General features: G+C 34.4%; 9 protein-coding genes and 1 non-coding gene across 15 annotated transcripts; 5 read left to right on the forward strand and 5 right to left on the reverse strand.

Annotated features, from left to right (window-relative positions):
- Positions 1–4,849: 4,849 nt before the first annotated feature.
- Positions 4,850–26,328, reverse strand: LOC139431826 (translocase of inner membrane 10). 2 transcript variants are annotated; one of them, XM_071200037.1, is made up of 2 exons: positions 25,984–26,328; positions 4,850–5,636 (listed from the first exon to the last, which is right to left on the reverse strand). In XM_071200037.1, exon 2 carries the CDS (start codon positions 5,552–5,554, stop codon positions 5,285–5,287), a length of 270 nt encoding a protein of 89 aa, XP_071056138.1. In that variant the 5' UTR covers positions 5,555–5,636; positions 25,984–26,328; the 3' UTR covers positions 4,850–5,284. The 2 variants fall into 2 exon arrangements, with proteins under 2 accessions (XP_071056138.1, XP_071056133.1); XM_071200032.1 differs by lacking the exon at positions 25,984–26,328 and adding an exon at positions 6,579–6,749.
- Positions 13,505–20,983, forward strand: LOC111428834 (uncharacterized). 3 transcript variants are annotated; one of them, XM_023064551.2, is made up of 8 exons: positions 13,505–13,716; positions 18,988–19,216; positions 19,283–19,437; positions 19,498–19,664; positions 19,712–19,975; positions 20,034–20,400; positions 20,454–20,617; positions 20,675–20,983. In XM_023064551.2, exons 1-8 carry the CDS (start codon positions 13,635–13,637, stop codon positions 20,795–20,797), a joined length of 1,551 nt encoding a protein of 516 aa, XP_022920319.2. In that variant the 5' UTR covers positions 13,505–13,634; the 3' UTR covers positions 20,798–20,983. The 3 variants fall into 3 exon arrangements, with proteins under 3 accessions (XP_022920319.2, XP_022920298.2, XP_022920301.2); XM_023064530.2 differs by having other exon boundaries at positions 13,553–13,716; positions 18,988–19,437; XM_023064533.2 differs by lacking the exon at positions 13,505–13,716 and having other exon boundaries at positions 18,765–19,437; positions 19,498–19,655.
- A 3,856-nt stretch (positions 26,329–30,184) lies between the features above and the next one.
- Positions 30,185–32,587, forward strand: LOC111428720 (beta-parvin). Its single transcript, XM_023064376.2, has 5 exons — positions 30,185–30,834; positions 30,893–31,060; positions 31,207–31,296; positions 31,355–32,173; positions 32,226–32,587. The coding sequence occupies exons 1-5, from the start codon at positions 30,258–30,260 to the stop codon at positions 32,300–32,302; spliced, it is 1,731 nt and encodes a 576-aa protein (XP_022920144.2). The 5' UTR covers positions 30,185–30,257; the 3' UTR covers positions 32,303–32,587.
- Positions 32,588–37,929: 5,342 nt separating this feature from the next.
- LOC111428782 (alpha-tocopherol transfer protein-like) lies at positions 37,930–47,173 on the forward strand. Its single transcript, XM_023064475.2, has 5 exons — positions 37,930–38,257; positions 44,368–44,549; positions 44,644–44,865; positions 44,927–45,120; positions 46,657–47,173. Exons 2-5 carry the CDS (start codon positions 44,375–44,377, stop codon positions 47,080–47,082), a joined length of 1,017 nt encoding a protein of 338 aa, XP_022920243.1. The 5' UTR covers positions 37,930–38,257; positions 44,368–44,374; the 3' UTR covers positions 47,083–47,173.
- On the reverse strand, positions 38,304–38,399 carry TRNAY-GUA (transfer RNA tyrosine (anticodon GUA)). The gene is made up of 2 exons: positions 38,363–38,399; positions 38,304–38,339 (listed from the first exon to the last, which is right to left on the reverse strand). It is a non-coding gene; the product is annotated as a tRNA-Tyr (tRNA).
- On the reverse strand, positions 47,160–48,534 carry LOC111428768 (uncharacterized). Of its 2 annotated transcripts, none has more exons than XM_023064463.2 (2): positions 48,408–48,534; positions 47,160–48,285 (listed from the first exon to the last, which is right to left on the reverse strand). In XM_023064463.2, the coding sequence occupies exons 1-2, from the start codon at positions 48,502–48,504 to the stop codon at positions 47,219–47,221; spliced, it is 1,164 nt and encodes a 387-aa protein (XP_022920231.1). In that variant the 5' UTR covers positions 48,505–48,534; the 3' UTR covers positions 47,160–47,218. The 2 variants fall into 2 exon arrangements, with proteins under 2 accessions (XP_022920231.1, XP_022920223.1); XM_023064455.2 differs by having other exon boundaries at positions 48,339–48,534.
- Positions 48,535–49,180: 646 nt separating this feature from the next.
- On the forward strand, positions 49,181–70,150 carry LOC111428668 (CCR4-NOT transcription complex subunit 1). 2 transcript variants are annotated; one of them, XM_023064311.2, is made up of 9 exons: positions 49,181–49,477; positions 50,157–50,372; positions 55,289–56,849; positions 57,159–57,874; positions 60,984–61,852; positions 62,483–64,013; positions 67,550–68,077; positions 68,134–69,668; positions 69,732–70,150. In XM_023064311.2, the coding sequence occupies exons 1-9, from the start codon at positions 49,376–49,378 to the stop codon at positions 69,805–69,807; spliced, it is 7,134 nt and encodes a 2,377-aa protein (XP_022920079.1). In that variant the 5' UTR covers positions 49,181–49,375; the 3' UTR covers positions 69,808–70,150. The 2 variants fall into 2 exon arrangements, with proteins under 2 accessions (XP_022920079.1, XP_022920087.1); XM_023064319.2 differs by having other exon boundaries at positions 57,207–57,874.
- A 5,408-nt stretch (positions 70,151–75,558) lies between these two features.
- LOC111414492 (exosome complex exonuclease RRP44-like protein Dis3) lies at positions 75,559–83,708 on the reverse strand. Its single transcript, XM_023045851.2, has 9 exons — positions 83,563–83,708; positions 83,345–83,509; positions 82,956–83,289; positions 82,259–82,896; positions 77,376–77,522; positions 76,822–77,318; positions 76,530–76,773; positions 76,087–76,476; positions 75,559–76,031 (listed from the first exon to the last, which is right to left on the reverse strand). The coding sequence occupies exons 1-9, from the start codon at positions 83,614–83,616 to the stop codon at positions 75,648–75,650; spliced, it is 2,853 nt and encodes a 950-aa protein (XP_022901619.2). The 5' UTR covers positions 83,617–83,708; the 3' UTR covers positions 75,559–75,647.
- A 186-nt stretch (positions 83,709–83,894) lies between these two features.
- Positions 83,895–84,719, forward strand: LOC111414481 (ATP synthase subunit d, mitochondrial-like). Its single transcript, XM_023045840.2, has 3 exons — positions 83,895–84,110; positions 84,185–84,403; positions 84,457–84,719. The coding sequence occupies exons 1-3, from the start codon at positions 83,992–83,994 to the stop codon at positions 84,638–84,640; spliced, it is 522 nt and encodes a 173-aa protein (XP_022901608.1). The 5' UTR covers positions 83,895–83,991; the 3' UTR covers positions 84,641–84,719.
- Positions 84,718–212,331, reverse strand: LOC111414470 (protein-L-histidine N-pros-methyltransferase). Its single transcript, XM_023045832.2, has 5 exons — positions 211,824–212,331; positions 188,630–188,820; positions 92,160–92,369; positions 85,085–85,260; positions 84,718–85,030 (listed from the first exon to the last, which is right to left on the reverse strand). Exons 1-5 carry the CDS (start codon positions 212,004–212,006, stop codon positions 84,825–84,827), a joined length of 966 nt encoding a protein of 321 aa, XP_022901600.2. The 5' UTR covers positions 212,007–212,331; the 3' UTR covers positions 84,718–84,824.
- Positions 212,332–278,925: the final 66,594 nt, after the last annotated feature.

The raw sequence follows: 278,925 nt of genomic DNA on the forward strand, positions 1-278,925 counted from the left end.
CATCAAAGATTAGAATTCAATGAAATAATATAAATCGGCGAAATTGTAAGGGATATAAACTGGCTTCGTAGAAAACATACTCGAAGTCCACAAAAGTTAAATGTATCTAAAAAACTTAAAAGCTGATAGGTATGAAATGCTACTTAGAAAGCAAATTAAACCTGCACTGAGAAACTTGCTAGAAGCCAATTTGAATCAGATATGGTTTCAACAAGAAAGAATTAGAGTTCGTTTTGGCGTAAATGGTGTTATCTAGATAAATTATTTACCTCGTTCACCGATTGTCAATCTTAAAGACAGTTTTTATAGGGGACACTTTAAATGTCGATTTTATAAAACTAAACTTGGAAGTCTTGCAGAGTTAAGGCAATGAATTATCGATGATCATGATTAATTTCTGGAGAATCGTGGAGGAATGTAATAGAAGCATTCTAACATTGATTAGGGTACTGTCAAATTTACAAAGGAGTACATTTTGAACACTTAATTAAAGGCGTTACGTATTTTAACAATTAAGTTGTTTAACTGCATTAAAAATTTAAAGTTATTTGAATTTTAATAAATAATAAATTTCTGTTCTTGAATCTTATTTTTGATGCAATAAGAAATCGTTATAATACTGTTATCATGGAATGACGAACTGATATATTTTGAGAGAACTATTGAGATTTACGAAAGTGCGAAGATGTTTGGTATTGCATTAGGCGTTCATCTACATATGTACCAGTTATGTTTTCTATGCCGTCCTTCCGTATTGCATGACCGAACAATTTGCGTATGCAACGGTGGATTGTAGTTAATATGTTAATCACATAGTAGATCTATCGCATGAGATCAAATCTAGTGGAATCTAGTGGAATCTAGAAAACGTCTGCGACGCTTTTTTTGACTTTTCTTCTTGCAAGTTGTAGCACCATTGTGCAGACACGGTGTAGAACAATATAAGTTCCCGTGTCACGATGATGACACTGTATATGAAACATATAAATAGTATATGAAAAAAGATTGAGAATGCATCAATTTTTGTGATAGTACTATTGTGGAAGATGTCGGTAAAACAAATAAAATCCGTCATTAGAGCATAGAAGTTAATTGAGATGTTTGTTTTGGGACGTAGGACCATATTGACAGGACAGCTCAGACATATTCATGAAGGGATAGTCTCGAGTAATACATTAGCACAGAATGAATAGCAACGATTTATAATTTGTTCAACAAGTAAAACAGATTTAATTACCAAAACCTCTATATTAGTGTATTTAGTATTTTTACATTAATTTATAGATTTATGTTTTGGGAGATAATCACACTCATACACATATTACATATTCTTACCAGATTACATGAATTTATACACGGTTTATCAAAGCTGATCGACTGGAATGTTGAAAATACAAACAATATTTGAAAGTTACTTCTGAGTTTAAAGTATAAAATATGCGACATGCTGAATAAGCTTATTATTTAACGAACTCTTCTGAAACTAATTTGCCTATAACAGGTTACACATTTAGAGTGTAAATATAAATTGAATATAAATTGCTTTCAAATTAGGATTAATATACCTAATAGTGATATTATTATTCAATTCCTATCCAATTTCATCCCAAGTGTTATCGCTACTATGCGCTCTCATCATATACATTAATTAAGGCTTTGAGGTGTTGTTTTAACCCATCTTCTAACTGGTGGCTATTTTCGGGAAATTAAACTCCACGTTCAAAGTCCGATCCACCCCATTAGCAGATAAGCGGTTTTTAAAAGTTAATTTTTTCCCCACGACCCCTTTTACGCAGTTTTGTTAATCGATAAAGTTCCTTTAATTCATATCTGAGGAAAAGTAAATTTTTGCGTCCAATTTTCGAAAAAATTGTAATATTAATTTACTAATTATGTTCCATTTGTGAACAGTTGAAGCGTGATTACACAAATTTTCAACATTGATGGTGGTTTAAAATAACGATTTTGTGGTCTATTAGATCGTAGGATCGAAATGAGCATTCCGTATAAACAAAATTTCAGAAACGTAGATCAGAGAAAATAGATCAATAAGAACAAGAACCTCATACTATGATGATACGTTTTTACATAATATGATGGAAGTATATTGTTGCATAATTTTATTGGCTTTGCCATAAAAACGTAATCATATAAAAATAATAATTGATATAGAACTGAGCCTGCTGTTATTAATTCCATTAAAAATCCACGTTTTCCAAGAATGAACTCTTATCATTATCTTTCAGCAATAAGAGGAGTCAAAAGTGCTTTATAATACATTCATAAAGTTAGAATCGGAGAACTGGGATGTTCAAAAAACTATTTAAAACTGTGTGAATTGGATAAAAGAAGATATAGAAAAATAAAGCAAATGAAGCAAACCGACTTGGCTTAGTGCTTTTCAAGAATATAAATGTTAGTATCATAGGTTGTTATATAAATTATAAATTGATGTATTATAAAAATCGATTCATTATAAAGTTTCACTCGCAATCATGTGGTTAAATTTCTTTCACGGTTATCGTGTCCGTCTAACAATAAGTCCTGTGCAAAACTCCTAAATGTTTCCCTACAACCTCATTCGTTGCTTTCAACTACGTCTCATTCTATAAACTAGCCTTCCTTCCCGGTTTTCCTCCCTTTCACCACCTTTCACATTCATCATCTTCACTTCCCTTTTACGTCAATTCTTGCATGCTTACTGAATTCTATCAAGTGTTCTTTTTAACTTGATTCATGAGGTTGAATTTATTTCACGGTTTTGTGGTACAAAGAACGTCTAGATAAAATCGATAAACATGCTTCTCTCAATGATATACTTCCAAATCCTGTTCAAAACATCTAGATATTTCATTCAAATCTTCGCCGTTTCTTCTAACCACATGTCATTCTGTAAACTATCCTTCCTTACCGCTTTTCTTCCCTTCAACCCATTCATCATCTTCACTATTTCTCTTTACTACTCTCTTTCACCAATTTCTGCAGCCTTACTCAATTCCATGAAGAGATCTTTTCAACTTCTTATAGATATCATGTGGTTATAAAGTTTTGCTTCACTTTCAATCATGTAGTAGGGTTTATTTCAAGGTTTTGTAAGACAAGAGACATTTAGACAAGGACAAACAGATAACGTTTCCGTTTGTATTACGGACCCTTCCAAATCCTTTCAACAGGATTAGCCCTAAATATTTCTTTCTAACATTCGTCGTTGCATCCAACCACATCTAAATTCGTAAACTATCCTTCCTTACCACTTTTTCTGTCTTGAAACGATTCATCATCTTCACCATTTTTCCCGCTTTTGGTGATCCCTGTACCTTTACAACAATTCCATGAAGTATTGTTCTTTTCAACTTCACATATCATGCAGTTTATCTCCTCCCTCTCCTTTATTTCCTCTACTTTTAGCTCTATATGTTCTACTACAGGGTTTTCTATAGTGGGTCTATGTTCTACCTTTTTTTCAAAACCTTCCTGCCTACATGTTTCACTTCATAGCATTCACCATACCACTACTTGTTTTCTCTCAACCCTTGTCTACTTGTGGTCTTACATTCTCTTCACCATGGTTCTACATTTTCATAATCACAAATAGCTCTTCCATGTACAGCATATGTACTATTTTCCCTCAGTAATTTCTTAATCTTTCACTATACATTTTCTTGCATGTTTGGAGTGATGACCACAATTTACTGCTTTTACAATTTTAACCTCCTTTACCATCTTCCATTTCTGATCAAATATTGCATAAATTATAGAAAATGCTTTGTTCTCACATACACATAATTCTCCTCCACACTCTACCCATTATCCGTTCAATATCTTCAACGTCCTCCATTCCATCAATCCATTGCAGCAACTCTTCATCTCCTTTGTTCTATATTTCTATATTTTCTTTTTTTATCATTTAAGCTTCTTCCGCACTCTCCTCCAACCACCTTACGCGATTCTTGCATTGAAATTTCTTCCATTATCTTTATCTTTCTGCTTTCTCTTTAAATCTCTTAAAATCCCTTCAAATTTAGTATGAAAAGTACAATGTTGTAAAATAGGCATTATTTTCATACAACTATGTACAACCTTGCCTCTGGTGACATAGTTTTGATTAAATTTTGATTCTCCAAGAAGTTTCTGAAAATAACACCGGACATTTAAACACCAATCATAATCACGTAGTAAGAACTATCAATAGGAACAGAAAATAATAAACCAAGATCTTCGATAAGTCTATTTGCAACAATTAGTTTTCTATAGAAAAGATTATAAGTATACTTCAAGATGTTTAAATGAAATAGTATGAGACATCGATTATATATCATCATTGACTTTCAATGCATACTTATCGTACGTTCAGCGAGATTTACATTATCTATTCATATTTTTTAGAAAACTCAAAAGCAGTGGCAACCCTTTACAAATACCACTTGTTTCAATTTTATACATAATAAAATTGTTGGAGAATTATAAATAAATGTTCCTTATTGACAGAACATCTATAGCATATATTTATCTTTACGTAAAATACTATGTATTTGATCTTCAGTGTGAGTTTATATTAAAAAGTAACAAAGTAATAATATCAACAAAATCCAGCTAATTATCATAAATGCCTCCTCAGTAAACTTATGACATTCAACGAATAGCCTACATGAGGCGAACAACATTCCAAAAGTCAGTGGCTCATTTGATAATAAAGTTAAAGGACATCCTAGGAGAGATAAAAATAAGAAAAACATTATGCAAAAACAAAGAAAAAAATAAGTATGAGAGATAGAAAGCAAAGAGTCAAAATGTAAGAAATAAAAAAATTTATCGGAACTTAAAAGATATAAATAAAATACGGTTTTCTTTCCATTTATATTTGCCTTTTACATTTTTGTCGTATAACATTTGTGAAAAGAAAAAGCATTAAAGTGTGAATGTGGTATAGAAGGACCGTTTGGTTGGTTACATGTCATTAGAAAGATAAGGCAATATGTCGTCGACTGTAATGGCCAATTCGAGCCGTTTTCTGAGTCCGAGGTATTCAATTTGCAGCCGAGTCCGCTCCGTCGTTTTCCCAGAAGAAATAAGGGGCAATGCATTCGAGCCAATTAAAGGCCCCACGGAGTAGAGAGGAGGCTTCGACCTCCTTAACAGAATTCAAACTGCACGAGGTTATACGAGTTACGATAGTCAAACCAACTTCTATTGAAATTTATTTTTATTCCCACACGATTTTTTTTTAATTTATTTTAATTTTTATTTAGTTCAAATGTTTAATGTTCAAATAGTAAGAATACACTTAATTAATTTGTTTAGCAGACATTTCAGCTAATTTTTTTCCAAAAACTTGATGAACATCAAGAAATTTCGCAACACATCGGTCCAAACAAACAGCTTGTCCTTTACCGAGTTCGCCATCAAAGTAATCGGGGGGAACGCATTTTCTATGACACAAACAAGCCACCCTACTATACATATCCGACATCATTTCCATTTCGAGTTCGTGTAAAATTTTTGCGGGCTTTTGACTACTTTCGCCATCACTTTTATTACATTCTTTATCATCCATATCACGTAGTGGGATTTAATAAATAGACTTACCCATAAACAAAAAAACAATTCTCTTTTTCTCCCAGCTTGGATTTCCGGTCCTAGAACAAAACAACAGCAATAATGAGTCTAAGAACAAAAAAAGCCAATAAGTTGTTAGTTAACGACCATCCTAATAAAACGTCCTTGAAGAAGGGGAGAAAAGAAATGTTCCGTTTTCGACCTAGATGGACCAAAAACAAATTCGGACGTCCGTTTTTGTCGACACCAAATTTATGCGAGCCAGTTTCAGGGTGTCACTGAATATTTCATTTAAAATACAATTACCCCCGCTCATTTACATAATGACTGATACATATTCATTGCGAGATGATTTTATAATTTGTCATACAGTCTGTTACACAAAACACTAATTGAAATCGTCTTTTAACAATTTCAATTTAAAACTGGACATTTGAAAAACAGATTATTTTGATCAACAGAAAAATAAAAATTAAACTTTAAAACATTTTCTAGTTTTTCCTCTTTCTTTTTTGCAAGTAAGTTGAACAATTTCCTCGCCAAAGTCGTAAACAACCTACAGGAAAACTGGGATAACGAAAACGTTCGTCGGTGAGCTTCGCGAAAAGTCGAAAGCATCGAGGAGTAAAAACGATTCACGTACGATTGCAGACGGCACCATACCGAATGACGTCATAGAGAAAACCGGGAGGTTCAACTCGAAAATGTCCGTCGACAGCAAATGTCAAAAAGATGACAGTGTTCCGGTCGACGTCTGGTATTCGGTGAACTTTTCAGCGGGGCGACATTCGTCATTTTCGAGGCCGTCTCCATTCCTCGTCCTTCTCCAACCCCCATCCCATTTTAACTCTCTCTCTAAAGGGGATGGATAGAACGGAGCGACGCCGCACGGAAATATGTGCATTATTAAAGGGTATCGGATGAATTAGAGTTTAGTTTCAGGCGCGGAAAACTAAATTATTCAATCCTCTCCTAAAGGTACTGAAATTGTTCAAACTTAACACAAAAAGTTAAATACTTACTTTTTATGTGATTCGATGTGATTAATTGGGGAGCGGAAAAAAGATAGAATTTCAGACGTTATGAAAGATTGAACTGTTTGTGTGATTGATTGATTAGTTAATTGATTGATTCATAAGCCTATTTGACAAATTTATGTCCTCTTATCACCCCTTATATTTACCGAAATAATATTCGAGATATATTTTTTGGTCCTCCACCAATTGATTTTTTTTCGTAATTTATATCATTCATTAATTATTACTAATCTAATGTTATAGCAACTGTAAAAAAGAAAAAAAATAAATTGAATAGTTTCCCCTAGAGAACTGCAATAAACGTAATAGACACATTAATAGACGTTGATTAATTTATTTTCGAACGCGAAGGGCGAACTTTAATGGTTCGTCTGAAATAGTGCTCCTGGTAAACCGACAACGCAAAGCGCTATGGTCGATTTGATTGCGAAAACTATTTATATTAGTTCTTCCAAGTTTGGGGTCTTCGACAACGATGGCCGCTGCAGAACGACGCCGGCGCTCTTAAAACAAACTTTCAAGGAACGGTGCGCTATATTAATAAAATAAGTGGAAAGTACTTCTTCGTGTTTAATGATCTGAAATAATAATCTTGTCTTAACCATTATCTCAACTAAGTAATCACTAAAATTTATCATAGAAAGTACTTTTACATTAATCAAAAAGAGTTTTCATTAAAATATACACTATGTTAAATTAAAAATTAACACATATTTTTTACATCACAAGAAAGATCGTTGTAGTGTTTCTGTTGTTATCTCACTTTTATGTTTTGGAATACTTTAAAATCCCCATCTTCTCATATTAATCTCATTAATAAAAACTAAATTATGAATATTTGATCGTGAATCTTGTGACTAACTTCTTAGGGAGAGTTCCAAGAGAACTTTCCTGTAAAGCAGCGTAAAGCATCTTATATCGATTACCATATTAACCAACCTACTATTTTAAATTTGGATTAAATATTGTGTTGCATATATGAGGGGTTGGTACATCTAATGGCTATTTTAGAACTGTATTCAAAATGATACAGTAGTTGCTTCTTTAAAAAGTTTTTTTTTGTTGGTTCCGCACCTGATGAACAGAAGGCCGCATTTATATGAGCGTTCTTTTTAAAAATTCAAGTACTTGCAAATGCAACAGTGCTGTGTTCCTGCAAATATGTGTTCAAATGCAAAATTTTCGAATAGTTGTGAAATATAAATTTCGGTGCCAACAAAATCGATACTATGAAATTGCTCTCATAAGCTCCATCTAGTCATTATGTCGATTGATCTGTGTTTGGACCTTTGAAAAAAGCTAGAACTAGTGATGCATGCATTATGAATGTAAACCATGTCAATTTATGACTTTTTATTGTCATCATACTAAGAAGACTATTCAAAAATCGTGACTTGAGCCTGCAGCTCCGTGTGCTCCTCTACTGCGTTGTTATCTATTTCCCGTTCTTCCGTGTGGATCCGAAAGCTAGACACTCAATCAATCGCTAGTGAATCGTATCAACGCCCTTGAGTTGTACCTAAACCGTAGTATTTTCCACATTATAGATATCTATATCTATCTATATCATGGATAGACCGAATACCAAATGACGAGGTACTCAAATAGATGGGCAAAGAGGAGCTCGTGATAACCGTTAAAGAATGGAAGTTACAGTTCATGATATGGAAAAAAATTAATGGAAAAAGGTCAGTGAGAAGACGACAAAACTCGGCGCCGGTGGTTCGGACTTACATCTATTGAAATATTTAAAGGTGCAGCATCACGCACCATTATAGCCAGTTGGATCGCCAACCTTGATAAATAAAGCGATGGCGAACAAAGAAGAAGATGCACTATTACATATGCTGTGGTCTTAGCTCGCGGTAGCTCTTACGCAAATTAATATTCAGTCTGGATTTCGTAAAAGAGGAATATATTCGATTAATTAGAATTCGTATCCGAACTTGACTTTACACCGGCATTTATAATAGGCACACCAAGTCCAGAAGCGGAAGCAGCAGTAAAGTCTAATAGCACAAATCCACAACCTTCCAGTTCTATTCATTCATGAGAACCACTTTCACCAATGTCAACTATTTATCCAGAAGACCAAATTCCTATTCATCCTGGAATATTGCTTAGTACAATCTTAATTCTTTTGGATTTTTCTGAGGCATTTGACCGAATTCATCATGAAACTTTATTGGCCGTGCTGCACTACATTGGTTTATCTTAAGAATCTATCCAATTTATCCAAAGTTACTTATCGAATCGAAAACAGTCAGTGGTACTTAATGGTCAAACATCTGGGGCTGTGGATATTGTTTCTGGTGTCCCACAGGGGTCTATTTTGGGACCTCTTTTATACTTACTTTCCACCATTGGTTTTGCGGATGCTATTGATTATTGTACACCATATATATGTTGATGATACACAGCTTCTTTATTCCTTTAATCCATACAATTATGAGACAGCGGAAAGAAATATAAATCATGATTTACATAAGATTGTGCAGTTTGCCGCTAAACTCTGTCTCCATATAAACGCTTCCAAGTCATCGGCCATGGTTTTTGGAGACAAATCCTCTGTAGAGTTTGTAAAATCCAATCTTCATTTGGTGATTGGCGATAATGAGCTGGTGTTCGGGGACAATGCTAAAAGCTTGGGTATTATTATTGATGAACATCTCCGTTTCTGTGAACATGTTCAGTCTCTTCTACAGAAAGCCTATGCTACTTTAAGGTTGCTTTATAATAATAGGTACATCTTAAACCAAAAATTGAAACTACAGCTTTGCAATGCTCTTGTTTTGTCTATATTTAATTATGGTGACGTTGTTTACCATTCATGTCTTGATAGTGTACACTCGGATAAGATTCAAAAACTTCAAAACTCTTGCTTGCGATTCATTTACGGTATCCGTAGAAGAGACTCTTCACTGCCTGTGTCTCTACCATAAAATTATCTTGCATAAAAGACCTCCTTATTTGTACAATAAAATTAAATTTCGTACGGATGTTCACCACATTAATGTTAGGCATAAGCATGCCTTGACTATACCTCTTCACCGCCTAGAAATGTTTAAACGTAGTTTCTCTTATTGTGTGCCTAACATGAACAATCGGTTACCTGATTCAATTAAGAATCTTGGTCTGCTTTCCTTTAAGGGCATGGTTAAAGAGTTTTTGGGTGGGTGAGTGAGCAATGGAAGGATTTTAAAATTTTTTTTTTCTTTTTTGTATACGATTACTGTCTTACTTTGCGCATTTAAAATTCATTTAAAATTTATTTAAATATTATTATGACTTGAATCATATAATTATATTGTTTTGATTATTATTATTGTTATTTGTCGTATTTTTTTTTCCGATGGGTCATTGAAAAACAGGACGCCCTCGGATTTTCTTTGGTCGCTCTGACATGACTCTTTTTGATTGGAGTTGTATTTTCTTCATATATTCCTATGTACTTACGTATTTCGTTTATTACCTACCAATAAATATTATTATTATTATTGTAGTAAAGAAACTACTAGTATACTACCAATTCCTTCATTAAAAACTCTCGAAAGCTCCTATGAAAAAAGCAACTAAGAAAACGCAAAAAATAGAAAATCAGCTATTTACTCGAGAGAGAAGGAATAAGACATAATAAATACGACGATAGATGGAAAAGATCGAATGTTATAACAACAGAAAAATGGACAAAAAATTAAAAGGATAAAAAGGGAAAAATCCACAACATATTGCCTGAAGAATCTTCAAATACAGAATTTTATTAATAGACATATAGCGGGCGTTTGTGTGATCAGGTGCTACGTTCATATGAGAACGCACACAGTTTTTTACTGTCACAGGTTTATACCCATTATTAAAGTTAAAAAATGTTTAAGGTTTGCTATTTATGAAAACTTTTATAAACACGTGTACAATTTATATAATATTATGTGTCCATCTGCAATAACTTAGTCGACCCTTATTCTAATATGAATGTGAATCAAACAAAAAAATTCACCAAATATGTTCAAATTGTAATAACCTAATATAAAATGAAAGCGTGAGGGATTAAATAATATTGAAATCGTTTTAGGAATATGTAGTAAGGATATAAGGGGAAATGTAAGGAGTTTTGCAATAAAACGAGCAAAGCATCAAACAGATTCAATCCCGCAGCTATTGCGGGAAACCGGACGTAGTCAGCAGTACGTCGTATTATCAATGGTACTTTGTGATTCAACGCTTGCACAGTGGTACATAGTCTATGACTTCCACGATTTGTACAACTAAGAACACAACTTCAAATTAAATGCTAAGAGCCAAGGGAGTATATTAAGTCGTTACAGGTGAGATTGCGAAATAAACAATCAATAAGTACTACTAACAACAAGTACGTTGGGAATTGTGCGGAAACGACAGAATTGGAAACTTAAACAGTTAAAATTGAAACAAATAAGACGATTTTACACCAGAGTTTTCATCAATATCGAAGAAATTAAAGAATGTAGAGATAATATCGTTACAAAGATTCCCAGTGGACGACCAATTACATTTTGGCAACAACTTCCAGTAAGAAATTACAAGAAAATAAAGCACTTTGCTGTAATAAGTCGTCGGGCAAACAAGAAATTATGCAATAAATTATTTTGAGTTCAGATGTAGATTTAAACGTCGAATTTATACAGTTGGATTTTGAATAGTGGTGTTTGACTTTCAATAAGACCTAGTTTTCGTCGTTTAAAGAACAAGACCAACGACATATCATAGTTGGAAATAGAGAAAAGTTGAGAATAAGAGGCATGTATACAATGAACGATGTGTGGTGAGATCCTAAATTGATAAAGAATCTGTTCTGCGAAGGTTCAGTTATCAAAAGAGGAATGGAGTGCAAGCCATTGTTCGAATAGTTGGGAATAGTTACGAATTTGTACAAGCGGGTTATAAGAGCCACACTTTCTGAAGTGAATGTGAGTTCATTATTAAGTTTAATCTATCATTTATACCAATATTTCAACTTAGTCCTTCGCGTTTTTCATTGGAATTCTAATTGATTCGCAATTCGTTGACACCCAAGTCAGCAAAGATCATGGCATAGAAAAAATGAGTTGAAATATTACCTATTATATTGCTGCAATTACCCATAGGATATCGAGATAACCTCTTTGTAAGAAAACAATGAATGTATGGCAACCCCATTAGACAACCCTGGTGTGTCCCCAATTACTCAGTTTGTTGCTGACGACTGTTCTTATTAGAGTATAAAAAGTTTAATGTAAGAGAAGTAAATCGTTATTACTAGGTAGATTAATAACAAAATTCGCAAGAAAAATGGCAATAACAAATGGTTTGTAGAAGTAGCTGAAAGGCTATCAAGTGAATATTTTCATCTTATTCAATATCACATATTTGATGTACATGAACAGAATGTTTTGTAAATTATTATGAAAGATTTGAATTTGAATAAATACACCAGAGAAAGACTTCGTTCCTAGATGTTTTGCTTATTCAGTCATTCCATGGATACAGATACAGAGTGTTACTTAACTATCGTATCCAACGTCATCATTGCAAGTATGCAACCAATATCACAATATACGCGATTTGTGTATTACACTGTGATATTGGTTGCTTACTTGCAATGATGACGTCGGGTACGATAATTAATTAACACACTGTATATTGTTGGGTTAAAAATTTTATTGATTTATATACTTATACATTTTATTGGCTGCTGTCACAGATAAATCGCAAACGTTTATGTTCACGATATGTGGGATAAAAAGCGCAGCTTAATACTTTATAATTTTATAGTTGTACAATGTCAGGAAAGAAATGATATTCAATGATCAACAGAAATATCGCTGGACATACTACTTTTATCATATAATCACGAATCTTGGGAAAGTAACTATTGAATTGTTGCCAGGTGACAACATTCTTGAATATTCTTTTTGAAAAGTTATTGAGTCATGGTTACTTGTAGGTATTCTCAACAAAATATCTGCCTTGACAAATACTGGTACAATTAGAATGAATAAGCCAGAAATTTCTGCGCAATAAACTGCTATTGTGCTATCTGTACATCAACATAGTCTCTTGATAGAAATTACTTTGCTGTAATGTTATCTTATTCTTAATGAACCAGCATTACAAATGGAAAGCCTAATGTAATCATTCATTATATCAAAACAAAGGGTTGAACCATTAAACTTTCCAGACATTAATGGTACAGCAGTAAATAGCTGGCTAAATTTGTTACACGAAATATTTGATCATGCCATCAAAGATTGCATTTTACTAAATGGTTTAGATCCTTTAGGAGCGTAAAGCCAAAAAACTGCCTTAAATACTTAGGTACTTATAACATTTTTCTTGAATCGCCGACTGATGAGATATTCATCCTTTTTCTTAGGACTCATAAAAAATAAAATGACTACCAACATCAACAATCAAACGTTTTTCAAATTCACTTTATGAATTTAGAATTTTTCTTGAGTTGTCGAGTAAGACGCAAATTAAAAAAAAATAATAAGAACTAACTTTATTTTAACACTCTGTATACATTACATATTACTGTTGTGTCCCCATTTTCCATTTCTCAAGAGTGTTACATAATAACGGTGTGATATTGCAAGGGAGGTAACAAACATTCGAGTTTGAGGACGGACGAAGGGGTTGAATGGGGGGTTGTAGGCGGGTACTAAATCACGCGGCCGAGTTTACAGCGCCCCTGTGTCGTTCCAGAGGTGCACTTCGCCTGACGGATACCTAACAAACCCCCAATTAACGGGCAGCAATTATGAGAGCGATTGCTACCACCCTGCTTCGTCTACTCCCCAACCCCAAAACAACCTCGACTCTCTTTAAAAACTTAAAGAGTTTCTAAAACATTCCTTTTGAGGTGGTCTATTTTTTGTATTCGTGAATTTCGTGTCACTCATTTGACGTTAAGTTTAAATAGACATATGTAATATGTAATATTCAAGAAAATTTATTGTTGATGTTCGGGAAAAATTTAGAACAGTAAATTTTACGTACTTTAAGAACATACATAATCCGAATATGGCAAATATTGATCGGAGAAATTATTTTTTAAGTACTCTAATTGAGAGTTTAATTGCTTCCACTCCAAATTTAACTTCCGGTGAGTTCAAATCAATTTTAATTTTATTTTTTTAGGTTACATAGTTTATTATATTTTTTTTAAACATCGCTTTTCTAAACGGCTTTAAAATGACAAATAATGAATTAAGTTACGATGACAAGACGCTTTTGTCACCGTCCAAAGTGATTGATTAGGTCGAGTTTTGTCGGCTTTGTCACCACCAAACTTCAACCCAAATGTATTTTGCACAATTTTACTCTTTTAATCAAGTTCATCGAACACGCACAAAAAGACATATTTTTTCATAAAAAAACTACTTTAAAAGAGCTCCCAAATATTTTCGTCAATAGTTCTTATACAAGTGTTCTTGAATTACAGACATACATATTATTAGCTATTTATTTAGACCATTTTAAAGAAAAAAGTTGAACATGAGACACATTGTAAAACAAAATTGTTGCTAAATCGATTAATTATTGCATCTATTAAAATTGGTACACCGACCTTGGAACATTCAATTTACAATAAATTAATGTGTACGACAATAATTTGAAACAATGTTACATTCTACATACTCCCGGCACATCCTTTCTGTCTACTTATGAATTTTTTTCATTATGCCACAAAGTTGTGATGAATTGTCTCGTAAAATGTATCGTAGTTGAGAACATAAGAACACTTTTATTTTACCTTTATACAATAACCATATTCATAATACAAGGGTTAAAAAAGAAAGCAAAGCTCCTCTTTCTCAAATACTCCCACTTTTATAGCCAATTTTGATTCAGCCACGTTCTGATTGCTCGGACTCGATCGACTCCCCAATGAGATGATTGGATCATGACTTACATGATTTGCATGATGTTATGCTAAACGGTCAGCGTAACAGTCTCTCCTCGAAGAGGCTTACTAGACAGAATCATAACGATTGTTTAGGAGGTGCAGATTGGATATCCTGAAGGATTATTGGCATATATGTTGGTCCAGGAACTATGATATGTGATGCGATCCATAGATGACCAAACGGAACCTTTATACCTTTTCTAGGTTTCATTATCCTGGGAAATCACACCAGGGGTTGTTCTTGTCCAGCATATCGTTGTCTATATCAACCTTTATTTAAGTGATCTCATCTACTTCGGTAACTTCTATATTAAGATTATAGGATTGGATTTTTCCGAGTTAAGTTCCACTTCCCAGACTCATACTCCAATAGGAGCCCAGCCAAAGTCTCACTGGTGGCGGCATTGCATTGGCCGTTGACGTTAATCAAGCCCGTATAGACATGATGAAAGTAGAAGGGTACCCAACTAGCTAAGTTAGGCATACATTTTCATATTTTTTGTATCCTCCACTCGGATGGACTCACTTGAGGGTTATATATCGGTATTGGACATTACAGACTAACGAACTTACGAACTGCGCTATACTAATCTATACAAGTAAATTGTTTTCGTTCATTATCGGTGACAAATGCTGGAGGGGATAGCATGGAAGGAGTTATTCTTTGATAATGCGCATTATTTAACTCGCTTTGTTGTCCGGTATAGCAAATGATAGAACCCATAAACTAACCAGTTCGGAAATGGAAAAAATGGCTTTCCAGAGGAAACCATCCCATACCAGACTTTTTGTAATTTTCTTTTCGATATGCTTTTTAACTCCCGACTTAAAAAGTATTCTATGTAGTGACCCTTTGTATAACTAATAACCAAAAGTTGAAGTAGTATGAACGTAAATATGGCAACTTCTCGTTATCTATTGGGTCCAGGTTGTAATCTTCCTCTAACGGTTGTTGAAAAGAAATTTCAGAAGTTCATTTTACTCTCGTTCTGGAATAATAACAGGAACCATTGGGTAAGCTTACCGTTCTTCTTTTTGAGATAGTTGAAACGTACGCTGACGTTCAGTTGTCAGTGCGAAGTATTAAGTTGTCGGTTCATATAATTTCAAGTCATTCTTGTTCATTGGTGTGTAAATGACCAAGCCCAAGGCGATGTTATCATCCGTTGAATGATGATGAGTGTCACTCCATCAGGTGTCGTGAACGCTGTGAGAAGTTTTGATTCTTTTACCATGGGGAATTGCCATCTTGCATGATAACATGGATCTAGTAGTTAGTACTAGTTACTACTATAGTAGTCATCCATATTAATCCACACAAAACTTTTCTTGTTAGAGAAGTATTGATGTGGTACCATCCCTTTTTCGACATCATTAGCAATTTTAGTAGAATTACTATTTTCAACGATGGTGCGGAGAAAAGAAAACAATATCCTTTGAATTCTCTTGGATGCCGATTTTGAAGTTGTTCAAGGTCAAGTGGGTTGGACCCCTTAAGTAGGGAATGTACAATCTTCAAGTCTAGATCGATGGATCTAGATAGTCAACATATTTCGTCCATATTACTGACCCAGAGATACTGATTTTTGTTAATACATCGAGTAAACTCAATCTGCTAAACGAGGAAGCTGGCGTTCATTAACAGGTTGACTGGCACAGCTATTTTTATTGCACTGCCAAAATTATTTTGTGTGCCGTATGTGGTACACGTTTCAATTTCGTTTTGGAATTAATGAATACCATTATAGGTACTCAACCGAATACACTTCAAATATGTGATGAAAGATACACATACAATAATTTTTATATGGAGATTCATTCTGTAGCCTCACGAATTATTCTGGTTAGTTTAACAACTGGCTGAATTTTTGGCAGATTGTGCATTTGATCCAAACTTGAGGTGTATCTTATTGAGCTAGGTTTTTTCGTATTTGGTTGCAATACCTTTATAACATTGAGTACAACGTTTCCTTTGTTTTGTAATTCGTGCTGCGTTTATAGTTCGTTTTGTCAATAAGTCTCTAACAAACGCTAACACTATACCACTTTAATTTTTTTATTTTAAATTGCTATTCCGTTTAAGGATTTTCAACTGGGGGTGTTGTATGAGGTCATTTGGTCTGCGTCATTAATAAATGATTTACCATTATTATATTCGATGACTGCTTGCGGTTTAATTGTGTCTCCACCTGTTTGAGTGACCATGGCTGTTGTTGCTAGGTGTTTTGTGCTTACCATTAGTACATCCATACGGTCTCTCCACTTTGGTACCGTAAATATACAAGACGAAAAAATGTATAACAACAAAGTAGAAGATAATCTCATATTCATCAATAAAAAGCACCATGTAAATATACCTCATGGCCTTAAGGACAATACTTAAAAAACTGTGGTTTTCATAAACCAGCTTATGTGTAGCAGAAACTGTAAGAAACGGTACACATGGCAGTTAACCTGTTAAGATATTTTTTTTTGTACTCTTTTCCCCTGATGATCTCGTTCGAAATATTTGCTGTTGAGGTAAGCCAAGATCCTTGAGTGATTGTACCTTTTGATGAAGTGTGCTTTAAACTCATCGACTTTGAGTTGCTTATATGAGATGGTAATGTTCAACTTCTTTTCTTATAATTACATGAGGAGCTTTGATCCATGTCTGTGTCTGACCAGTTATTTTTTATACATTGTAAATTAGAATAAAACAATACTTTTTCTGGTCCTTCTATATCCTTCTACAGGATGATTTTTCAATGAAAATTAATATAACTGTTTGGTGAAAACCCCTTCTCCTCTAAGTTATAGCCCTCTAATGTTAAGGGTAAAAATCTGCAGCTTTCTTATCTCTTGACATTTTACAACTAACAAATTGTTAGTTTGATTACAGAAAATAAAATAATGCTGAAATCAATTTGACATAACTTCATTTCTTTGACTAATAATAACCAATCTCTGAATTAATTTACCTGAGCCTGTATATTATTTTATTTTTTTGTGATCAAACTAACAATTTTACGAAAAAATATTAAGAGACAAAAAAGTTGCGTATTGAATCTTACTATTTCAATCAAGTTTTAAAAAGTTATATGAAAGACCCTTAAATGCATCAACTTAGAATACACCTGTATATCTATATGTCCTTCTATATAGAATGACTATAAAAAATTTTGTTTTTATTCTAATTCACATCATATTCTTTTCTTATGTTTGAATACATCAACCTCATTTACTTTTATTTATGACAAAAAAAGCTTTTATTTGTTGTTACAGAAATCTGTTAATAACTATGTGTGGTTCGTCAAATGCAGCCTCAAATTATGCTAATGATGAGCCACATTAATCATTTTAATGAAAGGGTAAACTTAGCCTGCTCTATTTTATAACATGACGAGTTGTTGTAATACATGGTAAATTGGTTTCAAATAATAACAATTAGCAATAGTTTGCAAATAATGAAATTAGATCTCAAAGTTGCAACATAGGTGTCTATTCAATCTGTAATTCAGGAATAGGTACCTGTAAATAAATTGAAAAAAAATTATACAAAATAAAACGATTGATTATAAATTATGGAAAATATTATATATTAGTTTATTGATGATGCAGTATTTTATTAGAATTAGAAATTAATACATTATTGTCAAACAGATCTGTGAAGTGCCGACGCCCAACACCGACTGACGTCACGTCGCTTGGCAACCACCGGTCTCGAGGTGACGTCACGGTAGTACAGGCGCGGGAGCTTTAATGGTTCAGATTTAGATCGGTTACCCCACATCCGGCGGCAGTTAAGGCCCCAGTTTACACCCCGCTGGTTATATCGCCGAAGGAGTTTTTACGACCCCGGCCGCAATTGTTTTTACCTTTTCCAAGTTCACGACGACACCATTTGGGCCTCGTATGTGTATTACACTTGAACACCGCATAAAAAAAGCCATTTTAAACGATTTTATTGCCATATTTTATTAATTAAAACAGGGGAATTTTATGATAAACTTTTTTAAATTGATTGCAAACAATGCAGCCAACCTTGAAAAATTAATTCCACTAGATTTGTTCGAAAATAATTGTTTGTCATTTACGAGTTAACTGTAAAGGGATAAAAATAGATGTATCCTAAAAGGCATAAATAAAAAAAAGGGGGACAAAAAGGAAAAACGAGGAAAATTTGTCCCAGTTTCCCACAGGAACGCGTGACGCAAGTGGTTGGTTAGCCTTAGGGGGATAATCAAGTACGCATGCGTCAAGTAGTAGCGTTCGTTGGTCACCAAAATGTCAACAAACCCAGAAACCTAACCTCAAAACTATTTTCAAATTTATCTTTAAAAACTGTTACGGTTTCAAGTTTCAAATTATATTATGCAACAATTAGAAAATTGCACGTGAATAAAAAAAAAGAAATAAATAAAATCATGTCTCATCGAGTACACGGTACCGCGAATAACATGAATATTGACGTCGTACACTGCGAAGGTTACGCCACGAGACTTCAACAACGCAAGAAACAAGACGTACATGGTGGTAAAGCGCAGCCCATGATGGCAATAACGAGGGGCGAACGAGCCACTTCTAGACCGAAATCAGTCATCCAGCAGTTGCAGCAATCACAACAAGTGTCGCGACCGAGAACTACCAACGTCCGTAGACCAAATGAGGCCTTCAAAAGTGAACCAACAACCAGTAGCGTAGTCCACAAAGAATTGTATACTGATAATCCAGCCCTTGTCGAGGTTACAGTGAAAACTCACAATATAAAACAACGTTCCAGGTCGAATAGTGTAAATAAACGCGAACCGTGGAGTAAACTGTTGAAGAATGAGGGAAGTTATGAAAATGTTTCTTCTTTTACGAACTTTGACCCGATTCGGACGTTACATTTTATAGCTAAAGAGTTACATAGCAAGTTATTAGATAGTTTACCAAGTAAGTTGTTTCAGTTTAAATAAAAATTACTTTTTCATGGTTTTTATTAATGTTATATAGACGATAAAAGCATTCAACAAATGGTAATAGACATGCAAGTAGCTTTAAGTAGAATTCCTCCAGAAGTAGCATCATGTGTAGCTCTACATTTAGACAGCCCACCTGTAAATATGGTACAAAAAGAAACATCCACAGAAAGCCTTAAATATGCACCTTACGTAAAAGAAGTAAGCAAATAAAAAACATAATTTAAATAATTAAAAAATATTTTTAGTATGACGACATCCCAATACAAGTTGTAAAAGCACCAACGTTTGATAAAAGTTGTCAAACAATAAGAACAAATTACATAGAAGCAGATAAATTTCAAAAACATTTAGAAGAAAGTTCAGCTAAAATTGAAACCGCATGTAAACAAATGGAAAATGTTTGTACTCGCTTAAAATCAGAAAAAGAAGAATTAGAAATTATGTTAAGAGCCGAAAAAGAAACCGTTAAGTTTTTAAGGAAACAAATGGAGGAATGTGAATATGAAAAAGTAAAAATACACATTAATTAATAATAATTATTATAATAATTGTTGTAATATATTTTAGACTGAAGCTACAAATACAAAATTAATAACACTTCAACAAGAACGAGATAGTTATCACTTACAAGTAAAAAGATTAAAAGCTCAAATAGAATCTAATCAATCAAATTCAGCTCAAGAGTTAAAAGCTGTTGTACAAGAATTGCGTAAACAAAAAACTTTAGCAGATGAACAAATAGCGCTTTTAAATCATAATTTAACATTGACCACCATGGAAAAGGAAAAATTTGTTGCAATCCTTTCAGCTAGAGATAGGCAAATCAAGGAAATACGAGGCGAAATGTCGCAATTGCAAGAAGTCGTAAACGAGCAGTTGGCAGATCTCCAAAATTCACCTTCCTCCATAACTTCAAGCATCACGAATATTACAAGTAACGGAAAATTAATTGAAAGTAAAAAAATTTAAATTAATTTTATTTTATAGATGATTGGATGAATAAAAATAAAGATATTACTCAAAATTCGGACACTACAGTTCAAGAACCACTAGCTCATCATATGTATAGAGAAAAAGTATTTAGAGAGTGTCCATCTGGTGATAGTACAATGGTTTTTAAAGAGAGAGAGCGAAAAGATGTTCATAAAAAAGTGAATTATTTTTTCATTTATTAATTAGGTGTCTTTTTAATGTTTGATCTTTTTTAGATGGACCAACCGAATGAAATTCAAAGTAATATTCGAGATATGTTTGCTGAAATAAAAAAACAAGCTCTTATGGTGACCACAAATCATGAGGACGAAGGTTTTCGGCAAGAACAACCCAGATGATTTATCTGTTATGTAAAAAGATTAGATTTTGTAAATGAAAGTAATCTAAAATGTACCAAAAGCTTGAAAATATCTTATTAACCAATAAAGTCTCCATCTCAGTTTATAACGACGATACTTAATTTGTTATGTGATATAATTTTATTGTAATTCCATAAATAGTGATATTAAAGTACTTATTTTTAATATGTAGTGTTTCTAAAATGTATCCTCGGTCATTTTGTTTCTAATAGTGGTTGTTTCATATAAACAAATTACATCCGAATTCATTAAATTAAGTGTATGTGATACTGTAATTAATGATTTATTTTGTACTCAATTAGTAAAGTAATTAATGAAACATTTTATTTTACAATTTAACAGAATCCAACTCAAATATTTACACAATCTATTGATTAAATGTTAAGAGCGACATGTCGCTCTAGTGTATTGAGTATGTTTTGGTACTAAAAACTGCCCAATTTTGATAATTATAATCGTGGAATGAATCCAATGATATAAGAATTAAAAAATGGAAATGTAAAAATTATTTGTTGTCTTTTCTAAATTAAAAAATATCAAAAGAATAATTGGTTGAAAATTATATGACGTTTTTACAATTTTAACACACTGACTGAATATCATATAGAGATCTATCACTGTGAGGTATCTACAGGCATAAAGTATAATAAAAAATATAGTGGTGTAATGATAAGTTGGCAAAACACTTCAGGTTGGCGTATTAAAAAAATACATTTTTAATAAAATAAAAAATGTAATAATTCCATTCTAACACATTTCCATAAAAAGCTAACTGATTACAGTAATTAAACCATTAAGATCCTAATCGAATGTAGGTATAACAATAATATTTATTAAAGACGATAAAATCATTTATAACAATAAACGAAACTGTAACATCAATTTCATCATGCAAGAAAGTCGTATCGTATTATTGATATGATCAAAATTGACACGACAGTGTTTTAAACTGTTAAGTCTTTTACGGAAAAGTACTCTCATACATTTATAAATATAATTTATTGCACCAACAGGCATGAGTCCAATAACAAAGGTTCGTTCAACGATGCACTTGCTAAATTTTCAGAGTTCGCTGTTGTATAATCATGTAAATGGCAACAATTGGGAATGTGAAAAGCAAAGAGATTAATAATGGTGTCAGTGCTACCACCGTTCGACATTGTGCTGGCTGGATAATCCTCATAATTCGCAAAAACCTAATTTTTTCGGATAGTCTATTTCCGCGGCACCGACACCTGTTAATTCTTTTTGACAGTAAAAGTATAACTTGATTTTTTTGTACAATCTGTAGTAGTAAACTGTGTTTATCCAGAATTTTATAGCACCTTTTATATAACCTTCAAAAGAGCAGCATATAAATTAGTAAAGTTGACTCATCCAAAACATAGCAAAGATCAGGATGAATGTTTGTATCCAAGGACTTGCATTTTTGGAGGGTACAAATAACTTCATTACAAGTACGAATTAGTAATTATTTATAGCAACTTCAATGATAGATGTAAACTCGCTTAGATTAACATATGGAAAGACAAATATCAAATCATTATGAGGTGATGTGATTAACTTGCTCTAATTTGTTGAAACTAGCTATATTATTAAGCAGACGCCAATTAGAAAAGAAGGCTAGCGGATGATCTACAGAACTAATCTAAAACTAATAAATAAAATGATATATATTTAAAGCGATTTTTGATGAAATGAAGACGAGTACGACACTTTAGTCAGCCACTGCATTCTATAAGCACGTCACCCATGGCGATCTACTTTAAATAGTGTATAAGACTATATAACCAATTATAGCTATACCCAATCCAACCCGACTTATTGTGGAAAACAACAGGAAGATAATAGCTTGGAAGAAGTGCTTGGGTAACCTTCAATAGTAAGAAAAAAATATCAGCATTGGTTTCAGAAGGATTCTAACTCATTCAACTTTCCGTCGACAAATTTGTACTAACAAAGTCAACCCAGTTATTAAGTATGCAGTGAACCAATCATTGTAAAGTGGACGTCCCAAAAGTATTCGAACGTAACATTATAAATTATAAATGTTCAAGGTACAATGATTAGGAGAACCAGGAAAGTCAAGTTACGAGATTAGCATTGGAAATCAAAATCGTGCAGACAAGTGGTTTAAGATTTTCCACCTGGACCTGGGATTGAAGCCGTAGTACATTTAAATGATACCTACCTTTTCTGATACTGACAAAATTGCACTTGTACGATCTGCACAAGTATTATTAGAAATGATGACACTATTTTAGTGTTTTAGTGCTTTAAATTTCTAAAGATTTTGAGAATAGGATAAAGTTTGGAGACTTCTAATAGCTTCTTTCTTCTAATAGCATTTTCCCAGACATAAAACACTTAACTCCAACTCAAACTTTCCAGAAAATTTTCTGTATTAAGCTATCAAATAGAATAAAACGGTAAACCTTAAAAAGATTTGTCAGAATGAGTTGTCCAGACAGAGGTTATGCTTTGTACGCTTCTTCAGCACTATATATCTGAAGTTGGAAAGTATAAACTTTGCCACATCTGTGTAGGAAAAATATATTCGACATTTGTAAGGCATGGATAGGGCAATTTTTTTGAAAATGACACGCAATTGTCAAAAATCTGACATAACAAAAATTACAAGGAATAATAGAGAGGCCAAAATAGAAATTTTTAATGATTTAATGTAAACACTTGACTTAACAGAAATAATTTAACGTTTTTGCTAGATATTGCTGAAGAATTGATTGCCAATGAAGAAAAACATTGAATTAACATACCATGAATAGTTTTGCTGTCAAAGAAAAGGAAACTTTGAAACTAAAGCACGGAAAGATTTAGAACCCGAGTGCTACGTTTTATATCCTGTTCCTAAATTTTTCCATATTTTTAAATACCATTTAACATCCATCATCTCCCCTTTAATCCACATTATTAATTGCTATTATTAGCAAATACTATAATTTTCTTTATCTAGAGTTATCTAAGTTATATAATCATAAATTCAAAAAATCTAGGTGTATATAAGGTGATTAAAAAATATAAAATATAGATGATACATAAGAAAAGAGTAGATATAAAAATTACACCTGACATGACTAAATTATCTTTAGCGAAATGATTGTAAAATATTCATAGCTTTTCTTGCTTCGGCTAAAGTTATTGCAACTATATTCTATTTCTAGTTCTTCAACATCTCCTTCCAAGATTTCATTAAGGTAAGGTTCCAGAATATCGTCATCATTTTGATATTTGCAGTGTTTCACGAAGTTACGATAAAAAACCTTAAAATTTTGGAAGATGATACTCCTTAACTTGGAAATGTCGTTATAAACTGAACTTTCTTATCTAAAATCAGTAACAATTCTTGAAAATAATAGTCATTCAGGAGCTTTTGTTGCTTTTATAGTTTCTTAATATTTTTGAAATTTTCAGATTTTTTTGATTTTCCAGACATAAATTTTTGAGCTCAAATGAAGAAAATCTCAATAAAGTGTTGGTACTAATATTTTGTTGGGCCTTTTTTTGCTTTAATTACAGCAGCGAGACATCTAGGCGTGTATTTTCGGATGCTCGATTAGTAATCTTGATTTTTATGTCTGGTTTTCAATTTCGACGATCCACCAAAGACCAACCAATGCTTGACATTAGTAGCTGTGTACCAATCATTGTCGTGCTGGACGATCCAGTTTTTTTTAAGCAAAGACGACGTACACTTGGCAGCAACTATCGCGTAAAATGTCGATGTACTTGATCTATAATATTACAACCCTCACAACATAACACTTCCGCCACCATATTTTACAATACTTACTATATTTTCCTCTTTATTAAGTTTTCTCCAAACATTTATCTTCCGTCACTTCATTAAATAGCTTCACCATTAAAGATGATTATACTTTTATATTTTATGGAAAAACTTTTACACCATGGTGTTCCTGCATGGTATCTATACATATTCTTCTAACGTTATCTAGATGTATTGGTTTCTTAGTTCGAACGATTTCTATAACTAAACTTGACGCAAACGTTTGCGGGTTTATGTTTATGGTATTCAATAGAACTCGAATGTCTCTATTGATTAAGGTTTAAGGTCGGCCAGATCTGGATTTATTAATGACAGTAACCGTTTCTTGCCGTATTTTAATAATAGATTGTATAGTTCCACAAAGTTTCTTTACGATTTTCGCATTTCACTATAAGTTTTTCCAGTATTGTGTAAATTTACAATAAGTGTACTTCTGAACTTTAAGATAAATAAAAACCCACAAACAACTCAACTAATTACAACTCTGAAGACTTTTATGAAGACTATTTTTAATAATTTATTCATTTTTGAATAGATTTGCCTATAGATACTTATGTATGTACATATATTATATTATTCTACTTAAATTAGACCTGCATAAGATATCTTTTCAGAATTTTTCAACATCGTGATAATGTTATATAAAAGCAAAACCTAAAATTTTTAATGTATATGAAGACTTGTATAAGAGTTTTGTAAGTGAGTACAGTGAGAATCAGTGAATAAGCAAAAATGACATTACGAAACGTCAAAAATGACATGAAACTTCACAAATGACATTAAGAAACGTCAAAATTGATTTATTCTAACCTAAAATCTAAAAATGTGAATAAGTTTCTCTGATTTTTTCTTTAGAATATAACTTATCGCATTTCAGTTGAAGTCAAAATAAAAAATTGCAAAGATTTTTGATCTAGAAATAAGGTCATTAAGTAATTGAGAAATCTAAAAGTTGGTCATTTAGGGTCTTAAAGATATAATCCAAGTGGATTTATTGAATTGTTAGTCAAAACGGGCGTGTATTAATAACCCCCGAGAGCCCCTCGCGTCGTCGGATTATAATCCGGGAGTTTAACTAATTTCGAAAGGGGGCCGCTGCGGTCACGACGAGCAACACCTGAGCCGAATAAACTACCCTAGTTTGTCGCCAACGTCAAAACTTTCACAGCTTTTCACGGTTTAGTTACAACAGTCCACGTCCAAACATAGAAAGACATTTATTACTGAAAATCCACCCGAAATCAACAGAAATGTTATCAACAAAAATGGTGGAGGCGAAGGGTATTTTTAAAAACTTGTCTTTATTAATGTTCTAATAATTGATTAAGTAATACGAGTAGTGAGTTTTAATTATTATTACCTTATTTCCGATATTCTGAGTAGTTTTTTGAAATCTCCTTCTATCGGCACGATATCTTGGGGGCTCCACCGCGTTACCTTTCATCACATCCCGGCGCGGACGTCGTAGCACCACACGCACCACCCGTCGCCTTTCGTTGAGCACTTCCTGCAAGGAGCAGGTAAGGCTACGCCCCCCTATTTGGCCCCCCTTAACTTATCTGATCCGGCCTGGCCTGCCGCCGGAGAAGAAAGAGGAGGAGGAGGAGGAGCGGGCTTTACACCACGGCTGAACGGGACTGCAACGGCCACCGCGGCCGACAGGTAGGACTACGGTCGGGTCGGGTCGGGTCGGGCTGTGGCTGCTCGCGTCCCGATCTCGGCCTCACTGCCTCTGCCTGCGCAATCAATAGCAACCACCACCACCGGGGACCCCAAACCGGGACGTGTGCGGCAAGCAATGCTTTAATAAAAATATAATAGATGGCGCTGTAAAATCGAAAACTCCCAGTTATACATTTAAATTCGAATAACAAACATAATTTATAGTAAAAACACTAAATACACTTACGATAACACTAAATAGTCGTAGATTTACACTTTTATTCTTTATTTAAAAAACAATTCTTAACGAAAAAAGAAACGTCAATTTGACAGATATATCTGTCAAATTATATTAAAAAACTAGTTTCGTAAGACACTCTTGAAATGCACGAATTCAAGTTTAGTTTTTAATAAATGAGTGCTTTATATTTTATGAAACGTGTTTTTTATGCTATTTTTTGTAATTCGCGTTTTTATCTTTTTTTTTAAGAAAAATAAAATAAATTTTGCCAATGTAGGGAAATAAGTATGTAGCAGTTGGTAACACCGTAACACTTGAAAATAGAAATTTGATTTGACAATTTCTAATTGTCAAAATACAAAATGTATTCTCCTAAAAAAAATGTACACCTCCCGAAATAAGAGAAATTGCTCAGAGTTCTATTAAAACACTATTTACTATTATATCAATTGAACTGGTTCCATAAAATGTTACTAAAATCTCATTACAGCATCGGATGCTGTAAGGAGTCTCATTACAGCACCCGTTTGAGTACTGTAATAGCTTTCATTACCGTCGCGAATTACAAAAAAATATTTAAACGAAAATGTATCACAAAAGTGTTCATACAATGTGCAGAAAATCTAACAAACTGTCGGTAGACTTAGGTTGAATTCAAGAGAAATGAGAATCCCCCCAAATACTAACAAAGCTGCCCATGCTGACAACGCAGGCCACCAGTGCAGGAAAAAGTATCCGATAAATTCGTGATACGAACTAGTGTGAGACAGGAAAATGCTTTGTCAGCGCTGATGTTCAATCTTGCCTTGCATTCTGCTATTGCATTGACAGCAGAGGCAATATAATAACAAAATCTGTTCAAAGATGACACATACAGATGATGTATTGATAATAGCCAGAAATTACTGAAGGCTTGTAGAGATATTTACTGTAATTGCAAGAGCAGCTACAGAGGAAGGTCTATGTACAAATGAAAAAAAAACTAAGTATATGAAGATGACATGAAATGAATAGAGACGAAAATCTGTTCAGCCATTGAAATATCTAAGTGTAATTTTTAATAATAACAATAACGTAACATCTCGAATACAAGAAGCTGCAAACAGGTACTGAGATGCACATATAAAAATATTCAAAGGACGTATTGAAGGGACATATGTAGGGGAGCCAAACTGAAAATGTGTAAAACTCTACTTAGACCAGTTTTGACTTATAGAGCAAAGTCCTGGATTTTGATAGACACGAACAAAGACACGTTATAAGAGAAAAATACTCCTTAAACTATTTGGACCAGTGACAGAGGAGGATGGAATACGAAAAAGAATGAATTTTGGACTCCAGGACTTAAGAGGAAGACGTCTGGATACATTATAAGAATGCCCAAGAAAAGAGCTAGGAGTATAATCTTCAAGGCGAACAGGATAGGTACAAGAATTGCAAGCAAGATAAAAAGTAAAGGACGATGCACAAATTGAAGAAGAAGAAAAATAGTAACGTTGTGGTTGGGTGAGACAGTGGGTTTTTAAGAAGAAATAGATTTGAAGCATCAGAAATCTTCTTGAAAAAGCTGGAAAAGGGAAATAACAAGAGGTAGTGATGCGACAAACAATCCCACTGAAATTAAAGCTACAAGTAGCTTTATGATTTTGCTATGATGAAAATGAATTGAATCAATTTCACCATTTGAACACACCATTTCCATTTTTTGGGAGAAGTTTGTACTTCAATATACGATGCTTTACAAGATTTTATTGATTGCTGCGAATCTACGTCGTATTGTTGTTTATTCTATTCTCCATCCATGTTGTCTGAAAGCAATGTCGAGTAAGATTCATATTACTGAGAAGGCGAAAACGCTGATGATGAGGTGTTCTGATATTAGCAAGATGATGATGTAGTTCTGTGACACTGTCTCAAGACTTGCAATCGGTTTTGTCTTATTACTCTCTGAATTTTTTCTAGCAGCTAACTGCATTGTAAAGAGGCATCTGTTTTAGTTGAACAGAGATATTTGCTAAATACGTCGATTCATCATCAGCATTACTGTTATTTATGAGTTTGCATCATTTCATGAAGTTTATCAATTACTTCGCATATAGTTAAATATTTTCCGTTTACAACTCAGAGGAGCATGAAAGGCCTTTGTTGTCATTGATTGTTTTGAATAAACTGATTTCCAGTTTCTGACTTTTCTGCAGAGATAATGCAGATGCCGGTGCAGGAAATCCATTTTTATCTTAGGTTTTTGCTGCATTTTAGATCGTGTTGTTTTCAAGTTCATCTAACAGTAGTGGTGCGTTAGATGGAAGCATATAGCTTTATTTTGTTTGCGTGCGTTGACGCAAACTGTTGTTTTCGCTATTTCGACATTATTTTGCAAAATCTTCTTTTAATGCAGCATTAGAAGACATTAGGAACAAGCTGAATTTTGTGAATTTTTTTATGACTAACACTTTATTACCCAGTAAAAACTCTCCTTCTCTTCCACGGGACCACCCGTAGTAGTTCCTCCATCACTAGTTTTTCATTATGTGGCTAAGCATGGTAGTGATCTTTACAGCTTTCACGCAAGCCGTGTTTATGTAGTTTCGGAACCTACATTTGCTGTCTAAAGACAATCCCAGATACTTAACCATCCTGCCGCTGGTAATTGCGGTCTCCATGATATTAAAGGTAACTTCCAGCTGTATTCGCCGCTTAGTAAGTAGCAGAATCTTAGTTTTATTTACCGCCAAGAACTGCTCACGGTCCAGCATCCAAGTGAGGATCTTTTTCATTACCTTGTTAATCCTTATTCGCGCTTCCTTGATGTTTCATGCTTGGATCACTGCACCAAAATCATCTGCATAACCCACCAAATCTACCATAAACATTCCATAACTCTGGCCCAAGGATTGATCCCTGCGCAACTCTTCAAGTCATTGTTTTGCACTTAGGGTCCTCAGATGTGCAGTAAGTCAGTGTCCTATTCATAAAATAGTTGATGAATTCACTGAACAGGAAAATGTCGTCCCAGCTTGCAGAGTTAAAAGTGTACCTCACATCTAAGGTCACCAAAATGACAATCGGTCTAGTGTGATGATTTCTCTATTGGGCCTCAGTAAAGTTATGAAGTATAATGGCCGGTATGTCGAGGAATTTAGGGGATCGCTCTTCTTTTTGGGGATGACCACCAGATTCTATATCTTTCAGAAACAGCTGGAGGTAGGATGATGGTAGGATAACTTCAGGACATGCAATTACAGCTGCTGTTAATGTCTTCGATAGAGTGCCAACCGGCCCATGGGCAGGATCAGTTCGTCTTCCGTAAAGAAGGGGATGTCGGGGATGAAATGTTGTTAGAAAATATAAAATGACATTACAAACGTCAAAAGTGACATATTCTAACCTAAAATCTAAAAATTTCTAGTTTTTTTATTTTTTATTCTTAAAGATTTTGATGAGACAAATTACTGTAGAAAAAAAAATGTTATAATGCGCGGTAAATTTAAAACTCTTTTTAATAAAATTTATGTATGCCTATATATATATATATCTAAAAACCTAAACTTTAACTTTAAAATTTAATGGGAAACCCCTTATCTTTCTTATCAAACCACAACTTCCTATCTTTATTTAAATACGAAATGTTAATAACAATATTTATTCGTTCGTATCACTCAAACTACACAGCAACTTAAATCTTTCGCGAGTTACAAAGAATTTACACCAAATTTTTCATTTAATTCAAAATGAATAAAGAAGATGTGGTTGAAATTCCAATTCAACGTTGTCTTTACAGACAATCATCAGTTGAAACACGTCTTACTCCTCAACCACCGTCAGAGAGTTCAGATTCGGAAGAAGACACACCCAAAATCGTCGGAGTTCAAAAGAAAATCAACACTGAAGAATCCAATAAGAATTACTTAATTGAGAACGAAAAATCTTCATCCCCAACGCATCGAACATCATTTCCTGTTTATGCGCAAGTAGATAAAAATACCAAAAAGCAAGAATCTAGTACATACGAGGATGATGTCGTTTCTTATGGAACGATTGAAGATGTAAAACCGAAAACTTTTAAACCTGAAATTCTTCCAAAACCTTCCAAAGCAAGACTTTCGCAAAGTTTTGAAGAGGAAGAATCCAACAAACCGTTCGTGCCTGTTTACGCTGATGTTACAACACCAAAAAGAAATCCGAATCGATATCCTACGAATTCTGAACCTCTTTACGAAGTTCCTGAATATATCGAGGAAAAATCGCCGGTTTTAACACGAAAATCTCAAATATCAAATGAACAATATGAAAATAGAAAAACTAGAGGTATCTATTAGAATTCCCTCATAACTATGAAGTCGGTAACAAAGATTTCTTTTTTTAGATAGTTATGTCAGTTTTGCTGGAACTGTAAGTGATTCAAGAGGAGTAGGAAACATGGCTACTTTAAGGCCGAAATCGCCTCGCCCTCCCGTGGCTGCTAAACAAGATAAAGAAGAATCTTTATGGGATAAAATTGGTACCTTAGGGAGAAAGAAACGAATTAAAGAAGGTGAGCAAATAACCGTATTTAAGCATCAAAATGATTATCAAACCCTATTTGGTCATGTTGTTAAAAATATAGTAGGCGTTGTTTATGTCAATGTCAAAAGAATAACAGTTAAAACGTCAATGTCAAAATAATAAATTCTTTATTAGTTCGTGAAGTAGAAGCTGAAGGGAAAAATGCGATTGATTCTCCTGGAAATCCCGTAAATCCTGATTATCCACCAGAAGAATATGAACTTGGTAAGCTAAATTATAACCATAAATTTTCAATTATTTATTTTTTTATTTTTTAATTAAGATGAAAAGGAAGAAAGATGTATGGTAGATACCCACGCGTTAGAAGATCCAAAAGTAAAGGATTTAATACAAATCTTAATAGATTGGATAAACGATGAATTAGCAGAACAAAGAATAATCGTTCAAGACATCATGGATGATTTATATGACGGCCAAGTTCTTCAAAAACTCCTTGAAAAACTAACAGGGAACAAATTAAATGAACCGGAAGTTACTCAATCTGAAGAAGGACAAAAACAGAAATTAGCCATGGTTTTGGATGATTTCAATCGAATTTTGGGTATCCCACATCATTCCATTAAAAAATGGGGTGTTGAAAGTATCCATTCGAAAAATATTGTTGCTATTCTTTACTTATTAGTCGCTTTAGCGCGACATTTTCGCGCCCCAATTCGTTTACCAGAACACGTCACCATCAAAACTCATGTTGTTCAAAAAAGTAATGGACAATTAAATTATAGAACAGCTCATGAACATGTCACTTCTGCATATGATGATGTTGGAATGCGATGCGAACGTGATGCTTTTGATACACTTTTCGATCATGCCCCAGAAAAATTACAAGTCGTCAAAAAGAGTATGGTTACTTTCGTAAATAAACATTTGAATAAAATTAATTTGGAAGTGACTGATTTGGAGACTCAATTTAGTGATGGGGTTTATTTGGTACTTTTGATGGGGTTATTGGAAGGATTTTTTGTACCTTTACATTGTTTTTCTTTAACACCTAAAGATTTTGATCAAAAGGTACATAATGTGTCTTTTGCTTTTGATTTGATGGAGGAAGTTGGGATTTCTAGACCTAAAGCAAGACCTGAAGGTAAACAATTTTTATTACATTTAGCTAATTGTTTTAATTAATTTTGTTGTAGATATCGTCAATTTGGATTTGAAATCAACTTTGAGGGTTTTATATAAGCTTTTCTCGAAATACAAAGATATTATTTAAATATGATGAAGTATTAATCACATTGTAGTGCCTAAATGCTGCCTTAATGTTTTATAACAATTTTAATTTTTATTGTGTTATTGTTGTGAATTGACAACTATTTTTTTTCTTCTTTGTTAGCCCTAGGATGTTGATATTTTGTCAGCAACACATTCTATGGTTAACTAATTGTTAGATAGTATATTTAACAGAATTAAATTGATAATATGAAAGAGAAACTAATGTAAATATTTTTATTTTGTATTTTTTAATGTAATTTATATAAATAAAACGAATCTAATACAATTGTTATTTATGTATTAATGTGAAAGAATGATATATTAGCATTTTTTGTTTCTTTAAAACTTTAAATTAAGGAAAGTGACATACTCAACTTTTTTGTATTATACATCACTAGAAAGCCTGATCCTTTCGCCATCTAAAACCGGGTTTTGTCTTGTCAATATCATGATATCAAAATGCTTGTGCAACCATACAATTTACTAAAGTTTACCACTGTATATAGCGAAAAATTTCCTAAGGATTCTATATGGTCTCAGAATTTTGTCCATGACATACAGTGCTGTCCAAAATAATAGGAGCAAGTCTATTTATGTATTTTTATAATAATATATTATTAAAAATTAATTTTTTTGGGCGACGTCTCTTGAAGAGTAGCCAAACTTAATGTTGTATCCGCTCACTTTCATTTTATAACTTCTAATTGCCTCTTTTGAGTTTGAAACATAAAATTAATAAAAAACTCTCAAAATATGATAACCAACGCACTAAAATGGCGCGATAAGGTGCAAAACCCGTGGAAGAAAAAGAATACCGATGGAGCCAAGCCAATACCTTTTGTTACGTCAAAAATTATCAAAAATGAACTAAAATTGAATATCGACTATTAGAAGACGACTTTTAGAGAATACTAGACTGAAAATGATGACGATTAAACCCATAAATGGCTAACAATAAGATATGGGCCTTCATAATTAAGAAATTTTCAAACATTTTCTTAAATATTTTCAATATGGTTTGTCTTAGAAAGATAAAATTTGGCAAACAATGCAGTTATTATGACAAATCGTTTAAGATCACTTTTGAAAGTATGCGCCAGAGGCGGCGCTACCGGGGGGTGCAAGGGGTGCACTGCACCCGGGCGCCGCCTAAAAGGGGGCGCCGGCGCCTTTTTAATGTTTTCTCCAACAATATCTTATCTTTCTTTTGCAGTATTACAATATGTCAAATTAATGGTCATCAATTAACAAACGTCAACGTCATCAATACAAAAGTATTTTTTCTAAACACGCAGCATCATTAATACATTTTTCGTCATAGTATGACAAAACTACTCGCAACGGATGATCAGCATTTTTTTAATTCTTATACTGTAGACAAGTGCTATGGATACAATTGGCACACGCCAAGCCGTACTTTTGGATATTCCGAAATGTTCGAATTGTTGATATCAACAGTATCATTAGTTATTTGCAATATCATCTCACCACTGCGATGGCAGTTTGCTCACTAAAACTGTAATTATTTGTAATTTTAAACTATTACCGACTGACGAATGTTGGGTAATGATTTGACAGTTGCTTTACTGCTCCAGTTACAGTTGAGGTTGTATCTTTTTGTGAATAACTCGAAAACGATGCGTCAAAACAAAAATTTCTAAGAGTGAAAATAATTTTAAAATGAAATAGGCTTTTAGAATCAGTTGTAAAATTTTAGGGGTTTATGACATAATAAAAAAGTTTAAAGGAAATAACCTTTGTGAACCACCTGTATAGCATTGATCCCGTGGTTGCATATTTTCAAAACTGAACATAAACGATTTTTCATGATAAAATTGCACTTCTAAAACTTCTTAACTTTGAAAGCCCATATTTTTTTTATATAGGTTTAGACCAAAAATTTTTACACGAATCATCATTATTTTAACTCTATTATTTGTGATTAAAATTATGCAACGATTTACAGGAACAGCCTGTATATGGCAAGTATACGCGGTTTTCGCAGTTTTTGGGTATATTAGTGTATATCACTGCGTACAGCGGAAATTTTCCTATAGATTCTATATGTTCTTGGAGTTTTGTCCATATCATATAAGAAAGTTATGATGCTGTAAACATTTACATACGGCAACTATACGTGGTTTTTGGGTGGAAAATCCTTGTGCAACCATACTATTTACTAAAGTTATATACTACTGCCTAAAGCGGAAAATTTCCTATGGGTTCTATATGATCTCGGAGTTTTGCCCGTGTCATATAAGAAAGGTGTGATGCCATAAACATTTATATACAGCAACTGTACGCGATTTCCTCTGTTTTTGGGTGAGAGTACTTGTGCAAACATGCCAACGACAAAACTTATACAGGTGGTCCATTTAACGTGAGACAAGCGATTATCTGTAAAACGGTTCATTTTACATAAAAATGAACCAAATGAAAGTTGTTCTGTGTGGTGTCAAGGTCATATAAAGGTGACGACCAATTTTTTAAATGGCACCCTATATATTTTATTGTAAAATCTGAATCTGTGGATAAAAGTAACATAATTAAAAAAAATGTTCTGCGTGGTTTTGTCAATACAACGACAAAACATCTTTTGAAAAAAATTGAATTAGATCTCACATTCAATGGTACAAAACTTGCCTGCAAGGAAGAGGTTGTGTTTCTGGGAGTTAAGATTGATCAGCACCTATCATGGAAACAACATATCAAAAATCTCTCCTTGAAGATAAATAAAAAGTGTTATGCGCTATGAACTATTTCGCGATTGGTGAGTGTGGGTGTGGCTCTAAGTGCATATTACGCGTCTGAGATATGGCGTGATGTTCTGGGCCCACTCGACGGACTTTGATCGTGTTTATAGCCCAAAAAAAGTGTCTCAGAGCAGTCTTTGAACTGAAACCCAGAGATTCATGTAAACCTATATTCGAACATTACAAAATCTTAACATTACCATCTTTATTAATTTTAGACACTGTTATATTTGTAAAAAATAATTATTCATTCTTCTCGAAATACGAGCAGAAACATTCGTATTTAACGCTGGGCGTTGAGCGGTCTTACCTAGTGACACCGAAAACCCAGTATAGTAGAATACAAAAGAAAGTAAACTCATCCGAGATGGTTGCGTGAAGTAGAACATCAACGAGCTTAGTTGGTTAATGTTTGGTGTGGCATAATTAATCGGTACATACTTTATTGATGGTATGCTGAATGGGGAGAAGTACCGAAATTTTTTAGACTACTTCTTAGCAACTTTAATTGCAGATTTGAGCAGGGAAGAAAGACAAAATATGTAGCTGCAAAATGATTTGTGTCCAGCACATTTTTCACATATTGCACGTGAAGCTTTAGATCGGGATTATGCTGGGCGATTGATTGGAAGGGGATGTCCAATTTCCTGGCCTGCCAGCTCACCTGATTTAACACCTTTTGATTGAAATGATTGAAATACTTGAAAAAATGCATGCAGAAATAGTAGCCAAGAAAACCTTTTAAGGTGTAAAGTAAGTTTTAGTTGAATGGTTAATAAATGTATTGAACTGGGTAGAGAAATATTTGAACATTTATCATAAATTTTATACTTGTTGTTGATTAATAGTATAGTTTAATCATTTTTTATAAATAAACAGTATTTAAAACTATTTGAATAAAAAAATTATTTAGATTTTGTCTTCGACATGTTATTCAGAATTACGAATGTGATGTTTGACTGTGATGTTTTAATCTTGGATCTTTACAGTTACTACTGAACTCTTAGCGCAATTCTTCTACAAGCTCCATAAATTCCAAGTAATAAAATAACTTGCAAGAACATAACACACTTTCATTAATCATATCATAATTCATTTAGAACTTTTTGTAAAAACTTCTCAATTTCTATTTTTCTCCAAATTTTTTATTTTTTTAGACGTATTAGTTTTGAATATTTTCCTATGTCCACGTTTTGCTTGATATTTAGCATTCGTTTCAGCATCAAATGTACAGGTGTCCAAATTTCGATGGGTTTGCAGGGTATCTCAGTTATTATGAAAGATAGAAAGTTGCGGCTTTCGCGAACCTGAGCTACTTTTTTTGTGAAACTTACAATGGCGCAAACCAAATTTTCATAGCCCTCTTCGTTTTGATATACAGGGAGTGTTTCAAAATTTACGATTTTCAGACACCTCCTGTATCTCGGCTATCCGGAAACGTAAAAACGGGTTCTAATAGATTTTTTCACGTGGAATCCAATGGTGCACGTAGAATTTTTCTAGTCATCACGGTGTTTGAGTTATAAAGAGTTAAGTATTTTAGAAGTTGAGTATTCAGTATTTGAGTTGTGTTTATAACTCAAAAACCGTGATGACTAGAAAAATTCTATGTGCACCATTGGATTCCACGTGAAAAAATCTATTAAATCCCATTTTTACTTGTTTACTAAGTTTCCGGATAGCCGAGCTACAGGAGGTGCCTGAAAATCGTAAATTTCAAATACTCCCTGTATATCAAAAATGAAAAGGGCTATGAAAATTTGGTTTGCGCCATTGTAAGTTTCACAAAAAAGTAGCTCAGGTTCGCGAAAGCCGCAACTTTCTATCTTTCATAATAACTGAAATACCCTGCAAAACCATCGAAATTTGGACACCCTGTACAGACCACAATGTAATTGGCCAATGGTTCAAAATATACCAATATTGCCAATATAAAGTAGGCGTTCAGAAACATTTTACAATTTCTTACAGCTGCTTGATTGCTGCTTTGCATAAGTCCAGAAATTGCAGTTTTTGCTGCTTCAGACACTTCAAAACGTAATTCTTCAACACTTTCCGACAACATGTTCTATATTTTTGTAACACCATAATATAAAGTCTTTCGAACGATAAAAGCAAAAAAAGTTTCCTTTTTGAATGTAAAAGTATCTCTATAAAATACTATAATAAATCACAATGTTATTACTGTCATCATTACTTTTTTCCCCAGCATTTCTATTCAATTTATAGATAGTATTTTTACGTAACAAAAAATCCATTTCAAATAAATATATATTAATAAACCTATTCATGACAACTTCCTCGTAAAACGAAGTATATGGGTCAGTCGGATAAATTACATAAGTAAACGTAACCAGTCAGACTTTAAAAATTAACAAGAGAAAGAGAGAGACATCGTTATTGTCCAAGACATAAAACGGCATATGGTACACCGTTGAGGAACGAAGAAGTGAGGTATACTCGAGCACATTGTGCAACAACTTTCACCGTCCAAAACTTTATCCCGCCGACACGAAAAGCAAAAGAGTGCGAACTCTTACGTCATACTCCAACGAATATTGCGTAAGGATTACCGCACTTATATAATTTATTAAATACTAATACGGAAATCAATGGTGATATTTGTTAATAGATAATGATCATTAAAATAAAAAGTAATGATACACTAACTTTTATAGTATTTTATGTTAGGTAATAAAGAAAAAAAATCTTTCTTTTTTGATTGAAACTCCTTTTCTCCCAATATTTTTATTAAATTAAAAGCATGAATCATTGAAATAAATTAAAAATGATAGATTAATTACAATCTTAACTTCCGTATTAAAACGTTCAAGTAAAAGTTGTGTTAACTCAAGTAAAAGTGTATTACGAGAGTGCACTTAAGTTTAGAACTCCTCGGTAACCACAAGTTACGTTGCAAGTGTCCAGAAAGAAGCGTTCATGGTACCATTTTACTATTTCTTGGTCCGTTTCGTTTGATTAATGTAATGGTGGTGGTCGTGGTGGGAAAATCGAAACCGACTACAACAATGTAACTTATATCAATACCGACCAAAAGCGGTTTGAGTTTACTCTTCATCGTGTCTTTCTCGTCACTTGCCACACAATTTTCAGTACGAAAGAGAGTTAGTTTATTTATTTCCAAGAAGATATTTAAATCTTGGAGGATTATTTTTGTTTTTGGAAAAGTGGTTTTAATTAAGGTGAGTAAAAGTTAGATTTAATTTGAAAAAATTAAAAAAAAAAAATTCCTTCGAGCCGGATTTGAACCAGCGACCTATGGATGTCTACATTTATTCGAAAATCCTCTACAGTCCACCGCTCTACCAACTGAGCTATCGAAGGCTGTTGTAAATATTTGTCAAAGTCCACATGATATTACTAAATTGAATACATAATGTTGATAAATATTATTAAAACATTTTGACCTTATTATAAACACAAGGTTGAGATTTATTTATTTATAAAAGACAAATGATCAAATAATTTTTTTTGTTTTTGTTGCAAAACAATTAAACGGTTTTACAAGTTTAAAAATCAAAATTAACTGGAGTGGTCTACATTCAACATTCTTTCGTCAACGTGATTATACTTACTGTTTTAGTGTGAATATTTAATTTATTGGCTATTGGGCTATGTGGGCTATTGGAAAATAGTGGCAAATAAATATATTATTCATAAAATATTTTATAACATTTAATCATTGCTTTTACATTTAATGCATGTGTAAGTTCATGATTATTACAAACAAATCGATTACATCATTGAATACTTGCTGTCAGAACTCCTAGGACATTTCCACTATCTACCACACCAACCCAACATCTACCTTTATTCTTGCTTCGAAGAACATGACACCAAAGCCTCTTTTCCGCGTTTTCCAATACTAATCAATTCTTCTTTATCTTTTGTAACCTTTTTTAGTTTTCCATTTTTCATTTAAGTGTAAGTAATTCCAGTGGTATTTCCTCTGACTTTATCAAATCTGGAAAAGTTTATTTTGGGTACTGTCAAATTTTTTCAGAATTTATGACAAAAAATTTGCTGACTCCATGGTGTGACATGCGTTAGATATGCAACAGTATTAATTTAATAATATTGAGAACTTCCCACTCTTAAATTCAAAGTTTTTAGTTTTTGTTCCATACCAAACCTGAAACTATGTTATGAATTGCAGAACTATAACTTATCCCACTGATTTTGCTGAAAATAAGTTTTACTTTTAAATATCATTATTTTCATTCTAAACAGAATCGATGTGATTGTGAAAATGACAGTCTTCGTTTTCTTCTCTTAGTTCTCTTGTATCTAACGATTGATGAATGTAACACGAATCGTTGTAAGGTCCATCATTGTCGTAGTGTATAGACCAGTGTTGTCCACTAATTTTTGATCAAGATTGACTTTTTATATAAATGTCTTGCAAAGATCGACCGAAGGGTTTAAAGTAACCTTCCTTTTTTTGCTCTGAGGCCCAGATATAGATATTTCAGACTCATGATTTTTTTGGCAATCGACGTTATGGTCACCACTGATTTAGAGCTTATAAATAAAAAATGGTAATAATTGAATTCAATCTTTTCATGGATCTAGTCTTTATGATCCATTACTAAGGTTTTATGTATAAAAAGTATTTCTCCATCGCTTTTAGTTTTTGAGTTATAATTGAGTTAATTTTCGAAAATCAACAAGTTTGATGTTTAATCGATTTAGAGCTTATAAATAAAAAATGGTAATAATTGGGTTCAATCTTGTTATGGATTTAGTCTTTATGGCCCATTACTAAGGTTTTATGTATAAAAAATATTTCCCCATCGTTTTTAGTTTATGAGTTATAATTGAGTTAATTTTCGAAAATCAACAATTTTGATGTTTAATCGATTTAGAGCTTATAAATAAAAAATGGTAATAATTGGGTTCAATCTTGTTATGGATCTAGTCTTTATCGCCCATTACTAAGATTTTATGTATAAAAAGTTTTTCTCCATCGCTTTTAGTTTTTGAGTTATGATTCAGTTAATTTTCGAAAATCATCAATTTTGATGTTTAATCGATTTAGAGCTTATAAATAAAAAATGGTAATAATTGGGTTCAATCTTGTTATGGATTTAGTCTTTATGGCCCATTACTACGGTTTTATGTATAAAAAGTTTTTCTCCGTCGCTTTTAGTTTTTGAGTTATGATTGAGTGAATTTTCGAAAATCAACAAATTTGACGTTTAATCGATTTAGAGCAGTAGTGTCCACTAATTTTTGATCAAAATCGACTTTTTATGTAAATGTCTTGCCAAGATCGACCGAAGGGTTTAAAGTAACCTTCCTTTTTTTTTGCTCTGAGGCCCAGATATTAGATATTTCAGATTCATGATTCTCTTGGCGATCGACTCAAAACTGCTTTGCGATCGACCAGTCGATCGTGATCGACGTTATGGACACCACTGGTATAGACCGAGAAAATGCTCTATGAATCCACAATTTCTATATCATTCTACATCAATAATGTGTGGTACAGTTTAGAAATACAATTTTCGTATAATATCTTGACCCAAGTTTTTGATAGGCCTATTATTATGCTATTACCTAAGGACTTGATAATATCTTGGATCAAAATCAACTCATTACTTTTTTTTTGTTTTTACGATATTCTGAAACGATACATTTAAAATACGTCGATGTACCCATTTTTAAAAACAGTTTTATAAATTTACAAATGTTCAGAGAGAAAACAATATTTTTCTGCCAAAAAAGAAATTTTTAAATAATTTTTGAGTAAAGGACGAACGTTTCATCGTTACAATCGTTTCAATCGTTATGCTCGCCAAGTTTAGGTTGTACACAATTATCGTTTGTTTATGAGTAAGTCAAAACGAGACCTCCGTTCTCACGACCTAATTAGGTAGTATTCTTTTTGCACCGATATTTTCCTTATCTTTATATAACTGAGAATTAGAATGCTCCAGATATCGTTCATTTGATCTCTTGGAAAGTGAACCAAACGTACACATGAGCACCTCGCCTGCAAGCGACCTCGGCGAAGTGATATTAAACGATATCTTATTCAAGTGTTGTAAGTTTGGTTCACTTTCCAAGACATCAAATGAACAATATCATCTAATATCGCCCAAGTAGCTTGTGGGCGAAGCACTCGATTTGATATATCAACATGAAATCGTCAGGTTTGGACCATTCTAGCTAGATTTATATAGAGTGTAGAGCAATTTTATTTATAAGAAAAAAAATAGTCTTTAAGATGACGTTGTCTTGTGTACGAAATAAACTAGATGATTTTTTCTTCATCACAGAGTCTTCAAGATTCCTCAATCCATCGAAATAACATATTTCGATCTGGGATTGCACCTCAAATTTCAGTATTAAAATTTCAATGGAAAAAACTTTGAATGGTGACAACCCTTCGCTGATTACAAAAGATAGTGTTCTCGTATAAGCCTGGCATTCAAAACAGTCACTCTTAGTTAAGTACAAGCGATATCATATTCGACTTGTTGACAGACCAGCAATTTTGGCAAAAAAATTAAATAGAATTTTAGTATTGATATGGATCTTTGTCAGATTATACCGAAAAGTTCACCAGCAAAGCTTCAGAAAAAAAATTTGTACTACAGCCCAGGCAAATTTCTCTTATAATATGACTTCAAATGGCGTTGGATGTTTTAATATTGTACTTCACAGAAACAAACCTGCAAATAATAATGGCCGATTGTATTTGTGCCACAGATATGTGGTGTGTTAGTCATCGCATTCACTTCTGCACATACTCTTTTAGTTCTTTCTTGATGCTCTGGAAACATCTGGAAACGGCATTTCTAACATTGACTTGTTTGCAAAATTCGACCAAATGTTATGATCAAAATGTTAGATATCAGAATTACCCCAATCGCTTCTTTTACAAGCGCTTGGTAGTAACTACTCCCTTTTAAATATTTTTTATTCCCTCTGTTCCAAATTATGGTATACATTTCTCTTTGCAATTTGTCTCAAATTATGGTATACAAAACTTTGGAAACTGCTTTATTGTATTTGTAAAATTAGTAAATCAGTTTGTAACTTAATTTAAACATACATTAATGAAAATTTTAAACATTTAAACACAATTCAGCTGGTTCAATGTAAACGCCCTTCATGGTGAAGTTTTTCTTTATTCATGAATTTTCATATTTTTCTCGATATCTATGCGTCTGAGAGCAAAAGCGTAAGAAAATGCAATTTTGTTAAGAATACAATTTACTACAACCTTCGTTCGAAAAGTTTTTCTGTAGCATGCTCAGATTCAAATTTATTCAATTTTATAGTTGTTGTCTGTTGAGGCCATCATGGTTGACTCCATGCACTTTTGTAGTGTCGAGAATACGTTATCTAACTTTTCTTTTGTTAATGCGTTGAAGGCCCTTTTAACACAATCTATTAATTCATTCATAGTTATTGCCGATTTTGATATTTTGAGAATTTCTGACTTGAACCTAAAAAATGGTGATATTTGAGATAGCATTGGTTATGAATTATGATATCTTGAGTCATTATCATTAATTTTTATACAAACGTTTTTCTCTATCACCTTTAATTTTCTGCTTATAACAGAATTAACATAGATAATTGTCAATTTTGATATTTTGAGAATTCCTGGCTTGAACCTAAGAAATCTATGATAGCATTGGTTATGAATTATGTTATCTTGATTCATTATCATCAATTTTTATGAGAAACGTTTTTCTCTATCACCTTTATATAGTTTTTTTAGTCATAACAGAATTTAATGTAGATGATTGTGTGTTGATATTGTGGGATTTCCTGGCTTGTGCATAAGAAATTGAGATAACTAGGGTGGTATTGCTTATGAATTATGTTATCTTGATCCATTATCATCAATTTGGATCTAATGGCTGGTACAACGTTATCGATAATATCATCTTTTTGCATTCTGCTGCGTTAATAGACTCGATGTTTTTGGTCACCATTGTTCCTCTTACCTGGTTTTTGCTGTTTCTTTTTGCAGGTTCTTTATAAACAAAAGGCTAGAGTGCTATTTTGCCGTTGAAATACTGTTTTTTAGCACTGTTGTAGCGTGGTCTGGCCACTACAGCCATAAACATAACTTTAGTTATGAATCGTTTGCTTTTACAGCTCCTTTCTGGTTCTGCTTCGTCCAGCGTTATATAGTATGACCTTTTAACTTGCGTTAGTCGTACTCAAAACATCGATTTGATTTAACCTTCGACAAACAGAACTCTAGTTTCTTTCATTAATTAAATTAAGATTACATTATATTATATTAAATAGATAGAAACTCGTTCATTCTCCAAACTTTCCTTAATCCATAAATTTTAGAGAAATGTATACCATAATTTGGGACAGAGGGACTGTTTACTGATCCACCCCGTAGCAGCGATCAAGCATAGCAGCAATTATATCAGCTCCTAAATTTTTAACCGAGAAAATGAAAAACAGCTAGAGAATGAAGTAGTTTTCATTCTCTAGCTGTTTTTCATTTTCTCTGTCACATTCTCAAAATATTATGTATTTAGTATCAAATAACACAATATGAATCATGTAAATCATCCTGTGATTCATATCTCGTTGGTGATGCAATATCTTCACAACAGTTTATTTGTTTTCCACTAGTTAGTGAAAGTTTCGTACTAAAATAAATTATTCACAGCCTTAATAAAATCATCAAGTTAACGTACCACGTTCAGGTTATCCACTGTCACATAAATGTGGATGAAGTTCTGGTTTTCCGCAATTTATCAATGCTATGCCGTTCTTTCCATTCGCGGATGCCATCAAATCTAAGAAATCCTAGAAGAGTTATCGTAAAGATTGTCGTTGATATCAATATATATGATAATGATATTGTTATAGATATATTAATGTTTATAATCTAAATTTAACATTTTTATTAAAATCTTATTCGGTTTAAAGAAACATTTAATTGTAAAAAATCACTTTCTTAGATTTTTTTAATATTCAACATTATGTTCGATATCTTTCTCATCTCTTACATAAGAAATTACGTGTACTCATAACAAGTGTCGTTTTATTGCTGTGAAAATAAGCCAAGACCCAACTGACCCACTGAACATTTCTCTTTTACATCGGATGACGCAACGTAACGAGAGAATTTACTTTCGCTAGAGAACTCACTGTAATTATATGCCTCCTTCTCTAATTTTTTCTTTTTTTAATCGATTTTATGCCTGATCGTCAATTTCCGTGTAATTAAATTAATTTTCTCTTAAAATAACAAGAAAATCTTATTTGATTTTATAAAGTTTATAATTTTTTGCTTTACTTTTAGTTTTAAAATGTCTGAAGTAAAATGGGTAACCGAACCAAACGATTACATTTGCACCCTTCCAAAAGAAACTCAAGATTTAGCTAAAGAGGAACTTCGAGAAGATGATAACGCGCGAAGACAAGCTTTGGAATCGATGAGAGAATGGATTCGGATGAATCCGAAAATATTAAATTCACGTTTAGGTTCTGTATTAAACTTTTCATCACTTTTTATAAATCTTTTATTAAAATTTCATTTCCAATTACTTTATAATTACAACTTTATACTTATTTTTAGATGCTAATTTTCTCTTAAGGTTTCTTCGTTTCAAAAAATTCAGTGTTATGCAGGCTCAAGAAGCGATGGAACGCTATCTTTTATTGCGCCAATCTTTCGGAATTGCTTTCAATAATTTCGATATGAGAATCCCAATGATGCAAGATTTAACCGATTTGGGATATATGTTTGCTTCGCCTATAAGAGATAGGTTAGGAAGAAGAGTTATTATAGCAAGACCAGGTTAAAAAAAATAATTTATTGGAATTGATAAGAAAAGATTCGAGTAGTTTTTTTGTAATAGGTGTTTTTGATTTGGAAAAATTTACAAATGCGGATATGTGCAGAATTCACGGAATCGTTTATGAAACGCTTTTGGAAAATGAAGAAGACCAAGTTAGGGGATTTGTTCATATTGCAGATGGTCAAGGAATTGGGTTTCCTTATTTAACACTTTTTACTATTAAAGAGGCCGTTCGAATCGTTAAAAATGGAGAAGTAAATTTTTATTTTTAAAAAGATTTTTTTAGGTTTTACTTATTAAAAAACTAGTAATATTACGTAGTAGTCTTGAAATATTGTAGATAGAATGCAATATAAAGTTGACCAGATTTCCGATGTAAACAAAAACCAATCCAGAAGAGGTAAAGAATCAAAACTTTTAGTTTTAGGCTGTAAAAAGAAGAGATTTCTAAGTGTTAGCTTTTTAATGTAGTATTTTCTCGTAAATATCTCTAGGGTATTTTTCAATTCTCCACTCTCTGTTGTATCATTCCCACATTTTATTTTCTTCAATTATCCTGGTCACAAATCTTCTATCTCGATTTGTGTACCTTTTCCGTGGCTCCATAAAAAAAATCCAGAGGGTTTAAGTCCGGGAATCGTGCAGGCCACAAGTGAGATCCACCTCGACCACTCCAGCGATCTCCATATGTTATTGTCAAAAACTGCAAAAATGGTTTGGTGCGCCATCATGCATAAACCACATTGAATTTCTTATTGCCAATCTAGAATCCTCTAGAAACTGATGTAACGTTTGTTCCAAAAAGTAGCAATACACTTCGCCGGTAAGTGTTCTTGATAGAAATACTGGACTAACTAGCCAGTTACCCACAATTCCAACCCAAATGTTCGACGAGAACTGATCTTGAAATCGTTCTTTAGTTAGCTGAAGTACTTATTGCATTTCTTGAAAAATTCGCTTCATTAAAAAGAATCAAAGTCGTTCAAATAGTTGAGGGATTTGAACCAATTTACCCCAAAAGTCTTTGACAGAATACTAAATGTGGAAGAAAATCAGCAGGTAGAACTGCTTGAACGCGTTGTAAATGGTATGGGTACAACAAATAATTTTTAAGAAGTTTCAAAACAATCCCCTTCGAAGTATTGGTCTTCCTGATACTCCACTTCGTTTCAATGAGCCTGTTTCATAAAGACGTTGATGAATACTTTGGAAATTCAGCAAGCCCATAAATAAAATGTACGCCTGTCATCTCGGCGTTCTTGTTTTCTTATTCTATGAGTAAGTATTATCCGAGTTAGTCCCAGCGTTTAACAAGACCTATATTATCTTTTCTCTAAATACAAGACTGTTGTCAGTTCCGTCGAGCTAGTTATACAGATGTCACAGAATAACCATTCCTAACTCGAGTCAATTTGGATGAGACAGATCCATATTATTTATTTCCAATCCTCTTTGTGTACTGAACTGAAAGCTCCTTTTACTATTTCCGGTGTTACTATCCCTATTGCTCAAAGAGTTCAACTTCATTGTCGCCATCATGATTCTCCAGGAGAAAAAAATACACTTGTAATAATATCTTGATGCAAAGATTTGGGTCATTCTTCAAATCTTTGAAAAGCTATGATTCACAAATCAGATCTCGTTGAGATGATGAAATGTAATGAAGAGGAACTTGTTGGTATAAGACCTAGGGATACTATTCTTTTTTTCGTTTGGTTTTTCCCATCTGAAATCTTGTCAACTATTAAATCAAGTTAAATAATGATAATAACAATTTCTTTCTGTAACAGAGAACATTACCAATGCGTCATAAAGAAGTTCACGTAATAAATGTGAACCCATCAATGAAATTCGCCGTCGATTTCGGATTGTCGTTAATCTCTGAAAAAATCAAAAAACGTTTCCATTTTTACACATCAAAAGACGACATGTTAAAAGCAGGAATGATTGAAAAAAGAGTTCTCCCTAAAGAATATGGAGGAGATATTCCAATGGCAGAAATGATTTCCCAATGGAAAGAAGAACTTTACAAACGGCAGCCGATATTATTATCTCACGATGATATGGCAGTTCGCGAAGAATTATTTTCCCCACAAGCCCGAGTTGGTGCTGTTTCTGCTTTGAAACGAAACGGAACTACTTGCGGAAGTTTAAGTAGTCAAGATGACGTTTTATATGGAGTTACCGGAAATTTTAGAAAATTAGAAGTAGATTAATATGTTTGTTTATGACGTAGATTACTTTTATATAATTTTAAATTAATAAGGTTTTTTGGGATCCAAAATAAATAGAATTTTTTAAATCGCAAAAAAGTTTATTTATTAAATGTAAAAAAATTCTTATATCATTAAATTATTCTATAAGGTTTATCTTTGGTACAATTCCTTTAAATCCATGCTTATCAACATCATGATTTTTAACTAAATTTTGAATAAAATTAATGTGTTTATCAGGATTCATCCCCCTTTTCTTAACAATATCAATAATAAAATTTTCTAAATTTCTTTTATTCATAGTATTGAGCATTAACGTCTCAGAAATCGAATTTCTTTGCATAAAAAATTGAGAGATTTCTTTAAAATGTTCGTGACGAATGATGTGTGTTAAATCATTATTAGTATCTTGCACGTTAAAAGCTAAAATCATGAACACACATTGAGATTGTAAATTTTTGGTAAAATTTTCAATAATTTCCAGTTGATTTATTTTTAAATCATCGATTAATAAAATGAAGCATTTATTTGTGAAGAAAATATCGGATTTTTGTTCAATAATCTCTTTGTTTACATTATAATTTAAAGAAACAATCAGCTTTGCAGGGTAAAACATTTTTAAGCGATTTAAAATTAATGTTTTTCCAACTCCAGTGCTACCCACTAAAATTAAAAGCCTCTTAAATTCTGTGTTTGTATGAATTTTGTTTAAATTAAAAACTATACGGTCTATAATATGATTTTGATTAAAAATATTCAATTTTAGGTCATTCTCAATATCATTCAATTGAATGTCAATTAAATTAACATCGGTATAAATTAAAAATCCTAAACTTAGAGATACACCTACAACAAAAATTAAAATAATGTTACCCCAACCCATCCCACTTTGTTTATTTGATTCATTTTTCGTCATTTTCTCAATAGTTTGAACACTCTCTATTTCTTCAACTTTCTCGTTTAAATCATTTATTGGTTTTGTATTCAGTTTAGTTTTGTAGGAACAATTTTCTTTTAACAATACATCCACACACTCTTGGGATTGATCAATATCCATAGGACTATCGTTAAAATCCTTTTTTAAGGTTTCTTCAAAGCAATAATCATTGTTATAAAATTGATGTAAATGATAATCAATTTGAGGTGTATTTGAGCCTAATCCATACTCATAATGGCTATCATTTGTAGCAAAAAATTGTGAGGATTCTGAAAATAAAAATAAAATATATATTAATTGATAATAAAACGTGTTTAAATACCTTCCAATTCCCCACGCAATTCTTTAAAGCTATAATGTCTTATCAACGAATGATTATTGCTAATATTACCGAAATATTCCGTTACGTTTATTTGCCTACAACGGGGAAGATTAGGTTCAGATCTTGCAAACGATTTATTAAATTTGGAAATATGAGATTCGTCCATGCTATGTGGAAAATTTAACCGAAATTCGCAACTTACAACTTTTTTTTTGTAGTCTTTTTTGATGTACTTTGAGGTTAAAATTTTAAAAGTGACGTTTCATAAATACAATAAGATTTCGATTAAATTGTTTATATCTTCATATTCAATTTTATGTTTCTTTTATTATAAAAAGAATTAGTTATACATAAGATTTGGTTTGGTTTATAAAAAATAATTAATTACAAAATTTTATTTTGAATATAATATAAAATAATAATCGAAACCATTCAAATGACGTATAATAAAAATGTAATAAAAACTAAATAATTTTTTAAAAAGCATTTAATTCAAAACAATTAATAAAAATGGATAATTAAGTTTTTGAAATATTATTGTTTAATATTTATAAATAATCTTTAAAAAAAATTATATAATGAACTTGATATTATTGCTAGTAATCATAAGTACTAATGACAAATAAATAACATTGTCAATAAAAATAATCATTTTATAATATTTTGGATGATTTTTGTTATATTAATAAAATTGAAATTAAAATTGGAATTATATAAAAATTGTTGGTGAATATATACGAAACCGATTAGAGGAAACGATAATAAATAGTGAGTTTGCACATGCGCATTGGAATTAAAACGTCATTATTCTGGTACATGTGTTGCGTGTTGCATGCATTGTTAGTTATTCGAGGATGATTGAAAAAGTAAATTGAAGTGTGCGGAGTTGGAAAAAAAAACGATCCGATGATGGTCTTGGACCATTTAAAGTTTAGTTGTCCTTCCATAGCAAGTAAGACATTGTGGAAAGAACGCCCGTGGATACCTGAGAAAGCTTCAAACGTACTTGAAGCTTTCGAGGCCGTGTTCATGGAACTATGAACCTGGACTCGTTGTCTTTTACTTTGTCGCAAATAAGTTATTTAGTTGGCTCATTAACTAAAAAGAACTCGAAGCAAGTTGTAGAGGAGTTAACAAAGGTAAGTAAAGGGAAATAACGTTAATTATATTTCATCATTAGTCATAAAATGATACAAAAATTTCATGTTAAAAAAAGAGTTAATTGTAAAACGCCATATTTGTGATTGAACGTCAGTCAGTCGATTACCTACATACAGGTTTCGATATTACCATCTGCGGCATCTGCTCGTTGCAAACATGTAGAACAAAGATGTTGCTTGATTGTCGTTGTATATTTTTTCTTTGGCATTTTGTCGTTTTCTTTACGGTGACAGTTTCGCGAGTTATTCACATGGGGCCACAATTTCCGTTCGCGTATTTTTAACAGTTTTTCATTTTTGTTGATTTATTTCGTTTTTTTGTCATCATTTCGTTTCTTGTAAGTTAACAATTACAGTAGAAACCCGATTATCCATGTGTGGATCACCATATAATTTAAGTTTATGTATTTCCAGGATGATTTTAATTGAGAAACTTTGGAGTCCTTTGAACGAATTGTTATAACGAAATTAATAGTAAATAAATAGAGCAAAAATTTGCTTACTAAAGGAGTTTATTTCAAAAATTGTTTCCAAAGACTCCAAATTGAAGAATTATCTGTGGTTATGCTCGATCTTAACTTGCACTAATCGGGACCCTACTGTTTTTTATCAAACAATTAACTCTATTGCTTTTTGCTATTTTATCTATTACGAATAGTTAGTGACTCTGCACGGGTTAGAGGCTGACCGACACTTGCTGCAATGCCTGTTCTCTTCGGTGGATTTTACTGAAACATCTTCTGGTAAAATAGTTGCGCCACCAACAACACCACATAGTCAACTTCTATTGGAACAGTGTTCTCAGCTACTCAACAAACCATCCCTGTTGTCATCTATCTGTTACATCACAGATAAACCTATCAATAGTCAAAAGGTAAGTGATTTTTAAATCTTATTTTTATAATTAACACATTCAATACCTTAAACTAAAACTAACCCTATAACTAGAAACTTTTGGGTTAAACCATGCGTTTTTTGAAAAAATTTTTAACGTTTCGGATGCCATTTTGCAACCTTTTTCAGAAACAAGTTTGAAGTGAACACTGTTGTTTCTTTGTTAAAAATTTTTTCTAGTTCTAGGTATAGTGTTACTTCTAGTTTTAGTTTAATTAACACCAACTGTGAAAGCCTTCATACTTATACATTCAATACCATTTACTTACTGATACATAAACAATTTTGAGTCATAAAAGTTTACAAACATTTATTTTCAAATTCAATTATAACAACTTTAAAATTAATAAGAATTTAAAAGCAAAGTCAAGGTTCTTTTCAACATAAGAATATCAATAGCTTTTTCGTGTGTTTTATTACTTTTAAATCTCTGTAATATTTTTACTAAATCATAAGAACTAAATTAATTGAAATAAAAATGATTATTATAGTATTCAAAAGAATTTAAAAGCAAAGTCAAGGTGCTCATAAATTTTTACGAAGTTTTTTGCATATTCAAATTACCTTAACTTTTAAATCTCTGCAATATTTTACTTTAGAGTGGAATGAAACTAAATCATAAGAACTAAATTAATTGAAATAAAAATAATTATTATAGTATTGAAAAGAATTTAAAAGCAAAGTCAAGGTGCTCATAAATTTTAACGAAGTTTTTTGCATGTTCAAATTACCATAAAACCATAAATTAAGTAACCATATAATAATATATAATTTTTGCAGAAGTAGAATAATCAAAAAGAAAAATTAACTATAAAGACTTGAAAACAAATGTATTGAAATAAAGAAACATAATAGTTTTATGGTATATATAATATTCATACACAAACAAAAAATAATACAAATTCTGATAGAAAAAGACGAGTCAAAAGTTACCCAACTCACAAGTTGCTTAACTAATATTTAGTCGCATAGCCATTATTTTTAAAAGCATGTTGAAAGCAGGTTCAAAAGCTGCAAAAAGTTCTTCTAATTGGAATATCTAGTATTAAAAATTACCGACCTATTAGCATTTTGAACAATTGCTCAAAGGTTTTTGATATGTTGCTATAATCCAGAATAAGCTACTGTGTTCGCTCATATATATTTGATCATCAGCACAGATTTATGACTGGTTGTTCAACTATGACTAATTTAGCAGAGGTAACAAATTTTACAAAGACATTTGATGGATTAGATCATGGAATACTTCTTTCTAAACTCTGCATTTTTGGATTTACCAATGATTTCGTGGATTTAATTTCATCTTATCTCTCCAATAGACTTTGCTATATGAGCTACAACGGTTAAATCTGATACATTCACAGCTGGCTCTGCTGTTCCACAGGATTCCAACCTGGGTCCCTTTCTTTTCAATGTTTATTTTCTTAATGATCTATTACCATGACTTGATTGTAATGTGCTTGCTTACGCTGATCACTTAAAGATATTCGCTCGTGTAAGATCCCCTGAAGACTGTGTTATCTTGCAGCGCAATCTGAACATTGTCAGTTCCTGGTCTGTACAGAATGGAATGCGCTATTCGAGATCTGGGTGTCTTATTCGATAACCAATTGCAATTCAAAGACCACGTTAACGCTGTAGTAAAGTCATCCTCTGGTGCATTGAGTTTTATCATCAGACAATGTAAAAAATGTAACAACGTAGCCGCATTAACAGTACTTTTTATATGCGTTTGTTCGTACAAAATTGGAATATGGTTCCCTGGTTTGGTATCCTTGTTAATAACTCCCACTAGCTCATGCTTGAGAGAGAAAAGGTTCTTAAAACACTTACATTTTAAAACAGTTGGTTAGTATCCGGAGTGAGGTGTTGACTACACGTTGCGTTATTGGAAGAATTTAACTTTTCATCTTGGAGCAATCGTAAAGAAGATGCTAGTAGAAAATTTTTATCGAACATCGTCAATTGTACTGTCGACTCGCCTTCACTTCTTGCTCGAATTGTACTGTTACTGATACCACAAATCACTTTTAATTCAAGACATCTTTGTCACAGTCCTTTCAGAACTTGTGGCGTTTTATTTACCCAAGAGCTTTATGTTGAAGAAGAAAATAATAGAAATGAATATTAAAAATAATTCCTTAATGGCTTGAGCCACTCTTCCTTAGTTTCATAATTTCAGAAGAATTAGCAGTTATATTTATAGTACTAGCTCTTGAAATCATGTATGTCTTTAGAAGAAGTTTCATTGCTTATAGATTTGTTGTTTGTACTTAAAGTAGAAGTAATTTTTAAGTAACAGTTGAGAGAGTATATTTTCCCGAGCTTCTTGAGAGCTTTGGAAAGTCGCATATTGCTCTAAACTAGAACTTGTCACTGTATGGGGGTAATTTTTTGAAGAGTATAGTATTAACTTTAAATTTCTTTTTGAATATAGTTCAATACACATTAAGGAACTTCATTAGGGCTTTAACTGTATCAAATTAAACATTTGCATCAAATCAAAAGTAAACACCGCCAAATCATCACGTCTTTTGCACTAAGCATTGGAGTTTTTATGACATGCAAAAATTTTGAACTCGTCATTTATTTACAATCAATTCAGCGGCTGCTGTCCATTTGCTATTAAATAAGTTCTTGGCGTTCTTCACCCTTGCTGGCAGTACAGAATGACAATCATTGAGCTATTTGAAATGGAAAAAACTTGATGAGGTCCAACATTCACGCTATTCTTTTGGTGGTCTTCCCTGTGATCTTTTTCCTACGGGGGGTTTACAGTTCATTTTTCCGTTTTTAATGTTGTTTTTGCCATCTTCCATTCTTTTTATATGTTTGCCCCGGATTCTTCGTCTCTGTCTCATCCATCTTCCTATGTTTTGTATTCCGCATTGTTGTTTGATTTCTTCATTCAATAGAAAATCAAATTTTCAAAAACCACTACTGAGTTCAAAAATTTGACTCAAATTTTGCCAGTAACTGATATTCGTATTTAGTTAATACAGAGGAAGAGCAACATTCTACAAAAGTCGTTGAAGTGTCGAGACATCAATGTTTTCGATAACCTGAATGGCTGTTTTGAACACAGCAATGATTTCTGGATTATTTGTGTAAACTCCGTCTTTAACATTGTCTCGTAAAAATGAGTCGTATTGGTTGAAATCAGAAGAATAATTCCCATCCCAGTGGTCTCTGGGCGACCCAAAGCTAGAATGCGCTTTTCAAAGAAGTAAGAAAGAAATTATTACCAAATTCTTTTGCTACTAGAGTTTTATGAAAAAATTTCCTTACTTAATTAGTCTGTTGACTTTTCTTATTATTATTTAATTAGTTCATCTTCACTTTTTAGGGAAGTCTATTTTATTGTCATTCTATTTCCTGAAGGTCATTTAACTTTTAGTGCTTCATTGGCTTCAATACACAAATACAGCTCATTTTTTCATTAAACCTGCAGAGCCATGTGTTATTTGTACTTTTTATCATGAAAATGAGTTGCTGACAGCGAGTGATAAAAATGTATATAACTGTATATTTTGAATGCTTTATGTAATTTCTACTACAGTAGTTGTTTTATAAAGTTTTTCTTCACTTGTATATTTTATTGTGTTTCTTAAACTTGGCGGTGCTAATTTATTCGTCTCTTTCAACGCTAAAGGTATTTATTTCCTTCTGTTTGTTTTAGTTGTGTTACGTTCTACACATTTATTTAATTCCAATTAATTTACTTTATTTGACTCTACCATTCGCAATTAATATTCGTGACGTTGGTCCATCAATTGTACATGTAAATGGTTTTAAATCGGTTCAGAAATGTTCACGTTTGAATGGAAAATATATTATTTCCTTACATTGTAGCGTGGTGTAACCGCCCGCTACTTATGGGTTCGTGTTTTTTATATTGTATCTATTTTATGTTTATTCCTTGTGGTTGTTTTATTTATACTTATTATAGTTTATCGAGCGATACACTAAAAATTTACTTCTTAGAAGTAAAGGAACCTGAGAATTAGTACTAGGCTTTCGTTTTTTTCAGCAAATTTGAATGAACACATCCGTAGTCAAGTTTTTTGAAGTGTATAGTGGTATACATTAATGTGACAGAAAATTCGCATGTACTTTTTTCTACGTTTCCATTCTAAGTATTGTAGGTTGATTCCTCCTACGTGCACTTTGTACACAGAGACTATATCTGGACATTCAATTACCTTGTTGCAATTTTCGCCTCTTGATAAACCATTTTAGTTTAGAAATATGATATGACTCAAAATAGAACGATGCCAATGAAACACAACGGTTATCGTACATTGAAAGTCACATCTACGCCATTTATATCATAATTTACGAAATAGGTTATCGAGTGGAGGTTTAAAAAGAACTGTGTGGATCTTAACTGTTTGTAAATAAAACTTTATATTTAGTAAAATACAACTTTTATTTTATAAAAATTGATTTACTTTAATTTAAAATATAAGTAGCAATAATATAGAAATAAATCAATATAAACTAAGGAATAAAATCGATTAAATCGATACATTTTCTATGAAGGTTACTAATATGAATATTACAAATGTATAGCTTGCATTTTTTTAATAATTAATTTTTAGAATTTGATATTTTAAAGTTGAAATTCTGAATGTATAATTAACCATTCTCGTGTAAAATTCATAAAGTCCGTCTCTAAATATACATATAGTATCAGGAAATGTCTCCAAAATCACACTTTCTAATTTTAGAGGTTTTGCAGTAGCCTCCAAGAAAATTAGCACATCTTGAGTGTTGACCGCATCGTACCAATTTAAATTATAAATACCGATGTGTATTAAAGCGCTTTTAAAATAAACTTTTTTTATTGTTTGCATTTAATAAATACCGTTACTACATGTGTGTTTAAATTTATAGACATTGAAGGTTGGGTCTCAATTCTTTCAACAATTGTGCAAGTGCCTACGCCTGACGCCGGTGCAAGAAGCAATCTTCGCACTCGCCTTTTGCCACTCATCGAATTCCGAATTAGTGAGTTATGCTCAGAACAGATTACGCGAGTGCATCCCCGATTTGGTGAAATCGTACGTGGACACCGAGGGTAGTAGCAGTCAACACGCGGGCGGCCTTCACGAGACAACACCTGAGGTCCTACACTTAATCCTCTCAGTGGTGCTTAAATCTCCAAAAGACGTTGGTCTTAGCAACGATCTTCATACTACCTTCTTAGCGACATTGAAAAAAGACTTTCCGAAAGATATAGTTCCGGTCGTTTTAGCGCCGCTCGTGTATCCGGAGGAGTGCGAAATCGGCCCCGAGATGAGCTCGGAGGGCCCCGGTTTATCCGGGGGTATGTTGGACACGTCCCTATCGGACATTATACGGGAGGTCGGGTTCGGATTTACGGCCAGCGTCGAGGAGTGTCGCAATACGTTCTTGAAATTGGGTGTGCGCGATATCACGTCTGCTCACGTGGCTCGAATTCTGACGGTAATGTGCCAACAAACCAGCACCATAGAGGATTCTATTAATTTACAGCAACCGGGTTCGTTTAATAAATCTTTGGAAGGACGAACATGGAACATTGAGGTGTTTATACAGACAATTAAAGAGGTGAATCCGAATTTTGCCTGGAGTAGCGTGATTAGTGATTTAGACCATAACGGTTTTATGCTAAAAGACCGGCAAGGATTAATTACATTGTTCAAGGCTCTGCGATTAGGACTTCAAAATAGTGGGTTTCATCCAGACACGTTCCCTGTTGATAAATTTTACCGTGTATGGGTTAATTACGAAGGACAATTCAGTTTGATTCAATTGATATTGAAAAATCCCGATGTGTTCTGCTTCGCTGATTATCCAAGTTCATCAGTTGCTATTGATATGCTAAAAACACCACCTGAACAAGACAGCAAAGAATTAGCAAATTGGAGATCGTTAAATTTGATTGAGTTACTGTTACATTTATCAGAATGCAACAATCTTTATCATCCCGTTTACGAGTTGTATAAAGTGCCATTAACAACTATTCCCGACGTGTTGGTTCTTGCACTTATACAAGTCCACGGTTCTGTAACGATGCTCCGACAGGAACTTTTAACGAATTTAATACCGATTTTTCTTGGTAATCATCCAAACTCGGCCGTCATTTTACATCATGCCTGGCACACGCAAACGTTGAACTTCAAAAACATCATCATGCATTCGATGGCTGAATGGTATACAAGGGGTGAATGTGATCAAACTCGATTATCCAGAATTCTAGATGTAGCCCAAGATTTAAAAGCGCTTTCCATGCTGTTAAATGCTCAATCAACACAATCTTATCCTTTTATTATCGACTTGGCCTGTTTGGCTTCGAGAAGAGAATATCTTAAATTAGAAAAATGGATTGCTGATAAGATCCGAGAACATGGTGAAAACTTTGTTTTTGCTTGTATAAAATTTTTACATAGGAGGTGTCCTCAATTATTAACTGGTAAGTTAATAATCGTAAAAAAATCACTATCTCCACAAAGTTTCGAAAAGATGATTTTTTTAAAGATACAATATGTTGAAATAATTAATTTAATAATTTTTTAATTTCATCTTTTCGAACAAACAGCATAAATTACTACTATAAACAACACAGGCAAACACATTACAAATTGAAATATTTCCCACGATTTATTTTCATTAATATCGTATGGTTTTGTCTTGTTGCCCCTAAAAAAATGTTTTTGAATTTTTTAATAAAAGTTTTGCAGACCAACAACTAATAATATTAATGTAAAATAAATTTATTCAGGTAAAAATGACGAACCTTCTTTAGCAAAGATACCTCCACTTCCAACAGAAACCCTGACCACGATTCTGATGTGCCTGCAATCTTGCGCCGGAAGTGTTAGCGCCGAATGTCAAGAAGCAATCATCCAACTAGCAACAACTTGCAACATGTACTTAAAAGCGCGTCAACAACCAACGACTTTAATTCGAGCGAATCGTATGGACGGACCATTCAATCCAACAGCAATGGGACCTCTTTATAATCCTCCAACAGTCGATCAACTTTCCGGTCTCGGAAACACACTCGCCAACATCAGCTTAGGCGGTCCAGCGAACTCAACGTTCAACTTACAAGGCGGATTGGGGCAGCTCGTTCCGTCGCCGGGATCTCCTTCGCGTATTTTAGGTGCTGGACCGGGACCTTCAAACAGTCCGTTTCCAATGTTACCCTTACAACATCAAGGACCGGTCGGAACGGGGGCTTCCCTCGTTCCGAACGTTACAAATTTAAGTAGTCTGAATAGATTGGCGCCGAATCCAGCTTTGGATAAACCGCCGAGGATTCCCGACCAGAACGTCTTCCCCGATATGGCCAACGTTGCGAAGGACATAGAGGACGAAGCAAACAGTTACTTTCAGAGGATATACAATCATCCGCCGCATCCAACTTTATCGATTGATGAAGTTTTGGAAATGCTTAAGAGATTTCAAGATTCACCAATTAAACGGGAAAGAGACGTAAGTTTGAATCGAAACTGTGAAACGTTATTTCTTTGGTTGTTTTTATAAAAAGATATAAAAATTAAGTTTTAACATTGAATGTGATGTTTATAGATAGCCTAGAAATTAACATAGATCAAGGTGATATTTTTAAGTCAAAGTAAGATTGTTGATTTCGACAGTTTTATTTGGTTAACAATTTAACGAAACATGTCTTATACTTCATGAGTTGAATGTACTTTAAATATTTAGTTTATTTACGTTGTTACTATATTGTTAATGCTTTTGCTACCTCTTTTTACGGTTGCTTATATATTTTCTTTTTAATGTTAAATGGTTTGGAAGTAAAATTAGATTGAAATATTTTATAGCAGGTTATACGAAAATCGATCGATTTCGATGAATTAAGCAATCAATGATCATGTAATAAATCATTAGCACAATTATAACATTAGTAACAAGTATCTTGAAGGGGAATAATCACAAATTTTTCAAAAATTTAAACATTTGTTCATCAAATCTTAATTTAACAAATTGAGAGTACCGAATTTTCGAAATCTCTCGAAATGCAAAGTGAAGAAGGCAAATAACCTTCTTCACTTTGCATTTCGTCTTTCCGCTAGAAACTTTCTCTTCATCCTATTCATTGTTTTATTTATTTTTTATTGTTTTATTTAATTTAACTTTACATAAACAAGGTGTTTAATTGGTTCAAATCAATTCTCTGCCCTTCATAAACCGCATCATATTTTTTACAATCACTGATAGATCATATATGAGCTACTATAAATGATCAATGATAACCATTTAAGTTGGGTAACATTCAAGTGGGCCAATAAAGAAACAGAAATACACCACCTCAACGCCGTCTTGTATGCTACTTTGTAATCATGTGTTTATATAACTTCTAATCATTCACCCAATGGGTTTCACATAGTTTTATGGTAACAAATTTTGAAGAAAATTTTTCATTGTTTACTACTCTGCAGGTTTATGATTGGCTTAGTCCTATCAACAGTCTTAATCGATGTGTGCTTACAGATAGCTCTTCTATAACATGAATGAGAGAGAATCTTCTTCATCCATAGAAATTGTTTTTATAGTATTACTTGATCCTGTCTCACTTGCATATAATTATTAGTATCTACTGGCCAATGCTAATTTATTAAAATTAATTGGAATAAAACAACAAAACTTTGACTATTCATGTTGTCATAGCATGGCAATATAGCCATATTCTCAAGTGAAATCAATTTCAGTTTCTCTGAAAAACGTTATCTATCTGTCACAACTCTCTAGCGAAGATTGTAGTCATAGACTTTGTAATTTATAAGGTACTGATAGCAAATATGTACTAGAGATTGAAATGACAGGAATTTACCTCAATCTGATAGTAATGACTTGAATGAAGGAGCAGATATAAATCACTTCTCGATCAAATCTAGAACAAAGCAAAATTGTTACCCAATATGGATCGTCTTTAGTATCTAAAGTTGAAATAATTCTTGTACTTTACGTTTATGTCCACAACCTCTTTTTATTTGTTCTTCCTTGCCTATCTATGTAGTCTTAGAAATTCTCAAACTTTCCCTGTTTTGGCCTTTAGATGTCTTACATTTCATTTTACATTCTTGCGCTCCTCATCTTCTCATTGCGTTTCCAATATGCTATTCTTGCCATAACCTTTCTAATAAATTGTTTTATTCTCTTCATTCGTTGATTTACCTTTGATAATCCGTCAGTCTTTCTTTATAAAGTTGAAAGCTTTACCAAACGACTTTGATCATTATTTTTCCGCTATCTACCGTTCTGTACTTACCTTAATTACTTTAATAAAAATTTCTTTCTGTGTAATAAATTTAATCTTTTATTCTTAACTTTGAATTTTATTTAGGTATTTTCATATCTTTTTAACATTATCAATTTTAGGGTCAAACGTCACCTGCTGATATCTGCTATATTATCAACAAGAATTGCGTACTGCAAACTTATAAAAATTATCATGCTTAACTAATTTAATTGAAGACGCAGTAATTCTAAATCTTGGTGATCTCAATCTACTATTATTCTAACTCACACATCTACGTTTCCAAATTCTTGCCTTTAAACCATCCCTTATTACAAAATAACCTCTTGTACTACTGCTATCATGGTCTTTAATTCTATGCTATTTCCTTTGTATATAATTCGTTTTTCGTAATATTTACAATCCCAGTCATACCACTGTGCCTATCTGTCCCCATGAATCAAATAAATGAATTCCTCCTTATCCTCCCTAATTTTTTAATGATTTTCTATATTCTTAAATTGTAGTTTACCTGCCACTTCGTATTTATATATAGTTAGTCAAAACTTCAAGCTAGTCCCGGACCCTCACAAATATTCCGCTTACATTTATAAAATTATCGCCATCTGATACTTCTTTATTTTATAAGGTTCCATGCATTTGAAAGGTCTTCTTCTCTTTAACGTTGTGATTTATAATACCTCTACAGCAAGCTTCTATCTCTCTAACGCAGTAGATTCTAGCACCTAAACTAATAATTTCTTAATACAGGTAAATATTATATATTGTACGCCCTCAGCTTCTATCTCTTCAACGCTGTAGACTGTAGTACCTCGGCTAATAACTTTTTGATGCAAAAGGTTGTAATGTCTCGGCCGTAAGCGACCTCAGCTATTATAACTATCACTTTAACGCTGTTGTTTGTATAACCACAGTTAATAACGCAAAGGGTCGTATACATTTCTATTTCTCCCTCCTTCAAATATCGTATGAACTTGTCCAGAATACCATATCCAGAATTTGTCCATCATATCCAGAATACAAATGGCATTTTTATCAACGTCGATAAAGAACCATTCTTATTGTAGCATAAAATCATTCAAATCTATATTATTATTCTAATCATACACACATAACAGCCATTGATGGCAGAATTGTATCTTCAGCATCTCCCAAGTAATGAAATGTCAAAATCGAAACAAACTTGATGTATTACATTGAAAACTGTTCTACTTAGATATTAGAGATATTTTTTCAACCTTAAAAATAACGTTTCAACTCTTAACCAGTAAGAGTTAATTAAATTTTAAGATTAATTTACTGTTATTTTCTAATTCATAGGTATTTAATTGTATGTTGAGAAATTTGTTTGAAGAATACAGATTTTTTCCACAATACCCAGACAAGGAACTATATATCACAGCACAACTTTTCGGTGGGATAATTGAAAGAGGTTTGGTAACATCTTATATGGCTTTAGGCTTAGCTCTCAGATTCGTTCTTGATGCTCTTCGGAAGACTGAGGGATCTAAAATGTATTATTTCGGGATAGTCGCTTTAGATCGCTTTAAGTCAAGACTGAAGGATTATCATAAATATTGCGAACACGTTCGAGCGATACCGCACTTTAATGAATTTCCACCACATTTGGTCGAGTACGTTGAATTTGGATTGCAAAGTCTGGAACCCCCAACAAAACCTACCGGTTCGGTTCTTCCTGCGAGTTTAGCTACAATGCTGGCTCCGGTTAGTAGTAATTCGAGTACTCAAGTGTACAAAAGTAGTTCATCTTCGGTAATAACCTCAAAAACGAGTACGACCACGACTCCGTTGGGTACAAGACCTTCGATTGCAAATGCGACGAACATTGATACTTTATTGGTTGCGACTGAGAAAGAGGAAAAGATCACGTCGCCACCGGAAAGTTTACAAGATAAAACAGCGTTTATTTTTAATAACTTGAGTCAGTTGAATTTGCAAACGAAGTGTGATGAAGTAAGGGATATTGTAACGGAAGAGTATTGGCCATGGATTTCTCAGTATTTGGTTATGAAGAGGGCATCCATTGAACTCAATTTTCATGGGTTATATTCTAACTTTTTGGATTGCTTGAAGATGCCTGAAGTGAATAGAATGGTTACTAAAGAAACTTACCGTAACATCAAGGTTTTATTGAGGGCAGATAAGGTTATTGCAAATTTTTCGGATCGGTGAGTAATTAACACAATTTTTTTTAAACTAATTATACATTTTATTGCATTAAATGTCGTCTATAAATCTTATGAGTAACTAAAACTATACAATACATAAATATAATAGTCTCTTATAACTAAAAAATTACAAAATTATTTTTTTTGTTGCGCCAATTTTTCTTTTAAAGCTTGCGCGGCTGCTCTTAACTTGGGATTGACGGGAACTCCGCTATGTTTACCAATTCCCTTGGCGAGTTTTGGGGTTCCTTTCATGTTATGATCAGAAACCAGGTGTTTAGATAAAGCTGTATAAGTACGAAATTTCTTGTTGCAATTATAGCAGGGTTTTAAATATTTCGTGTCATCCTTTGGCGCTGGCGAAGGAGTCGCCGGTTTTATAGGCTTTTCTGTTGACATTTTCACAGTTTTAAAAGAGAAAACAACACTCAATTATATACGATATGTAAACTTGTTTCTGTCAACTAAAATGACCGTTACGTTAGTGATGTAGAGGGGGAAAATTTAAAATTTACTACCAACCGTAAAAATTTAAATTTACTATATAGAAATACTGAAAGTATGCAACCCAATTTGCTTGAAAAAGTGATTGTGTTTTAAAAAAGTTAATATTTTTTTTTAAATTTTTAGATCATTATTGAAAAATTTGGGACACTGGTTAGGCATGTTAACCTTAGCAAGAAATAAGCCAATTCTTCAAAACGATCTTGATTTAAAATCGTTATTAGTTGAAGCTTATCACAAAGGTCAACAAGAGCTTCTTTATGTGGTTCCCTTCGTGGCGAAAATCCTAGAATCGTGTGCGAAAAGTAAAGTGTTTAAACCACCAAATCCATGGACCATGGCTATAATGAATGTATTGGCAGAATTGCATCAAGAGCCGGAGTTAAAGTTAAACCTGAAGTTTGAAATAGAGGTACTATGCAAAAACTTGGATATTGAAGTGTCTCAATTAAAACCTTCAGATTATCTTAAAGACGCCGAACGGTTGCGAAAGATTGAATATCAACTTTCGCAACCGCTTAAGAAAGACAGTTCGCAAGTAGCGGTTTCTCAATTGAATATTGCCACGACTAGTTTGAATGAACCAGAATTAGCTCCGGTTCCTGGTCAAACAGCTAGTTCACCACCTGCAATGCAGAATAACAGTACAACTCCCACTTCTTCCGTTGCCGCTCCAGAACCACGTTTCAGTTACATGGACATCCAATTAGCTGGAAGCACAGCGCTACAAAACCATCTTACGATAAATCCAACAATTCTTTTATTCCAAAGTCAACCACAATTAAAGCAATTGGTTCGACCAGCGGTAGAAAGAGCCGTAAATGAATGGGTACTTCCTGTAGCTGAAAGAGCAATTAAGATTGCTTTACAAACGTGCGAGCATATTATTAGAAAAGATTTCGCCTTGGATTTTGAAGAAAATCGAATGCGAGTGGCGGCTCATTATATGGTACGAAATTTAACAGCTGGAATGGCTATGATTACATGCCGAGATCAACTTTTAGCGTCGATAAATGCTCAAATGAAAGGAAGTTTACAAAGTGCAATGGTTGGAGCTACAACTCAACAAAAAGAGATGATTGATCAAGCCGCAACGATGATCGCCCAAGATAATATGGAACTCGGATGCGCTGTTATTCAAAAAACTGCAATAGAAAAAGCAATTCCTGAAATTGATAAAAGGTTAATGAGCGAATTTGAATTGAGAAAAATTGCTCGACAAGAAGGACGAAGATACTGTGATGCAATCGCTTTAACTTATCAAGCTGAAAGAATGCCCGAACAAATCCGATTGAAAGTCGGTGGTGTTACCCCGCAACAAATGGCTGTTTATGAAGAATTCGCGAGGAATATTCCTGGTTTCTTACCAATGTCTGAACGAGAAACTGCACTGTTTATGGCAAAACCCATCGTTGCCATGGAACCACAAGGTCATCCTGCTACCCCATTTCAAGTAGCACAATCTGGAGCGATCGCCTCGGATGATTTAACAGCACTTTTTGAAAAACACGCAATGGATGTTGAACAATTTATTCACGCTATTAGTGGGGCTACATCGCTTCAAGCTATGGCTACAAATTTGCATTTATTAAGGGATTTTTTGGTCAATGCTATGCGTAATAGAGAGGTTAATTGTGCAGCAGCCATTGTACAAAAGGTATAATTTTTTCTCTACAAATATAGGGTGGGGCAGTCAAACCGCACTAATTAAAAGTATTAAAAAAGTATAATAAAACATAAATTTAATTTTTTTTGCAACAAATGTTAAGAGAAAAGATGTGATTTTATGTAAAGCAAAAAAATCATTTTTTAAATATTACTTCAGGTAGAGGCGGGTATCATTTTGCACACATTGTCTAAGGGTACATTTATGTTGGAGCTGTGATAAACGATAATAGCGACGATACTAGCAAATCAAAGTAAATGTTGTAATTATGCAGGTGTTTATATTGGAGCGACGTTAATTAGATTCCCTGTTTTCTTTGCTATTATTAGGTGTGGTCAGCATGACCATCGACTGTTTAATTAGTGAAGTTTTTGTTAGATCCCCCTTGTGGGACCAAAAAAATACATTAAATTTATTTTATTTAATTTCTTTAAATAGGTGTGAACAATAATAGGAAATTTCTACAAATCTATAATTGTGTGAATCTCCAATAGTAATAGTATTTAAATTGGATTGCGACAAAGATACGTTTTAAATAGATTGCGAATATTTTCAACAGATCCTTTTGGTCTTCCAGTATTACTAGGTGTGATATTTCTTGCTTTGGTTGTGCTTGTTTCTTGAACATGATGGTTAATGCCTTCTCTATCAATAATAATATTAAGTAGCAAATAGATACACTTAAAAATATCATCAGCTGCATCTGTAAATGTCTGTATCACTGTTACTAAAATTCTCCACTTAGTGTACAGACAAATTTGGGTGTTATTATAGGCTATCTCAGAAACTATCAGAGATACGAAAAAAGTAGGTGCCATGTCTTGGTCTCTTTTTCCGAAACTTTTTTAACGTTTTTAAGTTATAGCCAAAAAGTCAAATTTCAAAGAAAGAAGCGATTTCAAAAAATGCTCATATTTCGTTTATTTTTGAAATCAGAGAAATGAGGTTAATACATTCTTAAGACACTTCTTTGATTAGAATACTGCTACAAAATTTTAAACATAACTGATAATTTTTGAGATACAACGTAAAGTTGTATTTTTTTAAATACAAACTATAGTTGATTATGATATAAATACTGAAAAAAGCGTATTTTTAGCTTTCCAATGATGTATCGCTTATTTACAGAAAATAAGCGTTAATTTTCAATTCCAATAGTAAGCGCTAATGTTCAAAATTTTGATTATAGTAGACTAGTCCGGACAGTAAATACTACCTAGTGGCTATAATATATGGTTTTCCACGAATATGACAGAATAAAGTTGGTTTTGTACCATTATTCAAGTATGTTTAAAACTTTTCAACGGCAGTATATTCTACTTAAAAAAGTGTCTTAAGAACGTATCAACCCCATTTCTCTAATTTGAAAAATAAACGAAATATGAGCATTTTTTTTTAAATCACGAAAATTTTAAAAATTGCTTTTTGGCTATAACTTGAAAATTTGAAAAATTGTTTTTTGGCTATAACTTGAAAATTTGAAAAATTGCTTTTTGGCTATAACTTGAAAATTTGAAAAATTGCTTTTTGGCTATAACTTGAAAATTTGCTTTTTGGCTATAACTTAAAAACAAAAGGAGATAGAGGTTTGGTGTTTGCAAAAAGTAGGACATGGTACCTACTTTTATAGTATCTCTTATAGTTTCTGAAGTAGCCTATAATAACACCCAAATTTGCCCACCGGTACAGTATTCCAAAAGCACATTCAACAGTACTTGTTTACTTGTGCTCTTGACAATATAGCATTAAAGTATTCTTTATCTACATCAATTTATTGTCTTCTATAAAGTTTCAATAAATTAATAAGAAGTGCATAGGCTTGTTGCCTTAAGTGAAAGGTGCTTAAAGGTGATGAAATTTTCTAAACGTATACCTTTTGATATTTATAGAGTGTGTATTGAATGTGCGCTTTTTATTTGCAATTTCAACAATATAATACTTTACAGCATTTGAAGTTAAAAGTATTTCTTCTTCAGATTCACTCATTTAAAAAAGTATGTTTAATTAATAGCTTTGATGTAATGTAATAAATGAAACGTCACCTATAAAGTAGAGGTCGTCGCTATTATCAAATCTCCACTATAAACTGCATATCATAGAAATGAATTTTGCGCAGCTCTTATCGCCGTTCTTATCGTTTATTGCAGCTCCAACGTAAACGTACCCTAAGTAATCATCACTGATACGTCGTAGTATTGCTGTTTTCATCTTCAAGTTTCACTTTTATGCCTTGTATAGTTGCCAGGCACGGGACGCTTTAAACTGGATATATCCCCATAAAAAATAGTCGCACAAGCTTAGGTCTGGTGGTCGCGGAGACTAATCAATATTCCCATTTTTACTGATGAGGAAAAAATTCTCTAAGAAAGTTCAATTTAACCCTAGCTGTATGACAAGTTGTTTCATCTTATTGTAAATGAGTATTCTCATTCATAGAAGTATGGGCCAATTATGCTATTCAAAGAAATCAATGTTCACCAGTCCAATTAAACATGTAACTGTCAATATGATAATCACTATCAACTATACTCTATGTTTTAATTCAGAGGAGTAAAATGGAAAGTCACGTTTAGACAGTATAATTTTTCAAAGCTATTTTTTTCTGGAAGTTTTAAAACCAAAGAGGATTTTAAGTAAACTGTAGTTACGAATTTAATTACTTATTTGTTTAAACATAACAAAAATTAGGGCGTACCTACTTACTTTGTCCCACATAAAATGCAACATATCAATATAATTTGACATTACACTAAAACCTTGAATAACAAATTAATACAGGAAAGGCAGTGTCCGTTATCAAAGTTTCGGGTTTAGTCGTGCATCTGACGACGCACTTCTAAACCCGATACTTTCTAGTTCTAGGTCTAGTGTTAGTTCTAGTTTTACAATAGCACTATCACTAGAACTAACACAAGACCTAGAACTAGAATCATTCGGGTTTAGCCGTCCTGAGAGACGTGCGGCTAAACCCGAATGTTTCTAGTTCTTTGCCTAGTGTTAGTTCTAGTGGCAGTTGTAGGTAGCGCTAGTTAGCATAAAATATTACTGTGTTGTATATTTTTATTGAACTAACACTAGAACTAGAAAGTTTCTGAAGACGCACGGCTAAACCTATTATTTTCTAGTTCTAGGTCTAGTGTTAGTTCTAGTTTTCCACTATCACTAGAACTAACACAAGATCTAGAACTAGAATCATTCGGGTTTAGCCGTCTTGAGAGACGTGCGGCTAAACCCGAATGTTTCTAGGCGGCCTGCAACATCTCGAATTTTCCTAGTGTAATTTTTGCTTAAAACTGATCAATAGCAACCCTTCTTTTTAGCGCTTCAATTTGAAAACACTCCTCCGAATTAATAAATAGAGTATAACTCACGGATAATTGTAGGGTTTGACTGACTTAATACTCAAAAAGTGAAACTTTTCTGCTTCTATATAGAATTTCATCTTTTATCTTAACATTTGTTTTAAATAGTGCAATTTGATTGCCCCACTGTATTATTACAATTATATTATTAACTTTTTTTTTTAGTGTGTAGAAGCTCTACAAGAAAACCTTGTACCAACAGAAGCAGAACCTGTTATGATTCGCTTAAAAGAGATTATAATTCGAATATTAAAATCTCTTCAAGATCCTCGAGCGTTTGGACAACAATGGACCAACAAACAAGTGACAAAGTGCCTCAGCGAATTTCGAGACGAAATGCGTTTTAACGAACTCGCAGCCGAAGCGTTAATAAGAAGCGGTTTGGTTAATATCGCGGCTTTCGACGGAGCTTTGGCTCAACTTTTGGATACAAACGGAAGTTATAGAGCACTTAATATGGCAATACTTTTATTACAAAATTTATTTATGGACGATAGACCGACGCCATTGGTTTCTGAAAACGATTTCTATCATACGATTGAGATTTTAATGAAAATTAACAACCACGCTAGACAACCATCAGAAAGTTTAGCGAATATTATCGATATGCTTCGGCATAATCAAGATCAAATATTTATGAGTGAGAGGTCTCCTGGTGGACCTACTTCTCACATTCATAATGGAATTTTACAAGTAAGTGAAATGAAAAAATTATTTTGGATGTTTTATTTAAAATTTTTTTAATTTAGGTTAGGGCAACGCATTTTGAGGATCCACCTGGATTTGTAGAAAGAATTGATTATTTAATTCGAGAATGGATAAATGTTTATAATTCTCAACCGACAAGTAGAGATTCAACGAAACCTTTCAGTATGTTTGTTCATCAAATGAATATCCACGGAATGTTAAAAACCGATGATTTAATAACTAGATTCTTTAGACTATCAACACAATTATGTGTTGATTTAGTCTATAGATATATGACAGATCAAACCACTACAGGAAACCACCTTCGTGTTAAATGTTACAATACATTGGACGCATACATTAGACTAGTTGCGTTGTTGGTGAAACACTCCGGGGATTCGAGTAATACTACTCCAAAGATTCATCTGTTGAATAAAGTATTGGGAATTGTGGCGGGATGTTTGTTGCAAGATCACGAACAGCGAGGGGTCGAATTTCAACAGTTGCCTTACCATAGAATGTTTATAATGCTATTCTTGGAATTAAATAATCCAGAACCGGTGTTAGAAACAATTAACTATCATGTATTGACGGCTTTTTGTCATACTTTGCATATTTTGAGACCATCAAAAGCAGCCGGTTTCTGTTATGCTTGGCTTGAATTGGTATCGCACCGCATTTTTATGGGAAGAATGTTAGCAGCTACACCACAACAAAAAGGCTGGGCGATGTACGCTCAATTATTGGTGGATTTGTTTAAATATTTAGCACCGTTTTTGAGGAACGCAGAATTAGCCAAGCCAGTAACGATGCTTTATAAAGGAACATTAAGGGTTTTGTTGGTGTTGTTACACGATTTTCCCGAATTTTTATGCGATTATCATTACGGATTTTGCGATGTGATACCGCCAAATTGTATACAAATGAGGAACTTAATTTTATCAGCCTTCCCGAGAAATATGCGTTTACCAGATCCCTTTACGCCAAATCTTAAAGTGGACATTCTTCAAGAAATAACTTACGGACCAAGGGTACTTGGAAATTTTTCTTCAACTATTACCCCACCATCTTTCAAGAAAGATCTCGATAATTACCTCAAATCCCGTGCTCCTGTAACATTTTTATCTGAGCTACGAAGTAATTTACAAGTATCACAAGAACCAGGAATGCGCTATAATATTCCATTGATGAATGCTCTGGTGTTGTATGTCGGTACTCAAGCTATAGCTCACATACGTGGAAAGAATTTAACACCGAACATGTCGACGATTGCGCATAGTGCACACATGGATATTTTCCAAAATTTGGCTGTTGATTTGGATACTGAAGGTCGATATCTCTTCCTTAATTCAATCGCCAATCAATTACGTTACCCAAACAGCCATACACATTATTTCTCTTGTACATTATTGTATTTATTTGCGGAGGCGAACACCGAAGCTATTCAAGAACAAATAACGAGGGTTTTATTAGAACGACTCATTGTTAATCGACCACATCCATGGGGATTACTTATTACGTTTATTGAGTTAATTAAAAATCCAACTTATAAATTTTGGTCGCATGAATTCGTTCATTGTGCTTCAGAAATTGAAAAGTAAGTTGGTTTTCTATATATAAAGTATTGGAGCAAATAATTTATAGTTGATTTTTTTTCTAGATTATTTGAATCTGTTGCTCGTTCATGTTTCGTCCAAAAAACTCCAGTACAAGCGGAAGGTGATCTACAAGAGTGATAGTGTAAAGTGATTAATAAGATGATAATAACAATGAAGATTAAAAGATAACTACGAACAATAATTGTTTTACACAATACATTATAAATAACAAATTGGTTTTAATGCCTTTTATTTTTCAGTTTTTCTTTTCTGTAACTGGCTGCTTATTTTTCGATTTTGATTTACGTCGAACTATTTTCATTTTTCTTTCTAGTAGTTAAGTACCTAGTGTATATTAGTGAAAACCTATGTAATATATTTATAACTATTTTTAAGAGATTTGCAAAAAAAGCTCTATGTGTATTATATAAATATACGATATAGATGTAATAAAAAGGTTTTCAATGTTTTCAGCATAAAATATCTTTTATTTTTCCTGCGGTGGTTCTTCACACAATTATTCCCAGAAAGTGGATTCTCACCAGGATTTTAAATTGCGGAAATAAATCAAAAACTTCCGGTATTGAAGTAAAAAGTGTCACAATTTTTATTAAATAATATTAGTACAATTTAGATATATAAATATTTTTCAAAATTAAATTTCAGAATCAAAGAAGCAATAGTACTGAATTACACATAATATATATTCCAGACTGTAAGAAGATGTTTGGAACTCTACTTACCTATTTTCAGACTGCATGATGCATAAACCAAAGATATATCATACTCCAAGAAATAACTTTCAAGTTAGATTGGATTTAAAACTTTAAAGGAATGATTAAATATATGATTACGAATTTATCTACTTATAATGGAGAAATACTAGAGAAATTGCATGAATTGTGATGTGCAATTCTATGCTGAAGAAGCACTTATCAGCAAATATACTAGTAAGTATTTATTATAATTTATAATAATATAAATTCAATAAAAACAATACTTTTTCTGGTCTGTTTTATTTACTGTCGGTTTTGGCTTACACCATCATCAGAGACATTAGTAATACAACATTAGATTTTAGCGACATATTAAATCCATTCTGTTATTCATATAGACGGCTTATCACAACTATACAAATTAAAATTATGAGTATAAACACATTAAAATCCACGTTAAAAGTTAAAATTTTTACATTAAACATAAATCAACACTACTAAAATGTAGGATTTTAATGTGTGTATACTTCATAATTTTAACTTGTATACTTGTGCTAAAATCTAATGTATTACTAATGTCTCTGATGATGGCATAAGCCGAAACTGGTTAGACAGTAAATAAAACAGACTAGAGAAAGTATTGTTTTTATTGAATTTATATTATAGAAAATAACTGGTCAACATGGATCAAACTCCCTCATCTAATTATTTATTATAAGACTGAGATGTGTTTAAAGGATCTGCAACGAGAGAACTCAAAGCAAATCATTTAAAAAATAAAGAAAATAAAGTAATGTTTTAATAATAAAGTTGACGTTTCAATCGTCAAAGATTACTAAAGTGTACTTTTGATAAAGATTTGTTGTTCACTTCTTGTATAAACACTTCTTTGTTTTATGTTTTCATTTGAAACTCATCATCTTGCATCATAATTATTACATATAACACACGTAATTAACTTTTTAGAACTTAAAGAATCCTAGATATTCTTTCATTTTGTGTGCTTAATCAATGTAATTTTTTTAGAAATTGTATCTAGATTTTATCTTGGAGTATTACATAATTTGATTGAGATACAACTAAAGAATTCTTCCCAGGGTACTCATCTCTAAAAGTTACTTGCTATGTTACTCTTTAAATAAACATTCCGAACAATGTCAATTATAATTTCAAAAATGCTGCTTATGATGATATAAGTGACTATTTTAGTAATATAAATGGGAATAGGAAACGTAAAGTTTTGTCACAGAGGTGTTTCATGATTATTTAACGTGTGTTATAGGAAGATTTGTTCTACATAAATGCCATTTTGTAAAGCAGGGGTATTCAAATGATCGATCAGTGACTTCCATATCATTGCTTATATCTTGACCTTATACTTAAATCACTGTGAACTTATAGTTTTCGATATTCTCACTCACCTTAAGTCTTTAGAAAATGTGGTTAGCAATGCGTCAAATGCGTAGAAGCACGTTTGTCGTGGCAGTGTTGGCGATCCAAGGATATGAAAATCATGTGCGCCCTGCATTCTACCAATTCAAGGTCTACCCAAACACCTCGGATGATATGCCGAAACACCATAACACAACACTCCAAGAAAGTAGCAATTTCGAAGCTCAACAACATAACCACAATGCACAGTGATCAATTTCTCAAATTTAGTAGGACAAAATACAAAAATTGGTCATTTTCTGCGGTATAATAATGCTGTATCTGGTTTATTGACCAACCAACCTTGCACCGCGACCCTAAGGATCTATTGTACCTCGATAGATATTATTATCAAATTTCACCGTGCAGTCCAATGCTCTTAACGAACATTAATACCTTGCTCAGTAAAAGGTCATTCAGATCCTTTGGGGAGATAAACTGCGAATCAAAAATTGAGAATCTGATACGGTTAACGGCAGGGCAGTGGCATATAGTCGGCATTGAACATCGTCGGCTAAACCCAACAAGTTGAGGTGTGCTTTTAATCGGCAATGCCCAGTAAAGACACCCATTAGAACTTTTATGCTGCTACGAGCAAGTCCTAAAATATTCCCGGGTTTGACAGTGGTTTGATGTTAATAAGCACCTTAGCATGTTTCATTCCAGGAGAACTGGTCCACAGCAGGTGAAGTTTCTCTTCAGCCGACAGTCCAATTCTATATTTGGCCGTCGCAAATGATACACCAACTGTTGGTTCCGGCCCCACAAACGCTTTAGCGTTGCCCTCTCGTGCTAGCTCATCTGCCGCTTCATTGCCAGCAACCCCAGAGTGACCCGGGACCCAGATCAGAGAAACTCTGTTATCACAACTCAGTGTGTTTAATGTTCTCTTACAATCATTAACCAGAGCCGACACCGTTTTCACGGCTTGCAGGTCTGAGAAAATTCGTACTGTCATGTTCTTCACCCCTCTCTCAAGAAGGATTTTAGCACCCATGTCAATAGCAAATACTTCCGCCTGGAATACAGTACAGTACGTACTCAGGCTGCAAGCTTGCTTAATTCGAGGTATTTGGCAGTATACTCCAGCTCCGACCCCTTCCGGCGTTTTTGATCCATCTGTGAACATGCAAATATCTGCCTGAATCGTTTTCGATCCAGGACTGCCGCTCAGGCAGTACAATCTGGTATCGAGCATTAATCACTGATGGTGATCCCGCCAAATCTGACGGCATTAATAGCACAGTATCAGAGCTTATAATGTATTCCGCAGCCCATTGGTAGGACATGCCGGAACAATTTTTAATGGTTGTTCTAGCCACGTTCTCTGTATGCAAATGCAGAGGATATAGGCCAAGCAGAACTTACATTGTTAGAGTTAGCGTTATGCTTATCGCACCAGAGATTGCCAATCCAGCTACTCGTTGAATTCGTGAAAGTTTACTGATAACTGAAATCTGTCGGACTTTCCTATACCAAGCTGCTGCTCCGTATGTGATCATAGGTCTAACCACAGTCACATACAGCCAGTACAGTCTTTCAAGGGTAAGACTCCAATTTTTTCCACAAAGACTGCGACAAATCCACAAGGATAGTCTAGCTTTGTGCAACACTCCCTGCAAATGTCCATTCCATGACAAGGTTTTGTCTAGGATTACTCCTAGATATTTGACTTCCTTTGAGAAAGGAATTTATGGCTGCTATATACTATAGGAATTTTTTTGATTAGAATGGCCCCATTAACACTATATCTATTAGACGTTTAATTAAAAATAATTCGCGTCTTTAATTTTGTTAAGATTATTGTAAAATGAGGTAAGATATTGATAAAATACCACTTCCAGTTATGGGGTTCGAGTGTAATTCACGATCTGAATGTTTCTTATAATTTTAATCGTTCATGCAATATTTCATTTGTTTAATTTATTTATAAACGGTAATATAACAAGTTAATGATATACCCAGAAATGCGAAAAAAGACCAACATGTCTCCCAACCCAACTCATCAAGTCGATAACAAATCCGTGCGCAAATGGGAAATCTTAGAACAGTATTGTTGCCAAGGCCAAGTCAATCCTTTGAAAATTCCGCCTCGAAGAAGTCGATGAGAAAATCTCGGCGTAGATACGGAAACCAACCTGTGTTTGATGATGATATGAGAAATACCTTCGAAAACGTTTTTCCATTAATATCATAATACCTACTAGAAGAAAGCCGTCAAAATCTTAGTCATGACACTGCCTGAATATCATGCTGCTTACTTGCAATACAATTGGTAAAGCTAGAATGGTGCTCTTGAGCAATATTAAAGTCTTACTAAAATGGTTTGTCCACAATGATCAGAATAAAATGACAAAAATATATGGAAACCCTATTTTAGAACGCTGACAACATAAATTATCGAAAGGAGAAATTGATAGAATTCGGCCAGAGGCACTAACTGGAAGTAAGTGTAAGCTTGATCAAAACTACATCAATCACCACGTGAACCCGGGCTTATCAAACCTGATATCGAACTGCTGACACTCATTGCTCATTCACTACAACAAACTAACAGGAGATAAATAAGGATGATTTAACCACGATCTTCGCCCAAACGTTAATAGTTATCTTGGACCAGGGTTCTAAACAGTTAGCTTCCAGTTGGAATAGCAGATTAACCTAACTCCAACGGTAGAACACTGTTCCTTTTTAGGCCCAACTTGGTTCTACTGGATTGTTGAGCGAGATTGAGACATTAAAGAAGGATAGTATCTAAAAAATCGATTACTATACCGAAGAAAATTATGGGTGTTGATTAAAAGTTGTGGTTTAGCTATGTTAGTCCAGCATCGACCTCACCCGATTTGTATTGACCAACAAAATCTAGTGATAGTCAACTAGTAGTCAGCTGTCTTCTTGTATATTTGATCCAGGTGCTTGGCTATTTGCTAATAACATGAAATTTTTTTCCTTGTTCCTAATATGGGCGATAGTGCTATTTTAGAGGATGACTTTGTCGGCTTTGCTATATTTAGATTACCATTTTGTGGTAATATATGGTTCAATATAAAATATGGTTATTAAGTTCTTAAACACTTAATATTGGTTGTAATATTACTATTATTATTACTAAATTTATTGCAAAATTATAAAAAAAAAACAGCATTTCAAAGCATCTCATAACTCATAATATGATCGTACATGGTAGCATCTTCAATTTTGGAAGTATTGTATGGAACGTTTAATACTTTGTTTAAGTTGTTTTCTATTATTATATCTTCCAGAATGAGATGTGCAGAAGCGGCTTTAACAACATGAGTAGAGTAACTATGTATATGACTGAAATTTTCGGAATGCTCATACTTCGCCAATGAAAAGCTTATGGATCTCTGCTTATGTTTAAAATGTATAGTGTTACGACATAGTTGTGGTAGGAATAACAATTGTGGGGAATGAGTTATGGAAAATATTGTTGGCAAAACTAGAATGTTTTAACTTAGCATTATAAATTATATTTGATAGTTCAATTATTAATTTAAGTAAAGATAGGCATGTGTTAGGTAGCAACCTAAATGTTTTCTGGAAGCTATAAAAATAGTAAATGCCAACCTCCTGAATATTACTTGCGATGCTACTTGGAATAAACTGATACCAACACAAATATAAACAAAAATAGTAACATCATTTAGAACAATATGGAATTTCTCAAACTATGCTGATCATATACAGTAATATTTAAACGAAATAAAATTAACGTCAATGTTTTGTGATTCATTATTTTATTGAAAAATCAATTATAAACCATAAATCATTAAAAAAAACATACAATTTTAAAATATTAAATCATATTTATCGATTTTTTTTCATTTTCTTCCGCCTTTTAGGTGGACTAGCCCTTAAATCTTCTTGATCATCTCCTGGTTTTAAAGGTGCCACACTGAACCCTTCAATAAATGGTTTAACCAACTGAAGAACGAATTTTTCGTGCTGAATATTATTCGAATCCAAACTTATTCGAACCGTAACCGGATCGAAAGCGTGAAAAACAATATCGCCACATTTTTGTGTATGATCTTCCTCGTTGTATTCGAAAATGCTTAATTTCTCTTCACCCTTTTTCCCCAGATAAAGCGTCGATTCCAAGCCGAATTTTGGAATTAAAATTTGTAAAGCGTTTTTACGAACGTACAAAACGTAACCTTCTTCATCTTCAATTTTTCCACGAAAAAATAACTAAAAAAAAATTAATAAAATTACAGTCTTTTTTATTTATATTTTTTAATTTTACGTGGGTGTTAAAAGCTATGGAAGCTCGTCCAGCATATTGAGCCATTCGATTCCTGTAATTTAAATTTTGACACAAGTCGCTAGTTTTTCTTTTATCTAATAAATCAGGATATGTTGAGTCAGAACCCACTGAAACTGCAAGAAGTCGATGGACTATTATATCGGCATATCTTCGAATTGGTGAAGTAAAATGCGTATAAAGCGGAACAGCTAAACCGTAATGAAAAAATTCGGCTTTTGTGAACATTCCACTTGCAAAATAAACAGCTTGCATCATACATCTTGTTGTAAGTATTCTTAACATTGTATTTAAGTATGGATTATCAGCTCTTACAGCTGCATCTAAAGAATCTGCTAAATGTTTTCCAGAATCAATACGAATTTCAAAACCCTAAAAGATATTAATTAAAATTTCGATTCTGAAATTTGTTTCATACTACTTACTAAATGTTTTCCAGCTTTTATGACAGGATCAAAATTAATTGGTGGTGGTTCTGGATGTCTTCTTAACATTGCGCAATCTGGAAAATCTTCAAGAATTTTTTCAGCTACACTAATATTAGCTAATAACATAAATTCTTCAACCATCGAGTTAGTTTCAAATAATTTTTTAACTTCTACATCGATTGGATCGTGAGTTTCTGTATCCATCATTATCTTTATTTCAGGAGATGCCAACACTAAAGCTCTAAAATTACGATTAAAATAAAAACTTTAAAAAAGCAATTTTTGTTACCCCTTTTCTAATCGTTTCTTTTTTAAAAACTTCGCTAATTTATTTAAATTTCTTAAAGATTGGGCCAACTCATCGGTTTGAGAACCATCATCAATTGTAATTTGGGCTTCTTCATACGTCATTGCCTTTTTTGATTTAATTATACTTTTATGAAAACGAGTATTAATAATGTTGGCTTTTTTATCTAATTCCCAAACGCAAGAAAACGCGAAACGTTCTTCCCCACCTCTTAACGAGCATAAATTTGAACTTAATAAATCAGGAACCATGTCGATTCTGTTATTTACAAGATAAACAGTCGTCGCGCGAGAAGCTGCTTCTTTATCCAAAGCAGTTCCCGGTCGAATAAAATGAGATACGTCAGCGATATGAACACCAACTTCGAAATGACCGTTTTCTAATTGTCGGCAATGCAAAGCGTCATCAATATCTGTACATCCTGGTGGATCAACTGAACAAATATTTATGTGACGTAAATCAACGCGTTTATTAACATCCTAATCAAATGAATAAGTGTTAAAAATTGGAATAAAAATGTTGTTTTATAAACTTGCCTCTTCCGTTATAACCCAAGGAAGTTTTGGGAGACAATTTAAAACTTCTTCGGAAAATTGATGGTGAGGGACATCATGTTCTAATAAAACAACTTCATTTTCAGTTTTTTGATCTCCAATTTTACCCAAAGCTCTAACAAAATGACCCTAAAAAAGAATTTAAATGTATATTATTAAAAAAGTTAAAAAAAAATTCTACAGCATCAAAGCTGATCAACTCCATCTCCCAGATTTTTGCGATAAATGGGATGAGACTGCATTAGGTGTCTTTGCAATGAAAACTTTGCTCTACCCTGATCGGAAGATTAAAAATCACTTCCTGACCTTCATTTCTCTCCAATGAATATAAAATATTAACATACGCATGACAAGATCGCAGATGATGGCGGAATAGGCACCGAAACCGGTCCGATTAATTTATAAAAATAAACTACTGGCAACAATAAGGAATTTCATTTCAAACCAGTATCAACTTTTACCAATATGGCTGAAACATCTATAATTTCGAAAAGTAGATGATAAATATTCGGTATGGCACTACTATCTAACTGGTGCTGATCGTGAAACGGCAAAAACCAAAAAATCTTTTACCGTTCTGAAAACAAAGAGTAACAAAAAAAAAACATTAAAAAATAAACATTGAAGAGCAACGTCTTGCAACTTTAAATGCATCTAGTATGGTTTACAGCTGGCAATAATAGATGTGTTATACAAAAAGCTAAAAGAACAACAAAGTATATTGGAGCAAAACATTAAAGAAACATATTACGTTTAATATCAAAAGATAAAGAAAACTTTTTTCTGCTCTAATCAAACAGCCACCCGTCCAGTTAACTAAGAATGCACTCTTCAATACATTGATTCAAGAAATTGATATATTCAATAATGGCGGTACATCAAAAAATTCGTACTTAAACAGATCTTAAGAGGAATTTAGTTCGTATTAGCGAGATGTATTTAGTAGGTTAGTAGACAGTAGTTTAGTCCGTATTGTTGACAACCTCATGCTGCATAGCATTATAAGATAATTAATTATTTTCATAAATAAATCAATAAATTATTATTTAATTATCTGGAGCAGAACGCTTAGTGTATACTAGACACTGATTGTATAAGGATTGCATTATATTACTATGACAGCATAAAAATAGAATGTAACATGCGGTTATATTAAAATACTACAGTGCCTAAATTTGCAGTGCATGGACTACATTCTAAGCTAACATGGTAAATTAAGTACTAGTAGACACAAATGTCTTGGCAGAAACAAAGAAAAAAGGTCAAGGCTCAAAAAGATATACAGGTATTTTACTTTAACTCCCAGACCAAGTATCTCTGGAATGGGTTGAGATATCTCAGTTTTGTAAGAAGTTATTGTTAGAGTATGTAAATGACTTCAGTTCTTAAGTATTGTTATTATTAATTATACAAAAACAAAGATGGCGCTGCAGTCAAAAGAAACTTTCCCTTCAACATAAACTTTTTATCAGATGCATGTGATAGAACATTGAAAACTGTGCAACTTTTCTTATTAACATTGATTTCAAACCTTAGTGGATTCGAAGATATTTAACATTAAAGAAGAAAAGAATTGAAATTAAATTATTCATATAAACCAACAAGGTGGTCACAACATTATTTTCTAACATAAACAACAAAACTTATAATAACTGCAAAATTACTTATATTTTCCAGCATGCACAATTCCAATCGTCTTACCAATTCAACATTACATACTCTTACAGGACTATTTGTACTATTCCATAGTCTTGGAAACCTGCAGTCCAGGTACTATCTGACATCTGTGCGTTAAGTGAAGCTGCACCATTGTTGAAACCACATCGGTCTTTTTAATGCGTTTAGCAAAACATTCATCAGCTCAGGATGGTTGTTCTGCAGAAACTCCAGGTCACGGTAACTTGTTGATTATAAGGTTGTTTGATTATTTGTTTGTACGATCCAACTAAGATTATCTTGAGACCAATATCAATTTTTTTGCTTGCATACGATTCCGTATTATAGAAACGACTTTCGTTGCACCACAGAATGTTTTTGAGAAAGTTGTCTGTTTATGTCAAAACTGAAAATTCAGCCAAGCACTGAAGTCAACGAATAACGTCGCCTGGTTGTAAATGTTGAACATAATCTAACGCAACATGTCGCTAAGTCAAAAAACAATCATGCAAAAAGCCATAAATATTTTTAATCAAATTCAGAACGAAGGAGACGATACTAGTGAAAATTTTACAACTAGCTGAGGTTGGATCAATAATTTTAAAAAAGAAGCAACCTCCACAACATTCGAATCACCGGAGAAGCAAGTGCAGATACTGCTGCCGCTTCAATTTTTCCTGCAACGTTAAAAGCCATAATTGAAAGAGGAAATTATCCACCAGAATTGGTTTTTAACGTGGATGAAACAGGACTTTTTTGGAAGAGAATGCCAAAGCGCACATTTATATCGCGAGAAAAAAAGCGAGCATTGGGTTTCAAAGCTGCAAAAGGCCGTTTCACACATCTTCTGGGTGGTAACGCCAATGGCGATTTAAAATTAAAACCTCTACTTGTCTATCATGTCAAAACCCCAAGGGCCATGAAAGGAGTTCGAAAATCTAGTCTACCCATCATTTGCGAATTCAATAAGAAGTCTTGGATCATAAGAGACATTTTTCAAAATTGGAACTAAATAGTTTTGAACCAAAAGCTCTATTGCTGCTGGATAACGCACCAAGTCATTCCATCAACCTATCGGACTTAAACACTTGCGTTCCGGTGGAAATAGTTTTCTTACCACCCAAGAAAACTATTTCGTTAAATCAAGGGAGTCGTTAAATCAATGGACCAAGGAGTTATTGCAAATTTTAAGGCACATTATCTTCGTCGTACATTTCAACAACTTTTTGATAAAACAGAAGGTGGACATAAAGAAACAATTATGCAATTGTGGAAAAAATATAACATCCTGGATGCCATAGGCAATATCGTAGTCGCTTGGCAAGAATTAACTAAGAAGTGCATGAATGGAGTGTGGAAGAAGATGTGGCCGGAGGTATCTCAGGATTATCAATGAGAAGAGCCTATTGTTGGTCAAATTGTTAAACTAGTCGAAACAGCAGGACTAGGAGATGGAGATGAGCAGCATATTGAGGAGCTACTGCAGATTTCTGGTGAAGGCCTTACCAACGACGACCTTCAGGAACTGGCAGTGCAAGGAATTGAAGAAGGCAAAAACAATGGTTCTGAAAACGATGAACCAAAAGAAATTACTACAGATTTTCTTAAAAAAAGTTTGGAAACGATAACCGAAATAGTAGATCAAATTGTTGCGAATGACCCAAATTCGACAGAACTGCAAAAGCAAGAAGGGGTGTTTTGGTTGCGATCGCCTGCTACCGACATTTGCTTAATGAAAGAAAAAGAAAGCGACAAACGACTCTAGACGATTTCCTTGCCAAAAAATCAACAATATCAGAAGAGCCAGGACCTCCATCCCAAATATAAACTTTATAGAAGTATACAGGTAATTTAAATTCGACCCCCATCATTGGGATCTCAGGAACCATAAGAGATACAGAAATGATTAAATGGGGGCAAAGTTGCGTATCTTAGAGCTCATTATTTTTCAACTAAGTTTTTGGATCTAGCCGTTTTAGTTTTCAAAATATGGCCGAAAAACAAAAAGAAATACTTTTTCGTTTTTTGTTTGTAATAATTCTGATTTCAATGATATGTCACACAATGTATTTTTTTATTTAAAAAACATAGAATTATTCAAAGAAGAAAATAAACCTGATGATAGTTTCACGAAAACGAAACGTCTGGGAAAATTTCTAATTATGTCATGACATTTTTTATAAAAAGTTGCCTTAAGAATATTTTTTTAGATTCACAAAAAATGAAAAATAAAGAAGTTATAAGCAAAAAACGAAAAAGTCATTTTTTGTTTTTCGACCATATTTTAAAAACTAAAACGGCTAGATCCAAAAACTTTGCTAAAAAATGACGAGCTCTAAGATATGTAACTTTGCCCCCATTTAACCATTTCTGTATCTCTTATGGTTTCTGAGATCCCAATGGTGGGGGTCAAATTTGAATTACCCTGGATATTTGTGCAAATGTTTGTTGTTGCAAACTATTACAGTTTAAAATTAAAGTAAAATTTGTTTATTTTTGGTCGTATATTTCCGTTTCCCTATTTGCTATGTGTTAAAATGACATCATATAACGGTGTTTCGTTTAGCGCTCTTATCTTCAGGAACGCATCTATTGCGCTAAACGAGGTCTTACTGTATTCCTGAAATAATATGAAAAATGGAAGTGGGAACAGAGAGAATCACCCTGGACAGCTTAATTGATAAAAGCACTTAAAAATTATATTGAAGAATATGGAATATATTGACATGAAGAAGAAAGCTTTTGTTATCAAGTCCACCCTGAATTTACAGGTTTTAGAGAATTTAAATTTGTCAATACTTGTCATGATGAACCGTTTTAACGTTGGTTGGGAGCTTAATCATAAAATGATAAAGAGTGGTTAAAATCGCTAATTTGGAATTTTACTCCAAAACATTTACATTGTAAAACGATAATAATTAAAGGTGCAACTTCTTGGCTGTTATAACCTTTTAATAACGGATTTATACTCATTTTGAAGATTGTAGATGTGAAGGGAGTAAAAATTGACCAACAAGCAAATTGCAGTCGCAATGAGACCCGCATTAGCCAAGCAGGAATAAGCTCACAGAGACGAAAGGGCAAAGTTTCATCATATGTATGACCTATAAGAAGAATCATAATTTTTTTTGTTGAGGTATTGATGATGAAAGTATAGAAATAGTACTTTCTAAGATTAAAAAAATTAATACTAGTTTAATATTATTTACATTTGGATATCGAGATGTCCTTGGCCAACTATCAATAGCAACAATTAACTTTTGAGTCCTCAAAAACTCAGCTTGTCTCGTCTCAATACGAATCTTAGGAATCTTTTTTTCAGCTGGAATGAAAAGTTGATAAACACCATCAAGCCCATCTTGAAGAATCCCACAATATTGTCTCCATTTTCTCTTGATAATTCCAACGACTCGTCCTGTCGGTTTAATATCACCTTTTTTCCCAACTTGAGAAAGTTTCTGTTCTTTCTCGATGACATCTTCAAGTGCGTTTTCATTTCCAGCTTCGTCTTCAAAAATAAAATCACTCGGAGCGATCCAATCCTCTTTTTTCAAGATTTCAATCGCAACCAAATCCCCGTCTACAGCTCTGTTTAAACCAACTCTTCCTCGTACGATAACCGGGTCCTCAAAAGCATCAATTGTAACGGTGGCTTCTAAGAAATTATCTCGAGACGCATGGAATGTTCCTTGATGTAAAGTGGATTCTTTGATGCCTTGGTGAATTGATGTTATGGAGAAATGAGGTGGATAAACATTTTCAGCATTTTCTTCTTGGTGGAAATCTTTTTTTGAGAGCTTATCAGAAAGATATTCTTTTCCAGTTAAACTACTTACATATTTTGACACTAAAAATGTATATTTTTTTTATATTATTGATTTTGAAAGAAATTATTAAAAAAATTACTTGAGTAGGATAAAATATCTTCATTTTTTGCAATACTCCTATTTGCTTTGTCATCAGAAATAAACACAAAAGTTTCCCAGGGAATATGTTGAATATACCAAGAACAAGCTTTTCTAATGCATCTATCGTTATAATCATTGGGTGTTTCCCCTTTTTCTTGTTGCAAATAAGTTTCTTTATTAAAATCATTTATAAACACATAAAAATGTCGTTTCGAATTATCAATTATGCTCATTAGCCGACGATAAGTTGGTAAATTTCGATGTTTAACCTCATTTAAGACTGTATTTAATATAATTACGTTTCCAATTACATCTTCTTCTAAAACATCAATCTAAAATGATTACAATTAATAAGATTAACTTTATTTTAAATGAATTAATAATTACCTGGTCTAAAATTACATTAGTATCCAAAATAAGATAATGATTCTTTTTTATTAAAGAAGATTTAACCTGGAAGTCTTTTGAGAGACTAGTTTCTGTATGGGAACATGTTTCACAGAATTTAAAGCCGCAAAAGATATCATCTCGGATGTAATGTTCCCTTGTATGCTAAAAAAAGGTAAAGTAAAAAAAATTATATAACAATATTATGTATTATTTACCTTTATGTAATTTCCAAGTTTGTTTTTTCGTACAAAAGTCTTTGTAGTAAACATTTTAATAACATTTATGAAAACATGTAGAAAAGATAGGTTAGGTTCACAGAACAGATATATAGAGGTTAGGTTCGCTTGGTTTAGTTCTTTTTTTAAAACTTAGGGAGTTTTGTGTTGCTATGTTATTCAGCTATTATTATATATTATTTTTATATAGCATCTAATTCCCACCTATAATTAAATAAATGAGACAAAAAAAATAAAATCAAATTAAGAAAATTCAATTTATATAACTTTTTAATCAGAATGCTAAAAAAAATAACTTTATTTTAGGTTGGTAAGGCCGAGTAAAGATCACATTTTGACACCTCCGCTGTCAAAGTTGTCAAAGATTCTTACATAACCCTCGAAATCTTTGAACAAATTTAAGCCGCCATGGCGAAAAGAATTTCCCAAAGTTCGATTAATTGGGCGGCTTTAGCCGAAAGAGTCCCGGAACATCAAAAGCCTCAATTTATTGCTTTCAAATCGAAAGCTGATAACTATTTAAGAAAGTAAGTTTCGTCCCTCATTTTTACGTAATTAACCTTATTCATTCACTATTTTTTATATATTCTAAATCAATTAGAGTTCAACAATTGCCTGATGCACCACCAAAGCTAGATTGGGCTTTCTACAAAGCCAAAGTTCCGGTTCCTGGAATGGTAGCTGAATTTGAGAAATCCTATTCAGCTTTGAATATTCCTTTCCCTGCTGATACTGTTAGTGGTCAACTTGATTCCCAGGAAAAAGAAATTAAGCAGGATATTGAGAAATTTAAAACTGAATCGAATGCTCGTATTGAAGAGTAAGTTTAATAAAGTTTTTTTTAACACAATTATATCTTTTTTTCATATTTAGATATAAAAAACAACTTGCGCATTTAGCTTCTTTGCTTCCATATGATCAGATGACTTTGGAGGATTATAGGGATGCTTTCCCAGAGGATGCTTTGGACACTCTTAATAAACCAACGTTCTGGCCTCATGCTCCTGAGGATCAATTAGGTTATGTTGATAAAACTGAAGCACCAAGCAAGCATTAAAAAAATGTTATTTGAAGGTAATTCTGATAGAATTCAAATGAATATGTAGGGTAAATAAAATAAAAACTAATTAGAAAAATGATTAAAATAAGTTTATTTCCAAACACCATTTTAAATAAAAGTAAGATCTCTAAAAATATGTATGGGATCTCATAATTATATCCTCATCCTTTCTTGTTCCTTATTATTTCAGTTTTAGAATAAACACGGCGTCATCCAACCAATAAAACGATTGATTTAAATCCCCTTCGCATAAGTACGGAACCCTAGTCCATGATTCCATTTCAAATCCTAATGGCTCGAAAAGTTGATGAATTGCGCTTTCCACCTGATCTTCAAAAGTTAAACCAGTTATTTCCAAGAATTCCTTTGGTTGATGATTTTTTGAGCCTAAAAAGAATACTTAATGAAAAAACGTCAAAAGGAATCAGAAATTAGTTTTACCTGTTTCTACATATTGAGATAACGGCAAAACCAAAGCAATTACCGCTCTTCCATTTGGTTCTAAAGTACCACGAATTTCTTTCAACATCCCAAATGGATTTTCACATCTATCAAGTAAATTTAAACATGCGACGGTGTGGTACTTTTTTGTTTGCCATTCACTAATAGGTAAGACACTGAAAAAAATAAAATTTAAGTTTAATTTTTATTAATAACTAATAGATAATTTTGTATTTGAAGGTATGGATGGGATTTTTAAAATAATGCAACGGAAGCTTTTATGTGAGTATATACAGGTTGATTCATAACTAATCCAACAAATACACCAACAGTTTAATTTTAAATCAAGTTAAAACAAACAAGGGTAGGCAACACTATGAGACATCTTTTCTTGGGCGAAATAGTTGTAGTGCTTGACAATGCGACAATACCCTCTGTAAGGTAACCAGTAACAATGACCTTGTAATCTGCTACAAAGTCGTTCATTAGCAACACAATGAAGTCATTAATTAGGATTTTAAAAGTGCAAATTCATTATGTCTCTAAATTATTGGGACCCAAACCTGAATGTCATTAGGGCAAGAAAATCAAGAAAGAAAAGTCCAGAAAAAGCCCATGAGTAATTATAGGTATACTAGCGAGTCATTAGAAGCTTTCAGGGGCTTAAAAGTTGTGTTTACGGAACGCATCGTCTCAAGAATTCAGATATTTCTGTATTTGAGGACGCAAACACCTAATTAATTGAAGATAACCCGGTCTAATTCTGCCTTTTATTTGTAAAGTAATCTAGCTGGTAGGATAGTAGTGCTGACCAAAATGTTGGTGTGTATAATTTTAAATGAAAGGCGGAAGCTAGAATTAACAACAAAAAGATAGAATTGTATACAGCTGCGTGTACAGTGCCACACAGCAAATATTTTTCGTTTTATGGCTCTTTTTAAAGCTAATTAACAAATTGTACTAGGTGAAAGTATCTTTCCTGTATAGTTTAATTAATTAAATACTCAATGTATTTTTTTGTATAAGAGTTTATTTTGAATTAGGTATCTTTTTTAAATTAATTTAAGAAAAAATGTACTCATTTTCAACGCACAAAATTATTGACACAGTTAAAAATGCTTTAATCTAAATTAGTATTTTGTGGGCAGCCCATTTTATTTAATAACAGCCTCAAAACACCTTGGCATGGAATGAACCAATTTTTGGGTTATTTTCTACTCAATTTTGTAGCAATTCTTTAACAATACTTGTTTTAGCTCCGACCCATCTATCCAATTCCTCTCACAAATGTTTAATCGGGTTGAGACCTGGAGACCGCGTGTATGGTAAGACATGTAGGGTACTTTACCGTTGATGCAAGGTTTTCTTTATTAAACGCTATACTGGCTCTTTTCCATATTTTAATGCGACCATCAGATCGGAAAATATTGAACTTATTTTCATCTGAGAAGAGTACTTGATCTCAGAATGTATTTCCGATCGATTTGGTTTTTCTTATATTCTTTTATTTTCATCAATGTTGCGAGTGTACGATTAAAATTTCAAAAATTATTAATAAAGAATTAATAAAATGAACAACTTCTGACTCGCTAAAATAATTTATTTACTCAGAACCGGTTTCAAAACTTAAAAAGTTTCATCTTCAGCTGAATCTACATGTAATGGAGACAAAAGAAAATCACTTAAAAATAAAAAAGAATATTAAAACCAAACTTACAGTCAATAAATTAAAAAATTAATATAAGATGTTAAAAGGAACATTAGGAAGAACATTAGCTGATAAAAACTTATTAAAAAGACTTAATAAAACACACAATGTTGTTTTATTAAGTCTTTTTAATAAACTTCTTATAGATGAAACTTTTTAAGTTTTGAAACCGGTTCTGAGTAAATAAATTATTTTAGCGAGTTATTCATTTTATTAATTCTTTATTAATAGATAATTTTTCAAATTATATTCTTTTGCGTAGTCCATACATTTCTTTGCGTACAGATATTAATGGCTTTCGCTGCACTATAACCAGCCTCGTGTAGTACTCTTCTGACGGCCATGAGATGAACATCCTTTCCAAAATGTTGTTTTACTTTAGTACCAATCTGTGCCGATGTTATTTTTGGGTCTGCTTTGACTTTTCGGGTTATCTGCTTGCTTTCCCGATCGCTTAAAGCTCGGGGACGTGTTTTCTTGTCACCAACTTCGATATACTTTTTATTTTATTTAAACTCATTAACTCATTATTATAATATCGTGTCCAAGGTAATCACACCAATAAATAACTTTTCTGCAAAGTAACAATTAAAAATCTTTAAATAACGACGATATGTTCCATATGTTCAAACAAATTTCCAACTCTGATTCCACAGTATCTATTTTGAGCAACAGATTCTTATGATTCCTGGTCTTTCACCTGACGCAGATCAATCCAAGTTTACTATTGGAACTGAATTCATTTTGGGTAGTTAAAAGGTGACCATATGCTGGAACTCCCAAACGTCATTTAAGCAGTTAACGGCGGTGTGAATAAGCCCCAAAACAGTGTCCAACCGAGCATTAACTCAAACTAGTAAAAATAAGTACTCAGTGAGGAGAATCCGATCGGATATGAAGGATATCGGTTTCATCGATTGTGATAATATCCAAGATGTTGTAGGTACTAAAGGCTGGTCTTACATGTTATCTGGTTAAAATCATGTTGGTCGATCTCGAAGATGTCATTATGTTCAACGCGAATTGAGAAGAACACCTGTTGCATCAAAGAGTGCTCAACCTGTATTTCTTGCCCGAATAGTGCGTATTCAGTTCCACCGTTATCGATTTCGTAGAACACAAAATAATTCCATAAGGTATTGCACTGCTTCCGGTTCACATCAAAGGAATTATGGTAACATAGTCACTCAAAACAAAAAGACAACGATAACCTTACAAACCCGATTACGTCCTCTTAAATGACCTTTAATTGAAATTTCAGTAGAAATCCTCAACAAAGATCTACACCGCCTTGACTAGGAGTTTTTTTTGTGTGTTGTGTAAAAATAATTGTAGCGGTATATTATCAAGAGAAACCTCGAACGGCAGTTATGTCATTATTTTAGACAAGGTAGCACAAAATCCTGAAAACCATCCTCCTGTGTTCCTGATCGAGCTACCGCAATGCTGATTAAATCCAAACGAGTTCAACGAGAAAATAAGTATGTCCAAAACTTTGCAGTTCTACGACACTTACAAGAGAGTCAGTCCCTCTATTTAAGAGTCACTGCATGCCATTTGAAGGCGCTACTACTAAAGAGGTTCCTACAAGCAAAAACTTTCCTGTGGCGCTGCTGCTATACATTGTTTGTGTTAATTGTTACAGTGAATTTATTCAAATCTGTTGTTTTAATTGAAAGTTTATGAGTATTACATTCACTTCTATAGATGAGATGTTAAACATTATTATATTTCCCAAGGTGTATATTTTTGTATCATACCTGCGCGTGGCTTTTTTGATATATAAACATGAAATCCACATGTACATAGAGCCTTATAGCATTTAATCTAGAATAGAGTATTGGGATAGATATTAGTATTTTGGCAACATTCCGCTAAAGTAATTAAATACTTTGCGAGAGTCGGCTAAATCCGCATACCTTTGTTGTAATCTGAATCTGTTCAAAGACATTATTAGACCATTAGATTCCTACTTTAGAAAATCCATTTATTCTATATAATAAGCTACTTGATTTTGGTTCATCTAAATATCTAAAGTTTCTGTCCGAGCTATTTTTTTCACACCTGGTGGTTTTGTGTATTATATTTATGACTGCTTCGAACATTTTTAGTTTTTCGAATTCGATTATTTTCAGCATTATGACTATGTATATACTTCCACATGGTATTTTAATAAATGCTTCTAAATTCTGTATTTTTCTTCTCGGTCACACCACATAACTTTTCTTCTACGAAAATGTCTTGAAATAGGAGCTATTGTGGCAAAATTTACAGAACAATCCAATTATTGGTAGAATTGTGCGCAATGGATGAGATAGAATGTAATGAGAAATAACTTTATTTCGATTAATGTTGATATATACCCGAATCTGATTTGAGTTGGTAGGTACATAAATAACTATAACAATAATAAAATCTTATGTTGGGGTTTTATGTATAAAACAATTTTGAATGAATGGTTTTCAATAACATGTTTACTCATCTGGAATAAATGTTTCGAAATGTAAAAACATAACAATTAATGTTTATAATAAATAGTATTGTCTCTCTTTAAATAGGTAGCACTTTTTCTTTTGTATTGTTGCTCGTTTAAATAAATTAAGTCTGTTCTGATTGGGCTAAAAATGCGTTACGTAATAAAACCAGTACGGTAATGAAGTTCATTACGTAACTCAAATCACCTCAAACGAGTGTGGTAATGATGACTTATCCAAGCAGTCGTAGATAAATATGATTTAAGTGATATTAGGATTAAAAATAAGTTAGATCTTGGACATGACACGGTCTGACTATTTCAAAAATAGTCAAAACACAAACGATTTAAAATATCACTTCAAACCGCTTGTTGCTGGTTTTAATTAATTTTAATTGTTTCTTTTGAGAAAATCACCTCAAACGAGTGTGGTAATGATGACTTATCCAAGCAGTCGTAGATAAAATATATTAAAACTCCAGAATGAATTAACTATAAATCAGAATACTTATTGCTTTTTGTTAGAAAAACTCTCTGCTTGATTGATAAGATTTTCAATTTCAGTTTCGCATAATAAATTTTATGGACTAAGTTGGATGTTGGTTGTTGCGGGACTAGAACTTGTGGTTGGCAATTATATCTTTCTGGTATGTTACCATGTAAGGTACTTTGACATGCAACATTTCTAAAACATTGGAGATAGATGACAATAAGCTGATAATAATTGATAATACTAATCTCTTCATTAATGTGTTGAAAAATTTCTCAAATTGACGGATGAGTTTGCATACTTTGAATTACCAGTTAATAAGAATAATTCTAAAAGTAATGAAGTAAAGACCAGAATGGGAAAGCTGTATAATGAGAATAATAGTTTAATGAGACCAGTGGTAACGTACGAATGCGCAACATGGACGCTACTAAAAAAAGACGAAGAAGACTGCGAAGGATATTTGGACAAGAACAAGATGGAACATGGAGAACTCGAGTGAATTTTCAATTAAATGCCCTGGTTGGTGATGCGGACATAACCAGATTTGTTAAATCTCAGCGAATTAGATGGCTGGGACATATAAGAAGAATGGAAGACGATAGAAGTACAAAAATCCCCACAGAATGGAAACCAACAAAGAAAAGACCTAGAAGAAGACCTCCTAAAAGATGATTGAACGACGTGCAGGATGACTTGAGGGCGATGGGAGTGAGAGACTGGTGGAGAGTGGTTAGGAGTAGACGGGAATGGCGTAGAATTGTTGAGGAGGCCAAAATCTACCAAGGGTTGTAGCGCCAAAGGAAGAAGAAGAATGTTTTCCTTTCGTGATGTTTTACGCTATTTTTTAAAATACTGACGTTTCCTCCATGTATGTTATTATGCGGAAAGGTCGAATATAAGTTTAAGCTCCCAGATATCGAGTTTATCTTCTTCAAAACTTTCCCAAGGATGTCTTAGAATTGAGTCAAATTATTGACGAATTGGTTTCTTACCATTTGATTAATAGTGTTATTATTTGTATTGTTATATTTTACTTTTGAAACAAATTTTAGGGATAATTTGTTGTATATAAATTTTCAAGAAACTTTACGTAATAATACTTAATCAAAATATTTTCTAACTCGTTTAAATATATTTATTGAAATATTCCTTGAGGTGGAATATAAATAACCAGTGATATAAGACACATTTAAATCGGTTGATGTTAGGGATAGAAATATTAGGAAAGACTTCGAAGTTTACGATCTCGAAACTGAAGATAACGATCGTAATTTATAATGGAAATCAGTATAAAACGCGCGTATTTGCAGAACTAATATCACTTTACGTGTAAGCGACGCATATTTCAAGACGGCGTAACAAGAGAAAAGAAGAAGGGGACGCGTCTTGAGAGCGGCCCGAGCTCGCAATTTAATACCGTTTCGTGTGTCATATTTACTTTATCGCTTCGCGCCGCCGCGAATTTACGATCAACGGGTTATTTAGTGGGTCCGAGGAGGGGCGAGCTTTTTAATGAATATTCACCGATATAAATTGATCCGAGAGCCAAGCCGGAGAGTTTTGTTGGAGAAAAGATATCCCCTGGTCGCGCGTTCTATACGAATAATTAAGCGCGGAGAATCATTGCGATCGTAAAATTTAATTGTGCCCGGGAGAGGGTGTCGAGGAAGGACGTGCGAAGAATAACCATCGCTCTAAGTTCGACAACGTTCATGTAGTCTCAACCACTTTGTCTGGATTTCCAATCATCCTAAGTAACCTGTCTTAATTAAGACGATACACTCAACTTTTATTAGGGATTTAAAATGGTTTTAATGAACTACTTGGCATTGAAAAATACATTGATAATCAAAAAGTAACTAAATCAAAGAATTGTTGACGTGTTTTTAAATAATTAATGAAAATATATTTAAAGATGTATTATGGTGTCGTGAGGATTAGTAATTTTTATAAAAGAAATATCGTTATCTATCCGTGGCAGTTTATCGGTTCGCGACACATAAACAAGACGTTCGCTTGCGCTTCTCGCGATCTCTTGCGCGCGGCTGAGGCGGCGGCGGCGCTGCGGTCGTAAACATTCCTCGCCAACAGCGTGCTCTCTGGCGGCGGCGATCCGAGAAGCGAGGGAAAGAGACGCACAGCGCCGTTATCCCGTGAATTATTGTAATTGTTTCGGGTTTATTATTGCCCGCAATTATCACGGTGTCGTGCAAATATACCAATCTTTTCGCTCGTATTTTATCACGCAGCTTCGTAACGAGTAAAAAACCCCCGGGCGGGAATTGTAATCGTTCCCGATAATTACAATCGTCGCATCGCGTAATTGACGAAGGAAGAGGAAACATTTTCAGCGATTGCTGTCGTCGTCGTCGTCTATTTATAAACGCGATTATGTACTCACTGAAAACCACGATGTTGTAACAACGTCTGCATTGTACTGGACAGTTCCGTTACGTAGACGTTCTTATATGCCTTCGCCAGATGTGATGTTACAGCTCCGTCACCCGCCCCCAGATCCAATAAGGAATCTTCTAACATATCTTTATCTTTACCCATCAGTTTTATGAATTGATTATAAGATAAAACAAACATTGATCCTCTTCTTAACCACCTGAAAAAAAAATAATATAATATAGTCGTTACGAAATGGTCACAAGGATTGTTACTATATGTTAAATTTAACAAGAGTGAGTTTAGTTCATCCAGTAAAAAAAAAGTCAATTTATACTATTTAAATAAGAAAAAACTACATGTATTTTGCTTACTTTGAACTGAGATTTGTTATTAACTAATCATTACTAACTAAAATTGTTCACTAATAACTTTCTAATATTCTAAAAAGGCAGTGTATCTTTGTGTCCTCTTTCTTTTTGGGTCAATCCTAGTAAAAAGTGTATGTATTCATATCTTTCCCTAAAGTGGATTGAATATTCAGTGGTAATTGAACCGTTGAACCATTTCCGTTGTTTAATAAGATACACTTGAGATTTCTGCTTGAGCTGTTTCCATATAAGTGCCACTCATTTGGGTGATATTATTTAATTCCCATTTCGGATAGTACATTTGGTGCATTGCTACAATCCCTCATTTATTTCATATGTTATATAAGATTGCTTTCAATGGTACTATGAAAAATTATCTTTATACTTTCCTCGAGTAAGTATTTTTCATTTAATTTAATTTATTCTCGAGGTTAACAGTTTCGATGGTTCCTCTGATAACCCTTCTACTTCTTCTCCTTTCTCTTGTCGCCATTCTATCCCGCGGTGTTGGGCCTCGGATCCATCTCCTGTATGTATTCCTGTTTCTAGCCAATCTTCATACTTTGACAACACTTCCCCCTTTTTACTGTCACTTCCTCTATTAATTTTTCCACTAGATTCTTGGTCTTCTTCTGCTATCATATTGTACATTTTCTTTGATATTCTTTCCTCATCCGTTCATCTCTGACCATCTTGTTTTGTACACTGCTTCTTCAGTTTAATACTATGTTTCGCAGATACTTCATTTGTGCTGCTTCTAACGTGTCCAAGTTTCCGACCAGTGGGTAAGTGTAGGTGTATAGACGGTTTCGTACAGATGTAGTTTTCCTTTAGTGCTATTCATCTGGTAATAGTCTAGACTTACTTTTGCTATTTTGTTACACATCTCTTGATCTATCTTACTAATCATGGTTGTTTTCTCTTCCTTCTTCCTTTATGATGTGTAGGATCTTGCTTTTGGCCCTGTTTATTGTCATCCTCTTTTCTTGTAGGCAGGTTTTCCCTATTTGAATGTTTCTTTGTATGACATCCACTTCCCTCTTTCAAATTAGTGTCACATATCAATAATCGGTGGTCTCACCAGTCTGCCTGCATATGTATCTCAAATAGTATCTCCTACCTAAAGCTTTTAACCCATTAGTTTTACTTTTCACTTAGCTGGGCATAATTTCTCTACACGACTGGCTTATCTTAATCATCTTACTCATCCTTAAGTCAATCAATCTTTTAATAAATTGTCACAATTATGTCATAGTCGAATGTTTAAGTTGAGATTCGTATAAACAATTTCTTTCTAATTTTCCTTATTGTAAATCGATCTTTGAACCAAACGCTCCAATAATCGTATATTGTCTAAGAGGTGAATGTCTCGATGAATCTTCTTTCTATATTAGCAATTTGCTACAACTTTTATAGTAAAAGTTTTTCTGTATTATGCTCCGGATACCGATTTTTTTAACACTCTTCTAATTTTCATATTTTTGAAAAATTCTCTACATTGATGCATCTGGGAGCAAAATTGTTACAGACCTTGTGTTAAGGGTACAATTTGCTACAAATTTTGTTGTAAAAGTTTTTCTGTATACCAGATACCGATTTTTTTTAACACTCTTCTAATTTTCAAATTTGCAAATTGAGCAAATTGAGATATATGGCTGTCACCTTTATGATCTTCATAATGTTTATAAGGTACTGTTTCCACTTTTTTACAGTTCACTTGAAGAGATTAATAGTCAGATTTTCGATGTCATATCTGAAGACATACAAAATAATGCAAATAAGGTGCTATTTGATTTGGTGTTATTTGAAGAATGGCTGCTGGACAAAGCGTTGGCTCACACAACAATAACAATAAAACATTTATATCTCTTACTTAATTAGAGGTGATATTTCTTGACGTTATTACCTGATTTTAATCTGAAATACGATTTTTTTGGTAGAAATGTCTCAAAATCGAGGTTTATGAACATAGTTCTAAACAACTTGGTCTCACACTACGTAATTATCCTTTTGAAACAAGATTTAGTTCACTTTAAAAACACGTCTACAGATTTAACAAGATTTGTACTTGATCTTGCACCGCCAATTTCTCTAATGGTAGCAAAAAAAAATCGATTATTACCAATGGTTCGTATGCTTGTGTGGTTTTATTTATGTAAACCCAATCATACGAGGTTCCATATCTGGTTACATAATCATCAGATGTGTATAAATCTAATCGAAATATAATGGTGACGTTTATTAATATAGCTTATTTTAACAACGTGGTCACGATTAAATTAATTCATAAAGTAAAGATAAACCCAAGGTGTAAAACTGAAACCACCTGAAAACCTTTTTCTCCAACATTTAGCAACTAGAGCAACACCTGCAGACAAGGAGAAATATTTGATCACTGTCATGTTGAAAAGATTAGATGAAATAGTAACTGGTGAAAAAAAGAAGAAATTGGTGAAGAAGGTAATTTGCACATTGTGATTCCTGTCAAGAAGAAACACATCAACGGATACACAAAATGCAGTTGCGAATTGTGGACAGTCTCTCAAGTTTTTAAAGAAAGGGCCAATAATGAAGTGTTAAAATAATAAGGCCTACTCAATAGCTACAAAAACCGAAAGTTACTTTTGTACTGTGAAGAGATTGGACGGCTGCACAGTTATCAGCAGCTTAGTAATGAAAATTCTTCTCTTTTACTGGTCCAGAAAGATAATAGAAACCACAACTTTTAGAATAACATTACAACAAATAAGAAAAATAAAATTTAAAGCCAGCGAGTTTCAAAGGAAAACTCTTCGGAGACTGTTCTGTGAGCGCTCTGACTACAGCGATGTTTTCCTGCCTCTTTGTGGATTTGAAATGCTCAGTTGTTTTTAGGATTTACAGAAGTCGTTAACCTACGCTAATAAAGGATTTAAAATACGCGATAATTAATATGTTAAAATATACATACGGAAAGTATTATAATCCTGCAAAAATTTAACTTCGACTTTTTATAATTCTGTAAATTTTGAGGAGTTTTGAATGCATTCTATCTTGTTACTATGAATGTATCCATATGTAATTTGATATACATATTCTAAAATCATAGTTCTGGATCATCTTTTGGACTAAATTCGTCAACTAGAAATGGTACTTTACCTAAACACTGTAGGCATTTATAATCATGGTAAATTTGAGATAATAATTAACCATTAACAGCATTGAGATATAAAATATAAATTAAATTACGTAACCAGAAGTGACGATATAATACAATAAAGTGTAAGCTATTCCAGCAAGCTTTTGAAGGCAAATGTACCTTAAAAAGTTTGATAAACGCAATAACTTTGCGTTCAGTGCTCTATTATGCCGCATTCTATATGCTACCTGTCTTTATGTCAGATATGGCTTTTTTGTTGGATTTTAGCAAAATATTTGATGTCAACTACATCAACCGTGTGGTGAGCATGTCAGAAAGATGATCAATAAATGTATACATATTGTTTAGAAATTTACTTTCTGAACAATGAAATTAAAAACTAAAGACAGATTCTAAGATTACTACATTAACTGTAGTCCGAAGCAGTTTTATATATTAATGACAACAAATATACTTTTGTGATGATACTATTGACGTAGATCGCTATGAGACGAGAATTCTAAGAAGTAATGCTATTCGGGTAATGCTATCTTTGATTCCTTTGTTTATAAACTGTACAATAACTTTTGTTCCGTTATATACATTAAAGTTCTATAATCGTCCAGTGGAATATAAAAGGACATAGTAGTCGTTAAGGGTTTATTTTAAGAGTTGGTTGGTTGTGGTTGCGGCGCGTTCATTTGCCTAATGGGTCGCCTATTGTTTCTCGACAGCGGTCTAACGCTTCTAGACAGAAGATATATGTCCGGTGTCCCTCCGGTTGTCCAACGTCCGGTCACACATTTACGGTCCCGAAGCTTTAGCCGCCGCCGGATTCGGTTCGGTCCTCCAGTCGAGATTAATTGCGGACAATCCCTTTAATACCGTCCGTCGTCCACCCGCTCCATGCGTTTTCGACGCCGCCGCCGCCGCAGCCACCAGAATATATATGACCCCTCACAACGCGGCAAAGTCCTTAAATAATTATCCAGAACGTGGTCGGGTTAGGATTAAGCGCTTAGCTCAGCCACAGTTCAGCCAACTGCGGTTAGAATTACTGATGCAAATCTTCTCGAACCTCGCTTCTTAATTAATGATACCATTGATCATCCCAAAGGAACAATGCGAAAGAAAAAGAATATATAAGAAGAAACACTTTTTTAAAAGATAATTTTTCCAAACACACCCAGACATAATTATTAAAGAATTTTATAATATTTTTGATGATTACGTTATAGATATTAATGATAAATTAAGTTAAAAAAAATGTTTTTGGTTGATTAAGAGTGACCCCAATGGCGCATTACACGCGGTGAATCCTGATAATCGTCACGGGGGAATTAAGACGCGTCCCCGGCGATTTTTATCGTAACCGTGGCGGAGGAGATCGCGTGCACGAGGCCCTTCAACCCGAGTGACATATGTAACGCCGTAGGTGTTCTCGAATAATTAACGCTCCTTTATCGCTCCTCAATTCGTCGGGACTGCGCGCCCTCGGGCCGAAAACGTCCATAAAAGAGAAAAAAATCGAGCGAGGTAAAGAAAAGCGAACGAGACGAAGGAGGCTCCGACCGAAGGAGGGACGGTTCAATTAAAAACAACATGCAATTTAAAAATCAAATAATTCCCGTTGACGGGACCCGGTGCGTGTCGAACTCCCATAGCGGACCCAACTTCTCTGACAGAGGTTATTTAATACACACTTGACCTCTTCAGAAAAAGAGATGAAGAGAATGAAAATAAAAGTTATAGATCAAAAAATAACCTGATCTCAATTTTTTTATTTATTTATAGGAAATGCAAAATACATGGGTTCAAGTTTACTATTTTATTCTTGTAATAGAGCTAAGGTCAAAAATTGTGTGGAGGTCATTTTGCAGCTTAGAGTACCTACAGTGTGTTAATTAATTATCGTACCCGACGTCATCATTGCAAGTATGCAACCAATATCACATTATTTTTATTACAATACGCGATTTGCGTATTATGCGTGTTGCACTGTGATATTGGTTGCATGCTTGCAATGATGACGTCGGGTACGATAATTAATTAACACACTGTATATTTGTTGCTTGAGCTACGTACATTAGATATTGTTACAATACTAATATCGTCATATATTCATTGCGACCTAAAATTTGATCCCTCCTCATAAATACGATGAATCCTGTGGTGTAAACCACCATGATCGATAACCTAAAGGGGTAAAATACTTTTAGACTTTCTTGTGTAAAGGTAATAAATCAATCTAAAAGATCGTTTATCCGTGATTCATGTGCTTAAATTGAAATTAACGGTACGTTAGCAGAGGTAAATATCTTAAGAAATATTTGCAGGGAGTCTGTATCTGATGGATTATTTAGAATAAAGGGTAATAGGAACAATTAACAGACGAGTTTAATGAAGACATTTGTTCCAACAAGTTCTAGAAAATGTATTGAAGTCATATGAAGTATGAAAGGAACATTAGGAAAATGGTTGGTAAACTTCTTCAGGAATTTGTTTTAGGCTGCGAATTAGTAACAAAAAACTCTATACAACAAAATGTTTTAAATTGGTACTCCAAAGCTCTCTATTTCCGAGATTTACATTTAAATACATTCAAAAATGTATTCATATCGTCATAGAAAAGCAATGACACTTCTGTATAATAAAATTCCTGTTCTGTAATTCCGTTCTGTCTACCATTACGTTTCGGAAACGACGAATTTCATTAAACTTTGTAATTACGTTTATGTCATTATATTTAGCCAATTCTTTGATTTTCTTTAGCTGCAGTAGTTCAATTGCAATATTTGTGAATGATGTGTGGCTGGCGTATAATAATTATCCTTGTATTCCGTACTTTTCGAAATTCTTTATGAAAATGTTATGGTTGACTTTATAGTTTATGCCGGAAAAAGAAAATTGATCAGATCATATTTCATCGACGTTGCTCCAGTATTGTTTGGCAGAATTTTATCCAAACCTAATAAAAATTTGCGGATGTTGCCTCTCCCTCTCCCTCTTTCCAGACCGTTGGGTCTGTTGTTCTTGATACGGTCTGCCTTTGAGATATCTCTTGAGAAGTTGGCTGCCAGCTGTCACTGCATCTCTTTGGTTATCTGCCTGCCTGGTGGTTTGGTTTCGGACGGGTTATTTGTAAACACAATTTTCGGTGGTCTGTTATTTAGCAAACTACAAATATGGTTGTGCCAGAATCCCTTCTTAATTCTATCCCATCTGGTCTTTCCTGACATTGTCCTTAGACTCCTCATGTCTACTACTCTCAGTGTACTTCAATGTTGTAAGTCATTATAGATTTGTTCGACCACGCTTTGTTGATCTGACTTTTCAGGTCCTTTGGGGGGTCAGGGAGTGCTTGGGATGTGCACCCAAATAGGAAAATTGTTCCTATTTGAACGAAAATTGTTCGATGTTGTTGACATGTTCGATGTGGGTGTTTTTGACTACCAGCTTACAACTTGTTGACTCCCTTGCTACCACCCTGCATTTAGTTTTTGAAGTAGAGACACCCTGAACATGAACTTCGCTTGATAGAATCTGTGTAGTAGTCTTTCCAGGCCATCCTCTGAGTTGGCGATTATCCATTATCTAAGCAGCGTCAGTATGGTATATCATGCAGATTTTCTTTTAGCCCGTTTAAGAACCTTGGTTTAAAGTTATCACTTCTTCGATTGTTGCAATGAATCTGCTTAGTTCGTCAAAAAAAGGAATTAAATTCCTTTTGAGAGATGCTTTTATTGGGAGTGCCATATACGACTAAAAATGTTACTGCACACGTCATTCATCCACACTCACAGATGTGGCCTGAATATTTGAATGAGAGATTTTTCAATTTCGTAGCGTTTAAGGCTAGTTTATATAATTATTGCACTATCACCCTGAGCTTCGTCTTAAGGGTTGTGTTTAATCCATTAACTTAAGTTTATAGGCACGCCCATTTAAGAGATAATGAAGATAGGTGTTTCATTATATTTCTGAATGTCTTTTAGAAGACATATTGAGAGAAGAAAAAGCTTAATGAATTTGAAAATGTATTAAATGAAAAAATCCAAGCTAAATTTTATGATGGATCGATTGTGAGGTTCGTTTTCATTCAGTACAGTATATAACTTAGGTAGAGGGCATTTTGGTCGGTAAACTAGCTAATTATCGTATAAGAGATTCTTCCTGTTCACTTATTTTCATCTATAAACAGGAAATAATTTAAAACTGTTTAAATTCTAATAGCGGTTCTTTCTTCTACGATTACCTTCTTATTCACAAGTGGTATTAAAAGATATTTTCGAAAAAAACTGTTGAAAATATGTCGACACTAACATTATGTAAATGCCTTTATTAACGATTGGTTTGAAATTGTTTTTTTGACAATATTAATTAATAAACATATTTTCGTAGGGTTGTTTTGAAAATAAGAATGCCTCAGGCATGAAAAGGTGAAAAATAATTGCCCTTAAGACCTACACGACATCGAATAATCACAGATCACGAAGACCTGATCCCGTGCATTCGCAAATTGCAGTCAATTATACGTGGATGTATAATTTGTTAATCGTATGATTTATCGGTCGATCGATTGGCCCCGAATAACCCTTAGGGAGGATACATCATAAAAAAAATACACAACAAAAATCCGGAACTAAAGAAAAAATACAAAAAATGAAACAAAAACTTGTTTCATCGAAAAATTTTTAAGAACAACTTTTCTCTTCACGGCGCGAATTTAAAAATAATATTAAAAATCCATCGACTCCCGGTGTCCGAGAGCGAGACGACGCGGGGAGTAAAAGGGGGGCAGCATCCCCTAAGCCTGTCACCAATCGGCCCGCTCCTTGCCCGCGGAAAAAACTCGATCAATACATAAAAATTTCATATTGAAAATGATTGAGGGCGGTGCCCGGCTCAGTCTCACACACACATTCACCCCCCCGCTAAACCCCCCATTTCGCGCCGCCACCACCGATGCTTCTCCGCCACCGTCCAACGTTATTGTGTTATACTTTCGCCTCCTTTTTTTCGGTTCTTTTCCTTGTCCGCGCACCGTTCGTCGTCTTATATCCCAAACAAGCAAATAAATTACTATTTCGTGATTTATCGTGCTTACGTCCAAATATGAATTTATATGGTAATGTTACATATGGAATAAGTGGGGTGAGATTTTTCGTAAACGATAAAAGTATATCTAAATAGAAAGAGGACAATTGGTAATAAAACTCAACAAAATAGGAAATAAGATAACTTAATTACAACATATTTATATACAATTACAAGATGATTCAGAATTTTTATGTAATTCTATATGAACTTAAAATATGTTTTATTTTTAATACATTTTTTTAAGAAAATACCAATAAAAATCTTTAATACTTTAATAAATTATTATTGTTTTAAAGTATACATTTTAAAGGTGTAGCCTCTTAGTAATAGATTGTATCTTTTCGTGCCTGATTTAGCAACAGGGTGTGCTAACAAGCGATCATTGCCAATTGCCACAGAGAAAACGGTGGTAATAAATATTCGCTTGCGTCCAAGTTGTAAAATATAGTCCACATTAGAACCGATCCGGTAATTTAGATAAAACCCAAGTTCGAAATCAATAAAACCGACCGGCGACGACGAGTGACGTCGACGAGCCTTCGATATCTATTTCGGGTCGATTTCGCGCGATCAACCGATCCCCGCACCGTAATTTGAATCATTACGAGGCCCAATTTTGGAGGCACCGTTCGCGGATAAACATGCTTTACACGGAATCATTATTTTTAATAGCGGGGTCGGTGCGTTATTGATTATAGATTTGAACGTTATCCCGATCGTGTACCTTTAACCAGCCGTCGATTAACCAGATGGTTGGAAGAATGAGGGGGTTCTTGTAATTTTTGTAGCTGCTCGTGTGAGACGAAATCATAACGTTAAGATTTTTTCTCGAGTTTTTTTTTTATAATATGAGTCGAGTTCGGATTTTTTAAACATGTATAAGTATTTATACAGGAATGGGTTGGGCAGAACAGAAAAAATACCTGAATACTAAATAAATCCCTTTTCAATCTAAACGAGATTCTGGTATCTATTGCAGAAAACAATAAGTCTCAATTTTGAGAAATCCACCTATATATAAAGCATTTCCGTTTATGCTCAAATGGGTATTGATCATTTCAGAAATATCTGTGATTATTTCAATGCACAAAGAAAATCTCATAACTCCATAGAGTTAGGTTCGTAACTTATGTAAAAACCGTTGTTATAGTTTTACGTAAGTCTACGCAAATGCTGAAAAAGCAACGAAATTATACAACCAAAATGTTCTATGTTAGCGAGCACGTAGTTGTAACGGTTCTTATTGAAAAGAAGGAAGTAGAAAGAAGTAAGAACAGAAAAGATGAAAACCAAAAAAAAAAGAAGTAACACTAGAGTAAGAACTAGAAACATTTGGGTTTAGCCGCACGTTTTACAAACCGGCTAAACTCGAATAATTCCAGTTCTAGGTCTTGTGTTAGTGCAATACTAGATGTAACACTAGACCGAGAATTAGAAACATTCGGATGTAGCCGCACGTCTCTCAAGACGGCTAAACCCAAATTATTCTAGTTATAGTTCTTGTGTTAGTTCTAGTGATAGTGCTAGTGCAATATTAGAACTAACACTATTTATTTATTATTACTGGGATACAAACAGGGAGGATATCCTCAGCGAAGCATCCTCATAAAAACAATACAGTGAACTACATACTAAGCAAAAAAAGAGAAAAAAAATAATAATAATTATAGCATTAACTATGCAATATAATAATAACAGCAGTGATACTTGCTAAATAAAACAAAATACAGAAAAAAAGCGAAAAATATTATATAATTGCACTACAATGCAGAAGTTGGCAACTAAACATTACGTAATAATAATTCTTTAAATGAGCGCAACGAGAGTCCAAATAGAGAAACATGGTTGAGTCTTGATTATAAGTATTACGAAGCCGATTAATAGGCGAGTTTTGATGAGCGTTCGTGTTGCACTAGACCGAGAACCAGAAACATTCGGATTTATTCTCACGTCTCTCAAGACGGCTAAACCCAAATGATTCTAGTTCTCAGTGTAGTGTTAGTTCTAGTGATAGTGCTATTGTAAAACTAGAACTAACACTAGACCTAGAACTAGAAACATTCGGATTTAGCCGCACGTCTCTTAAGACGGCTAAACCCGAATGATTCTACGTCTTGTGATAGTTCTAGTTTTAGTTCAATAAAAATATACAATATAGTGATATCTTATGTTAACTAGCGTTACCTACCATTGTCACTAGAACTAACATTATACCTACAATTAGAAACATTCAGACATGTTGCATTTTATGTGGTACAAAGTAAGTAGGTACTGGTTTCCCTGGTTTCTATGAAAATATATTTATATATACATATATTGCATTTTAAGTGAAATTCATTGTACAGGGTGTCCAAATTTCGATGGGTTTGCAGGCTATCTCAGTTATTATGAAAGATAGAAAGTAGCGGCTTTCGCGAACCTGAGCTACTTTTTTGTGAAACTTACAATGGCGCAAATTACATTTTCATGGCCCTCTTCGTTTTTGATATACGGGAGTGTTTGAAATTTACGATTTTCAGACACCTCCTATATCTCGGCTATCCGGAAACTTAGTAAGAAAGTAAAAACGGGATCTAATAGATTTTTTCATGTGGAATCCAATGGTGCACATAGAATTTTTCTAGTCATCACGGTTTTTGAGTTATAAACACAACTCAAATACTGATTACTCAACTTCTAAAATACTTAACTCTTTATAACTCATAAATTTTGAAACACTCCCTGTATATCAAAAATGAAGAGGGTTATGAAAATTTGGTTTGCGCCATTGTAAGTTTCACAAAAAAGTAGCTCAGGTTCGCGAAAGCCGCAACTTTCTATCTTTCATAATAACTGAGATACCCTGCAAACCCATCGAAATTTGGACACCCTGTACATATGAATACGTTGCATTATGTAGTGGATACGATAATATACTGGTTCATAATCTTTGCTGATAAGATTTAATAAGATTGGCCAAATCCTTGCTGAGACTAAACAAAGAAGATGTTTCAAAGAGACATCTGACACTATGCCAAAAATGGAAAATCATTGATGAGGTTGAGAAAATGATTTACTAAATGATGAAAAATGATAAAAATACAGCATAAATTGACATCTACATTTATGCAATAAATCTATATTTTTTCAGCTTAGTAAAACAAATTGGGAGTATATTGAAAGTGTAAAAGAGTTCATGATTTAGGAGATAGATAAAAATAATATTTTAATGGAAATGGAAGACTTTAAGAGATTCTCTTCAACTACTAACGGTATTTACCATTACTCATCAATTGGTGAATTTAGACATTTGGCCAGAAAAGGATTTTTACTAGCAAAGATGTGGTAGATGTGGTCAGAAATTTGGCAGCTATTATTTTCAATGTCAGTTTGATTGGAGAATTACAACTCGAAGACAGCGATTGTTAGTGATAATGAAAACTATTGTCCTCATAGGTGTTCATGTTCGTGACTGTATATTAATTCCATATTTCTCACAATGATCTGTTTATAGAGCTTAACGAAATTATATATCAATCGCAAAAAGCAAAAACGTCTGGAGAATTGCGGCATTGTCTCTAATGAATGACTTTTAAAATTAGCAATTGTGTTATCTTTGTAACAATTAGCAAAATGAGAACCAAATGGATTAACAAAGTGGTCACTATTGAGCTGGAAAGATTATGAGTTCCGGAATAAGTCTATAAAAGACTAAAATTTCATTGAATGTACATTGAGTATATATTTGGAGTTAAAGCTATGACTTAAATATTATTGTACAGTCTGCCATAGTGTAATATTCTGCGTAACAAAATGCAACGACTCTGACTAGCCATGATGATGACCGATGTTTATCCAGAACTCCATTAACCAATTTAAAACTTCCCTAAACCAACCCGTAACATTCACTAAATACGAAAACAAGTAGGAAACTTCCATGTATCCTTCGTCCAAATGCACAGACGAGAAGAATAAGACAGAAAAATCAAGTCTATTCCAGCTGACGTCATTACAAATTTCAGGCATTGTTATAAAATTCTTGAATTTTCGAAAGTAGTAGATTGTCATGGCATATTATTTGAAATATACGTTATTTGCGTGTGTGGTACTATTTTGATAAATTCTGGACCATTTGTGAAAAATTATACGCTTCCTCTGTGTTGCACGTCATGATATGAATTTTTTGTGGTATGATAGAGTTGAGTCTTGTATTGAGCCAGCATATCTGCAAAGGTCTTCTTAAGCATATGTAGAATTTAGTTGACAAAATGTTTAATTACTCTTGTAAAAGTGTTGTTGGTGATAAAAAGTTTCACAATCAGAAAAATGAACAGCCGATGCAAAATCTCGAAGTTTCAGGTGATGACATTATGTTGGGCCAACTGTGATGTTTGAGAAATGATTCTAATCAAGCCCAACGTAGTCACAAGAAAAATTTTGCAGAAAAACAACTACAAACTACTTATTTAATCAAAGAATTAAGAATTTTGAAAATGTACAATGAAAGTGGTGAAAAGGTCCATGGTAATGCCAACAAAATTGCTAAAAATGACAAAAAGTACGTTGTGAAGTTTCTGAACAATTATGCTGAGCAACATGCGACTTATCTGCCAGGCAGAAGTAGTACTGTATATAATACCAATCTAAAACTGTTGCCTTCTAGTGATAGCAAGAAAAAAATTTACGATATCTACAAACAATCATTCACAGAGGACATGTTTGAAAAATCTGTATCATTGAGAGTGTTCACAAACATTTGGTGAGAGACATGCTCAACCATTGTCATCACGAGACCAAAGTCTAACCTCTGCTTCTTTTGCCAAAAACATTATAGTCATCAAACATAAAGTGTTTAAACTTCTTATAGTCTAATTCCATGGTCACATTAATACTAAAATAATAACACATGGCGCTGCGAAATGTTAGTGAGTCATAAGAAAAAAAGCGGCAAGAAGAGGCACGCTGAAAATGAAAACCTAAAAGTGAGGTTAAAAAGAAATAAAATAGAAAAAAAGACATGGCGGACATGATGTTTAAGCCACAGATGGAGATAACTTTTATGAGAAATGTGAAAACTTTAAAAATTTCCTACAAGGTTTGGAAATCTTTTTAATGGCATCGGATAAAAATGATAAATCTGATGAAATAAAAGTAGCGATATTGCTGAATTGTGTTGGTGAGGAAGGTATTAAAGTATTTAATACATTTAAATTAACCAAAGAGGCATCTAATGAGAAGAAACATATACGGGTGTGGTTGAGTTGATTGTAACGGTTTGTGTGAATAAAGTGTTTAAACTTCTTATAGTCTAATTCCATGGTCTCATTAATACTAAAATAATAACACAATTATAAACGTTACAAAATGCGAAGGTATTAATCGTTCTATGGTGTCACGACATTTATAGCATATCATACCAGAAATTGATGTTAAAATTGATTGTGAAAGAGTTGATGTGAAATTGATTTTAAAATTCAAAAAAGAGAGTGTGTTGACCATGTAAAAAGAATATGGGTAGGCACTCGATTTTGTAATGTGAAGAAGACTCCGAATTTGGGAGGTAATTATTAAAGGACTATGCAATTTGCCCAAACAGCGAGTCTGTTGAAAATATGAAAATATGAAAAAGCAAAAACATTTCATTACCTTTCATTGTTCCACAACATTATAACAGTCCTCTAAGCGTCGATTCTTGGTATAAAAAGGAAGTCGTTGCAGCTTTTGGAAAAAATTTTGAGCATACTCTGCAGCTTCATGCAGAAGTATATTTTGAGAGCTGACCTCTTAGAACAATACTTGGGCCATTCTTAAAATACTTGTGTATGTTTTGTAACAATAGATTCCACACTTTGATTTTGATGCTATATATCTTTTGTTGTGATTCTAATTTTAACTTTTAGTTCATTATATGAAAAACTTTTCGTTAAATGTAAAATCTAAAGAAATACAGTTTCCCCTTTAGACTCTAAATTTCAAATCGATTACCATTTTAGTCTTTGGTGAGCGCCGAGCGCGTTGTTTTTGGCGCGATAGTAATCAGCGGGGCCACGGTCTACGGCCGGCGGTTGTGTGTAGGACCGTACATAAGTCTTCGCGGACGTCCCGGGGGCCCTCACGGTTCGGCCCCCGTTTTGCCTGTATATGGGCCCCGGTAACAACCTGCGGACGGGCGGCGGCCCCGCTAACCGACCGGGCGCGTTCGTTTATTCATTTGGACGCGCACTTAGTACCGACCACTCGTTGGAATGTCCCCCTTGGTATGTATATGTATGTGTGTGTGTGTTGTGTTGTTGGTACGCACGCGTCCCACCACACGAAAGAAAAAGGGGGGCCCCCTTGAACAGTATCTCTGGAGAGAACGAAATGCAACAAACGCGTAGTCTCGTTTACGTTATTTTGAATACAATGATGCGTTTCGAGTCTTTAAAGGTCTCATCTACGTAATTGCAACTAAATTGACAGGTTTTGGTTTATTTCATGTATTTTTAGTTTAACATGAAATTTATTGTGGGTAAATTATCTCTTAATTCAAACTAAATTTCGAATATGCTTACGTAACTATGTATTTGCCTCATCTCAATAACACCTAAATATTACATCATTTTTGAATTGTTTATGGATTAATATAGAGACTTGAAATATTTTTTTAAAGTTATTTGATAGTATATGAAAGTAACACTCGGGAATGCGTGTTTACGAGTGCTCAGAGTCTGGTAAACAAGCGTGAAAACTTTCACCGCAACAATAAACAACCAGCAGCAACGACACACGTCGACAGTTCACCTAAGTGCATAATGTAATAGGCCATTATATCAGCGGCTTGCGCGTTCCATTATTAATAAACCACTTATACGGGGAACCGTTCGGAATTCACCGGCTAATGGGTCGCCAATTGCGACTGTACCGTAAACAAATACTTCATAAATTACTATTGTCCCTGAGGCTATCGGCGTTACCTGAAAGAATTTTAATGAAATTGCGCTAAAAGGATTCTTTTGACTATTTAAAAAGTATTTAAAAAAATAATAAAACATTGGTCTCAATAATTATTTTTACCTGAATTTTATACCCTTATACCTGGGCGATGGCAACGATCATTATCAAATTATACATAAGCAATCAAATCAAATTAAAATTGTGCCACGTCAGAGATTATAATATATTCATCCGGCGCGCCATGTGTCTAACGAGACCGGGGCCTCCCTTTTGTTTGAGCGGCTCTTGGTCCCTGTATACGAATACTACTACGTCGCGTCCAAAGAGGATGTTTACTTTTTAATTTGACGTGACGTCCGGCGAACGTGGTTATTAACCACACCGCTCGACGAATTAACCGAATTCGGGTGCAATAGCGGTGTCTACGATGGTAGCAAAATAATAGGAAGAATACAACCGAAACGCTAACAATGGCAAGACGAAATAAATAAAGGACGAGGAGAGGTCGATGAAGAGTGTGTTATCCTTCTGAGAAATGAGGCTTTTGGATCTTACCAATTGATTCGATAAATGATACTAAAGAAATGAATGACGTGTATAAAAAATAGTTTGGGGTATATAAATCAAAAATGGTACCTTTTTTACTTTTATTGAGTTTGTTTGGATAAAACTAAAGCAATAAAGTTGAAATGAGCACTTAAAATGTTAAATAAGGTACGGGTCGGTTCCCCTTTTTAGACATTTTCGGTGCTGGTTCTGGTTGTACGTCAAAGTTCGTCTGGAAACTTAGCGCGCCTCATAAAAGTTTTTCATTTGGAGATTGTATTTTAGATTGGTATCTGATGGCGTCGAAACTTCCAATTCCACCGATATAATTCTAAGCGAACGGGCAAACTTCTTTTCTTCGTCCGAAAGAAACTTTTGTCCAAAACTCACTCTCACTCACGCGGTCGAATCATTAACCTTTATTACGTTTTAATTTTCATAATTCCAATTTGAAATAAAATAAATCGAATAAAACCTAATCATCATCATCAAAATTCATCAATTCATCAGATCAAATCAACAATTTTTTTTTATACCAATCACCTACACCCGTTAAAGAGGTACCATGACTTCTTCTTCACCGGTTGCTTTACATTAACGGCATCAATCAACGAACGAGGTGGTTGGTGGCGGGGCCTCTTTTTCGCCTTGACCATACTTCATTACGCGCCACAATCGCCCAATCCGTTTCCGTAAAATTACATATAATTCCACGCACTGGTCCCAACAAAAGGAAGAGAATTCTTCGACCAAGAAGGAAATAATCGTCGCGCGGTGATGGCGATGGCACAGAATGGGACGCGGAGGGCTCACCTAATGAGTGTGGAGTCGGTCTGTCTGTGGTTTGGAAAGAGACCGGACTCCGACCGTGACTCTGTGCGGTCATTCCTGCGGTTTTTATTGTATTGCATTGCGTTTCCTTCGAAGGCGCGATATTGGAACGTCATTGACACGTAGATAGATGAGAATCAAGGTGTGATGGTAATTGGTAATCATCAATGTAAATAATGAGATAAATTTTCAAAACTAATCGTGAGAATCTATAATGCTTGTTAATAAAAGTTCTTTTCTCCTGCTGTGATTGTTAATAAAACAGGAATCAATTTAATTAAAAACTTATTACGTAGAAAATTTGTTAAGTCTTTTCCACAATTGTCTTCATTGCCGAAATCATGGTCAGTGGTGTTACCCACATGAATGTGCTTTTTCAACATGATCAATTATACAGTTGCTACATACTTCTGCTATATAATTTAACAAAGCAGTATGCCAACATTAGGGTAAACTACTTCATTTCATTATGTTGAAACACTTCAATATTGTTTTGCAGAATAAAATATCTTTTTGTATTTCGTTGCAAAAGTGACATAATCTCTTACCAATACGAAATTAACCTCTAATTAGATAATATGGTTTTAGATGTATAGTATTTTGATCATAACAGGAGAACCTCTCAACCGACTTCAACGAACAATATCTCATTTGAAAGCTTTTTCAAATGAGATATTGTTCAAGCAAAATCCTTTTCTAATTTCGCTAAATCGTCAAAAAAATGTGAAGGTACACGAAAATAACGCGAAAATCACGTCGCGTAACTTTTTAATTACAGGGTTGTTTTTTCTGTTAGAGTTGTTGTCTCTTGTTTTTGTATTTGATAAAATGAATTAAAGTTTCTACTGATGTGTGACAACGATAACAAATTAGATGATGAGTTGGATTACAACTATGAACAATCTAATACAGGAGAGGAAAAAAATGTGTAGAAGATACAAGTTCATCAGACGAGTCAACCAATATAGACAAAAACAATGTACCTCCATTGTACATTTGGACACAAGTGGTCCCAGAAAGCAAAATCTCATCGTTATAGGCATAATATAGTGAATCAAATTGTAGGTCCAAAACGTCAATGTAAAAACATTATTGACCCACTACAGTACGTTCAAATATTTATAACAAATTACATCAATGAAATGGTGTAGTGGACAAACGTTGATATTAATAATCGCAAGCCTGTCCTAGGTTTACCAAATCTAAGACCATAAACGAAGCAGACTTCTTTGAAAGAAATATTAGCTCTTATGGGAATAGTAGTGCTGTTAAGAAGGACCAACATCTATCTGAAGACGATATAATTGATAAATCCTACAGTGGATCAATATACAACAATAATGACGAAATGGAGATTTAAGTTCTTTAAGGAAAGGCTCAACCTAATCAAATCTACCACTTGGTGAGTATTAAGGAAAGAAGTTAACAAAAACTGTTTAAGATTCGAATAGGGTCATGACGATTAATAACTGGTTTGCGTCAGTTTCACTTTAAAATCAGTTTAACATAACCCGTATAAATTAACATTGAAACTAATTGAAAACCATCGATGCATGTACTACTCATTCTGTGCTGTTTCCATTTCTTGTAATACGGACGACCAAAGTCAGTTATCTTTCTATCTTTTTGGAGATCGTCCTGGTAGGCTTTTGGTAATCTTTGGCAATCTTTGGCATCTTCTGTATCTGATCCCATAGTGTGTTTACAGTGATTGCTCGTCAGCTAGTTGCCACGCACCATCCTTTTAGTTTCCTCCGTCTACCCGCGCCTCCGCAGTATGTGTCACTATTGGCCTAACCCAGACTTTCTATATCCTTACTTTGGTCTCGGTAGATATTCAGTTGTTTCTCTAAATGCTCGTTGTTAGTGCTCCCCCTATTCTCGCTAACTTGCTAACCTGTTTCACATTGTTCTTGAGTTCTCCATAAGACGACATGCTTACGACCAAATAAGTGTAGTTACTTGCTTTATCCTTTATATGGTCGTTGATTTGTAGTTTAGATTTGCGGGGTTCTCTAGCAACCATAGTTTTCGTTTTGGTAATATTTATTTCCATGTTGGCTTTTTCCATCTGTATTCTAAAACACTGCAATAGCTAGTGTAGTCCATCCTCTGTGTATGCAGTTAATGTTGCGTCGTCGAATATAATGTTTAGTTCGTCTTTTCTCATCTTGTACATGTTGTTTACTTTACGCACTTGTTCTAAGATCCCGTAAATTAAGATGTTGAAGAGCAGTGGGCTGAGGCTCTCACACTGCCTTACAACCACATTCAAGGGTATTTCTTCTGTACTAAGTGTTTTTGTTTTAATTGTTGTGATATAGTTTATATTATGTTTTCTGATTGTTTCTATTATGTGTGGGAGCATTCCCTTACACCTCAACTCTTTTGTAACGTCTAGCAGTCGTAACCTGTCGAACACTTTCATCAAATCTATAAAGTAACTTCTTCTTAATCTAGTAACTTACTTGGTTAACTACGAAGACCGCTCCTTTTCCAAAATCCCTGTTGTTTTGTGCTTTAGATTGCGATGTTGCACGAGACAGAAAAACAGCTTCATGAGTGTATCTAGGAGGGAAATTCCTCGGTAATTCTCTGGGTTAAGGATTTTACTTTCTTAAAAAGTAGAATAGTGATACTGTTCCTCCAGCTTGTTGCAATTTGTACGTCCTGCAGTATTTTGTTATACAGCTCCTGCCAGTCCTTTTCTTTCTCATTTCAGCAGTTTCATTGCCGTATTTAATAGTTTCGTCTGTAGCGTTAATTGATCTGAAAAGGTGGCAACATCACCTTTTCTTTCTGTACTTACTTGTCCGCTGAGATGTTATTTTTGGCCATTGTTCCATTAAAATCTTTCAACTATAATTTTTTTTTGTATTTTTGTATAATAATAAACTCCATGAACCAGAGAATTCAAGTTCTCTTTTTGTAAATTATATCAATCCATTTGGGTTAAGATGTTTCTTACCAAAAAATTTTGAAAAAATTCAGCCTTAAACATGATCTTATTAAATTTACAACAATTTAGCAGGTATTATAGAAAATAAACAGAAAGTATATGTATAATTTTTTAAAATTTAGGTAGTAATTTAAGTGGTTGAATATGATATGTCTATAAAAAGGGTGAAGAAAAGGGTAGTTGTAGGTGGTATGAGGTAAGCGGCCGTTCCGGGAGAAGAGAGAGCAAGGAGTAGGAACGAAGGTAAGTCGCTGGGCCACCCTTTTGCTCGGCAGGTCGGGCGGGATAATAAGGGGGTCGGGGGGCCCGCGGCCCGCCGGCGTAGCGCCCGGGACGCAGAATCTTATTAAATTGCCCGGGCGTCATATTAGCCTAGCCCGGGTTGCCAGGGAAACGGCCGGGACACTTTGAAAGTCTAATGCATACATCTCACACTTCGCAGTCCCGGAACCCCCTTTTCTGGCTTCCCCCCTCATCCAAACTCCGACTCGGTTCGTTTCTGGGGGGTGAATGAGAACCCATCGTAGTCATTTTGTCCTCTGCCTATTCTTCTATTACGGAATTTTTTTTATTCAAATCGAAAATCGAGTAGGTAGTAATTTAATATTTTTTTCTCATTATTTGGGTGATTTGAGTCGTTTTAAAGCTGGATTAATCGGTGGTTGATTGTGGTAGAGGCTGTAAAAGGATTTAGCCTTCATCAGTGCGCCACTAACTCGATATTACCGTCCGATGCTGGCTTCGGCTAATTGTCTTGCCCGGTAAAAAGCAAAGAAGGGGGAGGATTTGCGGAGTCATAAATTCGCCGCGAGGCGTTTCCCCGTTTTGGGGGGGCGCGTGATCGCAGCCGCTTAATGATGCTTTACGGGCCTTTGCGAAAATAATTATTTGCCGCGATGTTCGGAAGACATCAAATAACCCCGACCGATCTTAAAGGTTTAACCGATCCATTGTGTTTCAAGTAAACTCTCGTTACTACACTACTACCTAACGTAGTAAGGTTTGCAATAAAAAAGTTCTTTGTATTTAACACTTAACATATTATTTGGTGAAATCTGTTTAGTTTCTGGTGGAGTTTTATAATCAAAAAGAGTAGATCTACATATTGCATTGAGAGAACCTGGGCTCGGCGTCTCGGTCCTAATTAATGTCGTTCCCTTGTGATTTATGCCAGGTCCAGAGGATCGGACGGCGGTGTCGGACCAAGAGAAAGAATAGCCGCCGGCCGAGCCGCTAAACGCGGATAATTTGCCCTTGTACGGACTCAGATAAGTGAAAACGGGCGACGCGCGGCTGCTTCTATGCGCTCGGTGCCCCCTTTGGCTTTCGCGTCGTCGTTGCTTTTGCCCGCCGCCGAGGCCAATAATTAAATCGCCGCGTCTCATTAGTAATTGTACGAAGCCGCGGATGCCTCTTCGGTACAATTCCTTGCGAACGAGCATTCCATCTGCAGTTTCGCACGGCTAAACTCTTCTTCTACCAACATCCCATACAATTTTAACAAAATTAAAATCACTTTTTTTCATTTTCTATAAAAACGAAAAGAAAAGGCATTATGCGGGGTGTATTCACCATGAATGGTGTTAAATTGAACCTACACTATAAAATGACCGGTCGATTATAATTCGAGATAAACACCGCAAGAGGATCTTTTGTTGTTCGGATAACTTTATCCGAAGCGTGGTGAAAGAAAAAATTAAAATCACTCGCTTTTACCGCAGAGAAAAAGCCGCCCAATGAAGGGACAAAAAGGAAAATGGAAAAAAAAGCTGTATTCTTGAAAAATCTCGATTAAAATAGCTCAAAAATACAGAGAGAGAAAAGTTGCCTACAATCAAATAATGTTTATTAATAATATTAAAATATGCCGATCAATGTAAAAGTAAAACCACAACCCTTTAATTCTTTATTCCGACCATGAGGTAATCCAAACCTCTAGCAATCCACATAGCGGGAATTCGATGCCGTAATCCAGCCAACACTACCTTAATCCGATCAGTGACGATTTTTCCGCGAGATGTTTCTATCCTCTGTAGTGGGTTCAGTATACCTTAGATTGGTGCCTGGTACCAATATCAATTTGCAGTGCAATTACATATCGGGTAAGTTTTTGCATTTGGACCAATAGTACTTATTGCACCTCGATAGATAACCGTATCTATACACCGTGCAATACAAGGTTTCTAATAAAAATAAAGATCTTATCCAATGAAGCACTAGGAAAATTAAATTGCAACCGGAAAATCGAGTATACAATTGAATGTAGGACAAAAAAATTATATCCAATATCATCTGATAAACTCAATGTGATAAATGATACTTACGCCGAGTCTCCAATTTCGGTATTAGGTCAATTGAATCAATATTACAACATTTTTTATATCAAAATATAAGAATATTATGAGTATTATTCGTAGTAATCTATATTATTTGTTGTATTGCATAATATAATATGTGCTGCAACAATCAACTCATTCACCAGTAAAAGAAAGCGTGATAGTCGAATGAAGCAAATACTAACTATTTTTAATTGCTTTATTAAATCCAGCATTAGGTTACATCATGGTCGAATTAATTATTTACAAAATATAATAACGGTCCACTCGTGCACCCTCGAACGTTTTGCATCTATTTACTTTGCAGAGTTGTACGCTATCTTCCAGGCTCTTTTATTTGTTCGCAAGAATGATGGGGGTAATACATTCTTCATTATTACCGGCTCCTTGAGCGCTATTAGATCATATTCGGTTCTGAGTCGTGTTAGTATTGATGGCAACAAGATAGCGGACAGAGCAGCTACCAGCCAACTACCAATGGTGCCGAAGACAACAATATTAAAGTAACAATATGTCGCCATAAAGATGTAAAACCTTAGTATACAATCAATGGCAACATGACTGGCAACATAACATAGGTTTTTGTCGTATCAAATCTCTCAACAAACCATGGGACCAGAAAATTACTTTCTTACTTTCGGTGGAAACAAGCAAGTTAAGTTTGTTAGGTTGCATATGGGACACGTATAGTTAACTTTTGGTTGTTTATTAAAGAGCGAACCTAAGTCTACCTATATGTTGGATGAGGTGGATTTGATGATTCAACATATCTTACTTGATTCTGAGTTGTATGCTCTCGAAAGGGAATCGAAAGTATCGGCAATCTGGAGAAGGGTTTTGAAGTTCCAGTGAATTTGCTAGATTATTTCAGCGCATTAAATTTATTTCATAAACTTTAATCAAACTGTAATATTTAACTTTTTCGTCACATTCTTTATGAATACTTCAATATTAGGCATGTTAAGTTCTTCATGGAGTTGATCATTCCAAAAATACCAGGACGCGACAACATAGAACTGTGTTTTGTAATGTGTGCAGCTTTCTAATGTTAGTTGTGCAAGCAGAGATCAAACAGGACAAGCGTAATAATATAGTATAATTGTTTCTCCAAAAGTCTTTAGAACATGTATTCAAAAGTTGATATTGTGAAAATAACGGTATTGTGATTGATAACAGACAATTTACAGTGAGTCCATAAAATGTTGGAATAAACAAAAATGATGACAAGCTTAGTACCTAGCGAGCTTATAACAATAGAAAGCGCGAACATTGAAATCATTGAGAGATACCTTGACTACATAAATCCAGATCAATAAAGACAATCCGACTTAGTTTAGGTTGAGTAGTTTACAGAAAACTAGGGGATATATTTAAGACGGACATCACTATAAGCATGAAACGGATAGATTTCAATTTATGCGTACCCCCACTTTTAATATACGGGGATGAAACATTAACATTTACTAATACATCTGTTAAAAATTGCAAGTAACAAAACGAAGAATGGAGAGGTCTATGTTGGGGTTCACCTGAAAGATCGGATCTATAACAAAGAAGTGAGAAGACGAACGGTCGTAGATACATGTGGCTAGGTTGACAGATGATTAGTGGATGAGGAAACCTCTAGAATAATATCGAATTGAATTGTAACAGCCCAGAATTGAGAAAATTCGAAGTATCTTGAGGAGGGCTATATTCAGCAGTGGACAAAAACGGTCTGATGATGATAGTTGTTTTAGCCGCACATATCCCAAGTCTAGTCTATTATTGATATGAATACCCCAATTTAATCAATAGACCATTTTAAGAGCCATTTCTGTATGTTGCTAACAACTTATTGAGGTTATTCAATAACATCTTCGCCCACAAATAAAGCTAACACTTTTCGTGGTATATAGTGTATGAAAACGTTAAACAAAGTTGGTGAGAGTATACCTCCTTGAGAGACTCCAGCATTTATACTCTAGTACTGAAAACTGTCTCATTAATTCTTACGCATAGAATTATTATTACCATTATAGAATTTATCTTTTCTTTGATCAACTTCCTATTACGTTGTTGGTATAAAAGAAGGTTAACTGGAGACATATTTTTCAACTGAAACTGATTTACAACAATTTCCAGAGATATAATACAATAATACGCAGCATTTCGCCGCTTCCTGAAGCAACTTGAGATTCTCTATCAGTTCTATCAATAGTATAAGTGGGAATTCTGGGCTTTTCTTCTTTAATCCGATGAGTTTCAGTTAAACATACTATATATATATTGTAGTCAGCTAGAAAAGCAATGGTTACCTACATTCTTTTCTTTTTTTAATCCAGTCCTATTAAAATATAATTCTATTTATTCGAGAACATCGATTTCGAGATTTATTCTATCTAGGTTTACCACTAAAAATGAGGGTCGAAGTTGGTTTTAGCATCTTTGACATTCAACATCTATAGTTAGTTAGGGCTTCAGAACAGTTTGCCCATTTTGGAGGATCCACATTTTTCTACTTATATTGAGTATCATTGTGGTTTTAAATAGGAAAATATGATTTAAGTGATATTATGATTAAAAGTGAGTTAGATATTAGACATGACACGGCCTGACTAATTCAAAAATAGTCAAAACACATCGTAGTCAATTATATGTATAATAAAACGATTTAAAATATCACTTCAAGCCGCTTATTGCTGGTTTTAATTAATTTTAATTGTTTCTTTTGAGAAAATACGTTAGATAATAAAACCAGTGTGATAATGAATACATTATATAATTAAAATGACGTAAAATGAGTGTGGTAATAATTTTTGTAAGGTAAATAAAAAATTCTTTATAAAGTTTAGAACGATTAATGATTATTGAGATGAGATGCATTGATTAGTTCCCGTTCTAGGAAGTTATTGAACGTTGACCGCAACCAATACCGTTCGATTATCGACTGGTTTCCGTCTTTGCATATCCCGACAATGGAAAAGATGTTGGCCCGGAGGGAAAAATTAGATTTCAATCATAATCGGTGCCGCGCAGCTAGTTCCCGTAAATCTCCGATTAGTTTGATTAGGGTAATCCAAGGTGCCCGCAGCTTGGCTTCGTCTATGTAATTGAAGATGCCTTCACGCGCTCTACACGTTTTCCCGCAGGATCGCCACTTCTTCGCCTTCTCTTTCTTCCTTTCAAGAAATGTCTCCGTCCTTCGTCCATTGTTCTTACTACTTAGGGTCGTGGATTATCGATGAAAGAAGAAGGCGAACCAACGAGGGAGACGACGTCGCGGTTAAGACGCTCGTTATAATAATAAAAGTTCATTTACCACTGGTGGTCGTCGTCAGCAGCTCTCTCCATACGTTGTAGATTTTTATCTTCGGCCAATCGCCGTCGACTGCTAATAAGGTAGCTTCCCAGTTTTCATCTTTGCGAATTGAAAAGATTTGATTTTTTTTTGATTAAATCGATTTTAAAAAGTTGGCGTAAAAGTTGTGAAAAGAAAAACAATAAAAAATTAATAGGTATCGAATCGATCTCCGCTAATACAATCTAAAAGTAATTTAATTTTTTCATTCTCCCAAAACAGTCTTTAATGTCTCTATAATCCTCTCTCTCTATATATACCAAAAATTCCAATTTTATCTTGTAAAAAGTTAACGAGATATCGGGGTCGTCGTAATTATACCGCGCCGGTTCTCTTTTAATTTAACACTTTATTGCCGCGTAATGGACGAGAAGCTTTTTGTCTTATATAAAAGATTTCGGAACGTATACGTACACACGTCTAAATACGGTTCGTACGAAAACAAGTCGATGCAGGACACGTACTGGCTGTCTGTACGTGTCAAAAACGAACCGTACTCGCGCGGAGCGGACACAATCGCGTCTTGAAATTACCTTTCACATTTGGATATGAATCATATTTTACACGGACGAAAGATAAATGCGAAATCAGGATGTCACAACGTTTTGAGAATATCTTTAGGTTGTATGCAAAAAAGAAGTCTTATTTGTCGTTAGTTTTGATCAAAATCTACAGGAGAGAGACCTTTGTGACATCCTTGTCCTTTGCACAAAATAAACTTAGGAATTTAAAAATAATTTTTGCGTCTTTTCTTTAATTGTAATTCAATAATCTAACGAATAAGCTATATCATTTCCCACTGATAGAATAGTTAGGGCTAAAAGCTGATCCTGTGTTATCAAATTACTTAAATAAACTCCTTTCTGCAAACACAACTGTCTTAAGTGTGGTGGCAATAATTTTCATGACTGCTTCGATAGTGGAGCAGCGAGATAATGTCTTCGTTTCCTTCATATACATGGATACATATATTCAATTTTTCGTACAATTCATGTCCATCAATATTAGTTGTTCCTTCTTATGTTCCTCCTACTGTTAGAGATATTTGCAAGTGTGGTATTTGCAAATGAGTTGCTACAAAATTTCGCAACCACCAATTTCTTTTAACCATTTTCTGTTATACATGAAATCAAACATACTCACAAAATGTTTAAGTGCCTCAAATCTAGGTTTGCAGATTGTGCGCACATTGTTGTTTTTCATCAAAATCTTTTCCTTTTCTCATAATCAAAATTAGTTCTTTCTTGTCACCTACTAGCAACTTTTAACTTTTTGCCAACATTATTTTCCTTAGCTTTCCTCTCATTGTTACTCAAGATGATTGGAAACCATTTCCGCGATGATTAACAAGCCAATGTGTACATGATTTAGGTTAGCGCTTTTCAATCGGTGAATTGTATTAGTAGTGCGCGAAGGATAATTTAATTATAATACGTTTATCAGTAAACAAAGAACAAAAAAACGTTAATAAAAGAATTTGCGACTTTGTATTAAAATTACATTTCAAGGTTAAGTCATCACTCAATTTTGGGTTAATGTTAAGAATGAATATAGAGCTTTACATAAAAGAGCAGTGTGAGTGTTGTTGCTATTTTTCATAACATTTTTATGTTTATCTGCATTCTATGCAATGATGCTAATTAAAACTAAGCAAAGAAATAACTTGGGAGATTGACATTAAATACCGTATTTTCTCGAATCTTATCCGCACTCGAATCTAACCCGCACCCCGATTTTAAAAATGCATAGTGGTAAAAAAATTTAGTTTGCGAATGTAATCCGCATCTTTCTCTGAGCAATTCGACAACACCAAAACAATGCGATGCTTGTTGTTAACCATAAATATATATTTTTTCCGTTGACTGACGCTGATGCACCTAAAGAAACCTTGTTTACGACGAGTTTTTATTGGACTAAACTTTAAATTTACCAAGCCATTAAAAATTGGAAAATAAATATAATTTGAAAAATAAATAGTAATGCCTAGCACGAATTCAGTTCATATACCGCCCTCGTAGTAGCTCGAACGTGGTGTGTGTTTAATTATACATATAACAGAGTAATTATGGAAAAAAAGTAGCAAAAATCGAAGAGGCTCTTCTATACAGCGAAGTTTAAAGAGATGTTATTAAGTTAGCGTTAAAAGAAAGAAATCGAAAAGCTGGTACAATTTTTGCCGTTAATATGAGTAACGTTGCGGCTGTTGCGGAAAGACAAGGCAGCTATTGCAGACTGTGAGGCATCGTGCAAAAAATTTACCGTGTCAAAGAAGAGACGATTTCATGAAATTGACGAGGCAGTTTTCTGGTTCTCTCGAGAAAAACGGAAGGAGAGCCTAAAAAATTTTTAATACTAGCAAAGGTTGGACAAACAACAATTTCCCAAAAGCTCCTAATGATTTTCAAAAAAATTTCGATTTGTCTCAAACGGAATGGCAGTATATCTGGATATGCCTCCCAATTACACACTGGAAAGAAGAGGTGTGTGGGAAATTTCCTTAGAAACGAGTGGTTGCGAAAAATTGCGCATAACATTGATGCTAGCAGTAACAAGTGATAGGGAAAAATTGCTGTCATTATTAATATTGAGAAAAAAACCATTCTGAAATCCGAAAGACTTCCCGGATGACATCTTAGTTAGGGCACAACAAAAAGGATGGATAATAGAAAAGCTTATGATGGAATGGTTAAGACAAGTATGGAGTCGTAGACCAGGAACACACGGAAAACGATCCCTGAAAACAATATTATAACATCATTTAAGAAGTTTTGTATAACCAATGCTTTGGACAGATCCGAAGATGACGTAATATGGGCAGAAATGTAAATATCGTTCTAAAACCCTTAACAGTGTTATTGTTATAATGCGATTTTATTTTACTATTTTCCAAATCGCAACGATACGACTGCGAATCTAATCCGCACTCGATTGTAATCCGCATTTGATTTTAGAGCATATAAAATTTGTAAAAAGGGTGAGGATTAGATTCGAGAAAATACGGTAAATTGGTAAATTTTGTATTTAGTATTGTTTAGGTTTAGCGACTACGTTAAACTTTCTGCATCTGTTTGAAAATCTACATCTGTAAAACAAATTTCATTGAACAAAAAGCATTTATTTCATGTAGAAACACTTTCTGCACAAAAATGCTCAAAAATACTTTTTAAAATTATCAAATTCTATGTACAACTAAAAACAATATTACACACCATTAAAAAAATTATAATTATTATTATCCATTTCGGCATACTTTTTGGTATACAAGATCAGCTAGAAAAGTTTACATTTTACTGATCCATGGTGAGTTTTTGTTAAGAAACACTAGTCTAAGTGTTGTATAGTCGCAACAAATTGCCTTTTGCACTTCTGACTGGAATCAGTAAGTGAAGAGTAGCAAACAGCAAACCAAGAAAGGTTTTGCTTGAACACAAGACGCTGCTACCTATAACCTAGGATGTGATTCCAGCTATTACACCACTTATATCTAAACACATATGGGCTTCATTATAATATCATTTGCCTCTGCAGTATTGCAATGATACCAATCCAACCCAACCCTAATTATACATCTGCTTTAGCTAAACTTTCCAATGGCAAGCAGATTTTGTAGAATTCTCTCGAACAGTGCCTTTCTTGTTCAATTTGGGTTTGTTCTGAAGAATTAATAATGGTACAGCTTTTTAACTCATTTAACTTTAACCATTTCAACATACAATCTTTGTGTTAATCACCCAAGTCTAATTACATCCAGTGGATTCTATTCTTCCAGTTTTGAACATTTGCCATGAAAAGCACTATATCCCTTTACTTCTAGGGATTAGATCCAGCACCTGTCAAGTTTTTCAAAGTGCTATTATAAACGCAAAAAATCAATGACAATCAAAATGGACTTTTTATTATGATTGCGGTCTACATCAAAAATTAGTGGCCACAAACCTCTCTCATTTAAAAAATTCAGATTTTTATTCAGCCAATCATTGGTATAGACAGAGTTCAATACGTTTTCTAACCATACATTTCTTCACTGGATTCAATTCTTGTATTTTCTAATCCGAAACAGAACACGACATCCATTGTTTGTGAAGAAACTATTCAGCACCTGTCAAGAATTTCACCATTACCTAATGTTTATTGTAAACGATTGCAGTTCGGTCAATAAACCTTGTTCATTTTGATGATTCAGATTTTTAATTCTGACAGTTAGGAGTCTATATGTATTCTATTCTGCTGTATAGTGTAGACAGTGGCAACGATGGTGGTGAAAAAGACAATGATGTTGATGGAATCTTTATAGCCGTTAAGAGTTTTTGAAAGTTTCCTGATCTTCATATTTATATAAAGACCCACGTAGGTTTTCTTTCATGGAGTTAAACAACTACAAAGACAATTAAAATTTTGGATAGGATTAATTTTGAAATCTCTGTATTTTCTCTCGTATTTATCGTTACTTACAATCTTTATCCAGATCTCTATCTACTGTCTATTAGTGCTTAACTAGTAACAGATGGTGGTTTATATTATCAAAAGCTTTGGAGAGATCTGTGTATCATGATGTATCAGCAGTGTTCCATAACTGTTCTGGGTGTAAATGCAAATGCCTTAATATAAGTCATTCCCCATGGATTTATACGCTAAAACTATAGAAATATAGATATTGCAAAGTAAACTAAATTATCATACGCAAAACGAATATTAATGCCGATGATGTCCGAAAATTAATGGCCTACACAAACTTTGCAAAGTGTTTAACATATGTGCTTTTTACACAAGCCTTTTCACGGATAAATTTCCGGATTTTAAGGAGATAATGGATAATTTCTTGCCGCAAGATTTAAGCTGGAATGTCTCGATATTGAATTTCTGCGTTTTCATTTACAATTTTTCCCTATAACTTGTATGATAAAGTGACGAGATTTGGTAGCTGCTTGCTACCAAAATATCATGGAAATCAAAATATAAACATTCAGATTAGTGCTCCAAGTTGGCTTAGAAGAATAAAATTTCTTTCTTGATATTCTGGATATTGATGTAATCCCTTGTGATATTTGGTTCCTAAATTTCACCCCAATTTTAACATTTATAGAAATTTTCCATCATTCCTTTCCATCAGATGTATTTCAGAACCATGCTATTCAGCAATAAGCAGTACAGCTAAACGGAATCATACTAAGACTTTAAACATTATGAACTTATTCATTTTTAGCTTTACAATCATACTCTCCTTTAAAAGACATGAATGATTGGCCCACTAATAAAACTCATGTAGTGTTACACACATAATCATAATCATTTTCTGTATTGCTAGAATGAGGAAATTATAAGTAACTGTAACGCAGCTCTTAATTTTCGTACTTTTATTTGAATATTATTATTGAAATAAATTACCCAACTACTATATTATATCCGGAATCTTGCATTAAATGTATCTGTGGAGAATGAACTGAGTTTTTGTCGAGTAAGGCAATTATGCAAAGTTCTTAAAAATAGAAATACTTCAACCAGTTTTTATATGAAAGAATCTTTAAAGTTTTTGGGTGTTTTCTCAATGTCATTTCACAGTCATGGGATGTTATAGCCTAAGATTATTCTAATTCTATGGTATATTGAATTTGATAAAAAAAGGAAAAGGAATAGTTGTGAGATTCAATTGGATTACTTAAAATGCTTGTAAGAATTTGATTTTAGTAGAGTTCTTAAAGAGGAATTTTCATCGACAAGGTGGTCTGAAACAAACGGCAGCCAATTGTTGCGCAAAGACCGGTCCATAAACATATTTTCCCATGCTTTCTACTAAACTGTTAACTTTGCACTCGAGTACACACCACGTAATCGGCTCGAGGTCCGCACTTAATATTCTCCTTTAATTCAATCTAAATACAATGCGATCCATTGTCATGTCCCGCACATTGTCGACCGTACCTTATAAGTGCGGTTCTCGGCGGCGGTCGCGAACCAATTCGCGTTTTTACCGCTTCCGACATCCACCCAACTCTCAACCTCAACTCAACCCAACCAGGGCCGACAATGGAGATATTGATATTACCAGCCGAGGCCGTAATTAAGTCACGTCCCGGAGAAAGAAGAACGTCGGGGCGTCCGTGGGCGGCGGCCAGATCGAACACGTACGCTCCTGCTTTTCGCCACTTCTTCACCACACTTCTTCTTTGGCCTTCGGTATTCAAAAACAAAACTAAGACATCGCCGGTGGCCACGCCTATCGCAAATCGCGGCCAATGGCTGATATGTACGCCAACGGCATTCAATGTAAATTAAAACCCGTTGAGGCTCGGTTGCAAATGAACGATCTGTACCGTGCACGGACAAAAGTTACGAAACGAGAAAACCTTTAAACTGAAAAGCCTTGATCCTTCTCGTCGGTTGGCCGCCGCACAAGTTCACGGTTGTTGCCGCGATCCGACCGCGACTCTTCTCTGTGTATACGTGTGTGTGTGTCGCGTTCGTTTCTATACATGGAGCCCGGTAGTTAATATTGGCTGCGTTTCTGTACGGCCAAGATCGTATCTGCCTACGCTATTGCCAGAACGGGCTACCGTTATCGCTGCTCCTCAAGACACTGTCGAGCTTTTTTATCCGAACGATTCCAACATATTTCCCCGGGTGTACTTCGTGAGACTACGTCTATTTACCATAAATGGAGTTTTTTTTATGGTAGTGTTCGTGAAATAACAGCTCTTCCAAAGAAAACGTACAAGATTTGCAAATTTTTGTTCCAATGTAACCCCACTGGTTATTTTTACTTATAAAAAAAATATGAAAACTAAAACATTTCTGAATTCAAATTTCCTCTTTATAAATCTATTCCCTAGCAGCCGGTTATTAAAGGGTCCAAATTCATTTTCAACCCACAAACTGCACCTCGTTATGGTAGGAAGCGGAAAGTGGTCGGGAAATGAGTCAGTACAGTGTAAAACTAAGTTTTATTTCATTAGGAGAATCTATATTTATATTATAGGTATATAACTGGTTTTTCAATAGGAACATTCCACTATTTTAATGGGAACGTACCTTTGAATGTTTGAAATCATGACATGTCAACGTCAAAATGTCAGGGTGCAATGTTTGGAAATTATTAAAAAATTACTGCAATTTTTATATTTTTTGTAAAATTAACTTAAAAAGTTAAAACTTTTGATCTTTTGAAGTGCTGAAGCTTCTCAAATTGGGCTCTGCTTAAGTTTGATGAAACTTCTGCATTTCTTCAAAAAATCATCTTCAGCGATGGAACTTATTTTTGGCTTAATGGGTTTACCAATAAGCAAATTATGTTCTATTGGACCGGAATAAGCCCACATGTGCTTCACGAGACTCCATTTCAACCACAAAAAGTGATTATGATGCGCTGTGGTTTTCATATCGGTGGCGTGATTGAACCATATATTTTGCCTGATGAGAATGATTAATATGTTACAGTCAATGAAGTTCGCTACCTTACCTGGAAGAAATTTCAGCCCAATATCTCCTTATTCATATATTCCTGATGTCCTTATTGAAACACCTATATAAACTGCATGTTATAGTTATCAGCTCGATATAATGCACTGCGCGTACAATGTTGCTAAATACTGCAACTTCTTTTTGTTCACCACCATGACTTTGACTAGTCACTGATTCAGTTCACACAGATCCGTGAATAAGGGCTGAACTTTGATATTGCAGCGCAACGGAATATGAGCCTACTTTTTCATCGGCAACTATATTACTTCTGTGACCGTCAGCTATAAGAGTTCCACATCCAGTTATATGATAGTTACTAACCTTCTTTTCACCTTACTTGGCACGTCTTAGGTGGAAAGAGCATGGCTTCAACAGAGCGAAGGCACAACATATAGAAGCAAATATTCAATGAATACTCTGTATGTGCAGCTTGTCTTGGACGACTTTTCTCCAATTTTAATTTTGTCTTATTAGTGCACCTAATGGCTAGGGTGTAATGTCACAAACCTTCCTGATATCAACTTACTTAAAAATGCTATTGTTGATCAAGATTACTTTGTTCTTTTGCTTTGCAAAATTGTGTATCCATACACTTTTGCACGCCACCTATTGAGATCAGATTTCATTCAAGTACCATGCATGAATAACCCCTGAAAGGGGTAATTTTTCTGTACTGATTTTGCATTCATTTATTTTGCCTCTTTAAAAACAATGTGTATTGCTAATTCGCAAATAGTTTTGTTCGTATTATAAGGGATATTAACTGCTTAAATGCATAAAAAGTTGGTTTAGATAAGTCCATGATTCCACAGAATGGGTGTATTCCAGTCGAATTAACACCAAGCATTCTTTATGGTCCATTGATAAAAAGATGAGTTTATTAGAATTATTACATAATATACAGTCTCTCAATCGTTTAAAATTACAACTACGAAAAAAAGTTTCAATACATTTTATATCGCAGTCATAATTTTCACATTTTACCATTTACTGATGGCAGGAAAAATTACTCAATAGTGTTACAATAGTACTCAACTATGAAGTTATGTAGACGTATCATCTGTGCAGAAGTATTCTAGTGTGCTCACTTCAAATTGCTATATTTGCGGTAACAATTGGTCTTTTGGCACGATTTAACGTTTAAAAGATTCTAAAATGTATAATGCTGCTGTTTATTCATTCGCATTCTTACCTACTTTACTACTAAAATACAGCTTTCCCCTTCTGTTATCACCTCCATTGAGGTTCCATTGAGTTTTTCTTTTAACAACTTATGGACAAACAACGAGTATACTAGCTGTCGTATTTTAGACGCTAATCCGAGTTAACTCCGACGAATCTAAATCTTATGTTCCGTTTGGTTTAAGCTCGAATTCACTCGTGTACAACTCTTGGCAATTTGTCCTTTCCCGAAATAACTCGTACCTACGTATCTCTGGGCGTTCCAACTTGTTCTAACTCATACCATTGTGTATTTTGCGTCACGCGAAGACGAAGATCTCGAAGACAAAAAATTGTAAGGATGGGGAAGAAAACGCCATTGGAATATAGGATGGATGTAAGTCGCGTAACCGTGGAAAAATATATAGCATGACAATTCTGCATCCCTAACCAAGGTGGATCGACATTCCAACGTTCTAAAAGGAAAGACAATAATTGTACTAAATAGTGTGTGGTCTGCAGTAGGATGCACGATAGGCGTGGCAAGAAAATTAAATGGGAAACGCGAATTGCGCGAACTGCGAAGTATCTCTATGTGCAACCCTATGTTTTCGTGTGTACCATACTGTAACGTTTATAACCACCATTTAGAACTTCCGAGGATCTGTCGCCCAGAAAATTGTATATTTTTTATATACTTAGGTACTTATTCTTTGTATTTGTGATATAAAAGCATAAATAAATGTTTGTAGTGCAATATACTGCTTTTTTCCTTGATTTTTTAACGAACGAGTTAACTCATGACTAAGCATCAAATAAAATTTCAATTTCTACATTTTGGAACAGAAATCTGAGAAAAATTCGGTCCTTAAGTGGTTAAGAAACCTTACTAGTAATATCATAGATAAAAGTCTGCTTAAGATCCCTACTTCACTTCCTGATCCTTACACTACCCTGACCTTTCCTGGCATTTGTGCTTATTTCTTCCTCGTCACGATGACTAATTAAATATATGCCTCCATTACAGAGGACTAATCTATTTTGGAAAGATATATAATATCATTTTATTTGCTGAAATGCAGTCCATAGAGTCACACTTGAAGAAGATACAAAATGTTGTAGGGTTGTAGGTATGCATTATCTTTGAGCACGCCTCCATACTTACTTTAATACTTTATTGTATATTTTTTAATATGTGATTCTATATAACAAAGATTTTAGTTTATAAAACCTCCACTACATTTTTTATTATTCGTATTATTATTCTTATTTGTTTCCTTTACGAGTTTTAAATTCATGTGTGAACAGTTTCCAATGTAAAGCAATATATCTACACAACGACCGCTATATTCTGTAGCGGTGGGTATGGTAGCGCTACTAGCCACTGCTTGTAGAATAGTTTGCACGCTTGCTTTAGGGTGGGTTAGTGTGGCTTTCTGCGGGGGTGGAGGAAGCGCTCCATCGAGTGTCTGCCTCCTCGTGGCACCACTGGATGTGTGGCTTCCACTACTCCTTTGGGGTAAGGGAATTCACTAACTAAATGGCACTCCAACGGCCCTGTCCAAGCTGTCGTGTCGTGGCTAAGGACTTGCACGGAAGGGTAACGGCGCCGGCTGCTGTTTACAGCAACCGTCATACCATGTGCTGGTTTCCAGCACGGGGGATCTTGGCTTAACCGCCCGGATCAAGAGGAGACAACCTCAATAAAAACCCCAAAGTCAAGGTGGAACAGCTTATGCCGAAGACTTTTATCGCTTAATTGCGTTGGCCAAGAGGGAAATACTTGGTTCCTAATAAGCGGACTCTGGATACCTGGGGACCTCCAGTTTCAACAAAATCCTCTTACTGCGGCATGCGGGGCTCTGTCGCGGCGGACCTCCTTTCCCTAGCTACTCGTGGGACTTTCATGGAACAGAGTAACAAAAAAACTTTAGTAGAGGTAGATGCAACTCCGAGCGCATCAAGGCAAAAATCGCCTTCAACTAGTGAAAGCGTAGAGGACATCACACTGTCCCCCGCTTCCTCCAGTGCCAGCAGCGTCTTAACGTCTGCGACCATCGAACTTCAGGAGAGCATAGAGAAGCTCCAAGTCAAGGAAAAAAAGTTATGTGGTGCAGCACGGAAAAGGCTCAGGTGGCTGCTCAAACAAGGGCTGACTCTCGAGGAAGCCCGAGCAAAGGCCACACAGCCTATCAGTGAGGAGGAGAAGAGGGCTAAGAGACCTCGCTCCGAAAGCACAACGCCTAAAGGGCCCGACACCAAACGAGCTGCTACTGAAAGGCGTAGCGCTCCTAGCGGAGGCAATCTTCCGCAGGGGCAAAAGCCTACAGTTGCCAGCTTCAAGCAGGTGTTGGAAGGTAAAAAGATGGGTATTGCAGATTCCCTATTTCCAGAGGTGAACCTCACAACAGCCCAAATGCAGGCTATTCAAGAGGTCATCATCTCAAGAATTGTGGACCTTAGCGAGGGACATGAAGGCGACATCAAGCCTAAGTTCCTCGGCACCACATTTAAGGCAGGATGGCTGGTAGTCAACTGCGAAAACCAGGAAACAGCGGACTGGATAAAGTCCGTAACTCCAACCCTACAACCATGGGAGGGCGCATCCCTAATGGCTATCGATGAAAAGGAGCTACCTAGAGCGACTATCATGAACGCCTATTTCCCCAACAGTGCGGATGAAAAATCAGACCGCATTCTAAAAATTGTTAAAGGCCAAAACGAAGGCCTGAACACCAACGAATGGAGGGTGCTCAAAAGGACGACCGAAGGCAGCAGTGCCTTTCTTACGTTGTCCGTTGACCATCCCTCCGTAGAGAACCTTAAAAGAACAAACTATAAGGTTAGCTACAAGTTCGGGCAAATCACCCTGAGGCAAAAGAGCGGCAAGCCTACGCCACAGAAAGAAGAACCCGAACCAACACCTGGAACTTCCGGAACCGCCAAGGACCCCAAGAAGGGTAAAGGTAAGGTTAGTTCCGAAAAAAAGGGTAAGGGCAAAACTGCCGCTCCCAAAATTGCACCCGCCAAACAATAATGGCGGGTGTAGGCTTCATCCAGGCCAACATCCAGCACTGTAAAAGCGCCTCCGACGTGCTGGTCAAGGGCTTCCACAGCCCCAACATACATGTTGCGTTGATTCAGGAACCATATGTATATGGAGGAATAGTCAGAAGACTATCAACAAAAGCAGGTAAGTTATTTTATTACAGAGGAGAGTGCCCTGCGCGAGCAGCGATACTCGCTAAATCCTCTTTAAACTGCCTACCATTAACCCAGTTTATCTCTAGGGACTTGGTTGCAATGTCAGCGGTATTGCCGACGCCGGGAGGCAAGCAAGAGGCGATTATAGCCTCGGCATACTTCCCCGGTGATTCGGACGATCCACCGCCACAAGAGGTAAAAGACCTCATCGAATATTGCAATAAGAGGGGAAAACAACTCCTCCTGGGCTGCGATGCGAATGCACATCATCTCGCATGGAACAGCTCAGACACAAACAAAAGGGGTGAGTATCTTTACCAATACCTTCAAACTACAAATTTAGATATCCTCAACAGAGGTAACGTACCGACTTTTGTTACCAAGAGTCGACAAGAGGTGCTAGACATAAGCCTAGCCACGCCTCGCCTTAGTTCGCAAATCGCAAACTGGCATGTTTCGCGTGAAATCACTTTAGCGGATCACAAGCATATTCGCTTTGTCATTGTAGCAGACATGACAAAACAAACAGAATTCAGAATCCCCTCACTCACTGATTGGTGCTCTTTTTGTAGACACATCGGCGAAGAGGTTGATGAAATCAAAACAAAGATTGAAAGCAGAGAGGATCTCGAAATAGCCTCTGTTCAACTAAACAATCTCATACATAGTGCGTATGAATCAAGCTGTCCAATAAAACACAAAAGAGCACAATCCAATGTGCCTTGGTGGAACAAGGACCTTGAAAACCAGCGAGTCATGGTTAGAAGACTATATAATAAAGTCAGGAATTCCAAACTCGAGCAAACATGGGGTGTCTATAGAAAAGCCCTAACGGAATATAACTTGGCTATCCGCAAAGCCAAAAGAAAAACCTGGCGTAGCTTCTGTGAAGGCATAGACAATACGCCTACAGTTGCTCGTCTGCATAAGATCTTGGCAAAAGATCACAACACTGATCTAGGCCACCTATGCAAACAAGATGGTAAATATACAGAGGATGCTAAGGAATCGTTGGAACTCCTACTGAGTATACACTTTCCTTCCTCAAAAGTCTGCCCCCATGCAGATGCCGACCCTGAAGTAATGGACATAACCCGTCCATCAGGTAAGGTTCGCAGCACAGCTGGGAATATTTTCACACCCAACAGAGTAAGGTGGGCTATCTCGAATTTCAAGCCCCTAAAATCACCTGGAGGAGATGGAATTCTGCCTATCTTTCTGCAAAAAGGCTTAGAAGAACTTCTCCCAATAATAATATCCCTATATATAGCTAGCTACAGCTTTAGCTATATACCCACTCTATGGAGGAAAGTAAAGGTGGTCTTCATACCCAAAGGTGGTAGGCGTTCAAACGCGGACCCCAAGGCGTACAGACCAATTAGCCTAACTTCATTTCTCCTCAAAGGGATGGAAAAGGTAATCGATCAATACCTAAGGAACGGAGTGCTTCTCACAAATCCACTCCACCCTAGCCAACATGCTTACCAGAAAGCAAAATCAACAATTACCGCTCTCCATGCTTTGACTAGCACCTTAGAGGAGGCAATTGCAACCAAAGAGATAGCCCTTTGTGCTTTCATAGATATAGAGGGTGCGTTTGATAACACCTCATATGAATCCATAGAGAAGGCTTTAAACGCAAAAGACATACATCCGTCGACAATCAAGTGGTGTATAGCCATGTTGAAAAGTCGGCAGATCACAGCCAGTCTGGGAGGCGAGTCGCTGACTATAAAGGCGCTAAGAGGATGTCCCCAAGGGGGAGTGCTATCACCTCTATTATGGTGCCTGGTAGTTGATGACTTGATGAACATCCTAACTAAAAACGGATTTAAGATACAAGGGTATGCTGATGACCTGGTAATCACAATCCGAGGTAAATATGATTCAATCATAACTCAGCTAATGCAGAAAGCCCTACTACTCACCAGTACTTGGTGCAGAAGCAATGGGCTCAGCATCAATCCCAATAAAATCGAAATAGTCCCTTTCACTCGGAGAAGGAAGCTACAAATAAAAGCACCCTCCATTGAAAGCAGAACTATTAACCTCAAAACAGAAACTAAATACCTAGGGGTAATACTTGATAGTAAACTAAACTGGAACTCACACTTAGACAAGGTGAGGAAAAAGGCCATCATGGCAAACCAGATCTGCCGCAGGCTCCTAGGAAGGAACTGGGGTCTCAAACCACGAATGGCTCATTGGGCCTACGTAGCAATAATCAGACCCATGGTCGCCTACGCCTCATTGGTTTGGTGGCCAAAAACAAAACATAAGACAGCTCAACAACAGCTGGCACAAATCCAGCGGTTAGCATGTCTTAACATAACGGGTGCAATGAGATCCTGTCCGACGGCTGCTTTGGAAGCCCTACTTGGTCTCACACCGCTCCACATATATATACAAAAGGAGGCAGCCTTAAGTGCCTTATCACTGAAAACAGTTTCTTCACTCAAGTTGATGCAGGGTAATCTCAGAGGACACCTCGAGATCCTCAAAGACCCATGTCTAAATCACCTGATTGAAATTAAAACGGACCTTATACCGACGGAATACAATTTCAACCAACCGTATAAGGTCATATTTAGTAGCAGGGATGATTGGGCGAAAGGAGGGCCTCAACTAAAAAGAGGAGCCCTAGCCTGGTACACCGATGCTTCAAAGACAGTAAGATCTGGAGTAGGCATGGGCATCAGTGGACCAAACAGCCACATCAAATTGCCCCTCAGCTCGGACTTAACAATTTTCCAAGCAGAAGTTCTTGCTATAAACTTCTGCACCGCTTTGAACCTACAGAAGGGACAAAAAGGTGCATCCATAAACATTTTCACAGACAGTCGGGCCGCCTTAAAGGCAATTCAGGCCTACACGTGTGGCTCCGCACTGATCAGAGAGTGCACCAACAACCTGAAAGAACTCGCTAGGGGCAATGATGTTACCTTATGGTGGGTTCCAGGTCACAGCAACATTGAGGGCAATGAGAAGGCCGACAAGCTGGCCAAAGAGGCAGCAAACACGCCCTTCATTGGACCCCAACCTGGATGTGGACTACAAAAAAGCCACCTAAAACAAATAATCAATAACTGGGAGGCTTCAAAGATAGCCTTACGCTGGAAAGAACTTCCAGGTCACAGACAAGCGAAGAGTATGATAACTCCGTCGCAAAACAAAACCAAAGAGGTTTTGTGCCTCAGCAAAGGGGATCTAAGAACGCTCTCAGGCTACCTAACCGGCCATGTGCCCCTAAAATACCACCTCTTCCACATTGGACAAGCTGAGGATCAAACTTGTCGACTATGCAACGACGAGTCAGAAACTGCTGAACATATACTGTGCAATTGCGTCGCCAGAGGACGTCTAAGGCACAACGTCTTCGGTAAAACTACCCTGTTACCTACCGACATAAAGGTTCAAGACCTTAGGACAATACTAAGGTTCATTAAGGACCTACATTTGCCCTAAACCATTGGAGGGCTAAAGTTACAATAGATCTTATAGGTCGCGGTAACGAGAGGGGCCGCCCTCCTCAGCCCGGCAGCAATAATAATAATAATAATAATATTCTGTAGCGATACCGCGCGTATCTCTAATCTCTCTTTATCCTAATGTATCCTCGCTTCCCGATATGCACAAGAACTAGTCTAAGCCACTTGAAGACTTATACATGTTGAGCAATACATACATTGAAGCTGCAATACATTGCATCGCCTCCAATAAGTATGTACTTTGTAGAAGAATATTTTATAGTTTTAATTCATGAAAATTAAACTATGTCCATCAAAATCTAATTTTTATAACTGATGTTTATTTTATGTTCTGAATCCAATACTGACATGATCAGAAACATGGAACATATACAATAAATACTATAATATTATAACACTTACGATGAAGAGAAGAAGTTGCAAGAGAAGGATGTGCATTTTCACGAAAAGAATACTTTCCAATCTTAAATCTTATCAATAAAAAGAAGAAAAAGATAAAGAAGAAATAAGGCAAAACTAAGTCACGAAAATTATGATAACAAAGTCTGACAAGAAAAATGTAGAGGAGTGGGCTTACTTCAAGGATGACAAGAAGGGGCATTGTGGATCTTTATTGGAAAATTATTCCAAAGGGAGATAGCCTGTAATATAAAGTACTTGTGGTAGATATTAGTTCTAGTATAAAATTCGTCTTAACTCCCATATTCTTAACTACATCTAAAATTCAATTATGGTGTTACTAAGATAAAGTTACCTTATAGCTAAGTTCACCCTTAAAGCTAGACCTACCTGCTAGAATAACGTCATCAATAGTTTACTTTACAGTATGGTGATGTTATCAACATCAATTGTTCAATTTATAAAAAATATATCCAACAAATCAAAGAAAATGTATATAATTACTTGCCAACGTCTTAGAAATTTATCTAATAAACCACACCGGGAATGTACCGATTTAGATCATTGTTATTGTCGTTCGGAATAAGATTCTCCAACAAAAATAATAAAATAAGAGTAGAGAACCGAAGCACGCCAACCATAAATAATTTTCATTAAATTATGGCGATTACTAGCTAATTTCAGCTCGAGCACCTCGTCGTTACCGGTAATTCAGCAATAAATAAGGAACCGTACCGCGAGGGCAGCTCTCTCATAGAACGCAAATTTACATGTAGACGTCCACCAATTGGCGCGACCGCGTAAGCCACGTCGCCCATCCGTTCAATTAATGCTCGTGGTCGTTGGACCTACTTGTAAAATAACATTCATAAGCGAGGCGTCATTAGCCGCGAAATTCCCATTATAATAATGCCAGGACATTTGTTAAAGGAGAGGACACAAGACCGAACGCGTCCTAATTAGGATCATTATTAACACACGTCCAAGAAGTAAAACTGTTTTAAGATGTTTTCTCTTTCTCTTTCATGACTTTCATAATGCCGAGATTTTCTTGGTTGGTAATCTCTATCTTTTAGTGATAGTATCATCCGTGAAGAAAACCAACGGGATATTGCCATTTGTCACCATCACGCAATTAAAATCGCCCGCATAGTTTCGCCGATCATGGTTTAGCTCTGTTCGCGATAATGAACGATTTGTTGCGAATAATATGGACGCCACTGAACTGAACGCGCAAGTCCCGGTGCATTTGTCAATTCACCACGTAATTTATTATAGCAAATTCCACGATTTATAAATATTTATTTCGGTTTAAAAGCGATTGAGGTCGTAGTTTCCTTCTTTTTATCAATCGTTTTAAATGATTTATATCGTATAATCAATGAAAGAAAATAATTTTGATTAATTCAATTATTTTCTTATTAAATCAAAAAAAAGGTTTTTGTTTTCATACAACAGGAATATAAATTATAGAACACGTAAATAAAATAGGTGGGTGATTTATGGAAGCCGGTTTAAAGAGTTAATATGAATACCAATTTTCTGCACGTGCCACAAGCGCCATCATGTGTAAAGTGCTAAACGTAGACATTTCCTAAAAGTCCTGTTATAGTATCCAACCCAACTACTTTACTTAGGCACTTAACCAAACGTGTGTTTATAACAAATTTGCACTTTCTACTCGTTTGTCGTTGTGTATAAAAAGGATTAAAAAATGCATATTTTATATTTCAAGAGATTGTATATTTAGTGTTACTATGGATTTATTAACATTTGGGGTAGAACATTACATTTTCACTTATAACTCAAAATCGAAACGTTACTTAATAGACCAATTAAAGTGGTCCTAAAGAAGACACTTTAAGTTCCAATTTGACATAAAAATCGTTTATTAGTTCCCATAAATAAAGTAGATATGCTTTTTTAAAGTTTTGCATTATTAAAGACGTCTTCTAAAATAACCTATTTTTAGCTTTTGTTCAAAAAATTCATTTCTCCTAAATTTAATGGATCCATTTATAAATCATTATAGAGTCATAAAGAAGATACTCTGAAATTGCATTTGACAAAAACATTCTTTTTTAATTCATAGTAACAAAGTAGATATGACTTACTAATGTTTTATTTTTAACGATGCTAAATACGTATTTTTAGATTTAATAACAAAAGAATTTGTTATGATGCAATGATATTATGATTATTTTTCAATCACGTGGTATTAAAAAAAAATAATCCAGCAAACTTTTGATAACAACAAGATAATATATGAACCTCTGAGTTACAATAGACCTAGATGACTACCTCCAAATAAACTTATCATTGATAAAATAGAATTTCTAATTGTTTAGCAACCATGTGGTGATTAATCTGTTTGACTTGCTCGAGCTTTTTATCATCACTTTCAGGTTATGAAACTCTGGGCACACTTTTCTAAGATTTATAGATGAAGTACAATTTACAAATTTTCCCCAAAGAAGCAGAATTAGACATAGTCAATCACTTATTACTATTAGAGGAAATGTAATTTGAAGGTATCTTATATGATATATGAAAATTAAGTTGGGAACTAGAAGGTAAAAATGATACAAACTAATTACACATCCCGAGTTTCTCCTTGCCAACAATCTCAACATAGATACAGCTTATATTTTCTCCGATGAGACTTACTTTGAGTTACTCCTCCTACATTTGGTCAATTACCACATGCTGCAGAAGCCCAACCACACCTAGAGCTGTTTCAGTAATGAAGGTGAAGTGAATCATTAGCCGCGTATGCTAAGAAAGGGATTGACCATAACGCCCAATAGTTCCTATAGAGAACGTCCCAATAGTTCCCAGATTATTTATAGTTAATTAAAGACCTGATTAACAAAGCGATCACAGAAGGGAGAATTTTTTCTCAAGCTAGCAACAAATCAGCTAGTCTATTACGCCAAGTGAAAGAAAATCAATTATAATTAACAAGATTAATTTACAAAATTAATTTTTTCAAATATATAAATATGAAACAACATATAAATTAGGAAGATACCAATTCACAAAGAAATTTTATTAAATCTTCCATGATAGAAATTTTATAACCCTTTAGTTTCCTTTTGTTCTGCATTATCTTCTTAGATACACGATTACTTAGGCACTTAATTAAATACATTTCGCACTTCTTTCATCGATTTTCCAACAGGATGTTGATCAACCGCTTCCCCATCGATATCTACTGCACTTTTTACTTAAACAGCTGCAATGCCCAATTTTCAACTTCCTCGTTTTTGCTATTTTCAACACGTGCCATATTTAAAATAATATACAGTTCTTGTCTTAAAGCTTCCGGCAAAAACACGGTGGTCCTCTTGTAATGTCTTAATATATATATAATTAAATCATTATCTTTTATTATATCGATCCGCACCCAAGCGCATCTTGTCTGGTATTGTGCTGTTTTTGTGATATATTTAAACACAAATTTATTTTAATGATAAATACATACTTAGTGAACGAAACTTACTTACAAACTTACTTACTTACTATAGTTAGTCTGCTTGATGATCCCATTCATAGTTTGATTTTCTGTTGATATCCTTTTTTCGTCATTGAGAAGAGTGTAGTTTTTAGAGCGCTTTCTTTCCGCAGAGGAAATTTATAGGCCAAATGTACTACATTATCAAAAACATATACTTATTGGCATGAAAGATGAATGGGCGGGTAACAAGGAGTACCATCGGTTATTGTTTCTTCATTGATGCGATTTAAATTTAATACACCTTTCATTCTAATATATTTACAACATACTGTTTTAGTAGAGAATCGTCTACTGCAACAGCTAAATATTACCGTAGTTGTGCAGGTGTGATATTCCACAGTTTACATAGACGAGGAAGTGAATGTTACAAATATGAAATAGGAGAAGTTTCTGCAAGATATTTGTCGGAATTTGTTGCGAGTCATCATAATCACATTAAGCATCTCTTTATCTGTCTCGGAAAGTGTATTGTAATAAAGCTTCCAATTACAGATTACAGTACAGATTTCTGTTATTCTGGTTACACAGTCATAAGTATTTATTTGCCCGAATTGTTTCATATTGTCTTCTACTAAAATCTGCTTCAATCATTACTGTTAATGCTACTAGGCCCAAAAATTGGCTGCTTTCCCAATTGTACATAATTTGGCACTATTTAGTTTCGATGGTAATTAGGTTGTTGGAGCTTAGAATTCATGGTCATATGTATACTTGAATATTGCCAAATATTGCCCTCTACAATATGACAAAACTGGGAACTCACGTAGTTTTGGGTGGGAACTCACTTACAAATATCGGTATAATGTCAAAACTACGATATATTAAATACTACAAATGGTTTTTCAAATGGTTATTACAGAAAAGTGAATTATTGTTCTGATATCACACAAATTTAAGTTTTCGTTTGGCACTACCAGCCATACCAACACTAATGTTGTTTACACAAATTTATCCCTATCCACATTTTTTGGAGAAATATGATTTGCAAGAATCTATTTAGCATCTCTTTCATCCTCAATCTGCCACGTTTTTCTCGGCTCCATTTCCAACACGATGTAACGTTTTTTCAACTTTTGTTTGTAACAGATTAACCGGGAACAGTCCTTTCTTTGTTTTTTATTATAACGTTTGACATCGTACATCATACATGCAATTAGTGTTTCATTTTATTGTGGTTCCAAAAACCTACACAATTTCATCGACATGCTCAATGTTAACTACATGCTCTTGTGAAGATTCTCTTGCTTCCTTTTGTACTCAATGCATATTTTCAATTACAAACGAGTTCAGCAGGAGAATTTGTTCGATCCCGGATAGGACCAGGTTGTATTAAAACGGCAATTTTCTTATTTCACCAATATTTCGCTTTATATTAAAGCTTCCTCAAGGGTGAGGTTACAACTGCATACAAAATCAAAGTTACATTAATTTAAAAACAACAAATAAAACTTACATTGCGAAGAAACAAGCAAAACACAAATTTAACGGCGAACGGTTCGACATGTTATAACCACGTGCGAAACAGTGAAAACGCGTGAAGCGCAAGCGCGAAAAAGAAGTTATAAAGAAAAACGAACAAATCTTATTATCTATCTTTCTAAATTTAAAACAAATCAAAACGGTCGAAAATTAAAATATTTTATTAAAAATCAAACGACAAAAAAGCAACAAACCGCCAAAAATCAAAAACAAAAGGGCAAAGGGAAAACACATAGACTATGGGAGTTGAGGTTCAGAGTCCTTATTAGATACTTTATTAGATAATCCAGTTCTGTTTTTGTAAAAATCAAATATCCAAGAATAAATGGAACTGATGGAACCAATGTCAGTTTTAAAGTTAACTGTCGATTGCTGAGTATATGGAACATTTCTAGGAACAAGCGTTTATGATAGTTATCTTCTTTGTCTAATATAGTTGTTTTATCAAACCTAAAATGATGACCATTATTGATACTATGTTGTGCTAAAGCACAACCCCCTATTAAGTTCTTGACATCACTTTTGTGTTTACTCAATCTCCTCTTCAACCATTGGCAGGTTTGGCCTATGTACGTACAATTGCAGCTACCACATGGGACACAATAAATGATATTCGACTGATAATCCGTGGGTATCTTATTTTTCAAATTGGAGAAGACAGAAATTAACTTAAAAGGATAGTGTTCTATTATTTTCAGATTTTGATCAACTTGATAATTTCTAAAAACTTTCATCAGCTTATCCGTTAATTGTGGTATGTAAGTGATTTTCATGTATGTGAGATTTAAAGAATCCTGTGATTGAAGATCAATGCGATTATTTTTAGGAGTTACGTTGAATAATAATTTGTTCAACAATTTGATTGGGTATGAATTATCTAAAAAGATATTCTTTAACGTGTTTAAGTTGGTCTGGATAAATTGTGATTCTGAAATATTAATTATTCTATGTTTCATATTTAAAACTGTATTAATTTTATGTTTCACCTTGTGAAATGAGTTGAACTGAATATATCTGCCTGAGAAAGTCGGCTTGTTGTACCAATCAAACATTAATTGATTGTTAGAACCTCTTATAACCTTAGTATCCAAGAAAGGGACAAAGTTGTTTTTTTCACATTCAATAGTAAATTTTATGTGATTATTGAAATTATTGAAAATGTCCAAAACCCTCTCCTCAGAACCATGTGGTATAGATAAAATAATGTCATCGACATATTTTTTAATGAATGGTAACTCAAATTCCAATGTAGGAATTATTTTCTGTAAAGTGTAATCTATAACTATTTGTGCTAAAATGGGTGAAATGGGTGAACCCATGGGTGTGGCAAAGATCTGTTGGTAAGTATTATTGTTAAAAGTAAAAAAAGTTGAATCGCAAATAGTGGTAAGAGCTTTGAGGAAAAGTTCCTTTTTAACATTAAATTGCTCTGAAATGAAAAACCACTGTTCTCCAATAATTTGAATAACCAAACTGACGGGGATATTTGTAAACAAACTGACTACATCCAAAGAAACCACCACATAACCTGCGGGTAAAATTTTACCTCTTAACTCTCTTACAAAATCAAAAGTATTCTTTACATTATAATTTGTTTTTGAGTCAAAAGCAACCATTAACATCTTAGCCAACAAAGATGACACGCCGTAAGTAGCCGAGCCCACCGAAGAGATAATGGGACGCAATGGGATGTCCTCCATTCATAATATATGCGCAGGGCTTCAGGGTGTGATAGCTTGTAGGGTGTATATAACTGAGTATAATAAGAAAAACTAATTCAATCTCGTCTGTAGCGCACATAGATACCGTCTGTATTTAATTTTAAAATTTGACACGTTTACGACTTTTAATGGGCGAGGAAGGTGTTCCAAAAAAACTGTGATGCCGTATGTAAATGAACTCCGAAAACCAGTCAACGTGCCACCGTAAGTGCATCTTTTCTGCGAATATTGACATTATGTACATCAGTACGGTAGGTTATATTATTACTTAAATATCAGGAATTTTGTCTTTTAAGATTTTGAAATAAACTCGTTGTAGAGTCTATTATGCATATTTCATGTGGATTTATATATGTGGTTATTGTGAAAATTGAACATACCATCCTTCGAGAAAGATGCTTCATCGGTAAACAAAACTTCGGCTCCAAACTCAGGATTTTGAGCTATTTTGTCTTGCATCCATGTACAAAAAGCCAATCTTGGCGTAAAATCTCTTGGCAATAAGGCTTGTATTCTTTGGATATGGTAGGGATACAAAAATTGCCTTTTCAAAATTCTCCAAACCATCGAGTGAGATAAGTTTAAGTTGTGAGCAATTTTTCTGGTACTTGTGGTCGGATTTTCGTCAATTTCGTTGAGGACAGCCTCTTCTACTTAAGGATTTACAACTTCCATAGGCCGCCCATTATCAGCAGTATACCTTTTAAAACTTCCATTTTCCCATAGTTGTCGGTGAAAGCGTAGAAGCAAGTTATGGTGTAGTACTGGGATACAACCGCCTTGCTTTTGCCGAACTACCGCACGCCATTCCGTAAAGGTAATGCATTTCGCACATTTCAGCGTTTGTGTAATTCATTTTTAATTTTGTAATACAAGTTTACTTTCTGCAGGTACAAACTAATTGTTATTTTGCCAGGAGGTAGCTTTTGTTATAAAATTTAAAGCCTACTTGTTAAAATAAATTATACAATTTTTTACACAAACGCTGAAATGTGCGAAATATAACGCTTTTACGGTTTGGAGAATTTTGAAAAGACAACTTTTGTATCATTTTCTCATTTTTTTTTATTGGGCAATTATGAAGTTAACGCTTGCTTTTGTTACTTGTTCTAACGTTTACATAAATTTTGTTTAATTGTAAAATAAAATTTTTATTTTAAAAAATTGACCATGTTTTTCAACATAAAAGTTGATTTTCCGAGAAAACGGTCATTTTTAGAGCTGATGACCTACAGTACCTTTTTTGTATAGAAAACATTGACGGTTCAAATGGGCGTCTCAAAACCATACTTTTTCCAGTGACGTAGAAGTTGGGTAGAAAAACAACCACTACCCCTTCAAAATCTTCACCAATTATGACTTTAAAAAAATTTCTTCTCGCACAAAACTTAGCTTACTTATTATGAGTAGAAAATGCTTACAAACGCTGTTTTCTGTACGATAAACGGTTCCAGAGATATTCGCAAAAAACGATTTTTTTATTAAATTTCAACACCCTGTATCTCGAAAAGCTATCACATTCTGTAGTCCTGCGCATAAATTATGAAACAGCCTGTATAATGAGTACATAACGAGTTTTTGGGAGCTTTTTTGCCGATGTATACCAAATTTCATCGAACAAAATTACAGGATATCTATTCCAAAGAGAAGGCTTATTTTATCAGAAGTTTTGACGAGTAGTATTAAAAAAGTGGTGTAAACAAATTAGATCTTCATTTTTAATAAAAATAACAAGATCATTAATTCAGGTCTATCATATTATGATGGAGTTCCGAACTATCTTTGAATCTTAGAGCATAGATTTTTGATTTGTTAATTCGTTTTCTTTTGTAATTGAACAACTTAGCTCATTTTCTGGAACTACTTTTCTGCATTATTGTGAGAAACAAGAAGTTTAAGTTCTTCTACTTTATAATCTCTCATCAATACTATCCATAGCAGACTACTATCTAAGTTGGATTATGTAACTTTTTGGTAATGATGCTAACTTGCTGTAGATACTATTGCAGCAATTTTAAATCCGTTTAAGTCCAAATAATTTTCATATTTCTTACAATTAAAATGTTAGTGTACATAATATCATACTTTCGAATATGATAGCAACAAACAATACATCGCAAGAAGATGAAACAAATGATTCCTTCACCTCGAAGATGAGCAATCGAAAACAGTTATAACCAATAACGTATCTGCTGGCCTTCTCTAAGGGAGTTTACGTGGTGCAAAAAGTTTACGCCCAGTTTTCCACAATACCACACACGTAACTTAGATGGTGGGTTTTATTTATACTCATTATTGTTGGATTTTATAATGTATAATACCAAGAACGATGGAGTTGCGAATTTGATTAAGTCAATTTTTTTAAATTATTTCTGCAAAACATGTACTAAACTAAACTTTATCAATAGAACAACTCATAGTTGATACTCATCTAATACTATTCCTTAGATAGTTCAAAATTAACTAGAAAATTTATATCATAAACACTTAACGTGTTTTTATAGTATGTAGTTAAAGTGCAATATTTTTCCGCAAGTTTGTCCCATTTTCGATGAGTAACACCGAGACCAAGAACGTTTTAATAGTTTACTGGAAATGAACGGCGGGGGATAAATTCGCGTTTTTACTACTGCCTCCGCTTATTACACGGTGCTTAACGTCCAGTTTCGTTCTATACAATGTAAAGGCGGCTGCGCAGAGTTAATTACAAGAAGCGCACCGGCTCAGTAAAGTGATGTCGCGGATTCGCCGGATTTTACCGACTAAATTATTGTCTTGTTTGTGAAATTTACAGTCAACCAGTTAATTTACACGACCCGAACACGCTTCCCAGCAAAAGATGTAACCCCGCGCAACAATAGCCGTTAAAATATTTCCCGAAAATCATTCTGCGAACAAAACAAAAAATAAGTAAAAAAAGCAAACTTTTTTTTAAGTATAAATAAAAAAGAAGACACAACAAAAAGCACCCCGAAAGTGCACAGAGAGAGCGACGACGACTTTTGAAACGTCGAACTGGGCAATAAAATCACGCGAGCATCGCAGCAACTAGGACTGTAAGTTATGGCGACCGAACCGATAGGTGGCGCCGATTTCGACCTTATGACCAAGCGGTTCAAGGGCCACTAGACCGCAATAACGTTCCTCGTAAAATTAACCTTGTGTACCGGCCGAGATGCAATAAAAGTCTGCATAAATAGTCTCCAATGTCCAGGTGTGGGTCTACCTCTCGATATATACCCTATATATTACTTATTTCTTATTTGCATTTCATAATTAACCAAGATATTAATACAAACAAACATATTTAATCTTATTAAAGTTCATAAGATTATTCACCAATTAGAAAATGATCCCTTTTCCCATCTTTCTATTCGATGTTGTTGAGCTTGCGCTGTTTTAGGGAAGTGAGAGAGTGGTTTTAATTAACGCGGCGTCGCGACGTCGAGCAATTAAAACACTTGGCCCTTTTTGGGGGGATACACAAAGGCGAGGCGTCGCGACGCGCGTCCATCTGCGTCGTCAGTTAGGAGGCTGCGCGCGCCCTCCACATCTCGACGCGTCCAATTGCCCGACCGGAGGGGCATTAATGAGGCTGTTAATTAGGGCGGGAATGAGGAAGGGTTGGTCCGGGGCATGCGCCCACAGAAACTTCTCCGGGCACCGCCAATCTAATCGTCCGGATTAATTAAGGGGAGGCCCGGAGCCCAACGTATAAAGAAGACCGCAAAGCCACACATTCTCTTCGCTTCCCAGAAAACTTTGTTTTTCTCTCTTTTCTTTTCAAAGTTATAAACCGGAAATAAGACTACATAAAAATGTCTTTAAAATAATCTTTAAGGTCAAAATATTATGTTCATCTTTACACTATTTTATTATTCTTAACGTTTACTAAAAGAAGTTTTAATTTTGTATTCTTAATCAAAATATCTAAAGATTTAAATTAGGAGTTACTCAAGCATGAAATTACAAAATAGTCTCGTGGTGAAAAAAGTAAAGAGAATAAAAATCCCCCAAAAAAAAAGTTAAAGGTAATAAAACGCGTGCGACGGGTTTTAAGCTTTGGCAAATTATCGTTTTGACATTTCTATCCTGGTGCTTCCACTATTTGTTGACCAGAGGCTCATCTTTGTAGTATTACACGTATCGTTTTTACTCTCTTTTTTTTCTGATTAATTTTTTTTGTAAACCGAGCGAGCTTACTGTATAATGCGAGTGTAAAATCCTCTTACGGTATATGTGTCATCATTATTTCACCGTTCGCCGAACGGCGACCGGATAATGCTTTTTGACAGGTAACAAGAACATCAAGTCGTCATATTTTAAACGTAATGCGGAAACTCGATGGCCCTGCGTCTCGTTGTCGTTGGCGAGAGAACGCGTTGGTGCCCCGTTAACAAGACGACGGCCGAGAGATGATCGCGCTCCTCTTTCAACATCGTGATGCTGTTATTAAGTAGTACAGATATAATTATTATAGGTTATAAAAAGTGAGAGATTCTATCAGGATATTATTAACACAGATTCCAATTTTAAAATCAATGACTTTTTTATAACTGGTTGGTTTATAAAATATGAGTGGATTAATAAGAAAATCATTTTTTTAGCCCAGGATTTAATGTTATTCATTTAAGATTATTTTGAATGCATACAAAATTACATACACAGATCGTTAATGGTGCAACAAAAATTATGTTTATATTTAAATATCCAGTTTCGTATTATCAATGTCAATAGAATTAGTGAACGACATCAAATCCAAACAAGATGTGCAGTATTAGAAAAATTGCAGAAAAGAAAACTTTGGATATAGAAATATTTTTAGGTTTACCTGCAAATAACTAGATATGCCTAGAAATTTTTACACGTTAATGAATATCCAAGAAAATTTTGAATTTTAGAAATACCCGGAAATCAGTACAAATCCCTAAATATCTTGGGAAATAATGCCAAAATCGATGAAATTCCTGGGCCTCCTTGGATATCCAAAAAAATCATTACAAATTTTACGTATATTCTTCGAAAATTTTTAGACATATTTGGCATTCCCTGAAAATCCTTTGAGAATCTTAAATATTTTCTCTAGAATAGTGGTGGAACGGATATCCGGCAAATATCCGGTATCCGGTCTATCAGGTCACCATTCACAGGAATTAGTATCTCTTTTAGGTGTTTAACACTGTAGATAATAATCAAGTTCAACAACCCCAATAGGACTTTTTTCATTGAATACAACTTTATTTACATCAAGTTTGTCATTAGCAACCTCATTATAACAATCCCAATACGATATATAAAATCTCTTCCTGCAGTTTCGTCTAGTTTTCTTCTCTTCGCTTGTAATTCGTCATCACATTCATTACTAACAGAACAGTCGATGTTATCACTTTCGATTATTAATTAAAGTATCCTCTTTTTAATGCAAAAAACCGTTTTGAAAAATCACTTTCAGTTCTTGAGATATAAATTTTTGAAATGTTCGACAATTTTTTCGAATTTTGCATTTTTCGCCGATTAAGTTTTAAAAATTTGTATAAAATCCATTTCTTGGAATATGAGTATGAATTTCCCAAAGTGTTAATAAAAGTGTCGTCTTTCCAATGAACCAACCCGTTATGAAAAATAACTTTTAGTTTTTGAGAAAACAATGTTTGAAGTTTTGATAAAATTTACGATGTTGCAATTTTAATCGATAATTTTCAAAATTCGCTATAAAATTAATTTCGTGAAGGATCGTTGTGGAAATATCACCAATTATTAAATAAAGTATCCTCTTTTTAATGCAAAAAGCCGTTTTGAAAAATCACTTTCAGTTCTTGAGAAATAAATTTTTGAAATGTTTGACAAGTTTTTCGAATTTTGCAATTTTCGCCGATTAAGTTTTAAAAATTCGTATAAAATCCATTTCTTGGAATGTGAGTATGAAAATTTCTCAAAGTGTTAATAAAAGTGTCGTCTTTCTAATGAACCAACCCGTTTTGAAAAATAACTTTTAGCTTTTGAGAAAACAATATTTGAAGTTTTGTAAAATTTTCGATGTTGCAATTTTCATCGATAACTTTCAAAATTCGCTATAAAATTCATTTCTTGAAGGATTCTTGTGGAAATATCGCCAATCATTAATTAAAGTATCCTCTTTTCAGTGTTGCTTTGTTAGTTAAATCAACATCAAAAAAGTTCATTTTGTGTCTTGGATCCAAATAAGTTGCTATATCTTATCAGCTTTCTTATTAATTTCTTTTTTATTCTAATATCGCAATAATGTGACAATATAAGGTATCACTTTAGAAATGCACCAGACATTATAACCATAATGGCAAGATAGATATGTTGGATAACCGGATATCCGGCCGAAGAGGATGCCGAATATCCGGGAGAATAGCCGAAAGCCGGTATCCGGCTTTTCGCAAAATCACTATCCGTTCCTCACTACTCTAGAACATCTAAACACACTCCGGAGAAGACTTATTCAGTAAAAATGAAACCGTGGATATCCACTGTTTCAAATTCCTTTAAAATTCATTCAATTATCTTGAAAATTATCTGGAGCCCTAGAATCGTTCGAAATTCTATGGAAATCCTTCAAAAGTTTGAACATTCTCTAAAAACTTGTAAGTCAGAAATTTCTTGGTAATTTTTGATAAATCTCGGAATTAATCTGGAAGTCTTTTAAAATCTCCTGGAAAGAGTTAGAAATCCTATATATCCTTCAAAATTGTTCGAAATTGTGTGAAAGCCTTAATATTATCCTAATGCTTAGAATTTTTTATTAATGGATACATAGAAAATCTTTACAAATTTTATGTGAATTATCTGTAAATGTTTAGAAATACCGGGAAATAGTTACAAATTACGGATAACTCTAGATATTTTGAGAAATTCCCTGATGACTGCTTGAAATTGTTGAAGATCCTGCCAAAATCCGTGAAATTCTAAGCATTCCTAAATATCCAATAAAATATTTACAAATTTTATGTTAACTATTAAAAATACTTCAAAATTCTTATAAACCTTGGATATCCCTGGGTACAATGGATATTCCTTGATAATCCTTCAAAATTATTGAAAATTGTCTTGAAATCCTGGGACTACTTAATTATTTCTAAAAAAAGTAAAACATGGCGAAAATCAGTACACATTCTGTGGAAAAACTGTTTGAAATTTTTTTGGTAAATCTTGAAAATTATCTGAAGATCTAGAGCATCCTCTAGAAGACGTTAGAACTCTTATATATCCTTCAAAATGAAAATATATCTTAAATAGATATATCAAGATCTTAAATATATCTTGATGTTTTAGGAATTATCTAATTATCTGTAAATATCGTTGCATGTCGTGACTGTAAGATATTTACGATTCCAATGAAATCTTGAATATCATCCCTGGAAAGTGGTGACAATCGTTCACCATTTCATGAAAATCCTTTCAAAGTTTTGTGTGAATTATCTGAAAATTCTTAATACCTGGAAATCATTACAAATCATGGATACCCCTAGATATCCTGAGGAATTCCCCAATGTCTCTTTGAAATTCTTGCAAATCCCGTCAAAGTTCTCGAAAATCATTCTTGACATTCTTGTGCTTTTGGATATCCAACATTGTATAATACGTCCAAATTAACTTAAGTAGTTCGGAGAACATTCAAACCAAGTAATAATATGAGTTATCACGGATTATCGTTTTCTACAACTTATTTAGAAATATCTGTGAAGCCTTAGATATGTCTAGATGCCATTGTAATTACCTAATTATCACTAAAAATTGATACAAAGCAATGATCCCATGCAGCATTACAATATCTTTGGAAAATTGTTAAAAAAATTTTTTTGAAATTTCTAGCGATTCTAGGCATATTCTCTGGAATTTCACTGAAAAATCCTGTAAAAATTTTTAAAAAATCCTTTAGTCACTTCTGAATCTTACAACTTGATAACTAGTTGATAAGAAAAAAAAGAGTCTAACACAAGATATAACTCAACCTGTTGCCTTTCTATTTGCCATAGATCGATCGTACTTGGTAGTAAGAGGATTTTCATTGCCTTATACTTTTTGCCAGTTGTAAATTCTGTTGTACGTTTCTCAAACAAAGATTTTAGGGATTGCTATGTGCAACGTCAATCGTCTTTTGCTGAAACCTAGATTTTTTTCACAGTTTTCAGCACTCTGACTTCATGACTTTACTCTTCATACTCATTACCATAGGCTTTCCCATACAAAGAAAAATAAATAGCTGCCATCATTACTTACATACTTTCAAAGGAAAAACTTACCATTCTTTAGTTAACAATACACAATTTTATTAATTACTGTAACAATGATACAATGATAGACATAATAAAGCAAGCTCCGTTTAACTCTTAAAAACTTCCTGGATGTCAATGTAAAGTGCAATATTTTCATCAAGACTATTTTCGACGAAAACCAGGTGTTGAGGATGTTGTATTTAAATTTCTATGCCTTTAACAGTGTCTTAACTATAACTACCAACATTCATTCTATAATTTCTTCTACACTTTCTGTACTTTCAAGCTTTTGCGTTAATTTGTATGAAACAACTTTTTCGCCTTGCAATAAGAAAATGATAGAATAAGAAGTATTTTTGGAATCAACTTTTTGAACAAACTCGTCATTCTGAACAAAAATTTCGGCAATCTGCTCAATTTAATTAACCTATAATCATTATCCTCTACTTTTCAGGAACGTATAGCTAATTTCTTGTTTACATTTACTCAGTGCGTATTTGATACTTTCAAATTCCCATTTATTTAGACCACAAAGAACTCTTCTTGTATACATATTTGTAAGAGGTTTATGATGATACGTGCAGCCTTGGTCAAAGTCTGCCTTCACACGAGGAAGCGCTCAAAGAGCAGAATAACGAATCAGTTACGACTTAGTGTCCCTTCTAAAGAATAAACGAGCTGCTTAGTAACGGAAGTTTTCGCCTTAACGACCTTGAGATTGTATAACCTCGCGTACTAGCAGCTAAAATTTCTTGTAATTTCAACCAATTTTTTTAAATTTATTGATTCATTATTAATTCCGATTTCTTTGGTGTTTTAGTACTAACATTAGAAAAAATGTATTACATCACATTCCGCTTTTTTTCCTTTTTCTTTACATTTGGCTATAAAACTTGTTTCTTAGCTCGTAATGCGTAACTGTTAACCGTAAATAACTAACATTTCGCGGATAGATATTTATTTTGTCCGAAAAAGGCAAGCGTTAAACGTTCATTCGCCGTCCCTCCATCTACTATTCTGTTTTTTTAGTGTTTTTAGTTGTGCGTTTCGCTCGATCCGGTGGCGGCGTCACCAAAGCCGTATAAACTTTAACGCGTCGAAAAATTTTTTTTCGTCGATTCGCTTTCTGCGTGTGTATATGTTGTGTATAAACACGCGCCCGAATGGAAATATTTAAGCCGAGGTGCAAACAAACGGCCGTAAAACGGCTTCGGATGCCTCTTCGTACCGCATAACACCTGCCTATAAGGCATAACGCTATATACTGTCGAGAGCACGTTTAAAAGAACACCAAACCGCACCAGTTTCGAAACCAACCCAACATCGTCGAACAAAGAGTGGCAATTAAGCTGCGGTTAGAGATAGAAACTAATCCTCGAAAAGCCATAAGTGCCAACGGTAAAACGGGGAGAGAGAAATTCTTTTTTCTCGTTTTTCGTTATTGCAGTCATCGTCGCAAGCACGTTATTAGAAATTATATTGAATTAACCGCAGGTTTTCCTTAGAAAAGCGTTTTACCACCACCAACTCTAAATTGATCATTGTTAAATTTTGTAAATAAAAATTGTTTCATCTCACTTTAATTGATCGTCAATTGAATTTCAACTTTGCAATAAGACACGAAGAACCGTTTAATTTCCGCTAATAGATCATAAAACCCGATTTTAATTAATTACCTACGCCTAAGAGATGCGGATTAAATTTTCAAACCGAAGCAAATGGCGACCGGTCGCTTTGTCGATGGAATTAGGGAATTATTAATGACCCGAGCTTCCGTGTTGCAACGCTGCCAACCCGGTAATTATATTTCTAGGAAATCGCCTTTCAACGCTCCAGGTACGACGCTGACACTAATGTAATCTATAATTTTAGACAACTACTACTAATCCAATTTATTTTGTATATTACACCTTATGTACAGAGAAAATTATATTAACATGAAATGAGTACAAGAAACAGTTACTTTGTAAAATTTACAAGTTAAATAATTAGAAATGGTAAATTAGATGTTGTGGAAAAATTTTCAAAATTAATATCAGGAATCTTAAGATTTAGTGTGGTGCTTAACTTCCTAGTTTAGTTTTTCTGTCTAAGACGATAGCAACGTGCAGATCTTTTTGCTCACCATTAATGTAGTATTCTCAATCTTTTTCTTTGATAATCTATTCTTCATAAAATCTACTGCTTTTAGATCCCTTTCATGCCTCAGAATGGAAGGTCGTTTGGAAAGTTTTTCTAAGATATTTCTTGAGTTTGACGCAGATGTAATATAAGGTTATGGTCTCTTTTCACCTCAATGTAAATTTTGTTAGCTCCTCTTTTTGAAGTTGACTATAATTGTACATATCATATAGTTTTATATGATGTAGTATTTCATCAATTACATTTAATACCATAAGAAATGTTATGTAAAAAGAAATATTTAGAAAGAGAAGATAATAAAAGTGGGGAAACAATGGAGAAAAGAAGTCAGGTTTCTTTTTGTGGTTTCCGAACTCGTCTCGTAAGATAAGGAGCAATAAAATAAGGCGTATAAAACTGCGGGCGTCACCAAATCCGGTAATAAATTTGCCATTAGTAATAAATAAGAAAATAATTGCTGGATCCCGCCAGACGGAGCGCACACGCGCGGCAAAAAAGGTCCGTTTTCGTCCTCTTCGGCCGGGAAATAAGACCGAAAAAGCAAAAATAAAAAAATGGCGAAAAAGAAAAAGAAAAATTTGGCCGCTCCGGGGGCCCAGACGCGAATTTACTTATTCTGTTTTAATAAACGGACTCGGGGAGTAGTTGCGATGTGGCCCCGTTGTTGTTGTTGTTAAACGCCCGTTCCCGAAGCTTGAGGAGTTGGGAGGCCCCCTCTTTTCTCGTTCGGCCGCATTCAGATGAGACAGAGTGTGATATGTGGTTCGCTCACATGTGGTCCTTATATGAGCAGAAAGACGACGTCTGTCACTCAACCGCAATCGCATCACTCAACCGCCACCGCCCGACACCAAAGAATACATTATTTACCTCCGCCGCGACCACGGCGAAACAACTGGAACTCTAACTGGTTTCATCTCTTTCTTTCTTGTTCATTTAAACAACGATTTCGTTTTCTCTCGCTTTTCGCCATTTTGCGTAAATTCCGATCTGACTGATCCGATTCTTTTTGTTCGCGACTTCGTTACGGTTAGCGATTCGTCTTGAACCTTTCTTCTTGATATCACTGATCAAAAAGAATTTCAGTTTTATTTTTAATTCAAAAAGTTTTGATTAATTAATCTTAATTTGGTAAAGTTTACGAATTGATCAAAATTTAAATTTAAAGCAGGTCGTTATATACAGTGTCCATCTTATCCAATTCAATTTTAATCTACAGTAGTCTTTTTCGGCGTTAATCCCCTGTTTAAAAGCCGACAATCTAAAAGAATTAAGATTGTCAAGTTTTGAGTGAGAGAGAAAGAAAGAGTATTCAGGGCGGCCAGCAGCGGTTTTGGGCGCGCGGGTGAACAACACGGCTTCGCCCCCTTGTCCGATTATAATAATTCCGAGAATAATAATAATCTCCCGGTTCCAATCAGTGTCCGATAATTAAACCGCACTTAATTACCGGCCGTAAATAATACTTTAAGTGCCGCTTTAACGCGAGGTCCTAAATGTCACGCCTCGAAATTTCAGCCGAAGGCCCTCTTTCGTCGTCGTCGTCGTTGTTGGTTCCTTTCCATCGGCGCTAAAAATGAGGCAGAAACGATGAGCAAAAAATCATCACACCAACAGAGCGGTCGGTCAGTTGACCCCACGACGAACCTCTCATCGTAAAAGTCAATCCGACGCCTATTTCATGGTCTTATCCGAAACGTACCTCCCGTTTGCCTTTCTTTCACATTGTCCTTGTAAATATTTTTGCTTGTTTGTAATCCAAAAAAAAAAAAAGAAAAGTTTCTCAAATCTTTTTTGAGGCTTAACATAAAAATATTTATTTCACCAAGTTATGCGTTTCCTATTCGAAAGAAAAAATTATTATTATTATCCTCTTTGATTCGAAAAAAAAACAATACTACGAAATAAGGCAATTAACAAAAATCTCGGGCACCTTCGTGTTTGAAAATAGGTTAATTTATTTTTATCACCAAACACTTCCTGCTTTGTGCTAAGTGTTAGGGATGCAGACGTTTAAGGCATGTTAGACACATTTGCAGAGAAAGTTTCAGAATGTTATGGAAATACCCCCTGAGTGATAAACGTGCGATCTTATAGCTGTATGGACTTGGAATAACTATATGTTTGCACATATAAACAACTATAGCATCAAAAACTAAGTTATAAGTTAAAACGCTGTTCTTGTAGATATTTGAGCTTTCTTTCGTAAACAGCTAAAGGTTTCCTGTAGAAAAGGACTCAGGGCAATCTGATGTGTACATGTATGATTGAATTAGGACTATAGGGCAGTTCGTTCGAGTCGTGAAAGAATTTGAGTTTTTCTTGGGTTAGTTTGTGTTGGATTACAGGCAGACAATGTATCTGCTTTCTTATGTTTTATGTCTGTGGTTTGCCTCTATTAATGTACGACTATCTTCTAGATATATCTGATACACTGCAAGTCCTTTGTGAAGACAAACTAAACAAGAATGGTTGAGATTAGGGGAGAGTATTGTACCTTGGGCCAGTTTTTAGTTTTCTAGTAATGTAATCGTTTAAGTTATATATGTTCCAAATGTAAGATATTTAATAGATACTATAGCTATTTTGCGGTTCATATATGCCTGTATTTTCTGTTAAACAGTTGTTTTTTAATTTATATGATGAATTTAGTAAAGTGATTCAACTTGACCCAAGGTACAACTAGGTAATGTACCTCGGACCACCATATGTTGTACCTTGGACCAGTCATAGATCGGTAAGTATACGTAACTTTCCTCTTCGTCTTCCTACTTTTATTTTGCGGGCAGATTCCTTTGGATACGGCCGCAAAATTTCAGGCGTAATAGATCTTTTCGTAACAGTCTTTCCCTGGATAAGATTTGAGGTGGAAGGGATAGAGACGTCAGCTACCATCGCCTCTCTTTCTTCTTGTTGCTGTCATTGATTCGTTCATGAGGGTGGGTGGGCTTCATTCAAAGGTCGATCAGTTACGTATGCAGAGAAAATATTCTCGTTCACGGGATAAAGTCCACTAACTTCAAATCCCTTTTGAATGTTAGAAGTGGTAAAAGCTTTTGGAAAGCATTACCCACAAGTTCAGCTATGTCATATATTGAAATGGGTGCCCTGAAGAAGGTTGCAACATGGCATCCGAAATATACCACAACATACCATCAACCTGACAGACATTGATGTAACAAATCGTAATAAATAGAAATAGAGATAGCGTAAGTTTTATAAATCAAATGATCGAGGTACATACCGGTCCCAGGTACAACACTCTCCCTACTATTTTTGTAAATATAATTTTCAACTTCTTGCGTCAGGAACTAAATTTCAATTGCTCTCATGCCAGACAGAGCATATTCACTCTCAACTAGATAAATTGTAAACAGACCTGTTTAGCTGTCATGCTTTAATAATCATAGATCGTGTACGGTTTCGGTATGTATAAATCTCATGTATATTTAGTACATTATCGGTGATCCTCAATAGTGGAAGTGAACACACATGATCTTTCCAAACCCGGATTAAATAACAGATAGTAGATTATCTTCACACACTATCACTTTTAGTTGGATCTCTATGGTTTCCTTCATTATTTTTTAGATAGGCAACAAGACTTACAACGGCCACCATCAATTCATCAAGGATTGTTGATGTGTTAAAATAACAAGGGAGGAATTCTGACGGAGCAAGGCGAAATACTGGAATGATGTATGGTTTATTATGAAGAAAATTAGAAACAGAACAGGAAGAACGGAGCGAAGGGGTTTTGCTAAACTCATCAGAGAAGAGAGAACAAAAACAATAAAGAAACTAAAAAACAATAAAGCACCATGATCGGATAAAATCAGCGCACAACTAATAAAAGCAGATGTAGGTATAGGTATGAACCTGATGCAGGTGCATCATTTACTTGTCACAAGTGTATGGACATCTCCACCTTGGCATAATAACCCCATTACACAAGAATGGCGAATAACTCCCGTGTTAGAACAACATGCCAAAAAAAATTATAGGTACTTACCAATGCGGGTTCCCCACGCAGATGTTGACAATCGACCAATTATTTGTAATACGTCAAATTAACGTCAAAAATCAAAATAAGTTCACATCAACGATGTCATTAGTTTATGTGTTTATAACAGCAACTCTAGTAAATTGATTTAATGAATATGAGGAGTTTAATATACTTGCACACCTAATTCTGCTAGTAAAACAAATAACTATGGGTGGAAAGTACATTAAGAATGCAAAGTGAAACAACACCAAGATTCTGAAGAAATAAAGGGCTTCAACATCGTACTTCCCATGATCATGTGGGACGCAATTATCCTCACGAGTTGCACAATTTTGCTGTAGATGACATCATTACAAGGTCAAGATAAAAAAATATAGAAGCCATAGAAGCCTTCTGCTTACTAGAGAAATCAGTCATCATAAGTGGGCTAAAAAGCCCAAATAAAACAAAATCAACAAGATATCTACAAAAGAAGAATTCTTGTAGCAAATAAAACTTACTGAGGTTTGATGATCCAATTAAGATCTGTAAGTTTGATCAGAAAAACAAATTGTTGAATACATAAGACCTAAATACGGCCGGTTCTAACGGTTCTAACCTAAATCCGAAACTTTTAGAACAACGACACATGTAGAGGCGTGATGGAACAAGGAATGGCATGGCGAAGATGCTATAATTTTGAATTATAATACGTTGGATGGGCCATGTAGAGAGATGTAAGGGATGAAGAATTTTTTTTATATTCCAATATTACTTTCAATAACCAAATTTCTAATACAGAATCAAGCAATACAAGGTTCAAAATCGTAGAGGTATCCGTTACTACTGCACACACACCAAATTTTGTTGGTTTCTCCTGTGTGTACATTTTGGTAAGGTGTTTTCCGTAATAGTGGACCATAACCCCATCTACAGATAGTTTATTGTAAAAAACTTGATATTGTGTAGAATATTTCAGGAAATTTTCGATTCATCATTCAAAAAAGTAATGTAATTATGAAACCGAAAATGAAGATCCAAGCTGCGTACAGGGCGAACAACAGGTCCGGACAAGATACCGGCTGAATTCCTAAAAGCAGATCTACAAAACACTAATAATGTGATTAAGAGTACATAAGAATAAATTAACCGACAAACTGGAAGGAGAGAATAATTATAAAACTCTGTAATAAGGGCAATCTATCGAGATGCAGCCAAAATCTGCACAAGTACTACACAAAGGAAAAACCACGGAAGTATTTCCAGTGCTCAAAAGCGTGAAACAAGGTTGCCCCCACTATTCTTTCTCATGAATTGCACAAACAACCAATATCGAGATATAACATGGAGATTTCACCAACAACTACTAGATCTAGATTATGCAGATAACATAATTATGTATGCCTGGTAGCGCATACCTTCAATGATATGCATGCCTACCTAGAAAAACTGAGTGAACAACGATAGTAAGTCTCGTGATAAATATTTTACGTTCGCAATAGACAATACACAAATAGAAGACGCTCGGGGATTCACTTATCTAGGTAGCGCAGTATCGAACACAGGAGTTACCGAAGAAGACATAAGAAACCAGACAAATAATGCCAGAGGAGCCGTTGCAATGCCTCAACGCAAACTCAACTCAGTCAAGAAATCTATCAGAGGAAATGGTACTGAATTGGGCACGCGCTACGAATGGAATCTGAAAATAATACGAGGACAACATTGGACTGGAACCCACAAGGCGCAAGAGGGGTAGGCCGAGGATAACGTGGCGAAGATCCATTATGAAAGAGATAAGGGCAACAGCAAGATCGTGGCTGTAAGTCAAACAGATAGCTCAAAACTGAATACGATGGTGTGCATTTGCTAATGCTTCTTGCCAATACATATTCTCTTGTAGTAATATGTTAGAAGTATGATTCTAATAAAAATTTTCTAGTCTAAAACATCTAGAATAAAATTCATTACAATTTTTGAAACCATATTCATCCATTATACTTCATTTAATTTAGATTTATGGAGTTGTGACGATCATTTCCGTTTAAATCACTATCCTCAACATCCTCTACATCTTAATCGTCGGGCTTTGGTGATAGAATGGGAACATCGTGCTATAATGGTCATCAACATCATCCCCTTTGAGATCAGCGAAAAAAATCGTAAAGCTTACACAGCCCTTATCATACATATCACAATGTATTTGTTGTTGGTCTCGATTATATCGTCTCGGTTGAAAGTGACCTTGATTCTTAACTTTAGGTTTATCTATCAATGATATACAAATACCACATAAATTTTTTTTAAATGACAAATAAGATAATTTACAAACATTTTTTAAGTACTAATAAAAGAACCATTAAATTATCTTTTTAATTATATTTAATCCGGGCCGAGTCTCTCATTTCTTCCCAGAGTCTCCTTTTTATTACATCTTTTATTGGTTTCTTCGCACACGTCGACATTAAAATATTTTTTCGCCCCCCTTTTACATTTTCGTTTTCGCTTTAGTTTTACGATCATTCGATATCCGATAACGTGCGACTCGTGTTTCAATGATACGAGGTCGCGCGAAAAAATTTTAAATTCTAATTAATGCGGTTTCGTTAACATTCTGTTTACAATAAGATCCCGTGTCCAGGTACACGGGACTAAGACGAAGGGGGCGACAGGAATAATAAAATGTCCGATAATTAAAAGCAGGTTTCTTTTTTGTCTGAATCGAGTCGTTAATTGGCCCGGTTCCTCCGATGGAGTAATTAACTCAGAATGTGTTGGTCATTAATTAGCACGCGGGCGCTCCTTGGGCAGGTAAAGAGTCCCCTTTTCTACGGGTGGCGAGACTCGCCCCTCTTTGTCCGAAATTTCTGCCGAGTAACCAAGAATTTTGCATTTTCATTTCAACCAAAAAGGTCTAAATTAAATTATAAAAAAAATAAAACAAGAAATTAAAAATAAAATATAGATTGCTATTCGAATATTACGGTTCATTTGCCATTATTGTGTTTATGTACAAACTTAATAGTTATCATAATCACTTTAAAATATTTTGAAAGAACGCGATTATTCTTTTGAACATCCAACTCTTTTGACATAATCTTCCTCTAGTACATTTTGTCTTTCTTTAAATGGAAGTTTTCTTTGTTCATCGGTTAAGGCATGATTTGCTTCTAAAATTTGACAACCCAATATTGCATAAACTCTTTGATATTCTGATTTAGCTGTGTAACAATATCTTGGGTTTATAAAACCAAGTAATTTTCTTGAACTTGGTAGTGGAGGAAAAACGGGTTGCTCTGGATATGGAGAATATGTAATTTTTGTTCTGCAAGTATCAACGATAGCATTCTCAGCACTCGCTGTAACGTTGCAGTCTTCAGCCAATGGACTCTTTTTATGAGTATAATCGATTTGATAAATGGTAGCTAAACGATCGTTGTAAAGCTTTTTTATTTGTGCTTCTGCCTGTTTCAGATGTTCGGAATCGTGAGCTTCTCCTAAAGAATGTATTACTAACCAATTACCATATTTTGGGAGATCTTCACAAAATTTGCATCCTCCCGGTTTACCAGGATGAATTTGTTGATATTTAGGATGCCAACGATAGTATTTTCCGTACGTTGTTCCATATACTTGAGCCATTTTTTTAAATTTTTGTGAAGAAAAAAAGATACGAAATGACAAGTCTAAAATAATTACAAAAATATGACGTTGAAATAATCCATTTCTTTGTTTATTTAATACAAGTACGTTTAAATTAATCCTTTCAAGTGATAATTAGTAATGAAAAATCCCTGGTACCATTACAATTATTTTTATCTTCAATTGATTTACGTCATCCTCCGATTAACTTGAGTTGCATACATTTTACAATAACATTATTGGTTATAATTGCTGTGTGGTGGCATCAATTGTGTTGTTGGTGTCTTAGATGCCTTCAAGGAACGAAAACCGCGATTAAAAATTAATTAACGTCATTTTATAAACGGTACGAGGGAAAAACACACCTACGTGTAAAAAGGATAATTACGAAATTGCGTAATAGAATTGCATATAGGATTAATTGCTTTTTAGCGGGCGTTTTTTTTTACGTCATTTTAATCGGAAACACTTATTTTACACCCACTCGCATTAATAAGAATGCTTGGTAATTAAAAAACATCACGATAATTGCGATGCTTTTGAAAAGAACACCTTGAAAAACTTTTTAATCACAGTAAAACCTTGATATTTATGTTATTCAGCTAAATTGTTGTATATTTTTATTGTACTAAAAGTAGAACTAACACTAGACCTAGAACTAGAAATATTCGGGTTTAGCCGTACGTTTCTTAAGACGGCTAAACCCGAATGTTTCTAGTTCTTGGTCTAGTGTCAGTTCTAATGCTAGTGTTTGTTCTTGGTTTAGTTGCTACTCAGCATTAGATTGTTGTATATTTTTCATTTAACTAAAACTAGAACTAACTAATACAGAATGCAACGGTGTAGATAGCTCTTCGAATTTGTGTGCATTAAAATTATTCATTCAAACAGTTTAAAGTACAAATTAAAACATTTTCATATAACGGACACTATATCGAGGTTTTATTGTACTAACAAAACAATTTTTTTTTGTCTAGACGTGTAACTCAGGATGAAAGAGGCGAATATGTAGAAATAAAGAAATTTTTAAAAGTCATCATTAATTATCAAAGAGAATAAGATTATAAAGGCATTGGAATTTATGAATTAGGACTCTTCTACTGTATTAAAACTAACCGGTGAAACCAGATGTAGTACACAAAAGAGGACACCTTTCGTCGTCGAACTAAAAACATTATTAAAGTCGTGCGGTGTGAATTAAATTGAAAAAAAATTCTTGTTCGACAAATTTTTTGTTCCATTTAGTCAAAGAGTATTCGGTTTCTGTTCTCTCATCGACGTCTACCTATTAATTTTTACTGCACGTTCGGTTGTTCTTGAGCTGTTGTGTGTTGGGGGTTCTCGAATTTTTTTTCTTGTTGTTTGCAAGAAAATTAGTCTTACCAGCGGCTGACCTATAAATTACCCCAGCATCCGAGAAGGGAAGACAAACTGGGTAGCCTATATATCTAGTTAGCATTTGCGATGCCCAGGGACAAGTCGTAAAACGCAAAGGTGTGCAGAATGATTTACGGCCCGCCCACATTTTGTTAATAGGCGTTCGGGTGGCGAACGTGGCCACGTAACAATAATAAGAACGCGACTCAAATTTTAAATACTCTTGCCACTTCAAACTATAAACGTGAACCCAAAATAATAACAAAAAATTTAAAGCAACACTTTTTAAACCGCAATAAAACGTTTTGCTAGTTCTAAAGACTAAGAGCTGGCTTGCACAAACAATTATGTATTAAAGAAGGACTTAAATATATTCAAGGAAATCAATATCAATGTTATTAAAAAGGATCTCACAGTTCAATTCAATACGCGATTAAAATATATTACATTAAATGAATATAAACACTTACAATAATGTAGAATAGGTCGTTTTCGTATTTAACAACATGACATATTCTGTGAATTCTATGTAGAATTTAGAGGAAAAATGATTATCATTCAATAATTCCGACACGACTTTCTATACAAGATATATTGATGACATTATCATGATTAACAACGGTATCCTTGCAAAATTAAATGCATTCTATAGAATAAATTACAAAATAATCTTTCTTAGTATCAATATATTGTAGAAATCGTGTTGCCAATTTTAATAATTAATGAGAGTTTAATATCTATAGAAAATCCACGACAACACATCAAAATTCACAATATTAACTTTCCACTTTTTGAAGATATTTAATCAATTCTGGTTTTGTATTCTTATTTGTATTAATAATTTAATTACAAATTAAATTTTGTATATTGTGTGTAAAGCAATAATAATGTTTCACAAAAACTACGATTAATAATCACTTTGGGATCTTCGAATTTCGATTCGTGCCTTTTAGCTTAGGAAAGGTTAGATAAACGTTACAAAAATATATGCATTTTTTCTATGACCAAGAACTTCATCCAAAACATCTTTTGTGTCGTTTTGAATCTTAGAAGTCTATGCGAGTTTTTTCTTGCCGTGTTTCGTGTTCAGGAAGTATCACGTGAAAGTAGCAGTGGTTTGTGGCATTAAAAAGATAATATTAGTTGATCTTTTTGGAACCTGGTGCTTTGTCAGGCGTGTTGCAAAAACCATATTATAATAGGAAATAAACCGGTTGTATATTGCCTTGATGGCCAGGCGTTATGGTCCAGATGACCAATAATCTGGACCATAACTTCTGCGTCCAAAGGTAGGGTTATTATTTTGAGAGATTCTTGGAATTATTTAAGGTGAACCCATTTTCTCTGAGAAATCTCACTCAAGGAAATGCCTCAATAATTTGTGGGACCTCCAAGCTGATAAGTCAGTCGGATAACCCACGAACCAGACGAAGATTTCGAGTAATGAGACGAATTGCATGTTGTTCACCAATCACTACCATAGATAGTGTTATTGTTGCCACCACGAGGAGGTGGTATGCAAGATTCAACAATAAAACGTTTCCAGCCGATTAAAAAATTGGACAATTTGTAAGAATGTTTTCATTAACGACGATTCATTAAAATGCTGCATATCTTTTTCCTCATTTCATAACATGATACTTTAGTGTGAGCAAGTTGTGCTTCTTTGCAATGCACTTTAAGTAAGTAAATTCAATGACTAATAAAACTGATACGTTTGAAGATTGCAATTTTCTGTCCACCCAGTGTCTGAAATTGACGCTTTGTACTGATTTGTCAACCTATTATTGTTCATTATGTAAGAAACTATTTATTCATTCCTTATTCACCTTAACTAGCTCTCTAAATAATACCATTTTGTAACAAATTATATGATCAAGTTTTATAAATAAGCTGATGTGTACTAGACATCGCGATGGATTCCATTTTAAATTTCAAACTGATATTATGTTACTACAATAGATTATTTTTCTGGAGGATCTAATATATAGTCAGTTCGTATAGTACTACTACAACTTATACTGTTGTATTGGGATTACATACAACGAGATCGATCAGTTAGCCCGTTCTAACACATGCCCTTTACCTTCTCTCGATGGATAGATAGCGTGCACTATAAACAATGTACTAAAACTTTTTTCAAGGAAAACTTCTTCCAAGCATCATGAAGTATGAAATATGTTGGAAATTGCTTGCCATAAAATTATTCGTTAGATCACAGTTTAGTCATCTACTGGAAGAATAACTAAATGCAGTTTGTCTCGGCGCGCTTAGAATTTATTTCATAGTGATTCATATAAATCAGTAGTGTAGCTTGCGGTTTGCAGTCTATCTCCTATCTCGGACTTGTACCTTTAGAGTAAGTAAGACGAAATTACTTCCGCTTGAAGTACTATTATGAATGTTTTTGAATTAAACTCAATTACTAATATAATAAAATAATATAATACATGATATGATTAAGTTCCAAAATTTAGCTAATGAGTACTGGATATCGTACATTACTAATATAAATCATTTTGGAATTTGCTCCCTTTTTCCAGCCAAAATCTAATTCCACTAGTTTGTCCATATCTAATCCAATATTAGATAACACGTTTAGGATCACGACGTTCATCATTTAAGCGCCACAGTTTTTTAATGGTTAAAATCCTAAGAATTCTCTTTAAATAGATAGTATCTGTCAACATAGCGAAAGCAGATGGACAACAGCTCTTTTTCTAATATGTCAGACGTTTTGTTAATTAAATTTAAAAAACCATGATGTTTTTTGTCTCATCAACTTTGCCGCAGATATCAATTAGTTCATTTTGAATCATGACTAAAAGATACTTTGCGTTATCGAGAAAATGTTCAAACTGATCTTGCAACACTGGATAATCTGCTGGTACTATAAATTTTAATATGTCTAGAAAGTATTAGTGTCGAAATAATAGGAGTTTCTTTCTATTCTCCTCCTGTCTCGCAGTGGAAATACCGATCTTTCTCTCTTCCATAACAGAATTAAAAGTTGCTGCCGTAACATTCGAAACACCGAAAACGCCATAATACCACTTTACCGTGAAAACTTGAAATACGCACACATTTTTGCCAACCTTTCCAATTTGAGAACTGTTTTATGTTCATAAATTATAATTAAGGCAGATGTTGCCTTAAAATTATAATTTTTACATGGAAAAGAACCATCGATTATATTATTTCAATTTTGTCCTTATTTATTTGTATTTTTTTCATTGAAGAATGTAAGTTTTCATCAATCGGTTTTATCGTTGGCCTCTCAAAGTAATTTCGTATTGTATCAATAACACAAAAACTACAATAAACTACAAACTATAATAGTAAAGTAAAATTTCGAAAATTTGAAGATTTGAGAGGTATGCTTATACGATATTATGTATGGTTAGGACACTTAGACCTCATGTCATGTCACACCACATGTAAATATAGTTTGCGGAGTGATTAAAAGGAGCTTTTGATTTCATGGAGTAAACATTACACTAACCCTTAGAAAACGTTTTTACGTGTCACAATTATTAAAAAGTTCTGCATATCATTATATGCACTTATTCTTTGCAAACTGTATACGGGCTGTTACAGTCTGTACATATATAGGTGTGTATAAATAATAGTTAAAAACAATTTATTTTTGACTTGTAGATTGACGTGCACTGATCTATTTTCCCGGTAAATCAATGAACAATAATCGAATATGTTGACGTGAAACATGTTTTAGAATGCTCCAAAATTTTTCTTTTCTGTTCATGTAGCTCAATCATCTAATATTGCTCCATCATGTAGTTGGTTCCCTTCTTTTTCATAATATCTACCAAAATCAGCAAAGAAACCAATGATCTATCTAATTTGAAAAACATTGAGGTGGTTCATGTAGTGAACAAGATATAATGTGTTAAATCCTAATTAAGACGAACTAGATACAAATACTAAATTCTATTTGACAAGAGATAAAGTAACCTAGTGGAATAAGAAACCACAGAAGTCGCTTAAACTTAATATTTTTAAATTTAGAAATAAACTAAACAATACAGAATTATGTACATCATTGTATCACCAGATTTTTATGTTCATTTAGCCAATGATGAATGTCCACCTTACCGCGGCACTACCCACAAAATCTGAATCAATTCAACTTTTCTGCGAAAGTATACATAATACGTTCGAGCACGAGTAGGTGAAAATTTACTAAAATGTTTAGAGTTTGAAGACTTGTGAGTCACTGTATATGCCTACCAGTCTCAATTAATGTATACAGTGTGTCCCCGGATTGTGTCCCCGTAAGGTATAATTGACGATAAATTTTTGAATTCACATTCCATCTTTTACAATTAAAGTCTGGATGTCATAAAACGAAATATAACCAAGTTTTACGTTAAATGTCCTCAAAGTACCAAAGTTAACGCAAGAAGTTTGTTAACCGTTGCAAGTAAAGTGGTCTTTCTGAGCAATGTACAGCAAAAGTTGATTAAAATAAAATGTTTGTTATGTTAAATTATAGCGATATGCCGAATTTTATTAATTTAGGATATAAAAGCAAAATGCAGATTTTTAAATCATAAGATTAACAAAACATTTTCGATCACCAACACTAACACATAATTCAGCCCTTTTCCGACATTGTTTATAACTTTTTCAAATATGGTCCAACTTCGGTGACTTCTTTAGCAGCCATGGTTGCGGACCATATCTACCAATCAATTTTTTCCAAATAACGTATTTAAATAATTTCTAATTAAGATAGTCGAATGTGGGCCGCAACCATCTTGTTGAAAATATAATTTATTGCGTTTTTCTAAATCCACGCCGTGAAGATAATTAAATAAACAATTTTCTAGTATTTCCAAATATCGGTGTTGATTCAAATTGCCGTTTATGAAGGAAGGTCCAATAACACCATCCCACGAAACAGCACACCAGCACACAAGCTATGCGATAATGTGGATTAGTCTTTGACCAGAATCGACAATTTTGTGATGTAACCACTCCATTAGTGGTGAACGATGCTTCGTCCGAAAATATTATGCTTTTTAAAAAAGTTCTGTCTTTCAAAATTTTGTACCCAAGCCACAAACAATAATCTAAACGTTTTGCTTCATCACCTAATTCGATAGTGTGGTTAAATTTTGGTTTATACGGCAATATTTTATTTTCTCGATAAATTCTTAGTACATGGGATTTACTTATACCGGCTTGAACTGCCCTTTTTCTTAACGATACTTTACCGTAATCCATTGCGTTTGTTACTGCAACAATCGACCCCGCCTCATGTTCATCTAAAATCCATAACACTGCACTATAAATATTTTATGTTGTAATGTAAACATGATCAATTAATCTAACAATAGGCACAATAGACAATAGGCTAAAGCTAAGCTATCAAATGATAATTGTTAGTTCACTCAGATCATTTGTTTTTATTGTAAAACGGAATATTAGAAAAAAAATTTCAAGAAAAAACTCATTTTTTCTTTTATGCGCTAAATTAATAAAATTCCGCATATGGCTATAATTTAACATAACAAACATTTTATCTTAACCAACTTTTGTTGTACATTGCTCAGAAAGACTACTTTACCTGCAACGGTTAACAAACTTCTTGCATTAACTTTGGTAGTTTGAGGACATTTGACGTAAAACTTGGTTATATTTCGTTTTGTGACATCCAGACTTTAATTGTAAAAGATGGAATTTGAATTCAAAAATTTATCGTCACTTATACCTTACGGGAACACAATCCAGGGACACACTGTATGCGATTCGAAATGAAAATCACTTAATAGCAATATTAAAGATAACAATCTTATAAGTACTCTAGGGGAAAGAACGTTGGGTTAGTTATTTTAGTAAACAATTTTTGCTTCGAAAATACTTCCACCTTCTTTATCGAAAACAATCCACCAATTTTCTTAAGAAAGAGTTTAGTAAGTTTAACAAATTAAAAATTAGTACCTACAATATTGCCAAAATGAAAAATGCAGAAGACCTATAATCAGCAACATAAATCCATTTACAATGTTTTACCATCAAATTATATGAGATGCTATGATATAAGTCCAAACAATACTGCAGCCTCATACAATTTCCATGGTCAGAAATAGAGATTGGCAAAATTATTATGAAAATAAGGAAAAAGCATAATTTTTTGATGATAGATATGTAGTATGAATAAAAATACCTAAAGATATTTTAAGGAATGACCAACTAATTTGTTTTGTTATTCCAAGAATAATCTTCACTTTGCGTGTGGTAAATTATGCAAAACCCCAATTTGTATATCTTCCCAGATCAAAACCGCGAGATTAGAAGAAAATCCAAACAACATTCATCAGTATGAGGCAAACGATGTTACCAACTCTTTTAGAAATTCTAACCAGTTGTTATGATCGTCGCGGAGCGTTTCAATATTCGTCCTAACACAATCGTCGTCGCCCTGAAACGTCTGTCGTCTGGCCGTTTAAGATTCGCGTTGTTCCGAGACTCTCCTAATCGATAACTAAATTCCTCTTTCCGTACGTGGCCATCGATCCTGACGATAATTTATCGCCGTTCGAATACGAAATGCGCAAAAAAAAGTCCTCTCTCCTTTGTCTTCGTTCGTTCGGCGTTCGGTTTCTGCTGCTTTGCTCGGTTCTGAGGCTTGGTTGCTGCTGCTGCTGCTGCGGCGAACTCGTAATTTTCAATTATAATCGCGCGCCCGTCCGGGCTTGAATATATAAATAAACGGCATTAATTCGATACTGAATTATGCGACTTTGACCGTCGAAACGCGGCGGACGTTCGTCACTGGGAAACCGAGAACCGTCTATTGACAGTTTTCTGAGTCTTCAGAATAACCCACAAGAACGAGAGGACTCAAAAGTCTTTTTAAGTATTCAATAAAAATTCTTTTGAGGGAATAAGTAAATAAGGGGAAAATAAAATAAGGAAAGGATGTTATTCTGGTTAATATTCTTTTTTATTTTGATATAATTATATTGATAATTACGGTCAAGCTAAATCGGCTGCAAAGATAAGTATCGCAATTATGAGGGCTGGCCGCGCATACATAATAATTTTTCATGAATATATAATAGTTTTAATTTATTAAGTATTTAAATAATCAGCGGCAAACACTTTAACTGGTCATAAAGCATAGTAATTTGCGGGGATTAATTTCGCGGCGCGCACCGGGTCCTGAATATTAATGCGTTAAACGTCGACCCGGTCCTTGAGCTTTTATGATTATTATCATTTTTCCCTTTTCTCCAATAACAATGATGAGGACCAGTTAAAGTCCTGATCATCTAGATAATTACTTGTGGTCTCATCCACATTCTGTTACAATTTCTCTTTTTGCATTTCAATTTTTAATCTTAAATGACATTTAACAACCCATTTAATCAGATGACATATGGGTTTAGAAAATCAATTGTATTCTATCGATAGCATTTAATCGTTTTAATAAAGTTCACAGTTTGCGTACATGATTATTATGAACTTAAAATTATAGGTTATAGTGGCATATGAATAAATGACCTATAGAGTTGATTCAATTTTAATTTTTTTTTTCGGGAACTTTTTTTTAAGACGAAATAATGTGTGAGGTTGGATTAAATTGAAGGTAGTAGAAGATCGTTAATGGGTCTTGGGACGATCGGTACGTGCCAATGACGAATCCAAAAACGAGGTCCGATTCGTCACAGGCGGCCGAACACAAAGAGGCGGCAGAGGACGGCCCTCGGTGGGCCGGTTCCGGCCCGTCGACCCGTTTTGGCTCCCCTGGAAAGACTAGTAGCGCAATTACGGTTTGTTTAAAACGGGCCGGACCCCGACGAGATTGCGTCCTCGACGACTTAGGCGATTCGTTAAAAGGATGACTGATGAACCATTTCAGAAACAATTTGCTCGCCGTAACCGCCAAAGCTCATAATGGGTTTATGACTTGGAAAGATAATTAAACAACTCCACCAAAAAAAATTAAACTTTATTACCATTTTTCTTTTGAGAAAAATTATATCTAAAAAAAATTAAAAGACGTATTAATTGGTTTTGATATATTGCTTTGATGGTTTTAAATTCTCATTGTCTTTTGGTTCGGTTAAAATAACAAAGCTGAAAGAATTTTTTTGTATCAACCAGCAGCACGAGTAGGAATGCGTGCCATTTTAACGGAGTTTATGCCGGCACCTCAGCTAAACAAGTCATAAAAGTGCGAGCTTGCTCAATGGGGAAGGTGGGACGTGTTTATAAAGTGAGAGCCGCCGTCCAAGATAAGATACCTGAAATTATGTCCTTCCAGGACAATAAATAAAGAAGGAGGTCCGCTCGCACTCTCTCTCAGAGTCGGCTTGGCCCATTTTCAAAGATCTCCAGGTCCGTACCAACAGTCTAAACTAAAAGAAAAACACGCATCCAACATGATGGTTCTCGCGATCAACTTTAAGTTCCCATAAACACCAACAAAGCTCCTCCTCGAGTCACGCCCCGATGCGTACACGTCGAGGTTCTTGCGCGGACATGACAGATACTTACGGTAAGTATCGAGATAATCACGCGAAATCTCACTGCGAGTACGTTTGAAGACCAACCTCGCCCGGGTTGGCATCTCGTTAGCGGCCTCTTCGTATTGACTCGATGGTACCTCGTACCTCGTGATATCATCAATATCATAATTTCTTGCGTAAGACAGAAGCTGGCCAGAATAATAACCTAACCGAGTACCCTTCGAACTTGTTTTGGTTGTGTGAATTCAACTTAATCTCAGATAATTTTACAAAGATTTAGATATTACAGAAACTCGAGTTTAAAAATTATACGGAAATTCGAAAAAAAAACATTTCTTCGGGATTTCAGCATCAGTAGTTTTCACATAAATTATGTAAAAACTTAATTATTTTACATATTTTTAATCTAAAACTTCTTTTCCTGAATGCTATTTTAGAAACTGAATGTTTAAATTTGTCTTTACCTTCAGACCAGATGTGTGTGTGTGTGGTGTGAGTGAGGACACCCTCCAGCACATCTTGCAGAAGTGTCCGGATGAGAGGAGAGTGGAGCGGAGAGAAGGTAAAGGAGAGTTGAATGAGATTATAGATGACATCGATGTGTTTGGTTATGATTGTTGATAAACGGAGGCGATGGGTTGCCTTGGGGGTGGTTGGGTAGAGAAGAAGAAGAAAGCTGCATGCGGGAAGATAGGTCGGTAGTTATCATGTTTTATTCATGGTCACGGCAAGATTATTATAATCCAGGAAATACCATGGAATTGGTCGAAATCTTCAAATAAGTTCAAAATCTTTAAGGAATTCCTTTAAGGAATATCTTCCTTTTTTTAAAGAATTTATGAATGGAAACTTCATAGTTGCAGGAGAGGGTAAATTAGAGAAGTTCTTAAGACAAAGCAATTACTTGTCACTTGCGACACCTTCAAAGCTGAACTAAAGGTTCTTCAAAAGAAACTAAATGTAGGACATGACGCATTTATCCAAAACAAGGCATGTAGGCACTTTTAGCAGAAATTAAAAATGAACAAGATATTTCAATAAAGCACCATTTTTATTATTCATATATCAGATTTTGTCTTTTTCCGTGTTTATAATGCTTTTGGAATCTTTAGAAATTTAGCAGAACTAAAAAAGGCTATTTATTTTATAAAATATGAGCTCAAAGAAAGGTTGGAAAAATTCTCGGAAATCGAAAGAAACCACTCAACGAGTATATACAGACTAATATATTAATTAATGCGATGCCAAAGGACGATTTGGAAAAATTTTTCCCAACTATACTTTACTGAAAAGGCTATTTACCCAACTATACTTTACTGAAAAGGCAAGGCAGGTGAACGAATCTGTAAGAACTTGTTCACTAAGATTAAACATTTCTTCCTTTTCAATTTCGACAGAAAAATCAACATATTGTTTGAAGCAATATCCTGAAAGTAATCTTTAAAACTATTTATTAGCTCTGAAAGATGTTCTTGAATTGAAACTGATAGTGTTTCTAGATGTAAATCTCCTTCATCATAGTTTGCATGGGTTTCAATAAATGTATGTAATGTTTCAAAAGATTTAAAATTTCCTTTCTTTGTCAAAAAAGTCTTTGTTTCCACAGAGTCATTTTTGTAATTATTATAGCGACTTTTTCCGATGCTTTGAAAATATTTAAACCAAAGCCTTGCGAATTTAAATTCAATTCATTGATTGTAGCAAATACATCGCACAAATAGGCTACTTTTATTAACCACTCGAAATCCTGGAATTTATTCTTAAATGGAAAAATAGTATCTTTTTTAGATGGTGGGTGTTCATGCAGAAATAACAAAGCTTCGTCTTTTAGCTGAAACAGACGTTTTCCTTTTGAAAGCCATCGTGAATTACAATACAAAAGTAAGTATTTATGATCACTTTCCATTTCCTTGCATAATTCGGTAAAAAGTCTGCTATTTAATGGACGAGATTTTATGTAGTTCACAAACTTTAAAAACTTTGCTCCCTTTGTTCGCTTTTCAATGGAAAAAGGAAGATTGCGTTGAAGATTCGACGGGTCGACGTTTTTATGATTCATTTTTATGAAATAGTACAATAATACTTTGGGAATCGCTGAGATAGACGAAGTCAAAGAAAAACTTGAAGAACTGGAAAACAGGATATCTCCCAAAACTGACTACTTTAAACCTAAGATATAAAATGGACCAAAATAAAATCTGCCTAGCAGAGCAAGAGGTTTTATCAAGCAAGCGAAGCGCTGAGGAGAGCTGGCTTTACTACACAAACTAAATTCATGGTGGTAGCCAACAACACCCTCATCGATCAAGTCATGGAATTTTTCTGCATGGATGTGTACATCTACAGCATTTACGATCTAGAAAAGAATCTGAGAACAGGGTATCGATTGGTCGAACAAATTCATTCGAATGTATAGTAATGTACGGAAGTACAAAACACAAACATTGAAACATGCGAGACACAAACAAAACTAACGATATGTTAAGATTAGCAGAAATGAAGACCCTGGTGACAATTTCAGGAAAGACCAGATTGGATAGAATTAAGAATTCCAACATTACAGACCAATGCGGGGTTCAGGACATTGTGAGGTGAGGAAGACAGCGCAAGAGATTTTAGTACAACCACGTCCAAATTGTACTTATAAATAACTCGCCCAGAATCAAACCACCAATGAGGTGCAGATACAGCTGGCAGTCACTTCTCAAGAATAACAGAACTAACGGGCTAGAGAGAGAGAGAGAGAGAGAGAGAGGAAGAAAATATTTAAAACATCTTAATTTTTTTGAATAAGTAAGGGTATTTATTGTAATTTTTTGATGAGAGAACAACGCAGAGCAAGCATGCTGGGTGTATGCTTATAAAATTAATGTTTGGGCAGGAATTATCAACAATCAAATCATTGGGCCTTACTTTCTTGAACAGATATTGAATGGTTCATGATATCTTTATTATTATTATTTCTTACTACAATTTCTAACCACCAATTTAAGAAATTTATTTCCCTATCGGGTCATTCTGCTAATGACCCGATGTTACATGACGAAAAGTTATGGTTTATGCAAGATGATGCACCACCACATATACAGTTCAGGTTAAACAATATCTCGATGAAGTACCAACTGAATAGCCACCAAGGTCCCCCGAACTCAACCATTTGGATTGAATGTTACAGTACAATGTGAATAGATTAGATAAAACCGTGTTATCTTTTATCTGAAATAAAATAGTAAATGTATTTTTTTAACAGTCGTTTTTCGAAAACAGCTGAATATCGACAAAGGATGTGCATCATGAAAAATACTCAGAATTTTACGTAGAATCCATATATGCAACAAAAAATTGGGGTTCTTCTTTACAAATATCAACCTAGGGCTCGTATCTCAATTTTGAGACACCTGTACATTTCATTTTTATGGAAGATATTTTCTGGAAGAATATTCCTACAATTTGTATCGAATTTGCTCCTAGATATTTTTATCAGCGAAGTGACCATGATGGCGCTTCGATTGCGATCAATGGATAATAAGCAGGTTTTAAAAATGGGAAAAGTCCGGAGCGAACTCTGGAGTGAGGCTGTTCTTAAACAACTCCTCCTTGAAGCTTAAGCAAACCACACTTTGACATTGAAATGATAACCCAGAGCTACTTAAGCACGGGCAAAAGGCTGACCATTTACACTGATGGATCAAAGAAGGCTCGAGACTCCGGAACAGGAATTTTCTCACACGATTTCTAGCTGCACCTTTCCACTTCGCTAAGGTCGAACTGCACGACGACTAAGGCTAAAATAACTGTTATAAATATAGCAGCCAATGTAATCATCGACTCAAAAAAAGTTGACAGAAATGTTGTAATCTGCACTGATAGCAGACAGACTATGCTAGCGATTAGTAGGCATCGAACTACATCATTGTTAGTGAAGTTCCAATCACTTGAGGAGTCTAATGCCCGGAAATAAGGGACACGATCATGCGGACAGGTTGGCGAAAAGGAAGTCACCGGTCTCCCCTGAACCGTTTGTACCTCTAACTTTTAAATACAGCATCAAAGCTGATCAACTCCATCTCATATCGAGCTTTTTGCGATAGATGAGACTGTAGTAGGTGTCTTTGCTCTACCCTGACCGGAAGAGATCTACTCAGTTTCTGGGAAAATCAAAAAGTCACTTGAGGCTCCTCACCGACTTCTTGACCGGACACTGCAGGTTACGTAAGCACATGTTCTACATGAAGCTGGCGAATACATCCCTCTTTAGAGGGTGTAAAATGGAAGACGAGATGATAAGTCATATTGTTTGTGACTGTCCTAAACTCGTGTACTTAAGGGAATCAATTTTTGGCGTACCATGGCTCCAAATTTTGGATATAAAGAATCCCCCTTCTGTTCTATATTAACGTTAATTAAAACCTTGGGCTGGTTTTCTGAGCCCTGAATGAAGTGTAAATTGTGGAGATTGTGAAGGAATTCACCCCCACGTGAAAGCTTGTATCGAATTTATGCCTTACTTTATGAACACAGTGTATATGAATAAGTATTAACATAGAAACACCACCAACATGTTGACATAATTGGTATTCACGATACCATTGATGTTGATACCTCGACAGATCTCACGTGCAAATTCGAAAATCGAAATTTCTTTAAAATATCACGACTTTGTTGTTTGGTTTCTCACTCAAACGCCGTTTAAATTTTTAACGATTGCAAATTTTTTCACATTTGTAAATGTTGTGACAGTGATAGATGATGTAACATTGCGAATTGTTTTTTTTATGAAAGAAAAACCTTGATTTTAAACTTTTCACTTTGTTCTTTATGAATTCTAACTTTGTAACATTTCGAAAATAGTTTTTATGAAGTACCAAAAAACTCTGTAACTTTTTTTTTAATTAAAAAAATTACGTTTAATAAAAATTAAATTAAAATCGACAACATATGTGGAGCGAGGAATACTTAATAAATTAGTAACGAATCTTAAAGTTTCTAATTATCAATTCTAAAACCATATATGATTTTAAATATGTTTCGTTTATTAACTGTAATTTACTCGTTAAGACGTTAATTTCTGTTTAAGTGCTACCAGTCATTAGGCTGGAAATAACCCATCTGAAGGTGATTTTATGCTTCTTACCATTTTTAAAACCGGATTTTATTATTAATTTTTTCTTCTTCTCTATTTTCAATTAAGAATTTTAATGTTTGTTTCATTTTAACTGCTTCATACAACATTTTTAAATACTTAAATGAAAAGAAATAAAAAATGAAGTCATCAATCTGGATCTTGGGTTCGTAGCTCATCGGAATCAAATCGTATCTCACGTCTTTATGGTTATATAGGATGTAAGTTCTTGGGTCTTCTCCGTAGGTGTAAGTACAGGTCAGCAGTAAACAATCGGAGCGGATCCAGTTTTGCTCGTCGAGCATTAATTTCATTTAGCCGGTACGGGATAACGTATACGGAATATCTTAAGTGGTGTTCATAATACTTTATAGGTCGCTATCTTTGCGCCTCCTTTTGTTCGCGAGTGGGAGTCATCGTTACACGTCCTCCACCTCCTTCACTTCTTCTTCTGCTGGTCCTCTTATTCTTGTTGCCGTCCGCGCGATCGTGTTGCCTCGCGCTAACGTTATGTAGTTCACCTTCAGGCGACGAGCGCGAGATATTTACAATTAACTTATAATGGGTTGCGGTTTTTGTCCGCGCCGTAAACTTCAGTTAGCTTTTTAGAACCGAAGAAGAATGAACCCAACATTTTTAACAACTAAAATTATAATATTAATAAAAAAAGATCGTTTTTCTTTGTACCCGAAATGTGTTTATCTTAAATTAATGGTACTAAAAAAAGAAGAAATAAGAACGTAAGTGTTGGGAGAAAACATCGGAGTGGTCATTTCGGAAATCAATAAAACAATTCTTCCACCCGGTCAATTTGAATAAAACGAAATTAAGGACGCCGCTCTCAGATTACCAAAGTGTGGAGGTTTTAATACCTTTTCCTCGCCTTCGATTTCGACACACGTTTCGTCTTTTTAGCTTTGCCTTTTGTGTTTCCATCGTAAAAGAATACACCTCCCTCAACGGTATCGAAAAACGTTATCTCTTTTCGGAGGTAATTCCGAAAAAAATATACTGCTTCGATCGCGCCGTTTGACGAAAACGTGTTAATTTAAGTCTCTTCGATAAACGCAAAACCGTTCTTTATCAAACCTAATTGAGTCTCGGAATTGGACGACGACAAATTTTTATTAAAGCAGGCTCTTCGATAAAATCGGCCGGGTGTTAAACATTTTTTTGGGTTGGACATTTTTGGTATTGGTATTCCGAAAATGTACACCTTTTTCCGATACATAATTCATCGTCGGTCGTACGCTAATTGTATAATGGGCACATGGGAAAATAACACTACTCGATGTTCCCATATCGCGTTTAACAATGCTACACGATGCTTTAATTCATATTTAGGGTACACGTAGAATATTGATGATTTAAAATGAAACATAATAAAAATTAAATAACACTTTTAGACGGAAAGAGAAGGAGAGAATGAGAAGATTTAAAGGGAGCTTTTTTTGAATTCACGCCTCCTGTCGACTCAGGCGAGAATAACCTTCTCGAACGAACACACAGGTGTAGGTATGAGCCACAACTCCCAGCCCCTCTGATTATACGTTTTGTTATGTTAAATAAACATTAGTCGTTTTAATTAAACTGACTAGGTCGGTTATGTTAATTTGTCCGATTGGGAATTCAGCGATGAATAATAAGAAAACGGGGCTCGGATCGAATTAACACATGATGAATGCGTTCGTGTCACTGCCGGCACTGCCCTACTTCTTCAATATTAATAGCTAAAACGTCGATTATTGATAAATGTAATAATCAATAAAGATAGTATTAAAATCTGTAAATAGATGGCTTAAAATCAATCAAATTTATGTGGTAATTTTCAATAAAACCGCAACTTTTAATGATGTGATGCGTGTTCTTTAGTAATTAAAGTGTGCGGCTTTGAAACCAAGTCGGTATAGTACCTAATTTGCATTTGGACGCGCGGTTTATTCAAATCTGGATCGTTTATATGCGCAGACTATACGAAATTAATTCTTTTTCTGCCTCCGATCGTATTTTGGTTTACAATTAAGACATTATACTTACATACGTTTTAGAAGACGGCACTCGCATATTGAATCGAGTTTGTGTGAATCAACACAACTTTGGCGCTCCAAGGTTGATGGACTATCGATGAACTCTTTTTTTTATTTGCAAAAATTTGGAAATGTTTTTGTTTGGTTTTTTTCGAGCTTTTTTTTTAACGTTATTCGATGGAATGCGGTCACAGTGTATACGACCGACAAGAAAAATCGGACAGGCTCGAAGAAAAACGCGTGAAATCCAACGATTATCGCCGGTTTAATCTTTCAACGGTAGCATTGAAAATTTCGAACCGCGTTCATCGAACGACGATGATCCATAATAATTAACGTCTAATCACATAACTGTTACGAAGAGACGTGCGACATTTTTAGATTGGGCATTCATGCGGATTCTGTGACAAATCGGAAATTCACACCAACTCTATGGTTTAAGTTCTTTATAGATTATTATGTAAAAAATTATTAATTTTTTTAATACAAAAAATTTAATTATAGGTAATTTTGACTTTGTGAAAAAAATAATTTTATAAGTCCAACTTTATTGGTTTAAGATAAACCAATTTATTCACAGTGTTAAGTAAACAACCAGATTTATCTTTATTTTTTGATAATTATTAAAAAAATTTCAATCTTTCTTTTAGCAAACAAATTGCTTCATTTCAATTAATATTAAAAATGATGGATAAATGTTTTTATGAACCTAATCTTAAAGGTTGTCCCAAATACTGACAATAATATGTGTATAGACAAGAGAAAAGAGATAAGATGTACAAGCAAAAATAACAAACTGGAACCAAAATACGTTAAATTATTTAACGCAACCTAACCGAAGTCCTAACTCGGAATTCGTCATATACATTAATGTACCTAGTGAAAACGATGTTGACACACTTTACAAAACGCAAGCGACACGATACGTAAGGAGATCAAATTGTTTTCGAGCGTTATCGCATGTGTTATGCAGGTTTTAACGGTGAAGGTTACGAGAACAACAATAACATCAGTTTTTAATAAAAGGGTTATAATGAACAATAAAAATATATGGTAAAAAAACTCTTGCATTCGTTAATCTTATGAAGACCACATAATATGAGTATATTATAAGTGGGTCTTTACTGATAGTTCTTGCTTGTGTCTTCCCATGGATTGGAGGAAATTGTCAGTATAAGATATCTGAATTTTATCCTACTTTGCTTTCAATGTAACTTTTTTGATGAATTTTTCATTACATTTTCGTAGAAATGTGGCCCTATTTCGTGAATAACAGCTTTTATGTTGTCTTTAACATAGCGCCAAAGAATAAAGTCCTGGGTGTTAAATCGCAAGATCTCGGCGGCCTATTGATGTTTGCATTTTGAGAAATTACACGTTCAGGAAAATTTTCACGCAAAAGAGTAATTGTTTCACGAGGGTCAATTTCGGACCAAAATCCAGTCACTTCACCAAACTATCACTCGTTGTTGCTGAAGTGCCCATCCTCCATTCACTTATCTTGGAATTTCTAAGAATCTAACAATTTTGATAAAAAGATATTTTTAGCTGACCTGACGCACGAAGACGAATTGGTGGCTTCCCATCACTAACTTGTACGAAACTTTTAAATTTATGGATTAACTTTATTATAGCAGGGCGAGAAGGCGCTTGATAATGACCAAAAGAACACTATTACATAATTATTTAAACTCATACAAAAAAATCGCTACTTTTTGCCTGAGAGAGCATTGAAACTCTTTTTTTCCTTATTAAGTAGTCCGTTCAATCGCTTTAATAACAAAAGTAGTATTCTTCATTTTGGCTGCGTTTCGTACCAAGACTGCTGTCTCCTATTCCAGTGAACACTTCAGCATGTGAAGGGATACTGTCATGAGTTATCGTATGCAAGGTCCTGTTCACTTTCACTCCTGTCTTGATCTCCAGACTCTTAATCAAACTGAGGAAATAACATCATTATCATCGAGGATTTCATACCTAGATCATTTTTGTCCATATCTAACCGTTCCCACATTCACTTTAAGCGTTTCTGCTTCCTTTTCGTTATCTTCTTTTCTAATTTCTTTGTTGTCAGACCAAAGCTTGTTCCATTTTTTTTAGGTTTTCAACAGTAAGTAGGTTGCATGAATCAGTTACCATATAGGATGCATTTTTCATTTTTATTTTTTGGAAAACTAAACGAACGAAAACGAATCTATGCAATTGGATTATTACTTCCAATCGTAAGAAGTGTTTTCACATATCAAGTGTCCAGTCACAACGACACGGCATCTTCTAGCGATTTGTCTTTGGCAGCCCTTAATGCTTTCCTTCGATTAGATCCATCATCTGTATGTAGTTTCGATGCAAAATTCAAAATGTCACTTTCTTCCTTCTGATGTCCAATATTGTGGCCTTTTCCACTTCGCAGATGTCTCAAAGTCTCCTCTGTGCAATTAAAAAACAACCGCAAATATTGAATTATGATGTTATTGTACAACGTAATAAGATAACAGAAAATTAGTATTACAGTATGACTAGAAATACTTATTTATTCACAAACAAACGAAATTATAGGTCCGTATAAAAAATTATTAGGTGAATTAGGTCCATGTAACGACAGTTTTTAAAACTCAATATTTCGTTGGCTCTCCATTAGTTTCTATAACAGCACGCAGGCGTCGTGACAAGCAACTAAGTGTGTTGTCTTTTCTGCGGTTATTTCAGCCCAAGATTCGATTAACGCAGATTTCAGTGTTTTTGCATCTGTGATTTTGCGCTGCCGAATCTTATGTTCCAAAAGCTCCCAAACATGCTCAATTAGATTTAAATCCGAACTCTGAGGAGGTGTATTTAACTGCCTGGGTATTGGTAACTAAGTCAATAAAATCTTCTTCGTTGACCTCCATATCAATATAATCTTTGATAATAAACGGATTGCGAATCGATGCCTTAATTCTGTCAGGAAGTGGAAAATATTCTCTGAAGGTGCTTCTTAGATTTGCCAAATGACACATGATTAGTAGTTGTGCTTCCTCATTTGGAAATGTATCTTTAGACATGTTTAAAAATGTCGGCAAGTTTTGAAATGATTCCACATTTCCGCTTTCGAGTCGATTCTCCCATAATTCCAGTTTCAAAATAGTTGCTCAAACCTGGAAACAATTTACATTTTCACCTTGTAATATTACATTCAAAATGTAGAATTATTTAAATTTTCTGGGGATAATTTATCAGAGCGATGGGGTTGGAAACGTTGTTTTATTTTATATAATTCCCAAAGTCGACCCAGAGCAACCAAGGTGATACACGAACTCTTTGTATTAATTGATCTTTTATGTTTTCTGCCATATTTTGAATTCTTCTTTGCACTGTATTGTTTGACAACGGAATTTGTGTAATTTCTTTGGCAGCTTTATCGTCAACTATTGCAGACACCATAATTTTTGCTGCTGGTAATATGAGGTCTTCAGCAATAGTATGAGGTGTACCTTTTTGAATTATTAGTTGACATACCTTAGGAGGCCATTATGGCTGAATTGTTTGAAGCTGGTGTGACAATGTGGGACACGCTTCTTTGAATGTTCTTTAATTGTTGTTCTTTCTTTTTAAAAAAATCCGTGTTTTTTTGCTAAAACTCTGGGTGCTTTGTTTCAAACTGGTGTCTTAACTTAGCTGGTTTCATAGAATCATTTACTAGAACCTGGCTGCAAATAACCTGCAGTCGTATTTTTCCAGATTCTGAGGACAGAAATTTTGTAAAGCCAAAGGATAAATATTCTGCGCTGTATTGACGGAAGTTTTACAAAGAAAGTTACAAACAAAACTGAATCTAAAAAGAACGTATTCTTTCATTTCGAGTTAAAACTGATTTTTCTACATGGAATTTGAGTAACGTTATCTGTTGTGTCATTACCCTGTATCATAAAAACGGAAAAATGTATTCGCCTTTGTAACATCCACTCACCAAATATTGCTTGAAAAAATGTTAATATTCAGTTTGGTTACCTAATTTCTTCTTTAAACGATTTTTGCGAACCTTTACTAAGAACACGAACACTTATAGATTTAAAAGAAGAAGTAGAAAGAAGAGTTAACTTATAACGACAAATTAGTCGCTAAAAAACAAAATAGTGAAACTTAAAAAATCCCCCAAATGAGTAACATTACCAACCTCCATACCAAAAATGTCCTAGAAAACGTTCCATATTTCTTCTAAGAGTAATATTAATCTTTAATATAATCTATGTATGGAATTATGTATTATGTCTGGTAAGCGCAATATAAAAATGGGGATTCCTCAAGGCTCCATATTGGGGCCATTGTTATTTCTTTTATTTTTCAATGACTGCCCTACCTATCTGGGTGAGGACGTGCATTGCTTATTGTATGCCGATGATGCAACCCTTGTTTTAAAAGGGGATAATTATGACAAGGTTTTGGATAGGGCTGAACATGCGTTAGCTAGAGCAGAGTATTGGTGAGCTGTTAATAAATTTTGTTTAAATAACAGCAAAACAGTTAAAACTCTTTTCACATTAAAAAAGAGCGATTATCCCAATCCACCTTCAACAAAGTTTCTGGGTATTTATTTGAGGCCGCCTAATTTAAATTTTGCTGAGCATGTGCGGGAATTGGGAAGTAAGATCAGTAGAAACATTTTTATACTAAGGAAGCTAAAAACGGAGGTAACTCAAGAGGCAGTATATAGCGCGTATTATGCACTGATTCATTCCTTGTTGTCATATTCAATACTTACGTGGGGTAGCAGTCCAAGTAGTGCTTATATTTTTTGCACTGCAACGGAGAGCGGTGGGAGTACTGGGGGGTCTTGGGTACACAGAAGACTGCCGAGATGGTTTTAATAGAGATTTTAACTCTACCCTCACTTTTTATTCTCGAATGCGCTCTGTATGCTTTTGATAACAGGGGACATTTTGCGATACATGCCGATGTTCATGAGCATGATACTAGGAATAAGGATAAAATTTATAACAAGTACTGTCGTTTATCCAAAACACAGCTTGGGCCAGAGTACTTATCTCAAGTGATACTTAACAAGCTGCCGAGTGAATTAATAGGAGAGTAATAGAGGGATTTTTAAAGGTAACTTAAAAAGATTTTGATGTTGTAGTTTAAACTTTTACTTTTTTGTAATTTATTTGCCTACATTATTTTTCACAAATGCGCCGTGGACCCTCAGTATTGTGGCAGTGGACCCCTAGGAGTCCAGGCACCCCTTATTGGGAATCGCTGGCCTAGACTATTGCTTGGCTTAGATTTACAATTTTGGGAATTTCGAGGTAAGATTTCTTTTCTTTTCGATGTTTTATCACCAATTTTCTAATCTCAACAGAAATTTCTTTTCGCGATGACCTTTTGCAGCCAGTTAAAACAGTGACGAAACACCAAACTTGTTAATTACTTGATCTATAATCCCTACTGAATTATAAACAAAATGCAATGTCAGCTACTTTATGCAACTCCTACTTGATTTCTTTAACTCAAGTGCATTGTATGTAGACTTTTGTCGTGTTAGTTTTTGCATTGTTTATTGAATTTTTATTATGTAATGAACCTCATAATTCAATGCTGTAAGTAGACTTTTGTCCGTCACTGTATATCTTTTAATTTTAAGTGCCACTTCCGGTTGACGTGTAATTTTTGTGTAATAATCTTTATAATTGTTTAATAGTCTTCGTATAAACTAAATTGTTATATTTACTGTAAAATAAGTGTAATAAAACAAACAAGCAACTAAATACTTTGTTTTTAAGATATTAAAAGTTTCTTCCCCCCTTCTATAACGTACCCTTTTGGTCTCATATACATATAAAAACGAATGATAATCATCAAAATGGGAGACTTAATAACGGGCTAACCCAACTTTTACCTGGGCTGTCATTTGAGCATAACTAATTGCATAATTACGTTTTTTGTCGTCATCTGCCGTCCTCGGTCCCGACGTTCATTAGCGCAGAACGGATGCAGGGACGTCTCCTCGCCGGCGCGAGAAAAAACCTTATTATTCGATAATTATCATAACGCGGTGACGACGCGTTCCTCCTTCTTTCCCCCCGTTCCGTTCGTTCGTCGAGATCACCACTCCCGTGTAACCGTAATTATGAAAAATTACGTTTAATCGCTCCTCTCGCACGTTTATTATCATTGTGTCCGCGTTATTGCTTATACAGGACGTTCCTTAAAAGGAGACCGCGTCAGGTTATAAAGAGTTATGCGGCTTGATTAATTACCGTTAAGCGGTGGAGGACCTTTAAAAAAATTGATGTAAACGCAATGTAGTTATCGACACAATTTTATTAAAAAAAATTATAAATATCGTTATTAAGAATTGGTATATATGTTATTTTATTTATAATTGGTTTCGTGGTAGTATTCTTTCCGCCCCAAATAGAAGTCATTATAAAATTATTAAATAACGACAATTTAAGAACAGGAAGACGCATTTTTGTACGGTTTTTGCCGTGCAATCATAAGCACATTACGTGGCCCGTCCAACGGGTGGGGTAATTATAAGCATATGTCCAACGAGTTGGGACAAACGCGGCCGTCATTATCCCAGGAAGCGAGCAATTAGCGAAATTAACAGTTTCAACCTGGCCGGTCTTCGACATAAGAACTAATTAATCCGCTCTCTCTCTCTCCCTCCGTAACAGTTTTTTTTTTGGCATCATCACTTCCACGTATATAAGTAATAATTTCGAATGCATAAGCAAAAACATTCGAGAACGTGATTTAATTAAACAAACTTCTAGGATATCTCTGTATAATTCTCTGGATATAATTGGTTATTATCTAATCATGATAAAATTAAATAATATTCCTTCAAGCGGTAAAGATATTAAATAGTTTTTGTTAATTTGTTAATGTCTAAGGAAACGGAATGGTATACTTAGCAAAATGAAAAAGTTTTTAGAAGGAATTTGCGTTAATTTTCTTTTTTGATTTGAATTCATCTTAACGATCAGAAGGACGATTAACGCGCCGGCGAGGGATGCGATAGAAAACGCATCATCGCCTTTGTCGGCCGTAAAAACAAAATTAAACGAACCGGCCCGACATATGGCCACACAATGTGCGTAAGACAGGTAGAAGGAAACTTTGTGATCCGTGCCGACGACGTGTGCTCCTTGGCTATTGCTAAGTCGATAAAATGGATGTAATAAAGGGAGTATTAGCGGTAATTGAACTGACGATGAGGATCAATGACTTATACACAACATCGTATTATATTTTGTATATACATCTTATTACGACATCATCAAAACACTATAATTTCACTATTAAAAAAAATTGCGTAAGTGCAAATTTAAATCTTAATACCATTAAATTGAAAATTAAACTTTATTTTTTTCCGATGATTCTTTGTCTGGAAAAAGCAAAGTAGTGAAGGGGAAGATGAGGAGGAAAAAAAGGTAAAGTTGAGTAAGAAAAAAAATCCGTGGCGTGGCTTTTTTCAGCCGTAATGACCGAGATGAAAAGGCTGGCTTTTAAAAGATATTGGAAATTAATGACGAATTCGAGAAGCTTCACGCTTCCACACTAATAGGTACATTGTACACGGTAACGGCAGCCTGTGGTAGTGCGATAAAAATAACAAAAACAATCGGTTGTTAAAAACTTCATCAACGTTGATTAAAGGACGACCGTTTCGGGTTCGGAAACGACGACGAAACCGAAGACCTAAAACCCCGGTTGCAACCTCACCACGGTAGCCAAACTCTCTTCGTCTGATGCCGTTGAAAATTTGATAATTCGTTAATAACCGTACATCCTCGTTTGCGGACCTTGACGTTATACATAAGACACCCACTTTTAGTTCATTTCAAATTTTAAACAGTTTATAACCCGTCCATAATCACTAACCCTTTTATTCCTGTATCGAATAATATAAATAATCGATTTTGCAAAACAAATTTCTAAATGCAGGTTTTGTCTTTGGTAAATTTTGTTTCCTCCTTTCGGAATGCAGTTCGCAATTTTACGCCTGAAAGCAAATTAATTAATTCCATGCCCATATAAATAAACACCGACCCGGGACGGTTCTATGACATCATAATTCGCCGCGCCGTTATGGCCATGACGGCCACATAACGTGAGAATGGTTTAAAAGTAACGTCTTCATGTAACGCTCCTCTCGGCTCTCGGACCGGACAAATTGTAATTAAAACGTTAAACAATTTGCTCGTCGGACAGACTTACGCAAGGCCCTCGGGGCACCCTTTCGCATCCTCAAGACGTTCTGTATTCTTGGTACACGCATAAATTATTATTTATGCTTAACGAAAATTAAACGAATAATTAATAATGTATGTATTGACACTTTATATTAACACCAATTATATCTATGAAATGAGGTGCGATAAAATTCTTAAAAAATTTGCTACATCTCGGGAACAGCTCAAAGTCCCGTTCGTGACGTCACGCATATAAAAGCAACCACTAACGCTGAATAATAACTAAAACTAGAGCTAACACTAATTCATTTCAGTTCCACTTTTAGTTCAATACACAACAATCTAACCCTGAATAACAATTAAAACTGGAACTACCTTCCTTGATTTATACATCATCTAGTAGACAACTCGGGGAATACCCTGAGTTTATCTATGAACATGGAATAGAGCAACTTGAGGAATAACCCAACTTAGATTCTATCTGTGAGCCCTAACACTAAATATACTGATTTATTAAATAAATAATATTAATAGTAGGAGAATATGTTGTACTTTGAATAATTTTATTTCTAAAGCTAACATTTCAATATTTCTTCTTCCTCTTCTTTTAGCGGTACAACCTGGGGTGCTTTTTGGCTTCCTCCACTATCCTCTTCCAATCCATCCGATCTTAAACGGTCCTCCTCCAGTTTCAGAACACTGGCACCATCATCCACTTTATCTTTCCATATCGTGCGGGACCTGCCCCTACTTCTTGTGCTTGCCATGTATGCTCTAAAAGCTATGCTCGTAGCTCTTTCCTTGGGCATTCTGATAATGTGTCCAGCCCATCTAAGTCTTTATGATCTTATAAACCGTATGACGTCTTCGCCTCTCATCACATCTCGGAGTTCAAAATTCATTCTTCTCCGTATTTCAACTGTTTCTATACTCCACTGGTCCAAAATTCTACGGAGTATCTTTCTCTCAAAGACTGGAAGTGCGTTCTTGTTCGTTTCCGTGAGATTCCAGGATTCCGTTCCGTAAATTAAAACTGGTCTGACCAAGTTCTTATACTTCCTCAGCTTGGCCCCTCTAAATATGTCCTTTGATTTGAAAATTCTCATTTACGCATAGTAACATCTGTTAGCAGTCTGTATTCTGTCTTGTATTCTTGCCGTTATGTTATTGTCACTTGTACAGATTACACCTGGATACTTGAACATTCTCGAAAGTATATTCGCCTACTGTTATAATTTAAGGTCTTTCCCTCTGTTTACTTCCGGTTATCTTCATGTACTTAGTTTTTTCTTGATTTATGTACAGGCTTTCATCGTTGGCTGGTCTTTCAATGCCAGTAAAAATTTGCATAAACCTCTCATAGCTTCTGGCCATTATCAATACATCATCCGCATATGTGCATATTTGAAATGATTTTGTCATTATGGTGCCTCTTTTTTCGAGGCCACCAATGGCAGAGTGCAGCGCCAGAGTGATACTGTAGGCTCTGGAACCCTCCATTGTCATCATTGCTACCTGTGCTAATTTTCGGGGAATTCCCATTTATTTTAAATTATACTCAAGCCTGGTCCTCCGTATACTGTTAAAGGCTTTTTTAAAGTCTATGAATGGGAATTCATAGACAGTGTAATTGTGGAATATACAGTATAAGTCAGTGTTATACTCGTAGTATTTCTCCATTACTTGACAAAGGAGGAAGATTTGGTCCAATGTAGATCTTCCTTCCTTGAAGCCACACTGGTATTCACCCAGTGTGTTCTCAGCATATGGCTTTATCCTCTCGTAGATTTCATATTTCAAGATTTATCACTTATTAATCAAATCTATTGGTTTAAATCGATTCTGCAATGTTTTAACTGATAAAATTCATAGTCGCAATTACAAAGTACTTCATTTTATGGGTAAAAAATTCATCGAAGGAAAAAATGTGAATTGATTCAAGGTACAATACAGGGTTATACCTTGAAACAACGTGATTGTACCTTAGACCATTTCGTAACTACACCTAATTTTATTTATCTACATTATTATTAACAGTGATAAATAGATAATAAAATGTGACAAGTAGCTACCATTATCAAAAGGATAGTAATAAACTTTGAATGTACTTACATAGATAGAGACTGAAGTCAAGTGAAAAGATAATTCTCGTTGCCTTTTTGACACTCCAACGGTAGCAGGCGTGGGATATAACAGTATGCTAGTATTACCAACAGAAGAAACATCTTTATCGCTAGGAACAAAGTTTCTAGCTGCTTTTGTGCCAAATATTTTTTTTGTAAAATTGTACCCCTCTTCAATTTTATTCATTATTCTGACCATAAAATGTTTTTTTCGTTTTTTTCATTGCTAGTTGAACCTAAGTATATAATCGTTTTCTTGAATAGAGTGGTCGTTTACGTCTTCTTTGATTTTTAATTTGGAAGTAACTTTATGGATCGTCATCTGATAAAGCCTGACTCTTCTCTTCTTTTTTATCATTTCCCCTAGATGCCATCACAGCGTTGAGGTGTTGTTGGGATTCTCTATCCATCTTGTAAAAGTACGTCTGTTCTATGCCATATTCTCCACTTCCTCCTCTCTTGCGCATTATCTCCTCCACTTCTTCTTACCATTTTATCCTTGGCCTACCTCTCCTTCGTTTTCCATCTATTCCCATTTCCATTACTCTTCTGGCATTTTGATTAGGTGTCCATACCAGCTCAGCTGTTTGTTTTCTGGTATGTGTTCTAAATCGTCTCTTATAGTTTTGTTTCTACTTCAATCCATTCTTGTTTTCCCCGCCACCTTTTTTAAAAATTTCATTTCAGCTACTGTTATTTTTGATTTGTGTTTATCTCTCATCGACCATGTTTCAGCTTCATATGTGAGGTTCGGTGTACATATAGTTTTATAAATTCTTAATTTTGTATTTGTTCTCACTTCCTTCTTGCCCACAATTGTGTTATTCATTTGGTGATATAGATTACCTGCTTTTTGTATCTATTTTGCATTTCTCTGTCTATTGTTCCATTCTCACTAATAATGGTGCCCAAGTATTGAAATTTATCCACAATTTCCAATCTCTCCCCACTTATCATTATATTTATGTTTTTATCCCTTTAGTTATATGCATAATCTTGATTTTCCCTATATTTATTTGCATTTCCCTTTCTTCCATACAGGTTTTCCAGGTGGCAATTTTTCTTTGTAGTTCTGTTTTCATACTTCCTATCAGCATTATATCGTCTGTATACACTAAATCAAAGGTCTTCATTGGTGTTAATTTCTAATAATCTATTGTGGAAGGTCTTGTTCTTGTTCTTGTTGTTACACTTCTTAATTATTTGATCCATAAAAATCACAAATAGTAGTGAGCTCAGGCTGTCCTCCTGTTTCATACCCTCCTTCATGAAGACTGACGAAGCTGAATATTTTCATAACTTTCCTCTTCACTACTTACTTTCTTGTTTTTCTTTAACCCTGTTATGAATTTTACTGCTTCTCTAGTAATTTTTCACATTTTGTTTAGCAACATGTACAGATTAATTTGACGTTTTGTCAACAGGCTGTAGCACATCAAAGGCTGGTAGACTCACGCTTTCGAAGACTTATTGTTGAATATTGGGAATGTTGAGAAACCTGCGAACTCATGTTTTTTATTTCTTTAATCCAAGTATCTAGTATAACTTTTTTATTTGCAACCCGAATTCATATACTAATTTTTGTAATTCTTGTTTCGGGATACCGTAATGTAAATCAACAGCTATTTTGACATAATTTACTAATAGAGAAAATTCATTTATTTGTTATGTTTGACTGGTAGGTAAAAACGTCGTCACCCATTAATTGATGACTTTTCAAGTGATGAAGTAGTGGTGCCTTAGCAATTTAATTATTTACAGCGGCTTGACCAACAGAGAATTTGTGCACGAGAACATTTTCTATTGCCGCTAATAAATTTCTTTTATTAACCTGCTGTCGCTTATTGCCTAGTTTATTTTGTGGCATATTCTAAAAATATAATGTCACACTTAAATTAAATTTAGAATTTCTTTTACTACAGGTAATTATTATGAAAGTCTAAGGTACACGATCGGTAACAATATTGAAAAGTCGTTATCTTTAAAATAAAGAGAAATGAACGGAGAACTTACTTGACCAAGAATTTTTTACTCAAACAACACATTCCGCTGTGACGTAAAAATATTTTGTCTGTTATATCTGAAGTCCGTTTTAATCTATTATATCGAGGTTTTACAGTAGTTAGTAAAAATTATTTAAGTCAATCATTTATAAATTAAAAAAATACATTGTATCATCAACAACGTATGGGAACGAGCATCAAAGACATCAGAACAATCTCGGTTCATTTAAACTAATGACTCAATGGGGTTCTTCCTTTATAACACTGTTGTCTTGTATAATAGCCAGCCGAAATTGCTGCGCGTTTATGATTGAGACGCTACGCCCGTTTAAGATAAATTAAATATGCGGCGCGATTATTAGAGATAAATGTATCCGGGAAGTGCTAACCATCGGAAGAAATACTCGTTTAGGACTCGTTATGTTTTAACTAGAAGTTTTATTTAACTAATCATCTTTGTCTAAATCAATTTCATCAAAAACTAGATAGTCATCGTTATATTCTCCCCGCTTTATGTCGTATAGTAAGGAGTATATTAATCAATTATTATTTAAAAGTATCTGACGGTACCTTCTAGTACCGTCCCTTGTATTGAATGACGGGATCAGCTCGGCAGCTCTCGCTGTTAAACCTCGTGATTTATGACATGCTGGGAGATGATAGAGATCGTTTGGTTTCAATTCTCACTCCCCTTTGAGTGATGGACAGGCGAACGTGCAAAACGTGGGAGGTGAAAACCTCTTCTCTATATAACTTTTTCCTTCTTACCTTATTTATTATTATACACTTTTATTATTTTTTTAACAACAATTTCAAAACTACGGCAATAAATTTACCGTTTAACAAAAATGAAATCACCTTAAGATCTTATTGAGTAATGACTCCTGGACTGAGTTAAACGAGGTTCGGCTTACACAGGAGATGGTCGGCGATGGCAATTTGCAGTCGCCACAAAAATTATCTCACCAATTACCTCCGAGGGAGTTGAGGTCTACCAGCTGGTTATCTGCACGTTTCGAGCGAGGTGCCGGGCATCATTAATTAAGGAATGGCGTACATCGACGAGCAATTAACCGTTCGCGAAGTGAACGCAGCGAACGGGGTCCACCAGGTTTTCGATTAATACTCACTAACTAACGTTAGTTGAGTATCTACCTCCAATTTGCCATGCCAATTGAAAATCTCGTGTATTAGTACTTACCCGTTGATAGACGTTTGCGACATGAACAGGCTGAGGAACGCCTTTGCTATCGTATGCCAGATTTGAACGAAAAGCGAATCGGATTTTTCTTCAGACTGACTAATAAATTGATTTGTATCTTCATCTGGTTCTAGTTGTACAAATTTCGATGATATGTTAGATGGCATATTAGCCAAATTACATTGGTACCACTGAAATAAAAAGAAATATATCAAAACTATTTTCTATAAAACTTTATGTACGAAGTATGAGCGATGCGAGGTGGTAATTAACTCACCCACGCAACGATTTAAATGTTATTTATTATTTCCAACGAGTCAAGATAATTAAATCCAAAAATAAACGTTCGTCATTGACTTTAAAATAATCTTTCGTATGGATGACAGGATTAAAAAGGTATTCGGGGTCTAATTTAAATACAACACATTAAAACACTCCTACAAACTTTTTAAATACTTCTAAAAACGATTTTAAGATAATTTCGAACACTCTCTTTCGCTTTGTATGTACGGCACGTAGCATCGCTATAATAGCGCAGAAATAATTAATAACGTTTATGGCTGTCATGTGAGGGTTCGGCCGAAGTGCTTCTTCTTGGGGCTTCATCTCTTCCGAGACGTGGCAACTTTTCAATTTGCGCCTTGCGAATATGTTACCCCGTTTTCTTCTTCTTCTTCTTCTACTACTATAGCGTGGGGAATAATAATTAATGATACAATCCCCGCGGCTGTCAGTGCGGAATAATCACTTCAGGTGCCCGTCAAAAACAAAACGCGCGCCTCTTATGAATATTTATAAATTGTATGCATAAGATATCGCGCCCGTGGTGAGATGTATTATTATTCGGACGTCGGCCGCAAAAAAGATTTACCAAAAATAAAAGGTCCGATTAATATGACGTATTGTTTTGGCGTGAATCCCGATCAACTTCTTCGCGTCTACCTGAACCGTTCAACCCCCAGGAGCGTTTTAAATACTTAAAATAATTAAAACGTTAAGAAGTTTAAAAACCCCGCATCTTTATTTTTGATTTAAAAATATTTTCGTTATAACAACACCCCTTGTTTATTTAAGTAAAACGTGCGTATGTAAATGACACATCGACGCGGTAGGTTCGTTCGCAATCATGTTTATTCATTTCTTATTTAAATTAACCTGCACGGACGGTTAGCGCTCACCGGAATGTAAAATTTCTTTTAAACACACAGGTGTTCCCTTCCATTACTCCGCTAACAAGATTAAAATCTGTAATCCACTTGTGAACTTGACGGATGTGCTCAGGATGATATAGAAATTGAACGAAATCATTTATATAAGTATCTTAACATTATTCAAATGCTAAAAATTAATAAATTTTCAATATCAAGTTCGTTAATTAAATAGATAATATTTTATTTGCTCCATCAATACAACATTAAATTTCAGTGACCTGATTAGCAGTTTAATTCCTTGCCTTACCAATTCAAATTATTGGATTGAATTTATTAATTCGGACTACTCCAACACTAAGAGCTAGGTACTTATTGGATGTAATGATCGACATTTTTGGATCCAACAACTGGATATAATTTAAGGGAAATACATTAGATCTGATGATATGATGTGTTCTTTTGCTGACCTTATCGCAGCTCGTTCAGCTCAATGATGTGCGTTTCTCTATGTTTCGATTTCCAAAATTTGCAATATAGTTCACAATTCCTCAGTGAATATGTATGGATCGATACATGTAACAATTTCGACAATTTTAAGACCGCAATGCACATCTTGTGATATCATTTTAGAGATGATGTGATTTATAGTTTCATTGTTGTTGTATGACAATCCGCATACACATCGATTCAACAAATTATTATTACGAAGATTTTTGTAACTTTGTAACTGGTTACAATCAGAACCACATTGGGAAGTGCTGTATAATTGTGTGTGTAATCATTCAGTTGGTTATCTACTTTTACCATTTTCCCTGAAAACCAAGAACCTGAGGCCTGAAAACATTTTTTGTAGTGTGACTGTTCGTCTATAGAGCTTGATCTCTTGTTCCACTGTTTTATATTTTGGTTACTTTCCCTTCTTTCTTACATCTTTACTGAAATCTTCAAACTGATCTTTCAATTGCCAGCTCTTTCAACGTTCAATTTTTTTAATATTTTTGCAATAACGTCGATTAATTTCGGTACAACATTTTGTAATTGATTTGATTTGAACAGCATTTTGATTCCAATCTACTGAATTCCTACCATAGTCAATACCTCTTAATCATGCTTTTCCTGACAGTGTATAATCTAATATGTACTTAAATATTTGTTTTCTTTTCAAGAGAAGAAGGAAGCTTAACTTGCTTTCTTGCTAACTTTAGATTTAATTAGGATAAGGAGAACACATTCCCTGTTATGATCGATTATTTAGAAAATATCGTTAAGTGAATATGGGATGATTCTGTGATGTGTGTCGAGTGACGTCGAGAGATGATTATAGAATAGGAAGAGCGTATGATTTCAAAGACGTGGACTAGAATGGAAACGTTTGAGAGCAAATGGGTTATATGCAAAGGCTAGAGGAAGTAAGGAAGTGAAAATGTGGAAGGGGTAGGTATATACCATACCAACTGGTGAACGGAGGGGGTGAGTTAGTTAGTGAATTAGTCGAAACATCCACAACTCCACCTGATAAAGCAGAGGTCACTTGCGCCCGATTCGCCACAATACAATGACCAGTTTAGGTTGATACAATATCAATCAGTGATATATACTCATTGGCATATCAATGATCAGCAGGTATGTGGAGACGGTGACGGCGAAAAATAAATTATGGTTGGAGAGAAGAGGTAGAGGCAGTCGAAAAATATAGAGACAAATGAGAGAAAGGTTTTTAGGATAAACACGAGGGTACAAGATAGTAATTACAAGTGGAAAAGAGAGCCAGTAGTAAAATTGGATGAAAGAGTGAGGGAGAAACGATTATGATAGTCCTTCTGAATAATCGTGGAGAGTATCCCACTAGGGATTATATTATAAGATATGTTCCCGCTCTGTATTTTCTCCTTTTAAGACGGAATATACAAAGTTATGGAAGGTTTTGGGCAAGATAATTGCCTAAAGCTGGTTAACAGGGCGACAGTGGAGAAGTTTGTCATTATGGTTAGGATATGGGAGTGTTATATGAATAGAGGGGAATGACCGAGGAGTGTCTGAAGAAGAGCGTGTTTTTAGAGACGTGCAAACCTAATGTGATTGTTATCGTGTTAGACAGAGTGACTGCGGATAGGTTGTTGAATTTGCAGCAGAAATGTACCAGGCCAAGGGGATAATTCCAGGGTGATTAAAAGATTAAGTGCTGTGTAGAAGCTCTGCTTGTTGTTGACAACGGAGGTTCAAGCTATCCAGGTAATGTTGGGAACTGCGCTAGAGTATTTGAATTGCGCTAGGAGGGAGAGAGTGGAGTGAGGAGATGGAAGAGTTGATCGTGATGTGTAGATCAGTAGAGTGTTTCAAAAAGAGTTGAGTTAAATAATAAGGGAATAAGAAGTTATGAAGAAAGCGGACAAGGTAGTAAAAAGTGGTACCAAGAAAATATATGTTTTTAGTAAGTTGTGTTATGTAGGAGGTAGATACATGGAGAAGTAACCATGGTCATAATCTGCAATAGAGTTCACCTCTGAACTGAGTATGAACCTTTCAATGTGTGCCTGACGAAATTTGAATAGACCGACAAAGATTTAATACTTTTTAAAGTTCTTTTCTTTCTATGAAACTACACTAAAAGATATATTTAATGTGATGAACCCATGAAAGGTTGTGTTTGTGGGTGGATATTGAAAATAATTGTTTTCATTACAAATAGGGTAAAATTTATTATTTTCTTATAATCCAACGGCACTATCGAGAAATATTTTTTTAGACAACTAGCATTAACAATTTTCAATACGGACTAATAGATTTAGTGAAGGTTATCCGCCATTCAACACACGATGGTATTGAACGAAACATTAACACTGATGTGAAAATAGATAGTTTCATGGAAGGAGGAACTGCTGAAGAAAAAATAACTGCATGAGGAACAGGATTAATTGAAGACGAAGCAGGAATTGTTTTTGGATATGGAATGTAGAAGAAAAAAAGAGTTTCTTCCTCTATTTTGAAAATTTGCTAAATATGACGAATGTACATAGAGCACGATTGTTTCAAAGGAATCTTATGGTTTCGTTGTAATTGTTAAAACATTTGTGTACATATTAACAATGTTGCAAACATTGTATATGTCTATAAGCAACATAGCCTATTGCATGGAAAGTTTAATGGATTTGTAGCGTTGAAATGTCAGCGTCCTGGAAATAACAAGAGCCGAATTCATTGTAGTTACAGTCGATGATGTTTACGGGACGCTGTTATTGCAGATGAAGCTCAGCTTTTTGCGGACGTTACATAATTATCTCTTTACATTTTTAAGGTTACAACGCTTTAACTCGTTTTTCTCACAACATTATTTTTCTTAACAATGAGCAGTTTAACTGCATCTCCAGTTATTTACACAAAAGGTTTAATTATAAATCAACCATGTTTAAAACAACGTAAAGAAAAATAATGCCTTTTTCGATAAAACACAATTTTAAAAGTGTAATCATTTCCCCAATTTTTTTCACGGCCCCTACAATACAATTTGATACCATATATCACAAACTGAAAAAAATTATTTCGAATCAATCATTGGAACTGATGAACGCCCATTTTTGTGTCTACGCGAAAATGACAATTCCTCAATACAGATGTGGCAGCAATTCTCTTTTTATATTTTGCTGTGTAAACAAGTATATTTTAAGGATGTCGATTTCGTACATTTTCAAAGATATTACGTATTTGAATTATATTTTTCACAATAAAATTTCATCAAAATATTATCAGAATAAATATTCCATTAATTTTATGTTGAACCACGAACATTAAAGCTCATTGTATTTATTCATGTTATCACATGTTAGAATAATCTCTTTTTCATAATCTTCCCTAACAAATGTGTTAGTGTTCATACTTGCAACATCTACTAAATATTGTTTGTTTGTGGGATGAAGGAGATGTTTAGTATTCGAGCATTTTTGAAACATAATCACTTCAATAGAACTGAACGTTGTCTACATCAATGTATGTAAATGACTTTTGGCATTGATACAACTATAAAAATAAATTCAAAAATATTAAAGAGAAGGTGAGCTTAATATTAAACTAATTTATGTTAATTACATCTTCTGGAATCTGTTCGTTAAACCCACCAAGGCTAGCACACGCACACAGGTTATTAACAATTGTACGGTAGCCGATGAAGTAGGCGGTTTAGAGCTTAGGCTGGTTCTTAGGTTCTTCCCTCCCATCAACATCTATAGTAGAAGGCGCGAAAGACCGTCGGCATGTATAATGGCGTCGAGTGGTCATAGTAGTCGTAGTCCATTCATAACACTATATTGCTATGACGAAGCCTTCGCTTGATTAAGTGGTTAATTGCAGGTGAGAGTTGCTGGTGTTGCTGAATCTACCAGTGACGATACAGTAGTAGTAGTAGTAGTAGTTATTAGTGGTAAAATTGAAGTGGTTCCCTCCTCATTAAATTTAGCAATTACTACCGCCAGGGTATTAACTAAATTAAACGAGATAGCAGAATCGTTAAATGTGTCAAATTAATCGGTTGATTAAAATTTTATTTTGGTATTTGCTATTTTAGAGGCATGTGGAAATCGATTTTATAACCTAAAATTAATTTAGCTTTTAAACGTTTTTATTTTTTTCTATCTTCGTTCGGTTCAACTCGTGATTGAATTCAAGTAAATTCTTCTTCGTGTACAATTTAATATAGTAAACCCACGGCGTGTTCGCCAAGTATAAAGAAGCTCTTGGTAAGCTCGTCAAGCGAACCGAATAGAGCGCGCGAGCAGCGTTCGTTATCTTAAACCGAGAGCGCGTTCCGTGACAGCGTAGAACCTATTCATTTGCGTGTATCGTTATGTTAAAACGAGTATTGAATTCGGAACATCTGGCATAGAAAGAGAGAGAGAGAGATCCGATAGTGCTTAGGCAGAAAAAGACCACGACCGCGAAGTCCCTGAAGAGGTGGCGGTCCCTATAAGCAAAAACACCTCGTTTTATAACCTACCGACAAAACACAGCGAAGACAAAACAATCAGTCCGAATATAAAACGGTAACAAAAAAAAATTAAGGTTCAAATTGTAAAGGAAGAATCTTTTCGGGTGTGAAAAAATACTAATTAAAAAAGAAACGATATAGACGTAACAAAATGAAACGCCAGTGGCTGTGGCGTTTAGTTTAATAGAACAAGAGGCGTATATCGGACCATTGACGAGAGAAGGTGGTAAATGCCAGTCTAGGAAACCGAAGCGGCGGTAGCTCAGGTATTAACAAATGTGAACAATGCCCTGGTGCTTCGACGCCTTCGGCGGACAGCGCGTATTGAAGTGACGTCAACAACTTTTACACCGCGATAATCAGAACTAAACACACAGTCACACCGAATTACAGGCTGACGGACGCGTAAATAAGCAAATACGGAGCCCTGAACGTCGATCTTTTTCCTCTCACGCCGTCTCAACTAACTTCAGCCAGCTTCGACAACATACAGGACCGTAATCAGAATCAACAATAAAAGTTATTAAAAGATTTTGTGTTAAATTAATAAATTAAAGTAGAGTAACACTAGACCTAGAACCATTCAGGTAATCTAACACTAGCATTATCACTAGAACCAACACTAGATCTTGAACTAAAAACATTCGGGTTTAGCCGTACATCGCTTAAGACGGCTAAACCAAAATGTTTCTAGTTCTAAGTCTAGTGTTAGTTCTAATGCTAGTGTTAGTTCTAGTTTTAGTTATTATTTAGCGTTATAGGCGCCATACACCTGCAACAAACTGATGTTGCATAACAGGTTATTGTGCAAACAAGGTTACCCATACACTATACACAATTTTATACAAACTTCTGTTGCTTGTGTTGTGTACGCATGGAAACATGCCGTCTGACGACGCAGCCTCTTTAGCTATTATAATTACTGGTGCATCAGAAGATGGTGTTAGAAAAAGAAAAAGGAAGCAGAGAGTATGAATGAAAGAGTGGTTAAAAAAAAAATCACTTTTTAGCCACACAAATCTTCTCAAAGAACTTAATTTGGGTTCACCATTAGACTATAAAAATTATTTACGAATGGATCCCACTACTTTTGGTGAATTATTGGTCATGGTAATACCCATATACAACAAGAGAGAAGCAAGATCGCCTTCTACTAACACACGTGAAAAGAAACCGTCGTTGTCGCACAAACCCCATACACAATGCATTTGGTTGCGCAACTAATTTCAAACAATTTTGAATTTCTGCAACCAGTTGCGGAACACATCAACCAACACCATCTACTACCGAATTTTCGCGAAACAGCGATTGTTGCGCAATTTATTTGCAACAACATTCTTATTTTTTATAGAACTAAAACTAGAACTAACATTAGACCTTGAACTAGAAAGTTTCGGGTTTTAGCCGTGCATCTTCAGACGTTCGCACATTTAGTACAAATTAAAAAATTTTCATGTAACAGACTTTTGGCTATAATGGAGTGCTCTTTTTTTAAAAGAAAACAATGACGTTTTTGCTCCTAGTAAAAAGAAAAGAATATGGTTAATAATAAAGTTATTAAAGTAATTTGAGCATTCCTTTTTGTATTAATCAAAATAAAATGATAAGATATATTTAAAAATTTAATATGAATTTAATTTGGTCCTTATTCCGTATCTGTATAGTCCACATATAAATAAATAAATGTAAATGGGAAAAAAGACATTTTATACGGCCGCGAGCGGTGGCACGACAATGGTTGAAATGTAATTTGTAGATTTGTAAGCTCGAGCCGACCGACATCAGCGGCGGCGCGGCCTGGGTCGTAAGTATAATTTGAATTAAAACTGTCCCGTCATCGCGCCACTAATTAAACCAAATACAACCGACCAAGCCGGTAATTGACGACTTTATTCAATTAGCCGGGCTCCGTTCAGCCGGTCCACCCTGAACCCCGTTCGTAATTACATATTGTCGTCAAATTGAAAGTGACCGACGACGCCCGCCTTCTCTTTGCCGATTAGAAAGCCACCGGCACAATTTATTAACACACGGTTTTTGATTTTCAAACAACAATATTTATCTTACATTTTTATAGATTTTTACATTTCTAGTATCTTAGTCTGTTGAATTGAGGTCGTTTTAATTATTCATGCACAACGGCGCATCCGAGAACAATAAAATATCGGTGGTCTGCGGGAGAAATTGCGCGGCTCCGAGGGGCCGATGCATATTTAGCAGACTAAATTTGCATTCGGCTGATTGTCTAAGGATGATGGAGGGCCCGTCTCGCGGGATGCATCCATCACCTGCAGCTTCCATCTGCCCGGGAGCCGTTCTTCACTCTTCAAGTACCTGTTTGCTGGCGTCGAGTGACAATTCCCCTCTTCGCATTTTTTTAACATGCCGTTCGAAGAGAAACAAGGAATCTTACTTCACGAAAAATATTCATATTTATAGGACGTTAAAAAGGAAAACTCGTATTGAATAGAAAATAACTTGGTTGATGTCCAATGCGCAAGAACCCTTTCAAGAGCAACGCAACCGTTACGATAATTTCCAAAGCGATAGTCGTTCGGGGTCTTTAATTCACTTCGTGAGCGGTAATTAACATGAAAGTTAAACCGCGAACGGTGATGCGCTTCTTCTGGGAATTTCATAAAACGTTCAGTCAAGCTCGTATTTCATTAGGCCGTGCACGGTGCTGTGCAAATAAAAGGTAAAAACCCAACCAGAATCGCTTGGGAAATGAGTAGAAATTCACAGAAAATCGATCTTTTATAACCAACTCAATACAAACCATTCAAGATTTTTATAATTGAAACGCATATATACTCATGCTGAGATATACAGTAAAAACTCGATAAAACGGATTAATACGGGGAAAGAGAGTGTCCGTTATAACTAAAAGTCTGTTATATGAAAAAAAGGGCTGAATAACAACTAAAACTAACACTAGCACTTCAAGTAACATTAGAACACCCGAAACTTTCTAGTTCTAGTTTTAGTTCAATGAAAATTATACAACAATATCATGCTGAATGACAGCTAATACTAGAACTAACACTACCATTAGAAGTAACACTAGACCAAGAACTAGAAACATTCGAGTTTAGCCGTCTTAAGAGACGTACGGCTAAACCCGAATGATTCTAGTTCTAGGTCTAGGGTAAGTTCTACTGTTCATTCAATAAAATTAATAATTTTCTGACCCTATTTCGTTGTCGCAGCAGTTTTCATGCACCCAGAAATTACATTTCATACACTTTATCTAATCTTTGTCACAAGTGTCACCATAAGTTTCATTGCAGAATATGCAGCAAAAATTTTTGTCGTCTTCTGGTGATTCGCAAATGTTTACCAACTCCTCAGTCTTTTTGGGTGATGTACTGGATGCACATTTTTTTCTTCCTGCTTTTCTGCACTCTTTCTGCAATCTGATTGATGATTTATGTATTGGAGATTCGTTTTTCTTCTTTAATATTTCAGGATCTGGGTCACCTGTAGTTGTATAACGTTGTATATCTGGTGTTGGAAGAGAGTTTAAATTTTCTTTCTTTAAGAAGGTTGATCCATTATCCGAATTATCATAAGGTCTAGGGCTACATCCATCTTGACGAATTTCTGATGTTATAGGAAAAGGTATTGTGACAGGAAGAGCAGCTTTTTTTAGTTAACGCTTGATCGTAGCAGCACTTTTTAATAATGCACATTTCGTAGTCTGTTAGTCTACAATCAGGATGATTAGTAAGCCAGTTGTCCATTTCTCGAGCTAAATATGTTTAGAATGGTGCAAAAACGCTAACGTCAAGTGGCTGGAGTCTATTTGATGTATGGGGTGGTAACGTCAACTTAACAACCTCAGACTCTCTAGCCGGTGTTATATATTCTAATGGCTTAAATCCATCTAATGTTAATAGGCTTGATGATTGACACTTCGCCACTTTTAACGATCTCTAGTGCACGATCCATGACGTCGTTTGAATATGTTGTTCCTCTGTTTGTTTTTCGTACGTAATTGCGAACCATATCATTTACAATTATGTATACCAATTAACGGTACCCAAGTAATAATCTAAAATAACATCAAAATAACAAATCTCAAAAAATTAATAATGGCTTCTGGCAATGCTTCAAGACAATGACACCATAAGGTTTCATTTTTATTGTGATCTGATCATTAATACGATCAATGAACAATTTTATTCCAACCTAATTTACTACGAGTATCTTAAAACGAGGGGTCTTACTCAGTAGAAGTTCCTTAGAGTGGACTAATAAACATAAACACCAGCACTAAACATGCATAATCTCGCACTTTGCTCTACCCTTACACTTAGCACTGAAACAACTAGCTCAAAAGCTTTCGTTCTTCTGAGTCTTCACGTCTGGTTGGTGTTGTCGAGGAGCTGGATGGCCTCAATATTCACGTGGTCTAAGAGCCGCTGTTCTCTTGGAAAATTTGTTGATCGTCTGGCTGACAGCGTCCATCCCCAGGTTCTGCTGGATGTCACTACTTCGAAAGTACCAAGGTACATCAATGATGTTCCTTAACACTTTATTCTAGAATCTCTCACGGATGATTTGGGTGTTGCTGGCACATCCCCATAGTTGAATCCCATATGTCCATATCGGTTTCAGGATCTGCTTATACATAAGTAATTTATTATATGTTGACAGACTGGATTTCCTCCCCAACAGCCTACACGTTCTTACATCTGATTCCGCATATGGTATCTGTTTATCATGTACTCTGATTGGTACATATTGCTCTCTTTTGTTTGTAAAATTAACATGTACCGATTTATTCTTACTTAAGGTAATTCTCCATTTTTTGGTCTGTAGTCTATTATCTGCTTCTTCATGATTATTGCCTATGGCCAGGAACGTATCTAAATAAAAAACATGTTTTGAAAGACGCACTTGTCCCATATGACTCACTTGCCCCGTTCTCCCCTACAACTAAAGCTAGAGCTAGAACTAGAAACATTCGGGTTTAGCCGTACGTCTTGTAAGACGGCTATTCCCGAATGTTTCTAGTTCTAGCTCTAGTGTTAGTTCTAGTTTTAGTTCAATGAAAAATATACAACAACCTAACGCTGAATAACAACTAAAACTAGAGCTAGCACTAGACCTAGAATGTTTCGGGTTTAGCCACGTGTCTTCAGGTTTTACTGTAGTAGCTATTAATAGATAGGATATCCGCAGTACCTTTAAAAACCAGAAAATTAACACTCCGCTGGTAAATTAAATATATACTGCTACCGCTTCTCTCTTGTAATTACATGTTAGATCGGGATCTGATGATAGGATGAGGACGTTTGCTTCGTCACTGATGTGGTCATCGCGAAAAGAATGTCATCGAATTATAATAATAATTAACTCGAACCGTGAGCCTATTTTAAAGGTTGAATTAAGTGGAGATTGATGGCGGTTTCGACCACGCATTTCAGACCACTTACCAGGATCAATCAAAAAGTTATCATTATACTGGTTCAATTTAAAGAGATTTAACAACAATTTTAATTACAAATTAATAATTAATAAGAAATCGAAAACTTACCACTTTTTCGTTTTGTCATAAGAAACTATTATTATTGGATGGTGTAGATTTTTTGATTGATCCTCGTAACTTACTATGACGTTGAAAATCTATATGTCAATGGGAATAACACGACCGCGTTATTGTCACGAATAAATTAAATCTCGAAATACAGATTTCCTGAATGGATTCGTGATACAATAGCGTCCAAAACCAGGTGTCCGCGGTCGCCGCACGTCTTTTCCTCCACGTCCCTCATTCTCTCTCGCTCGGGCACGTTCGACAGCTCAGAGTGACTCGAGTGGAGAGTAATTAGAAGAGTCGAGGAACACCTCGGGCTACCGCAACAGTAGCGACGAAGCGCTCTTCTTGCCACTGAGGGAGAAAAATCTCGTTAAATGCGCTTTTGATTAATTTCATCCAGGACCGGACCTCAAAGAACATTCTCATTTTTTAATAAGATCCCTGAGCTTTAACATCAATCAGTTTCAAAAGGTGGTACAAATTATTAAGATCATTAAAAATTAATAATAATTTATCTTTGAAATTAAAATTTTAAACAAGTCTCATTTTTTAATATTTTAATTTAATTAAAGTTATGATAATCGTTTTGATTCGGTCCTGTTTTGGTTGTCGGTGTAATGCAGAAGGTCGTAGTAATTACTTGGTATGACGTCGCACGCGGTGAAAAGATGATGGGAAGCCGCTTTGGTCTCGATAATTTATTATAACACGATGTACGCGTCGGCATCCGAAATATCCGATCGAAGACGACCGCCGCCGCGACGCACTGCTAAAGATCTCCTTTTAAAGACCATTACGCCCGTTTCTACCAACATTTTCCGCGCACAGTTCACTATTATCCGCTTTCAATTAAAATATTGCGCTTCTTGCAGCTCAGGAAGCAAAAACCATCCTCGTTGCGTCGTCCAAGCGTCGTTTGTCAAATGGTCTGACAGCAGGAACGCTTTGGGAAAAACTCGACGAAGCAACCCGTAGACGCTTTTCGATAATCCGAAAGCATTTAAATTAACTCGAAGAAGTTTGCTTACTTGAATCGACCAGAACTAAACCGCGCTAAAGTGGTGTAATTAAATTCCAAATTTAATCCAAATAATTGTACGGGGTGGAGAAGTTTTCAAGTCTTTCGAAGGAGGAAACGTCTCCATCCACTAATGGCACTCTGTTTATATGACACCCTAGCATGCAAAATTCACTTTGCCAAGTAACCCAGGTCTCTTCCTTCGAGGTGAGGGATCCAAATTGGAAATGCACCGAGACGTAAATGTCGATCTTTATTTGTTGGATCCTATGTGAATGTATGCGTTTCAAAAATTTAAAGGTAGCTTTAGATATATTGACATTGAGATCATTAAGATCTAAAAATAGATATAGGAAAATCTTTTTTTTTTAATTAGAATATTCAAGATTCTAGAAAGCGTGTGGAAAAATCTTGTTAGAAGGAATATTCTTTCCTTTGAAGTACCGTTTCTTTTAGGGTACCAGTAATGACGTTTCGAGCGCAACCCATGCATATACGAGAAGTTGGGGTGGTCCGTTCCTTTTGCGTACACACACACACTCTTCGTTTCGGAATTTAGACATTCCACCCCCCTAAAAATCCAGCTACTCCCTTTTATTTCGCGAAATCTCGCCCATCCAACCCTACTTTCCGAGAGGGGTGGCAAAGTAACTTAGGCGCGAAATTAGTCCCTTAATGCGAACATGTGACGTAAGGAAATTTTTCGGTGACAAAAAAAATCAATTTTCACCACTAAAAAAAGAAAAGTTAGCGTACAGGGTTCGCAATCAAAATGTGATCGACTGCGCCTGAAGGTATTCCGAAATACATAAATTCCGGTATATTGCTATAGATGGGGGGATGGGGTTTGAAACGGGGGGTGTAGTGCAGCGTGGGAAGCGACACGTTACCCTCGTTTCGCCCTTAAGTAAAAATATATGTATCGAGTATTGGAATCGAATTCCTGCCCTGACACTCCTGCTACATTTTAAATTCACATTCGTAAGTACGGAAAATATCACGGAGCGCCTCTCGCGGGCTTTTGTTTTACGCAGGGGTGTTATTTCAGTATTTCAGCAAGAGAGCTTCTCCTCTGCCTGAAAAATCTCCACCACGCCGCTGTCACCGGCGTCCTCCTTTCCCTTATAAATAAATTACGTTTTCGACGATACCCCCTCAACTCTCTCTCTCTCCCTCATTCTTCCTTTATCTCTCCCTCTATCTCTCATCGATAGTCAACAGACGCGTTTTGAATCCAGATTTCCTTTTTTCGGAAGGGCCTTTATCAAAAGTGCATTAAAGTAACAAGAGACGCGTAAATATGCAGGAGAACGGAAACTGAGGAGAAGAGGTAGTAGCGGCATTCTTTCTTCGGACGAAACAAAAATAATTGGCGTACATAATGAACGCTTGGGGCATTCAGATTCAACGCTGAGAAGTGGTTCTCTCCCTTCGATGCCCAACGAAACAAAAGCGAAAAACAGTCAAACGACGACGAGAAGAACAAAACACGATTGCGGAAAATCTAAATCGCAAATGATACAAAGGGGAATTCGGTTGGGAAAGTGGCTACTCGAAAAGTTCCAATTAAATTATAACGTTGAAAAGAATAAACAAATCTTGTAATAAAATTAACAGTTTTAATTTCTGAAAAGGATAAATAAAAAATGATGATGAAATAACATCGATCTGAGTTCTTTGTTAATTTCCCGTCGATCTATAATCATGTTCGCATCAAAGAGAGTGGCTTCGGTCTTTAATCAATTACGCATTAAGGTCTAATTCGAAGGAAACGCGGGGCGCGCCCTTTCGGATCGAAACGAACGGGCGATATTATGCATAATTGAATTAATAAAATCGAACGCCGATGCCGCGACGCCCGATTGCACGGCACTGTTTTGAGGAGGCCCTTATTATAGGAGCGCCCCCCGAGAAACGACCGCGAACGGCGCATCAATAATCCACCGGACCCTGTGCAAACTCAATTATCGGCAATTTCACTTACGTGTGGGTCATCAAAGCCGTCCAGCAATCATTAACAATTATTCAATAATAAATCAGTATTTGCCGTCTGAATATTTCATGGGCCGCGGTCGGCGCTTCGCCCCGGCGACTCGATGTCTACCGATGTTAACCCGATATTTCCAAGAAGAACAAGGACAACACAACACCTGTGTGTATAGAATGTTCTTACTATCTTTATCCGCAATTCTCCTTAACAACACACAGCAAAATTAATCAAAGAATTGTCTTAAAATGAAAATTTACTTGTAATGTCATCATATTGTGTTTTAGTTTGCATGTTGAGTACCCAAAATTTTTTTTTATTGTTTGATAGTTATAATGATAAACTTTATATTAACATTAGCAAAAGTTGTATATATTCATAATGATAATATCTTTATTTTTAATATTTAATACACGGGAAATGATCAACTTTTTTTCATGGTAGTCCCTCTTATCGCTCGTTAAGAGTACACTTCATATCGCGGTTGACCTAAAGGCGGATTCAATGTCGAACCGGTCAATTCTTACATTAGCATTAATAATTTTTATTTTTTTATATTTATTATTTGCCAATGAAGAGTTATCTAGGACGACCATCTATACTTATGTAACAACAACCTGCAAAAGCTGCATACACACCACAAAGAACCTGTTGGGATGTTTAAAATTACATTTCCTCTACAAGAACTCGCAATAGTTGCATATAACCTGCATATTAATTATAATTATAGGTATTGCCCGCATAAACTCTTCCCCATAAACAAAAACACTGACGTGGTTATTCTTAACAATAATACATGCATTGATAAAAATTTTCAATTACTTTAAAGGCAACAACTGTTTGAAAATGGATGGTAACCCTATAACTTAAATAAACTACATAAAAAATAATCGAATTCGCAATAATTTTATAAATAGAAATCATAATAATTTGATACATCATATATTTATTAGTTATTAAAAACAATTGAATTTTTGACATCGTTTCGGTAATTACTTCCATCATCAGGTCTAACATTCACAATCAGTGACGGACCACAACACATGTTGATATTCTCTCAGGATGCGTTCGGAGTAAGGTTCAAGTCGATGGTATATTATACCTGGATGAGACCTACGTTCTATTCTTCTGGAATTAGTTCATTTCTTCATATTTTCTGTATTAATTGATATATGCATCTTTATATGTTCTGTCTTGATGCTTTTAGAGTTCACCAGTGTTGCATCCTTTGCTGAAATACTTAGAATACTTAGCGACGATAAGCGCTACTATGCCTACAAAGAACTGATCATGAGTACAATACTAGGAATCGAATCTGAAGATCTAGCGAACTATTATAAAACCAAAAACAACATATGGTTACGAAGTATGGAGTATGTCGACAGGAGATGGAAATAAATTAAGAGTCTATGAAAGATGGATATTCCGCAGGATATATGGACCGACACATGATGGTGCTGCATTATGGAGAATAAGAATGAACGACGAACTGGACGAATTGGAGTACTGGGACTGGGAGATCTGGAAATGATGCAGAGAGACGGAGGATTGAAAAAAATGTAGAATAGAGCCGATAATGACAGAGAGCAAGACCAAAGAAATGATGTAAAAATGATGTATTGGAGGACGTTAGGATGCTTAGTATACGAAACTCGAAGCGTGTGGAGTCTGATAGATCGGAGTGGCTTCTATACGTTGCCACTCCGTATCAAAGTCCACAGGGACTGTAGTGCTGAAAGAGAATGAAGAATACTGAACCCCGTGCTGGAATATTTTACAAATGGTCTACAGTATACTTTTACCTTTGCATATTATGAAAAATTTAAAACTGCGTCATATCATTAACTCCTGCATATACAATGTTTGTGGTAATCAGCGTTAGGTTTTTATATATGTTTGGATTTTATTATAATGGAACAAGCGTAGAGACAAAAAAACATAAACATGTAATAAATAGTAAAGTATAAACAGTCTAACAACAAGTTAACATTTATCGTTATATCATATTTTGAATCAAAGATAAGATTATAGCGACAGGTGAACAAATTTTTGGTTTAAAGCCATAAATGACATTGTGTGCACGAGCAGACAATTGCAGACTCTTTTGTCATAAACTAAAATTCTACAGTTCAGAGATATAAGTTAAATATAGGTTACTATAGGTTAAAGTCTTTGTGATTGAAATAGACGATAAGATTGTCGATATCGACTTTTGCCTTCTTTGCAGTTATCAAAAGTCGATAACAACAAACCCTGTTGATATATGAACCATATATTTCCAGCAATTCTTAAGATTTTACTATCAAGCCTACTAGATTTTACTAGGCTATACAAAAAAGCAATGATCAGTCGATATGAGTGGTTTGTAGCAAATTTGCGTAGCCTTCACAGCAGTGCCAATTGGTAAAATGGGTAAAATAATACAACAACGTTTGGTGATACCACTAAATGGTAGGTTCTAATATATACACAAAGATCTTTTCCAAGTGGTAAATCTGCGGAAAGTGACGAGATAGCCTCTTGGCAACAACAATTAAACTTGTATACAGGGGAGAAATAAACTTTTTCCGTGAATTCGTGAATCCGCTATTGGACATCGTTAAACAGTTCCGTGCGGTTATTATAAACATTACGGAAAAATTTTATTAGAAAGATCGCTTCAGAATAATGTATCACCGTATTGTTATGTACAACAGTATAATGCTCTCATGCGAAAGATACGGGACACAATGTATACAACCAGGTTATATTTACAAGGCAGGGACAAATCAGCAGCGTAAAAGCGTTTATTAAGTGCAACTTTTCTATCTAAGACATAAGAACAGGTTAGGTGTCAGTGTAATCAAGACAAAAATTCTGAATCACGCACATGAATAATATTTTCTGCAGTAAATACGAATTTCATCTCTAAAAGGTATTATACTTTTCATTTCTCTCTAATAGATTGATCATACCCAATTGGTCCAAACGTGATTGCCTCAGGATTTACCTGGAATTGCGGAACTAAAAATGTAACTCCAATTTAATTGACGAACTTGTAGTGATTAATAAGTAGTGATAACACAGTAGAACTCCGATTATCCGTACTCCACGGGACCGGAAGGATCACGGATAATTGAAACGCACGGATAGTCCAAACATTTTTATTTTTTGCATAATAAAGCACAGAATAAAAACAGAATTTAACTAAGATAACTTAGACATATTTATGTATTCTACGTAACTTATTCTTTCAAAAAAAGTCTGTTATTTTGGTATGAGTTGCACATTGCATTGCACATTTCGCAGCTTCCTCAGCCTCACGGTTCGTTACTCGCTTGACTAATATCATGTTATCAATTTCTCCGTCTCCACTCTCATTTTTGGATGAATAAGGCTGCGCTGTACTAGGTTGACCCAAAACTTCTTCAACTATATCGTCATTGTGATGTAGTTGTTTTTTCTTCACCAGATGCTAAGACAATGCTTTCATCTTTCTTCAGTGTCATTATATTTATTGTAAAAAGCTTTTTAATAGTCGTATCTTTCACTACACTCCAAGTATTTGCCACTGTGAAAATAGCATCTTTGATCGCAAAGGATTTTCAAAATTTCATCAGGTCAACTTCTTCCAGCAAATTCATCGTTAATTTTTTTTGGTAAATGCGTTTCATTATCTCAATGACACCCTGATCCATTGGTTGTGCAATTGATGTAACATTATCATTTTGACTCCTATCACAGCCCGTTTTAGTTTATAGGCACCAGACGCGTTGGCACAACACATCACTGGTATACGGTTTTACATCCTTGTGCACTTGCCTCATTACTTGCAGCCAACGTTTTAGTAAGCATTGCCCGTCAGTATAGCCCAGTTTCGATCTAAGCTAATACCACTCGGAATACGCAACTCAGTACTAACCTATAACTAGAGAGCCCAACCTCATGCACCCATAAAAACAATTTACGTCTTCATAGCAGAGTTCTTAGTTTCCGGCGATTGATTAGAAATTAAAAAAAATTTATGAAAATTTGATGGCACGGATAATCCGCAGTCTGGATAATCCGCACACGGATAATTGGGGTTCTACTGTCGTATCTAAATATAGTAGCAATAATTTTGGTTTCCCCATATTGCTCACAAAACATACCAGATCATGCACAAAATAACACAAGTTGTGGGATTTACCTCGCCAAATCCTCGGGTATCAGTTTTTGTCATGACCTCTCCTCGATATTATTTATCCACTCTAAAGGAAAAAATAATTCAACATGGAAGCTATGTGAATCCAGGTAAACACTTCCAATTAGTTCCATAATGTGTGTTGAATCTTTAAGGTCAACACTTAAGGTGTCCACTTGGCTTTGGTCACTAACACATCACATCGAGGAATAAAATACTAATATTGGCATTCCAAACATCAAACAATGGTTTGATTCTGGGCATAACCCAAAACTTTTTACTTTTATTTACCAATTTATACAGGATGACAAAGTCAATAAAAAAATTAATTCCCTAATATTATATAGGAAAGAAACATACTTTGAAATAAAATATCCCACCTTTTTTTGTGATAATCCTTTATTTTCACCCAAATTATGTCATTGGGTTAATACATTAGTGTCTGATAATATTGAATGACTAAGTTTAAATAAGTATACAGGGTGTCCCGTTAAGCGTACGGAGCGGCTGTATCTCAACAACGGTAAGGCCTAGAGGTTTGGGAAAAAAATCCTTATAAGCAAATTGGGCAAGAGAAATAGCTGTAAATTATTTTGAAGTTCGTAATTCGACCGCTAGGGGGCGTAACTGCCATAGAGAAACATAAAATTCCCGCTATCTCAGAAAGTTAGACGATGAGCTATAACTTTGATAACATCATTTAGTAGCTTGGATAATACCACATCGCTTTTGTTTTGCGATATTTCTCATATCTGTCATAATAAGGGAGGGGCAGGCCAATGCGTTTTCAAATGTTTACATTTTAATATCTCCTGGGCCATTCAACCGATTTGAATATTTTTGGTCTTGTTTGAAAGAGCATTTCCTGCTCTTTTAAAAGATATTTTCAATAAGACCGCTTGGTTTAAAACAAATAAGCCTATTGCTAAATATTAATGAAAACCGCATCTCGATATCTCTATCCCTTCTCGAATTATAAAAGAAAATGTTAAAAATTCGTATATCTTAATCGGATCAAGTTACCTTAGGAAACAAATAAGAGAGAACAAAATTTTTTTTATCTAGAACCTTCCTTCACACTTTATCCAAGCTTAGAACTGCTTCAAAACTACTTTTGAGGCGTGTTGAAAAGCCAACGGATCAATGAAACATCAACAATAATAATAAAACAAAATAAACCAAAGCACTTAGAATAACTTAAATTTTTGGCAAAAATAACTCACTAATGTGCGAAATGCCTTCCATAAACCTCAAAAAAAGCGTTGCTTAAGTCTCGGCCCTGAACACGTTTCTACTGGTATTTAGTGTTTTGTCATATTTTCCCTGGTTATTGGTTTTTCTTGAAAAGTCAGGTCGTTTAGTCCACCCAACAGATAAAGGGGTGAGAGCAATGTGGGTTTTGCTCGGACCAAGAATGCATATTATGCAAGTTTACATCAGCTTGTGGACAGATGCTTCATGCATCCATATCATATTTAAAAGTCAATGGTAATAGTTCAGTCTGTTATCATAATCGGTATCTGTTAAGGCCTGATGTAAAACAACGTGGTGGAGATATTATTCTCTTGAGAAATCTTGTGGACAATTGTTTTCGGAGTTGCCAGATTATGTGGGATCATATTGCGCACCAATGTGATTTACGAATTCATAAAGATGTTTGAATGGGCTACACGTTGCCAGTTTTCCGTAATCGCTAAGTCAATCTTAAAAACATTTCTAGAGAAAAATGTTTTTCTTTGTCGTAATTGCATTGCCCATTTTAGCCATGCAGTTGCATCGTATTCAAAACATTGAAAATAAATCATCATACCCTCTATCATACGCTTCTGCGTTAGTAATTGACATGTTTACAGTTACCATGGTTATGTGATTTGTTTTTGTCGATGAGGTAACTGGATCCGATTGATGGCATTCGAGTTTTTAACATTTTCTTCTATAATTCGAGAACGGGTGGCGATATCGAGATGCGGTTTTCACTAAAATTTAGCAAATTTTAAGGTGACTAAGGGTCTGTGAAGTAAATAGTATCGTTCCATTTAACTTTTCTTCAAAAATCACAAAAATATGTAATCGCTGCAGATAACGCCCTCTAGCTCATTTGTTTTAGAGCAAACGGTCTTACTGAAAATATCTTTAAAAAGAGCATAAAATGCTCTTTCAAACAACACCGAAAATATTCAAATCGGTTGAATGGTCTAGGAGATATTAAAATGTAAACATATGAAAACGCATTGGCCTCCCCCTCCCTTATTATGACAAATATGAGAAATATCGCAAAACAAAAGCGCTGCGGTATTATCCAAGCTATTAAATGATGTTGTCAAAGTTATAGCTCATCGTCTAAGTTTCTGAGATAGCGGGAACTTTATGTTTCTCAATGGCAGTTACGCCCCCTAGCGGTCGAATTACGAACTTCAAAATAATTTCCAGCTATTTCTCTTGGTCACTTTGCTTATAAGGATTTTTTTCCCAAACCTCTAGGCCTTAACGTTCTAGAGATACAGCCGCTCCGTACGCTTAACGGGACACCTGTACAAATTCTATTCTTTCATCCTGCATCAGTCGTATCACATACTTTATACTTAAAGTCTAAAATCTTAGACTTTGTTGTGATCCTTGAACTGCATAATGAAATCGATTACGATTTATATCGCGAATCATTAGATCTCCTCGATCGCAGTGCAAAAAGTCGATGCGATAAATAACGCTTGATAATTGTACATAATTTATTTCTAATTTTCCGATAATTTTTATTTTTAGCTCTTGTATTTGAATTAACAACAAATGGTCGATAATAAACTAGCGTGTATATCGTTACAACTAGGAATTTTGAGATTGAGGGGAGGTAAAGTGGGGGTCCGGGTTTCATTATTAGCGTGAAATTATGGAAAATAGGAACAAATAGACGTAAGTGCTCGGACGAAGCAGCGTTCTATGGCCGCGCTGTTATTTTATCGATACACCGTGGACAATAATACGGCCAATTATTGTCACGAACCACTATTTACTTACACCACCGCCAATACACCGTCCTCGTTATCTCGTCCTTGAAGCAACCACGTCTAACGGCATCCTTTGACAATATCTCAAGAAACTCCTATAACAATGTTGGCCTAACACATTTTTTTCTAATATCATAATCAAAAATTAAGATAGTTTTTTTTTGTGGACTGTGAGTATATTAAACGGTGGCGTGAAGTTGAAGTAGCGTGGGTAAACGGTTCGCACGTAAAGCATCGTAAAAGAATTTATAGCAACGTTAAGTTTCTATTTTACAACACTTAGGGACTATAACGCACACACACGGGGTAAAGGAATGAGAGGCGAATATCTATATTTATGCCTTTCATAAACCGCGAACGCCTAAATTGTTTCGCCTCGTCCTCTGCCTCAACGGGTTTCCGAAAGTGGAAGCTTAGCGCTAATTGCTTACGGCCGCAACGGCCGTTTTACATGTTAATAAACCTTATTACTTTACGGCGACTGGTAGTGCATAAAACGGGTAGATTAACGCGACGCCTTAAAACCGTCACCGAACCAACGTTCCATAGTATAATCGAAAATAAGAAGGGAGGAAAAGGAAAATGTTAGGATAATGGATTAGAAAAGAGGTTTGTTTTTTGGGTGCGTGTCCGAAACTTTGAAGGGGGCAAAAGGGGAAAATGGCGAAAATGGGGGTTGAGAAGGCGGGCGAGCGACTAAAAGGGAAGGTACGTAACTGCAGGTTAGGGCCCCGGTGGGACTGCTCGTAAAACACATCTTGTGACAAACAACCGTGGCGCGTTGGTTCGTGTAGGACCCTCTCGCCCTGTATTCTTGCATATCCCGGACCTATTTAGCTTTCGCCGGACGTGTGCGGGGGAAAAAACGGCCGACGTGTCCCGGTATACGAGCCGGGGAAGTTAAAGTATTAAAGAATGCGCCTACGAAATTGCTCTGTATCCCTCGACGCTGGGCGCGGCAAAAATTCGACCCTAATGTTGCGGGTCTTCTCTTGAGGGAAAGACAAAAAAAGCTTCGTCTCAGAATATGGTGAATTTCTTGGATTTAACATGGAAATTGGATTTTTATCGACTACTTTTCCTTGTTTAATATTCTACGGCCATCATCAAACGTTGCAGCAACTTATAACGAACACACACTTTAAAGAACCTGCTTAACCAAATATAGTCAGATTATTAATATCCATTAATATAACAGCACGTGCCCTAATGGAACGCAATAAAAAATATATAAATTTATTCCATTCCGCATAATATAATAAACGGTGCGAATTTTTGAAACAATTAGCGAGACAACCCGCGGTCATGGCATTAATATTAATTGTCTCGGGCGAACGAAATTTTTACAAACCTGTTTCTTATCAATTGTGCTAAGGTACTCGTCTGCTTTTTGCTTCTCGTATAGCGCTCGTGCGAGCGAACCTCGCGGTCTGAACAGGCTCGAAACAGGTGTTTCTCCGTCCGTTCCTCCCGTACAATACTCCACCGGACTGTTATCTGCCACGTTTCCATCGCACTGACCGATATCGTTCATTCTACCTTTTAATTCCAGCTTGTATAAACAAGAAATCACTCGATACTCGATCAAACACACCAAATTTAATCGTTTAGAAACTAAAATCTAGGGCCCCAAAGTGACAACAACACTTTTGACAAATCAACAATTGAGGTTATGTTACGAGTTAAATCGATCCAAAAGAAGTAGACTTTTTAAACTGTAAATAGCAAAGATATCGTATGGAAATATTCTAATAAGCCGATATTATCTCGATTAGATAGGTTTAAGCACAATTTATATGTTGTTTATGTTCCTGCTCTGACAGGTCATAAACATTATCACGTGACTATAGGTTGGTTTCTTCGCTTAGCGTTTGAGCTCAGCTCCATCTATTAGCAGGACGGTAAAACGCGCATTTACATCTTGTCGATTTGAATAAAATTTTCCTCGTAAATTATTTTCAAACTAAAACCGTCGTCCATTTGTGATATTAATTAATCATCGTGTATAAATAATTTATTGTAATTGTATAAAATAAAACATTCACAACGTGAAGTAAATTATAAAGGAGAATGTAATTTAGATTTATGAATATGCGATTTGAATTAGCGTAATTTTCCCTTATATCCACCGGAGAAACGCAATGGAAAATTGATTAATACATAATTTTATATCGAAGAAAATTACTTTGTGGTTATATCCTTGTGGATAATTACAGTTTTGCCCAGTGAAAGTTTATTAGTAATGGTAATTTCGTGTGTCCTAAATTGCAAATTAGTACCACCTTAAGCGTTATCATCTGATTGTACAATTAGAATGTACTCAATGTTCCCAATGGTTAATAATAATTATTGATGGTTTCTAAAATGTGTAAAAGAAAATTTTGAAATTACAAAGCAGGTGGTAAACATTAGTCTTCTTAATTGAATTTCTCTCACCTTTAATAACCTAGATTCAAACTACCAGAAAAAAATACTTACTATTATTAAAAAAGAATAAATAAAACTCTCTATAGCCCTGTGTTACTTCAAGGTAACATTTAAAATAACTTTTAGTTTTTCCAATCGCTTTATAGACGTTCCATAATTAGGTTGTAGACTATATATTAAGTTTTGTGATTGTATTTAACACTTCGCTTAGTTTTTGTACAAAATAGATTACGAACACTGTTAGATAAGTATATTCATTAATATTTTAAATTGTTAGCCCATCTTTAATGGGCGAATAATTATTTGACAGAGTATACTTAATTAAATGTTGAAGTACATAAAGATATTAGAAATAGGAAAACAGTCTGAACGTATGTTGTCCTGACTCCTTGGCCCAACATGTTTGTTGGCCGAAAACGTAGAACGAGCAATGAACATATCGCGGCAGATGATCATATAGAACCAGTAGCGGTCTACAATTACTTTGTTTGGAGTTACTTTGTTGCTTATACTAGGACTTTTTTAATTACTTATGCAAAATATTCGTAAATAAAGATATGTGTTCAGAAGTTTGTACTGATCATGTGCTTCATCTCTGTATCACCTTCTTGGTAAGAACGAATTGTCAATCGGAAAGATTTTCTATTTTCTTACACCATAGGCATAAACAGTATTGCTAAAGAGTTTGGCAGTGTATTGAAGTTTTCTTAATTGCAGAAATGGTTTAGAGAGAAATAACGCAAAACCTAGTAGCTGGATATTGGATATCTCAGACAAGTGCTCTACATTGATATGTCATTTTTAAAGGTGCAATAAGTTCTATTTTACTCTGTTTTAGAAAACTGCTTTTATTACAAGATTTTACAACTATTACCACTTTTGTTCAGAATATATAAATAAAATCCTATTGGGAACATCTATTTCCAGTTTGAAATAACTCCTAAACGCACAATATATCCGGTTATCCGGCATATCTATCCGGCCATTATGGTTATAATTTCTGGTGCATGTCTGAAGTGATACCCTATATTGCCACATTATTGCGATATTTGAATAAAAATGAAATTAATTAGAAAGCTGATAAGATATGTTAACTTATTTGGATCCAAGATACAAAATGAACTTTTTTGATACTGGCGATTAATAATTGGCGATATTTCCACAATAATCCTTCAAGAAATGAATTTTAGAGCGAATTTTGAAAGTTATCGATGAAAATTGCAAGATCGAAAATTTTATCAAAACTTCAAGTATTGTTTTCTCAAAAACTAATAGTTATTTTTCAAAACGGGTTGGATCATTGGAAAGAGGACACTTTTATTAACATTTTAATAAATTTTCATACTTCATATTGCAAGAAATGGATTTTATATGAATTTTTAAAACTTAACCGGCGAAAATTGCAAAATTCAAAAAAATCGTCAATCATTTCAAAAATTTATTTCTCAAGAAGTAAAAGTGATTTATCAAAACGGCTTTTTGCATTAAAAAGAGGATACTTTAATTAATAATTGGTGATATTTCCACAAGGATCCTTCAAGAAATGGATTTTATACGAATTTTTAAAACTTAATCGGGGAAAATTGCAAAATTGGAAAAAATTGTCGATTATTTCAAAAATTTATTTCTCAAGAACTAAAAGTGATTTTTCAAAATGGCTTTCTGAATTAAAAAGAGGATACTTTAATTAATAATTGGTGATATTTCCACAAGTATCCATTAAGAAATGAATATTATAGCGAATTTTGAAAGTTATCGATGAAAATTGCAACATAGAAAATGTTATCAAAACTTCAAATATTGTTTTCTCAAAAACTAAAAGTTATTTTTCAAAACGGGTTGATTCATTGGAAAGAGTACACTTTTGTTAACACTTTGGGAAATTTTTATACTCATATTCTAAGAAATGAATTTGAAAATTGCAAAATTCGAAAAAATTGTTGATCATTTCAAAAATTTATTTTTCAAAAACTAAAAGCGATTTTTCAAAACAGCTTGTTGCATTAAAAAGAGGATACTTTAATTAATAATTGAAAGTGATATCAGCGACAGTTCTGTTAGTAATGAATGTGATGACGAATTACAAGCGAAGAGAAGAAAACTAGACGAAACTGCAACAAGAGATTTTATATATCGTATTAAGTTTGTTACAATGAGGTTGCTAATGACAAACCTGGTATAAATAAAGTTGTATTCAATGAAAAAGTCCTATTGGGGTTGAACTTTATTATTATCTGCACTGTCCAAAACCTAAAAGAGTGTTCACATGTTCATTAATCTTCTTCATTTATTTCCTTATCAACTTGCAATATCCCATTCAGTAAAATCGTTGAAGCCTTCTCCACCAAATTATACTAACTAAAGTTGGCCAAATTTTTTTCAACAGTCATTGGGTGTTCATTGCCAAATCATGATGTATGATAAAAGCAATATGTTTTCCGATCATTAATAACTGTTAAAAAGCCTGATCTATGTTTGTAACAATGAAGTCGTATTATTTTGTAAAGGCGCTTTATCACTAAAAAGTGAAAGATACTTCTATACTTGAAAACTCATCTATATCGTATCGATATCGATTTCACTTCAATTGATGTATTTATAACTTTAACAATATTCCTGGTTTTATCGATGAATCAACAGCTTAGTAGGCCGGGAGGAGATTCACCTTATTTTTTGAAACGCATCCTTTCCACCCATGAATACTTGCACTATGACGGATGCGCTGGAAAGTACCCACATTAGGAGAGGAAATGCGATAAGTCTATTATTAAATTCATTACACGCTCCAACAACTCAGCAACCTGGTATTTCCAAAACGCATCTTCAGTATTTAACCCATTAATGATCCTGCTTGTCACTTGGGATACAACTCAAAGACCACATCCATATATGCTTAGCTCGAAAGTCGACTGATTGTGACAGAAAGGAGAACTGAAGAAGTCTATTATCTGCAAACATGATTGAACTATCAATTTACACAAACATTTATAGAACATAGAAATACCTCCCTTACTCTGGAAGATAAAATGATAGTGCGAAGACCGTGTAAGTCAAATTGTATTTAATATATGCTCTAAATCCGTTTTTCTTTTGGACCACTGTCGTCTATTTTAAACCAACAAGGTATAATAAAGATATATTCATTTAATAAAATACATTTGTCAAATCATTGTTAGTATTAAGCTAGAAGCTTCACATCAGAAGATTCACATCAACTTATTTTTGCAAGTTATTATTTTATTATTGTAAATAATTAACTAATTATTTACAATATCAAAGAATATTCTACAAATAACAAATGATTTCATTCTTTTTGCTGCTTTATGACTGCTAGCAGATTTATAAATTTTAGACACGTAGGTCTTCTCTGGCATTTTTACCAAAGTAATCTTGACTCATCAACATTGAAACACGAATATATGAAAAGTTGGCAACAGCTTTAGCTAATTTTGTTAGATAGTCTTGTACTGCATCTACAATACCAGAAACCAGTTCATCTTTAATTTTAAATTATGTTAAGATTGTCGTGATCTTTATTAGTAATAGCGTTGGCATAATTGGTTCTTATTGTAGTTTCATTCATAGTACAAAATTTAGCAACATCTATTCTTCCTAATTTTTAATTTCTTTCGCCATAATTAGCTTACAAATGTTACTCAAGATATAAAATATACAATTATTTTTAATTGTTTGCAATCGTTTGTTACTTATGAATATACAATTTTTCAGTTTTTTGATTAAAAACGATGTTCGTACGAAACCAGAGTCCATCTTCAAACCTCTTTTTAGTACCTCACTTTTTTCAAGAACCTTTCATGTACTTTTGAATTCTTCATTTGAAAGTGTTTTTCTTGGTGCTTCCAATTATGGTGAATGTTGTGCTGAAATGTATGTTGGATTAGACTTTAAAGATTTTTCCTTTATTATTCAATTAATCTGTGTCTGACCATTCAAAATTTAAGTATAATGAATGAAATTGCTAATGTTTTTTCCAACTTGACAACATTGTTCTGCTTTATCATTTGCAAACTGATATCTTGATTCTGGTCTTTTTTTGGGTAGTGATTTCGACATCAATTTGGATCAAATCATAAAATTGTTTGATATGCATAAAGTGATAAAGGTGACAAAATTTTGTCACTTTATGATAGTGTTGCTGAAAATATTTTTTGTCTAACGTCTGGATGTATAAATACATCAATCTCGAGACTAATTTCGAGAATTATTAATTTGTGAACCAACACATGCGTTCAATGTGCAACATGTTAGACATTTTTTGAAATTGAATTGAGTTATTGATATTGGGACACAACCAAAATTGTCGTCAGCTTTTCTACACATGTTATAGTGTACAGGAAACACCATATTTGCTGGCCGATGATACTCAGACTAATCTTCCACTTGAGTTTTAATAAATAGCACTCCATAAACGGTCTAAGACTCATTGATATCCTCGGATCACGAGTCAGTCAAGCGATTGCAAGTCATTACCATCGCACAAATACGAAGAGCTATAACGACCTCACACAAACATTATACACCCATTGTGCAATAACTAAATTATCTCCTAATTCTAAACAAAACACTTCCCATAACATAAACTCCAAGTTTATTTACGATAAGTGAAATATGCTTCATTTTGGTGAAGATGAACATACCTGTTTTCTGAGGGGTCAATGATTTTAGATGAAGATTTGAATAAATTTGTAAAGTTACTTACCTTGTTTAACCAATTTTAAAAATACCTATCAAAATTCTGAAATGAGTTGAACCTAAAACTTTAAAATTGTCCAAAAGACTTAATTCAGGGTACTTAAAGCTTTCAAAGAGAAATGTGAAGTCACGTCATTGATTCGTGACAACCCAGAGCGCAAACAATACGGCAAGAAGAATGTTCTACTTCGTCGCGAGAGCCTTTTCCCGGACGAACATAAAATTAGCTAACGAGAGATTGGCACTAAAGCTTAGTTATGGAACGCTATAAAGTGCGCACCGTTGCTTCTTTGGCCATCATCAGAGAACAGAACGGAACTGAACTGAACTGTGGAGATCGACGCCTCGAGCGTTTCGTTTAAACGACATAATTTCTGACTCAAAGTGTTTACACCTCCTTCTCTTCAAGAACAACAAGATTACGTGATGATAATAAAAATTTTCTTTTCATAATTTTTATTCCTTTTCGAACCATTATCAACAACTTAGTTTAAAGTTCTTAGTTCATTTAAATTTTTTTTGGAATGGTGGGTTATAAAAATTTTTTTTTGGCAAGTTGAGAACACGCGCGCCCCCATTGCGACAAAGAGGCAATATATCGTCGCTCTTCGCTACGTTAAAGAAACGGAAACACTCATTAAAGTAAAATAGCGTCCGACTGGGAGAGTAGGATTTCCAATTAAAAAACCTCATTTATACCCGGGTGGAAATTACACGAAGCAATTTAAAAAGCGGGGGCGATTTTCAAGCGAATTCAGCCCTTAATCGCGACGGTTTTTAAGCGTTCTTTTCGTTTACAAGGGACGCCGCCTAATAAAGTATCATGCGCACGGATAATTTTTATGCGATTTGGAGATTTGGCGTGTTAAAACGTTTCTTGAATTTAATCCCGGTCGTTCTAATTGGATTTTTGTTTGCCTGTAACCCTCTAAGGAACGATTCCGATTGAAATTAACATTTATTTTTTTTGTTTCATTCATTGAGTATTTGATTTCTAATTTTAATTATTTTTTTTTTATTATTTTTAAGTTAGATGTTTATGCCAATGAAACGATCTAGAAAACCGCCTTCTCTTGTACAAATTCTGAAACGACGAAGGAAAATTTTATTGCTCTTATTCTTGGAGATTACGTATCACACATGGCGACGTTATTTCGGCAGAAAAATTCTATATCCCCCGTTTCCGTTCGTTTTTCCTTTTTATTCGAGAGTACACGCGCCCCTCTCGTATCGTATATCCACGGTAAAGACAATCCGGGATCGGCGTACACACGGCACTGTATGCAAAACGTTTAGGAACCGAAATTCCAATATTTTATTACACAGACAGACCCGGTTGAAACTCCGGGGAAGTACTCGTGTAGAGAAAAACCACGCGGGCATAACGAGTTGACGTAAGGAGGACGATCCTTCGTCGTTTTCTTTTGTACCTGGGCTCTTGTTATCGGCTAATTTGGAGGCTATAGAAACGTTAGAATCGTCCCGAAGCACGTGCTGTACACAGAATAAAGAAGGAAACGAGATTTTTCGGTATAAAGAACATTTATACTTTTTATCCACACAAAATTTTCAAACAAAAATACAATAAGTAAATGGTTTAAAAAAATGTTTTTTCAGTTTAAATCTTATAATATTTAAATTAAATGCCGCACCTACATATTTTTGTTTCCACGTCAGTTGAGGTGTTGGATGTTTTATTCATTACATTAGCAACGTTTAAATCGGATTATTTATATTTGTGTGGCAAAATCTCTGATGTCCTTTAAAAAATATTTACACCATTTATAAATATTCAAATCGATGGTTTTAATTTAATCCGTTACTCTTTAATTTTACTTTTAATTCTAAATAAATATTAATTGAAATACTTGTCGTATTTATCGATAAAATTTGAAGACTATTGCGTTTCGATAATAATTCAAACGTTTTCATTCATATGTCAATAAGAAACTTGAAACTCATCATGATTTATTGCTTTGAAAACGAATGACCAAAAAAGGGTTGGAAAGAAAAGTAAAAAGAAGAAACGGAATTTTAATTTCAAACGAAAATTGTGTTAAGCTCGTCTTCTATAGGTAACCCACCATATAAAGCACCAACTCACTTCATGTTCATTCTTATTCTTCGGATCGAAACTCTCTTCCGACGCGGTTTACATTAATAACCGCGGCAACAGAGAAATGAGTTTCGAGCGACGTTGCTCCAGCAGCACCTCCATTAACAAAAACCAGTAGCTCGATGTTAATTCGAAAGGGATTTTCTTTTTTTTCTTCTTTTTTTTTGTTGCGTTACCCGGGACCCATAATACGAAACTGACGGCTAATGCAACGCGGTGCGGTCGGGAGAAATTACAAAATCATCTCAATCTAATTTGTCCAAGAAGAAACCCGATGGACTATGCGTTGTATACCGCGGCAAATAGAGCAGTAACGAGTAAGAAACCTGTGTGCGCGCGAACCTCTAAACGTGAATGATTTTAAATTCATTAACGACCTAACAAAAACGACAATGAATTCAACTTCAAATCAACCATAAGTATGATTAATGTGGGATTTCTAATTAGAAATTTACTCTACAGAATGTTTATAAAAAAATATTTTACACACGCTGTTCTTTAATTGAAACATTGCTTTGATAATTTTAGAAAGAAACGATTATATACTAAAATTCAGCACTTAACATTATTGTCAGAATGATAAAAGAGATAATAGTATATTCACATTTCTAACAATAATGAGAGGTCACCTTTATTGTGGACAATTTTGTAATAGCTCAAAAAAACATCTTTACATGAATATTGTTTGTAAAATGGTCGAAGATGAAAAGAGTGGAAAGATGGAAAGGATATCGAACAGATATCACCAATTTAGATGGCGAAATATAAATCAACACGTTGGTTTATAGGGTGTTATTTTATACAATAAAAATACATTGTTTCGTGATTTTATCGGAAGGGCACTCTATAACTATTTCTCTGGTGATCTACCGCGACACCTTGTAGAGAAAAATTATGCTGAGAAATCATGCAATGAACCAACTTAAGAAATGTAATAGTTAATATTGTCGAATACCAAGATAAAGTAGAAGTTCAACCTATATTTTGAACGGTTAGAATCTAATAAAAATAATAGATAATAATAGTGCACATTTTTTATGATTAAAGATTAAGGTGCTGCCAAAATAATAATCTAAAGTAGGATAACAATGGATGAGAATATTGATCATGAAAGCGATGAATGAAGAGAAAACTAAGAAGAAATCTGTGCATGGTCGAATTAAAGAAGTAACCCAAGAATTACGTCTGTACACTCATGAGTTAAGTGTTGGCAAAACAAAGCAAATTGTGCTTAATTTCAACAAGTTATTCTCGGTAAATGAACAAAACTTTTATTTATGCCGTCTTGTGAGTTTGGTACCCATACAAGACCACCGAGAAAACAGATTTTGTCGTTCCTTATAATGTAAGACATTGTAATGAGAATAGAATTGTTGAGGAGAATGTGTGCCGTCAAGAATTCATTTCTCTGCATGGCATTACAAAAAGCAAAATGAAATAGTTATCGTTAGTAACCTGCTCTGTCCGAACAGCTTACTATGAGGTAGAAGCGTATCTATTCCATAACATTAATGAAAAGATCTGCCAAGGATTTTATTCCTTGGCAGGTCGCATACAACAGTGCAATACATAGTGCATAGACATCAAAAATTACAAAGTTGTGAAAATAAACCTTATTTGTGTAGATTCACAAAGTAATTAATCCAAGGTAATCAAAATTCGCAGTTATACTTTCCAAATGATGGCATTCATGTTGTACCAGATACAGTCAGAAATGTACTACCAGTACAAGGTTTTCACGGATCATTTCTTAAGAAGCAAGAAAAGTAAAACACTACATTTCGACTTTACTAAAAATCGATATCATTGTTGGAGACCGTAATTTTTAGTGACGAATCTAAATTTATTGCTTTTGATAGGAGTATGGCTTGACACATAAAGAATGAGCACTTGAAAAAAAAACATTTGTGTGCTATTGTAAAGGATAAATGTGGAAGTGTTGTCATATTGAAGTGTATGAAATAAAGATAGCACTTTGCTATCGTTTCCTAACCGCGCGAGATGTTTTTTGCATTTTTGGAAAGTTTTATTTGTTGGTGATTAACCAACAAAAATATCCGGAAACACCAAAGGTCAAATTTGTAGTTGCTATAATATTATTGGCACAAGTCCATTACACGATTCTGAAATAATGGTTGGTGGTGTAGAACAAGAATTTGTTAGAAGATTGATCCTAGAAACAATTGCTGCCAAAAAGCTTCTTGATTCTGCTACAGTAAAAGTAATTAGATGCTAGATGCTGGTATGGTTTCAGTATTTTGCGATATTTGTAATCGAAGCAGGTGTAAAGCCGTTTTTAGATAGTAATATTGAATCGTATGGCAAAATACCACATTTTCTGAAGTCATTGACCACTCTTTCCTGAATCAATTATTGATGAATTGTTATGAAATAATTCTGAGATTTGATGATCAACAAAACCTGTGAACAGTCTCATTTTAGCAAAATGGCAGCCACATATGTATCGGGAAAGACAAAATGAGCAACACTTTTTTCCCCTCTATCCCATGAGTTTCGTTTATGAAATCTTAGTTATTCATATGCGTATTATGCCTATCTAATATTATCAAAACAGGCCATTTGATTGTTACTCTGCTGAGTTTCACAAATTTTTTAAATCATTGCTGAAACAATGCAGATAAAATCCATTTAAATGCACTCCAAAATTTCTAAGCACTTCTAGCATTTTTTGGATCCACAATATAATATCAGTCGCAGTTCCATTATCTTTCTTGGAAATTACATACCTATTTTGTTGTAATTTTTGATATTGTTTTGGGATTAATTGAAGTCTCAGTTATATATTGGGTCTGGTGTCAAATGATGCTGCCCACAACATACTCTGCTAAGATGCTCTCAAATGGCTTAGTGGTAATTGGATCTCTTTAAAGAATGTTTAAATGTTAAAGAAATCTTTTGATGTTATTCATAGTTAGTATGTAAAGTCTACCCTCCATGTCTAATATATAGTTGCATAAGCCTTTCTCTTTCTTACATGAAAATACTTATCGTGCGATTTCACCTTCTTCCGTTTTCCTCACGAAGAGATCTGTGAAACAGAAAATGTTTTGCCTGCCTTTTTTGCCTTTTTATTTGATCTTCTATTCTTTTCCATTATTTTTTCACTTTAGCATGTGAAAATTGTACATGTCAATGATCTTATTACTTTGTAACATTACAATCATCTAAAGTTTCAAAGACCGGCATTTTATTCAAATAACGTTTTTATTAGGGTCTATTAAGAGAAAGAGTGGAAAACTGTTATTATGGGTTCAGCCTTACATCGAAGTGCAAAAGTAGTGATGAAACAAGAAATATCATCATCATAGTCTTTTTCTAGAAAGGTAGAACTCTCTGTCAGTCGAAAAAAAGGTTATGGTTTTTGAACTTTACCTATGAGCTTTTGGAGCGATTTAGCAACTTATAACCAACAAGTTTTTAATATATTCTTTAAGATGCAACTAATATATTTATTAAACTATACAATTCAGCTCCATTTGTTTGGACTTGAAGTATCAACTCAGTTATATCAGGGATAACCAGAAGACCGTGACGAATGGATTTAACAATAACAGTAGCTAAATTAGCATTTATTTTGGTACACGCTTCAAGAGCCTCTGATTCTTTCAGTGATATATAAATATGTTTGCTTAACGTCTGCATGCTAATGACTGAGGCAATAGACTTGATGTCTCACCGTTGATGACAAATTAATCCAATATAATCGAAGATAACAAACCATTAATGACAAAAAAGTTGCATTTGTTTGATAAGCAGACTTTAGGATATCATTTATTGTATATTATTTATTAGGATATCAAATTAATTTTAAATTTATCTAAATGATTTGAAAAGAATTTGACATCGTCACACAATTTTTCTTCTTGTTTAAAGTTTTTCCATTCTCTTGAAAACACACTATATTCTTTGAAACACGGTTTGTAAGAAAAAGTTTTAAAAGAGTTTTATAAAAATTTCTGGGTGAGAAACTCATCAACTTGTCGACGTTTCAACCACACAAATAAATAAAAAAAATAATAAATAAATAAAAAGGAACGAGATTACTTATTCATGATTAAGCCCTTGGGTGCTGTACGTTAATTACAAGATGATTTCATATTTTAAATGCGACCCTCTCGTACTTAATGAGCACCGAAGACGAGGTATTTGGACGTTTTGCGCGAGAAATTGCCCAAGGTTGACGTTTTGCTCTTTCCGTCTGGATGCAAATTCGTCGACAGAACACGTGTTAATCATCCCAACTGGTTCGTGTACGAACTTGAGCCCCAATTTAATTCCATGTTTTTTCATTTACTTTTCTGGTCGCCCATAAAATCGTAATGTTCGATCACTAAAATATTAATTGATTCGTCGAAATGAAGAGATCAATTATTGAGCCGATAAAAATGAAAGTTGTTGTGTTTAAAGTTGTTTTATGTTGTGGTTAGAAAATTTTCTTCAACAACCATTAGAGGTAAAGAAGTATACATTTTCCTTTGTGTATAATCGATGATTTTCGATCACGATATAGATTACCGTACAATGATTACGGCTTCGATTTGAATCTTCGTGTGAAAGTGTATTCCTCAAGTTGAAAAATTAACCTGGATCGAACACCAAACCGGATAAAAACAATATCGTATATGTAAGTAGGTATAATATCGTCGATTATACATCGATTAGGAAGAAATTACCATAAATAATCGACCAAGGGTTGATTATTATTAATCCCTGAAGTCCCTACAGGTCTTAAAGCCTTGTTGATCAAGAACAAAAATTAATCTGCATAACTTCACGCACGTCGACCGTCGGTTGAGGAGATTTACCCGTCCAATTGCGGTCGGTTTTTGTGAAATTCTTATCATTTGCTGGTAATTACGAGGCGAGCCCGAGAGAGCGCCGGATTCCGAAACAAAACGACGGTAATTGTATGCGGCCGACCGTCTTCTTGTCTTTTTTCTTCCTTCTCTACCTTCCTCCTTTTCTTCTTCCACTTCTTCGCGAGTATAGATAGCCGAAGACGACGCGTTCTACCGGATCGGATCGCAATCGAACCGCGATGATTGATCTATGGATCCACGCCATCAGGCATCCAGACATAGATCACCGCCGTGACGACTCTTCGCTATACCTACGTTTCGAAGCTCTCGAATCGCAATTTACCGCGACCGGTAAACTAAAGGATGTGATCGACGACAAAAACCTACCACTTTAAACGTGCCGGTTTAATCTAAAATATTCGTACTTATACGTTAACTTGATTTAAAGTTGTTTTCTAATTAAAATTATTTAGATTTTTTGAAACTTTTATGCTTTTTTAGCTTTTTTACTTTTTTCCATATATGGAGTATATCTTGTTGGTAAACTACGTTAACTTGTTGAAGGAGTGAAGGGGAGTATGGGTTACAGGTACAAATACATCATCACTTGAACTGCGTTAGTAGTTTTAATAAGTAAATGTTTAATTTATGGATGTTTTCCGGAGGATGTCTTTTATCATTAGATTCCCACTATGAGCACATCTTGAAAAGAAATAATATTTTATCTAGTTGTCAATATGGTTTTTACCCAAGACTATCAAGTGGATATTTTGCTTCTTTCAAAAGATAATACTTCTGAATTTGGCAAAGGCATTTGATACACAGTTCGTTTAGTTTCCGGTAACTCATACAATGATGCTTCTTTTACTACTATCTGATTGAAAATTGATCTACATTTATAGGTGGTTTGTAACTGTTAGAAATAATAAAAAAATACTCATGTCTATTCTCGTTCCAAAATGTTGCATTGTTTCAATGAAGTTAACGCATCGCTTTCATCTTCCCTAGGTTTACTTCTTTCTACTAGATCTAAGTGTGGCCTTGTTCTTATCAAGTCGTCAAATTTGTAATTAGCCGCGTTGTAACCTCATTTTGTTTGGTGTGGTTTATACAGAGCATGAATTTTATAAAATCGAAAGGGTTAGCTAGCAGGACATATACAACACATGTTCTACTTGCATTTTCAAGAACCAAGGTCATCATTACTTTTTCTGATTTTCTTCCTTCTTCTTCTATTTAGGACGTAACCTGTATTTCTTCGCGAGTCCTGCATGGTGTTTCAACACAATTTTCCTTCCATCTCATTAATCGTCTCCCACGTTCTCTTCTTCCACCTGGCATTTAATCTCTTGCCATCTTGATCAGCCTGGTCTTTTCCGCTCTCTGGACATTCCATTCTCCTCTTCTCCCTCTAGCGAATCACAGCTCTATAATGGTGATGGTTTGCAGGAGCCCATGATAAACCATAGTGCAGAGGGACCATTAGACATTTCTGATAGATGCAGTGGTTGGGGACCATAACTTGGATTTTTGTCATTACAGCTTTTGTAAGTTTGGTGCGGCTTTGTTCAATGTGAGACAAATTTTGTGCCGGTTATATATTGATTTGTAAATAGTCGTCGGTTTGTGCAATCAGCCGACTTATACTAGAGTTATCTGATTTAAATCCAAAAGAAATAAATAGAAAATTATCTTATTGTACTCTTAACCCTTTGAGGAACGAGTCGGATTTGGTAACTGTACATCAGGGATGGGCACCGACAGCGATTTGTATTCGTGTGGTTCTGATCCTGTGGTACTCACTGAATTCGCATATAGATCGATATATGATAAGAAAATAGACCATTTTCTAACAAAATTTATTAAAACAAATACAGGTCACAGTTTAATAACATTCAACCGCATCTGGTAACAACAACACGTTTAACTCTCAGGAAAATATCCTGTAAAGTCGAAACACAAGGAAGGTCACTTTTTATTTTGTGTATTTATGCAGTCTTGATCCTTTGCTATGCTTAGACTTGATTTTTTACAATCAATTTGTAAAATTGATTTGATCATTCCCAACAGTATACAATACTTTATAGATGTGTTTTGTCCTGTTTCTACAAAGTTTGTGTTTTCTTCTTTATGTGGGAACAAGTTTGTTACTTTGTTGGTGTTATCCATATATTTATCAATATTGGACTTTCCAGTTTTCAGACTATATTGTATGATAAAATGTTCGTTCCAATCGTGGATACTTTAATCAAGGCAGGACTAAATGTACTTCAAAGTGTTTGGAAGCATCATATTCTTTTGAGGTTGTACTCTCTATACTTCAGTATTAATAAGAAGTTTTTTGATCCTTTGCTCTGACAAAAATTTCATTCTTAAACTGAAACTAAAACTAACATTAGCATTATCACTAGAACTAACACTAGATCTGAAAATAGAAACTTTCGGGTTAAGCCGAAACCGTGACGTTTCGGATACCATATTGCAACCTTCGTTAGAAGCCAGTTCAAAGTGACAAAATTGGTTGTGGTTTGACAATATATACATGGAGAAGGCTTTGTTGAGTTAACTAGCATCTGCCATGTGCAACTGAGTTTTCAACCATCTTCTGGATTCATGTTGTTCCTATGTCGATGGATCTCTAGCGCCTCTTTTGTCATCCTTTGGAAATAATGCTCGGTTCTTAGAGGCACCTTGGTCATGTCGAAATCTATGGTGTGTCCTCCTTTGTGGAAATGCTTTGTGACTTAGTCGGACATCCCATTCATGTTCCTTGATGCGGTACTCCATGTTAATTCCAGTTTGGCCAACGTAATACTTTCCGCAACTGCATGATAGTCGATGGACTCCCGCTCCCTTTAATGGGGTTAGTTTGTCGTTAGCTATCGGAACTGCGTTTTATATTTTGCTGACCATACGTTATCGTATCACAATATCAGGCACCTCGCAATCCACTCTGTCACACTTGTAACATAAGGGGGCAAAAAAAATCGATAAAATCAGCTGGTGCAGTACTTACCAAGTCTTCCCTCTGCTTGTGTTGTTTGGTGGTTCGCTGGATATGCCTCTTCTGCAGTACATCTTGTAGAAATCTTTCTTTAAATTCTTTTTGTCGCATATCCTCTCTGCTCGCTGGAACAAGGTTTGGATCACTGATCTCTTTTGTTGCGGATAATGATAGGATGAAGCTACGAAATACCTATTCATGTGTGTCCTCTTCCGATAGGCTCCCAGTTCCATGCTCCCATCTCTCTTCCTAGTGACCAATACATCCTGGAAAAGTAACTGTTTTGTAGCTTCCGGTTCCATGGTAAATTTTATCATGGAGTGTTGTGAGATTAGACTCTTCTTTAACGCTTTCCCTTAAAACTTCCTCTTCAAACATATTTTTCAAAAGACGGCTGGCTTAACCCGAAAGTTTCTAGTTCTAGTTCTGGTTTAATCAACACCATGAAAGCCGTGAAAGCCTTCGTATTTATTTATAGTTTTATTCTTGGTCTTCATTTATTTTGTCGCAAATCTTCAGCTATTGATCTAGTTCAAAAGTTTTAGAATGTGTTCTATTTGGGTAATTTTGAAATATTTGTATTGACGATAGTGTTCGAAGTATCCTCATTGTTTCACGTTACAAGAAACATTAAGTTTATGAGTCTTGTTATGAAATTTGAATAGTCTCAAAACGACTGAAACAGCTTTTGTGTTATAGGGTTGTGGCAGCATTCTTTGAATATTTTTATCTCTTTGTTTAGTTCTCATTTGAGCATCATTATTTTTTTGTTGCAGTAGGTATCATCATTAAATACCTCATTGAATTTGCCAAATAATACTGAGTCTTCAGAACATTCAATCTATTTGTGCTTTTTTCTTTGAGAATTTACAGATTCGGGAGATATTGGTCGAGAATTTTCTCTGAACTGATAGGTGGTGCATCAGTAGTCTTAGATGTCTATGATTTTGGTCAGTAGAAATAGATGGAGGAGCAGCACATATCTTAGTACCTATCAGATTATAGTCACCTAAGATGTATTTTCCCTTTATTTACATTTCTACAGTTCATAACGTGATAATCAACTTTAGTAAGGCATTTATTTGCAATATGACTTACCCTTTTTCACAAAATATCTAATTTAATCGGTTTCTACAAATACTTCAAAGGTATTTTCTTTGTAATCAATTAATATGAATGGAAGAGTAAAGTCAAGTAAAAAATAAGTAAAAACTCAACAATAATAAGTGATAATAAAGGTTGGTTTTGAAGTTGCTGCCCTACGTTGTTGTCGTTGTAGACGTCGTCGTCGCGGCGTGTAACGTCCCGAGACGACCATGTCATTACCTCGGGTAATTCGATTGGTAATTTGCGGCCGGCTGACAATGGTCGCTCGCCACGCGTGGAAACAAATCAGTAATTGTGCATCAAACCTTAATCACACGGCGGGCATTCCGTGGCTCAAACTCTTTTTTTGCACCTTTTTTCAAACCCCACAACGTGCGATGAACATCTCGCCCTCATCCTACTTCTCCGTGTGACGTTTGAGAAACCGAACGACAATTAAAAGAGTATTAGCCACGGCTGTTACGCGAAGATGACCAACCACAAATCCATCTGAAACAAGTCGCAATTAAAAAGTAAAATTAAAAGGGAAAATTTATTTATATTGTTGTTTCAAGAGTTGTTATTATCTAATGTATCATATTAACACAACCCATAAAGAAAGATTTGTGGTATACAGCAACATATTCGTAAAAGATAACATCGTCGTGAAGTTCGTCGAGATCGGGAAAAGAACAATAATCCGGGCTATCTATCGGGAAATCGTTTCGTACCGTACCGGACAATGTCGCGGTCAATGGAACATAACATACTGTTTAAGGTCGATTCTTGAGTATATCTCGAAGTTATCTAAAGTTATCTGAAGCGCGCGCGCTCATAATAAATATAAGTGGTCGCTGTAATTCGTGTAATTTCTCCTCTCGCAATCTGCTCAAGAGTCGAGCCCATTACGTAATTTGACGTTAAAATCCGGTCCCCCGGACTCTACAACGCGACGGTTTCGTTTTTAATTATTTTTCTTTCATATACGCTGTTAAATAAACGCACGCGGAGATTAATTAAGTGCTTTCGCCCTGGTATAAGAAGATTAATAATCCCCAATCGGGCCCGATAAGCAAACAATCGGTGAAGAAATTAAGCAAATTGCAATTAAACCATTAATAATCCTGACAAGGACGAGCGGTAGAATGCCCCTCGACGGCGAAAATGCTTTCTAATAATTAATCACCACACCTCGTCAACGGTTTTTATCGATTTTTTTATCGCCACTATTGTCTCCGGTTGATTGGAGACACTAAATCGGATAGTAAATATAAAGAAAATGCGCACAACTTTCCAACAATTAACTTACAGCGTTTTATAAAAAAATTTCGATAAGATCGCTTAAGGAATGAATGGAATTTTAAACAAAAATAACTATCTCTCTTTGTACAAAAAGAAATTAACACTTTAAATTATAAATTAAAATGGTTCATACTTTCACTAGATTACTTATTTACTGGGTAACAAAATTTATTCAAGCCGTTATAACTGTATATACTTGGATTAAAACAATGTAATATAATACTCAAATTATCATATCTTATTCACAATACATATATTCATGCATGTACTCAATAAACTATTTATATTATCAAACATGATCTTGAATATATTTTAAAAACATCAAACTAGGTCAGTTGAAACCACGTATGTCCTAAGGTTGTCAGAGGCGAGGTTGTTTTCTTGACGAACTTCCTTAGCTGAAGGGACCAATCGAAGTAGAAACAAGCGAAACAAAGTAATCTGTTAGGTTTGTCGAACGATGTTTTCTGAACACCGTCTTTCTGAAACACAGCCTTTTGCTTGTCAAATCTTACCAAAGTTCGAAGTTTGCACAAATCTGGGAAATACTTTGCTTTTGACGAAGTGGAACAGTTTGACGAATGCGAAACAGTTTGCGTTGAAGACAAAATAGCATTCATTTAAAGTAGGTAAGCTGTTAAACACTTGGAAAATATGTATACTAACACTCTAAATTGAAGTTGTCGAAAATTGAAGGTGCGTTAGTGACTTAACGATTGTGGATATTAGAGATTTAAACGTGCTTTTATGGCTGTCATCGTAATCGTGCTATATATTCAGCTTCATCATATTAGGAATATCCATTTTCACTGTTCCCTGTCCATGAGCATTGCCTGTTTAAAGTGACTAAGGTAGGGATACCTCAAAGCAAAGAAAATAGGAGTCACAATATCTTAGCAGTATTCCATATAACATTCGATATTTGATTAAAATGAAGTCAAAAGATGGCTTTGAACGTAATCGATATGACTTGGGCCATTTATTGACCACTTTACTGCTAAACTTGAAAGTATGCCCTATGAGGAACAGTTGAATGTTGTCTTCTACCAAGATTCTGCACTGCTTAAAGCAGTATCTTACGTTGCGAACGAAATTCATGTATATATTTTAATAATGATATGAAAAAACAATAAGCCAATAACTCCAGTTTCCAATTTTGTAGCGATATTACCGTTAAGACAAGTTAGGACACCCTTAGGATACCGTTAGGACAAGTACAGTTTCAATCACACCTAATGATACAATACATAATGATTTCATAACGAAAGCATTTGCATAAAAGTCTTACCTTAGAGAGTTTTATCTATTCATCTAGAAAAAATAACTGATTTTGACAAAAAAGAGTTTCAACGAATCTTTTTTCGTTTTAATTTGGAGAAAAGATAAATTTTATGCCGGCACCTTAGCAGATAGTAATTTTTTAATGCTATTAATTTAGTTATGTACATAAAAATCTCTCGGTTTGAAATCATTGGTCTATAGCTCCAGAGATGCGTAATAATTTAATAGCACCAAAAGTAAACATAAACCGTTTGGTTACCTGCTATCTGGCTTTCAGTGCAATGACATTGCAATAATGATAAAGAAGAAGAACCTGTGGAAAAATTATGAAATTTTATAGATATTAAGCTAGCATACACAACAATATTACAATTGTACTTCGATTAACAAAGCTATAACTTACTTTAAGGTGCATTCAAGTACAATAAGTGCGTTGAAAAGGACAATCCGATGAGGATGAGAAACCGTAAACATATGATGTTATTTATGTAAAAATGATACTTGAAAAATGAATTGTAAAGTAGGGGATTGAAAAAATGTACTTCTGGGGAATATTTGTAGACAAGAGCTGCAAGTCAGTAGAATCACCACTTAAAACAACTCGTTGTGCCTGGTATAATTAGTCACATAGCTCCTGAAAAGACGCAACGCACTTCCACCAAAAATCATACAATGCAAAGGTGACCGTTGTGAATTCATCTTGTGATATTGTGGCACCAGATTCCTACTACCATATTGACGAATAATATCCAACTTCTGTGATGGTGTACAATGCATAAATCGTGCTAGGTATGAATTTAAATTTCTTGCCAATCACTACTAGTGCCTCAAAAACTCTCTATGGCACGTTAATCTACGTGGATCCATGTGCAGGGTAGTTGAATGAATAGCGTGAAGTTGATCAGGAGCGCTTCAAAGTCCAGTTCAAATTCAAAATAGCGTCAGGGTTTGTAACATCCCAACTATCCGAACTTGCTAGCTCTCTGGTAAGCCATAGAAAGTGAGGTTATAATAATTGATCATAAAGATTTGAGGTAATCGATAATATAATCGTCTGGAGTGACTCCTCCGACGTAGAAAGATGAATGTGTTAATAGAAATGTGATATTGTATCAAGTGATATCATTTCACAATTATACTACATGTGAAATTGCTGTCATTACAACGTGTCGAGAAATAGCGGTCGCTGGCTTTTAACATTGTTCTTTTCTCTTCCCAATACTGCAGGAATTATATTAATATTATCAAATTATGTACAGGAAAATAACAATGATATCTGAATGGAGAGAACCAAATATTTTCCTGAAAAAGCTTGGTTCAGATAGTGTAGTTTATACTAGACATAAAAGGGAGCAGAGGAAGCATTCGAAAACTTTTAGGTGTAAGTTCTCAGTCACTATGCAAAAAGAGGAAACCAAACCAACACGAAAGTGCTGAGAGTTTCTTGATGACCAGATATTTTTGTGAAATATGTGACAAATGTAAATGTCTCAAACCTGCATTAACGTTTATCAAAAATTGTGGCAAAAAATTGTAAAAAATACTATTATTACCGTTAAATCTAGAATTCTAGATATTTTTGTTGGTTACGCAGAATCTATTGTTTATTTTTCGTACAAAACAACAATGGTACAATGTTTAGCTCATGAGTGCTTGAAAAAAAAGCACTATAATATTCAATTAATTACCCTAATGAGTTGCAAACTATCACCAATGTGTGGGAGGACTGGAGAAGTTGTAATCATGAAATTGTAGACATAGAAAGAAACCTCTAAAAATGGCAATACAAAAATAGTGACATTTTCTCGATACGTTAGTAGTCATAGATTTATTAACAATAAGAATCTATAGTGATATGGAGCTTAAGATTATTGCTGCTGTAAAAGTATTGATGTAAAATGTTATTCAGAAACTTCCTTTGTCAAAGGCTTTTATGGAATATTATGACATATTTGGAAAATCGATTTAATATATCATTTGCCTACCCAAAATGTGATACTTGTACGTTTTGTGATGAAACAGTTAAAGCAAAAGCTTTTTACGATATAAAATGAAAGATTAAAGCTAAATGCCAAAGTGGTCCTAAAGTAATGGTCATTGCTTTCGATTTTACGCAAAATCTTCCGCTACCTAATTTAACGACCAACAAAGTATTTTATAGTAGACAACTTAGGCATTATGTGTTTGAAATACACTAGATCGGAAACAATGAAGTTAATATGTACACAAATCATGACGTAACGGCCTAACGTGGTCAAAATGAAGTCACTTCTATGATATTATATTATCTTTACCAAGCAAAACTGATGAAATCTAGATATTTTCTTATGGCTGTCTAGGCCTAAACAAAAACTATGTGTTTGGTCGCTTTCCATTTATTCTTATGCATGTAGTAAAGTTGGCATCCAAAATGACACACGTGTATCCTATGCGGGACATTCGTACTTGCCGTGTGATAGCGCCTTTAGTCTAATGTAGACTGCAAAAAGTAATTTTGAACGTTCCAGAAGAATGGAATGAACTTATTCTGCAAGCAAGGTCCAAACCATCTTCATTTAATGTCGTGAATGCTGGAACAGTCTCCCAATGGTTTCTAATGGATGAAGGATTTAAATAACTTTTTTTTTTAATTCTAAACCAAAAATTCTACTAAAACCTGTACGAATGTATCAAATATCTAAGGAGTATTCTGGGCAAGTGATAATACGCCAAAATTGTTATGGTCCCTGGACATACCATATCATTACAGGAAAAAAAACCTATAGAAATTGCACTGATACTTAACCAAAATACACTTGGAGTAAATCCAAAAAAGCTCCGAGATTTGATGGAACTTTCGAAATATCTTAAGAATCCTCGTAATAAGAAGCTTTATTTGAACCTACAATGAAAGGCGAAGGTACAGCAGGATACCTCGGAAGATATCCAAAATAAACAACAAGTGAAGCCTAAAGTTGTTTCTTTATTCCACATTTAATTATAAAAATACCAAAAGCAAGCAGTTTTTCTTGATTTTCTCAAAATTCTTTTTTTGAACATGTATTTTTCAAATAAATGCCTCAATTCTACAATTAAACCCAAAATAAGATGTTTATAAAAAGTATCTAACGAATGATTAATTAAAATATTAGATATTTCACAACAATAATAAAATTTTTATAATTCGGTATATAGGTAAAGGTGATTACGATTATAATTAAAGATATTTTACAAAACTACTTAAACTGTACTACGCAAATATAATGAAGTGAAAAACACCTTCAAAAACACTAACTGTTAAGTTATTCATTTCATCTATTATAGTCCACAACATCTATCTCTTCTTCTTAGTCTTCGTACATATGTTACCTTATTGTCAATACAACTCCCGTACTTCATCATTGACGAAACCTTTTTTTCTGTATCAACCGCTAATTGTAAGTGTTACTAGTTTCTACTCGTCGTAAACTATACAAAAACGAAAGGCGAGTACATAATCGTATCCATTATGAAGTCAACAACCATAAAGAAGTGAACTGATCAGCATCTGTAGAGTTGTAAGAACCATTGTGATCGAAGCCAACGACATTCGCGCCCGTTGAAATCTTGAACGTAGTCGTTGACGACGATGAAAACAAAGGATCAAAACGCGTGTCCAATTCTTTAACGCGCCGTATTTAATACGTATTTGCATTTGCATGTTGGGCTGTTAATGGTCGGCGGGCACGCGTTAGCGCATAAAATCCGTGGAGGGCTTTATCCATATGGAAAATTGTGTTGGACGAATAGTTCTGCTGTTCGCCGCCTTTCAAGTTAACAAGGTGTCGATTGTTCGCTATGTTGAACAATTAAAATACCGCGCGATTTTAATTACTATTTACTAAAAAAAAGATCCGGATTCGTATGCAAATCGAGTTTTCTAATGATATGCGCAAGTTGTTGTTGGTGTTGGAGACGTTGGGTTTTCACTTTATAATAAGGTCAAAGAAACAATGACTTTAAACTTTTTAAGTGCTGATTTGATTTTGTCAATAAAAAATTCGAAAGGCAAATGATCGTGGAATAAATTAATTTCCCATGCGTTAACTGATTGGGAAATTTCAAATGGAAATATAAAAAAATGTGGGCGAAGACATTAAAATTTATACCTTTAATGAAAAATAATGGAAACTAGAAATGTTAAGAAATGTTGAGAAATTTCTTGTTTTCTTTATGGAGTGATTAATGTTTATTACCATATTGTTTTATTGTTACATGGTGCTCACACCCACAACTTCTTATCTAACAACCTATCAATCAAAATGTTATTAGATAACTTTAAATTTTACGACCGATCGTGAAAACGATAATACAAAAAATCACTTTGTCAAAGACTTCCGAAAAAAAAAAACTAAAATAAAAAAGTCTTCTAAGGATGATGGCGTTAAAGAGAAAGAAGAAGAAGAAGTGAGTTCATCAAGATTTATTACGAGATTTAGCTTTATCAGTCCCTGGTAGACAAGCAAATGGAAATCTAATAACGACTGTTTCTCGAGGAAAAGTTTCCGAGTGATAATTTAAAGTCAGAGGGACGCGCGGGGTGGGCCGCCCCCGCGTAGGGGCGTCGCGGCGCCAACGACTCCGACGGCTCCGAAGGTAGAAAGAGGCAGCGCGTCACACATGCGGGTGAATAAGGAAGAGGGCGGCAAGTGTAAATGACATCATTATAACTGCAAAGTGGTCGGTCTCGCGTCGCCCCGGCAACGGGGGGCCGCGGGGGCGGACGACGACGGGGGCGGCTCCGCGCTAATGGCATACATGACAAGGGAATGGATCGATTTTTTAAATTTACTTCGAGAATAAACACGAACCAACTCTCTACTACACTATATGACTACATATACGAAGAAGAAAACCATTTCAGAAAGAAAAGAAAAATAAAAATTAAGTTATATTTAAGAATAAATATGTGATTTGTGTATAATAAATAAAGTCCAATTAATTCGTAGACGTGTGAAGTACTGATAGCACAAGATGCGTTTCCTTTAGGATATAACTACATACGGTTAAAGCAAAATTAAACCTAATTAAAGCTCGAAGCACGAATTTATCCACGGCCGGAATCACATGGAATTTATACAGTGCTTAACTTCGCATAAAATTAACATAACAAACATCGTTGGTAATATTTTAAAGGACACCATCGTTGCGACTCGGTACTACACACGATTACTCTCACCTTAAGAAATTGTCCGATATATTTTCGTACCGGTTTCACCTGTTAATTAAATAAAACCTGTAACGAATTACCGATAAGATTTGAAAAATTATACAATTTTAATTTTTATGTTTTATTTATCATTAAAACAAATTTTTAGAATTCAGATTTAAATGAACAACTAGAATTATTTCATTACATATTCATTACATATTTTGTACGAATTTATCAGATATCACTATAAGTAAAAATCAAAAATATTAATTTTGAAGCATAGAACAAGACGTCTGTATCCACACAACACAAATTTCATATTACAGGCGCCAAGAAGTAGCTACAAAGTAACTACAAAGCATACATTTTACATTAAAAGAAGAAGCCAGAATTGCACTGAAACGATTAGAAGAATTTCATAGTGGAGGAAGATGTCTAGAATTATTTAAGACTGATACGGATTCAAACAAAAAGTTTCAAATTACTTCGCATAGAATTTAGAATGTAAGAAAAATTTTGAAATTATATTGTACAAATTCAGAAAAAAAAAGATTCTTTTCATAGATTTGAAGTGTATGTCTGGAAGTACAAGTCTCGAAAAAAAACATTTCGAATTTCAAATCTAAGGTTATACTGCAACTTACAAATATAATGTACAAAGTGCAAGAATTAAAATAAACGCAAAAAACATTAAATAATGGAGATTAGCAAACAAATCGGCAACGAGGAGGAAGACATGACCATCAGATGTGGATAGCTTAGAGGTAGTAAATCATTACGAATACCTGGGGGTAGTGATGAACAATGACGAGAAAATACATCAGGAAATAAAAAACAGAACGTCCAAAGCAACAAAAGTGTATTACTAGATTACACAACATTGGTAAATAAAAAAGAACTGAGTAAAGAAACAAAAATGCACTTGTATAAAGCAGTATATCTACCATCCTTGCTATATGGGCCGGAAACCTGGCCAATGCAGGATAAGTACAAAAATAATAGCTGCAGAGATGAGATACCTAAGGCGAATAGTAGACCGGACCAGAACAGATAGAGTCAGAAATACAACCACAAGAGAGGAACTATGGATAGATAATTTAGTGAAAACTATACAAAACAGACAATTGCAGTAGTACGGGCATGTGATCCGTATGAACGATACGAATCCTCCGAAAAGGATGATGGAGGCAAGAAGAGCAGGGAAGGGGAAAACCCAGAAAGAAATGGCTGGACAGCATCAACAGTGCAATTCAGCAGATAGTACCGACTCTCACCTCTAAACTGGTGAAACTTGGAACCTGAGCAACCAACCACAGTAGGAAGCAGGTGCCGAAAAGTGAGTTAGGCAGTGGGTCAACTACCCGCTATCATAACAATAATACCAATTATAAAACCCAAACGATTACCTCAGAACGGATTTACTAACCTATGCTATGAAACATGGAAAATGCTTTTGAAACTTGAAATGTAAGAACGTTAAAGAAGCAGGATGCTCACAATGCAATACTTAACGATGTGAAAAAATATAAATTAATGGTAACGACACACAAAGCATTCATCGTGGCAATAAAATTAAGCACTCTAAACTTAAAAGCAATTAATGAAAGAATATGCCCTCTAAGAAACCGAACAAAATTCTTTGATTTTATCATAATCTATATGAATCCATATTTACCAAGGCTTGGAAAAAGTATATGACAAGACACCATTAAATGATATCAGGCTCATAATGGGCAACTTGAATGCCAAGATAGGCAAAGAGCAGCACTTTATGGGTATTATAGGAGATCAATGAAAACGGGGAATTTCGGATAGTCTTTCAGTAAACCATATTCTATTATATAAACCATATTCTTATCCTTTAGCAACGAATCGAGCTTTATAACTCTAAAATTATCTATTTCCACCATAATCAAAGGAAGTCATAGATTCTCCACTTTAGATTTAGCCGAGGTTGCTTGCTATAATCTGTTAACTTAATATATGTTACTTTGTGTTAATATGTTACTTTTGGGTCCATATGGTATTTGCTTGAGCTTCGGCCGCAAGCAACTTTGCTAATCAGTGATAGACGCTTCGCTCAAAGTATAGCCTAGACTGATTATGCGTTAACTACTTTTATGTTCATATGTTATTAATTGTTGACCTTAGCTTAATCAGAGAACATCATCTATTTCCACCATAGTCAGATGAAGTCATAATTTTTCGCCGTTCGTTTAACCGAAGCTGCATGTGTTAATTAGTTTTGGGTTCATATGGTATTAATGTTTTTTTTTCATGGATTTCTTTCTTCCTCAGGTTCTTCTTGGCTTTACGGATTGACAGCTTCTCACGAAACACGAGATATAATTACTTCTTCACAATTTCTATTATTTGGAATTTGTTTCTGTTCGTTTGTTGGAATTCTTACAGTAAAAATATAATCGGTAGATTACACACAATTCCCACACATCCCTATACATAAAGTTACGTCGATCTCACTTAGTGACAATACAGTTAATCAAATAGATCATGTTCTGATTGACAGAAGTTCAGCACTATATTGAACGTAAAGACACCATTTCTTAATGTAGACGAAGTTAGGGTGTGGAGTAAGCAACAACAGGAAGTAATAGCGACTACAGGTTAACAAATCGAACATAGAAAAACTAAAATGCTCAGAAATACAAGACAGTTCCCACAAGAATATTACTAGAGAGCTGAGAGAACTATAACTAGATACACAACCAGTGGAAAAACAGTGACACATCATTAAAATGGCAATAATGGATACTTAGAATCAGGATATTGACTCTAAAGTATGTTTAGCAAAGCCTGGGAGCATAACATAGACGTGCACAACATCTTTATAGACATTTAATAGGCATAGGACGAAATAGATAGGATAGACTATCAATTCCCACATGAGTTGTCCGTGCTACTTAAACTACTATGACTCATAAGAGCTACAGTGGAGAATACTGAAGCAAAGGTGCGAATAAACAATGATATAACAGATCTATTTACAGTAACACGTATTACAATGGATATCGGAAGAGAAATTTGAATCGGAAGAATTTGCTGACCAACAAAACTGTACAACCTACTGTACATGTAGACGATGTGAACATTGTCAGTCTTACGAAAGCATACTCCCAACTGAAGAAACTTGCCAAAGGGACGGTACGAAACGTATAACGGCAAACAATTGTCGTACTCTTTATATGCTTGTTTGAATAGAAACTTTAATGTTTCGTGGGTTGCTATGCATCTGTAGTGTGATTCGATTGTTTTGCCTTGCATCCACAATTATCGTTTTTGCTGGTAGGTCGTTTCTTGCCACCATATTAGCGAAATTTAGAAACGCAATAAACTATAGCATCGTGTTCCTGGTGAAATTATCAAACTCAATTTGTGGTAGTGTAGTGTTTCGTAGTTGGGTCACCATTCTTGATATTGACTTTCAGTCAAAAGTACATTAATTATTATATTGCAGATCACTGACTTGGAAGAAGGAGTGATAACCATAATCATTGGAAAACAATTTGTATGTACATGCGCATTTTAGGAATATTTTGGTTTACTACTCTTGATTTCGACAAAAAATTTACTGTAATTTTACTTTAAAATATTGCTTTGTCTAATTTAGTTATAGATTTGAATGCTGAAAAACGTTACATGGTGCAACCCAAATAACCTCGCTGCCTGTCATCTGTAATTTTGGATAACTGAAGGTCGTACTTCACTCCTATAAGTTGTACAATGCATGGTATGTGCACGTCAAAGGATTTATCAAAGAATAATGGAATAACTTCTTAAAGCTTGACAAAAATCGTTCATCAACTAACCAGTGTGGAAGTTTACTTCTATAGTCATTAAATATCTCAAGAGTTTCTTTGTGCTTTGTGTGATTATTGACAATGTATCGATGTCTACTCTACTATCTGACTATTTTTTATGGGTTCAGCTTTTAATTAGATTCCAGATCCTTCATTACATGACAACTACATCTTGGTAGTCAAAGCTATTGGACTCTCGACATGGAGTATGTTACGACGAATACATATTGCATACCCAAAATTACCAGAATACTTCCTTCAATGTTTTTTTCTTTGCTAAAATTATGCAGCTAATCACAGGATTGTAACAGAATTAGAACACAAACTACTATGTTAACTTGTCCAAATTACGTTTATTTCCTAAAACAATATAGATCCATGGCGATTTTTAAATGGCGTTAACCATTTCAAACAGTTTAAAGTAGCTGAAATTATTGCATTTATTTAACTGAAAATCTCCAACAATTTTCAAAATCACATAAAATCAATGTTATTTGATTCAAAATTTTTATATGAATAATTTGTATGTAAAATGTAACATTTTTAGATAACGTTAAAGGAACCACCCGTATATAACATTCAATAAAAGTAACGTATAATTCTTTAGATGATCAAAATCATTCTGTTTCCAGCCCATATTGATTTGATAATAGTAAAGCTATTTGTAATTTATTAAAAACCATGAGAAATCGTTTACAGATGTTCAATGTCGTTTAAAATCCATTACAATCATTTTAAGACTCGTTAGAAATTATTAAAATAGTCAAAGATCATTTAGATTCATCGGAATATGTTTGAAGTAACATAAAATTACAGAAAATTATCTACAACTATTAATTATCTTAATTCACATTGAAAAAGAACTTTATAGAAACGGTTTTTATAAATATTTTAACGCACTATATTTATTTGTGAATTAAATTTACCGTGACAAATACTTCAATAATAAATTCCTTGTAATAACATAGTAGTTTAATATGGATTTTTTATTTGCGTTATAAATTTTATGTCTTAATCATGTAAAATTAATCGTTGAATATTGTATCTTACGCCACACCACCGATCCATAAATATTTATTACACGTAGTTCGTGCATAAGCATATCACGAGGGAGAAGTTTATTCCAAAAAAAGATATAAAACGATTTAGAAAGTAACCAAAAAGAGATACAAAAAAAACGATAACTCCGCGAAGAGTCGATTACGCGCCGTAATACGTATAATTAAAAGTATACTTTTCTGAAAGAATGGTCCCGAAGCCGTACGAGATAAAATTATATCCAGCCTCGTAATTAACGGCTAATTATGCATTTAATAAATTCCGAAGGCCCGCCGATAATTACCGGTGTAATTTCCAAGCCTCGGTAACCCGATAATATTCCACATAAAATCGTGACAAAGCCTGGAGTAACAAATTAATGAAATTATGAATTATGAAAATGACCGCCGTCTCCATACAATCGACCAACAAAATATTCAACCTCAAAGGCAATGCAAGAACAATGTTTAGTTTGAAAAATGTTTTACATAAAAAAGTTTAAAATATGTTAAGAATTCGTATTTATTCCCACTCTATTTAATTACAAGCAATCAGTTTCCAATAAAAATTAAATCCAATTCCGATCGAAATAGGAATCTATCCTGAGTACTCGGTATTTCCATTGAGTTCGATGAAAATAGTTTTCCCATTGGCATGACAACGTCCGAAATACTAGAGCAATCATTCCCATTTGATGATGATCTTCTTCTTACATACTTCTCCCAGGTCCGAATGACACAGATTCGTCTCCATTCTCGTGGGCATATTTCCACTCGATGTCCGACAATGGACGTCCAACGGGGTTCCCATTCTATTTGTTGGAGTCGAACCCAACAACGTTGGGGCCAAAATAAAATATCAACGGACGTGTTGTTGTCATTAGAATAATTTACGGCGTCGTTAAACATTCAAGAACCAAACGAGAAGTTGTTCGGTTCGGTTCGACAGTCCCTATTAATGATATACCGCTAGACGTATTAGAAATCCCACAACAATTACGGTCTTCGATACAATAATTTGGAAATGAATTCTTTTTTGGTTTTGGAATTTCCATTTATTATTTAGATATCTTACAAATTTCATTGAAACTATAAATTATGTTATATTAATTAATAGCAATTTTATGTTTTTGTTTCACGAGTTTCAAATATTAAACATCTTCAGGAACATGTTGTATTTCGGTTATTAGATCAAATATGTTTTTGTTATATTATATAACAGATTTAAAAATTACTAAATTTTAATTGACGTTTAGTAAATGCTGAAGGATTCTTAGATACCTTGTTATATTAAAACGATTTATGTCCATTTAACCTATAATCACAGGTTACGCTCAAGGACAAATATGAAACACATCGATGTAATAAGCGGACATATCACCAGTAATGATCTATATGCTCTTGAAATGGATAAAACTTTATTAAACGATTATGTAAACTTTCATCAAGAAAAATCAAAATTGTTTTATTCAAAATTAAATTTGTCTAACAAGCTTTAAATCATTAAATCGCCTACACATTAAACTTGTTTTTGGAATGTTCTACATAAGACTGAATAAGCAAAGAAAGGGGTGTAGACCCAGAACAACGTTTTGCAAGGATGGGACTCTTGTGGCGGATTTCAACTTAATATTAAACAGATGGATACAGTATTTTGATCAGCTGTTTAATGTGAGTGTAGATGCTAACATGGCCACGGAAAATCAGAGGAGAGTATATGACGAGGTATTACTATTATAGAGTTGTCTTGTTAAACACAAGACAGCAATTTATACAGCAGTGATAGACTCATCCAACAGGTATGGCCTATAAATAAACGTGTAGATTAGATTGAAGCAGGAGAATTTGTGCGATCCCGTTAGTAAACGTGGAAAAAGTTGTTCCAGGGATAGGACCAGGTTGTATTAAAACGGCAATTTTCTTATTTCACCAATATTTCGCTTTATATTAAAGCTTCTTCAAGGGTGAGGTTACAACTAAAATCAAAAATTTTGATTTTGTATACATTTGTATACTTATATTTTATTTAACTTCCATTCCTTGGGTTGGGTTGTCAAATCCATTCCAGAGCATTAAAAAATCTGAAATATCAGAAAACGAATCGTGATGAAATGACTATGGGCCAACTCCTCCTAGTATAACACTACATGATGCGATAAAATATTTAAATAAAGCGTAGCACATTGATCTAAAAGAAGAAACAAGAGGTAATTGTTGCAGAAAAGCAGTGTTTGGTAAAAATGAATTGTTGCAGAATAATAAGGATTGAGAGGAAGATGATACTTGATGCTTCCATAATTAGAACTTACAAAAATATGAACCTCATACAATGCTGTACTAAACGTTAATGATGTTCCATTTGAAAATTTGATAATAATGTACAAACAGTTAAACAAACATTTGGTTCTTGATCAATCCTAGCATACATACCAAATCCATAGCTTTACAAAAAAATGGTTCCTTCTAGAGAAAATGTTCCATTCATTGAATTCATTGCTCATTAAGCTTATTAAAACATTTGATATCAAATTTTGTATCAATTTGAGGTTGGCAGATATTGTTTGAAGTTAGGTTGTTCCAAATTTTAAGATTCCAGCTTGAACGCTTTCTTGAACACACAAAAAAATATAAATCCTTATATCAATATGAAGATTTTTGAAAATGAAAGACTAATGAAAAGCGTACAAAGTGCTTATATTAGGCCACACTTCACAGCTATAGGTTAATTATATGTAGTTCTAATTATTCAGCTGTATATTCTGTATTTGCTTTCTTTTGTTATATCCCACACTGCACTGTTTAGCACCGATGCAGCTTTTCCACCCTGCAAATTTCTTTCGACCTTCGCCTCGCAAAGTATTCCCATCTTCGTCGAGGTATTTGTATCAGCCACAATGTTTGACTTTTTGTGTACATGAGATAGACAGTTCTAGTTGTTCTTCTACAATACACAAGAGACAGTATCTCTTCTACCTAAGTAATAAAAAGTGTTGGCGCTATGCTACAACTTTGTTCAAATCCTTTTGATACTGTAAACCGTGTTACTGATTTAATACCTATTATGATAGAGCATTAACTCGGAAAAACAGATCCTAAAAGATTTTATATCAAATTTTGTATCAATTCCAAAAAGAAACATAAATACTTATATCAATATGAAGATTTTTGAATATGAAAGTCTACAAAGGCATTTTTCTAGAAAATGGTTTGGAATTGAAAAATAAAACCATTTTGAGGTTAAAAGGAATCGTTTTTAAAAAAATTTTATTAATCGCCAGTGCCAATTTGAAGTTTTTTGAAAATATAAGTTGATACAAATTTTTACTTCGAAATGTATGGAAGCTAAAAAATGAAATCGTTTTAAGATTGTGAGATATTATTTGAGATTGGGTTGTACTTTAAAGTTGAACGATTTTCAACAAATCTAATTCAATAAATATTAAATTATTGATTCAAATTCCAGGATTCGACGAAGTTGCGTAGATTTGTTTAAGTTTGGGTTGGAATCAATTTTTTTGAATTACGTTTTTAAGTAGATTTGAGATCATTGAAGTTTCTTTGATGGACTTTAAGTTGTTCATTAAAGTTTAATGTTCTGATGACGTTCTTCAATGTTGTGTTCATTTTTTTTTTATTAAATTATATCTATTTAACAATTTAAGATACTTGAAGTTGCCATTAATTTTGTGAACTTTTTGATAAATTTTCATGATTTTTATTAGATTATTAAGAAGTTTCATAAAGTTAGTTTAGTTTTATTGGAGTTTCATTAAATACAATTTAATACATATTAAATTATTGATTAAAATTCCAAGATTCGGCGAAGTTACTTGGATTCGAATAAGATTAAATGAAGTTTTTGAGTTATAGTTAAACTTCTACTTTATAATTAAGTTTCATGAAGTAGATTTGAAATCATCGAAATTTCTTTAGTGGATTTTAAATTTACAACTCAAGATGAAGTTTTTAAATTATTTATTAATAAATTATTAGGAATTGAATTAACGTTACTTAAATTTAGTGGATACAAATTTATTGTTTCATGAGTTTTCATGGATTTTATTAGGTTATGATGAAGGTATTTTAAACCAAAGTGAAATTTCTTATTAAAAATTATCATTACAAAGTTTCATAAGGTTTGTTTCGTTTTATTGAAGATTCATAAAGTTCAGTTTAATAAATACAAATTAATAAATAAAATTTCAAGATTTCGTTGAAGTTTTCAAATTTTATTTTCCCTCCCATTAAGGTTCAAGTTACGGAAGTTTTATTTTAATTAAAAAGCGAGAGGAAATGATTTGATAAAAAGTTTATTGTTGAGACACGATTTTTAAAACAAGCATTTAATTTTTCTTTTTTCATTTGTATATGACACCTTGTAATAAATTTACAAACTCTACGTAGTGTTTTCTTTTAATGATTTTAGAGCTCTGGTGGTTCATATGGTTGGTTAAAATGTTGTATATTTGTTATTATACATTGTATATATTATACATTATCTTAATTATACGTTTATCTTTATTAATAGTATCAAATTTTCTAATACCTTTTCGTATTAAAAAAAAGATTAGAGATCACATAAGATTAACATCGATAAAACAAACTCCGGGTTAGTGTACTCTAACAACAAAAGCTCGATAGTCCGGCTAGATAATTATGGAAGTGTAAACGCACTGTTTACCGAGGTTATAGTCGCTTTTGCCTGTGGCGATTTTGCCCGGTAAAGTTATAATTTGATCGGTCGTGCCACGAAGCCGGCTTAACCCACTGATTAATTGCAATTAGACATTGCCCCGTGGGTCTCCCCTTTTCGAACCCAACTCGATTTTATACGAAACATTCGCCAGTTCGTTTAGTTTTAGCGTTAGAGTTGTGTATGCGCCTTGTAATAGAGATTTAATGGTCTTCTTACGCAATTATTTGCATACTTGGCACTCCCCTTGTACACGGCTTTTACATGGTAGTCATTGAGTTAATTACGTTATAAAGATTATTTTTGTCAATAACTATAAATCATAAACGGTTTTTAAATTAAAAAAAAATGTTTAATATAGTTGAATAAATTCTTGAATTTCCGGTTGAGTAAAAAAAGAAGAAATGTTCGTTACTTGAAAAGAACCAGTTGGTGATTTATTTGAAGTTCGTTAAATCAACACCCCCGCTTTTTAAGCCCCCGGGCGATCATAAAACAAATTCAACCCAATCGAAAGCGGTCGTTACAAAGAAGCGACCGTGCGCACAGGGCTACCAACCTGCCGACGCCGCCGCCAAGAGTTAAAAGCACCTATGGGCACCCAGCAATTAGTCAGTAAACAAATAACAAATGAACCATAAACAAGACGGCGTTAACCTCCGTGAAGAAATCAAGTTAAAAAAAATAAACCGTTAATTATTATTTCTGAGGGACTAATTAAAGGGTGCAAGACACTTTAGGGTGTGGTATCGCGTAATAAATTTTTTTTCTTCTTCCAATTATGGATGCGAGGAATCGGCCTCGGTTCGTTTACTCGGTGATAATAATATTTCAAATATTCGTGCCACCATTAATTGTTCCCGAATGCCGTCGTCCTTCGGCTTTGCGTGGGCGTTCTGCTGGTAGTCCTCGATAAATACCAACACACACCCGTAAATGTACAAGTGTATGCACAAAGAAGAATATACGATCTTCAATAAACAATCTTTAAGAGACTCGTTTTGGATGCAAATTTAAATTTTCTTTTTAAGTCAGAAAAATTTCATGGATAATCTTTAGAATTTTATAAGTATGAAGAAAATTCAAGAGGGATCATATTTCTTTTTTTCTTACTCAAAAAGTACTGGTGATTTATTTACTTAACTCTTGGTGGCATTCATCAGACACAGCGGGATACGAATCGGAGTTAAACCCGGCGGACTCGCTAAGGATTAAATCGTCGTTAATCGAGTAAAAATCTTACCGAAGTTTAATTGCACGAAGTTTCCCGAAGACGCCTCTACATAGCGAGGCACAGTAAGGCACGCAGTGCTTTAATAATCGAGGCAATCCATTCTTGGCGCGCCATCCACCGCTTGTCTTAACCAAAGTGAACGAATTAATTAAGAGTCTTAATCCCATGTTGAACGAAGAATCCGCTAATGGAGACCGATGGAATATTTAAGATAACTTTCTTCTAAAAAAATCATAATCATTTATTTAATACTAAAAGGTATTAGTATAGAGAAGAAGGTGGTAAGGAATGAAGTGAAGATGAAGAAGCGGATGAAGAAACGATTCGTTAATGTATGGGAATCGATGAGGCGTCCTGATGAATCGGCGGTACGCACGCGAGGCGTTGCGGTTCGAAAAAGGACCCGGTTCTTCGGCCAGACCGTAATGACAGGGCCTTACTAATTTGTCAGTATAATTGGTGTGTTGGCGGCTGGGCACCTCTTGCAGGCGGGTTTTAATTGTCAGCTCGACCGCCACGTTAATTGCATCCTCCTGGGACAGGTCCAGAAGATATACTACCTTCGTCCCTGTTCATTCCAACTTATGAACCATTGACGAAAACTTTTCTACAATACTTCCATATTTGTATTAACAAATAACAATAATTAGAATTTAAATTTTTGAAGGTCGTAATATTAATTTACATTTTGGAATCAAAATTAAAACATTTGCTGTCTACGTAGTAAATGAAGAATATCTCATTTTTTTAATGTCAGTTTATGACAATGTGATGAACTCCTTTTTTGTAGAAACAGTAGGATCTGGAAGTGATTACACTCTTTAGCGTTTGACAAGCAGCTGTATTTCAGACTTTATCCACGTTCACGCCAGATATGCTGATCGAACAGATAACTGCTCAAGATAGCTTATCTATCATGAATGAAATATTGCGACTTGTAGATGAAAACTGAGTACGCTATAGGATTAAAGAGTAGTTTAATATTTCCAAAATCAAGTCAATTTGTCTTCTCAAAGCATTCTGTAAACTCATTGAATGACTTTTGATGTGCAGAATGTGTCATCCTCAATAATATGGGTGATACCACAAATAAATGTTAAAAAATTGACAGTTGTGGATTTTGTGGGATTGGTTTGTTTTTACAGGAAAGAAGTTTGAGGATCTTGAATTTCAATCCATCTTACCAAAATCAATCGAATGATCCTCAATGTTTTCAAAACCATCCTCATGCATATCCGCATTCTTATTTCAACTATTTATTGGAATGGGTGACATTGACGACCGTTGTTTAATCCCCAATTGGAACGTGAGTAATATCGCTTGTCTATACCATTTCAAGTTCAAGTTGGCCCTAATCAAACGCAAAACCAATTTGGTGACTGTCATAATCAAATTGGCATTAATCAAAATAGCATTAATCACTTACAAATTGTCACTGTTAACAAACTGGGTACAAAATGGCTTATATTATGAAAACGTCAAATTTGTGCCGTTTACAATACGAATTGTTACTGGCGCAATTTAGCTGAAATTCTTCGTGTGCATCACCAAGAACCTTTGAACTTAAAGTTGAAGATAATTAAAACCACACTTAAGCAGTTGTAAGAAACATTACGAAATGAATTTCAGCTTAATGTAAGCAAGGAGTGTATTCGACAACACATTGATTTATGTTTAAGATTCCAGTCTACAATCGCCATTCAAACAATTTGCATTTGATAGCTTCCTGAAGAGGTTTCCAACCTTGCCACGACACTAAGATGTTCTTTCTTTCTGTATGAAATAACTATTGTTTAGTACCACATTTTGAAAATCAACTTTTATGACTTCTGCACGCTGTTGTTGTTTATTCGTACAACCTCTTTGAATTTCAGACTTACTTATTGAAAAATCGTCAGTATTGTGTCTAAGTGCTCTGTCATACCTGACACGTATCAAGCCCAGCTACTAATTTTGAGGTTGTGACATCTTTCCATATAGATGTTTTAGTTGTTCTGTGTTTTATTCAATTTTGGCAACTGGGCTTGTAAACCCATATTTTCATTAGAATCATAAGATGAATCGCTTTGTGTCGGCCTCATTTCTTCTTCAATAATTCTAAACCTATCAGCAAACTTTTTGGTCACTCCAGTTAAGTGACCAGGTCTCGGCAAAGTTTTCACCTCCAGTATTTGTCATACAAATTATCTAAGTTGTGATAAACCTGTCGACTATGATCAAATACGTCTCATGTCTTTTTGTGGATTTCTTGCAAATTCCTTCAAACTTGGTATAAGTTCATAACGTCCTTCACGCAATTAGATAAATATTTAGTATATACGCGCTTCTCCCAATACACAATACTCCCGCGAATAGTGTATTATCTGATAAGATGTCAATATAATCAAAAAAGATATCAATATAATCAGTAAGATATTTGTTATTCATACTCTTCTAGTTCAGAAAACTACATGTTTTCTTGTGTTTATGTTCAGAAAACTAGCTGTACGTTTCAATCATAAGATATCAGTAACTACTAATCAGTATTTAATTTTTTTGAACAATCAGAAATAGCTCCGAATAAATTCTCAATTTTCCAATTCAACATTTTGTAAACACTCTGGAATAGCTATGGCTCAGATCTCAAACTAGTTTTCAATCTGCAGTCGCGGAGCAATGCAATGGAGGACACACCATAGAATTCGACAAAACTAAAGTACTAGCAAGAACCGGACATTACTTCCAAATAATGACGAGAGAAGCGATAGAGATTCATCGCCATGGGAATAACATGAATTTTTCCATTAGTTCTAGGTGTTTGGAAATCCTTAAGAATCAACAAACTAGCAGATGTTGAATATTGGATTCCTTTTGGTTCGCCGCTGTAAGATAATTATTAGATGTCGTTTTCTTGAAATACGGTTTATAATGATCAATAAATGTTAGTGCAGATAGTGACTTAGTTATTCCAATATGAGAAACTAGAATTTCTACTCTCTCTCTGGATAACCTTTAAGTTTTGTTGTTCTGATTCGTATCTATAAAGTAATGGAGAATATTTAACATTTTAGAGCATTTACTATAAGTAATAGAAGATAAGTACTTAAAAAAGCTATGTACTTACAGCGAAAACGTTAGATACACTGCGTGATTTTCCAGTACCTGTCTTACTCCGTTTACGTTTTATCTCGTTATGCTATTGAAGTTTGTAAGGATAACATCCCGAATTTCTGGGTTAACTTTTTCAAAACATTGTGATTTACATTGGCATTTTTTTCCAGTTACACTTATGTACTCTTCTCCTCCTGCTCTTTTAGTTTTATTATTACAAGTAGAAGGATAGATATAAAATTGTTCACAGCAATAATATGCAGCAACAGGCGCAACACTATATAATAATAAATAAAAGGTTTGGGTCAACAACGAGGTAGTTTAAAAGCTGCCTTGTTGTTGCTATAATTGAAAGGTGGAGGCAACTCCGTTTAACATTGCCCTGAATTCCATTCGGTTGGTGCCTCGTTGTTGCAACAACTGATGGTTACTATTTTATTGGATACAACAGTGTATTTAAAACATTTTTGACAAAAAATGGAGTTGCCTCGTTATTGCTGCAAGATCTTCAATTTCGAACAACATGGAATAACTAGGAATAAGCTCTAAATCAATTAGACAAGTTTACAATGATTACAAACTAGTTTTCAGTCATAATGAGTAATCTGGAAAAGCCATGAACAAGGTCTCAACCTGTTAGGCAGTTTTGTGGTTTGTAGTCACCGCAAAACTAGTTTTTGATTATTTTGAATAATCTAGAATAGCCAAGTACAAGTTCTCAATCATTTAGATCTCCTCTCTTGTAATCTGAAATGGAGTAATGCTCTCTGACAATTCTTCAATATATTTTCTAACTACTCCTTTAATATTTATCTCTATAATCTTTTCAAAATTGTTAGTAATGTTGAAAGCTCAAAATTCCACAGTGCTTCAGGCATTATTTCTAACTCGTCGGTTTAAGCATGCGTGTGATCTGTGATTCCTACTCGCAATTTACTCTTGTCCTTGTGACTTTCTTAGTGTTAAGATAGAGCTAGTTTACTGAAAGTTAACTGTGGGCAACTGTACTTTTCTTGTTTCTTATTTAGTTGTTTATACATTCTATTTTAAAAACTGTTTGAAGGTTTATAAAACAATAACGATTTTTGAATTAATTTTTAACAATATGAAAGAAATATAATTTAGTATTACTTATACTATTAGTATTTTGAAGAATTTCTTAGTATTTATATATATTTTGTTATTTTTGGTTTCGATTACTTTTGTAAAACATGGTTATCTTTCAAGAAAGGCAACGCGACAATTTATAATTGCAGACAGCGTGAGGTGTTGGGTCCGGGATGTCGGTGACGGTGAAAAAAACGCGATAATTTGCACCGCCATTACCATAAACCGCGCTGGCCATTAATCCGTTTATCAGATATTGTTGTTATTAAGTACTTAGTGTTGCACCTAATGGGCGTCATTAAGGTCCCGAGGAATTAAATGGGCGAGCCGCATTTATCACAGTCGAAATATTCGCGCGATTCCGAAACGTTTATTACCGTTAATTTATTACCATCAACCTCAACTCAAACCCAACCAGAATTACATTTATCCATTTATGTTATTATTATTAATCTTATACAATTTGTTCAACCAGTTCGAAATTTGTGTTTCAATTTCAATTTAATTTGTTACCATTTAAGGAGTTAATTCTTTCATATTTATTTTTACAGAAAATTGTTAAAGTGTTGATGTTTGGACGTAAGCTTGGGGCTAAAAAGAAGATTCAAAAAGAAGGATCTAAAACAAGCTATAGCGGACAGAGCGCGAACAGAATTTCATTCTTCTGTTTACATTGGAGAACGGCTTCGAATCGTGACTCTCGGTCCGTGCAAAACGGAATGTAAATGTAAATTATTTGACTTTTCTCGCGCCCCTTCGGCTAGTTTCGTCGGATTAAACGTTGCGCCGTCAACTTATTTCAGGGACGCCGCGGGACGGCGTCGTATTATTAAAAAACTGTCCCGCGCGCGTTATACTCACGCGTCCTGCCTGTTAATGCTCTCATCCTCTTCTTTCTTTCTTCTTATGTTGTACGGCCCCGGAATGGGGCGCCTATTAATGCACGACGGCGAATTTACAATATAAAAGGCGACGCGAGCCGCTAGTCCCGAGGTGAGATACCCGACCCAAAACTGAAAAACAAGGTTCTTTCGTGGTAAATAAATCCCAACGACTGGGAATACAACACGTGTTGTATCGCAAATTTTCTTTCGTGAGACTTCTAAGGATGCTGTTAATTAACTATGTATAAAGATATTTATTGCTTTAACTTTTATTTTCTTTTAAAATTTGTTACTAAGTCAAAATTAAATTATTCGGATATTAACTAAGAAAATCAAAGATTTATAGTTATCTGTAAAATTTTATTATACATTCAACTCAAAACCAAAAAAAACTCAAATTACTAGCTAAGGAATTTATGCAAAGAGAATATTTTGTTTAAATTGAAATAATGACTTATTTAGTTTTGCATGATGAGAAGACAATTATTAGTTTCCAAACAAATTTTGCTTCATCTATCAGAGTCATGGAAAGAATTTTATTTAAACAATCTAAACTTAAAGTAATTCTTAGATAACTAAGACCTGTTCATACACCCCGTTCTGTTTATAGTACTTGAAATTGTAACAGATTTGTATTCTTTTGAACAAGTACGATGAATGTTGTCAGGTATATAAGGCAGCTGCTGATGATACACAGAACCTTGATGATGTAAGCAGTTTCTCGAGCGTTCACAATTTTGGGATAAACCCTTCAAAACCGTATTGTTTAATTCATAGAAAAGTTAATACCAGAGTGATAGATCCACTGCTGTCAATAAACGCAGTAAATAATATTTATAAACATAATACTGTTTCTCCCTTAATATAACAGATCTATCTAAAACAAATCCATAAAAATCAAAATATTAAATACAAAATTTTAATAAACATACGAACTTTTGAATCACCCTGTATATATGTATAATGTAGGCGCCTGGTAATTTGCGTACTATATTCTGTGTGTGCTGAAACGGAGCTCAATTACTATTTTCCCATCAACAGAACCAAGACTCGTCCAACTTGGATGCTACAAGGTGAAACACTAATGCAATTAACAGTAATTATGTATTCATGTCTTGAACGGAAAGGGGCAATTAAGTTGATTGCTCTGAAAAACGGCAAAAGCATTGTCACGTTTCAGCAACACTTTACGTGCAAACCTCAAGAAACGGAACCAAAAAAGGAAGGATTAAAAAAATATTATCCCACAAGAGCAATTTAATATCTTAGAATCATCTTCTTTTTTGATGATGATTATTTCTAATGAAACGAAATCATAATCCTAAAAAAAATAAGAATCCATTTGGAGTTTTCGGAAACTATTCGATCCCAAGAGTCGATAATTTCAACCTCAACCCCTGATATAAAACATAATCATCACCTTGTGGATGTTACTAATCATCGGGGTCCTCGTCTACTTAAGACCCAAGTTTTTGAAGATCCCTTCGTAAGGTTGTCTTTTTTTGTTCCTTCCTATACAGGATGTGAGATAGAATAGATTTTTGTAACAACGATTTTCCGAAAAGAGAAGAAGACGGAGACTAACCCATAGACGAGACGGGGCGGTCTCGGTGCTCGAGACGCCACAAAATGAGATAATTGCGCCTGGCCATTTAATTGCGACCAAAATTAGCCGGTAATAACCGGTACTTTCGTCGGGGCCTTGGCGGTCGGTGAGGATCAAAAACCGATAGGGCCCCCGGTCGACACGAAAACGGCCCCGTGGTGTGCGCGAATGTGAACCTTAACGCCCGGCCACAACCCGCAATTACCGTTCCGCAATTATTGTATGTTTAAATCTGGGAATTAGTAGAGACCGAACGAACAAAGTAAACTTCTTCTTCATTCGGGGTTGGAACGAAAAACGAGCTAACGCTGCTTCAACTTTCTTAATGGATAGCAGACGGATCAACCAAATTATAGACCTTACACATAAACGCAACAATATAATTCGCACTAAAGAATCAATTTCAGAAGTTTTTTGTAGTTTTTCTTAACGAACAAAAAATCTTTACATAATTTGCTTAGGTTTTATCAATAATGAAGACTTACAAAAAAACTTCCGTGATGATTATTGAAACAACAATTTTTTTTCTTAAATATAGTTTTATATGTATTAATATTTTTTACTCATTTTACACTTTACAGGTTTTGTATAATTTTATACATACATTATATGCATATCTCTATACATTCTCTATACATTCTCTATACATTTTATATCTCCAGGAGTTAACTCGATAATGTCAAAAATTTCAATTTAATTTATGACACACTTAATACCAACGGACTTATTATTTTATGATTATCAGCCAGAGCGGGATCTAAGGATGATGTTCTAGAGGGGCTGAGAAGTAATGGGAAGCTTTAAAAGTGATGGCGATCAGGAAAGCCAGCCATTTAGTTACGACGGATAGATGTAGTATTTTATATCAATACAAGGGATGGAGATGACCCCTAATTTAAAAAGGAATAGTTGGAAAGGATAGAAAATTTGAATGGAATGAACTGTATTGACAAATACTGGGAAAGGCAAAGTAAATATTGAAAAAAAAGGCAGATAGTGGATGGTGGACAGAATGTTGCATTTAATTATAGCTGACACCACGATCAGCAAAGTTATTGCGTCATTTTGGAACTATATACATATAAATATATTTGAAGAGTTTCTTTTAGTGGAATCCTGGATAGACATAATGGGATTAAATGCAATGGAAGGCAAAATGACATACTGATATAGATGTGAATTTATGCTGAACAAAGAAGAAGATAAATTAATTAAGATAATGGCGATATGGGGGTTGCTGAGACTGAAGCTGATACTGGTTGAAGACAAGAGTATTCTAACAGAGGATGGTGTTTAAAATGCTAGATGCCAAAAAGTAACTACGCGGATGGAAAATAGGTTGATGATGATTACAGATAACTACTAGAAAGGAAAAGGACTTTCACACAAATGTAAGTTGTCGACAAATACAGAATAAAACAAATACAGATGAAGAATAAGGAAAAATTACCAGATGGGTAATCAGATTTTCATTTATTAAATAAAATTGCACATATTCCTAAAAGTACTAAAGTTGGTTGCCCACTTTATAAATTTTTGTGTTTATTCGATAGTATTAAACATGTTTAATTAGATAAAATCACACATCAGTATTAATTTCATCTGTATTAATTTATTCGCGCTAGAACGAGCACCTGAACCACTGCACAGCACTCGAGCCTATCTATAATCGCGGATTAACAGTGCTCGCATTAACCACGTGGACACTGCCATTCTGTGACGTGAATTCTTAACTGTTGCTAATTAATATTAAAACGTAGTTTGCCTTGAAACAGATCATTGCTGACGAAAGGAAGTATAAGTTTCCCCCCAACCGACGAGCAAGTAAACTAAATTAAAAGATGAGCGAATACTTCGATTGAGTATCAACACATATCCAAAAACATAGTAATTATTGGAAATCAGAGACAGGAATCAATCTCAATTTATGAGACTTCTTCGTACGTTGATTTACACCGCTATACCTGGTAATATATTTGCGAACAGTGCCAATCTTTTTTCACAAATATCATTTTTTCGTTCATTTATCAGCGGAGAGAGTCCAAATTTTTTGGCTTTTGAAATTTGGCATAATGTACGATGTGCTGCATCGTCCTCGAAAAATACCTGGACTATTCATGACAAGTTTTTGAATGCTAAAGGGGGTATAAGGTCCTATTAACCCCTGCTAAAAGCTTCCTTGGAAAAGCACCGATAAAGTTTCTGGGATTTCCTATAACCACCAATACACTGTAAGTTATTAACTTTGTCCGAAAGGTTGCAACTAGAAACAGTATTCGACTTCTTTTGGCAGGCCGTAGTGAGGTTGATAGAAGCACACGAACATCTGAAAGACTTATTGGTAACAAATTTGAATGTTATGGTCAAATCAGCTGGACTGAGTAGGCAATTGCAAAAAAGCTGTAGTCGAAACAAGCATGTTAACTTATCCACCAAAATTTCCATTTGGAATTTCATATAAAGCAAATTGGCAAAGCGTATTAAAGCATATTTTGCAATTGGTGCAGCTGTGGAGCAGCAAGTCGATGGAATTTCAGAACCACTTAAATTCTCCTGTAGAAACAACATAATAAGTAAACTATATGATACTTTCGACATATGGCAGTAGGTCGAGCATTCATTTTTCGATGGAACTTGTACAACTACATAATCTCCATGTTGATAACTTCGAGGAGATTTCGCCGCATTGACGCTATTGCCATTGTCATTGAGAATTGATGACGAATTGGAGCCAAGTTTTGCGTTTAACTATAACACTAGAGCCATCGCGCAGAGGGGCGGGGTGACGCGAGACTTTTCATTCAAAGAATCTTTAAGTTGTGAGAGAAATTCTAATAGCGCGAGTACTGCAGGGTTAAAATAGTACCAAAGATCAATCAGAATTTGTACTGTGACAACTCCACATTCAAGGCTGCACTTTTTACTACAACCGAATTCAAACTCACAGCTTTGAATTCCCTTCACTAACCATTACACCTGGGAATTAATGCAACAATCAAAATTGTAACTTAATGATATGGGGCCATCACAATAAGTGGGTTACAGAAGGAGGGTACAATTGCCATCGTATCTCTCGCGGTTTTATTTTTCTAAGTGGAAATACAAAAATACATCTACATTGACTTAATTGAATCTGTACACATATCAAAATGTTGCAAATACTTCCTAACAAACGGGAAAAGATTTTAATTTTGATCTTAGGTAATAGTAGTGGAATATACATAAGCATCTACAACTGCAAAAGCTTTCACTACCGAAATGACAAGTTCTCAAGAAACTCAACTTGAAGTTTCATATTGCGAAACAGACATTTCTGAAATAACGCTACTAAGTTTGTGGATGTCACGCCAAAGCCCTCTAATTGTACTTACAATTAGAGAAAAATCTTTTTCTCTGCGTCTCATCTCAATCCAACCCAGCTCCATATTGCAAATTATATCTTTAATGCATTGTGATCTGTGTTGATTGAATAAGAAACGTTATTAACTTATCTTTTTTCAAGATCCAATATTCGTTAAAGTTGTACTATTAAAATTTGATAAGAACAAAAGTAATTAAAAAAATTTCATTTCATTAATTATTTTGTTACTCTCCATCTGCTCTTTAAACATATACCTACCTAGTACTTAAAGTTTATTTTCAAGTTGATATTTAAAAATATAATTAAAGACCTTCACAAGTTTTCCAATTCATATTTAATGAACGTTTTGTTCCAATTTCTTGTCAAGTCGAACGATCGTCGCAAACAAATTAATAACCATCCCTTGGGCGCACGAAATAATAACGAACAACAACGTCAGTTGTCACTCGCGCGGTGGAGACCAAGAAGATAAATTAATAAAGCATTATTTATTCATCGTAATTACTTATGTCAAAATTCACTGGTGTAATAACAGCTCCGGTTGCGGACCCACTAGTAATTGTGCGACCTGAAACAGGTGTTTCACAACGCTACCACGACAGATCACTCCGTTATCATCAACACAAGTTGTTCCAATCGGCGGGTAATTCAAAATACGTCTGTCATTGTCACCCTTAAATAATTGTTTATATTTTACCCCTCATTAAAAGGAGATTCGATAAAGAAAAAATATTGTATTGACTAAATTTAGATTATACAATGTGTATAATTTATGTCCCAAAATGCCGTGGATAATAAATTATGTAAATTTTTGTCTGTGGTATTCCATAAAAAGGTGGGGACGAAATGGGGGGATTGGTGGAGTATCGAACTGGTTATTATTAATGCAGTACAATTATTGAATTATGCTTAATTAGGAGGACACGTCGACATTAAGTAATTTTAATAATTTGGATCGGCCCCTAAGGGTTGCCGCGAACGAACGATTCCCTCTAAGGATCCTCACTTTAATTGACCCAGCATAATTACACAACAGTCTCCTTGGATCGGTAGTATAGGAAAAAGGACGAGCGTCATAATTATACGTCGCCGCAACGCGAAATTCATCCGGCAATTACTGGCCGAAAAATTGAAACGCGCTCCCTTTGACTTTCCATTAATTATTCATTCGTGCCGATCTGGAATAAAACAAGTATAGAAAACGACGAAACCCAACAGAAAAGAGGACTAGGGTACTAAAAATCAACCCAGTTCGAATTCCCGATTCGTAATTACCGGATTTATGCCAAGATATAAATCAGAAGATGGACGATCTTTTGTGTTTTTAATAGATTCTCGCACAAGGCAATAAGAGCAAGCCGATAATTTTGCCGAACTTATGCTAATGAATTCCGTCTTTTGCGGGTTTCGAAGCGGAAGGGAACCGTAATTTATAGGCAAATCGAAAATCGAAACCATTCATCTTGAATTCCAACGTCCAAAATGTTCTGAATAACTTATAAATCTACACAAGAAGGGGAATCTAATTAAAATCAACTTAAACCAATTTTGTTTAATTAAATGAAATGAAAACCTTTAAAACAATTTTCAATTTAAATATTAATACACCAAAACCTCGATAAAACGGGTTAATATGGGAAAAAGAGTGTTCATTATAACCAAAAGTCCGTTATATGAGAAATTTTTAATTTGCATTTTAAACTGTTTGAATTAGTTAGTTCTACCTTTAGTTCAATAAAAATATACAACAATTTAGCTGAATAACAATTAACACTAGACCTGGAACTAGAAGCATTTTAGTAGAAAATTTCTAGTTCTACGTCTAGTGTTAGTTCTAGTTTTAGTTCAATGAAAAGTATACAACAATTTAGCGCTGAATAAAAACTAAAACTACAGCTAACACTAGCTCGCTAATCGAGCTAACATTAGTTACAATTTTGATTGTTACATTAATTCCCAGGTGTAATGGTTGGTGAAGGAAATGTAAAGCTGTGAGTCTGAATTCAGTTGTGGTAAAAGGTATAATAAATTTTGATTTTTCTTTGGTAGTCTCTTAACCTTCCAGCACTCGCGCTATGAGAATTTCTCTCGACTTCCAAATTTCCTGAACGGCAAGTCACGCGTTATCCTGCCCCTCTGTGCAAGTGCTGCAGTGTTAAAGTTAAATACCAAACTGGGTAATGATGCCAATGCGGAAAAATCTAGTGCTGTAGATGTTTTTCGATCCGTGCAATACATCAACAAGGAGATTATGTAGTTGTCTAATTTTTTCGAAAACCGAATGCAATTACTTTGTTGTCGATTAATGTAGAAACCTCGATTTTCTGTCATATGTCGAAAATATCGTTTAGTTTGTTTTTCTGTAGTTTTTAGAGGAGAGTTCAAGAAACTCCACCGATTTGTTTTACCACAGCAGCACCGATTTGCGAAATCAGAAGCTTTACATGAAAAGTGGAAATTCCAGTGGACAAATAAGTTAGTAGAGATGCTTAGACTGGAGCTTCTGTGCAATTGCTGACTCACAATCAGTTCAGCGGGATTGATCATAAACCTTCTAATTTACCAGCAATAACTCTTTCTGAAGAGCGTAGGGTACTACCAACCTCACTACAGCCTACGAATACTGTTTCTAGTTGTAACCTTTTAAAGGTTACAAAGTATTGGTGGTTATGGTAAATCCCAGAACTGATTTGGATAACGAATGATCCAAATATTTCTTTTTCGAGGACAATGCAGCACATCGTGCATTAGCACGATGCGCTTGCATTAGCACGTGCATTAGCACGATGTGCTGCATCTCCAAATTTATAAAGCCAAAAGATTAGGCGATATTCTCTCCCCTGGCTATTGAAAAAAAAATGCTCATGGTGTGCAGAAATTGTAACAAGAGTTGTCACAGAAAGACGTCTTGTACTGGAACTGTTTCCGCATCGCGTGCGACTCCAACATTATCATGTCAAATCATGGACACCATTTAAACAAGCTTCCCAATGATCTGTTATATCAAGTTATGAGACGTGTACCATTTGATTAAGGTTAAGGTTCTGAAGACGCAAGGTTAAACCCGAAACATTCTAGTTCTAGATCTAGTGTTAGTTTTAGTTTTTGTTCAATGAAAAGTATTCAATAATCTAGCGCTCACTAAAAACTAAAACTAACACTAACATTAGGACTAACACAGGATCTAGAACTAGAAACATTCGGGTTTAGCCACGCATTTCTTAAGACGGCTAAACCCGAATGTTTTTAGTTGTAGGTCTAGTGTTAGTTCTAGTTTCAGTTCAATAAAAATATACAACAATCTAGCACTGAATAGCAATTAAAGCTAAAACTAACACCAGCATTAGGACTAACACTGGACCTAGAACTAGAAACATTCGGGATTAGCCACACATCTCTTAAGACGGCTAAGCCCAAATGTTTTTAGTTTTAGTTTTAATTCAATAAAAATATACAACAATCTAGCACTGAATAGCAATTAAAGCTGGAACTACCGTCCTTGATATATACGTCATATAGACAACTCGGGGAATACCCCGAGTTTATCTACGAACATAGAATAGAGCAACTTGGCTAATAACCCCACTTGAATTCTATCGATTCGGTCCGTTACATCCAAACTCGGTTATAACGAAATCCGTTATATCGAAATTTTGCTATAATTACTTCTTCTTCGCCGTATACAGGTTGATTCAAAAGTAATCGCACGATTAAAAATTGTCTATAAGCTCTAGATTCGCTGTTCTTTTATCTTTTTCATTAATTTAAAATAAAATTAACCCCATAATTACTATAATCCGCAAATTTAACTATATCACATGGGGCATTCGTTCTGTTCTTATAAGTCCATATGAAGCAATTACTGAAACAACGTTAGATCGCCGGTGAAATTGTTGCGCGCTCGTCGAGCAATTTAAAATTCATCGTCAGTCGGTAATAAAGTATAATTAGAGGAAATTATTTTTAATACATCCGAGACCGTAGGGGGCGCGTTCTCCGATCACTACGCTACAACACTCTAAGCGTGTGCGCGATTTGTTATTTTGATTTATCCGAATAATTATTAAATAATGTACACTTATCGCAACCATCCAGTAAAGCTTTTAACTCAGCTTCGCACTTCAATCACGTCGACCAACTGTTGTGGACCGCTGTATCGAACTGTATGCTAATTCCCCTATTATATTCAGTGCTATATGGTTTTTATTGAACGCTATAGCTCCAAGTTAAGGTTTATTCAAACCTGGCGCGAAGAAATTTTTGTTTTATACGTTAGATGTTGGTGGTTATGCGTTAAGATTTCGTTGAGTGTAAATCCTCCTTTAGCCGTTTATCTCCCATTCGCCGTAAGGGTCTCGATAAAGACGAAGAGTGAGCTGGGCGTCCACGGCAAGGAGCGATTATACACCCACGACCCGGTGTAATTGTGAGCGTTCGTGAGACGAGATGTGACCTGGGGCCTTCCAGTGGTACCAACAGCAACACTCTGCTGTCCAGACCGTTCGGCATTATCCTCTTTTGCCTCTTCTTTCTTTTTTCCTATCTCTTCTTCTCATCCCTTCTTTATCTTCCTCTCTTTCTCTGCTTATTCTACATATAAGACATCTTCTGGTATTCGTACGAAACAAATTTTGATGTATTTTTTTCAGAATACGTAATTCCTTTGTGATCCGCGGACGTTAGATCGACGTTGTAATTAAGCAATCTCCGGGTTTTCCCTCTTCGGGATCACGCCCGAAGCTACTATAAGAAGAACAGCTGCTCTTGCCGTCTCTTCGTTTCCTATTTAGTTCGGACCACCACCACTCTCCAAGTGGGTATGCAAAAAGATGGGAAATTTAGATTGGGACCAAGCGTCGCTATCGGGGCGTTCTAATCTTGAAATTCTCAGTGTTTATAAATGTAATTTAGATCGTGAAATGTTTGTTGGTTCGCGGTTACCTGAGGTCTTAAGTTTTAATATTGCCCATAACGGGATGCTATTTTAAAGGAAATAGAAAATGTGTATAATAAATATATTTTTTAAATAGATGTTAATTATATGAGTGAGCGTTTTTTTTATTTTCATTTTTGCAGATGGAGCAATTAAGTAGGTAATTTAGTTAAACGCCGAGCGCCGTTTCAGCACCATACTTCATCGAGTTGGTAATTATTTTGTAATTTCGCTGGCAGAATGCAAGTGAACTTGGCGCATTTATAACGAAATTAATAGCGGCCGTCCAACTCCATCGTTACTTCACACTCATTTTCCTAGCTAGTTTATACGGTGACGAGCAAAACTTTAGTAACAAAAGAAATAATAAAGAGTTACTATATTAAGTCATATTTACGCTATACTAAAACAAAATTATATATAAAATGTCTTTATTAAAACTGCATATTAATTTCAATAAGATTACTAATGAGAAAATCGACTTGAAGATTTAAATATTTCTATACGTACTTAAAATCAATGTAGTTATTTATGGTAATTCGTTAGGTGATTTAGTCATCAATCCTAGAAGCCAAAAATATCCCATCTTAAACCGTTACAAGGTATAGTCAGGCTGTCCAAAAATTGTTTATAAACTCTGTTCATAATGAAAAATGTTAATTATCAAAATGGTATAAAACAATGAAAAAACAAATTTAGTTGAAATTACAGCAATAATATCGTATTGAGATATTAATAGTAATAAATCTACCATTGCAGGTGGATTGTAAAGCTATGTGTAACCACTTGGTCACGAAGAATGTAAAGATGTACATAGATATAATCGAATTCACGGAAAAACTATGTGGCACATTAACCATTAATGCGACGTTAGCTAGTCAATAACGTCAGACTGGAAATTATATGATAATAAATTTAAGGTGTAAAAGGGTTACGTTTATTGAGGAAGGATCTATGTGCGACAACTTTCTAGTATATACGACAGTACATACGATAGTATATGTGACATAGCTAAACCGCAAAGGCGGGATGAAAGTAAAAGATAATGAGATTGAATACCTCTGTGCAAGATAGAAACAGCTCTATTTCCTGAGATTTCACCTTCTTCCAAAACACACATTAAGAAAATTATTCTCTTTCTTACTATACAAGAACGAAATTGCTACATTTCGATGGAATAATGATATAGCTCCAGGAATTGATCTATTTTGTACCTAAAGCTGTTCACTGTTTGTCTGGATGGGTCCCACTGGTTCTACTTTTATGCTTATCCATCACAACGCTTTTGTTAGTTTTGTTAGGTTGTATTGTTTACGTTTGACTCAGTTTGATGTAGATATGTGTTCAACCTATTACATCGTGAGAGCAATTTAAATAATGTAGATAAGAATCCCGAAAAGCGAACATCAGCTTAACCTTGTCGTCATGCTAACTATTCTGACAAAAATATAGTTTGCGCAGATGACACAGAGACGGAAGCGGAAAAGACACTATTTCAAATGAAAATGTAAAGTTTTGAACAATAATGTGGCAGTGTAATCATAGCACGCATCATTAGTCCAGACTACACTGTAAGTGGAAATGTGTTTCTGTTGTCACTGACGATATTAAGGCTAAAATTATAATACTCAGTAGTTTAAATGCAATGGCAAAAAGTTAGAATCATCTTAGTGGTCAAATCAGTTTTTGCACTATAAAGAGACATAGGCTGAAATAAACAAGGGCTAACTCGACTCTATGTAGCACACTACAACATAAATCATGGTACTATCAAGAAAGGGTTGATCAAAAAAGGGCTATCAACGCAGATTTGAATTAGTAGAATATCTACAAGAAGGAGTCCGTGATGAGAAAGAGAGGAAACGTGGTCATAGACCAAACAAAATACCGAATCATATTATAAAGCAGGTTGATAAGCAAAGCTTTACTGCTTAAGTATCTCACATGATCTTATTTCTCTTCCCAAACGAGGTTGTGTCAACTTTAACAATCTGTAACTAATCCTCATATCCTAAAAAGAAATATTACTAAATTTATAAAAGAATTTATAAAGGTAAGAATAATATGTGAAATATAATATGAGGATGCTTAATAAAGAGAAATGTTCATGAGCCGATGATGAAAAGTGAAAATGTTTTGAGGCTAAGAGAATCATGATGAAAGATATGTTACCACATAAAAACAAAGGACAGGCTGAGGAGAGATAAAACGAACGACACAATAGTAGTATAACGTCGAATGAGTGAAAAACTAAGGGGTTTTGAGAAACTCATAATACATAATGAACAGTTTCGTGGTAGTGGAGGAAGGGATTTGATGGTCGAAGTGATAGACCTCCAACCCGTCACTATTCGATCGTATGCGATCCTTGGCAAGTGTCTGTATGCAGATTTCCCCCATAAAAATAGGAGTGTATTGGGTTGGGTACCATACCCCGGACGTTAATGGAGAACTTCTTGATTTTGGGATGGCGAACAAGTTCTTAATCTGATCCATGTATTCTATTTGGCATGAGCCTGATATTATTGCTCAGAGACCTGAAACTATCTTACCATGTGAAACTATCCAACTAGTAAAATAAATTTATTTAAAAAATTTAGTTTATGCTGAGTTCTAGAATCTTGCTGAAGCTGGAGATGGCTATATTCATATTTCTTGCATTTGATGTTGTACTTACAAACTGATTAAACTTTAATTTTCAAACTTAACATCTAACAGTTTTTTATAATTAGAAAGCCATGAAATTATCTTGTTGTTGATTACCAGCAGAGAAGTTTTTCTCAGCCCGCATATGGTTAATGAAAACTGTGTAATTGCTACTCGGAAGGAATTTTAATCATCGCCAATAGTTCGATTAAAAATGCATGCAGAAACCATTGACAAAGTGATATACTTGGAGTAAAGTAATTAGGAAGATATGATTGAATAGATATCGTAAGCAATGCTAGTTTTCTACATTCGTGCTATGTAAGTAATAGATCTAATGTATATGCTATTTTTTTGGTAACATTATTTGGATCATCCTCGACTATCGATCAGCTAACTGTTTATACTTTATTGCACTGTAAAATAAAATCATCCCTTCTAAGCTTGCGTTAGGATAAATTATTTTTCATACAAAAGATTCTATCATCATTTACAGATTATAAAAAAGAAAAATATTCGCACAAGTTTAGTCTTGTATAAGATTTTCTTAAAGTGGTTTTGATGGTGTGGTTAAGAGCCAACGAGAAAGCTTCGCGCGGTTCGATAATTGAAAACAAGTCGGACGCGCGCCTATTTAGGACCGCTGTTAACGTCCAGTAATTGTATGAAATTATGCCACGGAGCTGCGTTAGGCCCGGGAAGAACTATGGAATAATTATTACATCGGGATCGGGGATTATAATTATACGGTCTTGACTTTGTAAAGTACAGTCCGTCAACCAAATAGTGTCATAAAAAGGAAAACTGAACGTGCCTCTATTCATGGTTCATACTCACGCGATGCGGATCGATTAAAAATTAATAAATTACATACCGTAAAAAAATCTAAATCTGAAATTGACTTAAGAACATTAACAACGATAACCAAAAATCGTTATGTAAAGCAAAAGAATTTTAAATTTTTATATTAAATCCTATTTAGTTAATTCTCTACGTGTTTATGCGAAGTGTGCTTGAATTGAACAGCCATCCGCCGACCACAAAGCGTCGGAGTCACTTACAATCGTTCTGATGGTTCGATACAAGGTCAGGATCGCTAGTTGGGAAGAAACTTAGCAGGGCGAATGGAACCGAGGTGATACTAGACATAGCCTCGGGCTAATTCACGGATACGTATAAAATTATATACAGATTTTATCCGCGATCATTAAGATTATTAAGGGCGGCGCGGTTTGCCCGGCCTGGGTATTGTTCGAACTGATGTATCGACGTCCTGTTTGTTTGCAGTATAGGGCCGCAATCTACTAAATGCGCATACTACTACGTCCTCGACATGATTGTTTCAATATTTGATATCTCTACGAGGTGTTATATACGCGGATTATTACGCAATTTATACTCAACATGAGATTTAGTTAAAGTCTATTATATTTAATCTATAATTGTTTAAGTAGTTAATTTAAACATTTTGAAGTCTTTATTGTGTAAATCGTTGACTCTGTAAAGTTTTGGAAAAGATCTGTATTTGATCAAAATATATTTTATTTTAACTTAATAATTGTTATTTTGAGAAATATCAACGATGTGGAATAAGGCTAATGACCTTAGGAATGTCTAAAATATATCATGTGTACTCAATAAATCTGGCATTGAGTATGTTGAGTTACTATCAATCAAGAACAAAAGTAAGGAATTGATTTTGGAATGCAGTGCAATAAAAATTGCACCCCTAAATTTAATTATCCTTTGCACTCGTGCACCAACGGGTGATATTGAAGATTTCTTTGTTACATTGGAAGAGATATTACAGGATCTATCAACGAAATTAAAATACAAAATTTTTCTTGCTGGTGATTTTAATATCAATTTAGGGATCCAAAACAGAATTTCGTTTAGACTATTGGAAACCCTATTATGGAAACTACCCGAAAAAATTATCGATCCGGCACTATAATTAATAATATCTTTACAAACTTAGAATCATATGAAAGTAAAATTTTAGTATCTGCATTATCAGATTACTTCGCGCAAGAGATATCCTATTTAGTCAATAGTGGGATTGAAAAAATTAAAACAAAAATAAAGACACTTCTTCTTCTAAATCGAGACATATTAACGCACATACATCATGATATGAATGACACAAATTGGTCATTTATAAAAGGCATGCAAAATGCTGAAAACTGTTTTAATAATTTTTTGAGCATTATTCGAAATAGTTTGGATAGACAGAGCAAATTTAAAATTGTTGATATTTCATCTTCAAATAGAAATAAGCAACAAGTGAAAACATGGTTAACAGAAGAAATCAAAAATAAAACAGCGATTAAAAGGCAGTTATATGAAGGAGTGTTAAATGGAGCTGTTACTCCTGAAGCCTATAAAAATTTCTGTCAGTACCTAAAGACAGAAATTGAAAGATCAGAAAAAAATGCGTCAAATAAAGCTAAAGCTACGTGGACAACATTAATACACTCAGGGGATGCAAAAAATCAAATAATTATTTTGATCTATACGTATTTCGACCAAAAATGCTAATGCATATTTCATAAATAGTGTACAAATTTCTAATACGGTTTCCTTAAGAATAAGAAACTTACAAATATCTAAAACATTCGCATTTTATTTAAGTGATGCAATAGAAGTTCAAAAAATAATAAAATCTTTAAATGATACAAAGGCGGTAGGCTTTGATGAGATTCCGGTGGCCTTATTGAAGTTCTCTTCTGATGCTCTCTCTGTACCATTGAGTAATGTTATCAATTTGTCCTTTTCTATGCGCGTTTTTCCAGCAAGCCTTAAAAAACTCTAATTAAACCATTGTATAAGAAAGGAGATCGATCGGTTTTTTCAAACTATCGTCCTATTGCGTTGATATCAAATATTGCAAAAATATTTGAAAAAATTGCATTTAGAAGAATAATGGATTTTGTAATTAAAACAAAGTACTAAATGATACCCAAAATGGGTATATAAAAGGACGATCAACGTCACGTGCAATTTTTCAGATACTTGATAAAATTACATTAGCTATCAATGAAAATGATCTAACCCATTACCAGTTTAGCTGCGATAAACTATATTAAGAAGATGTATTGAGGAATGCATAGAAAACTCCATTTATACTACACTGAATGACTGAAGAAAAGCTAAATCAATAAACTTCGTAAATATTTCTCTCAACCAACTCAACAAGAAACACAGAAAATGAAATTTTATATAAAGCATAAAAAAGCTTCAAAGCTGCTTGATTACAAGCTGGCCAAATTCCATGTGACCCGAGAAGGATTGGCGTAAATAGGATCGTTCTGTTGGACCATCGTAAATTGGCTGACGTTTCCTTTACCGTTTTCAGGTGCAAGGTTGCTTCCAGATCTGAAGTGGACAAAAGTGGTTGTAGTCGTATGATTATTAGCCATTTGATCATCTAGTCTTCAGATCTCTTTAGATTGAAAATTCGAAGTTTAAACATGTTTTGTCTCGTATCACCTTGTTTTTAATACTGTCGAAGTTCAGTCTTTTACGAAGTGTTAGTTTACATTTTCGTATTATACTTAACTCTAATAATTTTTTACTAATTTCAACCATCCAACTAGCAAATTGGTGTAAATAACAAACATAACCAAATAACCATTTTTAACAAATTGGCTTTTGAAATGTGGGTTGGGTTACCAATGAAACGGTGCTAAGAAGATTGAATGTAGATAAATTCTTACAATTGTCAAGAGACGAAAGACAAGCTATCTAAGTCACATTTGCAGAGACAGAAAATGCGAATTCCTGAGACTTATAATGCAAAACAACATGCAGGTAGAAAAGATATGGGCAAAAGACAGTGTTTATGGCTAAAGATCGCGAGTGATCGCACTGGTCTAAATTTTTAATCACTGTTAAAAGTGAAACCAGACAGAGAACGATTTTGTTGCCAATCTTCTAAGAGGATGGCATCTTAAGAAGAAGAGGAACAGCTTACTTTTTACTCACTTTTAAATACAAACCTAAATACCTCGTACTCCATGTATTCACAGAAGATGAAGAAAAGCTCCCAGTAAATTATATAAAGCACTGTCCTATCTTCATTATGAAGTATTTCCAAACAATTTAGAAAAAGGTTGCTTACGATTTTGCGAAAGTCAATAATAAATAAATTCCAACCTCAAAGGGAGAGGCAGAAAATAGACTAAACATCTTGGTTCCAAGAGAAAAATAGCAAATACGGGGAGTTACATCGACAAAATGAGGTTAAAATGTCACAATAATATTAACAATATCCGTCATGTGAAACAACTTGCCACTGCCTTTTGTGATATTTAGGATGAACTTTAAATATGTTGAAAGGAACTCCACCAGCTTCGATGACTGACAACCCTTCAAATTAGTCTAACGAAATAACATTTCAGCTGTTCATGATCTTTTTCATATCAACGAAATCGACTAAACACAATCCTGTTTTGTTGCTGCTTGACAATGTTGATAGACATATCAATTTCAAGGTTTTTATCATTTAAAGGAATGCTGTGATGAACTGATAGGAAAAGCCTATCCAAATGCTTTTACTCCGACAAACATTATAAGCTGTTTCAAAGATAGTTGGATGTATTCACTGGACTGTGACGTATTGTATGTGAGTATCGGATTGAGCGATTCAGCATATCAGTTGAGAATCATATAACCCCTGAACAAATATAGGACCAACCAAGGAAGAAAGAAGAGTACTCGAATCTAGCTTATGATACTCGATAAGCAAGTCGTCGTAGAAGGGTCTCTGGAAAAGGAAGCTAAGAACAATTATTGAAATAAGAAGATTGAATAAAGTATAAATTCTCCTCAGTCCTTTCGCTAACTGTGATGTAGTTTTTTTATCATTGGGATCCTCCGTTGCTGATTTACGAATGGGGGAAGAACTAGAACAAGAAAAATTAGAACGACGATTCCTGGACAATTTGTGACACAACTAAAAAATGATAAAAAGGTAATAGATCCATTATAATTGTAATAGGTTATAATTACATTACAGTGATGAGTTAATTATTTTATATACTACTAAAAACTATAAAATGATAAATAATAATCTTACCTTTAATACACTTTCAACTAATTATTTATCGAGATTGCGCAATTTTAAGTATACCTTATTATACAATGCTATTCAAAAATTTTTGATAATATAAAAATGAAAAAAAAAAACAGAAATTTTAAAGAAAAAGAAGAGGACTAGACGTTGAATTGAAGTCTTAAGGGGGGATGCAGAGTATTCCGATCCTGTCGTCTTTTATCGATTCGAGCCCATTTGGACTCAAAACTAGCTTTTTCCTTATATCTACATACTGGAGTGCTATTCAAACATGACAGCGCTCCAAACGAACGTTACGCCTGCTAGTTCGAAGACGTTGTAGAAAAACGAGCCGGTCCGCTGTGGGTCCCCGTAAGATGCAGCTTTCAATTTGGCTAATGACGTTTCGTCGACTGTCACGAACACACGGGGAATGCAATGGCGAATCGCGATTTGGTAAAATAAAGGTGTGCTGACTGTTAAGGTGGCACCCGTGGGCTTAGACTTTGTTGGCAGCCCTAGTATACATAACAAACCCCGAGTTAGTACGAATTTGGTATATAAAGACTATTGAGTTATTTATAATCCCGGAAAAACTTGATTAAAAGAAAATATGCCGACAAATAAAAAAAACTTTTTAATTTCCATATAAAGCTCCCCTATTTTTTCTTTTTCTTATTTTTCTTTGTAGCCTGAAGTGAGATGAGTATTTAGGGTGACTCATTGTATTCAAGTCACGAAATGGAAAATTAAGGAATACGAAAAGAAGTTGACAGAGAAAAAAATTCGATCAAACGCGGTCGACATAGTCGTGTTTAATTTCACTCCCTTCCGCATTTCTTTCTCATTGTAAATAATTAGAAACTTAGACAAAGCCGAAAAAGAAACCGTTACGTAAATCTGGGTCCACGTTTTATTTTGAACGAAATCAAACAAAAGCAAGGTTGAAAGTTGGTGCGCGTTCGTTGATGAACTTTTGCGCAACTCCGCAGATTAATTGTTATTATATAAAGTAGAGAGAAAGCGACTCCTTCGTTTTTTAACCGTATATATTTCATACGACGAATAATTTTTTGTCCATTTCTTTTTTCGGCGCAGTAAAAGTAATTTTCGGTAATTATGATTGGAGTTTGATCGACCCAACTGTCGCGACCAACTGTTTCTAATTGGAAACGTTCACTAAAACACTATTCATAGATAATTGATCTATTATATCAAGATCCTGTTTAACACAAACAAAAAAAATTAAATTATTTTTTTTTTATGAAATTACAGTTACTTATTTTACTTGTCTTCCTTTTTTTAAGTCGTAACAGTTAAAACAACTGTTAATTGTTACTTGACTTTAGGCAATATGTCAAGTAAGAAAACAAAGCGAAACTTCTCGGAATGGAAACTCTTCACGAAATGTGTTAAGAGGTTAAGAACTAAACGTGTAATTATTTCTATTATTAAAAAAAATAACGGGTTTTGATTTGTACAATAAAAAGTGGGTTATTCTTTTATTTGTTTATTATTTTTTCTTTTGAGATCTTTTTATTTAAAATAAATAAATTCTATGGGATGTTGAAGGTTTTCTATGGTGGAATCGTTGTCGGCAGGATGCGTGCGTGGAAGTGACGTGATGGATCTCCTGTTGGCCAAGCACGACTTTTTTAATCACAAAGGTCGAAATTCGTGCCCGGTCGTTCTTCTATTGTGTTAGGCCGACCATTCATCAGCGCACACAGCCTGGAAACAGATTGTTTCGGGCGGTCCGAAACTACCTGAATTACTTTTACCTGTTGTGCTAAGCAAACATTATATATTTTATGTTCCACAACGAACCAGATACCCGCCCATCGTAAATTTTTAAAAACCAATTTTTGATTCAACAAGAAAAACCAACAAATTTATTAATAAAACAAATTAAGAATATAATTTTCATCTAGATTAGTTGCGAAATCAATCTGAGGAGACGACGGTAAAGAGGAAGTGTCGAGACGTGATCTTGTCCACAGCGTGATGTAAGCACGTTTTTAATTTCATTTGTCCGGGAAACGGAGCAAATATTGTCATTTCGCCCTCATTTTGGCGACACATTTCGTTCTAATTTATCACAATGTGTGTATCCTCTTGATTTATCTTCATCAAGATTTTATTGATTTTTCATCAAACATTTTTTTTCCATAACACTAAATTTTGATTAATAGAAAACCGATTTCTATACTAATTTCTTTTTTGAGTTCAAATATTTAAACCATTTAATCAAGTTAAAAGTGTATAAGTACACTTGTATGAACACCAAAACAGGATTTAATAAGTTAATGGGCAACGTGTGACAAGTGAGGCATAAAAAAGCGTTGGTTGAAAGCGAATCTGACCTTAAACATTACGGGAATTAGTACTTCCCCCTACATGTAATAATTTGACCAATCTAAAATTGCAAAAAAAAATTAAACCTAATCACAACATTCTAATCAAATCAAAATAGCTAAACATTAATATAAAAAATGAAAATGCATTTTCCACACTATACTCTTCTCATAATTATACATTATTCAGGCCCGAGAAAGCCTTCGAGCTTACATCACCATTAACATTTACGATGTAATTTCTCCGAAACTGTACTTAAGGGAGGGTGGGTGTATACGTTCTTTAAAAAGTTCATCTCGGTAATGACATAAATTCAAGTCGAGTAAAAAAAAAAACAAGTTGAAATAAGCGGGATAGAGAGAGAGAGTGGAGGCGAGGCGTCGCGTTCGGGTCGAAAGCTCGGGCCGTTAATGGGAGCTTACGGCAGTTTTCCGCGTTTAAAACCCACTTGGTCTACTGTACCCCCGGCTAATGGTAAAATACTACCCCGTTACGCTATAGATACATATGTGTCTAAACGACCAAACAATTTCTCGCTACAACACGACGAAAAATTCTGGAACGCTTTATTTGGACGACTTGATAGAGCTTTTGCACGTACTGTGGGTACAATTAGAAATAATGAAGATTACGGTGAGCTTTAACATGATCTATGATGAACATCGATATTAAAAGTAAAAATAAAAATGTCTTGTTTTATTATCTCTTATTTTATTTGTAATTTAGTTCTTTATTAATTATATTTATTTATTAACCTATTAAGTTAATAAAGTTGTTGAACACAATTCAATTACGAAAAAAATTGATTTATTGTTTAATATTTTCGCTTATCAAGTTTAGTCATTTTTGATATTACTAAACAATAATAGTAATTTAATATTGTAATGTGAAAATACAGGGAAATATAACACATTTCTTAAAAACTCCGTAAATAAACGAAATTTCGCATTTGATGTGATTATTATTGGTACAATGTAGGTTATAGCGTAAATTGTTTAAAAAAAAGTTATGCTCAAATTCAAACTAAGAGTAAGTGTAATAATTGAGTTTATTTATAATTTGACCATTCGATCACGTATTACGACAGCTTCTACTGAAGCAAATTAATGACACGCTCGCAAAAGTCATTTCAAAATAGATTTATTAATTTTATTATTATTTTAAAATCGATTAGAATTGATTTGTTTTTAGATATTTATCAAATTTAATCAATTCTGCGACTGTTTCTGTTGAAACACCTTCGATGTGTAAGTCGCTTAGTCACATCTTTTACCTAGGCTTTGCTGGATGCATTGATTTTTTCAGTTCTTCTACACAATTTAACAAACAAAATAAAAATTTGAAGATATTTCCTTCGTTTTGAAAACGCTTAACGATTTTGACAATTTCTACACATGATATATATTGCATCTCTAAGTTTGTAAAGCTTTCAGAGTCTCCTTTTATTTCCGTGCCATTTTTGGCATTAAATATGAATGTGGAGAAAGCAATAATTTAACTTGAACAAAGATTTTCTTAAGTCTGGAACAGTATCGATAACACTTTAAACTTATTTTGATATGACTTTAAACTTAGATGTTTAATGTATAACTACTACGTCTAGTACTCCTCTGATACGTCTCATCATCATTCCTGATATTTCACAATATCGTCCCTCATATCTTCTAAGATCTCTCAAGAGAATTCCTAACATCAACATGACCTGGACTAGTTCTTCGTGCACTCTTTTCCATTAAGTTCCCTTGATAAATCCTAGTAGTATTTCGGGTGACTAAGCTTGGTTTTAGCTATAACAAATGATATACATCAACATAAATTTGTAAAATATTTATCTTGGAGTGGCCAAATGATCGACAAGGTTTTGTTGATGCCCACTAAATCCTACTTATTAAGCTTTTCTGTTACTGTTTGAAAAATTCCTCTTCTTCTTCTTCCACTCTCTACGGTTCCAGGCCAATTCCTTTATATCTGCTAGAATCTTCCCTCTCTTCTTCCCAACTTTTACTATTCTTTCCCCCCACTTTTTCCTAGGTCTTCCCATCTTTTTCTTATCCTTATCCTTTGCTTCAAACCCACCTTTTTTACTATTGTGTTATGTTCCATTCTAAGTATGTGGGCGTACCAGTTATGTTGCTTTCTCTCTATTTTGCTGATTATCTCCTCATTCCTTATCCTATCCCACTTCGTCATCCCCACTATTTTCCGTAAAAATTTCATTTCCATTTCTGTGATCTTTCCTTCTTGTTTATCTTGGAGTGTACAGAGTGTCCCGTTAAGGGTACGGAGCGGTTGTATCTCGACAACGGTAAGGCCTAGAGGTTTGGGAGAAAATCCTTATAGGCAAAGTGGGCAAGAGAAATAGCTGGAAATTAAATTGAAGTTCGTAACTCGACCACTAGGAGGAGTAACTGCCATAGAGAAACATAAAATTCCCGCTATCTCAGAAACTTAGACGATGAGCTATAACTTTAACAACATCATTTAGTAGCTTGGATAATACCGCATCGCTTTTGTTTTGCGATATTTCTCATATCTGTTATAATAAGGGAGGGGGAGGCCAATGCGTTTTCAAATGTTTACATTTTAATATCTCCTGGATCATTCAACCGATTTGAATATCTTTGGTCTTGTTTGAAAAAGCATTTTATGCTCTTTTAAAAGATATTTTCAATAAGACCATTTCGTTTAAAACAAATAAGCTAGATGGCGTTATCTGCAGCAATTACATATTTTTGTGATTTTTGAAAAAAAGTTAAATGGAACGGTACTATTTATTTATCACAGACCCTTAGTCACCATAAAATATGCTAAATATTAGTGAAAACCGCATCACGACATCTCTATCCATTCTCGAATTATAGAAGAAAATGTTAAAAACTCGAGTGCCATCAATCGGATCCAGTTACCTCAAGTAACTCCAGTAACTGTAAACATGGCATTTATTAACGCAGAAGCGTATGATGATTTATATTTAATGTTTCGAATATGATGCAACTGCATGGCAGAAATGTGTAATGCAATTACGACAAGAAAGACATTTTCTCTAGAAGTGTTTTTAAGATTGGCTTAGCGATTACGGGAAAGTGCTGATAGTTTTCTGCTATCAGCACATAGTCATTATGTCGTCAGCATATCGTAAATTATCTATTTTTACTGGTTCCAAACATTTATTACCTATTGATGTTTGATATTTATTTGTTCTTGTTCTTGTATTGTTTATTACTCTGTTCATTGTTTTATTCCCTTGCTCATTCCAAAAGTTCTTGATGTTTCTTCCTTCATTTGTACTATGACCTTGACTTTCTTGTAGAGGTTTCCAATTATTGTTGTTAGTCTTTGTGGTACCATTAGTTGTTCTAGACACTTCCATATAATACTACGGTTAACCGTGGCAAAAGCTGCTTTTAGGTTCCAGTATATTAGATATAGTTCATTGCCCGTCTCTATTTTCCGTTCAATGATATTTCGAAAGTTTAATTGAGAAGTTCAAAGGTTCTGACGAGACTGATGTCTATGAAATATAATAAACATAAACTAATATATGGACATGTAAAAAAACCATCAGCTTTAACATCGTTAATATCACAATTACAAAAAGTATAAAGCAAGCATAAATATCCAAGAGCTTACTTTTTGTAGGATAATGGAAGCTCTATAATTATAAGAAGTAAAACTGTAATTTATTACAATAATTAACAAAAAGGTTTATTAATATCCTTGTAGAATTTTTTTATGGTTGATATATAATATATAGAATCTTGACGTGTGGTTGGTGTGGTGTATGCATGCATTCCAACTAGATTTTCTGATTGAGTCCCTCAAGATGGCGCTGAGTGCAATGAATAAAACATCAAGAGCTCGTAGGGAAATATTGAAAATTGAAAAGAGTCCCGGTGGAGCGCCGATAGACTCAATCGATGTCGTTACGAAGGAGGATCTTCCATACACCGAATATTGATACCGATCCAAAGCGATGTTGCAAGACTTTCTTTTAGTAATCCCCTAACGTTACGGAACAAAAAAATTTTATTAATTTATTGTTAGCACCTATAAAATCGTTTAAAGCCTACACATTTTTATTTCCATTTATAATTATTATAAAATCGCTTCGTAAAATCCTATTACGAAAACCCCCTTTTCTAAACCTTTCAGAATACGACCAAAACACGTCTAGATGCCGCCACCCGCACGCTCCATATGTGTATTTTCTATAATCGAACCCCCCAAATACATATATACGTTAGGCGAGGATCAAATAACCGCTTTCCCAACTAGGTATTGAGGATTTTTCTCCGCCTGAGATGTCGACTATTTTCCTGGCCGACTTGGTGGGGTTAAAAATCCTGCTGATGAAAAATAAACACGGCTTTCGTTTTTCCAGCAGCAGCGTGCAGGGGGGAAAAGCTGATTTTGGCGTCGCGGCTACGTCGTAGTCATCATAGTCAGCAGAGAAAACCCTCCCGTACACAAAACGCCAGCCTTTTTAAGAATTAAGGAGTTTCTCTCCCTTTTACAGCGGTAATTGCTTTAATTATTTAGACGTCGATCCGCTGGCGAACTCGAGGGCGAAATATAATACCCGATTATTAAATTGTGAATTTAGAACGTTGATGACGGATTTTCACTTTACGAAATCAACCCTCTTAATCAATAATCAACTTTTAATCTTCATTTTTTAATGTAATAAATTTATTTTTTAATCATGCTATTATAAAAAAAAATTATTTTGCATAAATTATTCGATTAACGGTATTTTAAGCATTAAATCGAGTTTGTTAAACTGCGAAATAATAGTCATCATAGAAGATGGTGCGATTAAGATCGACCATTACGTAAAAAAAAATTCGACGATGATTGAATAGTTGTATGTAAGAGTTGGGTTATAATATTCTAATGAGCGCAAATGTCATGGTCATTAGAGTGCATTGACTCAAACATTGAATGTATTACACAGCGGTTTTTTTTGTGGTGCTTATTCATTAAAATGAACACGTGGTTGATGGTTTTTAAGGGATGATTCTCCGAAATTTTTGTGAAGCCGGTAATAAATTAAGGTTTTTGTTTAAAACTTTCTATGAAACACCTCAATGTGTCTTTCACAGGTAGAGATCTGGAAATTAACTCACCTAACAAACAATGTCTTTCAAAAAACCACAAAGCTTTTGTATTGAATTAGCAGCTGGGTTTTAGCTGTTCATTTCGTTTCGGCTGGGTCCTTTTAGTTTTTGCCGTTGTTTTGGGATACTTTAGTTAAAAAATGTTGTTGTGATAGATAATAAAGTTTACTTACCTTGAAATATTAATACTTATAACGGTCTGGATTTGAGATTTTGTTGGGAAGGAAAAGCAAAAGACTTTGTTTATTTTATGATAAACTATGTAGTTTATTTGACTTTCATGTACACTCACAAATTGAGAGGCGGCTTTAAGCCGTAGGATACAAACATTTACCTATTATTTATTATTATTAATATTCATTATTTGTTCCATTTGTGTATATAGTAACAGAAGGTTTGTTTATTGTTGAAGCATGTTTTCCTTTTACGTATTTTTATTTAGTTCAAAGTCGATTTTGATTGAAGAAAATAATAATAAAAAAAAATTAACAATTTTTTATTAAATGTAACAATTACAACAAATTAAAGCAAGATTTTGAAAAATGGAAAATAAAAAATGAATCTTTTTGTGATATGTTCAACAATAAACTAACGAAATTACAAAAAATGCGGAAAAAATTAAATGTTGGTTCATGTGGCGACGAAAAAATAAAATAAAAATAAAAACCGTTTATAGAAATAGTCTCTCTCATACAAAAACGCAGTCATTGTTTTAAATTTATTTAAATTATAATACATAACTTAAATTTCTATCTATGTACATCACAAAAAAATATAAGAAAAAATAAATTATATCAGATAAACTTACAGATCTAAAATCACTTCTTCAAGTCTTAAAACGTAAAACAAAAAATATATAGTTTCTAGTAACCTAGTAAATTTACAAAATTTTTTTTAATTTCGTTCGTTTAACACGATCGAAAATAAATCAAGAAATAATAATAATAAACGAGATATAGATTAATTATATTTACAAAGATGCAGCCGAACAATTTCCGTTATGTTCGATCTGTTCCTTATTACTGGCTTTGTACAAAAAGGGGGCATTTGTCACGCTTTTTTGTGATGATCCCAAAAATAAAAAAAATAATCAAAAATATTCTTTTGTAAATAAAATAATACTGCACGCAAGCAATCGAAATAATAGAGGGTCCATAAATAAATAAAAATATACTTTTTAAAAGTGGAAAAAACCAGGACCAGTAAATAAACAAATCCAAAATTAATTCAAAATTAACTCAAATTATAAAAAAAATAATTATTTTTTAAAACAAAAATTAATAAATAATTACTTCTTTTCTTTTTTAGAAAATAAATTGGGATATAAAAAGTAAGGATATACATGCTATGATGTAAAAAGCCAATCAAAAGGAAAAGTTTGGAAATAAAACTAAAAAAAATAATAATAAAAATAAAAGATTACGGATTAGATTAAGGGTTGCATCTTCGTAAATAGATTAATTTTATTAATAATTACAAGAATTTTTTCTAATTATAACAAACTGTATCAGTTTATTCGAAATAAAGAGAAAATTGTACTTAGTAGAGAGAGAAAAAATAAGGAGATAATTAAAAAGGTTTTTTGTTAGTAATGTTAGAA

Source organism: Onthophagus taurus, chromosome 1, assembly GCF_036711975.1.
Source record: "Onthophagus taurus isolate NC chromosome 1, IU_Otau_3.0, whole genome shotgun sequence".
NCBI lineage: Eukaryota > Metazoa > Arthropoda > Insecta > Coleoptera > Scarabaeidae > Onthophagus > Onthophagus taurus.

Excerpts from the sequence above, each read along its gene's own strand:
- LOC139431826 (XM_071200037.1), bottom strand. The coding sequence starts at position 5,554 with ATGGATGATAAAGAATGTAATAAAAGTGATGGCGAAAGTAGTCAAAAG.
- LOC111428834 (XM_023064530.2), top strand. The coding sequence starts at position 13,635 with ATGGCAAATATTGATCGGAGAAATTATTTTTTAAGTACTCTAATTGAG. Across the intron at positions 19,438-19,497 it reads GTTATTAGATAGTTTACCAA|ACGATAAAAGCATTCAACAA; the intron begins GTAAGTTGTTTC and ends AATGTTATATAG. Across the intron at positions 19,665-19,711 it reads ATGCACCTTACGTAAAAGAA|TATGACGACATCCCAATACA; the intron begins GTAAGCAAATAA and ends AAATATTTTTAG.
- LOC111428720 (XM_023064376.2), top strand. The coding sequence starts at position 30,258 with ATGAATAAAGAAGATGTGGTTGAAATTCCAATTCAACGTTGTCTTTAC. Across the intron at positions 30,835-30,892 it reads TGAAAATAGAAAAACTAGAG|ATAGTTATGTCAGTTTTGCT; the intron begins GTATCTATTAGA and ends TTCTTTTTTTAG. Across the intron at positions 31,297-31,354 it reads ACCAGAAGAATATGAACTTG|ATGAAAAGGAAGAAAGATGT; the intron begins GTAAGCTAAATT and ends TTTTTAATTAAG.
- LOC111428782 (XM_023064475.2), top strand. The coding sequence starts at position 44,375 with ATGTCTGAAGTAAAATGGGTAACCGAACCAAACGATTACATTTGCACC. Across the intron at positions 44,550-44,643 it reads AATATTAAATTCACGTTTAG|ATGCTAATTTTCTCTTAAGG; the intron begins GTTCTGTATTAA and ends ACTTATTTTTAG. Across the intron at positions 44,866-44,926 it reads AGTTATTATAGCAAGACCAG|GTGTTTTTGATTTGGAAAAA; the intron begins GTTAAAAAAAAT and ends TTTTTGTAATAG.
- LOC111428768 (XM_023064455.2), bottom strand. The coding sequence starts at position 48,504 with ATGGACGAATCTCATATTTCCAAATTTAATAAATCGTTTGCAAGATCT. Across the intron at positions 48,286-48,338 it reads ATTGCGTGGGGAATTGGAAG|AATCCTCACAATTTTTTGCT; the intron begins GTATTTAAACAC and ends TTTTATTTTCAG.
- LOC111428668 (XM_023064311.2), top strand. The coding sequence starts at position 49,376 with ATGAACCTGGACTCGTTGTCTTTTACTTTGTCGCAAATAAGTTATTTA. Across the intron at positions 49,478-50,156 it reads TTGTAGAGGAGTTAACAAAG|TTAGTGACTCTGCACGGGTT; the intron begins GTAAGTAAAGGG and ends TATTACGAATAG. Across the intron at positions 56,850-57,158 it reads GTGTCCTCAATTATTAACTG|GTAAAAATGACGAACCTTCT; the intron begins GTAAGTTAATAA and ends AAATTTATTCAG.
- LOC111414492 (XM_023045851.2), bottom strand. The coding sequence starts at position 83,616 with ATGTTTACTACAAAGACTTTTGTACGAAAAAACAAACTTGGAAATTAC. Across the intron at positions 83,510-83,562 it reads AACTTGGAAATTACATAAAG|CATACAAGGGAACATTACAT; the intron begins GTAAATAATACA and ends ACCTTTTTTTAG. Across the intron at positions 76,477-76,529 it reads TAAAAGCTGGAAAACATTTA|GGTTTTGAAATTCGTATTGA; the intron begins GTAAGTAGTATG and ends AATATCTTTTAG.
- LOC111414481 (XM_023045840.2), top strand. The coding sequence starts at position 83,992 with ATGGCGAAAAGAATTTCCCAAAGTTCGATTAATTGGGCGGCTTTAGCC. Across the intron at positions 84,111-84,184 it reads GCTGATAACTATTTAAGAAA|AGTTCAACAATTGCCTGATG; the intron begins GTAAGTTTCGTC and ends TAAATCAATTAG. Across the intron at positions 84,404-84,456 it reads TCGAATGCTCGTATTGAAGA|ATATAAAAAACAACTTGCGC; the intron begins GTAAGTTTAATA and ends TTTCATATTTAG.
- LOC111414470 (XM_023045832.2), bottom strand. The coding sequence starts at position 212,006 with ATGAACGATATCGGTCAGTGCGATGGAAACGTGGCAGATAACAGTCCG. Across the intron at positions 92,370-188,629 it reads TCGCAAACGTCTATCAACGG|GTGGTTAAGAAGAGGATCAA; the intron begins GTAAGTACTAAT and ends TTTTTTTTTCAG. Across the intron at positions 85,031-85,084 it reads ATCTCAATATGTAGAAACAG|GCTCAAAAAATCATCAACCA; the intron begins GTAAAACTAATT and ends TATTCTTTTTAG.